Raw genomic sequence first — 207921 nt, 5'->3', positions numbered from 1 at the left:
TGTACCCTTTTTTTATACAACTTAGAATGGCAAACAAGCTGACGGCCCACCTGATTAAAAGTGGTAACCGTCGCCTATAGACATGAGCAGTACCATGGACATAACAGAGTATACTGTTTTTTTTTTATGCAACTTAGAATGGCAAACAAGCAGACGGCCCATCTGATGGAAAGTGGTAACCCTTACCAGACATGAGCAGTACCATGGACATAACAGAGTATACTGTTTCGCCTATGATACTCCTCCATGCGCTGCCGTTCCTGAGGACTCAGGTGTTATTCCTCTGTACCCTGTAAATTCACTACCATATCCCACCCTTCAAGCCGAAACACAACTACTTCACGGTAGAAACATGAATCTAGATTTGGGAATCTAGAATTGGGAAAGATGTGCCCAAGCAAGTTGTCATGACCGAAATAAAGGATATTATCTCCTCCTCCTATATTCTTGTCATTCAAAAATACTACATGAACGTCAAATTCCATAATAATTGGCTAAGCAGTTAAAGTGCCAAGAGTTAATAAACAAACAGACTCATTATCACATTTTCAGTTATCAAAGCACAATATTTTTAATAATAACTTGACAAACAAAGCCTAGAATGTTATCTGCAACCAACCTAATCCATAACACGACGGGAAGAAGCTCAATCTCTGAAGATAACAGTCCCCAATCTGAATGGCATTTCCTTTTTGTGCATAATTAATTGATATACATAATTATTATAAAAACTGTATATTATTATATAATTAATTAAATTATTAATTAAATTATTAATTTAATTTAGTAACGAAAAAGGAATGTTGTTAAGATATATAATTATTCAGAGTACAGTGACATTATATGAGATGTAACACGAAAGATAAACACCAAATGTGACTTTTCAGTACTTATCTTTTCGTTTTATATACCGAAAATGGTAAATATAATATAGAAAATGTCCAAGTATTCTCATTGAAGGTCTGATAAATTTATACCTTAATTTATCAGAAAGACCATACAAAAGTCGTCTGCGTCGATATGTTTTTCCCACCTGCTGTGAAGCGGTCGTATTTTTAAAACTGTACATACTTACATAGACCAAATATATACATGACCATACATACACATCCAAATAAATATACATATGTTTATAAAGATAGAAAATTTTCTTTAAGTCTATTTTTAAAAAAAATATAGATTGGCTCTCATGGATAGGCATGGGAAGAGAATTCCACAATCTAGCAGCTTGGATAGTAAAAGATCCGCTATAGCGCGTAGACGAGTGAGATGGGATTTTCAGGATAAGAGACTTCGTTGAACGAGAGGATATATCACGAGGTAGAGTTAGTCATGAGGAACTAGGAACCCATTCTATGCCGGAACTACACGGCAAATACTAGGATGTGGCGATGAAATGATTACAAGGTGCGGAGACGTAACAAACACTGTAGTCCTCAAGGAATGACAGCGCGTGAGAACTACAATGGACACAACATTTTATATGATAGCTAGGATGCTGTTCATGTATTGTATACAGGTAACTTACTGACTCAATATATAAGTCTTGTTTCAATCCGTGCTTTTTATTTATTCAATCGACACTTTCCCCTTCTAAACGCCTAAGAAAGAACGAATCGCTAATAATGACAGTAGCGCAGCATTGCGTGATTTCTAACCATGGAAACGCAAGCCAAACCTCGTTTCATGTAGAAACACTAATATCCTTTTCACCAGAGGGAGACTTTGTACAAAAGTCATTCGCTTGGGCACCTCTGTCCCATTCATGTTTCTATCATGAAGCAGTTGTGTTTGCACGGCTGTGTTTCGGTTTGAAGAGTGGGATATGGCAATGAATTTACAGAATACAAAGTAATAACACCTCAGCCCTCAGGAATGGCAACGCTTGGCGGGTATCTTGGGCAGAACAGTATACTCTGTTATATCCATAGTACTGCTCATGTCTATAGGCGACGGTTACCACTTTCCATCAGGTAGGCCGTCAGCTTGTTTGCCATTCTAAGTTGCATAAAAAACCTACATTCGTTCAGTGGTCTGGTCAAACGACAAATTTAAATTTAAATTATTTGTGTTTATGTTACGCTATATTTTCTCAAATTTTAAACTAATATTATTAATTTCTTTTAGGATCGATATAATATCTCTCGTATTAATTTCACATCAATTTTTTTACGATTAAAACTACTATTTACTTGTACAATACAATACTATTCGTGTACCCGAGAGCGCCATAAAAAAATCTTGAATTATTGAAAACAATAATCGACTTAAGGATTTTTTTTAAATACCATCTTCTTATATTTAAATATAAATCACTATCAACAAGCATTAGTTTTTTATGTTTCTTTTTTATATAAAAAAAATAGTCCATATTAATGTAGTTTTTGTAGGCAAAGGAATTTTTGTTTTTACATAAAGGTGGCAAACTAGTTCACAGCCGGTCTGATGGTAATTTTTAAAATCAATTAAGTATATATTGAATGTATCCTTTACAAATTAAAAAAAATTTTCCCTCTTTAAAATATTAGTATACATTTACATGAAATAAATACCTATCATTATAATTAATATATCATTTAGCAAGTTGCAGTGTACTGGTGGTAAAAACGCGAAAGCCTGCCTACAGGACATTACACGGGGCATGGAAGGTCGTTCCCCCTACATTCCGCACATAGCTACAAACAGCCGGTTGATCAAGTGCAACTTAAATAAGTTTTCCACGCCCTAAGCTGCCTGGGATACCTTCCTAGCGCACTTAATACCGTAACTTTTACTGTTTAGTTTACACTGATTAAACGCAGTCGAATGCCGATTGATTTAGCAGCTAAACATGTCTCGACATTATTAGAGTTTACTAAATTACTCATTTCATACTAAACCCTAATATTTGTAAAAGTGAAAGTGAGTTTGTTTGTCACCTTATAGCGCCTCAACGGCTTAACCAATCACTATGATATTTGGTGAATAGAAAGAAAGAATTTATTTATAGAATGGTGCCACTCACAGAGTCGCATAATTGAAAAGAGCTAAGTATAACATTATAGTTGAAAACCAAAAAAAAAAAACAAAACAAACAAAAAAAAATAATTATAATAAGTGCAAGTTAGCTAGATTTTATATATCTACTATATCAGCCGTTAACTTTTCACTGCTTAACATGGATCTCCCCCATAAGGAGGGGCTTTGCCAGTAATTTCTACGTTAAGCAAGCAGATTGGCGACCGCAGGTAGGCTTTATTGATGTTTTAAGAGGGATTTTGCTGCCTACTTCTCGAGCATTAAGTTCTCTTACTCGCCTTATGCGACAGCCAGGACCTTTCGGCTATATATTTAGCTTCCTGCAAATTCAACAGAAGATCGACCAGGTAAGCTGTAAATGCTTGACCGATTTCTCAAAAACTGATACACCTTGTAATGCGATTGTAGGAGGTGGGTATGATTAGGGAATGTATTTTCTCAGAAGTGGGACACTGTGAACTATGAACGAATAAAGGTATGTAGGAAAAAAAAACCAAGGGCCTCTTCTGAAAGCCTTCAGCTGAAGACGCCAGTACATTTTTCTATTTTTACGACAAATCATTCACGGTGCAAGCTGTACGGCTATGGAATAGTTTATCAGTTTCTTTACGAATTATACAATGTCTGCAGAGTTCTAAACCAACGTTTAAGGATTTATCTGAGCAAGTTGTCATCTTCTTTTTCTTCTTGTCATTTAAGAGTTTCCTCTTGTCGGTGCAACTAATTCATGCATCTTCTTCCAGCCAGTTCTATCCCAAGCCATATCTTTAACCTCGCTATACGACATGACACCTAGTGTTTCTTTTATTTATCCCATGTCATCTTCTTAATTTATTTATTTACATTATTGTATGGATTCATTTCCATATGCATTTAAAAACAGAATTTTGATCATGCCCATCATGCCTCCAATCAAACTGTTTATGATTACTCCTTTCCATCCAAAGGTTGGAAGAGATCGCTTTTAGCGATAAGGACGTCCATTGTTGTCTCACTGTAATTATCTTTTGTAATTGTTTGTATCTATAATAAGTTAACTATCATAATCTTTTAGAAGAAACAATAAAGAGTATCTATCTATCTAACTAAGTTGACAATTGCATGCGCCGTATTAATATAAGGGAATAAAGATTATATGGCAACAGTATCCTGAACATGTTTGTAAATAAATCAGATAGTCCTCTCATGAGAATGTTTGCCAAAAGGACTAGATCATTATTAGTGATTAAGTATTAACATAGTTTTTAAGTACATTTACTTACAAAAATGGATCCAAGTTATCTAAAATAAATAAATTAAATTAATAAATAATTTAATTAAAATGTTACCTTCTTGCAGTTTTAACATTTAATAAAAAAAAATACTCTATCATTAGTAACATGAATAAAAAGAAAACATATAGCAACATTGTGTCGAATTATAATAAAATTGAATTCGTTCGTGAACGTACAATCCAATTACACTGAAAATTACATCCAAACTGATGCAAATTGATATCAACAAACATTGGTAATTAAATAAAAACATACATTATACCCGGAGGCGCTCTCCCAGCGTCAGACGAAGATTTGTTATGGCAACGCTTTCTTCTCAATTAATTCAGTTTGAACATTTTTTTTTTTTTTGTTCACGGTCAATCCATGTACACTAACCAACACTGACCAAAGACTATTCGCTGAAGAAAGAAATTAAAAATATTAAATTCATGTTATTGCCTATACGATAGATGTAGTACGAATATGTAGCTAAATGATTTTTTTTAATGGATCATAATGGAATGGTAACCTCACCCGCACTATCGGTATACACCGGCGGGGCACCAGTGAAGGATGATAGATGAGGATGAAGCAGGTCATTTAGCCCATCGTGACGAATTCAACAAGAATTGTTCACGATGGTTTCCTTGGGGAGCCACTTGGAGGTCGACCTAATAAGGCATATTGCTAGCAATGGGGCTGTCAAACTCCATTGTTAACAATCCCTTTCCTCCCAGCTAAATGATTTGACAGGTGTGGAATGGGATTCATGATAATGCAGTCTAACTGCCCCACTGCTTGCAATACACCCAGGCCGATCTCCTGGAAACCATCGTGGTTAATTCTAGTGTAATTCGTCACTATGGCCTAACTGATCTAGTTCCATCGTCACCTATTTTACTGGTGCACCGCCAGCGTATACCAATACGACCATTCCAACATCATCCATTAAAAAAAAAGAAATTATTGATTTAACATCACGACTTTTTGCAAGCAATAGAGTTTACTCCCATATCGTTACCATGTCAAGAGCGTCCTTAGTTTAGCTACTAGTATAGTATTATATTATCTGTGGTTTAGCTTACCAACTTGTAACCGTTTCGGTTTGAAGGGTGAGATATGGCGTGAATTTATAGGGTACAGAAGAAAACACCTGAGTCCTCAGAAATGCGTATCGGGGGTATCATGGGCGAAACAGTATACTCTGTTATGTCTATGGTATAGCTCATGTCTATAGGCGACGGTTACCACTTTACATCAGGTGGGCCGTCAGCTTGTTTGCCATTCTAAGTAGTATAAAAATTTTAAAAAAAATATATAAATAAATACAATTGAATGAAGCCAATAAAACGCTGCGTACATTCGCTGTGTCGCTTCTGCAACATTTTACCGTAAGTACCTATTCGTTCGTACGCTTAGTTAACGCATTCAAACCATATCACTTTCACAGTTTGTCCGTTTGTTCACAGTTCTCCACTCTCACCGTTTCAAATTACGATTCCCAATTACGCTGCCGGCTCGGACCCCGCCAACTGGTATCTCTTTCGTAACATGTTATTAGATTTCCGCGCGCATGCGAAGAATTGAAGATGATACGGAGACTATGGGGGGGAATGATTGTTAGTAATGCAGACTACCAAGCCCATTGCTAGTAATATACCCTGTCAGGTCGACCCCCACGTGGTCCCCCCTGGAAACCATCTTGCTGAATTCCAGGTGTAACCATCAATGGGCTAACTGACCTTTTCATCCTCACCTATCATCCCTCACTGGTGCCCCGCCAGTGTATACCGATAGCGCAGGCGGGGTTACTATTACATTATCATCCATTAAAAAAAAAGACACGGAGTCTATGTAAACTTGTTCCAATTAGTGTAGTTTGCTTTCTAAATTGTATTATTCTTTGATAGACAAATCTGAAAATGTTTTGCTAGATACTAGAGTATTTGCAACTGACATCAAAAAAGGAGGTCTGCCAATCTAGTTGTAGCCTTTTTAAGTTTATAGCCTCATTACTCCGGCATTTATAAACCGATTTGGGTAATTCTTTTTTATTTGAAAGGATACACTTTCATATAAATCCCACAGAAATATTATCACAGTTGATATAGTAGTTTAGTTTTTAAATGAAAATAAAGCAATAGACTGGCGTACAGGCAAACAAATCACCCTACATGCACCATCTAAAAAGTAACCTAGTAAACACGGTATTCCATTATTTCTGCCTACCCTAATGGGAGACAGGCGTGATAGATATGTGTGTATGAGCAACATCTATTGTATGAATTGTTGGATATTAAATGGCACACGATCATTCTATAGAACTATGATGACATGGGATACATTCAGAAATATCGACTCAGAACCCAGTATGCTGAAATATTACAATCAATAAGTCATCAAGTAATTCAAAATACAAACCCTTTGCGTTATAAAAAAAAATAGCTACACCGTGTGTTCCCGACATAAAAAAGGCCACGAGAAAGGCCCGTGGCTGTCGTAAGAGTCGACTAAGGGAGGGCGAGAGATAGGCAGCAGCGTCCCTCTTAAAACATCTCTAAACGCCTAACTGCGGTTGCCAAACCACCTGCCAAGCGTGGTAACTACTAGCAAAACTCCCATAGGCTTATGTTCAGCAGTGGACAGTTAACGGCTGAAATAATAATAATACAGCATAAAGATAAGTATAACCAAGTATGTAATTAGAATTTATGTCAAAAACCAATCAATAAATTTTTTTCATACAACAAAATGGCAAACAAGTTGACGGCCCACCTAATGGAAAGTGGTAACCATCGCCTATAGACATGGGCAGTACCACGAACATAACAGAGTATAATATTTCGCCTATGATCCTCATGCGTTGGCATTCCTGAGGACTTAGGTGTTATTCCTCTGTACCCTATAAATTCACGGCATATCTCACCCTTCAAACCGAAACACAGCCATGCTTCACGGTAGAAACACGAATGGGACAGAAGTAATCGACTTTTGTACAAAATCTCCCTTTACGATTAGACCGTACATCAAAAGCCACGGTGATTTGAAAGATTCTAATACAATAAATAAAACACATCTACTTGCCATTTAGAAAGTACAATTATCGATTAATACGAGTACAATAGTTTATATCGATTGTTCAAATGATAAACGGTTGATTAACGATTCGTTTGATTGGTCGAATCGTTACTCTTTACATTTGTGTATTAATCGATCGATATTAGATCGAATAAAGATCGCCCATTAAATGGATGTCTATTAAATTCAAATTCTAATCGTCTTTATTTAAATAGACTTGTTTACAAGCACTTTTAAATCGTCATTTTTTATGGATGCAACGTTCGAAAAGTTGTAATCTGTTCTTGATTATTTTTTATTATTAAACGTTTTTATTACCAGAGGGAGACTTTGTACAAAAGTCGATTGCTTGGGTACCCCTGTCCCAATTATGTTTCAACCGTGAAGCAGTTGTGTTTGCATGGCTGTGTTTCGGTTTGAAGGGTGGAATATGGCGTGAATTTACTGGGTACAGAGGAATAACACCTGAGTCCTCAGGAATGGCAACCCATGGGGGATATCATGGGCGAAACAGTATACTCTGTTATGTCCGTGGTACTGCTCATGTCTATAGGCGACTGTTACTACTTTACATCAGGTGGGCCGTCAGCTTGTTTGCCATACTAAGTTGTATAAAAAAAAATTATATCTTCAGGGGTTATATGATTAAAACTAAACACAGCTGATGGTTTGCTAACATTTTCTATTAGTAAAGCTTCAGCTGCAGATGCGAAAGAGTTTAAAGATAGAGCTGTAGCCTTTGCAACTTCAATGGCAGTATTAGTTAACTTATTATTAAAATTAAAAACAATTTTGTTAGCATGAATCTTTACTTTATCGGTTTCGCTATTAATTACCTTCCGAGTGGCTTTAACTTTATTCTCAGAGTTATTGTCATCGTTATCATTAACAGCCCATTAAAGTTCTTCTATTAGACACGGATTACTATAAAAACCTATTAGCATCCTATTATCATGCCAGCCAAGGTTATGTAGAGCTATTTTCATTGACACTGATGTAGGAAAAAATATTACTCTTTAATTTACGGTTATAAATTTTGTTTTTCTACCTTATCGTCTTATAACCCCCAACTATACCTACCTCTCTTAAAGGTAGGGAAAAGGGATTGTAAGTAATGCGGATTACCAGTCCCGTTGCTAGCAATTTACCCTGTCAGGTTGATCTCCACCTGGTTCTCCATGGAAATCATCGTGCTGAATCACAGGTTTTTCATAACGATGAGTTAATCGACCTGCATTTTCATTCTCACCTGTCATCCCTCACTAATGCCCCGCCAGTGTATACCGTTAGCACGGGTGGGGTTTCCATTCCTTTATCGTCCATTAAAAAAACTCTCTTAAAGGTAGTATAACAAATAATAAGATATTGATCCTTGGAAATCAATAGTTTATACCTGGTGAATTCTTCACGATGGGCAAATTGATCCGACTTAATCCTCACATACTGTTCCTCATAGATTAGTCCTAGATAAAAAAGAGATTATTAGTCTTACATCGCTACTGCTAGCAGTATACCCTATCAGGTCGACCTTCACGCGGTGCCCCTTGGAAATGATAGTGATTAATTTTTTAATTCATTTAAAGCGAAACCTACTTTCATCCTCACCTATCATCTATCACTGGGGCCCCACCAGCGTATACCGATAGCGCAGACGGTTTTTGCATGGACGATCCTGAAGATTAATATGTCTTTTTTAAAGGATAATAATGGAACGGTAACCCCACCTTTGCTATTGGTATACGCTGGCAGGGCACCAGTGAAGGATGATACGTAACCTTGAAAGTAGATCAGTTAGCCCATCGAGACGAATTCCACTAGAATGAACCTCGATGGTTTCCAGGGAAAACCACGTGGAGGTAGACCTGATAGGGTGTATTACTAACAATGGGTCAGTTAGACCCCATTATTAAGAATCCCTTTCCTTCTATATCAAAATATTTAGAACTAATGTGTGAACTAACTGAAACTAGATTTGATCAGTTCGGTACCCAGTAATAACACAATACATGACTCACTATCCAGTTTTGGTCAGGCACATAAAATAAGCCACAAAAGGCCAACAGAGGTCGTCTAGTCTGCCTAGAATAGATTTTTCATCTATTTAATGAACAAAATGATCGTCTGAATCGATTCATTTAATCGATTTAATATACCATTATACCATATACCATTCAGTTGTTTTATAGACTATCATAACACTTTTATTATGCAATATTGATGAAATATTTTGATGTTGAGTCAAGTTCGTTTCGTTGAGTTATTTTTATATGTATATCTACTTCATTTTTAACAAATATTATTATAGAAATTAATGGTCAAGGATGGGCAGCAGTATCCCTTTTTTTCTTTTTTTTTTTACAACACAGAGGGCAAACGAGCATGCGGTTCACCTGATGGTAAGTGACTACCGCCGCCCATGATCACCCACAACATCTATAGCATTGCAGGTGTGCTGCCGGCCTTTTAAAAAGGAATATGCTCTTTTCTTGAAAGTTATGATGCCGTATCGGTTCGGAAATACTGCTGCTGGAAGTTGATTCCAAAGAGTGATTGTGCGTGGAAGAAAGTGCCTTGAAAAACGCACGGTGGAGGACCGCCACTCGTCCTTTTAAAACAATACCAAAGTCTAACTACGATAGCCAATCTGCCTGCCAAGCGTGGCAACTACTGGTAAAAAGTCTCTTACGGAGGAGGCCTATTTTCAGCAGTGGACAGTAGACGGCTGATACATTGATGATGATGATTATAAAACTAGTTTTTGCCCGCGACTTCGACCGTTTGACCAAGATATGTTACCTGGCCTGAAAAGTAGCCTATTTCCTTTTCCATCATCCCATATAGTGCTTGCATACCAAATTTCATAGAAATTGATTAAGCCGTTGAAGTTTTAGAGGTAACAAACAAACAAACATACTTCCAAATTTATAATATTAATAATACTGGTTGTTCTCGTATCACAAGAATCATCATATTAGCCGTCAACTGTCCACTGCTGAACAAAGGTCTCCTACATAGACAACTATAAGGAATAGTCCCGAACTAAAGAGTTGGGAGCCACTTCCCTTTGGTATTTGTCATTGGGAGCTTTTGTCAGTGGTTGCCATACTTGGAAGGCGATTTAACATCCGCAGTTAGGCTTTAATGTTTGAAGAGCAACACTGCGGCTCATCTCTCGAGTGTTAATTTCGTTTAGTCGCCTGTTACGACACCCACGTGAAAGAAAAGTATAGCTCATTCTATGCCGAGACCATACAGTAGTTACTTAAAAAAATAACCTTATTATCTTGTTTATTGTTAGATTACCAATCATTTAGGCCATATCGTTTAATTTGGATCTTCTAATGATACCGTTTGAAGCGAATCATCGTGTACAGACTTTACCGTCCTCTAGACTACGTATGAAATAATTTCCTCACGAATATGTCTAGATTATTAAAAAACTTTGTTATAACATCAAATGTAAAAAATACTCTAAGCTCCGTCCTACATAGCCAGGGTCGAGCGCGACGGAACCATATGGCATTCCCAATAAGGCTTATAACAATATTGGATCTAGAGTAACTAATAATAATTTTAATTTATCTATAATATTTGTTTGCTTTTAGCATGTTGTAGTTTAATGGTAGCGGTAGATATAGTATTTTTCAGTAGAACTTAATTTTAAATAAATAGAATTAAAAAATTTAAGTTACCCCCAAAACGCCTATACAGATCTTCATGAATTGTAGCTAAGAGCTAATTCGATCATGTCGGCTTTCAAACAAAATAAAACTGCTTCATAATCGTTTAGAAACTATGGTGTCACAGATGTGAAACTTATAAGATATAACATACGCCTTCCCCTTGGAAGTTTTGGTAGTAGTCGCCACGATTGGCAAGCAGTTTAGTAACTACAATTAGACTTTTGGTAAAATTTTAAAAGGGGACGCTGCTGCCAAACCCTCAACTATTAAATTCACACGCACGGGAAAGGATGGGGCATTTTATGCCCCGATAACACGGTAACATATGATATGGCTCAAATGAATTACCAGGAATATGGTAAAAAAATTAATTCTAATTTTAAAATTTATTGTTTAATAATAGTAACAAATAAGAACCCTGATAACTTAAAAAAGAAACAAACGGTACTTTTGTGTTTTACATGCCATTAATTATGAGGTATAAAATCATTAATAAGATAAACGACTTAATTAAATATTCCAATTTCGCTTAGAGATAATGCCAAGATGTCCGGCACACTGACAATGACACCAAATCCCCCTATAATAAACTATATTATATGACAATGCAATTAATGAATACAGAAATACACCCACCAGAGGAAGTCTTTGTACAAAAGTCGTTTGCTTGTGCACCTCTGTCCCATTTGTGTTATTATCATGAAGTAGTCGTGTTTGCATACTTGTGTTTCAGTTTGATGGAAGGGATATGGCAGTGAATTTACAGGGTACAGGGGAATAACACCAGAGTCCTCAGGAATAGCACCGCATGGGCAAAAGCTGACGGCCCACCTAATGGAAAGTGGTAACCGTCGTCTATAGACATGAGCAGTACCATGGATATAACAGTGTATACTGTTTCGCCCACGATACCCCCCATGCGTTGCCATTCCTGAGGACTCAGGTGTTATTCCTCTGTACTCTGTAAATTCACTGCCATATCCCACCCTTCAAATCGAAACACATGCATGTGAACACAACTGCTTCACGTTTAAAACACGAATGCGACGGAGGTGCCCAAGCAATCGACTTTTGTGCAAAGTCTCTCTCTGATAAATTTATAAAACTAAATTAGTAAAGACTTAGAAGAACCTCATTTTTAATAAGTTAATAATAATAATAAACTTATAGGACTTAAGAATTAACCTTCTTTAGTTTATAATACTTGTTTTCATCAGGCAATTGGTTCGAATGTTTACCAATCGTTCATTTGTGCACTAGAGAAAGAATACCCAATCGTTAGAGATAAAAGGCGCCCGTCTGTAGAGAAACGGGTACGGGCCAAGGTGAACTGGTGATAGCTCCGTGAACTACATATTTAGCATAGATAATATTATTTTACGCTGTTGTATGTACTAACATTGTAATGCACTGTAGACAATACTCTAAATAATATATCGCAATTTTCATATAAGTATTATATAAATAATGTAAATTTTTCTATATATAATCGGTATGGGGGGAAAGGGATTGTTAGCAATGGAGATTGACAGCCCTATTGTTAGCAATATATCCTATTAGGTCGACCTCCACGTAGTTCCCCCTGGAAACCATCGTGAACAATTCTTATTGAATTCGTCACGATGGGCTAACTGACTTGCTTTATCCTTACCTATCATCCTTCACTGGTACCTCGCCGGTGCTCGCCGGTGTATACCGATAGCGCAGATGGGGATACCTTTCCGTTATCACCCATATATATATATATATATATATATATATATATATATATATATATATATATATATATATATATTGTTTGTTGGGAAGAGCCTGCAAGAAACTCAACAGTTACTCTTTTAAATCTCTGTCAACGTTATGTGTTTTTAAACGTACTATGTCTAAAATTACATGGTCATTAAAAAGCCCGTGCATGATCGACTAACACCATGCACGTTTGTTATTCAAGTAATCGTTTAGAGTGTAATACGCTTTGTTCAATAAGTGTTTTTCAATAACAATTTTAAATTTATTAAATGGTAGATCCAAAATACACTTCGGTATCTTATTATAACATTTAATGCCCATTCATATAAAAGACCTATTAACTTTGTGCACGACGCACCTTTTTAGTTTCTTTTTAAATTTTATTAAAAAGATGTTCTTTTTATAATTTGAAGTCTGTGTCAGTTTCGGTTTTGTTTTTGCCTTCGCTTTTTTACTCCGTTGGTTTGCTATGTATATTTTTTATATTATTATATTATCTTTCTAAAACACCGTGTTTCCATACCAGCATACAGTCCTTTCGCCCACATTTTTGGTGGGCGAAAGGACTGTATGCTGGTATGGACACACGGTGTGTTTGAAAGATAATATAATAATATAAAAAATATACATAGCAACGTTTCGATTATAGAACATACGATTCCGTGAAAAAAAGATTAATTATTTACAGAAATTATTAGTCGAAAACTAAACAAAAGTAATTATTCAGTTCTAACTATCGGCACTAACTTTTTAAAGGACGCCTTAACGTTCCTGATACCGTTTGAACATCAGCCACACGAACAAAATTGTCTCTTCCAAGAAACAGAGCAACCACGTGACCTCGCGGCCATGTACCTCGGGGTAAATCTCCATCAGCTATAAGAACAACATCTTCGATAGAAATACTTGGTGCTGTAGAGCTGGAACTTGAACGACGGGGCAGTAAACCGGGGAGATATTCTCTTACCCACCGGCTCCAAAACATGTCACTTAGTCATACAGCAATTCTCCAGTTATTGCGTGAATTAGATCTCTATTGCAGTGTCGCTGGTAAGGAGCTGCCAGCTGTGAGCAATTGATCGCACAGCATTGCGTAATCCAAGAATCCAGTATTTTTGTCGAAGCTCGTTAACAATGGTTTCCGTATTTCCATGAGGAGTTCGAACATGATAATAATGAATTAAAGGAGAATACTTGGATGTTTACATCTAAAAAAAATAGAAAACTAACTTCTTCATTGACATAAAACCGCTGTATACGACCAGAGATGTGTAAGTTTGTTAGGACCAATATGTGGTGACAGCTTGCGGAGACGACTCTGAGGTTAAGTAGCCGATTATTTGCAGTGCATGCAATCTTGTCTTGAAAATCATCTTCTTGGCTACGACGTAGTATATGTGACTCATAGATTTAAATCTTCCGCCGTTAGAATATTTGAAATATTAGACTGTCTACGCGAAGTTAGTGCCGTTTCATTAATAGAATTATCTAAAAAAGAACAAATACAATAATTTAATTTAATTAATTTAGAAATATTAACTTCTCGTTTTCGTAAACTACGCAATCGCAATATAAAAATGAATTTATCCGCAGTTGCTGTTGAACGTAATAATCTAATTCATGAACATAAAGACATGAATGAATTTAATCCATTAAAGTAATAGATCAGCTGAGAGTGACAATTCCGAATTAGATGAAGTGATCTGATTGACTTGATGCAAATGAGGTTAAGTTAATTATGAGCTTCGATGATTATTAGAATGAATAAAGCGCCAGTAAGCTACTACTAAATAAGCTACTTCACTGACATCATAAAAAAAAAAAACAAAAAAACATGGAGTTCGCGCTCTAAAAGAACGCGACCTCTGACGAGTATTAGTGTTAATAAAACTAGTGGATCCGTATAATATAAGTAAGAGCCTGTGGTTTGGTGAGTTTAGTAGGCATTACAAAATCTTTTTGAAGACCGGTATTGACAGCGATTAAATCAGTGCCTGGGTGCCATAATAAACCAAGTATGCACACGGGTGTACTAACACTACCTATATCTACTTGAAGTGTATCTAATGACTAACTATGACACAGACTCTTAGGTATTAGTGATAGCGCCCTTGGTTCATTAGATATCCAGTTACGCATCTCAAATCCTGCTTTCTGATGTATTATATCTGCTACCAAACGAGCAGCTCTTTCCACAGACTCTACACTACTTATGCAATCGTCCATGATTATTACAAACTTTTTCTAAACGATACTTCGGAACAGCAAGTTTCGATTATAGATACGATTCCGTGTTTCCAATTCAAATATTTTCAAATGCCTTTATGTTGTCGGTTTTCTTCTAGCCATATGGATCGTTGAACTTAAAACAGTTGGCTCATTGTGACGAATTCATTAAATATTAACAATAAAGTTCGGGAATAAAAGAATTAATAACGAGAACTATTGTTAACCCATTACTAGCGATATCCTATCAGGTCGAACTTCATGCGATCGACATAGAAACCTTATATATCGATAATCAACCATTCTCTTCGTTTATTGCAGTCTGCAACTTTTGTACCCTTGTTAATACCTTTTATCGTCTACAACACATTGTAATGTTGTAACTCTAAAAGCGCGAAATGGATCGCGCACTTATGTCACACTTGACAGCCAAAAATTGGTCAACCGTTGAATGGACGACCGGAAGATGATCGGAGTTGCCCAATCAATAACCAACCACTCCTTTATTTCAGGAGCAGTGTTGGGTCATCTATCTTGCTAGCCTTATGCCCCATAACTTACACTCTACCTCCAAACTTATTTTTTATTGTTTGGGAGAAAACAAGCAGACGGTCCACCTGATGGAAAACGGCTACCGTCACTCATGAAGGCCTGCAACACGAAAGGAGTTGCTTATTCGTTGCTGGCCTTTTAAATGTTTTTTTGAAAAACCCCAACTATACACAATGCGCTCAATGTAACAAGCATCTCGCCATCTGTACCAAATAGCGAGATCTGAAGGCCTAAATAAATGTATCTTTAACTTAAAAAAAAAGGGCTTCATCCTCGTCCTTCCTCTATCACTCGTCAGCCTGAACCAATAGCGCAGGCGCAGACAAGAAATATTTTTAATGGAACGCATAACCGTTCAGTTGTTTGCTTCGTCATGACTAAAATGATTGTTTTTTGCAGAGCAAAATATATTTGTCCAAAAGCAGAAACTCTTGTAACAACTGGGCATTGGTTTTGAACAAATGGACTTCAAACGTGGCCAGTTTTTTGGGGAGCATCATGTTGCGTTGTGAAAGGCAGCGAGGGCACACCACTGTTCCGCACAGCATGAGCGCTGGACAAAACTGACCACTCGATTCGCTTCGTGTTTCATGCTTACGTGATTCCTCCGTGAATACTCTTTGTGTGATTAATGACAAATTGAACACGACATTGGCCAAACGCAAATACTTCATTACTCCATCGTGGATTTGGAAAAACTATGATTCGACTGTATTACCTGTGACTACTTACGTACGTATAAGCTATACCTGCGACTTCGGTCGCATAACCGGGATATATTCACTTACTTACCCCTCTCTAGATGGAGTGACGACCTTACAGGGAGTCAATGAATGCAGATGGCTCAGGACCATTCTTTATGACAGTCTAAAGGGGAAGCCTACAGTTTTTTACAGCAGTGAGTGGATAATGGTTGAATAATGATAATAAATTCTTCGTCGTTCGTTATAATACATGTTTACTAAATTTCAAAGTGATGACTTAAACCTTTAAGGCGCTAAAAAATAACAAACAAACTCATTATATCAGGGGGAAAAGGGTTGTTAGTAATGGGGTCTAATTTCCCCATTACTAGTAATATTGTGATATTACTGGGTAACAAGCTGATCAAATCTAGTTTCAGTTAGTTCACACATTAGTTCTAAATATTTTGATTTAGAAGGAAAGAGATTCTTAGTAATAGGGTCTAACTGACACATTGCTAGTAATACACTCTATCAAGTCGACCTCCACGCGGTTCCCCCTGGTATCGTGGTTAATTCTAGTGGAATTTGTCACTGTGGGCTAACGGATCTGCTTTCATCGTCACCTATCATCTTTCACTGGTGTTCTATTCGTATACCGATAGAGCAGGCGGGGTTACCATTCCATTATCACCCATCAAAAAAAAACTCACAATATCACATTTATAATATTAGTAAAGACTAAGCAAGTAATCATTACATTATTTGAAGCAATAGTTATTCAGGAAATGACCATATATTTTTAAATAATATAAGAGATGGTTGTTTTTTTGCACAACTAACGCCATTTAAGAGTCGGTACCGCCCTTACATTGACAAAACTGGAAAATTTATTTATGCAATCATCGATAAACATCTACATAATAAAAATAAATTAATATTCATAGTGTTTTGTACAACTGTACTATTCAGAAGTAACATATAACTATGTCTCTGACCATATATCAATATTAATAAATATCATAAAAGACTTAGCTGGATATAATTAATAATGTAACTTTTTTAATATCCAATAAACTGGTATCATATATTTCATTTCATACAACAGTTTTTATTTGTCCAGTGACGAGACCTATCAGCCAGTTTGCCGGTTTTTTTTTTTTTTTTTATTGTTGAATAAAAAATATGATTATGAATGAAAAGGAAGCGAAAGAGGGTTGTCTGAATCGGAGCATGTCATTCTTTGTTTCTGCTAACCCAATGGAAAAATATATGTGTTGTATATAAAATATTGCATGAGTATGTCGATTAAATTGAGTTCCAAAAAAAAAAACAATTTCAATTATGGCAACACCAGTTAATGTGATTAAAAATGTAAACTACTGTACCTGTTTTGAATTAAAAGGTTTTTTCCAAATCGGTTTACAGCTGACGCAGGTAGGGGAAAGGGATTGCTGGTAATGGATTCTAACAGCCCCATTGCGAATAATGTACCCTATAAGATCGACCTCCATCCACGCAGTTCCCCCTGGAAACCATCGTGGATGATTCTTGTCGAATTCTTCCGGATGGCCTGACTGATTTGACTTCATCTGTCATTCCTCACTGATGTCCCGCCAATGTATACCGATAGCATAGACAAGGTTACCATTCCATTTTCAAATATTAAAAAAACTGACGGAGATATGAGATAACAAAATTTAAAAAAAGAAATATGCAACCGAATTGAGAACATTCTTCTTTTGTCAGTCGTTTAAAATTGGAATCCACATTTAAGTGAAAAACAAATACTAGACTAGAGATCTATGATTGAACAAGATGTACGAATATTGATAAACAGTCTTCCGCAAATAAATCATATGACCTTACTTATGTGGCGTGATGTCACTAAGTACGCAAATGACTAGCCTTGACTGAGTCTGAGTTTGAATAAGTTCATAGATATTCTCATATGTGATAAACACTAAAAAAATATGTAGTATTTTATTGCTTTTATTACATTTGAGGAATTGAATTTTATGACATTGTGTTCTGAGGAATTGTTCGGATTGATAGCTGCTGCTGATTTTCACCACCGTACAACCCGCCATAAACTAAAGTTTCATCCCAACCATCTGGACGAGTGGCGGTCTTCCACCGTGCGTTTTTCAAGGCACTTTCTCCCACGCACAACCACTCTTTGGTATCAACTTCCAACAGCAGTATTTCCGAACCGATATGACATCGTAACCTTCAAGAAAAGAGCATATACCTTTTTAAAAGGCCAGCAGTACACCTGACTAATGCACAGCATCGTATTGAATATGACACAGCCGAAAAAAATCGAATTTCATTGCAACACAGGGGACAAACGAGCATGCAGCTCACCTGATGGTAAGTGACTACCGCCGCCTATGATCACCTACAACACCAATGACATTACAGGTGTACCTATTGCGGGCCTTTTAAAAGGGAACATGCTCTTTTCTGATGCTGGAAGTTGATTTCAAAGAGTGGTTATGCGTGGGAGAAAGTGCCTTGAAAAACGCACTTTAACGCTAGGACCGCCGTTTAAATAGATAGTTGGGATGAAACTTTAGTTTATGGCGAAGTGTATGGTGGTGAAAATCATCAACAGGTAATAATCCGAACCATTCAAACAACAATGTGACATGGGATTTTAATATAGATAGATAAATAGATAGATACTCTTTAGTATTTCCTCCAAAAGATTACAATAGTAAATTATAGACATAAACAATTACAAGAAATAATCACAATGAGAAAACAATGGGCGACCCTATCGCTAAAAGCGATCTCTTCCAGCCAACCTTTGGATGGAGAGGAGTAATTATAAACAATTTAATCGAAGGTACGATGAAAAATTCTGTTAGTTCTTAATATGGACATATGATACATTTATATTAAGATATGTAGATGACATTCACATAACACTGTAGAGGCACAGTCACGGCTGCCGTGAAGTAAGAACAATATTGTCCCGCGTATGAGCTGGCACACGTATTCTGGTCACGAACACACGACTTGTAAAGCCCAAAGCTTTACACTATTCGAACGTTCTCCATTGGCCATTGTGTTTCACTTTTACTAAACACTTTACCAAAGGGATACTTCTTATTTTCAAAACTTACGTCAATTTAACGCTGTATATATATGTACACAACGAGAATTTTACGAACTTACTGTGCAGTATGCAGTGCGAAGCGAGACGCTGTGACGCAAAGTCCTATACGCCCCTTGAAGACTCCCTGATGAAGTCGAATCAGTTATCGGAAATAACAAACACAGTATCTTCATAAAATTCTCGTCGTGCATGTACAAAAGTCTTCCTCTTGGAATCCTCTGTTTCAAGGGATGAGAAGCTATGATTCAGTTACAGGGTATGGAGGTATAGCATCTCAGAAATGGTAATGAGCATTATGCGTGGAAAAGAATTGTTAATAATGGCGATCTAAAAGCCCAATTGCTAGCAATATACCCTATCAGATCGACTCGACTTTAACACCGTTCTACCTAAAAATCATCGTGGTTAATTCTTGTTGAATTTGTCACAATGCGCTAACTTAGTTTCATCCTCATCTATATCATCTCTCACTGGTGCCCCATCCGCATATACCGATAGCGCAGACAGAGTTACCATTCCATAATCATCTATTAAAAAGACGGATATTATGGGCGTCACAATACATTCTATGGCGAAAATGGCATTCATATTCATAAATTCGGGCGTGCATGGGGGGTATCATGGGCGAAACGGTATACTCTTTTATGTCCATGGTACTGCTCATGTCTATAGGCGACGGTTACCACTTTACATCAGGTGGGCCGTCAGCTTGTTTGCTATTCTAAGTTGTATAAAAAAAAAACTTATTTTCATTATCATCTTTGTCATTCGTAGTGGCAATAAAATTATTACATTACAATGGCTTATGTACTAATCACTGGTCTGCGTAAAAATAGTACTCGTATTTTACTGAACTTGGTGTTATCTTGCGGAATTGTTATCTTGAAGAAGTTGGTTAGTTGATTAGAATTAATTTATTTAGTTCCGCTACCATCAAAGTGTTCATGCGACTGCCGACACTCGAAGACTAACTACTATTAATTTAACCATTAATAATTTATTAATTAACTGTTTATTAGTTTACCTCAAGATGCCTCGTTTAAAAGTGAAAAACGTGTCGCAAGACGTGCATGGACTGAATAATGGTCGGAGAATAATCGTCAATTTTCTGAAAGATTGTAGAACTTGTGGTAATACCGAGGTTTTCCCAAGAGACTACAGTATGGGGTTCTTCAAAAGGGGGATAAAGAGGTTTCTTCAGGGTCGGCAACGCACGCGTAATGCCTCTGGTATTGCAGGTGTATATAGGTTACGGTAACCACTTACCATCAGGTGGGCCGTATGCTTGTTTGCCACCTCAGTGGTATAAAAAAATAAAATAATAGTATAGTAGTCAATCTACGAGCGTAATTAAATTCTATTCTAATCAAATAATCAAAGAAGTGCTTATTAAAAAAATCCCATATAACTTACTAAAATGTAAGTATCTACCACAGAGTGTGTGGTATTTTTTAACCTTGACTTATCTTTGAATTACAAAACAGGAAAGCGTATTATCATGTTATTAGGTATGCTATGATTGACCGCGACAAAACAACAAAACCTTAAAATATTTAAGCACATAAATTTTTTTAATTTATACTTTATTTTTTTAACAGTAAAGTCGAAGTTCTGTCAAATTTGTGTTGAGGTTCCTAACGACTTGAAGACATCCTAAACGGTTAGTCAAGGATACCAAGATTAAACAGGAAATTGCTTTTTTGGACTAAAAGATAATATGCCACTAGTACCTTGAAATACCTCATTTGTATGCATTTCGAAATAAACATGTTTATTAAAAATTTAATTTACTAGAAATAATAGATTAGAGCCAATATAATAAATTATTGCTGTGTGGTCCCGGCATAGAATGGGCCACCCCTTCTTTTCCCGTGGGTGTAGTTAGAAGCAACTATGGGAACTTAAGGGTCGAGGAATGAGTAGCAGCGTCCCTCTTAAAACATCATCAAAGCCTAACTGCGGTTGCCAACCCACTGCTCCTTCAACTAAACTTCAATTTATAAAATCTCTCTTATTATAAAATTTCCATATTTATTATGAAATTAATTACGTGAAACTATTATTCTTATAATTAGTTTGGTAATTAAATTGTAATGAAAAGAGATAGCTCCTTATTTCAATGGTTATCAAATGAATTAGAGTAAAGCTTAATAATTGTAAAAAGAATCATTAAAATCGGCCCAGAATTGGCTGGACCGTGGACACACAAAAAAAATGAACGAAGAACCTTTATTCTCTGTGCTGACAACATTAACCCTACCTTCATAAAGGGCGGAAAGGGATTGTTAGCAATGGAGTTCGACATTGCTAGCAATATGCCATATCAGGTCGACCTCCATGTGGTTCCCCCTGGAAACCATCGTTAACAATTCTTGTTGAATTCGTCACGATGGGCTAACTGACCTGCTTTATCCTCATCTATCATCCTTCACTGGTGCCCCGCCGGTGTATACCGATAGCCCGGGTGGGGTAACCATTCCATTATCACCCATTAAAAAAAACCCTACCTTCACTTATATCATCTGTTATATAAAAAACTGTAGGTACAAAAAACACACAACAGCTGACTGGCATATAGGGAGGTAATAAAACATAAAACTTATGTTTTAATTTTTTAAACACAATTTTACATTCCACTGCTGCTGTAATTGGATACTTGAATTAAAAAAAAGACATGAAGTAGCATTGTAAAACGATATATGACATATGATCGTTTTATAACAGTATCGAGGTAAGACCGAGGCACCTGTTCAAAATACCTGCCGTTAACAAAAAACATCCCTTTAGATGGCTTCCGATGAAAAAGGGGTCTTTTGAATTACGACAAAAGATATCTAACTAACGTGGCTTTGCTCGCGTCCACCAGTATATGAATTAGCTAATATGCTAAGATATAGCCTATCCGTCTACTAAATTTCGCTCAAATGAGTTCAGTAGATATTGCGTGAAAGGGTTTTTGTTTTTTTTTTAATGGATGGTAATGGTATAGTAACCCTGTCTGTGCTAACGGTATATACTGGTGGAGCACCAGTGAGGGATGATAGGTCAGAATGAAAAGGCAGGTCAGTCAGCACATCGTGATGAATACACCTGGAATTCAACACGATGCTTTCCAGGCGAGACCATAAGATCGTCATCGCGGGAGTGGCACACCTGATAGTTGTAAAGATTCCTGGACTGGGATGGAAATTTACCATCAGACTGGCCGTATGTAAAAACCCATAGGTATTTAAATAAGTCAGAGTACCGAATATTTTTTTTTTTACTGTCAATTTAGACATTCTTTTCTAGATTTTTTTTTTGTTTTGTTATTAACAGTCTGTTTAAAATCATGTTAACAATCAAAGGTGATAAATATCTGTGTAACTCTCTTGTAACGGAAAGCACCGTTAACAAACCAACCAAATCCAAGTGATGAGGGTAGGCTCACCCTCTGCCACCATGAATCTAATAATGCTTGACGCAATGTATGTAATAACATATACATACATACGAGTACATAACGCGAAAAATATACACAAAAATACAAATTAATTGAGAACCTTTCCCCTTTAGGGAAAATATATTTTAGATAGGTTTTTAATCTATAATTTCACCTTGAGATCGCGTCGCACACGGCATTACCTGCCCGCTCACACTATCATAGCAAGTACACGATGTTGCCAGATAATTATTATTTACATTTTGAGTAACTTTTGAGCCTGCGTGACACTAGTAATATTTTAAGTCGAATCGTAGCTTTCAAGAACATTGAAACTTTTTTTTTAAATTAAAACGCACATATTTTTTTATTAGAATGAATGAGTTGATCATACATCATTATAGTATGGTACCAATGTTTAACATAAAGGTACGTGTAACACGAAAAATAGTATATAAACGACTATTTGAAGATACTCCACACTTATATCATATAACATTCTTGTATGTTACAATTTGTATGGAATAAATTAATGTACTCACACGCATACATATATGCTTTACAGTGTTTTTGTGTAATTAAATCTGTTATTACTACCTAATTTTATAAATTCAGGCCTATCTTATACGATATAGTTTTCTACTATCTAGAGTTATCAGTAATAATAAGTTAGAACTATCGGAACAAATATTCTCGTATGCTCTCTCTCTATAAATGACAATAAGAATAGTATAAATACTTGTTAATTACTTGTTCCTTGATTACTCAGCTTTGAGTAATCAAGGAACAAGTGATTTATTTTAATAAAAAAAAACTTACTCATATCCCATCATTTATTATTTACATATTTTTACTTTTTCCTGTCCGATTGTGATTTGATTTATTTTATTATAATCCACAATTAAAAACGATTTGCATTAAAAATGTAACTGTTCGCGGTATAAACGTTACTTTTATAAAAAGGCTATGGCAACACTGACTGCATTTGTACTCTGTGGTTAGTATCATTTCATATGCCGTTGTCTATAGTCGTATGTGTCCACAGCATTATCAGACATAACCCTTTACGATAACGTATAGTTGTTTTATGACTGAAATGCTAACCATTTCGCCGCCAGTGATTGTGAATAACCAGTGATCAGTGTAACCTGATAGTGTAATTATCTTTTGCGTGAGTTTGTTTTCAGTTTATCAACGATTTTGTTACTCAAAATCGGGAGTAAAACAAGTATTTTAACGGAACTTTAGTCGTGCCGGATTTTCCATTGGATTACACGGTGAGTAGCATTCTGTTATGGTGTTTTGTTGATGGTAAACCTTAACGGTAGAAACTATCAGCATGATCACTTTCTGCTGATGCCTATCTACCTACTTATTTTACTTATAAACTTTGTAGCAACCTGTTGAGTTATTTCAAATTGATTATAACGGTTGTCCGTTAGAAATCCTGGGAATTAAATTAATATTATAAAAGATACAAATTGTATTATAGATTAGGTATTTATGGTAGTGAAAATGGAAATACATTTAATAAATAGGTACGTACGCTATCTGATAATGAAATTATTTATCATATTATCTTATCTTACCTACGCAGGTAGTTAATTCATAAGTAAAAATAGGTATACAAGTAAACAATATTTGTTTACTTGTTTAAGCTTATGTAGATACTTAGACAGATATGTAAATAGGTATTTTTTTTATGTGTGAAAATGGAATGATAACCCCCCGCCTGCGTTATTGGTATATGTTGGCGGGGCACCAGCGAGGGACAGGTGAGGATAAAATTGTCCCATCATAACTAATTTAATGATAATTAACCACGATAGTTTTTAGGGGAACCGTGTGGAGGTCGATCTGACAAGGTATATTGCTAACGATGGGGCTGTTACACACCCTTACTAATTCCTTTCCCCTTATTCGTATTGAGCAATATGTACTTAATAAATTACAAGCCGAAATAGGTATTTTTTATTTTATTTTAATGGATGATAATGGAATGATGACCCCGCCTTCGCTATCGGTATACACTGGCGGGGCACCAGTGAGGGATGATAGGTGAAGACGAAAAGGCAGGTCAGTTAGCCCATTGTGACGAAGTTTACGATTAATTAGTCAGACCTGGTAGGGTATATTGATAGCAATGGGGACTATCCTCCCCATTATTAACAATCCCTTCCCCCTAACCGAAATAGGTATTGTAAAATATATATGTATCTATACCTTACATGTACCATGGACATCACAATGTATAAATCGGGTCCTTTTTTTTATACAACTTAGAATGGCAAACAAGCTGACGGCCCACCTAATGGAAAGTGGTAACCGTCGCCTATAGACATGAGCAGTACCATGGACATGACAGAGTATACTGTTTCACCCGTGATACCCCCCATGCGTTGCCATTCCAGAGGACTATGTTAATCCTCTCCAAATGTTATTCCTCTGTACCCTGTAAATTCACGCCATTCTTTGTTAGTAACGGGGAGTAACAACCCCATTTCTGCAATATACACCTAGCACACACGGGACTACAAACTATTCTATTATTATCAGTTTTAAAAGTACCTGCCCAGGTCTATATCTGCCTAGAATAAAACCTAGAGGGAAAAGGAATTGTTAGCAATGGAGTTTGACAGCCCCATTGCTAGCAATATGCCTTATTAGGTCAACCTCCATGTGGTTCCCCCTGGAAACCATCGTGAACAATTCTTGTTGAATTCGTCACGATGGGCTAACTGAACTGCTTCATTCTTACCTATCATCCTTCACTGGTGCCCCGCCGGTGTATACCGATAGCGCGGGTGGTGTTACCATTCCATTATCATCCATTAAAAACTAGAATGAAACCTATATTATTAGTTGTAGATATGTATACCATGCGATAACTTGACTTAATTTTAAATCGATTTTAATGAATGTCTTTTCTATCGACAGCGTTTAGCTAATTCAGTGTTGGTCTCATAAAAACTGTCGCAATTAAATTGGCTGATTTTTCCAGAAATTTTGAATTGATAGACGTCAAACTCCGCCGTTATACGATTTAAAAGTTATTTGTATTGCTTTCTCGTAAATGTATTGTTCGAATGTAAGTCTCATTCGTGTCAACCTATATAATAAGTCTAGCTTTACGGTTGTCATGTCTCTTATTAGATTTTGCCTGCTTATAAAAACTTTCAGCGCCCATTTTTCTATAATTGCAAGTGCATATTCTTTTTTCGAAAACGCCAGCGACTTCGGTTTGACAAAATTAATACTGGCTAGTAAATTCTTATTTTAAAACAACTTAAACGCGCCGATCTTAGATTAAGGAATTAATTGTTTATTGTTGAACATAGGCTTCCCCTCTATTAGGGAGTTTTGCCAGATTTTTTTTTTATTGAATGATAATGGAGTGGTTACCCCGCCTGCGCTATTGGTGAACGCTAGCGGGGCACCAGTAAGTGATGATAGGTGACGATGAAAGCAGGACAGTTAGCCCATTGTGACGAATTTTACTAAATTTAACCACGATGGTTTCCAGGGGGAACCACGTGGAGATCGACCTGATAAGGTGTGTTGCTGGCAATGGGTCAGTTAGACCCCAATCCCTAGTTTTTTTTTTATTGGATGAAAATGGAATGATAACCTTGCCCGCGCTATCGGTATACAACGACGGGGCACCAGTGGAAATAGTAACCCCGCCTGCGCTAATGGTATACGCTGTAAGGGGCACCAGTGGAAGATGATCGGTGAGAATGGATGCAAGTCAGTTGGCCCACCATAATGAATTCGACAAGAATTAACCATGAAGATTTCCAAGGGGAACCGCATGGAGGTCGACGTGAGGGGGGTATATTACTAGCAATGTGGCTATTATATCTCATTACTAGTAATCGCTTTCCCCCCAACAATCCCTAGTTGCCACGCTTGGCATTAGCTTTGAGTTGGCAAACGCCCTCAACTATTACAGTTCCCTTAATCATCTCTTACGACATCCACGGAAAAAGAAGGGGATGCCTATTCTATGCCAGGACCACACGGTAAATTAATTATCAGACGGTAATAAATTACCAGAGGGTAACATAGGCTAAATATTATTTTCGAATAAGTTAGAGATCCCTATAACAATTGTAATAATGTAATGAAACTTAAGATATCAAAAATTTGCATATTAAAGCTAATATAAAATACTAATTTATCTATCTATTTACTCATGCGGAGTCGGGGCGGATCGCTAGTATGTAATATATATTAGTATGTATGCAGTGCCACATATGTACGTAGCTGGGTGAGTAGGTAGTTGTTACACAAACACTGTGACAGTTGACACGACAGAATTTGCATTACAATCTAAAACAGATGTCGTTTGCTGACGTTTAAAAATCCCATTATTTATGTATATTATAGGTGATTTTCAACAGGTGCGACCCCTGTTCAACTTATGAACTCTTTAAAGCAAATATTTCATTAATCAATAAATATTTCATTTCATAGGATCGTTCGAAATTATAATATATATATATATATATATATATATATATATATATATATATATATATATGTATATATGTATATATATGTTTATGTCGCGTGTGGTCCCGACCACTCCTTCCTTTCCCATGTGTGTCGTAAAAGTCGACTAAGAGACAGCCTCTAAAGCCTAACTGCGCTTGCAAATCCGCCTGTCAAGCGTAGCAGCTACTGGCGAAATCCCCCAAGGGGGAGGCTTATGTTCAGCAGTGGACAGTTAAGGGCTGATATGATGGTGATGATGATATGTTTATATACAGCATGGGATGGAAAAAAGTTAACGGACAATTTCTTGAAAAATAACATATAGTAACCGTCGCCGTATGTAGACATGAACAGCGTCATGTGTATTGGATATCACAGAATTCGCTACGACTCTTATGGTACCTCTCATACTACATTCCTGGAAACTATGGTTTTATACCTTCATTCTTTACTCATATACCATGTTGTTATATAAATAATACATTTTAAAATATTTACATATATGTACACATGATCCTAGAATTGTAACACATAATTTTAAAGCCTTCAGCTTGTCTGCCATTCTGTTGCATAAAAAATATATTTAACAATTACTTTCATTAGAATGACTAGGGGGAAGGGATTGTTAGTAATGGAGGCTAAGGGCCCAATTGCTAGCAATATACCAAAACCAAGTAGACTTCCACGTGGTCCTCCTGGAAACCATCGTGCTGAGTTCTAGGTGTATTCATCACAATGGGCTAACTGACCTGTTTTTTCATCCTCACTTATCATCTCTCACTAGTACCCAGTCGGTGTATACCCTTAACACGAACGGGGTCTACCATTTCATTGTCATTCATTAAAAAAAATAGGTTGACCCATTCACCCAAAGACTATTCAACGAATTTGAATTTAATTTGGTACACTGGTAGATTATATTTTATCTTAACACATATACATGTATACTTTGCGTCTCAACTGATCGTCATGAGATTTGGCATCTGAATAAGTACTATTTGCAATAGAGAAAGACAAACAAAGTTGCCGGTAAAAACTAGTTAATTTATGATACATTATCCATTTATATATATAATTAATAGTTACATTTATTTAAGTATAAACAAAATATTGCCATTCTTGACAATATTATAAATGTGAAAGTGAGTTTGTTTATTGCCTTATAGCGTCTTCATGACTGAACCAATAACTATGAAATTTTGTATACAAGTACTGTATGGGATGGAGAATTTTTATTCTAGTCACGCGGACGAAGTCGCGGGTAAAAGCTAGTAAAGAATATAATATGATAATACTGCCATAAGAATAGATAAATAACCGCATACTGGTATGACCATCATTACCACTTATCTGAGATCTCGTTGTCATCGGTGCCTAGCCTCGACCGTCTATAGAGACGGCTAGGTATGTTGGCAGGCCTGCGACAGACCTGTTTTCAAAGGTCAGCGTCCGCCACGCGCTGCAGTCTGCACCATACCACACCACATGACTAGGCAGCTTATAATGCACGAGCCTGCAACTCGACGTAGGTGCACTGTGGTATTATGTCGGACACCTAATAACATTGTTGTGGTGACCAAATAGAAATGCATCTTGTCTTTAATGAATGAAAATAAATGCTTATCCCCGTAGTCGTGAGTGATTTGCTTTTGAAGTCAGATTTTGAAGTCAGTTAAGTCCATCCTGACGAATCCACCATGAATTAGCCACATTAATGGTTAATTCGTCTATCACTTATACGTATATTTTATTACGATTATTGTACAATAGGAACAAAAAATCATAAAACTTAATGTTGTGATAATTTTGTGTTATTTGAAGGTCAACTTACTCTATCTCGTATCTTTCAAGGTCTTCAATGTAAGGTTAGATGCGAACACCTTACGCATTAATACAAATTAATATATGCTCCCAAAAGTACTTGTGTTTTATAATAGAGTTGTACAATCTTGTGACGAAGCCGACTTTTAAAATAATAAAAATTTTATACAATAATTCGAATTTATGAACGCCAATTTATCGAGTCCTCGTCACTTCGAAGAACATATGAACTGGTTGCAGTGATTTTAATCTCTGCAACCAATTCGTATAATTCGAAAATTTTACACTAAAATAACTAGGTATTTTATGTATTCAATATCGATATTTCAGAAGGAGGATTTGTTTTATTTTTATTTATTTATTATTAGGATTATCATAAATAATCGTATAACAGTACGAATTTTCATTTATTTTATGCGTTGATACTTCTAGGTAATATCATAGATTCATTTGTCCATTTCGTCAACATAAGGGCTGTGACAACTATCTAACTATTAATTTCTCTGTGAGTCATGAGAACATCCCGCCAAAATAAAGTTCTATTTTTTTTTTAAATATAACATTCGAAATTCAACTATTTTTTTTTTATATATATATTTATAATGTGGTAGGTAACAGAATTATGGAACAACAAAGGTCGAAAACACCGTTTTGATATCTGTATCGATAAGCAAAACCATGCTGTTCTCACGGTTGTTAGTTCATCTGAATGGGAGACGTGTGAATAGAACGGGGTGGCTGACCGGTCAACTCTCTACTCCACTGATGTCACGTTTGTGAACCGATCCTCTGATAAAACGGTAAAATGATAACGTGAATAATTTTCGTCGATTTTAAAAATCTTAGCTGGAAAAGTATACGAATATACAGTATAATATATACTAATAATTGTAATATGAACTGTGCAATAAATTGAGAATAATACCTGTTCCTACCTACTTTCTTTCTATTAGTCCTGCTTTCTGAGCTATATAAAATACATTGATTTAATGTAATACATGGTAAACCTAATTTTAACAGTAATCGAGTTGTCAATGACCTTTCTTGAAGATTTATCGAAACACAAAATGAGATTAATTTAGTGTCACTATACATAGTCTGCAAAATATCCTGCTGTCATCATGGTGTAGGCAAAGAAGATTTATGTAAATCAAATTCTAACACTTCTATTGTTTATTTATTATTATAGTTATTACTTGCAGTTTACAGATAATGAAACTCCAACACGCTACAAACAATTATAATTTTCGTGCATGTCAAATTATTTATATTTAAAATGTCTATTAAGTAATTATAAGAGATTATCCAGCCTATTTATAAAAATGTCAAATCTCTCTTAAACCTGTTTTACCTGTCTCTTTCTTTTACACTAAATTCACAATTCGAAATAAAATGACAAAGCCGTGTAATAGTTTAAAGATTTGTAAAAAGTTGTAGTTTTTAGGAATAAGCGGGTAATTTTATAATTTAAATTTGTATTAATGTTACATCAGCTATTACATTTTTCACTTTTTATTATTTCAGCGTGCATGTAGCATGCTGTTTTTACAACCTTCCTATTATCGTGAACACTAATCTTCATCTTATACAAACCTCTCTTAAACCTATTTTAGCTATAGCTTTTTTTGTCTTTTTCTTTTACACTAAATTTCTAATTTAAAATGAAGTGACAAAACGCTTTTAGATTATACGTAATCATTATAAGAATTTATAATATACCTACTCCATTGTATCATTATTTCTTAATGAGTAATATTAAATACCACAATACTAAATATCTTGAAACTTTAGTATTTATAATTATGTAATCGTCTCTACTTTTCGATTTTGTAAATAAATTATTGTCTATGTTAGTTAGACATTTACCTATTTTAAATTTGTTATTAGCAACTGACCATTTAATTTTAGTGTTTTATTGCACTTCATATTTCGAAATAAAATCATATGCAATAGGTTTCTTGAATTCACAATATTCTTATTTCAAAATCAGTATTTCAATACAATTACTGCCAGGAATCACTTAACTGGCGTGGTGAATTGTCACTTCGATAAAAAAAAAAGATTTGTATGAAATCTATGCAACCAATTCATTGAGTTTGAAGATTTTACCGTATAATGTAGTTTATTCTTTTGTGACGCTTTTGGAAATTGATGTTTTAGATAGAAGTATATTAGAAATTGTTATACAATGCTATAAATATTTTTTTTAAGCTTCTTGATGGTTAATTTTTTTTTTTATATACATAGACGACTTTTATAACCCTGTTATAACTTTCTCTGTGGTCATATCAGAAATCATGGGAATAGGAATAAAGGCTATACAGCTTTCTTGTATTTTTTATCTTATCCCTTTCTTTGTTTGCCACTATCCATTACGTGCGCCACGTGCTTATCATTTCTGATTATATTAAAAATTAAACAACCTTGGTACTAAACATTATAGTAAGATTATATTTATTATAATCTGACGCACTTTTCTCTTTTTGATTAGATTGTTTTAAGTATATTACCTAAGCAAGCATACCAAAGATAAAGATTTTCGTTGGTTTAGTCTTCCGTGGTGTTTTCGTGTGTGTAAACACCACGATAATTAAAAAAATAGTTGTATATCTTTTTTTATTATTCTTTCTGATGAATTTTTTACCAATTACTAGCAAAATAAATGCAAATGAAGTTCTTGCCACGTAAATGTTTTTTTTAATGGATGATAATGGAATGGCAACTCTGCCCGCGCTAACGGTATACACTTTCGGGGTACCAGGCTAGGGATGATAGGTGAGATGAAAGGGCAGGGACAAGAATTCAGCACGATTGAGGACGAGGTCAACCTGTTAGGGTATATTGTTAGCAATGGGAGTGGTAGTCTACATTACTAACAATCCCTTTCCCCCCTTTCGTGAAGGGTTAGGTACACGTGCAAAATAAAGGCCTCAGCTTATCTGATAACGCTGAACTTAAATCGATAAATCTATTTCAGATCAGGAAGTGAGTGACGTTAATGAGTCATATCGCTCGCGAAAATATCTTATCGGACAATAGCTGGGGCTGATAACGAGTTATAATACACTTTGTACCTTAGTATGGTGACGTGAAGTCTATGGGAAATGAAAGAGAATTTTCCAATAGCTTTTTGGAAAATTAAGTTAAAATACTTATACTCGCGACTTTGTCCATGTGACGTAGGATATGTTCATGGGCTGAAATAAAATATAGTAGCTTATGTTCTTCTTCGTTCCATGTATATAGTACGGTATTGGTTAAGCCGTTAACGTGCTGTTGGAAACTAACATTCATTTATTTATACGCATGTGGCAACTAGATACTTAATATTAACATTTTAATTTGTATGTGGCAACACTACACTTTCAACCTTTGCTTCCGCGAAACAAAATAAAGTAGCTTAGGTGTTATAATATAGTTTAAATTTCATTCAAATCCCTTCGGTCGTTTAAGCGTGATTAACTAACAAACACAGTACAGTAAATATAATATTATAATTATTAATACTTGAGGTTGAGGAAAGAGGTTTGTTTGAATCGAAGCATTTGGCGTTCCATTGTTTCTGCCTTACCTAATGGGAGACAGGCGTGACAGATATGTATGTATGTATATAATACTTGATATTCACAACGATTTGTAACACTGTGTTCATGTCTAAATTAAAAAGTTGATGTACATTACATTGTTTATTTAAAATTCAAAATAATTTAATTATCATTTCCATTATTTACTTATATTATTAATTTCTTTATTAAATTAATGACATTTAATTATTTAAAAAAGGTGAAAATGGAAGGGTAATCCCGGCTACGCTATCGGTATACGTTAACGGGGCACCAGTGAGGGATGATAGGTGAGAATGAAAAGGCAGATCAGTTAGTTTATCGTGACGAATTTCGAAAAAAATATCATAATAACCATTATGTCGTCTGGGAAGAATTGCGAGATTGACCAAATATGGTATATTGCTAGCAATGGGTCTGTTAAACTTTGTTACTAACAATTTATTTCCCCCCGTATAATATTTGTTTGTTTGTTTGTTTATAACACTTTATTGTACAGTAAAGACTTAAATTATAAGATACAGCGTTCTTAAGAAAAGAATGAGTACAATAGCGATACAATATTCATTCATTTACAGGGTAAAAATTTTCAAATGCCAAACCTTGGGTAACGCAAGCTTAGGTAAAACTCTTTTTTATTTTTATACGCCTTAGAATGGCAAACAAGCTGACGGCCCACCTGCTATAAATTTATAACCGTCGCCTTTAGACATGAGCAGTACTATGGACATAACAGAGTATACTGTTTCGCCCATGATACCCCCCATGCGTTGCCATTCCTGAGGACTCAGGTGTTATGTCTCTGCCGTATCCCACCATTCAAACCGAAACACAGCCATGGTCTAAGCCAACGACTTTTGTACAAAGTTTCCCTCTGGTAAAACAAGCTAGCTGTTAAGCTAGCAATAAAATAAACGTTAAAAGTAATAAGCTATCCAGACAATACACGCGAGCGCGGCGTAGGTTGCCATAACTACCGCCTTGTTTGGCTCTGACCCTGGTCCAACAATCCTGGTTACAGTATATGGGCCTAGTGAACGAACTGGTTCTATAGGGTTGTCTATATGTCGATTTAATCAAGGAATCAACGTTGTTTGTCATTCATTCTATTAGTACCTTTTTTAGCTAAATGTTCGAAACGGACATTTGAATAATCGAGATTTTTTTTATATTCATAAGGGAAAAAACAAAATACTTATTTGATTTCAAAAGTCCTTTCACTTATAGAAGTCTACATTATAAGCGTGTAGCATAAGCTGTATTTATTTTCAAAAATATAGAATTTTTGCACTATTTCTATACGTATGAAGCCAGGGCAGGTCACTAACTATATATATATATATATATATATATATATATATATATATATATATATATATATATATATATATATATATATATATATATATATATATATATATATATATATATATATATATATATATATATATATATATATATATATATATATATATATATATATATATATGTGTGTGTGTGTGTATGTGAATTATGAGCTTATTTACTTACATAATCTATAATATATATATGTAATTGGTGCCGTTTTGGAGGCGCGTGCGACCACAAACAACAGGACGCGACATTTATATATATATATATATATAGATAAAATCATGAAATTAATTAGTAAACTAATACTTTTTAACATTCCATCCGGATGACCCGGATTGAAAGAGTTTTCCAAATCGTTTTACTAATAACAGAGTTATGAGGTAACAAACATGCAACTGAATTGACAACTTCCTTATTTATTGAAGTCAATTGAGAATCTTTTAATCGAAGTAAGATCGAACTACGATTTTATAATTCAAGCATTAAAAATATGCATTACACATAATAATGAAGCAATAGTTGGAAGTATGTAATTCCGTCATTACATAAATATTGCGAAGGTATGTTTCAGAGCATGTCAACTTTCAATTCCTCTCGAACGAATGACTGGCCGCCATTTATTTAATTATGCAAATTGATTGATCGCTTCGCGTGCTTGTTTGATTTGTATTATAATAGTATCCGTCATTATGTAAAACTGTATTACTTATCGACATTTGAGCTGATCTAAATCAGGGGTTCCCAAACTTATTTTGTCCACTGTCTACTTTGAGAATAAATTATTTTTAAGCGCCCCATTTTTTCACCTACTTAAAAACCACTATTACTTCAAGATCAACAAATCGCCCCCCAAGCCTCTACACAACGCCCCCATTTTTTTCTGGGTCTCTTACCGCTCTACTTTAGGCCTGCAGCGATCACAAGAAGGCATTATCGCCCACTGGAAAAGGATCTAAATAGATATGTAAGTGTGTGTTTAAATATTTATTTATGCAACGTAAAAATAACAGACAGACTGACGGCCTGTTATTCCTCAGATGTTATTTCTCTGTACTCTATAAATTCACGCGAAATTATGACACCCATGAACAAATTTAATTTAATAGCTCCATTGCTAGCATTACATCCTATAAGGTCGATTTCCACTCGGTTCCTTCTAGACACCATCGTGGTAAATTCATTTAGAATTTATTACGATGGGCTCTATCTTTTTTTTTTTTTTTGTACGTCTATTTATTGTTTACTACTTTTAAATGGCATATCTGACAAGATTCAATTAATATTGACATTTCCGAGTTGATGTCATCTTAATTTTATCGCACTTTTTAAAAAGCATGTTCCTTTTTAAAAGGCCGGCTCACAATACCAACGGTATTGCAGGCAATACCGTTGGTATTGTGAGTGATCATGGGCGGCGGTAGTCACTTACCATCAGGTGAGCCGCATGCTCGTTTGCCCCCCGTGTTGTAAAAAAAAAACATTATTTCAGCCGTTAACTGTCCACTGCTGAATATAAGCCTTCCCCATAAGGGGAGTTTTGCTTGTAGTTACCACGCTTGGTAGGCGGGTTGGCAACCGCAATTAGGGTTTTAGAGATGTTTGAAGAGGGACGCTGCTGCCCATCCATCTTTTATTACATTTAAGTAATAATAATAATAAAACCTTTTTTATTACAATCGCTAATGCATTTACAATATTGCAGTAACAATATTGAATCTCTTTATCGCTTGTTAAATACGTTGTTTACACCTAAGTTACGTCACATAGATATATTTATGTATGATCAATTTAAATGTATGATAATACTGATATAATTGATGGGTATTATTAAATCTTCAACTTAACCCAGTGGCTCAGATAACTCGAGTGCCGGGAGCAAAGGTCAATTATAAATAAGTTTGAGAAATTCCTTAAAAACACGTTTTGAAATATATTTTTAACCGACTTAGGTAAATAGTTTTTTTTTATGCAACTTAGAATGGCAAACAAGCTGACGGTCGACCTGATGGAAAGTGGTAACCGTCGCCTATAGACATGAACAGTACCATGTGCATAACAGAGTATACTTTGTATAACATGGTATCTTTTGGAAATGGTATCTTTGAGGAAACAGTTCAGAGTATCTATTCATCTGTCTATCTTTACTGGTTCGCCCATGATACCCTGTAAACGTAGAACGAAAAATCACGTTAACGAAGTCGCGGGTAAAAGTTATTATTATTATACGAGGTTTGTCCGGAAAGTACGTATAAAAGTTTTTTAAAAATTTTATTTTACAATTATTCAGGTAAATCAATTTTATCCCCTTCAAAGTACTCCCCCTGTGACATAATGCACTTGTGCCAACGCCGTTTCCACTGTGAGAAGGCTCCTTGAAAGTCCTCTGGTTGTAGGTTTCTCAGCTGCCCCGTCGTAGCTTTTTTTATCTCATTTATGTCCCCCAAATGCCGCCCCCGAAGTACCAATTTGGTTTTTGGGAACAAGAAGAAGTCACACGGGGCCAAATCCGGCGAATAGGGGGGTGTTCGGTCACCGTAATGGAATTTTTACTCAAAAACTCACGGACAACAAGAAAGGTGTGGGCAGGGGCATTGTCGTGGTGAAGAATCCAACGCCCCTCTCGCGCCAATTCTGGACGAACTCGTGCCACACGAGCTTTGAGGCGTCTGAGCACATCGACGTAGAATTTTCCATCAACTGTCTGGCCTGGAGGGACGAATTCTTGATGGACAATCCCCCGAACATCGAACTCTTTCTCGGCCCTCTCTGAATCTTTTTAGCCACTTGTGGACGGTTGGTTCCTTCACAGCATCATCCCCATAAACTGTTCTGAGATCGGCAAAAATTTCACGGCCATTCTTGCCGAGTTTCGAGAGAAACTTGATTACGACGCGCTGCTCTTCAACGGAAGCGGGCTCCATGCCGACGGGGTTTCGTTAAGAGGTAACTTCACAGATGGCGTGACAAGCCAGTTCGCACCGCACGGCGGTCAGACCAGAACTGAAGCATTGTTAGGGACATAAGGAAGGGGTCCTGCGCTTACCTGGCCTCCCCACTCCTCTTTCTCGCATTCCAGAACACTTTTATACGAACTTTCCGACAGACCTCGTACTTAAAGGTTATATAACACATTTAAATACAGGATAAAATAGTTTTTTTTTTTTGATAAGTGAAAATGGTATGGTATCCCCGCCTGCGCTAACGGGATACGCTGGCCGAGCACCAGTGAAGGGTGATAGATGAGAATGAAAACAGGCCAGTTAGCCCATCATGATGAATTCATCAGGAATTGACCATGATAATTTCCAGGGAGAACCGCGAGGAGGTAGACCTGGTCGGGTATATTGTTAGCAATGGGATTCTCAGTCTCCATTACTAACAATCCCTTCAAAGGATATGATAGTTAAGGGATATAACTATCTTAAAGATAGGACTGGTTGGAAATGCTGCTAACATTAAATCCGCCTTTTGTACAATTTCTTTTGAATCAATTAAGTTATTTAAATAAAATATTATAAATATAATTTTTAATGAAACCACTAACATAACAGTCCGGCCTTAATACGATGTTAAGTGAATGTTTTAATTAGTGAAACTAAAACTGCGCAAGCGTTACCACACTTTAGATGTTATAAAGGTATCGTCCAGTTCGTAGTGCATCTGCACGTTACAAGACTAGACTAGTTTATTTATATACTACTATTTCGTTAATATATTATAATTGTGAACCCTTGTAAAGATGTTTAGATGTTTGTTACTCAATCACGCTTAAACAGTTGAACGGATTTGAATGAAAGGTACACAGTTGTGCCATATTTATCGTGTGTTACATTCTGATCTACGAGTAATTTACGCATGCAAAGGCGCGGAGTGCGACTAGTAATGGTGGGTAATATATACTAATAGGTGGGGAAGGGGCTGAAATAATAATAAAAAAAGTAAGTAAGTACTTTCTAATAAGAAATTATTATAGGGCATACGTAAATGTAATGTAAATTGGACTCTCTTTTTTGCTAAATACATGTAATATCTTGTAATGTGCGATGGGCCTTATAGAGCAGTCCGACACTACTTTCGCCATCTGTTACATTTACATACAATAAACACAACTGTTATCTTGTTTAGAGCGATCGTGTGTTCACCAGTGTCGTATTCATATAATTGTTAGGAGCGTTTAAAATTTTACGTTCAAATAAGCAGATTACATTCCGAAGGAAAATATTAGTGAATTTTACAAGATAGCTAAGAAAAATTATACGAAAGGGCAAAATGAATGGTCACCATCATCATATCAGCCTTTAACTGTCCACTGCTGAACATAAATAACCCTCCCCCTTTTTAGGTTTTCCAGTAGTTGCCGCGATTAGCAGGCGGATTGGCAACTCATATATACGCTAGCGATAACTATTCTATTGTCGACAGATAGAATAGAATGGAAAATATTTATTGCAAGAAAAATACATAATTACAATAGAAAATACAAATAATATATATACATATATATATATATATATATATATATATATATATATATATATATATATATATATATATATATATATATATATATATATACCAGCCCGTCCCGGCGTCGCACGGGTGGACATTTTTACATTTTAAAAAGTGGCCGTTAAGGCTGCACACGTGACGGAAGCTTAAAAACGGAGTAACTTCTCCCGTTTTCCCAACATTTTCCTTCACGGCTTTGCTCCTATTGATCGTAGCGTGATGAAAAGTATACTATAACCTGCCCAGGAGTATGAATAATAATTGTAGCACGTTTCATTAAAATCTGTCGAGTAGTTTTTGTTTCTATAACGAACATACAGACAGACAGACAAAAATTTTTCTGATTTCATTTTTGGCATCAGTATCGATCACTAATCACCGCCTGATAGTTATTTTGAAAATATATTTCATGTACAGAATTGACCTCTCTACAGATTTATTATAAGTATAGATATGAAGTATCTCATATTAGGCAAAAGGAACCGGCTCAGCTGATGCTGTGAGTGTCCCAGTGCAATGTGCACAGCTGCACAGCGCTGGTTTTCAGCCAGTCCCTCTCTTAACATAATTATTAGTACTTTATCTAGGTGGCTTTCTAGACACAGTTTTGTTTTATTTTTATGGACTATTCTTTCTCATGTGTCTAGAAGGGCTGATACGGTAAAACAATTAATATTTTTGTTATACAACTTAGAATAGCAAACAAGCTGACGGCCCACCTGATGGAAAGTGGTAACCGTCGCCTATAGACATGAGCAGTACCATAGACATAACAGAGTATACTGTTTCGCCCATGATACCCTCCATGCGTTGCCATTCCTGAGGACTCAGATGTTATTCCTCTGTACCCAGTAAATTCACGCCATATCCCATCCTTCAAACCGAAACACAACCATGCAAACACAACTGCTTCACGGTTGAAACACGAATGGGACAGAGGTACCCAAGCAATCAACTTTTGTACAAAGTCTCCCTCTTTGTATATCTTTAAATGTTTAAATCAAAAATAAATAGTAAATACAAGGTAGTTGCAAATGACAAATGAACGTAGCTGTGACGTATTAGAATCGGAACAGTCAGATATATCGTCTGCTGCAATGTTTACACAGTTCTACCTGCAGTGTAAACATGGCACATGCATCATTGTAATTGCTATAGCATTATTCAATGTAGTTTTGTTCGCTCAATTACACTATGAATAACAGTAGTTAGTAGTAAATGTGTAATATATAATTGATTATGAAAAAGCTGATGTTATGTATATACTTATAATAAATCTGTAGAGAGGTCAATTCTGTACATGAAATATATTTCCAAAATAACCATCAGGGGGTGATTAGTGATCGATACTGATGCCAAAAATGCAATCAGTAAAATTTTGTCTGTCTGTCTGTCTGTATGTTCGTTATAGAGACAAAAACTACTCGACGGATTTTAACGAAACTTGTTACAATTATTCTTCATACTCCTGGGCAGGTTATAGTATACTTTTTATCACGCTATGGTCAATAGGAGCGTGAAGGGAAATGTTGGGAAAACGGGAGAAGTTACTCCATTTTTAAGCTTCCGTCGCGTGTGCAGATTTGATGGCCACTTTTTAAAATGTAAAAATGTCCACCCGTGTGACGCTGGGACAGGCTGCTAGTTCCAAATAAAGTAAAAAAACAGTTGTAGAGTGATGAAATGAAAAAAATATTTTCTTTTCATTTACACTCTACAACTTTTGTCTGTGGTTGTCTGTATGGTTTGTCTGTGGTTGGCCATTTGGTAACTTGATTAAATCGCGCCAATTTTGTTCTAGTTAATTTGTTAACTTTCTTTTAACTGGAACTTCGAGTAACCGGGATAGAAAGTCCTCCATCCCATGTTGTATCTGTCCATGGCTGGAAAGAAGCCATATAGTATATTTAAAAAAAGAAAAAGAATTATTTGAATTTTTCATACCATTCTTGTATCTCTTCATGTAATGTATTTTTTTTAATGGGTGATAATGAAATAGTAACCCCGCCTGCGCTAACGGTATACGCTGGCGAGGCACCAATGATAGATGACTGATGAGGAGGAAAGCAGGTCAGTTAGCCCATCCTGACGAATTTGACTAGAATTAGCCACGATGGTTTCCATAGCAACCACGTGGAGATCGACCTGACAGGGTATATTGCTAGTAATGGGGTTACTTAACCCCATTACTAACAATCCCTTTCCCCCCGTGTAATGTGTTATAGTTTTGATATGTAAATAAATATAAAAACACTAGTGGAACTATAAAAGTATTATTATTTTGGAGTACGTCGTCTAGTGTCTGTACACCAAATTTAATAGTGATTCAGTCATTGGTCATTGAACCGTTTAGGTCCCTGCATAGAATAGGCCACCCCTTCCTTTACCGTGGATGTCATAAGAGGCGACTAAGGAAGCTTATGTGTGGACAGTAACGACTGATACAATAAGTTATTGAGGGGCTAAGATGTAACATACAAACAAACTCACTTTCATTAAAGACACCATCTGACGCAAAGGGGTCGTTTAATACATTTTTCCTTTTCAGCCTCGTTATATTCTGTATCCTATTTCAAGTGGGCAAAACCGCGGGATACAACTAGACGCTATGAAATGCCATAGAACAATGTTTCTTCAGACGAACGAGGTCAGGCACGTTGATAAATGTAGCAAGGCGAACTGCTCATCCGGCAAGTCGCAGGTTGCGCTGTGCTCATAATTGGCGTCGTTTCAACCATTGTACTCCGGCGTTGTTGATCATGTTGAGTCATGATCGGACTAAATACAAACTGATTACATATATATATATATATATATATATATATATATATATATATATATATATATATATATATATATATATATATATATATATATATATATATATATATAGCGTTATTTCTCTTAACCTTTCCTTTCTTTTGTTAGAGAGGCAAACGAGCAGACGATCTACCTGATGGAAAGAATGCAACACGATAGGAGTTGCTTGTGCGTTGCCAGCCTTTTAAATGTTTCTAGGCTTACGTTTTTTAAATTCCCCATATTATATTTTTACCTACTACAATATTTTATGTTAGCAATTTTGTGAAATTAATATTTTATGGGCCATCATAAACTAAGTTTATAATATTTTTTACCTAAATCTATTATAAATTTAGTGCATATCGGTCCTTAGAGCAAATATTTCACTCTGATGTCAAATTGAAATGTTAAAGATAAATTTAAAGAAATAACACCTCAATTTCTTGCGAGTTCTTCACAGCAGATAACAACGTTCCGAACGTGGCAGTAGAGTCTTAAATATATCATAAAATATGACAATATAAAAGAGCTTGTAAATAAGTCTATTTAATATTATTTTTACATCATTTTAAAAAGTGTTTATTGTGACGTAACGATAATAGTTGGACGTATAGTATCGCGAAGTTTTTTATAGTTATTGATTTTTTCTTCAATACTGTAGAACATACTTTTGTTCTATCACCAATAGTTTCCGCGGCGCATGCGACGAAGCATATTTTGTAATATTTTTTTATACCTTGAGTTACGTTACTAAAGTAAGGATCCCTAATCTTTTCTAGCAAGAAATATAGCCTATGTTACTCATGGTGAATGTAGCTTTCTACTGGTGAAAGAATTTTTAACATCGGCAAAGTAATTTTTGAGTTTATTCATTACAAACGTACATACACACAAAAATACAAATCTTTCCTCTTTAAAATATTAGTGTAGATTGTTATTTGAAAGTGGTCCACTTTTATGATGGCGTAGCTAAGTTAAATATATACCAGATTTCAAGTAAGACCTTTATGAAAACAAATATGAAAACTGTATTCAACTTTTTGCACTAGATTTCGCGTGATACTGCAACAAACACAAGCAAACAGACATACAAAATATCTAAAAGATATTGTTTTCAATCTCTATATTTCTTTTTTTTTTTTTTATTTTATCTACGGAACTTCGCAGCTTGTTTTTTAGCCACAACAGAATATCATTGTTTTGCTCTTTTGAGGGCAAAGCAATAAACTGAGTTGTGACCATTTTGTGTTACTGTGGCACACGCATAAAGGTAAAAATTGTTACCTATTTTTTGCATTTTGTTTTTATTTTTTTATTTCTTGTATATGTATTCTTTTTTTTTTTTTTTCACTGTGCATCTATTTCTGTTGTTGTTTATGTTTTCTTATTACAACTTAGAATGGAAAACAAGCTGACGGCCCACCTGATGGAAAGTGGTAACCGTCGCCTATAGACATGAGCAGTACCATGGACATAACAGAGTTTACTGTTTCGTCCATGATACCCCCCATGCGTTGTCATTCCTGAGGACTCAGGTGTTATTCCCCTGTACCCTGTAAATTCACGCCATATTCCACCCTTCAAACCGAAACACAGCCATGCAAACACAACTGCTTCACGGTTGAAACACGAATGGGACAGTGTGCTGTAAGTAATGCAAATAAATTATCTATCTATCTTTTATCTTTTCTTAAATATCTCCCATATACATTCATTACATATCATATATCAAATTATATTTTTATAACTTATATTAGTAGTAATAACTTAGATTATGCCTATTAACTATGCAATTTAAAACTTGCCGAATCACCTCGTGTGTAACACGGCAACCAGTCGCCCAACAGGTTGCAGTATATCACAATAGATTAATTTGTGGTCATGCGCACCCATTCTGGCGATGTTGTGATTAAACTTTGTGGTAATGGAATGGAACATATAATTGATCGCATTTACTCATAGTAGTTGCCCAATGACATTTCATTGTGTAATTATCTCGCTGCGAATCTATACCAAATACAATTTGATCGAAAAAAGTCGAATTCAATCCAGAAGATACATTTAAACAACGAGATAACTCGAAAATACTCCTAGCTAAGAGTTTTTTTTTTTTATTCTTAAATGCAAGTACATATCGTAGTTGTCTTTTATAATTAATAACTTGCTGAAAACATCTCTAATAAAAATACCGGCCAAGTGCGAATCTGACTTGCGCATCAAGAGTTCCGTACAAATTATAATTGAAAATATTTTGCAATATACTTTTTTTTTTTTTTTTTTTTTTTTTTTTTTTTTTTTTTTTTTTTTTAGAACTTAGAATGGCATAATTGAACAAGTATACTGTTTCGCCCATGATACCCCCCATGCGTTGCCATTCCTGAGGACTCAGGTGTTATTCCTCTGTACCCAGTAAATTCACGCCATTTCAAACCGAAACACAGCCATGCAAACACAACTGCTTCACGGTTGAAACACGAATGGGAAATATTTTGCAATATTTGTACAAAGTCTTTTTATTTTTATGTGTAGCTACAAATTTACAGTTTTAGAATTATTTCCCTTCACTCATTTCTTCTTGCCAAATTTCATGATTCTAGATCAATGGAATGTGCCCAATTTTGATTCCCTTGCAAATGTCAATGTTTGCATGACTGTGTTTCGGTTTGAAGAGTGGGATATGGCGTGAATTTATAGGGTACAGGGGAATAACACCTGAATCCTCAGAAATGGCAACGCATGGGGGGTATCATGGGCGAAACAGTATACTCTGTTATGTCCTTGGCACTGCTCATGTCTATAGGCGACGGTTACCACTTTCCATCAGGTGGGCCGTCAGCTTGTTTGCCATTCTAAGTTGTATAAAAAAAAAACTTTTAATTGCATTGACTTACAAGTTACATTTGTTGATATCTTCAAGAGATGGACGATTCCTACCTCAACGAGTCACAAAAAGTGGCGCCAACATTCTTTTTTTTTTTTTTGTCTTTTGTCTAACACAATGCACCGACGCACGACCTACACTTTTTTTTTGTACAACCATATAATAGGGTTGCCTTTTAAAATATTATGATAAATTCACAAGTAAACTCCTCTTCACGACGTCAGTCGTGATAAAAGTTTATTTCCTGATGTATCCGTTTTGATGAGCCAATCTACTACATCCTCACCTATCATCAGAGCATACCGATAGCATACGGGATTAGGATTTTATTTTCATTCCATTAAAAAAATTCATTTACTGGATACTATTCATATCCCGTGGCTCCGCCTTCATAAATCTGAGGGCGTACCATGAAATATTTTCCGAAATTTCGGGGACGAACGAAACAGAAATTTGATGTTAAAATTACATAATACACACCATTTAAAATTATTAAAAATTTTAAAATATCGTTCCCCTGAATTATTAGGATAGGATTTATGATTTACGAAATGTTCAGTTCCATTTACTGGGTTGATATCGGTACGAATAAAAACACGAAATTAAGCCCGAAAATTCGGAATTTCATTTCATGGTAGACCACCAGTACATAAAGTCCTTAGAGGTACGGAACGGAAAAATGTATACTAATAATTGATATAAAATAAATTTCTTATTACCACAATAGTTAAATATCAATCTGTAACTTAAAATACTCGCAGTGATAAGCGCTATCAACGTATCGTTATCATAAATAAATAATTACAAAATGAAATGACCTTTATAATGTGTTTGATCTATATGTGCCTATCTATACTAATTGTGCATTTTGCAGATACGTCTACATATAGATACGTCTATATATACCATATATATTTTACCAGAGGGAGACTTTGTTCAAAAGTCGTCTACTTGGGTACATGTGCCATTCGTGTTTCTACCGTAAAGCAGTTGTGTTTGCATTGCTGTGTTTCGGTTTGAAGGGTGGGATATGGCGTAAATTTACTGGGTACAGAGGAATAACACCCGAGTCCTCAGGAATGGCTAATTAGTATAAAAAATTCACATTCTAAGTAGTATAAAAAAAACTACGTACTTAAATACAAGTGCAAGGCATTGCAATGAACCTCAAGAAGTTTATTTCCAAACAGTATCACTTATACACAATATCACTTGAAATTGAAAGCGAGTATCTTTTTTCAAAGACTTCAAAAAGGAATAAGTTCTCAATCCGATTGTATTTTTTCTCATAACTCCGCTAGTTCTAAATCTATTTAGATTTTTTTATCCTAAAGGATATTGTTACAAATAAATTTATTATCTCGTAGAAATTTTATTAAAATCCATTAAATTTTTATTAGAACCACTTATTTTGATTTCTTAACTGGTTTCGTCAAAATTGAAGTTGCTTTTTTAAAGGACACAATCTTAACTCTTGTTAAACGTGTATTCTACTAATGAAATACAATATTTTCACCAAAGAAACGTGGATCGAAAACTGGCAGAAAATATTGCACCATAAAGGGTTCGGGGATTTTATGGGACTAACGGCGCGTCTAGCTATTTAGTTAGGAAGACTTGTTATTTCACGTTTTTGCATTTTTTTTTTTTTCAAATTCACGAAATTTCTGCCCTAATATATTCTGTGTAAATGATTCATGGGTAAATTTTTAATTGTACATACAGCTAACAACTTAGATTTCATCATTATAGACTACAGGCATAGATTCTTTACGATAACATGGCACACCCCTCCGAAATCCAAAGAAGTAAAAATGTACGTTTAAAAATATTTATAAAGTCTCGACCAATAAATATAATACTTCTCAGCTCAGACTACTGCTATTGAAGACGTTTACTCACAAACAAACAAAGCAACACGTCTGTATATAGGCACACACATTGAAGTAAAAAGATGGAGTGGCGTGCCATCTTAACGTAGACAATTTATACCGTTTATTGAAGGTCTTGGGCATAATAAATATATTTTTACATTTTACAACAGGGCAATACTACCCAATATAACAATCCAATATACTAAATGCTGACAGTCACGCAACGTGCACCTCTAATCCAGTTTTCCGCTTTATCAATCAGCCATAAGAAATTAAGAATTGCCCATTAGGCCTTGGTAGTGATTGCTGACCAGGGCGGCGAAGCGACCACAATGGCCAAATACCGGTTGCCAAATTGATTTTATTGTTTTCTACAAGTTCATTACAAAAGTAGGCTGTAGTTGATTGCGAATATCCAGTTATAACGTTCTCATTGTTTGAAAACACTTTCATTGTTCAAAATCAGACCGTAGAGGTGAATATTGTGATTCAAATTGTTTAGAATGTTTAAAATCACTGATTTAACTTCGACCCGTCCCGGTATATCGTATATATTAGGATTGTCTGTGACGAATGCCAAAGAGTTGCCAAATAGGAAAGAATAGAAATTTTATGCTCTAAAATTCGCGATTCGGATTTTGCCAGTAGTTGCCATACTTGGAAGGCAAATCGGCAATCGCAGTTAGGCGAGTGAGCGACTCTTTAGTGAGTTTTAAGAGAGACGCTGCTGCCCTTCCATCGATCATTAAGTTCACTTAGTCGCCTCTTACGACACCCCCAGGAAAGGAAGGGGTGATTCCATGCTGGGATCATACGGCAATTTTACTTCACTTTACAAGTGACAAATGTCAAGCCAGTTTTTGTTTTCATGACATAATAGTAGGTGTGGTGCTATGGCGGGCAAGTCGCAAAATTGTTGACATTTTTGTCGCTTATCTGTTACACGGTGCTGTCTGTGGTGCTGTAATGGTTACGTAGTAAAACTGGTACCTTTAAAACTGGTTGACATTTCTAGTTTATATTCTACTAGCGACCAGCCCCAGCTTCGCACGGGTCGTAGACAGGCATGAATAGAATAGAATAGAATAGAAATCATTTATTCAAATAAACTTACATTGAAGCACTTTTGAAAAGTCATTACATTTTTTTTAATTTACCGCTCGTTCGGAAAGCTGTCTCATCACAAGAAGAACGAGCAAGAAACTTGCGTGATGCTCTATTATTATTTTACATTTTTAAGTTTAATTGTGTGAATACAAACCACCAATTAGCACTAATTCAATTAAATACTCAAAAAGAAAAAAAAAATTGAATACATAACCAACTGGTTAAACAATTAATAAGAGGAAATCAGTCATAGTGATTAGAGCAGACCAGTCCCTACAAGCAGCACCCGTTCACGAGTATGACGGATGAGCCAGCCATCACTGCGCTCGACCATATTTTAGGGAGCCCAATGACCCGGCCCACCACGCCGCCACAAGTCTGGACATTTTAGTGAGCATGACTACTCAAAACACTAGACCACGTCAAAGCTACTCACAATTGCCATCTGATAGTTATAGTATTCACATTTTACATAAGAATGCATGCGGCAATTAATACAAAAAACCGCTACGCTTTCATATTTCTAAAATTAATCAATTAAATCAAGAAAGCAATGAGAAAAAAAAATTATAACGTTGTATGCTAATAAACTAATTATTTACTTGATATGTTGTCATCTATGAATTCGTCTATCCTGTAATAGGCTTTCTTACATAAAAATTGTTTAATATAAGATTTGAATTGCCTCTCTGTCAGATTTAATGCAGATTCCGGCAGTTTATTATAAAATCTTATGCAATTACCATAGAATGAATTACTGATTTTGTGCAGACGGCATTTAGGTAAAATAAGCTTATTTATATTGCGTAAGTTTCTACTTGTACAGTCTTTGAGTTTTTTAAAACTCGCTAAGTTCTTCCGTGTATACATAATATTTTCATAAATGTATTGTGAAGTAACTGTGAGGATATTTGAGTCTTTAAAGCACTGACGTAATGACTCTCTTGAACCCATACCATAAATAGAACGTATGGCTCTCTTTTGTAAAACAAATATAGTATTTATATCGGCTGCTTTACCCCACAGCAGTATGCCATAAGACATTATGCTATGGAAATAACTAAAATATACAAGTTTAGCCGTCGCCACGTCTGTTAATTGCCTAATTCTTCTAATTGCATATGCAGCAGAACTGAGTCTACTGGCCAATTTTGAAATATGGGGCCCCCATTGTAATTTCGAGTCCACTGTTATACCTAAAAAAACTGTATCATTAACAAAATTTACTATTTCGTCATTAAGCAATAACTGTGTATTTATTAGTCTTACATTAGGAAGTGTAAATTTTATACACTTTGTTTTGCTGGAATTTAATAATAGGTTATTACATGTAAACCAATTTAATATTGCAGACATAGCACAATTTACATCGTCTAATTGATTACTTTGACGTCCAATTTTAAACACTAACGAAGTATCATCCGCAAACAGCACTATATCTGCAATTTTCTCTACCATAAAGGGAAGGTCATTTATGTAGATTAAAAAGAGAAAGGGGCCTAAGATTGACCCTTGTGGAACGCCCATCTTAATATTAGCTCCCTTAGATTTTACACCGTCAATATCTACAGTTTGAACCCTATCCTCTAAATAAGTTCTCATTAATTTTAGATCATTATCTCTTATACCATAATGTTCGAGCTTGTACAAAAGCGTTTTATGATCCACACAATCAAATGCCTTTGATAGGTCACAAAAACTCCGAGTGCATCCTGTGACCTCTCCCAAGATTCGAAAATATGTGTCATTAGCGCAACACCTGCGTCAGTGGTAGACTTGCCGGCGGTGAAACCATATTGCTGACTGTGAAGCAGTCCGTTAACCCTGAAGTGATGTAACATTTGATTTAACATTATCTTTTCAAACACCTTACTTAGAACTGGCAAAATAGATATAGGTCTATAGTTCCCTGGCTCAAATTTATCTCCTGATTTAAATAGTGGGATTAATTTGCTAAATTTCATTAAATGTGGAAAAACGCCATTATCAATACATTTATTAAAAATAGTGGCTAGATATGGAGCAACAATATCTATGAAAGAACTAACTACTTTTACAGACATGCCCCAAAGGTCTTCCGTATTTTTTAAATTTAGCTGTTTGAATATTTTTATGATATGAAAGGGGCTAACATGTGAAAATTTAAATCTTAAAGAACAACAACCGATATTAGTCTCTAGTAATTTTTTTGCTCGAGATTGAGATGAGTCCAGAGAAGATGTAATATCAATCGGAATATTAGCAAAAAAATCTTCAAAAATATTAACTACATCTTTTGTTGTTGTTATTAATTTATTATCATAATTTAATGTAAATTGATTACAGGCTATTTTAGATCTTCCAGTTTCTTTATTTATAATGCTCCAGATGGTTTTAATTTTGTCAGAAGACTGCTTAATTTGTTTATTAAAATAATTAGACTTAGCCATAATACAAACTTTTTTAAAAATTTTAGAATAATTTTTTACATAAGTGGTGAATTTGTCATCAAATCGATATTTTTTTTGATCGTATAAATCAAACAAAATATTTCTACTTTTAAGTATTCCTACTGTTGCCCATTCCGTGAATTTAGATTTAACATGAACTTCTTTTTTCTTGAAAAGTTGTTCATATTCTCCGGATAAAATATTAATTAGCTTGGTGTAAAGATAATCAGGATTATTACTAGATTGTAACAGCAAATCCAATTTATTTTTAATCGCGCTTTTGTATTTATTAATATTGTAAACGTTTATTTGTCTTTTTTATTTTTTATTATTGTTGACTTTATTGATTTGACTGCTAAACTTAACAACTTGACCACAGTGATCTGAAGGAAGTTTATTTATTATGAATTTTTCTGTATACTCGCAGTTACAAAAAACATTGTCAAGACAAGTAGCAGACGTGGCAGTTACACGAGTGGGTTCATGAAAGACATGACATAAATCAAATGACTGAAATAAACTAATAATTTTTGTACATGTGGGTGTGTTACAAAGAATATCAACGTTAAAATCTCCACATACAATAATTTTTTTAATACTATTAAATACTTTTTTTAAAATATCCTCCATCACCCCTTCAAAAACATTGTAATCACTATTAGGAGGCCTGTACACACATATAAGGATATAATTTTCTAGTTCTATACAAGATAATTCTATACAACACTCAATAGAAAGTCTAACAATGTCAGCACGTTCCTTTACTTTAATATTATTTCTTGCAATTATCATAGACCCGCCTCTGTTAACTGACTTTCTATTGAAGCAGCTGACAACGTTATAATTATTTAAATTGAACATCATATTGCTTTCTTTAAGCCAATGTTCTGTGAAACAGACAATATCAATATTATACTTTTCTAAAAATAATTGTATAATTAACTCGCTGCCGGGAAAACTTTGTATGTTCTGATGAACAATTATTAATTCTGATTGCTTTCCCTTTGTCTTTGTGAGCAGTTTAAATCTGCAGTCATAGTACTTATGTCACAAATATTAATAGAATTATCTGTTATGTCAGCATTTTTATGTTTAAGTTTACCATGTAAACTGTTCATGTAGTCAATATTATAAGCCACTAAAGTGGCTATTTTATTTTTAGATGATTTAGAAAGATACATTGTATCTTTTGTCAAATAAAAATCACTAATAAAACTATTAGTATCAAAAAATGTCAAAATGTCACTATGACGACATGTCAATGTATGTAATAAGTTATTCAGGTAATGTACCTTACTGTTAATTTTTTTATGAAGATGTCTATTTGTGTAAGGAAAAGCGCACAATACAATCTTATACACATTTAATTGTAATAAATATTCAATTCCTTTAATTACATCCTGTCTATTTAATTGAATACTATTACCAAAAAATAACACAATTGTGGTCATATTGTTCATTTTCGTAGACTTAATTTTATTTATTATTTGTGTAAATGATGCTTCTGGCATGCAGTAGTTTAATAAATCACCCTTAAGATGATACTTCATGAGTAATGTGGATACCGATCCGATATCTATATATTGGGTTCCACAGAAAAAATCATTTCAATATCGTCCATATCGGTCGGATATCTATTTTCGAATGTATTAAAAGTCTGTTATCCAATTTTTTTTTTTTTTCGGATAACAGGAACTATTCAGGAATCAGGAACTATTACGTATTTCCTTGTTCTTATGCAGTTACATATATGACGTAATAATTATATAAGAACTTGGTAAATAATTATCATACGATTTGCATTACACAGCTCACAGAGCATAACAGCTGCTTTTGAGACACCTTAAAAAAATAGGAAGATCTCAATGCGTTTATTTTTTTTACACGACCATCCAAAGAAATAATGTAATATTTTCATGTATCTATGTGATTTTTTATATTCCACTATAACTTTTAAACCCCTGAACAGATTCGGATATATGAGGTATCGTTAGGATCCTTACATCATCTCCGGTGAAGTGGCTATAGCTTCTTAAAAAAAATAGTTTTTTAACAGGGCATTTATGTTTATTTTTTAGTTTGGGAAGTGTAATTTACTTGTGTGTTTGTTATATCTAAAGAGTGTACTTTCATTGCACACAGGTAGCCGCAATGTGGTGACAACTACGTGATGATGAGACTCGACGCGGCTGATAAGCAGCACCGGTATCACAACCTGCTGAATGACGACCATGCCAGTGAGTATTATCGCTTTCAACCGACTTCAAAAAGAAGGTTCTTAATTCGAATGTATTTTTATGTTCATTACCACTAAACTACATCAGTTATAAAACCATTTATTTTTTTTCTTTATGAATTGAATTTCTGTAGGAATTTTATCAATATTGTTTAAGTAGTTTAGTTTTTAAATCAAAGTGACTAGTTATGCGAGAATGCAGACTACCAGTCCCATTGCTAGCAATAGGTATACTCTGTCGGTCGACCTCCACGCGTGCCTCTGTGGAAACCATTGTGCTTAATTGTGGGCGTATTCATCACGGTGAACTATCTGAACTGCCCTTTCATTCTCACCTATCATTCCTCACTGGTGCCCTGCAAGTGTATACCGTTACCATTCCATTATCGTAAAAAAAAAAATGGGAAGGAAGGAAAAAAAGGGATTAATAGTAATGAGGTTTACCAGCCCTCTTGCTAGTAATATACCCTATCAGCTTGAACACCACGCGGTTTCTCCTGGTAAACATCATGGTTGCTTCTTGTAGTATTTATCACGATGGGCCAACTGACCTGTTTTCGTCCTCACCTATCATCTCACTGGCAGCGTGTATCGATAGCGAAGCGAAGATACCACTCTATTCTCACCCATTAAAAAAAGGAAACTCCTGTTACATACATACATATCTGTCACGCCTCTCTCCCATTAGGGAAGGCAGAAACAATGGATAGCCAAAGGCTTCGATTCAAACAAACCTCTTTCGCTTCTTTCACATTCATCAATCTTTTCATACACGCTCGCCGGTTACGGGTACTTTTAATTTGGCCCTTCTTCAGCACGTCGCGTATTTGGTCAACATACGTCCGTCTAGGGCGGCCCCTACCGCAAACTCCTGTTTGTAAAGTAAAATCTATTTGAAGATACATCATGATTCCACGTTCTAAATTTAAATATTTTCAATGTGAATACATCTCATTATTCCGATGTATATGTACCTAGTAATTATTACTTATTATAATAAATTATTTAACCAGATATATAAATTAATTACATCAAATAAAAATATCCATTAAGATGAGAGATTTGATTGTTTCTAATTGTTCTTTATTCTCATCATTATTTTTTTATCAATTCAGATTGTTTAATTTTTATACTGCCTTATCTAAAAACACTAATTTTAAAACCTATTGCTTAGATCCGAGAAGCGGTATAACAGGAAAATACATTACGTATACAAAGTTTTGAAGTTTAATTAGCCAATTATAAACGAATGCTATCGGTAATAAAACTCATTTTGCAAAAAACTGTATGCAGTATATTGTCTCAGGCTTAGGTACTGTTACTACATTCTTTTTTTATTACACGATGGTAGCAAACGAACGTACAGCCCTCTGATGGTAAACACTCATGCCGGCAATACCAGGAGTGTCACGTTCGTGTTGTCAATCTTAAAGAAAATTTATATACAGTGAACACTCTGTATAAGCAACTCATTTGAAGTACTTTCAATAAAAAAGTTTCTTATTTGGAAAAGTTACTTATAGGAGAAAAAAAGTATAAAAATACTTACCGTCTGGAAAATATTTTTGCTTATTTCTTACTTTTCTTACGTGCGTTTTTCAAGACATTTTCTTTCATGCACAACCACTCTTTGGAATCAACTTCCAGCAGCAGTATTTCCGAACCGATACGACATCATAATCTTTAAGAAAAGAGCATATTCCATTTTAAAAGGCCGGCGCCATACCTGCAATGCCATTGGTGTTGTGGTCCACTGCTGAACATATTATTGGACGGTTTTGCCAGTGGTTACCACACTTAACAGGCGGATTAGCAACCGCAGTTAAACTTTGGCGATGTTTTAAGAGAGACGCTTTAAGTAATCCTTCTATATATATATCTACTACACCCACGGGAAAGAAAGGAATATTGAAAAAAAAGAATAGCTATCTTGCAACGAGCGAACATTTTTTTTATCTGTGCGATCAGTCTACAAGTAACACTTTAGTAGCCACCTGGCTGCGTGCGTACACGCAATTTCCTGCGTGGTTTCCTGTGTTTTGTGACCCGTAACTACCCGTGACGTCACGGGCGGCTGGCGACCGTCTACCGTCCTGCTTTGGCTGTCATTACCTATGTTTTTTTTGTGATACAAAAGGTGGGCAAAGACATAGCTACATGTATACGGTAAGGTGGATTATAGAGTTATTTGAAACAGATTGCCAATTCTAATGTTATAAACACTTCTATTTATCAAACTTTGGCAACCCTAATAGCTTTAAAAATACATTTAGTATACAAATAGATTATATTATATATGTGTTAATGTAGATACAATGTGTAGGTATAGATACAATAATAAAGAATTTGGTATTTTAAAAAAGTTCCATCCGGGTACCATGTATCAGTCATTCATTCAGTTTGGTCAATAAATTTTAAATGTTTATTTTTACAAACATAATTATTAGGTTTTATCTTTGATTATATAGATAGAGTGTCACCATAGAAATAAATGCTTCGAGAAAAACGTTTAAACTTTTTCATACAATTTTGAGTAATAAATAGTTATGAATGATTCGTTTATAACTTTTATATTTATTTTGTCTTATAATTTCTGCAATTTTTTTAATGCGTAAACACTTTGCCAGAGGAAGACTGTACAAAAGTCGATTGCTTGGGCACCTCTGTCCCGTTCGTGTTTCAACCGTGAAGCAGCTGTGTTTGCGTGGCTGTGTTTCGGTTTGAAGGGTGGGATATGGCGTGAATTTACAGGGTATAGAGGAATAACACCTGAGTCCTCAGAAATGGCAACGCATGGGGGGTATCATGGGCGAAACAGTATAGTCTGTTATGTCCATGGTACTACTCATGTCTATAGGCGACGATTACCACTTTCCATCAGGTGGGCCGTCAGCTTGTTTGCCATTCTAAGTTGTATAAAAAAAAACTTTTTTGAAACAGGGTTGCACTGTTACATATTTTTTGCCCTAGCTTACAAATTATTTTTTAAAAAGGTTTAATATTATTAAGCTATGATTTTCAAATTACGCATTCGCATCGAATAAATTCTTAACCGTTCGAGAGAAAATCATCTAACATAATTTTAACTTTACTTTCTCTATCTTCAGAAATGGTTACTTAAAAATCATCACAAACATGTTCAGAATTGCCAATAATAACATGTGACCTAATATTATATAGATGGAGCATCGAACCTCAAAAACGGGTCAACGTTTTGTCAGCTAATTGTCAAATTAGCTGACTCGTTTTTTTTTTTATCACTATTCTATATACTTACGCACACAATGTGTTGACCTATCAATATTAAATAATTTAATGATTAAAAGGGATTTTGACGCATTAAAAAAATGCAAAAAATATAAAACAAAATAAATATAGAAGTTATAAAGGAATAACTCATAACTATTTATCACGCAAAATTGTATGGAAAAGCTAAACCGCTTTTCTCGAAGTATTTGTATGGAGACAATTTATCTTTATAATGCATATAAGCATGTGACATACAAAAAATAAATTCAAATACCTAACAACGAGTGTGTAACGAACAATAAGGTTTTCTAGTTATTGTGCAATTTGCAATAGACATCGGATACCATCATTGTGCGATGACGCTGCTGACCCTGGCCCGGTAGCCATGTTGCCAACATGGCGCCCACCCACGTGACGCGCCCGCTTTGATCTCGTCGCAAATCTATTAATGCAAATAACACTTTAATTATTTAAAGAGTTCTAATTTAAATATAATGATTTCGCTTGCAATTTCAACCTACATTGAAATAAAGATATCAGTCACTGTGTCATAGACACGTTATACGCATAAATGGAAGGTGACATTCTTAGGAAGGTCATCATCATCATCGTATCAGCCATTATTTGTCCACTGCTGAACATAGGTCTCCCCCATACAGTGCCATAAGAGACGGTCCTGAGCCACCTGCATCCACTGGCTCCCTATAATGTATGTGAGGTCATCACTCCATCACATATTCCTTTTTAAAAGGCTGGCAGCACACCTGCTATGCCGTTGGTGTTGTGGATGATTATGGGTAGTCACATACCATCAGCCTCTCTGCACTCAGGGGGTGCAGAAACGAGCATGCGACTCAGGTGAGCCGTCGTAAAAAAAATCTAATGGGGGTCGTCCTACACTGTGTTTGCCCGTACAGGGTCGCCGCTCAAGAATCTTACTTCCTTATCAGTTGTGAGTACGCCCCATTAAAAAAAAACGCAGGTAGGGGGATTGTTGGTAATGAGTAATAACAGTCCCATTGCTAGCAATATACCTTATCAGGATGACCTCCACATGGTTCCCCTTGGAAACCATCGTGTTTAATTCTTGTCAAATTTTTCACAATGGTCCATCTGACCTGCTTTCGTCTTCACCTATCATCTATCACTGGTGCCCCGCCAGCGTATACCATATCGCCAAACTGACAATACAAACCAAATACTATCAGATAAAATTACAGACTATCCACAAATCAAGATGCGACAGCGAAGGTCACCGCTGGTTATTGAATTGTAATGATGTCAATATTACGTCATCGACCTTGTTGACCGGCTTAGGGATAGAATTTGATGTATTACTAATAGATTCACCTGTAAATATTCGTATTTTATTTGTTTTGTATACCCACGCATAAGGCTGCCTTGAAAGAATCCAGAAATTTACAGTTATTATCTATTCGTTCTACCAAATACCTGTTCCAAAATTGTTGCATGCCCGACAGGGTAGAACTGTTGATACTGATGTCAAAACCAAAGCAATATTTACTGCTATGTATACATAGCAATAAAACAATAGATACACTATTCAAACCTATCTATTCCGGACCACCGCTCCAATAGACTGTAAATAGCTTAATTATTATTATAATAATTTTCAAATAGGAATAGTTTATAGCTTTACATCTAATAGAACATAGTTTGATAATATTTGATATAATTTAACGCAATATTCTATATAGTTAATGGAGATAGTTTCGAATTTGTAAAAAACTCAGAAAATTGTGTGTATATATAGGAATATTCGATAGAATTAATTATAATTACATAAAATAATCAATAGAATAGGATAGTTTCGTGAAAAAATAGAAATAATTGTTAAAAGAGGACTCCTCCTAAGCCTCCCCTTACATATGTTCAGCAGTGGACAGTTAAAGGCCGATATGATTCTATTTTTATATGTTACTGAATTAAATTTTCTAAATTATTGTTGAAAAATTTTCCATGTACAGTTTTAGTATGTTTATGATTATGTGATGTATCTACATATATATAGAAATAATTTATTATTAGACCGCATAAACACCGGTTATAAAATGACCGGTATTTCAAGGTGTAACACATGTCAATGTTGAAGAAGAATTTATAGAGGCCTTAAATACCTTTTCTTCATTGTGGCCAACGAGTTTTACGAATACCTTTACCATTCGTACAGTAATTATACAGGTGATTATTCCATGCTTCTCGTCTGCTCTTGAAATGTTTACTGCGACAGTGTATTGTTACCAACGTATTTAGTAATAATGGCGCCATTGTGATCACTTAACACCATGTGACTACTAAACTCTTATTCAAATATGTAACTTAAACACAAGTGCCTCATTTCCTTGGTTACCGTTTGTAAATCTTCACACAAAATATTTGAAATATTTACTACGACTTTCAACATTACCACGCATGCGCGTCCAATTTAAATAAGCGAAATTATCTTTTATTTCTGGCGTGTACAGCTTAAAATCACTTGGTTTCCTAGGATTTCGAAACCCCATTGTATGCCCCACGCATGCGTGGTATCCTATCCTTCTTATTTCGACAAAGTCCTCGTTACTCTGATCCTCGTTACTTTCTACTTTCTAGCAATCGTCGTAAGGTTCGTTTCTTACTATATTTGCATATAGGACTGTCTCGTTCCTATGTTTAATCAGCTGTCTGACCCCAATTGATAATTTAGTTAGCTCTGAGGCTGCCGGCACGGTACCTGAGCCTGATTTTTTTTTATAATTGTATCGAAAAATAAAGTGTTTATGAGTAAATTTAAAAAGTGAATTAAGGTGCTAAATACTGTGATTGTGTTTTTAAAAACGGAACGTGTCATTGTGAGGTTATGTCGGCTGCGACTGTCATTGCGAAAGAATTTTGTGTCTATTGTTTATTATCTGTTATTGTGTTTTTAACAAATTATTTTTCAATCAATTGTTTATAATGAAAATTGAAATGTCCAAAAATTATTCGTTGTCCTTTGTTGCTACCAGTTTGAAAATCAAAGTCATAAAGATTCTCTATTTAAATTAAATATAATTTAATAAATCGATAGAGTCTGAATTTTTGATCAATTCATTAAATCAAAAATCTAATGAATTCAAATACAAATATTGAGGAAACAAAACAAAACGATCAAACAAAATGTGTATATATTATAATACTAACTAAAAAATAACAAGTTAATAATAATTATTTAAACGTACATGTTGATTACCTACTGAATATTTGCCAATAATAAGCCTAACATCACTTTCAAATAATCCCATTGGGGCATATATGGCTTCATTTCCTATTTTACTGTTTGTTGAATATAAAATCTATATTGTGGCTCTTTCTAAAGATATTTTTCTTAAAAATGGCATTATTATTAAACACACCATTATTTTATGTTTGTTAAATGTCTCCCATTATGAACAAGGTGTTAGCTTATACCTATTACTATAGTAACGAAGTGCCACTGACCTCTTCGACAATGGACTGCCAAAAATAGCACACTGGAACCTACTGCACTTTATCCTAAAACACAGATTATCTAAAGCATTACATTACATATTACAAAATCCGTATAAAATAGTGACAACCCTACGCTATGGTGGCGTCACTGGACAATAGGTATTCCCCATCGATTATCAGTAATCCACGTAACAAAATATTTAACAGTAGCCTGCCAATTCACCGGACTTTAGTCGCTTCAACTTCAATAAACCTTAAATCATAATACATGTTCTCAAATGTTTGGGTCGTTTAAAAGTGATTACCATTTGCGTAATACTTCGGAGAACATGCAAACTTTTCATTCGATTAACCACATCATAATGTTCGCGTTTTACCAGATTGAGCTACGTTTTATAGTGGTAAACAAATTGATAGTAATGTAGAGCGAGGTCCATCAAAATCCCTTCAAATTAAACCTAAAACTGTCTTATATATCTCATAGCAGATTATTTTTTATTTCTGGAAGAATATATAAGAATCGTCTGCATAGATACTACTGTCCCACTCGTATTTCTACTACCAAACTGTTTTAATACTTTTTTAATGGATGATAATGGAATAGTAATCCCTTCTGCGCTAGCGATACACGCTGACAGGACATCAGTGAGGGATGATAGATGAGAATGAAAAGGCAAGTCAGTTTTTTTTTATTGGCGATAATGGAATGGTAACCCCGCCTACGCTAACGGTATACGCTGGCGGGGCACCAGTGAGGGATGATAGGTGAGAATGAAAAGGCAGGTCAGTTAGCCTATGAATACACCTGAGATTTAGCACTATGGTTTCTAGAGAGGACCACGTAAAAATCGGCCTAAGGGTTTACTACTAGCAATAGGGCTGGTTCATTACTAAAAATTCCTTCCCACATCAGGGTGTTTCGATTTGATGGGCCAAATAAATACCAGTAAGTTTATGACAAAATAGAATCTCATGGGTATTATCGTAAATTCTAAGATATCCATGGTGCTATTCATACAGCTACACCACGGTTACCATTATCAATCATGTGAGCATTCGGCTTGTTCACCATTCCAAGTATTTGTCAGAAGCCATAATGAATGTGAAATAGAACCTCTTTACGCCAGAATTGGCCACTGTCACACGGGTACTGTTAGCAGAAACGGATGTGCTCTGACCAGTAACAAAAGCTGACAATCGCGACCTCCGTTTTAATTTCAGTAATAGCACAGCAGTACTTCGTATTTGGGTCATATAATACAGTTTCCCACTCATTGATGCTGTACTATCTATTTTCAATGCTAACATTTTAATGCACTGTCATAAGCTTTTACTCGGCTTGTCGACCACTGGCCTCGTTTCGCGTTAGCAGGCACATTTGGACAATAAATTTGAAGGTTCCCCAATAATGTGTCAGATATTTCCATGAACTGTAAAATATTGCCTATTTTAGTACGTTACTCGGTGGGTTATTATACACCTTGTGGGCTATTACTGGTTTTATTTATGTTAAGCATGTAGCCGAATTATAAATTATTGTACAAAAATATATTGCTACTAGCAACCCACACTTCAGGCTTTGCACCGGAAAATAGGTATATAGCCTCTATTTTTCTTTTTAAATAAAATACAGTCCATTTTACACGATGGTAACGCAGCTTTCTGTTGGTGGGCGATTTTTAAAATCAGATATTTTGATTTAATTTATTTTTTATTATTTAATTTATCCTTTACAAACGCAAATATAATTTTATTTGAAGGTAGTTTAGCACGATGTTTTATTTTTAGTTGATGTTTGCAAAATTGCGTTCGCTAACAGTAGATATTAAGTGCATATTCAAAGTTCTTAATTTCTCATTTAAGTGATTTATATATATATACAAATCTTTAGAGAAATAAATACCTTAAACCACATTTAGGTATTAATGACATACTTAGCTTTCCTTTTTAAGTTACAAGTAAATTGCACTCCGCAAGTAGACTTTGATAATGTTCATAATATATAAAATAACCTACCGCGTATATTCCTTGTTAATTCTGTGACTATTGGAGCTGCCGTTTTTTTACGAAGCGAGATACTTCATGTTGCAATGCAAAATCTATGAAATAGTTATTTTAAGTGTCCAGTACTGAACATAGGACGTCTCTATAAAGGTATATCTATCTCTCAACCATTATGTGCCCTTAGTCGCCTCTTACGACACCCACAGAAAAGGTAGGGGTGACCTATGCCAGGACTACACGGATAATTGATTTATTTATTGAAATATATATATTCTATTCTTTTCCAATAGGACAACGACACCCACTAGAAAAGAATAGATGGTCCATTCCATGCCAGGACTACACGGCGTAATAAAATTACTATATTAAAATCCCTTAATACCAATAGGTTAAACATAATCAGACAAAATCTTTGTTTACCGATTTCAAAAGAATTATTCGTATATGTTTTTCTCACACCATGCTCCAGATTGTCGGCCGTTGAATGCCACAATCTTATCTGTGACCAGTACGAAATATGACAACAGTAAATATTTAACGCAAATATTGTGGTTGTCTTTAGTCATATTACGTCACTGTTTGTATTTGTTTCGATATATCGTTAGTATTTTAAAAGGCTTCCAAAAAAACACTGCTGTGAGGTTTTCCTAAGACACTACAGCATGGGGTTCTTCAAAAGGGGGGTAAAGTTGGTTCTTCAGGGTCGGCAACGCGCGCGTAATCCCTCTGGTATTGCAGGCGTTTAAAGGCTGCGGTAACTACTTACTGTATGGTGGGCCGTATGCTTGTTTGCCACCTCACTGGTATAAAAAAAAGGAGTCGTGTTGTCGTCTTCTTAATAGTAGGAAAGCTATTTTTTAATAGGCGGGAATGCTAATAAATAAGAAATGATAGGTGAGGATAAAAGCAAATCGATTAGCCCATCTTGATGAGGAATGAATCACGATGGTTTTCGCGTGGAGGTCGACCTGATAGAATATATTGTTCACTCCAGGAGGGAATATTAGAAGTAAAAGAAACTACTGGTTCTCAATTCGACTGTATTTTTTATGATGCAACACAATTACGTATATTCGCTAATTCAGAACCGATTTTTATAGTTACTTTTGTAATCGACAATATTTATAGTCATATGAAATTTACAATGCAGCACAGGGCTCTCTTTTTTGGTGGGGTCAAATCATTTTGTTTCCACGATTCCGATTTTATCGTAACTAAATTAATACAGAACTTATAGGAATTGCAAAATTGACAAAATGAATTTAAAAACTTCGCCATTACGAAGTCGCCTAAAGGTGCCTCCTAAAAATTTATTGCACTACCTATGGCTCTCATATCTAACTAGGATCTTACCATTTTAATCCAACAATAGAGAAACCTGACCATAACCTCCGGATGTGACGTCAGCATATTATAAATTAGTAATGGACCATCCGCGCGTGCGCACGATTCATTCCGCATGACGCGAATCACAACTACATTGATTACCCTTATCTACGTGTTTTGTTTACAACACACACTTGATTTCTAAATTGTCATCGATTAATGAAAGTAGTTTCTTATTAAAATCAATATTAATTTTTATGTTTAATTATTGTATTCTATCATTTTCAATCGACTTCAGAAACAAGGAAGTTCTCACTCCTCATTACTTTGTCAGTTATCAACTGATTAGGAATTTTTTTTTTTATCTGAAGCGACATACTTACAAATTGGTCCTATAGAATTTTTTATCAAAACCAATTAATTGTGTATATTTTATTAAGTTTTATAAAAATAACCAATTCGTATTTCTACCGTGAAGCAGTTGTTTGCATGGCTGTGTTTCGGTTTGAAGGGTGGGATATGACGTGAATTTACAAGATACAGAGAAATAACATCTGAGTCCTCAGGAATGGCAACGCATGGGGGGTATCATGGGCAAAACAGTATTCTCTGTTATGTCCATGGTACTGCTCAAGTCTATAGGCGACGGTTATAGCTTTCCATCAGGTGGGCCGTCAGCTTGTTTGCCATTCTAACTTGCATAAAAAAAAACAGATGTTACTACAACTGAAGTTGTTTTTTTTTTTTTGGAATACAATCTTATATTATTGTCTGTATTCTCCATAATACTACCAAGACGTGTGCAGGTAATGCTGCGACGGAAACCGGTTTATGTTCCGCAAAAAACATCAATTTTAATCTTTATAAAATTAACTTGAGGCTAAGACAAAAGTAGAAGTAGGCAAACAGGTACATTTTTCTTTGCAAATTAGAAAACACTACTGTCCTCTAAATTAACGCCCCCATTACTAACAATTCCTCTCCCCCCCCCCCCCCTTACACCAGCCAGAATTTATATCACTCGAATCGCGATATTACGTAACTAAATGCGATATTGGCGACTTCCAGTCTAGACTCAATTCTAGATAAAACTTGATACATAAATTTGGCTAGAAAACTGAGTACTTAGTGCTTGCAACTTCAATGGATAATTTATGAATATTGACAAAATTTTGTTTAAACTACTTGCAACAAGAAAAACGTATTTTTTTTTTTATTTTATGGCTAAAATTTTTGTCACTATAAATATAGGATTATGCCATTAATTCTAAACATTTTCAGGCCTACTGTTAAATGGCATACTACAGCGCTGCCAACTGAAAACATTGTAACATCAATAATGTGCAAATAAATGTTCATTCAATCATTCAATAGCGATATCTAATTTATAAATATACTATATATTTGATTAATACTAGATTTTGTCCGTAACTCCGTACACGTGGATGAAAATAGATGATTGAAAGTAGAGTCACTTTTAGGTAGCGTATTAAAATAAAACATATATCACATATTTAAGTTCAACTTTCAGAAACACAACTGTGAAAACCGCATCCAATTTGCTGCAGTAGTTTTTGTGCAATGCATACAGACGGACGGACAGACAAATAAAAATTCCAAAAATAATTGTATTGGCCTTTATATTGTTTTTATTAAAATCCCTAATATCAATTTCTCTTAAATATCTCCCATGTAGAGATATTATTTAATCACAATTTTGTTATAGTCGTAAAATGCGACTCTAATTTTGTGTGTTTGTCCATAATTAATATTTGATATTGATTATTCCCGTGAACCATCTTTTTTTTTTGTTCTTTCTTTAAGGGAGTTTATTTTTATTTGAATATGTCACCCCCATAGGTAAACATAATACAATGTTGTATTGTAATGTAAGCTTATTAACTAAAACTTACTTCAATTATTTCATCTTCTTAATATAAACTTAACAATTTTATAAACATTCCTAGCCTCATTAGACAACAGCAGTGATAATATAGAATTGTATCTACCTATATCCTTATATTTGCCATCGGTCATCAGCGATTGGCGTAGAAGTTCGCCCCGGATACATTCCGCCAAGACATGGTGAACATCTACAACTCCGCGAGTAGAACAAAGCGACGTAATCGATTTTCTCATCTCTTAACACATTTTTTTTTAAATCCAAAATTGTTTGAAAGAAAATGTGTCAAGAGAGCAGTCTCAAGCCTAACACGATGTCTTGCCTTTCCATGTCAGTTTGCTCCAACCATGGATTACGGGGTAAGTTGGGCTATGAACCATCTTGGTCTCATATTCATTTTACGAGACTGCTTTTTGTTTTTTTTTTCTATACAGAGCAAAAAACTCATTATTATAGAACAAAAGCTGCAGTATTGCTTGTGTAGAGGCACAATTTTGTTTTTTAAATGTAAATGGTTTCTAAGAACCATCTCGTTGTTTATCAGTATGTTTTGTCACGACTGATGTCGGTCGGAGTTTTTTTTTTTTTTGTGAACCGAAATGTAAATACATGGTACGCGATGTCATCGCCAGTTCTGAACTTATTATTTTTCATCCAGCTTCAAGCCAAAGAAAGTTCTTAATTTTGTTGTTCTTTTTTTTCTTACCTACATCATAACTCCGTCATTTATAAACCGATTTGGAAACAATTTTTTTTTTTTATGTAACAAAATTTACTTACAGATTGCTCATTGACATCATCATTGACTGATTTTGCCACAATTAAAGTCACTTTTCTTTTGTGGAACACAATTTATTTTAAATTATTTTTTTTACATTTTTTCTCCTGCTAAAGAATTTGAGAGTGAGGAATGGTTCTAATAGTAGAAAAGCGTGTTAGGAATATGGGGAAACTTTCGGTTTTATATTACTGCTAATGACTGTGATGATGAGAATGTTTTAGTAACAGTATTAAGAATGAATGTTGATGGTCAAAAAGGTAGAAGGTGACCTAAAACACATGGATGGACTGTCTGGAAGAATATAGCTGAGAGTGAACATTATTATAGAACAGAGATGCTGGAATAAGGACAGTATTATTACTGCTTATCATAATAACTATAAAATAATTTGTAATTTATCCTAATTTATTAACGAAAGCAAAAGACAAAGCATAACGACTTATTAGAAACACCAATACAAGAACGTCTCAGTATATACAGCTATGTAAATACTGTTCATTTTTATAGGTGCAGTTACCATTGCACCTTAGATAAACCGTTAGCTTGTTTACCTTTCCCAATTCGTATAAAAAACCAAAGTTATGATTCATTATAAAAAGTGTAAGTAATTATGAATAGTAGTTCTTTATGCTGTAATAAAAACTTGAATTTCATTTCTTTATTAAGTAATCAAAAGTTTGTTTACTTTTGGTTTGCTTGTCATTGACGCCGTAGATACAGTAGTAATACCGAATAACAACTTTATTATCTGTACTTCCTACCAACAACATGACATTCGTGACAAGAATCATAAGCACAGATTAAATAATAGTGCTAAAGCGTGACGTTTGTTTACGCGGGAAAATGTAGATTTTTAATCTTTCGTGTTTTACTAGACGGCATGCATGCAATCGTTTGCTATCAAAAGCATTTGATCTAATCGCTTCCTACTACGTATATATTTGCAATAGTAAAAAACGGAAAATCTAAAATGGGCGTGAGATGAATTAAGGAATTGAGCGTGACTGCTTACAAGCTGCAGTTGGTCTAGTGTAACAGTATTATTTGGCTGTCAATACAGACATAAATAAAAAATATATAATCGAATGGAATACAGTTTTTTAAAGCAATTAAAAAATCATAATAATATCATGTAATTTGTGTGTTAAATATTTTTAAATACCCTTAAAATAAATTACTTTAACTCTTATTTTATTTTATTTAAAGTTCTTACATAATTTATGCCCTAGAAAGTTTCGAGAACTAATATTTTTAAAATATGTGCCTTTTTTAAAAAGGATTGGTGCATTAAAAGACTTGCTATCGAAAATGGTTTGTCACACACCATGACAAAATTATTTGTAACGTAAGCATAGTTTTATATAGATAGAGAGGTACTTGCGTCATATATCTTCCTTCTATGTCTGGGTGTTATTAATGTTTGTAGTCAATGTTTACCACTTTCCATCGGACGGACCATCAGCTTATTTCCTATTCCCAATATTACAAAAACGTCTATTCTATGTCATTAGACATAGAGCAGATTATTCTATACCGCATCGAGTTAGACACGGTAGTCAAACCATGGGGAAAGGGCGATGTAGCCGAGTATACCATTCCACGATCACTTAGTTTATATAACCGTGTGAAATGTCAAATATACATTGCATTTTAACTACTTCGGTGCATAAATCAACGGTACTTATCTGTTCTATACGAACGTAGATGTCTCCTGTAATGAGCGGAAGGAGATGACATCGTGGGAAGTTCGCATGCTCGTTTCTCTTCAATGTGCACTTGTGTTTGTTACAGTTTAATATAATTATATTTTATTATGTCGCTTTCAAATTTAAATATACATAAGTACATTTTACTCCCCAAACAAGAGACCTCAAATAGATTCCTTTTTATTACTATTATTTCTTAAAAATATAAAAAAATATATCTAGGAAAAAAATATTAAGAAAATAATACATAAAATCTTAATAAAGGCAATAGAGGTCAAAACAATAATTTTTGCTTTCTGTTAATTTTATCTTTCTGTTATATTCTTTTGCTTGACGCAAGAAGTACTGAACCAAAGGGGATGCGGTTTTCCATAGTTCTGTTTTTGAAGGTCTAATTTAATATGTATCTTTTCTTTAATTACGCTGTCGAGAAATGGTCAAATTCATTGGTTTCTTTACTTTTGAAATATACGCATACAAAGTAGCGAACAAAAAGCTATATTTTATACAAATAAATGACAATATTTATGTCTACTTACGAGTGTCATATCAATAAGCTGTAACTTTTTATCTGTGTTAATAAAATTTATAGCATCCATTTCATATCATGCCGCGTCAGAAATTGAACCAGTCACGAACTAACCTCTCGCAACAATTACGCAAATTGCAACTAGCGTTAATAAAATAAGTGAATCAATCGACCAATTCGATCAATGAAATAAAATGTGAACAGATTAGTCAATAGAGGTTAATTACACAGACTAATATTTAGTATCTTATTGCGACGCGGTAAAATTCAAATTACATGACCGTAGAAAAAGAATGCCAAGTACTATCATTAATCTATGTACAAACTAGATGAATATTTTTTTAGAAGCGCCAATTATACAAACTAATCTATATTTATCTAGATCGTAGAAAAAGAATAAATACTAAGTATCCTTAATCTATGCATAAAACAGAGCACTTCTTTTTTATGTAATCTATATTTTGTATCTTATTGCGACGCGGTAAAATGCAAATTATAAGGCAGATCGATATTTTTTAGATGTGCACTTTTGTTCTCACGGCCGCAAACTTTCACGCGTGGGAACCTTGTTGATTTCTGTTCAAATAACATGATGGGACATGGTAACAATCGTTTTGCGTGATTTACCGTCTTATGTAAGAAAGAAACTAGTGTTGTATGTAGTTAGAGTTACATACTCTTGTTGATTTAGCGTGATCTACTCAGATTATATTTGTATTTAGTACGTTTTTTATTTGTGATTTAAATTTATGTAACTCGTCTGGACTTTTTTGTACATTTTATTACACGTCGTCTCTTCACTATTTATTACGGATGTTGAAATGTATATTTAATGAATGAATAGTCAATGATAACTGCGTCTGAAAAATTGCCACAATATTTTTTATACAACTTAGAATGGCAAACGAGCTGACGGTCCATCTGATGGGAAATAATAACTGTTGCATATAGACATGAACAGTACTATGGACATAACACAAGTATACTGTGTTACCCATGATACTCTTCACGCGTTGCTATTACAGAATCATTACGAAAACTGAAAATAAAAAAAGCGAGTTCATTTGTTTGTTACCTCTTAGCGTCTTATCAGCTTAACAGATAACTACGAAATTGGATATTCACGTTTCATGTTCCATACGTCAATGCATCCTTTTAGATGTAGTCGTAGTATTAGAAGTCGCGGGTAAAATTTAATACATAATATGTTATTTCATTTTTCTTTTGAGATGTTAATTTAAATAGGTGAAGTTTTTTTTTAATGGCTGATAATGGTATGGTAACCCCGTCTGAAACACAGCAATGCAAACACAACTGCTTCACGGTTGAAACACGAATGGGACAGAGGTACCCAAGCAATCGGTTTCCTAATCATTTTAAAATTAATATAGTAATTAGTGTTAATATCTGTAGCGACGTTTACTAGATGCTACGACCGCTATTCGTGGACTTCATCCTGCAAATGTTAATGGACAAATCATGATAATTATTATTTGCTTAACGACCATAATTTGGCAGTACTGTCATGTACAAAATTTGTAACATCCAAATAAAAAAAAAATACTGTCACGTACAAAATGTATATGATGCAATTTTAAACAAACTTTGTTCTCATCTTAAACACTCAAATCGGGATAGATATTAGCAAGGGAAGAAGCTGCTTGTTAGGAAACAGCAGTGGACAGTTAACGGCTGACATAATAATAATCATCATCATTTCAGACATCATCCGTCATCAGCCATTATCCGTCCACTGGACTGTCTCCCCCATAGACTGCCATAAAGAACGGTCCTGAGCCACCCTGAGCATCCACTGACTCCCTGCAATGCATTTCAGGTCGACGCTCCATCTAGTGGGGGGTCGTCCTACACTGCGTTTACTCATACGCGGGCGCCACTCAAGAACTTATAGAACTATAGAATAATATAGATAGAAGAACTATAATGCTTTTCAAGCCAACTGTAGTTAATCACAGCCTTTAAAATTGCCCAACATAATTGTTGTTTAAACACTGATGTGCTGTGTCGTAAACCAGTCTTAATTGACCTAAACGACCCCACACTGACTAATTATGTCGATTGAATAACATCTTTACTACGTTAGTTACGAATTGATAGTCCAAAATGTATGGACTAACATAGATTATTGGGGTGAAAAGGGATTGTTAGTAATGGAGACTAAGAATCTCATTACTAGCAATATATCCAACCAAGTCGACCTCCTCGCGATTCTCCCTGGAAACTATCATGGTTAATTCCTGATGAATTCATCATGATGGACTAACTGGCCTGTTTTCATCCTCATCGATCACCCTTCACTGGTGCCCCGCCAGCGTATCCCATTAGCGCAGGCGGGGTTACCACTCCATTTTTATCCAATAAAAAAAAAAACATTATTTAACTTCTTACACAAAATGAAAAGTATTGTTTTCAGAGTTTATGTTTGTATGTGTGTATGGCGTTTGTACGTTTATTTATTATATCACTCGTTAACTGTCCACTGTTAACCATAGACCTCCCTCCCATAGAATAAGGGGGAAATTTGCTAGCAGTTGCCATGCTTGGCAAGCGAGTTTGTAACCGCAGTTGGACTTAAATGATGTTTTAAGAGGGACACTGCTGTCCCTTAAAACATAATTAAAGTTTTTAGTCCCTGTTAAGTTCCTTTTGTCGCCTCTTACGACACCCACGGGAAATGAAAGAGTGGCCTATTTTATCCTGGGACCAGATAGCATAGAATAGGTCACCTTTGTGACGCTGGATATAAATTTCTTAAAAATAGTTCGTTAGTGGCCAGAGTAATGTATTTTTTTTTTTGCGGAGCAATGGTTTAATAATTACTTATAAATTGATCTGTTAAACTTGCACTACAAGTTTAAAATACCTGTTTGACGTTAACATCTATAAAAGCGCGCCAAATGTAAGTCTCCCAAGCGTGGAGTGGATGGAATTCATTCCTAACGGTAACAGTACCATCTCGTAACATTTGCATAAACTAAGCATTTGTAAAATAACGGTCCCTCCTATAGGTACGCGTTTAATTCTGCTGCGAAAAAGGTATTTTTTAGAAAAAAAAACCATACCTTTCTACCTTACAACCCTTAAATAACTTGGAACTAATAAAAGTAGAAATTTCGTTTCCTGCCATTTCTAACAAGCCTTAATTAATAATATACATGGTAAAAAGGAATGTTGCGTTGGTTTGGTCATTTGGAGAGGATGGATGAAAGAAGAATTACGAAAGAGATTTATCGAGCAAGAATGAATGGAGATGTCGGTAGGGGCCGCCCTAGACGGAAGTATGTCGACCAAATAGGCGACGTGCTGAAGAAGGGCCAAATTAAAAGTACCCGTAACCGGCGAGTATGTATGAAAAGATTGATGAATGTGGAAAAAGCGAAAGAGGTTTGTTTGAATCGAAACACTTGGCGTTCTGTTGTTTTTGCCTACCCTAATGGAAGATAAGCGTGACAGATATGTATGTACATGGTAAAATAAATAATTAATACCAAATTTTAACTGAACTACTTAAGTATTATCTTGCAAAAGTGCATATATAGCTGGCCATTTAATTCAAATTATTTTGTTTAATTCCGCTACTATTAGTAAAAGAAAACGTACGTGAATGGAATGACAGCCAGAGATTAAAACTAAAGTTTCATCCCAATGATCTGGACGAGTGGCAGTCTCCCACCATGCGTTTTTCAAAGCACTTTCTTCCACGCACAACCATTCTTTGGAATCAACTTCCAGCAGCAGTATTTCCGAACCGATACGACAACATAACCTTCATGAAAAAAGTATATTCCTTTTTAAAAGCCGGCAGCACTCCTGCAATGCAGCTGGTGTTGTGGGTGATCATGGGCAGCGGTAGTCACTTACCATCAGGTGAGCCGCATGCTCGTTTGCCCCCTGTGTTGTAAAAAAAAGATTGATAGCTAATATGGAAGGTTGTGGAACTTCTAGTAGGAATAGTGGTGGTCATTTTTCCAGTATTGACAGTCACTACGTACTAATGGTAGCGGAATTAAACAAAATAATTCTAATAACTAAGTAACTAAGACAACAAAATAAAGATAAAGATATATTTATTTAAACAAACATACTTTGTTTGTATAAGCACATAATTTATCGTTGATTCCTACACTACATATGTATATATACTCGTATATATAAATATAATAGTTAAACTGTGATAGATCATAACAAGAACTTGACTTTTTCTCCTTTTACTAAAGTTGAATTCGTGTTTCAACCGTGAAGCTGTTGTGTTTGCATGGCTGTGTTTCGGTTTGAAGGGTGGGATATGGCGTGAATTTACTGGGTACAGAGGAATAACACCTGAGTCCTCAGGAATGGCAACGCATGTGGGGTATCATGGGCGAAACAGTATACTCTGTTATGTCCATGGTACTGCTTATGTCTATAGGCGACTGTTACCACTTTCCATCAGGTGGGCCGTCAGCTTGTTTGCCATTCTAAGTTGTATAAAAAAAAAACCTTCAACATCTGATTAATATTTGTATTTTCAGTATTGTAAAACTTTTATAGACACAAAATTCTGCCGTTATATGTTACGTTACAACGAATTATACTAATCGAGGCTACGCTAAAATAATAAAAAAAAAAATTACTCTATTTGGTGACAAAGTAACTGATATTTAGTGCAAGAAACCATTCGCCGCAAGTCTTAGTGTTGATATGTTATAGTGAGCTAGAAATTCGAGTGTTTTTGTGAAACAAAATGGAGGGAAATCAAGATCGCGAGTCGAGGAGTTCACGAGCAAGCGACTCCCCCGGGGACACCATGAATGATGTATACGCAGCATGGCGTAAGTTCCACATCTGTTAATAAGGTGATATAATTCTAAATAAACATGGGTAATATCGGTACCGTCCCGATATCTATATATTGGGTTTCGCTGGACATTGATGGCGGAAAAAAGTGCTTCACACGCTTTGATATCGCCCGTACCAAACGAGTATCTATATACGTTTCGATAGTTATCTTCATTTCATTATTATATATTGGATAACTGATATTTGATACATCTGTTATTAGATCAATATATAGATATTGTAACTATAATATATATTACTATATATACACACAACCTTAGTCTTCAAAAATCCTGTACTAAAAAAAAATACAAACATCTACTGAGTGGCAGAAACGTGTCTTTGATTACAAATTCTATTTATTTTTAAATCGATTACTTAATAATTAACAGCCGTATTAATGGAATTAATAGAATACACAATCAATAAAGAACAATATTTTTTTTTATTTTTTTGTATACAACTTAGAATGGCAAAGAAGCTGATGGCCCACCTGATGGAAAGTGGTAACCGTCGTCTATAGACAAGCAGTACCATGGACATAACAGAGTATACTGTTTCGCCCATGATACCCCCCATGCGTAATATGGACTAGAACATAGACTTCGTATTTACATTCATAACCTAAGGTCTAGAACTCTATTGAAAATTAAAAGTGGAACATTGTGCAAACTATCGACACATTATGACAATGTGTGACAATGTCAACAAGAATAACTACGGAACTCATTCTAGTGCGTGCCCTATACGATCTTGTTTGATCTAGGGTTGTCAATCTTGTACAAAATTTGAATCGATTCAAATTGAGAACTCTATTGTTTATATGGACATCGACGTTCAAACGATTGATCTGAAGTAAATAAATTCCATATTTTCTTGTATTATGTTGATGTCTAAAAGAGAAAACGACTCAGAGAAATAAACAATTTAAAAAAGGACACTATAAGAAGACATTTTTAAAAAAGGAACACTATACCGCGACACCTACATGTTATATGATGTATCCCTTTTCAACTAATATTTTTTTCTAGATTTTTAGATCGATATGTCTTAAAATATATTGGGTATAAAAAATAGGAAATCAAGGTTCAAAATAACGATTTTCCATTAAAATATAGTCGGTTCATAGTGTATTTTGTCCGTACTACTGTTCATATCTATATGCGATGATTACCGCTTCCCATCGGATGAGCCGCTAGCATCTTTACTATACCATATTGCTTGAAAAAAATAATGGAAATCGTAAACCCTAGAGCACTTTTTTGCATGTGTGTACACATACAGCGATACATGCATTGTCTGAGACACAATAGCGTGTCAACATATGTACGGTCACAATTTGCAAACTGTTCTCTTTGAACGCGTGACCCGAAAATAAAGCAACAATCACATTACGACATATTACAGTGTGCGGTCAACGATTTGTGAAGTGAACGAACAGTCTGCAAAACATTCCGTTTATATTAGAAAGTTGATCCAACGCGGGTTTGAGGTTTTATAATATGTTGGGAAAGGCAGATCTGGAGGTAATGTCTACTTTTATTCCTATCTTTAACATGGTACATGGTAGTTTACACATGACATTTAAATAAAATATTAAATTGTCTTTACAGTCATATTTAGTTATTATTTCCAACGGTTAACTGTTCACTGCTGAACTTGTGCCTTCCCCATAAGGGGAGTTTTGCTAGTAGTTATCCGCACTTGGTGGGCGGGATCTTATCTTATATTCACGTATGGGCTCAGCTAAGCTGTTGCACGTCGACCCATTAAGATCTTTTGTGCTTCCCCCTGCCTTAAACCATCATTTCATAGATCCTTTGTGTTACCTTGACGATATCCCGCGGTTTAAGATATCTGTAGTCCCCTGGTTCTGGTTAAGTCGTTCCCAGTAGACTCAAGTAGCACATCAAGTGTTCCATGGATTCCGATTTCTCCCCGCATAGCCTGCACCCATCTTGTGTAGTATATGCCTTATTGGCATATGTCCAGTTAAGGCACCCATAATGAGTTTTGACTGTTGTCTGACACCGCTGTAGATAAGCTTATCCCATCGTTCAACATTGTCATTTAAGAACTTTTTAGAATGTTGAAGACCCTTCAAAGTCTTGGGGGGCGGTATAGCAACCGCAGTTAGGATTTTAAAAATATTTCAGCAGATGCCCTGCTGCCCATCCATCTATTATTTAGTTCATTTAGTCGCCTCTTACGACACCTACCAGGAGAGAAAGAAGTGGCATAATCTATGACGGGACCACACGGCAACCACATTAAGTTACAGATGCTCACAATTGTTAAAATTAGATTTTAACGACTTCGGTCATAACGTAATTAATATGGGAGCAACACGAGAGTGTACTATCTATTCTTAAAAGAATAATAAAAATCGCTTTATTTGTTTTCGTGTAAACATGAATATCACAAGTAGAGTACTCCCTTGATGCTAATGATTTGAATTTCAACATGCATACTTTTACCATACTAATATAATAAAATTAGCTCACCCGGCAAGCGTTCTGCCATATAAATCAGGGGTACGAAGGTATCAGGGGGAAATATACTAATACTAATATAATAATAACACCCTATTACGTAGCGGTACGAAATATACTTTACAACCTATTCTCTTACCTACCAAATATACTTATACAATTTCATAAAAATCGGTCAAGCCGTTTCGAAGAGGTGCAACGACAAACACCATGACATTAGATTTTTATATACACAAATTGCAACTACATTATGTCTCTACATAGGAGGTATGAGTATTATATATATATATTTATTTTATTTATGAAGAGCAATAGTAGTACACACAATAATTTTATTTTTGTTTGTATGTTTATTCCGGCATCGCTCAAAAACTGCTACATTAAATTTACTACAAAAAATTATATATATATATATATATATATATATATATATATATATATATATATATATATATATATATATATATATATATATATAATTTTTTTTATTTATGAAGAGCAATAGTAGTACACACAATAATTTTATTTTTGTTTGTATGTTTATTCCGGCATCGCTCAAAAACTGCTACATTAAATTTAATGCTCTTTTCACAGTTGCTTTATTAAAATCTGATATATGTTTTATTTTGATACACCATCTAAAAGTGGTTACCTTCTCTCAAAATCCACGCGTACAAAACTGCGAGCTAAAGCTAGACATGTATAGTTGTAAATTTACAAAAAAGAATAATTACTATTCAGAATGGGTACTTAATATATGGCGATAGCACATTGAAACTGTAAATTCGATGGGAAAACGATTGTTGTTGACAGTTTCCGTGATTTTATTACATTTTTTATTGTCTTATTTTATATTCATGTACTGCTCGCCATGGGTATGTGTTTACATTTTGTATTCATTTGTATCAATTTTGCATTACAGGATTATTTTATTTTTTAATTCCAATTTAAAAATAAGTAGTAAGTAAGTAACCGTCTAATAACCTCTATAGAAATGAGCAATACCATGGACGTTATGTCCATGGGTTGCCATTCCTGAGGACTCAGGTGTTATTTCTCTGTACCTAGTAAATTCACGTCATATCTCACCCTTCAAACCGAAACACAGCCATGCAAACACAACTGCTTAGGGGGAAAGGGATTGTTAGTAATGGAGTCAAATAGTTCCATTACTAGCAATATACCCTGTCAGCTCGACCTCCACGTGTTTCCTCCTGGAAACCATCGTGGCTGATTCTAGTTGAATTCGCCAGGATGAGTTAACTGACCTGCTTTCTCATCAATCATCTATCACTGGTGCCCTGTCAGTATATACCAATAGTGCAGACGGGGTTACCATACCATTATTACCCATTAAAAAAAAAGCACTTGCTTCACAGTAGAAACACGAATGGGACAGAGGTACTCAAGCAATCGACTTTTGTACAAAGTTTCCGTCTGGTAATATTATAATTATAATAGTAATTATAAGCATTTTACCAGAGGGAGACTTTGTACAAAAGTCGATTGTTTGGGCACCTCTGTCCCATTCGTGTTTCAACCGTGAAGCAGTTGTGTTTGCATGGCTGTGTTTCGGTTTGAACGGTGGGATATGACGTGAATTTACTGGGTACAGAGGAATAACACCTGAGTCGTCAGGAATGGCAACGCATTGGGGGGTATCATGGGCGAAACAGTACACTCTGTTATGTCCATGGTACTGTTAATGTCTATAGGTGACGGTTACCACTTTCCATGAGGTGGGCCGTCAGCTTGTTTGCCATTCTAAGTTGTATAAAAAATATTTGTAATGTTTGAACTGTGTACTTGCAGATGAGATGCTAGAAGGCGAGGGCGCCGGGCTGGCGGCGCGGGTGGGCGAGCTGGAGGTGCGATGCGCGCGGCAGGCGGAGGAGCTGCTGTGCCTGCGCTCCACGCTCGCGGACGCGCTGCGCCGGCTCAACGCGCTCGAGGGCCGGCCGCCGTCCGCCGCGCCAGCCGCGCCAGCCGCGCCAGCCGCGCCAGCCGCGCCCCGCAACGGCTCGTATGCTGGTCAGTACCATCAATACTATCATTAGTCTTGCCACTCATTTTCTTTTTAAACTTTCAGATTAATCACATATAAACCTTTGGAGTAAAAAAAAGGAATTTTCCAAATCGATTCCCTAATGATAGAATTCTGACATATCATACTTAAAGAAATGCAACACAAATTGTGGACTTCCTTCTTTTTTGAAGTCGGTTGAAAATCTTTATGTGAATGTAGATAACATTTGACAGTCTCCAAACATCTCTGCACTTGCCAAAGTTAAAAAGTAAAGAATTCGATTAGCATGTAACCCACCTTTTTTTTTAATGGATGATAATGGAATGGTTACCCCGCCCGCGCTATCGGTATACACCGGCGGGGCACCAGTGAGAGATGATAGGTGAGGATGAAGCAGGTCAGTTAGCCCATCGTGACGGATTCAATAAGAATCAATCACGATGGTTTCCAGGGGGAACCACGTGGAGGTAGACCTGATAAGGTGTATTGCTAGAAATAGATTCATTAAACCCCTTTAATAACAATCCCTTTCCCCCTGTTGCCACTCATTAGGGGTCGTTCAAGTATACGTAACGCATTTCTTTGAAGATTTTTGACCCTCCCTCCTCCCACGTAACACTCCGTAAAATTTTTATGCCCTATTTTGTTTATTTGTCCCTAATTTTTTTCCTTTTTTATACTACTATCATCATCATCGTCATCATTTCAGCCATTATCCGTCCACTGCTGGACATAAGCCTCCCCCATAGACTGCCATAAAGAACGGTCCTGAGCCACCTGCATCCACTGACTCCCTGCAACGCATTTCAGGTCGTCACTCCATCTAGTGGGAGGCCGTTCTAACTGCGTTTACCCGTATATGGTCGCCACTTAAGAACCTTTCTTCTCCATCGGTTGTCGGTTCTTCGAGCTATGTGACCAGCCCATTGCCATTTATACTACTATGATGGCTAAAAATCATACGGCCCGTCTGATGGTAACGCGCGCGTTATCAAACCTTAAGAAGCCTCAATACACTCTTTTTGAAGAACCTCATGCTGTAGTATCTGGGGTACATTTCCATTTTAACATTCAAAGAACAGATTTAGCTGAGGACTGACAAAAAATCCGACTATTTTGTTTTACTTTTTCTTATATTAAATTTTATAGCAAAATATTTATTTACTATCAAATATCCTTGGTCCTCGAAAACTAATGAAGGGTATCATATGTGTATATACTCTGTTATGACCATGGTACTGGTCGTATATATTGACGACAGGTACCACTTTCCATCAGGAGGATCGTCAGCTTGTTTGCCATTTTAAGTTATATAAAATAAATTTACTTCGTCCACGTAATCGGGATTATTTTGATAAGTAAAAATGTACTTGGTTAGGTGACGTTAGTGGCCAAAATAGTGTTTGTCGGGTCAGCTAATATTCATTCTAAGTTTTAATTTTAAGGTTCGACCGGCACACCTTCGCGGGAGCTGCGAATTCGGCAGCCCGCGTACCGGGAAACGGCTAAGAGAACATCCAGCTACGGATCCAGCGCCTCCTCATTACCTCAAAGGTAATATTCAACTACCACTGCTCGTATGAGGGTGGCGCCCTCTAGTCTCATGAGCTATTAGACCGTATTTTTACATGTAGACATGTATGACATGAAATGATCATCATCATATCAGCCTTTAACTGTTTACAGCTAAATGTCCCCCTTAGGGGGTTTTGCTAATAGTTGACACGCTTAGCAGGCGGATTGGCAACCGCAATTAGGCTTTAGAGATGTTTAAAGAGGGACGCTGCTGCCTATCCCTTGCCCTCCCTTAGTCGCCTCTTACGACACCCACGGGAAAGAAAGGGGTGGCCTATTCTATATCGAAACCGCACGGTCAGTTTACATAAAATACTCCACTATTAATACTTTTAAGAAGGTGGCGCCCTCTGGTGTTAAAAGATTCTAGACGGGCTTCGTTTTTTTTTTTTATAATAGCTTGACATATGATTGTATAACAAATGTCTGCAGAAGTAAGAATCGATGTACAAACTATGAATAGGATCAACCCAGGAGTTAGAAAAACCTAAATCACCGCTTGTACCCTCTATGACAGCTTACTAGTATTACTATTGTAGTAATACGAAGCCATCTGGTGTTCCTTCCACTTAATACTCGTGTGACGGTGGCGCCCTCTACTCAAGAGTTTGACTTACCAGATGACAGTATTACGTACCTTTCAAAGCGAGTGATAATGATTTTTAAATGACCCAAACATAAATTTGTGAGTTTAAAAGTTTAGACTGGGATTCGATATTAGGATCCCCGGACCGAACTGTTACTAGAGTTTGCAATAGGCATAGGCAATATCGATATCGATCCGATATCTATATATTGAGTTCTTTTTTGGATATTGATGGTGGAAAAAAAGGTCATCACCCATTTTGAAAAAGCTAATATTGGTCAGATATCTATTTTAAATTATTTATATTAAAAAACTGTTATCCAATATTATTTTTTGAATAACAGTCTTTTAACATACTCGTTATTGGACCAGTAAATATTGTAACTCAAATATATATAGATATTTCTATAAATTATTCACCCCTAGTTTGCAATCCCTTATTTCAACGATTTCTCACATGCCTATGTGAACTGCCGTATATTCGTACTCGTATATAGATTTTAAATTTTTTTTTCTATTTATTTATTTATTTACAAATTTAAGAATAATTAAAAAACAACAAGAAAACATACTTTACAAAAGTGAACAATTGAAATTATAAGATAGTAAAAAAAATACTTTTAATGGAATAACGGCTAAAATAATTGATAAATTTAGTTCGAAATTCGAAAAATCGAACACACGGTACGAGATAAATTTCGTGCGGAAATCACAGCGGGATCCCGCTGTGTAATTGTAAATTTAAATATAGAAAAGACTTTGGGATTGCCAACCCTAATTGTTACCGTTTGTTCAATGTTCCACTAATATATAAAAAAAATTTTTTTTGTAACAAAAATACAACTTCGTGAACTTGTTTACCATTTCGAAATGTTGATGTTAATGATGATAAAAAATCATAAGTTATTTTAAAAAATAAATTAATGTTGTTACATATGTCATTAAATGTACAATCGCACGACACATACAATTCACATTTTTTATTACATTTTTTGTCTATATGTCTTTATTTTCGTCCGATCGTCACCGAGCATGACAGCGTTTTAACAGATATTTTCGAACTAGCGCCTAAAACCTAGCACATACGAATGATGTTTGTCCAATTGTCAGTTTGTATATCACAACGTCATAACTTATAGCTTATGTTCCATTTTCATTATTTCAATAAATATCACGTATCTCACAGTGCCATCTTTTTTTTTTTTTTTACAACACAGTGAAACGAATGCGGCTCACCTGATGGTAAGTGACTACCGCCGCCCATGATCACCCACAACACCAGCGGCATTGCATCTGCCGGCCTTTTTTTTTTTCTTGAAGGTTATGTTGTCGTATCGGTTCGGAAATACTGCTGCTGGAAGTTGATTCCAAAGAATGGTTGTGCGTGGAAGAAAGTGCCTTGAAAAACGCACGCTGGAAGACCGCCACTCGTCCAGATGATTGGGATGAAACTTTAGTTTGTGGCGGGTTGTACGGTGGTGAAAATCAGCAGCAGGTATCAATAACAATTCCTCAGAACACTCCCCATGATAAATTCGGTAGAAGATGCACAGAGACGCAACATCTCTGCGCAGTTTCAATGGGTCAAGTCGGACAGTAAGGCGTTGACTATCGATAATTCGATCTTTGAATGCGGTCTAACGGAAGGAGTTGGTACTGTGGCGCTCCTGCCCACAGGTATATATTCCATATGCGGCCTGACTTGGGCTTTATATAATTTCAGGCGGTGTTCTGGCATGAAATATCGTCTCACCCTATTGAGCACTCCTAACTTTTTGGAAGCTATCTTAGCTTTCTCCTCCAGATGACCGCAAAACTGGACGTCGCAAGATATATCAACGCCCAGAATTCCTAGACTTGACTTTTTATCAAGGGAAGTGCCCTGAAAGTGAGGAGATACGACAAACGGCGTCTTTTTTGTGGTAAACGCGCAGACTTGTGTCTTTTTGGGGTTAAATTGGACAAGATTTTGTTCACCCCAGATCGAAACTTGATGGAGTGAAGTTTCGATTTCAGACACAAGATTCCGGCACTCATCGGTATGTGCCCGCGAGATCTTTGCATGACCGGTATATAATGTATCTCCTGTAGTCGTCCGCATAGCAATGAATATTACTTATCTGTAACATATCATTGATATGCAGAAGAAACAGAGTCGGAGATAGTACACAGCCTTGCGGGACACCAGCATTCAAAGGTTTTAAATCAGAGCATGCACCGTCGACTACGACCTTAATGCTACGTTCCTTGAGAGAACTGGCGACCCAAATGCACAGTCTCGCAGGCAACCCAAATGAAGGTAGCTTTGAAAACAGCGCTCTATGCCACACCCGATCAAAGGCCTTCGCAATATCCAGACTAACTGCTAAGGCCTCTCCCTTACTCTCGATTGCCACTGCCCATCGGTGTGTTAAGTAAGCTAAAAGATCACCGGCCGAACGTCCCTGTCGAAAGCCATACTGGCGATCACAGATCAGCCGGTGCTCTTCTAGGTACCGGAGCAGTTGACGGTTAATGATGGATTCCATAACCTTCGAGAATAAGGAAGTGATAGCTATGGGCCTATAGTTAGCTGGATCTGAGCAATCTCCCTTTTTAGGGATCGGATGCACCAGAGCAGTCTTCCAAAACTTTGGGACTATGCCCGATGAGTAGCTAAGCCGAAAAAGACGCGTAAGAACCGGAGCCAACTCTGGTGCGCACGTCCTAAGCACAATTGGAGGAATACCATCAGGCCCACTCGACTTATGGATTTCGAGGGAGAAAAGTGACAAACTAGATAGAACTCCTACTATCTCTTTTTTTTTTAAATATTAACAATATAAAGATGGGACTTCGTATCGCATACAATAAATAATCGAATAGAATATCTCCTTTTTAAAGTAGTGTACTGTATGACAATATCAACACTGTCTTGAGTATATATTCAAGTACACGAGGGTAGATATGTCAGAAACGTCAATAGCGGTCAGTATCGCGAGAGCGGTGCAAGAGGACGGACGTACTGCGAAGTATATGTGCATAACCGAGCCAGTGACAAATTGAATAGTTCTTAATTTGTCTTTGTACACAAGAAGTGGGTTAAAAGGGTACCCCCGCTTTCCTTTTCAGACGCGGTCCACAGCACCAATCGACGGGTTCACTGCAATCAGACTCGCCGGCGTCATCATCCTCCTTATCACCAGCACCATCACCGTCTCCGAGGGCCACCCCAGCACCGCTGCACACACCACACCCCCCACAAGCGTATAGGTATTCACCGGTTTTAATTATCACTTCATTATTACTCTATAGATTTTGAGTCAATAATGATTATTGATAGTTTTTATCAATAATGAAATTTGTCTTTAGCATAACGCATTAAGGTCTCTACGTACTCTTTATGTACATGGTGTAGTTCATGTCTATAGGCGACAGTTGCCACTTTCCATCAGGTGGGCCGTCAACTTTTTGGTCATTCCAACTAGTATAAATGCGGACAGCAAAACATATCGTCTAATAGGCTTATTTGATTCCTTGATTTCAAAATACATGGTGAAATTGAAATAATCCTTTAAAGGAAGTGTTCCACAAGTGGGCCTGTATATTCTTTTTTCCCAAAGAGATATGAGCGGAATAATTTAAGATTTTATTGTACAAAAAACGCCTGCTTCTTCTATTTTGGGAAAGTCTAGTTATTCTGATTTAAAAACTGAATTACAGAATCTATTTTGATAAAATTTCTATGGACGGTTCCATAGAAATTTTATCATCTGAAAATATATCTTTTCAGATAAATACGAATTTTCTAAATCGGTTTATAAATAACGAAGATATAAGGTAACAAACAAAAAACGTACTACCGAATTGACAATCTTCTTCTCTTTTTGAGGTCGGTTGAAAACAACAAAAAAATTTTAGATTCTCATCTCTACTACTCGCGAAAACGGTTCAGCCTCTTATAATGAGGTCCTAAATTTGTCGGTTTTGATCCCTTGTTTAAGAAAAATATTCATTTTCCACTTGGAGAACACTACTTACTGATAAAATACTATGATTTTGATATTATACTTATGATATACAGTTGTCTATTTAGAAGTTGGATAAAGCCGAATCCCAACTATAATACCGGTCTCGGTTCGTTCTCGTTCCGCTCTCGGTATAGTCAGTAGAAACAATTCGAGTCAACCTCGAACTCAACTTTGAACACTTCGAGTCAATCTCGAATATAACTTCAAACATTTCGAGATTGACTCGAACTGTTTCTACTGAGCTAATCGAAGCACTAGAATGACTAGATTTCAGTATAAATACACATTTTTTCTTATGCAATTCATTTCTTTCTTTTTCTTATTTTATTTTACCCAACCGAGATCGGACCGAGAGCGATTCGACAGCGAAGCTATTTCGAGCTAAAATTAATTGTATGCATGTATTTTGTTTTTATAGTCGTATATGTCGTAACTAATAATATAAAAACTGAGTCACCATGTGTTTGATGCATGTTCCACATTGCATACAGCATGAGTGAATTTTGAATGGTCACTATATGTTTTAGATGTAATGGAAATGGGAACGAAATCTATTTGTAGGTAATTTTATTTATTAAACCGAAAGTAGCGTATGCAAGTTTGTGTTTTTTATATATAGTTATTTTGTAGGTAGATCGTTTTTCTGTATGTAATTACTAATAATAATTTTAACTAAAGTACTCAGTTAAATATATTGATAATAATCACATAGTACATAGTTATAATAATGTTGAGGAAGTGTTTCTCAGCTCTTTAAAGAGTTACTGCCTTTTACATTTATTTTATGACTACATCTTATGTGAGAAATCAGAACACGGTACGATAGGGCTGGTATACCTAAGGTAAAAGCCCTTAAAGTTATTAAAAAAAATTGCAGGTATTTCAGTTAACAACTTGATAGTTCTACTTAGATAGAATGTTAAACGGTGATATTCTGCTGATAACTGGAGCTTTCATTACTTTGAATTTTATTACACTATCATCAATATCGGATTACTTCTAGATTATTCTAATAATATCAACACTTTTTTATTATAAGTAAAAAGTTTTACATCATCTTACATAGTTTAGAATTAATTTATTAATATCAATTTTCACTGTTATTGTTTACCCTATTATTTATTACTAAAATATACATTATTCTACGTATTTAATATTGTGATAAGCCTCTAAAAGTAACGGAAACATAAGAAACAAATATTAATAGAAAGATGGAACATATGAAGAAACGGAAGATTATATTGCAACTTGATTAGTTCTTTCTTGAAGTTGAGATATGATTCAGCGTTTTTGTGCATTTTCATTATTTTACTTGATTTTGTATTCAACATTTGTATTGTTATGATTGTTAAATTCTTCTCTATCAGCATTACGATTATTCTCAGAACTTATATAGACTTTTATGATTTGTCTATTTCCGGAAGTAGTCTTCGCATATATATTTAATTATCATTCATTCTTAATGCTCAGTAGTTTCTTTCCTTTTATGTATTATGTCGTATCGTATATGTAACGTATTAGTAGTATAGAGTAGTGATGTGCCTAGCCAGTCTGATTCGAGTATTGACTCGAATAGGTAATACGTATTCAGGTACTCGAAGTATTTTTCCTTTAATAATCGAAAGAAAATATTTAAAATTATTGAACATTTATTTTAATCGAACACCCATTCAAGTACTTGAGTTTGTTCAAATTCTCAAACTCGAATACCAAAACTCGAACTCTATCAAAACTCGACTCGGCACATAACTAGAATAGAGACGCTACAAGTGTGCGTATGCTCAGATCGCGAAATAACTCGACATCGAGCAACCAAAGCGCGTCACCGGCTGTTAACAGCCTCACCAAAAGATGGAGTTCCACCGGAGACTTCGGTGCACACGGTTTAATATCTAACAACAGGTTAGTCAATACTATTATACATGCTAATTCGTACTGCTCAAGTAATTTAGTTGAGTGGCAAGTAATCTAACAGCTGTGTCTGTGTAACGATTTAGTCGAGTATGACATTTTTTACTAAATCACTCACCAAACAAAATTATTAAAGCAGTCCGAATAAGGCTTTAGAGCAACGTGAAGTGTGAATAAATAACGAGTGAACGAGACTGGTCTCAAAATTAACAGACAATTTTGATTAGCTTCAATAATATTACTTTAATAGAAAAAAAAGGTACAAATACGTTAAGACGGCGCATAAAATGAAACCTCGACACGAGAGTAAATAACGTTTGTGTTATAACACTTGCATACACTTTCTCACAAATGTCAAACATTATATATATTTCTAATACTTTCAGTATTTCCGTTTCACGTTGCTTATAAATTTAAGTCAAATTAGTATTTATTGACTTAGTTTTATAGAGAACTTTGCGGTGTAGATTACTCAATAATGATAATAGAATTATGGCATTGAAATTAGCAAGTAAAGCAGATGAACTGCTTGTCTAGATTTATGGTGTAAGTTATTTGTAGTCTTATTTTAAGTTCGCTCAAATTAAAATGCCTGCATTTGAAAATTTATGACATATCATACATTTATTGTGTTACTCGTAAACATGAAATCTCCTAAATATATATTTGGCAATCTACTTTCCTTGCTAATTAAACCACGTTTACTCCTACGTTTGTTCCACTTAAGTTTTATTTTATTCAACAACATCATACCCAATTTCTGAGACAATAAATTGTACAATGATAACTTTATTAATATATATTATATTGTATATAAAAATGAACTTTAATAATTATTCTTAAAAAAATTTTCTCCACAATACTGTATGAACAAACTATTTACTTAAGAATACACAGTGTGTGTATTGTGTAGACTGATGGCTGAACTAGGAGAACCTATGCTACAGCCACCAAAGTATAAATATTATTTATATATTATATTTTTTAATTATATACAGTACAATAAAAAGTCTAGACAAATAACAAACAATTCTATTTCTAAAAAAACATTTAATCTTCATTATTAGCAAATAAAATTGTCTTCATGATTTTAGGGCTAGAAAACGAAAGCTTAAATATCTTTAGAAAATAGGATCAATCATGTCCTGTAAGTAGATAGGATCTTTATAACCATAAAATCCTTGGTGTTTTGTCATATATATGTAGTGACGTACACACGGCTCGATCTAGTTATTTTGCCGCTTCAGACAAATATAGGCAATATTTACCGAACTTAATAACTCGAAATTGAGAATTTCGAGTTCTCGACTGTCGAGAGTTTTTCCGTTAAGGACAATTTGTCTACTTTCCCTTTTCCCCAAATCGAGCCCTTAATAGTACATTAAAAAAATATTCTTCTCTAATTTAAATATCACGATAGTTTTAAAACAGATTTGGATCATGTTAATTTAGATACTAATAAAGTAACTTGCATTTTAATGCCATATTGGTGAAGTTGTCGTCTTGCTACATATAATCCTTATGCTAGAATAAGGGAAGGAGCGTTACAGCACCATTTTCCACTCCACCAGCTCTTTTACAGTTGACTGAGTAGGTGCAAACAACGGAATGAACACAGCTCTTAAGAGCACTTATTTTGAAGCTTACACAAACGAGAGACAATCTTAGGTTCTATTAGCATAAAGCACGTGTAATTTCATTGCATAACATACAAAAGCCCATGACTGAAACTGAAAATCGGCGTAGAAGCTTCAGATATGAAACTGCGATATACGCTGAGTTAGGTGCTTTGCACAAATTTTTGCACTACATTCATATTAAGTTTTTTTTTTCTTTTATTGCGATTTATAATTAAGGTGTTATTATTTAATTTGTAATCTTAATTTTTATGTTTTTTGATACTTTATTATTTTTTTTTCTTATGATCATTTATAAAACTCTTATATTTTAATGAATAGATACTATTACGTGAAAGTTTGTTTAGTGTATATGTAAATAAATGAAAAAAACAATAAGGGAATTTTGTCCAATGCTGATGGAGAGTCTCTCGTTTGCGTAAGCATTTACACGCACGCCACTAAACACCTTTGTCTACAATGCACTAGCACCAGCGCAGATTTTGCCAATATGTCAATGACTGCACTTGAGTATTGTAATAAAACCTTACCATCACTCTATAAGACATGGTAGAGCCACTTTTTCATTCATTCTACACATTCACTTGCAAGCCCTATAAGTAACAGTCTATTAGCAATATTGTTATAAAATAGTCCACATTTGTATGGGTTTTTAGAAACCCATAACGACTATCTAACAACTTATAAAATAAAAAAAAAAATTAAGTAAAAATTGAGTAAAATTATCTAGAACATAACCCAGACTTGAGCCAATTTTGAAAATTTGTTCTCCTAAATTTATCCTGCCTGCCTTTTTATTATCACTATTCAAATTACAGAATCAAATTAAACATCATAATTTTTTTTTTTATAATCTGTGTAATTTGTACTGTTCGTAGTAAGGATCCTGGTGACTTGTAATACAGGTTTAACACCTAGTACACGCACCAGCTCCCACAAATAATATTGTGCTCCCAAAAATAATATATATCCCATTCGTGTTTCAACCGTAAAGCAGTTGTATTTGCATGGCTGTGTTTCGGTTTGAAGGGTGGGATATGGCGTGAATTTACAGGGTACAGAGGAATAACACCCGAGTCCTCAGGAATGGCAACGCATGGAGGTATCATGGGCGAAACAGTATACTCTGTTATGTCCATGGTACTGCTCATGTCTATAGGCGACGGTTACCACTTTCCATCAGGTGGGCCGTCAGCTTGTTTGCCATTCTAAGTTGTATAAAAAAAAATGTTAAAATATTTTGCAAGTTATAGATAGTAAGTCCTTAATTGTTTATGGTGAGAAGTAATAAATAAATAAATACTTTTTTTATTAACAAAAAAAAATTGGCACGTTACAGATTTAGAAGCAGTGGGTAAATATCTTATTAATTATGATGATGATGATACCAGTCTTTAACTGTCCAGTCTTGAACATTACCTTTTCCAATGAGAAGGGTTTTCCCCAGTAGTTGCTTTGCTTGGTAGGTGGGTTGGCAACCTCAGTTAGGCTTTGGTGATGTTTCAAGAGAGATATTAGAATTCTATTGCCTATAGCTAAATCAGAACTTCATTTATGGGCAATAAGACCACTGTTGTAATTATTTATCTGCCTTAGTATTATTTTAAGCTAAGATCTCACATGATGTACACATTTTTCGGACGATATCGATCTTTTTCTATCCCGTTTGGGACTTGGCATTAGTATGAACAATATATATTGCTAATAGAATGCTACTTTGTCACAGGCTCGTATACACATTGTTCTAAAATCTAAAATGTAAATAAGAACAGCAATTTTATTTACATACACTGTTAATAGTTACATTGTTTATAACATAATAATAATAATACGAAAACCTGTTAACCTCTTATATGTTTTTTATACAGAATTTTCTGACCCTCCATTGTATAGCACCAGAGGGAGACTTTGTACAAAGGTCGATTGCTTATGTACCTCTGTCCTATTCGTGTTTAAACCGTTAAGCAGTTGTGTTTGCATGGCTGTGTTTCGGTTTGAAGGGTGGGATATGGCATGAATTTACTGGGTACAGAGGAATAACACCTGAGTCCTCAGGAATGACAACGCATGTGGGGTATCATGGGCGAAACAGTATACTATATATACTTATATCCATGGTACTGCTCATGTCTATAGGCGACGGTTACCACTTTTCATCAGGTGGGCCGTCAGCTTGTTTGCCATTCTAAGTTGTATAAAAAAAAAAAGAAAAAAAATACGAGTAATTATTTGTTCTGTCATATATCTAAAGATGTACTGTGTCTGTATTAATTTATATCTCTGTAATAGTTCATTTTAGCCACTTATAGTTCAGTGGATAAGCTACAAAAACTGCTACTTCGAGGAATATTGCTAAAGAATCTTCATCCATTAACTCCAACACATTTGAGATCGTCACTCTATCAAATGGTAATAATGAATGACTTCCAGATGATAGTTGATAATAAAAAATATTTAAAATATCACATACTTCTATCCATTACTCATTATAGTAGGTAGGTAGATATAATATGGTTTATACATTTTTTACACAACTCTGAAAACATATTCAACCTAGAACACTTTCGATTAAGCAGGGCGTATATTTGTTTACCATTGTTGTAATATATATATATATATAAATCATCGTTCAAAATCATTATACTAAATTTATTTAAATCGGTTAACAAGAAATCAACACATTGTCATTTATCCATGAAGCCGAGAGAAAAATATATAAGCGCTACATTTTTTTTTATGGATGATAATGGAATGGTAACCCCGCCTACACGGTGAGGAATGATTGGTGAGAATAAAAAGGTAGGTCAGTTAGCCCACCGTGACGAGTCTAACGATAAATCAATCACGATGGTTTCCAGGGGGAACCGCGAGGAGGTCGACCTGACAGGGTATATTGCTAGCAATGGGGCTAATAATCCCCATTACTAACAATACCTTCTCCCCCCAGCGCCTACATATATTTTGCGTATTATTTGTTCAGTCAGAAATTGGGTATTTTAATATAGATTCCTTATGTTTTTTTTAGCCTATTATTTTTCTATGAGTTTCTAATGTTATGTATATGTTTTCTTTAGATTTACAACAGCAAAGTCGTTGCTTAATTTATACTCTAAGCCGTCACAGAATGGATCTATATTGAAACACGGGTAAGTCGATTACAAGGTTGTTGCGGTGGTGGCTTACGCTGCTTCTCTATCACTTGTTCGCACTTCTTTTCGCTTTGGGTGGTTTGCCTTTAACATTGAACAGTTTTCAGACTCTTCGTGTAACTGGTCTGACTTTATGTCAAAACTATTTTCCTTTAAACTATATCCTGTATATGAAATTGGTGTCATTAGCATTCTTTTAAAGGGTGTTCTAATAGTGAAATCGTACATTAACCCAAAGAAACGCCTGTTGAAAAACGACAGAAAAAATGTAACCCCTTCCATTCTAATATGCGTTCATCTATTAAATGAATGAACGAATGAGTATACTTTATTTGCATTATACAATATAGGAAATAAGCAAGCCAATTTACAAACACAACGATACAATTGAATAAGTACAGTAAGGCGGTCTTATTGCTGAGAGCAATCTTTTCAAGACAACCTTAATGTTGATATGGGACACTACTTTTTATCGTTTTTAATCTTACCATTTACTAATATAATAAAATTGTAAAAAAGAGTGAACCCAGAAATGAAAATTGACAGGGATTAATGAAAGAAGAAGACATACTGTGTTGACCCTAGATAAATGGGAAAAGGCAAGGCAATGATTATAATGATAAAATTGTAGAATAAGAATAATAATAATTTATTTGCTCGAAATGTGGTACAAGGGTCTTAAATGGTAACTGTATATATATATATATATATATATATATATATATATATATATATATATATATATCAAAAAACTAAATATAATTAATGAATAATGTAAATACAAAATAAATAACAAATATGATAAAACTAACATCAGATAATATCAAACAATATAAACACTCAAACAAAAATCAAATAACTTACCTTATATTACACCGCTGTGCATTGTATTCCGATAGCGATGCACTTTGGCTCCCAAATAACAGGATCACAGCAGATCCTAAAAAAAATCGCAAATTGCAGTCAAAAGTGCTAATAACCAATAGTTTTCAATCAAAACCACTTTTCACCAACCTGTTCAGTTAAAAGTACTTTTGACTGATTAAGAGTTTTGAGTGCAACATATAAATAAGGAGGAAAACTTGACTTTGGTTTTCCGGAGATAAGTGATCTCGCGCGACCTTGAATTTTATTTCAAACCGTGTTCTCATACATAATGACTTGTTATAATAGTTAGCAATGCGACAAATTATGCAATGTTTTTTTTTACTATATTTACAAAGTGATAAATATACATATATAACAAAAAAATAAAAAGTCTCCCTCTGACAAATGCATTCCGTGTTTATCCAGTGTCAACAATTTGTTTTTTTATATGTGAAAATGGAATGGTAACCCCGCCTGCGCTAACGGGATACGCTGGCGGAGCACCAGTGAAGGGTGATAGATGAGAATGAAAACAGGCCAGTTAGCCCATCATGATGAATTCATCAGATATTAACCATGATAGTTTCCAGGGGGAACCGCGAGGAGGTCGACCTGTAACAATCCCTCTCCCCCCAGTGTCAACAATTTAGATGATGGCAGCCCTACATGTATATAACTGGTAGTTCGCATCACTCAATCCAATCCCAACTAGTATATTATGGGGGAAAAGGGATTGTTAGTAATGGAGACTAAGAATCCCATTGATGGTAATATACCCAACCAGATCGACCTCCTCGCGGTTCCCCCTGGAAACTATCATGATTAATTCCTGATGAATTCATCATGATGGGCTAACTGGCCTGTTTTCATTCTTATCTATCATCCTTCACTGGTGCCCCGCCAGCGTATCCCGTTAGCGCAGGCGGGGTTACCACTCCATTTTCATCCAATAAAAAAAAAAAAAAAAACTAATATATTATAGTGCATACGGCTCAGCGTAGTAACGTATTGAAAATTGTTGAAGATTATTTACTACACTTTATACTTACTTTATAATCGCTACAACTATTCTAGCAGTCGGTAAATTCATGATTATGTAATCCGCCCACGCGCAGCTCAATGGCCGCGATAAGTGGAATGAACACCCCACGGTTGTCATTCATGATGCAACTGCTCATCTTCAATTCTATCACAATACGATTGTAAACAAATATAAAAAAGTAACTAGCAATCCGCCCCAGCTTCGCTCGAGTGGATAGATAGGTAAGATAAATTAGTATTTTATATAAACTTTAATAGGCAAGTTTGGCATACTTTTTTTGCGTAGAGTTCTTTAATATTTCTTTTAATAATAAAATTCTTAAAATCGGCTGAACACTTTTTGATTTATGTAATCAAAAATATAAAAAAAAAACTTATTTTCGATAAGCACGAGTTATATGTGCTAATCGTAATCATAATTTATCGCTGAGATGATCCTATTTATTTTATTTTGGAACTAAAAAAGCATGTCTATTAATTACTTTGCTATCATGCGGTCTATACTAGTATAATAACAGCTACTATTGTATTTTCAACCGACTTCAAAAGAGCAGGTTCTCAATTCGGTTATATATTTTTTAAATTTACCTTATAACTCCGTCAGTTCTAAACCTATTTGAAAAATTCTTACACCTGAAAGGTACTTACAGATTGGTCCACTAGAAAGTTCATCAAATTGGATCAGTTGTTTTATTTTTAGACCAAACAACTTGTTTTATCACAATTGAAGTCGGTTTTTTTTTTTGTGGGCCATAATCTTTAATTATTTTGTAATGACATGTGGTACGTAATATGTATATACCTATACTGAACGGAATTGGATTACTTTATCGATAGGTTTTATTTTAGTAAGGGTACCATACTATATTATTCTGTTTATGGAACAAAATTCTTGTAGTGTCCATGGTGTTATTGATGATCATATTATATACAGAATTTGTCTTATCGCCATGGTGTAGTTTATATACCCTATAAAAGTAAACGAAGGATTAGTTACCATATCGTCACTGGCACACACACACACACACACACACACAGTCCGCGATACAACGTGCGTCCTCGCGCAACGCTCGCTCGATACTGACTGATAGGGAAGCTAATACTGACATTTCTGACGAATGTACCCTCGTGTAGTCATGTACACTCAAAACAGTATAAATATTGCTATACAATAATAATAATTAGTTTATTCATCTCCACAAATTACAATGTATAGATTATTTACTTTATACAAAATAAAAGTATCGTAATTTGTGGGAGATCTGGTGGTCTACCATGAAATGAAATTCCGAAATTACGGGCTTAATTTCGTGTTTTTGTTTGTATCAAAATCGACCCAGTAAATGGAGCTTAACGTTTCGTTCATCATAAATCCTATTCTAATTGTCCAAAGGAACGATATTTCAACCTTTTTAATAATTTTAAACAGCATGTATTATGTAATTTTAACATCAAATTTCTGTTTCGTTCGTCCCCGAAATTTCGGAAAATACTTCATGGTAGGCCCTCTGGAGCCTAAACTAAGTCGTAACTTGTATCTTAGACACCAGGTCCCCCCGATAAAAGTAGTGACAATTCAAATTAAAAGGTAGTTGAATAGTAGTATATAGTACACGTGGTATATTAAAAAAGTAAGTCAGTATTCAACTGGGAGATCGTTACGTTATATTGGTGTGGTTAAATTAACTATTGCTTATTTCATGTGTAAAATAATACTTGATAAATCACACATGACACGCAATAGCCTTGAACCCCGCCCTCCTGTACGGTATACACTAAGCGGGGCACCAGTTAGAGATGATTGGTAAGGATGAAAAGGCAAATCAGTTGGCCCATCGTGACGAGTTCAACGATAAATTAGTCACATTTTTACCTTTATTAGGTTTTTTGTTAGGAACGTCACTAATTTGTTATTTAATTAAATCTATAGATTGATTAACGATTAGCTGCTAGTAAGATCCTAGTTCAAGAATTTCTAGTGACCTACTTCATAGAATAGACATTTTTTTTTTTTATGATGAAAAACCTTTATAAATATCTAATACATATTCTAGCTCCTTTATCTAGTACAGACTACCTCTAGTATATATTTCCTTATTTAGAACAAAATAAGAGGTACGTCATCAAGTCTGAAAGATTAAATGAGTCACAGACTAAAATATAGACAATATCTGTACCTAGTATACAGTACACCACTGACCGTGTTAATTAAAGTCTTTCATACAAAATACATTGCTTGTTTACCTACCGTTTATCAAAACTGCTCATCAATAGCGTAGCAATGAATGTTGTACAAAACGAAAAAACTGAACAGCAAATGCTCAGAAACCGTGTCGCGACCGTCCCGTCCTCCGCACACGCAGTCTGCCTAAGTTTTTCTTGCTTATCGGCTGTACGCGAACGGCTGTTTGAAACCGGTTTTTAAAAAGTAAAACTCCCGGTCGAGTACTCGAAAAGTTTGCTATATTTGGCGATTAAAAAAAAAGTTTACACGTCTCACCGCAGCTAGTTTTTCAAGATGGACGACAGGTAATTTTATGTTATTTACATAGGTCATAACAAAACAGTGAGTTAATCTTTTATCTAGTCGATAATGAAGCATTAGCGTGAATATTTAATGTAGGTGACAGAATAATGTATTATTTATGTTTTTTTAGATTATTTTTTATCGCCTAGCTGGGCATTGGATGTTTTGGGACGCAGCTGGGCTGTCCGTTTTATTAAAACAATCTGGGCTGGAGGTAAACGCATAAAATTGCAGAATAAGCGCGCTATAATGTCATTCACCTCAGTGTAAGTCGCTTTGAATTTTTTCTAAGGATCGCCCTTAAATTATTCGGCACTTGGCCATCGTGTATTTGAATGATTTTGTGCTTGTTTAATGCATGGGGATTTTGTTTATTACTGACTTATCAAAATAATAAAAAAAAAATACCTAATAAAAAAACAAAACAAATGTCAAATTAAAAAAAAAAACTATTTCAATGTATATTTTAATTCAAAACCGTTGTAATGTGGCTATAATGTAAAGTAATACGAAATTACTCGTATGTGCATTGTTAAATACAATTTTTTTTTTTTTTTATTTTTACATATACATAATCCCATAAATATTGTAATAAAATAAAATTAAAACTGCAAAGACTCAATATACATAAATAAAAATATTATATATTCAAAAAAGCCAGTAAACTAAGTACTTACTTCAAAGTTACTTGGCCTAAACACAAAAATTTTAACATTAATCGCAAAATTATATAGTAATGCTTTTTAGTCACTTAAAATCTATATTATGTTGTAAATAGCAGGATGCAGTAATAAAAATATATGTATTTGAGATATAAAATAATAAGTTTAGTGAAAAAAATACGAGACATGACTTAAAAAATTTTACATTGAACAAATTTAAAAATAATACAGTGTTCTAAAAAACCTCAGTGTCAACAACCAGTATTAAAACTTCAACATATTATTAATATTTATATATATTTATACTACATATAATTTATATATTATTATGTATATAACATATAATACTACATCACATTATTAATTTTTCAATATAAAAACACATATCAACTCTGGCTTTCTTACTAATTTATATGAACGAAAGTGAATAACTATTAAGTACCTATCAATATTAATTTATTCAGAATCCTGTGATTCATACATTATTGAATTAGCGTTTATTAACAATTTGCATTGTTTACTAACAATTTACAATAATATTAACTAAAGCGCCTACTTTATCCTAAAAATTATTTACCTACTTTAATTTGTTTGAAATGTTAATATTTGTATCACCATCCTCAGGATGTGCGTGCCCCGGCTACGCCTCGGCCCACATTTGCACGTTCGTCCACCAATGCCTTAATTACTGGCCGCTGCAGTAATGTACTATTATTATCTCCTGTCAAATAAGGTTGTTGCTTCGATTATGTATCAGTTTTAATTATATCCAACTAACTCTCCGATTACGGTAAATTTCATTAAAATAGAAAGTTACATTCACAATAACGTCGCAAATGGCTACCGAATTTTGAGATTACAACAAATTATCATATAGATTGTTTTAACTTTGCAAAATTTAATGAAATAAATGACCATTTTGTTCAATTTCAACATAACATAATTTTAATTGCGTATAAACATTCGCCAATATTCTCTGAAAGTGTGTCGACTTGTTCTCGGTAAAAGGCTCATATTTTGCTGTGGTGTAATAATAAAAAATGTACTTTAGTGTCCTGTTTGTCTGGTTGGCTGTATCACATGCTTTTCAGTGAAATCTGTATATGAAACACTTAAAGTTATACGCGGTTCCGTCCGTGTAACACCAATTAGGACAAAATAGGAAATAAACTTTTCTATCGAAATAATATTTTCTAAAAGAAAATCTGGATTTCTTTTAATACATGAAAATGCACTCGCACATACTTGTTGATTTACGTTAGTGTGGTACCAATGAGGAACCGATAAGTGGTGATGAAGTTAAGCCAGTTAGCCCATCATGATAAATTCATCAGGATTTAATCACTGTACAATGGAATCTAAAAGTCCTATTGTTGGCAATATACCCTATCAGGTGGACCTCTACGAGGTTCGTCACTATGGGCAAACTGACCTGCTTTCATCCTCACTTATCATCTCTCACTGGTGCCTCGCCAGCGTATCCCTATAGCTCGGAAGAGGTTACCATTTCATTTTCATCCATTATAAAAAAAATACGATGCTTTCCTGAAGGAAACGCGTGGTGATCGACATGACAGGGTTTGTTGCTAGCGATGGACTGACAGCTTCTGTTACTAACAACTCCTTCTTTCCGGTTGTGTTGGGTTGTCTTCTGTTCTTGGTGTGATCTCTCTTAACACAGTGTATCATAGCTTTAAGATCAGACTGGTGAGATTGTATGGCACAAAATTAACATATGATTAGAACTTACAGTTATGAAATTTGGTGTAGGTATATTACTAGTTTTCATCCATAACTTCGTCCACGTGACCGGGATAAAAAGTCTTTCTCCAACCCAAATATCTATGTGTACACCAAATTTTATAACGATTGAATCAGCTAATATTTTTTTTTATACCACGAAGGTTGTTAGTATACAATTTACACAACAAAATTTTCGTGGTTAAAATAAAAAATAAACGGATGGTAAACGGTGTATAATGTTGCAGATGCTTATGGGCGGCGGTAGTCACTTACCATCAGGTGATTAGCATACTCGCTTGCCCCCTGTGTTATAAAAAAAAATTATAGTAAATGCCCGTCTGATGGTAAACGGTCAATGTAGCCTAAATAATGTCTCATTTCCAATGTATATAACAAACAAATATATGTCCTTAAATTTTATAAATAGAGCATAAAATCTTAAAAATGGGTCAACATTTTCACAGCTAATTGTCAAATTAGCTGACTCGTTTTTTTTATCAGTATTCTATATACTTACGCATAAAATGTATCTTGACCTATTATGTAATAAAAAAAAATGAGTATTTACGCATTAAAAACATGCAGAAATTATAAGATAAAATAAATATAAATAGTTATAAAGGAATCACTCATAACTATTTATCACGCAAAATTGTATGAAAAAGTTGACCCGTTTTTGTCGAAGAATTTCTATGGAAACACTCTATCTGTATAATCTAAGTATATGTCTTTCATACATAATTTACTACTAGTGAATAATGTAAGAAAAAGCAAGTAAGTTATAATGTAAAAAATATTTAAAAATACCGCCTGGGCTTCGCAGGATATTTTGAAAATAAAATCCAGCCTATGTTACTCTCTAAAAATCTAATAATCTCTAATAATCCACAGGTGAAAGAATTTTTAAAATCGATTAAGTATTTTTTGTGTTTATCCATTACAAACAAAAAGTAAATTTTCTTTACTTTAGAATATTGCTGAACAGAGGCTTCGTCCACCGGGGGGGGGGGCAGTAGTTACCACGCTTGGCAAGCGGGTTGGCAATCTTAGTTAAACTTTGGTCGAGTTTTAATAGAGACCTTGCTATCCTGTACCATTCCCTTAGCCTCCTCTTACGACAGACACGAGATAGGAAGGAATGGTTGATTTTATTCCGTAACCATACAGCACGAGTTTATAATATTAATTAATTTAATTATCTCTTAATAGCACTCACACATGTCAATATAATGAAGAGGACGGCTCGATGCGTATGTTCCTGCGGGGTCGGCCGGTCGTCCTCTACGGGTCTAGCGACCAGGATGCCCTCGACCCAGCCAAAGTGGCGCCACCGCCGCAAAACAAGCTCAAGCTCGAGTGGGTCTATGGATACAGGTGAGTTCGTTGTTTCTTTCTTACAACAAAGACTTTCTTTCTTACAACAAAAACTGAATTTCGTTTTTTTTTTTGCAACTTGAATGGTCCTCCTGGCCCACCTAATTGAAAAAGATAACCGTCGCTTATAGACATAAACAGCAGCATGGATATCACAGTATACTGTGACGCCCTTGGTACCTTCATGTGTTGCCATTTCTGAGGTTGTGGTCTTTATTTATTTAATTAATCTTTAATGCATAGTCTTTTGTTTTATATATTTATTTTATTTAATTGTTCATTCTTTACTGATTACATTACAAAAATATGTTCACTACAAAAGGCGTACTTAATGCTATACCAGTTATCGATATACACCAGCGGGGCACCAGTGAAGGATGATAGGTGAGGATGAAGTAGGTCAGTTAGCCCATCCTGACGAATTCAACAAGAATTGTTCACGATGGTTTCCAGGGGGAACCACGTGGAGGTCGACCTAATAGGGTATATTGCTAGCAATAGGGCTGTCAAACTCCATTGCTAACAATCCCTTTCCCCCCACCGAACCCTGTTAGTGCAGAATACATATTAAAATATTATAAAGACATGACATATTTTTTTTATTATTCTATTGTAAATTTTGATTAATTTCATTGGTAATAAATAACCATAATTTAATTGAAAGTCCATGGAACGTTTTACTCTTTCACTCGAGATTGTCTCGAATTATATCTCGATTTGTGCTGAGAATACGTAATTCGAGAAAATTACTTCGAATATCGAGACTTTATAGTAGAGAAAGGATTCGACATACTATCTCTATTTTGATATAAAGAAATGAAAAGACCAATTAGGCCTCCTGTAGGCCAATTTTCAGCCCGTTTTATTATAACTGAAAACCTCTGTCATGTCATATCAATTTCTTTATTAACCAATGTAACAGTTTTCGTCACACAAATGCCAAGTCAATATTTACATTATAATTTTGAAATTAATAAAATAAATAATAACAATAATAACATTTGAATTACAAAATAAAAATAACATTACAAATTAATTACAGTTAACATTATAAATTAGTTAATAGATGTCAATATAATGGTAACTATATACCAATAATGATGACTTCAAGTCAACGCTTTTATCGATCGATTAACTAAATAACAAGGTCACTGTGTTTATTTTATGACCACTCATTATTTTTAGCTACGCACATAAAATTTAACAAATTACATCGATTGTTATTTATAAAATATTATTTTCTATTATAATTATTACACAATAATAATAATAAATACCACTGGATAAATTACACAGCACCATCTTATCAGCAGCTTCTAACTGTTCACTGCTGAACATAAGCCTCCTAAGAGTTTCGCCAGCAGTTGCCAAGCTTAGTAAGCGGATTGGCAACCACCGTTAGGCTTTTGAGATGTTTAAAGAGAAACGCTGCTGCCCATCGCCCTATCAGCATTATTATCAGCATCACAGCGCCCTCTAGTCTTTAGTAAACTAAGAATAGCTTCAAATGATTAAATAAATAAGAATTTATTTAGAAGAGACGATACCCAGCGCTAGTAGACGACTACATTATTCCAGTGACTCGGGGGTACTCGCCCCCGAAGTTGGAGCTGGGGTAAAGGGATCCACCCCGAGGTCCCCACTTAACCTCTTTCATAAGCCACTTTGAACGAATTTGAATGAAATCTAGTACCCGGATAGATTATATCCTAATTTGGCACATAGTATACTTCATGAACTAATTTACGCGGACGAAGTCACGGAATGCAGCTAGTAATAAATAATATTATTTCGTTAACATTAACCAATAAAAAATAAAAAATAAAGTTGAATTATTTTTGGAAATTGACTATTTATTTATTCTTTATTGTACACAAAAAATTACGACATATAATATATATATAAAATAAAGATGTACAACAGGCGAGCTTAACTCTGTAAGAGTTCTCTTCCAGCAAACCCTGAGTGGAAAGGAGCATGAATTACCAGCAAGCAGTGTGCGTACAATAATAGAAGGAAACATTATAGATGTTTCTATAATGACAATTAATACCGAAATTGTCACACTTCGTTCAGCTTTGGTACGAACTCAATCTGCAAGAATAATTTGGCTTTAGCTTTTTATTCAAGCCGTTCCTATGTTTGATCTCTGGTAAGCGCCCATTAAATGAATTTCGTACGCCAATTTACCAATTGTTGTGGACACCAAGATAGTCCGTAATTGCCACCCACACTACGTTGTATGAGTATCATACGTTTTCAAGTTAGGAGTTTTAATGGTCCGAGAAGGCGATAGCCATTCCAAATATAGTTATTAGGTCTACACGGCTGCTGGCAGGTACAAGTAGTTTTTTTTTTCTATATCAGTAGAAAATTGTCTCGTTACAGCACAAATGTACAAGGTAAAAATAAAGCCTTATTAATAATGTATTATCATTATTGAAAGACGGGCTTTTTTAGGCAGAAAAATCTATGACACTAAGGCCTTTTCATGATCTTTTGTGCTCGCCCCTTTTTCTAAAGTTCGCTGTTAATTCCTATCAGTGATAGGAATTTTAAGATGTTTTTGTAGCGACGTTTTTTATCTCCTCAGGATATAGAGTGTGTTTTCCAAAGGTGGTATATCGTTAATGTATGAGTGGGCTACAGCCACACATTCAGTGCTGCGGCGTTTCTTTCTCATTGTGACAAAATCTGCGAATACTTTTTGGGCATAAGCCCAATTGGGCCGTATGCTTGTTTACTTTGCAGTGAGAGCCTTTTTATTTCGACAATATGAATGAATTATCGGATAAAAGGCCTGGCAACACACCTGCAATGTCTCTGGTGTTGCGGGTGATTATGGGCGACGGTAGCCACTTACCATTAGGTGAGCCGCATGCTTGTTTACCATCTGTGTTATAAAAAAAAAAACTGATGGTAAAGTAACGAAACAGTATTAGAATAAATAAGTTGTCATGTCCTCAATCCCTTTCATCCCCACATATCGCGAGAAGCAACTAAGTAACCAAAGCACAAAACCAGTTTTTTTTTCATACAACTTAGAATGGCAAACAAGCTGACGGCCTGCCTGTCTGTACAAAGTCTCCCTCTGGTGAAAGAGTAAAGAAACTTGAAACAATAGCCTGTACCAACCAGCTTGACAAATGTGGTATTATTTTTTTTATTGAATGATTGAAATGTTGATCTCGCTTGCGCTATAGATATACGTTGGCAGGACCTCAAAAAGGATTATAGGTGAGGATAAAAGCATATCAATGGACCCATTCTGTCTAATTTATAAATAATTTAGATGGACTCCAGGGAAAACCCCGTAGAGGTCGACCTGATCAGGTATATCACTAACAATAGGGTCGCTAATAATAGTTGAATATCCTCTTCTTATGAGGATAGACTGATGCCCAATAATAGAAAATCAGTGGGTCGTTACGGATGGATTCTGCTGGGTTGTGCTTTTTCAAGGTTGGTACACAAGTAGCAATAGTGAAACCTTGGCCAGTCTGTCTATATGTCAGCTGTGTACGTTCTCGCATTAGCATATAATTGCAAAACTATTATTCTTTTTAATAGTGAATGATATTACGTGTGATACAGGGTGTGTCACCTCTTTCCATTATTAATTCGATTAATTTACTTAATAACATTTATGTACATACCTAGTCAAACCATAAGTTCTCTTACAAATGAAAATGCCCTTTTTTTATGAAGTAATGTAATATTACTAAAATTTATACCTATATATTTATTAGTCTTAGCAAAAAAATAAAAAAATAGTCTATTCGAAATGGCCACCTTTGGCTTTTATTAAGGCCTTTAATCTGTCTGGCCACGACAGTATGTCTATAGTTTTGGCACTGTTTCCAAGGGAAATTTCGCCACTGCTTGCTCCAAAGATTTTTTAAGAGATTTAATGTCACCGTGTCGTTTAGAGCAGACCATGTCCTCTAAAACAATAATTTGAAGTCTAAAGCATTGAGGTCTGGGCTAGATGAGGGCCAGTCTTCAGTTCTTATAATGTCCGGAACGTTGGTTTTAAGCCAGGCTTGGATAGTTCGTGCCTTGTGACCAGTGCAGAGTCCTACTGGAAACTCCAAGGTATATTTTTAAAAAGTGTATTGCTGAGAGGTTTCACAACACGATTTGTATGGGTATTGCATGATTTATACAATAACCATGATAGATCTTTCGCAGTTGTTCCTCTCTAGCTACCCCAAAAATAAATTATGAGAAAATTTGCTTAGAGTGCTCTGCGTGTTTTTACTCCATCGATCCGTAGGTATAGCCTTCGTTCTGCAAATTAGACACCTGATTCCTTTGTTTCTTTGTTGTACAAATCAAGGTTACCCTTTTGCCACCAATTCCTCGCTTGGCTGACCAACCATATTGGTCGTCTAGGAAATCGTCGAATCTGCTTGAAAAAGGATTGGTCAATGTTCCTATCGATTGGGTATATATATTTTTTAAGCGTTCAGATTGCACTCATCATTTCATAGTGCAATTAATCGGTTATTAAATAATATTATGAACATCATTGATATTTTTAATAGTAGCCTGACAAAGATATTAGGTGCGGCTCACAAATATCTGGAGTCGGGTTAAATACTTTTATTATAATTTTTTTTATGTTAGCACACTAGGTTTATACACAAATAACATTGATTTAGCTTTTCAAGCTGTCATAACGTTGTAATTATTTTTAAAGAATAAATAAATAGTTTAGAATACAAACAGCTTAATGCATTATATGCAATCCGGAAATATATAGTACATTAAGAAGGAAGTACAAGGTCTGTCAAACAGAAAAATTTAATACACACTTCATAACAAAATTTCATATGATCCGTTTATATAATATCAAGAGGAATAATAGACAAAACCCTAGATTATGATAAAACGGAACAACTGTTTACAATTTATGTTAGCGTTATTATATTTATAAAATATTCAGTAAAAATAAAAAAAACACATAGTATTTGTATAGTTGCATAGCTATATAAAAGCATTACTCTAATTATGGTAGTATTAATACAGCGGGATACATGGATAATAATTTTTGCCCTAATGTTTCCCGTGTCTTTGTCCATTCCCAATCGCTACTTATATATTATTCTGGTGTCCATTAGTATATGTGTATGCATTTAAGATGTGTGAGTTTATATCTATATATGTAGTTGAGTATTTGTTTAAAATCCACAAATGAATTTGTAAAAGATGTAGCCATCAATCATCATAGAAAATAAAATCTAGTAAACAAGGGGAAAGAATAAGGGAAAAAGGAAGGAAAAAAAAAAAAAAGAAGAAGAGAGAAAAAAAAATTAATAAATTGAAATCCATTCATAATTGCAAATGTTCATAGTTTGTATGGTCTCACCTGACTCATTTTTTCATCGCACTAATGACCAGCTGAACAATGCAGAGCATGACAACTATTTTTACTTATAATGGCACATTTCTTGATGCAACATTGTAGTTTATTTTCAGATATTTTAGAATATATATGTACTGAATCATGTGCGAAACTGCACGAAAATATGTATCTAATAGAAGGCATTAGTGTCTAAGATACAGGCAGGCCTAGTTTAGACACTAATGTGTCATAATGCTACTCTTTATATACATATAATTAACGTTGAAATTTCTGTAAGCCCATGACTGTATATTTTTTATGTGCAATAAATCTTTATTATTATTATTATTATTATTATTATTATTATAGTGCAATTAATCGGTTATTACATAATATTATGAACATCATTGATATTTTTAGTAGTAGCCTGACAAAGATATTAGGAGCGGCTCACAAATATCTGGAGTCGGGTTAAATACTTTTATTATAATTTTGTATGTTAGCACACTAGGTTTATACAAATAACATTGATTTAGCTTTTGCTGTCATAACGTTGTAATTATTTTTAAAGAATAAATAAATAGTTTAGAATACAAACAGCTGCTGCATACTCGTGTTGAAGGTCTCGCCCTCATATGAGAATTTATTAATCCGTTAAAGTATCAAGAGGTAATAGACAAACTCACTTTCACATTTATGTTAGCGTTATTATATTTATAAAATAAGTAAAAATAAAAAAAATTGTAACTGATTCGGCATCTGGGGGTCATTTGTACCAAATAATAAATAATTCACTATTCCATGCCCAAGTCTAGTCTAGATCGCGTGTCACAAGGGCAAATCGGTCAGTCTTTTTTTTAGTTGCTAGAAATGAATATATTATATGTGAAATTCCGAAAGAGGGTTGACGTCAGGCAGGCAGCCGGTCGTAAAACTATAAGCCAAATCTTTTTGTTATATGGATAAAACCATATTACGCCTATCCCAAACAATAATTAGGATAAGGATATGAAGATGATGATAGGTGAACAAATTATTTACCATTACTTTATTACTATGCTACATAAAAGTATGTCACATAAATATACGCTAGCAACTTTGATCTCTAATAACGTGTACCAAGTATCAAAAACGGCTTGCTAAGCAACACCGAATCAAATAGCCTTAAATCCTTCATAAAATATATAATAGATAACCTGAAATTCCTTTCATTTCATCACCTTCATCATCATCAAGGATGATAGGAACCAGCCGTTAACTGTCCATTGCTACGCATAGACCTCCCCCATAAGTAGGTACCAGTAGTTGCCACGCTTGGGAGGCGGATTGGCAACCGCAATTTGGCTTCTGGTGATATTTTAAAAGGGACGCTGCTGCCCATCCCTCGAGCATTAAGTTCTCTTAGTCGCTTCTTACAACATCCACGGAAAAGGAAGGGGAGACCCATCCTATGGCAATCCGCCTGCCAAGTGTGGCAACTTCGGGCAAAACCCCCTAAGGGCGAGGGTTATGTTCAGCAGTGGACAGTTAAAGGCTGGTATGATGATGATAAATGGAATAGTGTCCCCGTCCGCTCTATCAGTATACACTGGCGGGGCACCAGTGAGGGATAACACGTGAGGATGGGGGGGAAAGGGATTGTTAGTAATGGAGACTGAGAATTCCATTGCTAGCAATATACCCAACCAGGTCGACCTTCACACAGTTCTCCCTGGAAACTATCATGGTTAATTCCTGGTGAATTCATCATGATGGGCTAACTGGCCTGTTTTCATTCTCATCTATCACCCTTCAGTGGTGCTTCGCCAGTGTATCCCGTTAGCGCAGGTGGGGTTACCATATCATTTTAACCCATAAAAAAAACACGTGAGGACGAAAGCAAGTCCGTTGGCCGCAGATCAATTAACCACAATGGTTTCCAGGGGGAACCATACACAGGTCAATCTAATAGAGAATAGTAGTAAATACATTTTTTTTTAAACTAATGTTCTTTTTTAACACTTTTTTGCTTTCGATTTTTTTTAAATATAGTGATTTCATAAAATTTCCATTCTACATGTGTGTGATCATCGGAAAGAGACAATGCTTTAAGCGGTTAACCACGATGCCATGTTTTATACAAACCAGCGTTGGTAAACAACATACATAAGTATTTATTCATATTTATGTATTGTGCAGTAATCACCGTTTCAACACAGACCCGGAATCTTATTGTCATAATGTTATATTGCAAAAGAGCAAGCAAAAACATTACAGAAATTAGGAAAACCCGTGCAAACGTCGCTAAAGAACCAAAACATAACGGCGTTCGTTGACTTTTTAAAGCCGTACTAGTATAATGCAAAAAGCAGGCACCAGCGGAAGTTTGTCACGTATCCAAGGTCGTCCGCAGTCATGCATGAGTTGCTAACTATGTAACGATGAGTCTGCTAACCCATTGTAAACATGATTTAACAGGTGATTGGAAATTAATATGACATGCGGTAACAGAGAGAGCAAATACAACCTTTACTTTCTTCTAATATTGTATTATTACCTTTGCTCTATGTTAATTAATTCCTATTAGTTATTTGTAATGACGTAATAAGTACTTTATCGTATAAAAAAATAAAAAGTAAGCCAAATTTGATAGATTATTCAGTCATAAAGGCACCAATGGATACACTACGCATTTTTTAATATGTATTCCAAATTTGATCGTCCAAACATCTTTGAAATGTAAAATATTTATAACACTTTAATTTACTTAAGTACTTAATTTTTCTTTTTTTTGTTAAATTGCATCTGTATAATTCATCATCATCTCACCCATTATCTGTCCACTGCTGAATATAGGTCACCCCCATAGACTGCCATAAGGAACGGTCCTGAGACACCTGCATAAGTCAGACTATTATGTGTGACTTCCAATAAATGTCACAACTTAATCCTCTATATGTCTCCTCTCAACTATATGTATAAAAGATAATCTATGGACATACCAGAGAGAAACTTTGTATAAAAGTCGTTTGCATGTGCGATTGACTTTAATAATTGATTGTGATATTGACTGGGCCATTAGAATCGTCAAGTAAACTTTGTCGGGAAAAATTATGTATGGGGGCATAAAAATTTTAGAATATTCAAGTGGGGCATGGCACAAAAAAGGTTGGGAAACACTGCTTTAGCTTGTTTACCATCTTCAATCATCATCATCTTCCTATCCTTATCCCAATTACCATTTACCATCTTCAATATTACAAAAAAATAAGTTTTATTATTGTAGAGGTAAAGACTGCCGCAGCAACCTCTACCTCCTGCCGACCGGTGAGATAGTATACTTCGTGGCAGCGGTAGTGGTGCTGTTCAACGTGGAAGAACGGTGCCAACGGCATTACACCGGGCACACGGACGACGTCAAGTGCATCGCGGTGCATCCCAACAAGTTAATTATAGCGAGCGGTCAGTGCGCGGGACACGACCGATTGGACGCCAGGGTGAGTAGACGCCATAAAACTAAGCTAGGCTTTGGTAATGTTTTAACAGGGACGTTCCTATCCATTATGCGACCGTTAAATTTCTTAGTCGCTTCTTACGTCACTGCAGGAAAATGACTTCGAATTAGTCAAGTTAATGTACCAGAGTAATATGTATGTATTCCAAATTTGATCGTCCAAACGTCTTTAAAACGTGAAATATTTGTAACACTTTATTTAAATATTTAATTTTATTTTTTGCTAAATTCTGGCATAAAATTTAGAGGTAGACTTTGTACAAGAGTCGTTTGCTTGCGTACCTCTGTCCCATTCATGTTTCAACCGTGAAGCAGTTATGTTTGCATGGCTGTGTTTCGGTTTGAAGGGTGGGTACAGAGAAATAACATGTGCGTCCTCAGAAATCGCAACGTATGGGGGGTGTCATGGGCAAAGCAGTATACTCTGTTGTGTCCATGGTACTGCTCATATTTATAGGTGACAGATACCACTTTCCATCAGGTGAGCTCTTAGCTTGTTTGCCATAATAGTTTGCATAAAACTAAAATCAAGTTAGTGTGAGTGCTCAAATTTATTTTGCTGTTTTCCAGTCCATGTTTCTCTAATAGAAACAAAAATGGGATGCTCTATTAAAAGTATATGAGTCGATATGAGTGTTTATGGCAATCCGCATGGTTGTGTGTGTCGGTGGCGGTGCAGCCGCACGTGCGCGTGTGGAACTCGGTGTCGCTGGCGACGCTGGCGGTGCTGGGCGCGACGCAGCTGGAGCGCGCGGCGGCGTGCGTGGCGTTCTCGCGCGCGGACGGCGGCGCGCTGCTCGCCTGCGTCGACGACGCGCCCGACCACGCGCTCTCCGTCTGGGACTGGCAGCGCCCCGACAAGGGACACTGCCTCGCCGAGACCAAGGTCCGCCGCCGCGCGCTAGTCTTCGCCCCTTCCTCTTCCGTGTATCCCTCGAAGATCCACTGACATACATCCGAGACCAGGGTCAGCGATCACGCGCTAATGTTCATTCATTCCTCTTCCATGGATTTCTCAAAAATCCACTAACATATATCCCAGACAAAAGTCAGCGATCACGCGCTAATGCCATTTATTCCTCTTCCATGGTATTCCTCGAAGACCCACTAACATACAAGATCAAGGATAAACACGGGCTACTGATTTAAGACAAATAAAATTGGCCGTAGCGGCATCAACTTGCTTGCATGTATTATTATCGTAAAAAAATATTATTTCGTAATCTAGAAACCAATTAAGTATGACTAAGCCATGTTCATTATAAAAAAAAATTTAAAAAACAACCAGAAGGAGACTTTGTACAAAAGTTGTCTGCTTGGATACCTCTGTCCTAATTTTTCTACCGTGAAGCAGTTGTCTGCTTCAACAGCCATCCAAATACAAATTTGAATGGCTTTGTTTCGTTTTGAAGAATGAGATATGACAATAAAATATCAGGGTACAGTAGTATAACACCTTAGTCCTTCGGAATGGCAACGCATTACACAAAGCTACAAAAATACAAGTTAACAAAAAAAAAGTGAACAAAATAGAGAGAACATATAAAAACAAAAAATAATAATAATAATAATGATAAGTAAAATACAAATTAAAGATTAAATATAAATATTTAACCTAAATATGGCCTTTTTATCCATACAATAGTAATTTAAACAGACTATGAATAAAAAAATTGCCTACCAAGTTGGTTTCTCACTGATATTATATTTTTTGAAAATAGATCGATATTAAAAGTTCTAGAAAGAGTATTAAAGTTGTTGCTAGCTCGCCAAAGGAACGAATTTTGTCTATAATTCGATGACACTAGTGGGACAAATAGAGTAGAATTATGATATACATAAAAAACGTGATAAGAGAAATTATTAAAATGAAATACATAAAGCCAAGTACAATTTTTCCTTTTGTGCGTATGTAATAACAATACAAAATGGTCACAACTTTGTTCATTGCTTCGCCCTCAAAAGAGCAAAACACTGATATTCTGTTGTGGCCTAAGGGAATAGGGTAACAATAAAATAATAGTACAAGATCATTTATACAGTAAACAGACAGATATGACAGTCTATCTAGCAGACAAATGGAACATAGAGGTAACTTGCTGGAATATCTCACTTTTGCCTCTCAATTTAGAATTTTTTAAATAAATAAACTTACTCACCTGTATTCGAGAAAAAAAAGCGTAAAAGTCGCTTTTGCTATTACGTATATATAAAACTGTTTTTGCTTTTACTTCTGTGCACTTATTAGCTGGTTGCCTCTCATCTTCCAGTGCTCCGTGGACACGGTGGTGGCGGTTGAGTTCCACCCGCTGGACCGCAATCAGATCGTGACGTGCGGCAAGAACCACATCGCGTTCTGGACGCTGGACAGCACCAACATGCTGTACAAGAGAATGGGCGTGTTCGAAGGTCGCGACAAGCCCAAATACGTTACGTGTTTAGGATTCAATCACAATGGTACGTTCGCTCTAATTGGCTTTTTTTTTTTTATAGTACATAGAATGACAAAAGAGCGGATGGTCCACCTGATGGAAAGTAGTAACCGTCGCTTGTAAATATGTATCAGAGTATGGGTTACAAGGTACGGAGCCATAACACCGATGCCCACATACTGTTCATATGTATATCATATGTTTACCACTTTCTATTTTTTGTTTATGGATGTAAATATGATGGTAACCCTGCCTGAGTTGTCGAAATACCCTGGTGGGGCATCAGTGAAAATGATAAATGAGGATGAAAAGGCAGGTCAGTTAGCTCGTCGTCATTAATTCACTAGAAATTGAGCACGATGGTTTCCAGAGAGGATCACGAGGAGGTCAAACTGCCAGGGTATATTGCTAGTAATGGGGTTACTAATCCTCATTATTAATAATTCCTTCTCCCCCTCCTTCCTTTTATTTGGTGAGTCGTTATTTATTATTTCTAGTGCCGTTTAATCACAGCAATTCCTTGATTCTCGAACTAAGACACCTTAGCTTATGAGAATTAGACAACAAACATCTGGGAGCACAAATTCAAATTCAAATTCAAATTCAAAAATCATTTATTCATGTAGGACATTTTAGCCGCTTATGAACGTCAAATTTGTACATTATAATTTTATATTTACCCTACCGTCCAGTTCGGTATATAGATCCAATTGAGAAGAACTGGCAAGAAACTCAATTGAATTACTTTTTTTTTAAAGCCAGTTTATTTACAATGTATATTTATATAGGTGTCTATGTCTAACATTAAATGAAAATTCAGTGCATGAACAACTATTGCCATGCACACTCGTCATTCAAGTAATCGTTTAGTGAGTAATAGGCTTTGCTCAGTAAATATGATTTAACAGATGTTTTGAATTTATTTAAGGGTAATTCCAACATATCCTTTGGTATCTTATTGTAAATTTTTATACCTATTCCCATAAAAGACCTATTAACTTTTTCTAAACGATACTTGGGGACAGCAAGTTTGTCTTTAAATCTAGTATTAATATTATGAATATTGCTGTTTTTTGGAAATAAGTCAAGATTTTTATGAACATATAGAATATTTGAATATATAAATTGAGAAGCAACGGTGAGAATATTTGCCTCTTTGAATTTCTCTCTTAATGAGTCACGACTCTTCATACAGTAGATCGCTCGAACGGCACGTTTTTGTAATATGAATATATTCTTAATATCTGCCGCTTTTCCCCATAGTAATATTCCATAAGAGAGTAAACTATGAAAATAACTAAAATAGACTAATCTAGCAGTATCAGTATCAGTGTACTGTCTAACTTTACGCACGGCAAAAGCTGCTGAACTTAGTTTCGCTGCAAGGCTTTGAATTTGTGCACCCCATTGTGTTTTACTATCTAGTGTGATTCCTAGAAAGACAGTAGATTCTATAAATTCGAGAGATTCGTCATTTAATTTAATATTGCAATTAGTATTAAAACTTTTAGATAGAGAGAAATTAACACATTTTGTTTTTTTAGCGTTTAACATAAGATTGTTAGTTGTAAACCAGTGCAGGAGACGCCGCAAAGCACTATTTACATCGTCATAATTATTAGTCATTCTATTAACTTTAAAAATCAATGAAGTATCGTCTGCAAACAATACTATGCCGCATCTATCCTGCATGGCATATGGGAGATCATTAATGTAAACTAGGAATAAAAATGGACCGAGAATAGATCCTTGAGGTACACCCATTTGTACAAGTGACCCGTCAGACGTAGCGTTGCTAATCTTCACTTTCTGTATTCTATCAGATAGATAAGATTTTATTAAATTTAAAGCATTGTCTTTGACGCCATAAAAAGCAAGTTTTTTTAGCAATGTATTATGATCAACGCAATCAAAAGCCTTAGAAAGGTCACAAAAAACACCTATCACATCCATTTTAGTTTCCCATGCAGCAAATACGTGTCTAAGCAACTCTGCACCTGCGTCTGTAGTTGAACGACCTTTGGAAAAACCGAATTGACTATTGTGGATTAAATTATTTAAATTGAAATAACTGACAAGTTGCATAAGGATTATTTTTTCAAAAATTTTACTGAGTGCTGGGAGTATGGATATAGGTCTATAATTTATTGGGTCACTCCTATCTCCAGATTTAAAAAGCGGTATGATTTTACTAATTTTCATTATGTTAGGAAATTTACCTTCATCTATACATTTATTGAAAATAAAAGCAAGAGAAGGCGCAATAATTTCCATTATACTATCCAGTATTTTAACAGATATACCCCATAGATCCTCTGTTTTTTTATTATTAAGTTGTTTGAATATTTTCATTATTTCTACTGATGATGTATGTCTAAAGTTAAATACAGCTGATGACTTGCTAACATTGTCTGTTAGTAAAGTTTCAGCAGCAGACGGGGAAGATTTTAGAGCCTGTGTCGTAATTAATGGAATATTAGTAAAATAAGATTCGAATGTATGCGCGACCTCTGTGTCGGAATTTACCAATTTGTTATTAATATTTAAAGCTATTTTGCTATTTTGAAAATTAACTTTTCCAGTTTCGCTATTTATTACTTTCCAAGTGGCTTTTATTTTATCTTTAGATTTAGTTATTATTTTACCTAAATAGAGAGACTTAGCTGTATGACAAACCTTTTTAAATATTTTCGAATAAGATTTTACATGTTCATGAAATAAGGGATCGGATATATAGCTTCGTTTTTCGTAAAGTTCGTAAAGATTAGCCCTAGACTTATAAATACCAAACGTGGCCCAGTCACAAAACTTTGATTTTACACTAGTTGAAAATGTTTTTGTTTTAAATTCACTGCTAGCTTCATGTTCAATTAAATTAAAAATATGTTCACATACAATGTCCGGGTCATATTGAGGTACTATGACACTAGATATTTTATGTTCAATTTTATTTTTAAAACGTGCCAAATTCTTTTGTGTTATTTGTCTGCATGTAATTGTTTGAGTCCCTTTGGATCCCTTAGTTTCAATTATAACTTTTTGTCCGTAATGATCAGATCCAAGACAGTCGAAATTCATTTTCACCTTTACTTCACAATTACAAAAAACATTATCTATACAAGTGGCAGAATTTCCTGCGACCCTAGTGGGTTCTAAAAAAAGATTGTGCAAATTAAATGATTTAAATAAGTTAATCAATCTTAAGCTTATTGAGCATTCCGATAATAAATCAACATTAAAATCGCCACATACAAATAATGTTTTATTCCTCCGTGCGACTCGTCTCAATGCTTCCTCCATAGCCAGTTCAAAAGAATCAAAACAAGCCGATGGCGGACGATAAACGCAAATTATTATACAAGTAACTAATTCTACGCAAGATAGTTCAATTGTTTGCTCAATAGAAATATTTACAATGTCTTGACGGTTTTTATATTCTACATCATTTTTTAAAATAATAATTGATCCGCCATGAATGGCATTGTTCCTAGCAAAAAAACTAGCTATATTATAATGTTCAAAAGGACAAATTATTTCATATTGTTTAAGCCAATGTTCTGTCAGACATAACACCCGTACATTGTTAGATTCTAAGAAAAGACTTAATTCTAATTCTTTGCTGGAGAAGCCACGAATATTTTGATGAATAATGACCATATCCTGTGGCTTAACCAATGTCGTAGATGTTAGTTTAAATTAACACATGTCACATTATTAGTATAATTACTAATATTACTAATTAAACCCGTTATACTACTTATAATGGGATCATAAATGTTATACGCTAGTAAACTAGCAATAGTCTTTTTTTGTTTTTTAGGAAGATAAAAATTACCTCCCGTCATATAATAATTTGTAACAAATTTGTTACTTTCAAAATAAAATATATCATTACAATGATATGTCATCGAATAAATTAAATTATTTATACTATAAATGAACTTATTCTGTTCATTAGTCAGGGATTGAGAGTAGGGAAATGCGCATAATAATATTTTACCTATACCAAGCTCCACTATATTATATAATGATTTTATTAAATTAACTATATCAGATTTACGCATATGCAAACAATTCCCTAACGCTATTACTAGGGTCGTGTGAATATCATATTTTTCATTTTCTATATTTTTTATAATCTTATATATACCTGATCCCGGAAAACAATTATTTATTACTTGTTGCGAGAGGCAGTTCGATAATAAACTACCTAAATCCTTGCCAAATTCATCTGAATAAACAATTGTTCTCCTGATGGTTTCATGTACAGTGCTGCATTTATTTACTTTTGTACTGTTTCGTGTGGGTAAACATGAAACGTCTGGCTCCGTGACGGATGAGATATCAATGTTCAACTGATTATGGTGGGACGGTTGGATATAGTTATCAGACTCTGGTTAATTACAGTGACATCTATCCGTAAGAGAAACAAACCGCTCCATGTTGTAGTTACCCAATTTTATTAAATTATCTAACTGATCAGAATATTCATGTATTTCATTCTTAGCTGATTCGTATTTCAAAGATAAATTGGACAACGAGTTCTCTAATAGTTTAATTTTTTGTGATAATTCATCTATTTCTAAATCTTTGTTATATATTTTTTCTTTACAATTATTTAATTCTATTGATAAGTCAATTTTTTGCTTCCTAGTAATAATTGATTTTAAACACTTTTTATGACTTTTCACTAAATTTTCTGATTTTCGAATAAATTTATTTAATTTTACATATTTTTTTAACTTCTTACTACTATTAATAGGTACTTTATTAGGACTATAGGAGCTTGGTGTATTTGTCAAATCTATGGTCACAAGGGGCAGAGCAGATGTTTGATCACTAGTAGTATTTAACATTTCTGTATACAGATCCATGGTCTCGTTATAACTACTCAACCGCCTGTGATCCAACAAAGATTTATTTTGTGATTGAACTTCCTCAAGGTGCCGCTCTAGATGAGTGATTTTCTGCAATGCTGACTCATATGTGTCTCTGCACAGATCATATTTATTTACAATTTCTTGAAGTTTTTCTTTTTCGATATGTAGAACTTCAAAGTCTGTACTGATCTTCACTAGGTCATTCTTCAGAGCCACATATTTATCAGACATCAACTTAATTTCAATCTCACTTTCATCTCGTTCCTGTAATAAGGCCTTATTTAATTCATTGGATTTTTTTAACTCTAAGAGTGTCACCTTGAGCTTAGCATCAAGATCACATGCTCTGCGGGACATCATTTTTAATTATTATGTTAAATATCTACGAAACAAGACAACAATGAATATTATTCAATAGAAGAAATACAGTGTTGAAAGTGCGCTATTTCCCTTCAATAAAATAATACAATAAATAATTTAATAATAAATAAATAAATAAATATTGTTAGTAAATCCTTTAAATACCAATACTGTTACAAAAAAAAAAAAATAATTAATCTTATATATTACCACTACAGTAAATATGTCTTAATTTGTCATATGATATCTAGCAATGGCTATGGATTACTAATATTGTATTGTTATTTAATAAAATACATAAGTTTAGTTTCGTACAGCTATTTGGAATATATTATCAATATGATAATAAATAAATTTTATGAGCTGTAATTATTGCAATAATATTTTATGTTAGTGGGTAGTTTTTTTTTTTTTTTTTTTTTTCCTCTCAACAACAACAACCGATCTTCACTATAGAATATTTGACTTTAATATTATTGTTTATTTGTAAATGGATATAGTAATAGTGAAGTGTAATAACTGCATTTAATTATTAAAGGAGTCAATAGAAATCCAAGACTTCTATTGTAAATTACCAATACTTTGACAGTTGGCGGTCCCACAAATTTTGTAACGTAGATTTTTGTCACAAAGAAATCACAGATTTACACACCAACAACAATCGACGTTACTTATGACCAAAACTCACTGATTATATACACTAGTATCGTTATTTCACAAGTAATAAATTAAAAACAATAAATAAATAAGAGCCAACTGACAAAGACTGTTATCGGCAGTGTCGCCAGAGAAAAAAAAACAACCCAGAATATCTAGACTCGAGCCAATTCAGAAATGTTCCTCTCCTAAATTGACCTGACTGAGGAGAATTCAATCCATCAGGCAACACACAGTAATATCTATATATTAAACTAGCAACATCTATATATTAAACTAGCAACATCTATATATTTAAATTGTAATATCTATTTATTTAAGTTGCAATATCAATATATTAATGTTGCAACATCTATATATTTAAATTGTAATATCTATTTATTTAAGTTGCAATATCTATATATTAATGTTGCAACATCTATATATTTAAATTGTAATATCTATTTATTTAAGTTGCAATATCTATATATTAATGTTGCAACATCTATATATTTAAATTGTAATATCTATTTATTTAAGTTGCAATATCTATATATTAATGTTGCAACATCTATATATTTAAATTGTAATATCTATTTATTTAAGTTGCAATATCTATATATTAATGTTGCAACAATTATATATTTAAATTGTAATATCTATTTATTTAAGTTGCAATATCTATATATTAATGTTGCAACATCTATATATTTAAATTGTAATATCTATTTATTTAAGTTGCAATATCTATATATTAATGTTGCAACATCTATATATTTAAATTGTAATATCTATTTATTTAAGTAGCAATATCTATATATTAATGTTGCAACATCTATATATTTAAATTGTAATATCTATTTATTTAAGTTGCAATATCTATATATTTAAGTAGCAATATCTATATACTGGCTCAAAAACGAATATGTTAAATGTCAGTTATCCAATATTCAATGTCGAAATGAAGAACTCGATTGAAGTTAATATAGATATCCCACCGGTACGTTCGATATTAGAATGGATATATTTTTCCTTTTTTTGCTGCCATTAGTACCTAAAAGAACCTAATACAGTAATACCTGGGGGGAAAGGGATTGTTAGCAATGCAGTTTGACAGCTCCATTGCTAGCAATATGGCCTATCAGGTCGACCTCCACGTAATTCCCCCTGGAAACCATCGTGAACAATTCTTGTTGAATTCGTCACAATGGGTTAACTGATCTGCTTCATCCTCTTCTATCATCTTTTACTGGTGCCCCGCCGGTGTATACCGATAGCGCGGGCTAGGTTACTATTTCGTTATCACCCATAAAAAAAATATTTTAATACCTCGATACACAAGTGCCCTAATATACGAATGTTTTGAGATACGAGCCGCTGAGCGAGCGATATTTTGCTTTGAGATGAGAGCAAGATTTGAGATGCGAGGAATCGCACACTACACCGCTGCACACGACCTCAACATGCGGGGTGGATCTCAAGATCCACTGTTAGAGATCAATCTCTAACAGTTTCTCCCACCTCAAACTAACATTTAACAAAAACAGTTGAGGTGGTTTTTTAGAGGTACGGATTAATGGCATTTTAATTAATTTTAATGGGGAAAATTGAGATACGAGCAATTTGACATACGAGCAAGGTTACGGAACGAATGAATGTCGAGGTGTGATGTCGAGGTACCACTGTACATAGATATTGAACCGGTACCAATATAACCCATGCCTACAAGCAACGCAGTGTGCGTCGTAGAAATCGTCCAGTCCTGTTACATGAGCAATTGGTGAGGCAGGCGACGTGGTGTCCGGCGACTCGAGCGGCAACATCAGCGTGTGGGCGCGCGGCACCAACAGCGTGGCCAAGCTGCTGCGCGGCGTGCACGAGGGGCCGGTGTTCTCCGTCGCCGTGCTCAAGGAGGGCCACGTGCTCACGGCCGGCGGCAAGGACGGCCGCATCGTCATGTTCGACCCGGAGATGAACCCCACCGGCCTCGAGAACACGGTCAGTTGGGAACTGCCTCGTTACTCATAAATACTTACTAATATTACAAACTAGATTTTGCTTATGACTTCGTCCGCGTACGTAAATTTTCTTAGTAATCAGTTAAGCCGTTGAAACGCTGAGAGGTACAAAACAAACAATCTCACTTTCTCATTTATAATAGGACTAGCGACCCGTCCCAGCTTTACACGGATGCAATGCTGATATTAAACGCTGGCATCCCGGCCGGTACCCCCGCAACCGCTATGTCCCGGGATTTTAAATCTGTAATATCTTCAAAAATATTAATTTAAATTGCATGGTGTAAAAGGCCATATTGATCTATATTAAATGTACAATGTATTTAGCGTTTTTAATTGGATAAGGATTATTGCTTAAAATCGCTTTGTAAATAAGCCATTATTTCTCGTAAAAAGTAAGGGATAAAAAATGGTTATTGTAGATTATCCCTAAGAGATAGACATACCATCGCGGACTTTTTTATAGATCTTCTTAAGGTGTACAATACTGTAGTACATTATTTTAAACTATTTCGTACGGTTCAGTCAGCGTTTGCAATGTAAGCGCAAAAAATGTGTTCCTCTACTATATTTTGCATGTATTATACATATAAACCTTCCTCATGAATCACTCTATCTATTAAAAAAAACCGCATCAAAATCCGTTGTGTAATTTTAAAGATCTAAGCATACAAAGGGACAGACAGACGGGAAGCGACTTTGCTTTATACTATGTAGTGATAGAGAAAGTAAAATTTTGTTTGTTACCCCTTAGCTGCTTAATGCCTATACAAATCACTATGAAATTTGGTATACACATACTATATGGGATGGTAAAAGACATAGGCTATTTATTTCGGTCAAAAACATATCCGGGTCATGCGGACGAAGTCGCGGGTTAAAACTAATTTACGAGTATGTTAATATTTTTTTAAATATTCGTCAAATTCAATATATTCTTATTTTTCTATAAGATCGAGGGCCATTATGGTGGAGTGCGTGTGGTGGCGGAGGGGCGAGGAAGTCAGATCTTCATCGGCACCACCAAGAACTGCATCCTACACGGTGACCTGGAACTGGGTTTCTCGCCTGCCGTATTAGGTAATTATACTTTTTTATAAAACTAGTGCCATATGATCCCGATATAGAATAGGCCATCCCTTCCTTTCCCGTGGGTATCGTAAGAAGCGATTAAGAGAATGGTCGAGGAATGGGCAGCAGCATCCCTCTTAAAACATCATTAAAGTCTGACTGTGGTTGCCAACCCGTCTGCCAAGCATAGCAACTATTGACAAAACCCCCTTTATGGGAGAATCCCTATATGGGACAATTAACTTAACTTTAAAATTAAGAAAGGAAGATGTATAAGGCATTCAAAATGTGGACATGGAGGAGAATGGAAACTGGAATGGAAGCTAGACAGAAAAAATAATAAACGAGGAAGTTTTGAAAAGAGTGAACAAGAAAAGAACATTAATAAAAACAATAGAGAATAGAAGAGGCAAAATGCTGGGCCGCTTTATACGACATGTCGATATTTTAAAAAGCATAGTAGAAGGAAAAATAGAGGGCAAAGGAGAAAGGGGAAAACAGATGAATAACTACATGGGACAGAAGGAAGGAAAGTGGTAACTATTACCTATAGAAGGACCTATAGACTTTATTAAGGAAAAAATGAATAGGTTGTTAAAGGATTTTTTTTATACAACTTAGAATGGCAAACAAGCTGACGATCCACCTGATGGAAAGTGGGAACCGTCGCCTATAGACATGAGCAGTACCGTGGACATAACAGAGTGTACTGTTTCGCCCATGATACCCCCCATGCGTTGCCATTCCTCTCTCTCACTCTGCCACTCAGGTGTTATTTCTCTGTACCCAGTAATTTCACGCCATATCCCACTCTTCAAACCGAAACACAGCCATGCAAACACAGTTGTTTCACGGTTGAAACACGAATGGAACAGAGGTACCCAAGCAATTGACTTTTGTACAAAGTCTCCCTTTGGTAAATCTGGATCCGGAAACTCCATATACGACTTTGTCATTACATTTACATTTCATCAGGTGAGGTCGAAGTCTAGCAATCAATTGTTGAAAGTGGTAACCGTTTTATGTACGCTGACTTTGATGTTATTGTAGTAGTTTAACATAACGATCCACCTTCTAATCATCATCAGCCCTTAACTGTCCACTGCTGAACATAAGCCTCCCCCTTGGGGGTTTTGCCAGTAGCTGCCACGCTTGTTGCACGTTGCGGCTTTAAATATGCTTTAACAGGGATTCTGCTACCTATCCCTCGTCCGGTGATCGGTCGTCCCTCGAATTGGGGACCGGTAGACAGCAGAGGTCGCCAGTTCGGGGGCCGACCGTACTTATTTGTTGCAGTATCCGGCCATAGTACCTTCCTAATGCCCCTCAAATATTGCGTCTAAACTGCGCCCACCATGTACCCTCTTGTATAGGCATTCCGTCACCTGTATCCGATAGCGAGGACGGGATGCTTTAAATACTGTACTGCAAACCATAAAAAAAAAGTTGCTTCTTACGACACCCACGGGAAAGGAAGGGGTGACTTATTGCCATTTATCGTAATTCCACGCAGGCAAAGCTATGGGGAACAATTAGTGATATTATATGTTGAAAATAGGCCACGTGGACGAGTTATGGGGACTAGCGGCCCACCCGACTCTGCCGCAGTTCGCGACGGCCGGCTGGGACCGCCTGCTGCAGCTCTGGGACGGACTCAGCCACTCCACCGTCTGGAGCAAGGACATCGACGTATGTATATTTATTGTAATAATTCGTACATGAAATATATTTACGACCTATCCCGACTGGGGGGGAAAGGATTGTTAGTAATGAGGTCTAATAGTACCATTGCTAGCAATTTGTGCGTTGCGAATCCTTATATCTATCGCGTACCAAGTCGGGATAAGTCTTTTTTTAATGGGTGATAATGGAATGGTAACCCCGCCCGTGCTATCGGTATACACCGACGAGGCACCAGTGAAAGCTGATAGGTGAGAATGAATGCAGGTCAGTTGGCGCACCATGATGAATTCGACAAGAATTAACCACGATGGTTTCCAGGGGGAACCGCGTGGAGGTCGACCTGATAAAAGGTATAGCGATGAGAACTAATCTCCCCATTAGTAACAATCCCTTTCCCCCAATGTCCACTTATTAGGTATTGTTAGTAGGATTAGGTATTGTGTCCAAAAATTACCTCTGCAAATTAATATTTCGTAGGCGTTTTAGTAAATTTTTTTTTTTTAGTATATTGACTGCCAAGAAGCGATTTAAAACATCACCAAAGCCTAACCATGGTTACTAACTCGCTTGCCAAGCGTGGCAACTACTGGCAAAACCCTCGTTTATAGAAGAAGCGTATGTTCAGCAGTGGACAGTAAACGCTCAGCCGTGATGATGAAGATAAATACCTACGCGAACCTGAACGGGTACTTAGCGGGGGGAAAAGGATTGTTAGTAATGGAGACTGAGAATCCCATTTCTAACAATATACCCAACCAGGTCGACCTCCTCGCGGTTTTCCCTGGAAACTACCATGGTTTAATTCCTTATGAATTTATCATGATGGGCTAACTGGCCTATTTTCATTTTCATCTATTACCCTTCACTGGTGCTCCGCCAGCGTATCCCGTTAGCGCAGGCGGGGTTACCATACCATTTTTCACCCATCAAAAAAAAAAAACGGGTACTTAGGTCAAGTTTCATAATATCATTTTGTTCGTTTAATTCAGTGTTGCCAATCTTCCGTCGATTCCTGCAGGTGCAAGTTTTCCGTGACGCAATGTCAACATAATGATCAATCTTCCGCGCAGGGGGAAAAGGATTGTTAGTAATGGGGTCTAATTGGCCCATTGCTAGCAATACACTATATCAGGCCGATTTCCACGCGGTTCTTCCTGGAAACTGTCGTGGTTAAATCTAGTGGAATTCGTCACGAAGGGCTAATTGGCCCGCTTTTTCATCCTCACCTATCATCCCTCACTAGTGCCCCGCTAGCATATTCCAATAGCGCAGGCGGGGTTACCATTCCATTATCACTTATTACAAAAAAATCTTCCGCGCAGTGTAATTCAGAATAGCGAATTTTATTCAATTTGATGTATTGGTGTTCTGCAACGGAAGATAAGCGACTGAAGATCGGTCTGATATGCTGCTAGTGTGAATGTATTTAAGTTGATCTCTGTATGTAGCGAGCAGTACTAGTGACCGATTGCGATTGTCTGTGGGCAGGAGCGGGCGCAGTGCTGCGCGTGGTCGCGGGACGGCGGCGTGCTGGCGGTGGGCTGCCTGTCGGGCGCCTGGCTCGTGTTCGAGCCCGCCAGCCGCCAGCTGCTTGCCAGGCACCACGACGGGTCCGTGGCCTCCACCACACCTACTACCACACCGCACGCACGCGCACACGCGCACACACGCACACGCACGCACGCACACACGCACGCTCGCACGCTCACACGTACGCACGCACGCACACACGCACGCTCGCACGCACACACGCACGCTCACACGCACGCTCGCACGCACACACGCACGCACGCACACACGCACGCACACGCTTACACACGCTCACACACACACACACACGCACTCACACGCTCACACGCACTCACACGCTCACACACTCACACACACACACACATACACACACACGCACATGCGTACACACATTGTGATAAAATACATTATTATTACCAGAGGGAGACTTTGTACAAAAGTCGTTTTCTTGGACGCCTCTGTCCCATTCGTATTTCTACCGTTAAGCAGTTATATTTGTATAGTTGTGTTTCGGCTTGAAAGGTGGGATATAGCAGTGAATTTACAGGATACAGAGGAATAACACCTGAGTCCTCAGGAATGGCAACGCATAGGGGGATATCATGGACTAAACAGTATACTCTGTTATGTCCATGATACTGCATGTACTTTTCATACTTAAGGATTCTTCAAAAGGAGGGTAAAGAGGTTTCTTCAGGGTCGGCAACGCGCGCATAATACCCCTGGTATTGCAGGCGTTCATAGGCTACGGTAACGGCTTCCCATCTGTATGGTGGGTCGTACGCTTAATTGCCACCTCAGTGGTTTTTTTATACCATTGAGGTAGCAAAAAAGCATACGACCCGCCTGATGTATTTGTGTATAAAAAAATTACTTATTTGTCTAATGTACGATCCATCAGAGCGGAACCGATCCAAACGATCCAGTACTCGCCGGACAACAGCCTGGTGGCGCTGGGCTCGCGGGACAACTTCATCTACGTGTACCGCGTCGAAGACGACGGCGCGAGGTACACGCGCCTCGGGAAGTGCCTCGTGAGTACCTGCATATCGCAGATAGGGAGACTTGTACAAAAGTTGATTGCTTGTGTACCTCTGTCCCATTCGTGTTTCTACCGTGAAGCACTTGTGTTTGCATGGTTGTGTTTCGGTTTGAAGGGTGGGATATGGCGAGAATTTACAGGGTACAGAGGAATAACATCTGAGTCCCCAGGAATGGCAACGCATGGGGGGTATCATGGGCGTAACAGTATATTCTGTTATATCCATGGTACTGCTCATATCTATAGGCGACGGTTATCACTTTCCATCAGGTGGGCCGTCAGCTTGTTTACCATTCTAAGTTGTATAAAAAAAAAAAATACAATAATGCGTATAATTCCCTTGACTTGAATAGAAAACACTATGGTACATTCATACACAAACGTAAATAAAATAATTTTAGAATTACGCAGAACAATTTATTCAATTCAAACATTTCTTGTTGTCATCTCGTCATCAGAACCTCTACTACTGGCTTAGTTTCTCTTTAATGTTCTACCACAAACAATTTTATTTGACGTCATCTTTTTTTTGGCCATAAGTAATAAAACTGTTATTTCAAGCTAATATGTTTTTAACTCACACTTACATTTTATTGGTGTTCCAATGTTAATTGTTTTAAATTAATTGTTATCGATTTAATTCTAATAATGTCGAAAAATTCCTCTATTTACTTATCATAAGTCTAGTATGACATACTCTGTACCAAATCTATGTTGTCTATGGTGTAATGCTCTGGTTCATGTTTATCACTTTTTCTTCTTTGAACCTATTTTATTGAAATGTTTTGTCCTTTTGCGCTAGATTCTTAATTTAAAAAAACTGATAGAACACCTTCAAGTACTTATAATATACACATATAATTGTAATGTATAGCTAACAATAAGCATTTATTCCTATTCTATTCTGTTCTGTTCTGTTCTGTTCTAACAATTCCTGTAATATTGGAGCTATAAAGTGTTAATTAAAACATTTTAATAGTTAAAATAGGTTTGTAGAAGGTATTGATTATTATGAATAAAATGGTAAGTGTAAGCTCAAGAATATTAAACAATCCCACGGTATTCACTGTAGAAAAAAGAATTCTAGTTAAGTCCGCGCCGTTGTTTACATTTTAAATATTTAAAACAATTAACGATCATGTTTATCACTGTTTTAATTGAATTCTTGTGATCAATTTCACGCACAAGTGCACGGAGAAAAAACGCAGAAGGGTAAACTATCATTCATATAAATAGATTGTACACGAATTATAAATATACTTCACTCATTATACTGTGGAATATTCATGAAAATTCATTATATAGATCTTTAACCGACGTCAAATAATAATATAAGATTATGTTCCACGAAGAAAACCGACTTCAATTGTGGAAAAATTAAATATTTTTATTTAAAAAATAACCTATTGAAGCGGTTTTGATAAAATTTCTATGAGACCAATTTGCAAATGAAGGAGTTATGAGGTAACAAAAATAAAAAAAAATACATCCGAATTGAGAGCCTTTTCCTTTTTAACCGACTTCAAAAAGGTGGTTATCAATTCGGTCGTATTTTTTTTTATGTTTGTGATCTCATAACTCCATTAGTTGTAAACCGATTTGGAAAATTCTTTTTCCTCAAACATGCTTGGAAATGTGAGCATTATTTTGACAATCTTCTTCGAGATAAATCAAAATTGCCGTACTGGCCAGATACATGCGAGCAGCGGCCGGCAAAAGTTGTATGAAAATCCATATCTGTCGTGTTTTGCGGCCAGATAAATTACTATGTAAACTCATATCTGTCCTGTAATTTAAAAATGGAATGACCTTTTACTTCGAAACATGGCTACCAAGGAGGTAACTAATAAAAGGTTTTATTTAAATTTCCAACTGGCTTCCAAATATTAAGCTGTTTATTGAAAAAAAAAAAACCTCGCCTCCTCGGATACGCCTCGGCCTATATTTACAGGTTTGTTCATTAATGCCTCAGTTGCTGGCCCCTGCAGTAATGTACTATACAAGCCTTGGCCACAACTAGGCATTGATGGACTCACGTATGTGTGCCTTGGCTACGCCTCAGCCCACATTTGCACGTTCGTCCATCAATGCCTCAGTTGCTGGCCGCTGCAGTAATGTACTATTTTTATTTGAAAGGGGATATACTTACAGATTGATACCATAGAAATTTTATTAAAACTGACTCAGTAGTTTAGTTTTTAATATAAAATAACTGGTTTTGGCACAAGTGAAGTCGATTTTTCGAATCGACTTCAAAAACAATCAGATTCTCAATTCGGTTGTATTTTGTTGAAAACGCTCAACTTGCCTTCAAGTTATTTGTTGGTTAATTTATATGTCTATATTTCGTGTACAATCTATTTAATCATTTCCATTATTCTTTAGCTCATTAGGTACTAATTTTTTTCTAAAAAAAAATGTAATATTATTAATAATTTCTCTTGGAAATGTCTCACGAACCAGATCAAGATTGAATATCAAAATTATGTGTTTATTTTAATCTTAAATCTGCATTGACATAATTCGATAATTTATTTTGTCAAAATAGCTGACCATGTACATAATAGAACATATAAATACATGCATGATCCTCGTCATACATTTCCATTACTGAATATTACCAGAGAATTTTCGACTTTATATCAAAGCGGTACAAAGTCGAACTTATGTATATACAGAAAAACCTCCACATTGTATGGCATGGACATCCTTTTATCTAATAAACGCTAAATGAATCTCTTCGTAATTCTTTTTGCATGGATTTCATTATCGATTATAGAATAGCACCATTTTGTAAGTGGTGAGACTTTGTACAAAAGTCGATTGCTTGGATACCTCTGTCCCATTCGTGTTTCTACCGTGAAGCACTTGTGTTTGCATGGTTGTGTTTCAGTTTGAAGGGTGGGATATGGCGTGAATTTACTGGGTACAGAGGAATAACACCTGAGTCCTCAGGAATGGCAACGCATGGGGGGGTATCATGGGCGAAACAGTATACTCTGTTATATCCATGGTACTGTTCATGTGTATAGGCGACGGTTACCACTTTCCATCAGGTGGGCCGTCAACTTGTTTGCCATTCTAAGTTGTATAAAAAAAAAGTGGGTAGAAGAATTCCATTGTAGATTTATATATTTATTTTATTTTTTATTGCACAACGAACTTTGTACAAATGGCGAGCTCAATACTATATGCCAGATACATTCTAACAGCTAACCGTAGATTTTTTTAACTAGTCTACATATAATCTTATAATTTAACTTTCTTTCATTAGTACTTAACATGGCATGTCCTTTAGCTCGCAATCCCAGTGATTGTTTTAGTTTTTTTTTTTTTTTTTATTTCTACCCGCCTGTCTCTCATACATTCAATGCGCCTGTTCCACAGGGTCACTCGAGTTATATAACGCACCTGGATTGGTCTGAAGACAGTCAGTACATAAGGAGCAATTCTGGGGACTACGAACTATTATTTTGTAAGTCATTATTAAGTTATAGTATTAAATAAATATTTCTTTCTTGCTGTAATTAAATATATTTTAAATTATTACAATCTATCCGTGTAGCAGATTTCATTCAAATCCATCGAGTAATTTACAATAACAATATATCGTGTGAAGTTTTATATATATATATATAATGATTCATGTGGGTGGCGCCCTCTATTGTTAAGAATTCCTTCAATGCCTTTGTAATGCATGAGGATCTCTGACGTGGCTTATAATAATAAAGGTTCATGTATTTATGCAGGGAACGCAACGACCTGCCGCCAGGTGACGTCGGCGTCGTCGCTCCGAGATGTAGTGTGGGCGAGCAACCACTGCCCCATCACCTTCACCACCATCGGCGTGTGGCCCGAGAACGCGGACGGCACTGATATCAACTCCTGCACCAAGTATGTCTTCTAAACGTAACCATAGTTGGGAGACGAGAAACAGAGACTAGAATAATAATATAGGATAATTGACCTACAGGCGGTACCCTAGGGAACCATTTATGGTGAATTCATCATTATTTATTTATTTTTAGGCAAACACAGCTGAATGACTATCGATACATAGTCAAATTATATCTATGTGGAGCCATGAATTGTTTTCACATTTGCGTAATTATATCGATCGGTTTTTGTATATGCATGAGGATATCATGGGTGAAACAGTATACTCTGTTATGTATATATATATATCATGGTACTGCTCATGTCTATAGGCGACGGTTACCACTTTCAATCAGATGGACCGTCACCTTGTTTGCGATACTAAGTTGTATAAAAAAAAGTTATTCCTCACTGGTATAACCGAAGATGTCGCAAGCGAGGTTACCATTATATTGTAATACATATTAAAAAATCTATAATTTGAGAAGCGGAAGAATATATTTGATATTGATAATATATTTACTCATTGAAAACGAACCATTTTCATCCTATGAATTTTTTTTTTTGGTCCTTCGAGCCGGTTTGTTGGTGTAAATAAATATGTTTATGAATAAAGTCTGTGGAAATAGTATACAAGTATGTTGTAACTTATAAAAATGATTTCTAAACTCCACCAAGAGCCAATAATTTACTGAATAAACAGATATATATATACTAAGTCTGTAAATAAAAATTTTTCAGATCGCACGACAGCCGCCTTGCGGCCACTGGCGATGACTTTGGTAAAGTCAAATTGTTCGCTTACCCAGTCACGCAACCAAAGGTAAATACATCGTCGTTATTTAATCATTCGTTATCTAAACACTTGTAATATGATGTAATAGAATTATATAACGCTATTTATCAAGTATTAGTAGCTGTGTAGGTATCTGATAACATTTCTTATCAACAACTGACATAAAAAAATCTTTACCGTATTCAATTCCTTAAGGTTTTTTTTTTTTTATTTTTAATATTTAAAAAAATATCTTATAAGTTATACTAGGGTATAACGCCCTGTTGCGGAGTAGTAATAAACCGAAATCGCAGCAACGCTACCTTAAGTCGCAGCCGAGGGACACGTGGTGGTTTTAGCCGGTAAGAGTCCGGCAGTATCCACATCCCTCCCCCGGGGTGTGTGGGCTTCCACGGGAAAAAAAGGGCATAACGCCATAATCCTATAAAATGCGGTACATTAAAATTTCCAATTGTCAAAATTTCCAAAAGTTCTTTGCATGTTTACCCTTACTGTTGGTGTCCACAGTCGCTGTGCCACCAGTATGGCGGCCACTCGTCGCACGTGACGTGCGTGAGGTTCCTGGCGGACGATGCGCGGCTGGTGTCCGCCGGCGGGCTCGACACCGCCGTCATGCAATGGCTGCTCGACTAGATCGCCGTTACCACCTCACCACCCTCCCCACAACCACTTCACCACCCTTTCCACAACCACCTAACTACCCTACCCCATCCCAATTATTACCTCTATCACAACCATCCTCTTCACATCCTGGACACTTCATATACTAAAGTCGTGATTCATAGTCGTGACTACTATGTAAAGAACTAATGTTTACCAAGTGCAGTGCGTTCTTTTATTGAACGGTCGCATTTGAGTCACGGAAATAAAGGTGATGTCAACTGAGGGAAAGGCCTTAAAGTGAAGATAATATTTCTTTATACTGTGCCGCTAATCTGTACCGCAACATTAGCAGAGGCATAGAGCATAAACGTCACAGGGAAATCAACCCATAAGTTTTAATACACACTAAAAGAATTCCCAATTATTACGAATTACATGCAAACGGCATATTGATATTAATTCACATACAAATATAGTGTAACAGTGAAAATAAATTTGTATTATTATTATTTGTGTCCAAGTACAGTAAGAGAAGTCCAAGTACAAGAAGCGAACTTTATGTAAAGTACAGTAAAGAAGCGAACTTTATGTACCGTACATACATTAATCATTGATTATAGATCAATATACAAAAAAAAAATGTCCTTCCAGACAAAAAATTGGAATTACGTATTCTATACAAAAAAAAATCAGCAATTGCCATTATAAAATATTGATTTAGCCGGTTATACGTATATAAATATTTTATTAATTCATTAGAATAAAAACAAAGTTTTAAAAACCCCATTTTGTTTTAAATATCGAAATATTATTAAGTTGTTAAACAATTTGACAACACTAATGCAAAAAGTACATATTTTTAATGTATTACCTTTTAAAATACTTTCTATTTATTTATATATTAAAATATGCATAATTTTTATTTTTATTTGTTAACTAACAATATTTCACTTCTCGGACCAATCCGGCAACTGTTGCGAAAAAGGAATCTTGCTACGTAACTAATTGCCATAGATTTTTCTTCTGTTCGACTAAATTTTATCATGTTTTTTTTTTTTATTTTAGTTAAAAACACATACTGGGTACTAGATAATATTACGAATACAGCTTTAGCGACTGATATTAGAGGTGAAAAAATGTCATGGAACAATTTTATACGACGCTTTAACCTAAATATAAAATAATATACATTTTACAATAATTACACAATAATTAAAAGCCTAATAAACGCCTACATTTACTGAATAAAGTATTTTCTAATTTCCATACGTCTTTTCGATATTAAAATCGTGTTATTGTATATGTAAATAGATACTGGAATCGGAACATTGAATAAATAACAATAATAAAAAAAAATAACAAAGTTTGTCAACGCGGTATTAGGTAAATGTACAGACAAAAGTGTTTTTATGTTTAAACTATTTTAAGTGCAAAAGTACAATTGTAATTTTATTTTATCATTTTATTTTAATAGACTGTTTAGTTAATTTTTTTTTATCGCTGGGTAAACTCTTACTGGGCTAAAAATCATAGTTTTATATTTATATTCAAAATAACGAAACTATGTTAAAAAAAGCGCGCGAAAATTAATCTGTATAATATACAGATTATTTCGCAGTCAGTGTGTTTACCCTTAAAATATGATTGCGAGCTTAAAATGCAGGTATTTGTGTTCTAAACACACCATGCATTGGTTAATTTGGGTGTATGTTTGTAATTCATTAATAGTAAGTTTTTATCAATGATACACTAACTTGATGATGTACGGTTGTGAAGATTTCTTTTTATATATATATATATATATATATATGTGTGTGTATATATATAAATCCTGGCTAATTGAAATCAATTTAATCTTCTATAAAACGTTGGAATATGATTTTTATATTTTAATAAGGTGTTTTTTTTTTTATATTATTTTTATTAATTTCTTAAACAAGTCTCTAAACAAAATATAAGATTTTAATAAACTTTCTAAAATACAATTCGTGAATTTGTCAATTATTCTCAAATTATTCTCACATTAAGTAAGAGTATAGCAACACTGAGAACAATTTCGATTATTTTACACTTGCAACACTGCGAATATTCTTGATATGTGATTGAGCTTACTAAGTGTAGTATTTTAAGCGTAATAATTATTTTGATGGCACCTTTTAATCTGTATTCTAATGATTTAAGTTAAAATGATGAATGATGACACTACTTATTAAGTTACTTATAAGTTTTATGCTATTTAATGTGGTTCATAAAATAGGTACGTAATTAATTTTAATAATTAATAAAGTTTATTGGTATATTTATCAATTGTAAAATTCAAGCAAATTACATGTTTATTCTTAAACCGTAGTAATTTGCTTATTATTTAGTTTTTTTTTTTTATACAACTTAGAATGGCAAACAAGCTTACGGTCCACCTGATGGAAAGTGGTAACCGTCGCCTATAGACATGAGCAGTACCATGGACATAACAGAGTGTACTGTTTCGTCCATGATACCCCCCATGCGTTGCTATTCCTGAGGACTCTGGTGTTATTCCTCTGTAGCCAGTCTACATTAATCACTAAATCTATGTAGATACGAGGAGAAATTATATAAAAGAAATAGTTCACTTTAAGTTGATCGTGTCTGGATGCCTTTTTAATGTCCATTGCAGAAAAAAAAACCATAGCTGTCAAATTTATTTTTTTAACCATTTTTCCTTTAAGTTTGAACATGAATTATATCTCCTTCATTTATTTCACCAATAAAAAAAAAATCATGCAAAGGGTTAATCACCCATTGCGACATCGCTCATACCAGTTGGATTTCTAGTATATCTGTTATTGGCCCAATATATGTATAGATATTGTACACTCTCACCACTAGCTCCCTCTATACTACGTTAGACGTACCAAATTTACTAATTTTATGAACCACATTACCTTTTTAAGATTTCGTGACACAATCCTTTGTACATCGCGGTTTCGTTAGTAACCTAGTCACCGGTAGGTATTTCATTCGTGTTTATTTAACAATTACTCTCATTCCATAGTTATAATTATTTAGCACTAAAATAGGCTCTGTAAATAAATTAATTATACGATGGTTATCTCCGTCTTTTTAAATGTGCCTCTAATAATAAAAAAAAAATATTATTAAAAAAGTCTTTTATTTTGTTAGAATCCACATATTTTAGTTATTAATTGTCTAGTGCTAGACATAACCCTCTCCCATAGACTGCCTTTACCATTGGGGGTGTTATTAGTTGCCACGCTTGGTAAACGAGTTGGCAATCGCAGTTACACTTTTTAATGGGTGAGAATGGAATGATTACCCCGCCCGCGACATCGGTATACACTGGCGGGTTACCGGTGATAAATGATAGATGAGGATGAAAGCAGGCCCTCTAGACAAGTGACAAGCGAATTCGTCAATGGAATCGACATCGCTAGCGAGCTCGTGAGTTGGAATGAGTCATCCGGCGTTGCTATCTCATTCTATCTCACGGACTCGCTAGCGTTGTCGATTCTATCGACGAATTCGTTTGTCATTTGTCTAGAGGCCCAGGTCAGTTGGCCCATCGTGAAGAATTCAAAAAGAATTAAACCAGGATGGTTTCCAGGGGGAACCACGTGGAGGTCGACCTGATAGGGTATATTGCTACCAATGGGGTTGTTAGGACCCGTTACAATCCCTTTCCCCCCTTTAGAGATGTTGTAAGAGGGATGTTATTACCCATCTCTCGACGATTAAGTTCCCTTAGTCGCCCCTTACGATATCCACGGGAAAGGAAGGGGTGGCCTATTCATTTTTCAGTATAATAACTATAAATTTATTAAAAAAATAAAAAAGTCATAACAAAGGAAACTTGTTATTGCAAATATAAAGCAAATTGTTTTTATTAAATTGACGACATTTTAGCCAGTTGAAATGCACCATGCCACGGTTCAAATCATACATGACTTGCAAATAATTGTTCAGATTGACATAGCTATTATAATATATACTTCAATAACTAGACGGACTTCTTATTATTTTTATGATATTTTAAATTGCTGTTTATTTTGTTTAATCTGAATTGACATTAATGCGTGTATATTAGCTAGCTATCAATATATTTATGCTACACCCAAACAGGGTTTCATGTACTTACTCATAATAAGAACATTGTAACAACTCTTATATTATGTACATGAATGCATTATAATAATAAATAAATAAACTTGATATAAATAAAGCATTTATTAAAAAAACAAGGAATAATAAAAACAAATATCGTTTATAAAGTGAAAATAAAAGTACTCGAAAAACTCTTCAATACTGAAATATGAATAGAATACACCTTATTTCATAAATAAGATCTCCCTTTGTGTATATTAAGTGTTAAAGTTTTTTGAGAAGAAAAAAAAACTAAATAACAAAAAATCTGATGAAAAAATTACAGTAAAGCTGTCAGCAGTATTGATTCGTAACAATTGAAGTATGATGGTACATAGAAACAAAGTTCCAGTGTATTTTATTATCCATTTTCAAATATCTTCATATTTACGACGTAATTCAACAGTTCCAAAATCGTCGTATGACCTCTTATTTATTTATGTACATACTACGAAATTTATTTATTTTTATATATTTCAAAGTAAATAAAATATTTATTCGAGTACAATGAACTAATTATATACGACAACATAACCTTCAAGAAAAGAGCATATTCCTTTTTAAAAGGCCGGCAGCACACCTGCAATGCCGTAGGTGTTGTGGGTGACCATGGGCGGCGGTAGTCACTTACCATCAGGTGAGCCGCATGCTCGTTTGCCCCCTGTGTTGTAAAAAAAAAAAAAAAAAAAAAACATGTGACGACTTCATAAATGAAATTGAAATCACGTCATAAGTTCGTGTGATCATTAGTACCGTCGTGTTTATTAGAGGGTTTATTATGCTGATCTAATGGAAAGAGGTAAGGAGTACCAGAGACGGATAGCTTGGATGGAGAAAGAATAGGTATAGAATTTAGAAGAATGAATAGGAGTTAGTAAAGGAAGAGATAGGATATGCCAATGGCTGCGAAGACGAATTGGCGAAATGACGAATTCACTTGAGTTGATTACATATATATACCATATTCATACATACATACATATTATAGATTTTGGAAAGGTCGCAGTGTCATAGATTTTTCTGTATGAAAACGTCCGTCTTTCAATAATAATAATACATATTTGATAGTAAAATAAGCCTTTAGCCGCGAGGGCTTGGGTTGGTCAAATTCTACTAAAACCATATCTAGTTATCAACGATTTAATTCAACTAATAAATATTTAACATACAGTTACACCTAAATTAATTGTTCTACACTGTTTGCCGACAATTCGAGTAACCGCCAGGCGGCTTTGGGGTTCAGTTCCTGGGGGTCCCTGCACAGTACCCACACGTAATTCACTCTCATGACTTTGTCCGGGTCACCCTCGATCACGGTGTTCTTGGCATCTCGCACGCACATTATTTGTTGCGACTGGAATGTTATAACTAAAACTGGACCTTGATCCATCATTTTGCCCATGACTAGTTCGATCTGCTCTATGTCGAGGATCTTCGAGTCCAGACGGTAGCCGAACTGCTTGCACTGTTTTATCGGAGTCGCCAGGATATTGTAGACACCTTCGTAACACCAGTCCTTCAGTATCTCGAGGTCGCCCCGTACCATGGCTTCGAGGATATTCGGTATGATATCGTTGGAGCAGTCTTCTAAAAACTTCTGGGCGGTAAAGTTGGGGTCGATCTTGCATATCTCCGTCAACGTTTTCGACAGTTCAGTCTTTTCGAATAGGTTGCCGAATAGATTGCCCACCTTCTCGGTAACGAATCTCGAAGCTTTAACCACTGGGTTATCCGATTCTTCGTACTTTATTTTCCAATCTAATACCTTTAATAATTTTATTGTTAAATTTTTCGTTAAAATACATTATATTTTAATATAACAAGGACCGGATTAACTTAGAACCTATACCTTAGAGCCTAGATGGTCGCGTACAGCGCAGTTTTAGAAATGTTTCCTCCCACGAACGCTCAGGTTATAAATGAGATTCATGTCGAGGTTTTTCTAAGAGACTACAGCATGGAATACTTCAAAAAAAAATGATAAAGAGGTTTTTCAGAATCGGCAACGCCAGAGTAATGTCCCTGGTATTGCAGGCATTTATAGACTACGGTAACCGCTTACCATCAGATGGGTCGTATGCTTATTTGCCACCTCAGTAATATAAAAAAAGGTGTATTCTAGTTGAGTTTGGGATCATCCAGGATCCTTAGTCGTGAATCTTGGCCGGGGTGCGCAGTCAGGCTCGCGCGCACTTCACGGCTACTCATACCTAAAGGTCCCTGATGGTCCCAAACTAGTCGAGCATTCTCGACTAAAATTCACGTAAATTAATCCAGTCGTTGTTATATATAATAACATTAAACTATAAACAATTTATCCTTATTAATATTAAAAATATTAAAGTGAGATTGTTCGTTACATTTTAGGGTTTTATTGACATACAATATTTGTCATAGAAAAGAACGTATGCTACATTTATTCTGCTCATGCGAAGTCACAAGCTCGGCTAGTTTTTAAATAACTGCTAAATTAAAACAATATAAGTCTAAGATTGCATGTATGTATGTATGAAAAATGTTACTGCAATGACTGGGTATTGTAGTCCAAAATTTGTATAAGATAGACAAGCTTGTGATACTTCTTTTTTTTTATACAACTTAGATAGATAGATAATTTATTTGCATCACTTACAGCACACAAACAGCAGAAGATAAAAGCAAAGTGAAAAAAGATAAAAAAGATACATGTACAAAAGATAAAAAAAACCAAAAACAAAATCAGAATGCATAAAATTAGTAAAAAATTTTTTTTTCTTCATGCGTGTGCCACAGTAATACAAAATGGCCACAACTCAGCTTTTTGCTTTGCCCTAAAAAGAGCAAAACACTGATATTCTGTTGTGGCCAAATGTGAGCCGCGAAGAATGGCAAACAAGCTGACGGCCCGATGGAAAGTGGTAACCGTCGCCTATGGACATGAGCAGTACCTTCTGTTGCATTGTACAAACATAGATACAACGCTGTCCTTATTGTAATAAAAAAATGGTGCACATACCTTGTTCACATACTGGTTGTTATTCTTGAAGTCCTCCCACTGCTGGTAGAATTTGGAGTCCCTGTGCAGCTCCACGCCCAGCGTCTCGGTATCGGGGGCGAACGTGCGGTCATCGGACGCCACCTGGCGGATTTTTTTTGTACAACTTAGAATGGCAAACAAGCTGACGTCCCACCTGATGGAAAGTGGTAACCGTCGCCTAGACATGAGCAGTACCACGGACATAACAGAATATACTGTTTCGCCCATGATACTCCCCATGCGTTGCCATTCCTGAGGACTCAGATGTTATTCCTCTGTACCCTGTAAATTCACGCCATATCCCACCCTTCAAACCAAAACACAGTCATGCAAACACAACTGCTTCACGGTTGAAACACGAATGGGACAGAGGTACCCAAGCAAACGACTTTTGTACAAAGTCTCCCTCTGGTAAGTACATTAAATTCAGTAATCGGATGCCCACTGCTGAATATAGAGGACTGAATTAAACCATACTATCTCACAAGGCAAATACAATATTTACTGCTCTTCAAGACATCTTATAGTTTGTTCCAATACAAATTTTCCTAGAGATCTCTAATTTTACAAAAATAGTTTATAACCTACGTTGCTCGCTGACAATATAGCTTTGTATATGTAAAAGAATTACACAAGTTGTTATCGAATTTAACCATTACAAACATACATACAAAATACCAAATCTTTAATATTTAATAATATTAAAATTTACAAAAAAGGCGCTTTAGCCAAATTGTATGAATGATTATGATATTTAATCCGGATTGTAATGGGCAATGTATTGAAATAACACCATTTTTTTTAATGGATGGTAATGGAATGGTAACCCTACCTGCGCTAACGGTATACGCTGACGGGGCACCAGTGAGAGATGATAATTGAGGATGAAAAGGCAGGTCAGGTAGCCAACCGTAATGAATACACCTGGCATTCAGCACGGTGGTTTCCACGGAGGACCACGGGGAGGTCGACCTGACAGGGTATATTGCAAGCAATGAGACTGGTAGTCCGTTTTACTAACAATCCCTTCTCCTTCAATAGTTTTTAAGAATAGTTGAATGTTTGTTACTCTATCATACAAAAACCGGTAAACAGATGTGACTGAAATTTAGTACATGGTTAAGTTATATCCCAACTTAGCACAAAAGATATTTAAGGTACCTATTTACAAGCGCGAAGACGCGGGATACAGCTAGTGAATAATACAAAAACATATTTACCTCGACACGTTTCCGTAACGCGACTGGTGAGGTGTACACACGGCCCTCGAGCCCTCGCGTCGATATTTCGTTCTTCACTACTTGAGTAGCCTGCAAAAAAACATACAATTTAACGTCGATTTTATTTCGTTCATTTCTAATGAAACGAAATTCTATCGTGAAGCAATTGTGTTTGCATGGCTGTGTTGTTTGTCATTCTAAATTGTATAAAAAAACTTCCTATTAATAACTACAAGGCTCAAATGACTTCTTTATTATTATTAAATTTATTTCTCGAGTTACTTTTTATGTATAAAGTTTTATTATGAAATTTATATGGAAAAATGTGAATATCACCCTTTCCTTTCTCGTGGGTGTCGTAAGAGGCGATTAAGGGAGGGCAAGGGATGGGCAGCAGCATCCCTCTTAAAACATATCTAAAGCCTAACTGTGGTTGCCAATCCGCCTGCCAAGCATGGCAACTACTGGCAAAATCTCCGAAGGGGAAGGATTATGTTCAGCAGTGGACAGTTAAAAGCCGTTTTCCTATGTCGGAGCCACATGGTCAGTTATGATTATTTAACTATCATGGTTTAAAGTCAGCAACGCACACTTGACTCCCATTGTGTTGCAGGCGTCCATAGGCCATAGTAACAGTTTACCAACAGACGGGCTGTGTGTTTATTTAGCACCTTCATGGTATAAAAAAACTATAAGAGATTAAATATAAAAAGAAGAATTACGAAAGAGATATATCGAGCAAGAATGAATGGAGATGTCGGTAGGGGCCGCCCTAGACGGACGTATGTTGACCAAATAGACGACGTGCTGAAGAAGGGCCAAATTAAAAGTACCCGTAACCGGCGAGCGTGTATGAAAAGATTGATGAATGTGGCAGAAGCGAAGAGGTTTGTTTGAATCGAAGCATTTGGCATTCCATTGTTTCTGCCTTCCCTAATGGGAGACGGGCGTGACAGATATGTATGTATGTATAAAAAAGAAAATTAAATTGAAATTTTTAGAGTACTCTCATATCACAGTGTGATATATGGTTCATAGAATTAAATATGTATTTATTTAAACGATATACAAATATATAAGAAGAGAGTGAAACAATAGAAAAGAATAACTTAGTACAGTATTAATCCTAAGCATTTGAATGTAAGCAGTACTAACTTGAGATATAGTTCTGAATGCTGATGTTTGTCCCAGCTTCTGACTTTTATCAGCTAAACTCTCAGCAGCACCCTTTGCGGATTTAGATATGTCTTCTGAGATTTTACCTGGAAAATAAATATGCAGTTTGGTAAAACAATCCACATGTTAGTAAGTGGTCACCATGACCTATATATAAATAGCAGTATATATATATATATATATATATATATATATATATATATATATATATATATATAACACAATAATACCAATAAAACCAATAACAATAAATAGCTTTTTGGAAATTCTATAAGTGTGAGGCTTAATTATATATTTTTTTTAATGGGTGATAATGGAATGGTAACGCCTGCGCTATCGGGATACGCTGGCGGGGCACCAGTGAAAGATGATAGGTGAGGATGAAGCAGGTCAGTTTGCCCCATCGTACGCACTAATTCAACAAGAATTGTTCACAATGGTTTCCAGGGGGAACCGCGTGGATGTCGACCTAATAGGGCATATTGCTAGCAATGGGGCTGTCATGGGGCAGCAATTATATTAGCATGTAGTCTGAAGCAGTTTCACATATTTGTCATAGTTCAGGTTCTATAACCATTCCTGCCTATGTCTCCTCAATTTACACCATGTGATTACACAGTCAAATCTTACCATGCAAACCAAAAATATAGACATGCAAATAACTGTAGCAAAAACACTAATAGTACACACGCACTTATGCAGGCGACTTTTATATAAAAATCTCCCATTGATAAGTCTTCCTTTCATTTGTCCCTTTCAGTAACATATATTCAATTATTAATATCATTTCTGAGTTATATACCTGCTTTCTTGGCAATTTCTGTTTTACTGGCTTCTTCGATGACATGTTCCATTTTGCCTTTAATGCCTTCCAATGTTTCTTTGAATACTTCAGAGCTTTTAGATGCTTCAGATTCCACTGCTTGAAACTTTCTCCGCGCTGCCTGTAAAACAATAAGTAAGTATTAAGCAAAAAGTATTTGGTGTTTTTGTAAATGGTGCAACTAAGTGTAACTAAGTAACTAAATAGGTAAGTAAATTATTTACTTAGTCTGCTAATATTATAAATGTAAAAGTACTGTATTTACAGAAATACTGATTAAGTTGTTGAATCACTTGTTGTTTTTTTCTTTGAACTGTGGTATGAAATAAAGAAATTAATTAACTATTATTATTATATTTCCCATACTTTACAATATTTTTTTTTTTACAATATAAAGAGCTTTTTAATTTTTTTTTATGTTTTTAGAAATTAACCTTATTAATTAACTTCAAATTGATAACAATGTTGAGGATATAATACAAAAAGTATATTTAAATAGAAATTACAATAATTTTACCTGCAATGCTTCAGAGTTTTCTAATTTCTGTGCTTCCTCTCTAAACTTCTTTATGTTTTCCTTCATCTCTTTATTCTTAGCGATATCCTCTTTGATGTTTTCGATGATAGATGAGAAGAAACCTTTTCGTGCAGAGTAAAAGCGACATTCTTGTAGTGACAACTAAAATTATATTTTTAAGTAAATAAGTTAATCACTAGCGATCCACCCCAACTTTACACAGATAGAATAATAGCAAGATAAATTAATTTTATAAGTAACAGGAATTAAAAGATTGATTGGTAAACAATGCTAGTAGCATTAAGTCCACCTTTTATATAATACTCTGATACAAAAGGTGGAATTAATGGTAGTCAATAAAGTTATTTAAATATATGTAATCATTTACACAAACTATTGTAATAAAATGTCAAAATAATTCAGGTAAATTATTACTTATACATTACATACATTACATTGTTTACTTAAATCATGTTAATTTCTGTCTCCTTTAAAACATGCAGTGCAGAAGTTTAGATAAATTAATATATTGTATTGAATTTGATAACTATATTTTTTTTATATTTTCATTTAAATATGAATACATAAATAAATATAGCCCAATAATTATCTTTCATGTAAAATAATAAGCTATTATTGTTATAGTTAATATAACATGATTGTTATTACATTATTGTTGTATACATATTATATATTATTTTTGTTATAAGTTGATATAATATATTAAAAGTAAATGTATAAAAAGCATATAAATAAAATAAATTAATTAAACTATACATAAAATATCAATTAAATGTCTGAACATTTAAATTAGGTACATTAATATTAGAATTTTTATTTTCAGGTCTATTAAAGCATTTATCAATTATTACATAACCGATTTAATATAAAAAAAATAATACAAATACCAGATAAAAACAAGTTTTACAAAACTATTGTTGATATAAATAGTACTTACAAAGTGTTTATATATTAAGGTATTTTGGTCTACTGCTAACTAACTACTCCAAAAAACCAGGAGTGATATATCAAAAATATATACATATCTAATAATTATATTTTTAATTCATATTTTGATAGTAAACACTGAATTGTGTGTAGAGTTTATGAATATATTTTTATTAAATAAATTAAATACCAAGCGTAAAAAACAGTAAGCGATGTATTATAAGTAAAATACAGATAGGTATATACAAACTAACCTGATCTGATTTTGAAAGAACCGTGGTTTTTATATTAAGCGGTAAAGCACATTTCCACCGCGCTGAACTATAGAGTATCTGTCGACATGAATGCTGAAAATATTATATTTTCATCAATTTTATTCACAATAAGAATGGCTCATAACCTAAAAAAAGATAATCAAGAAAATTAAGTTACTACGCATACCATATTTAATAGACGATTAAACAAATTCTCAATGCACTTAATATATTTTAATATATCGTATTATTTAAAAGATACGAAAAATATTATTTTATTACAACATCGATGAAAACTCATTCATAAAACCGTGCAATCAGCTGTCACAAAAAGGACATGTCGAATGGTCAATGTCAATTAACTGTCAAAAGATTTTTTTTTTCGGCGTACCATAAATATGCATCATTAAATTATACAATAAAAATTTACTGAAATGCAATTTCTCTAAACCAGTCTCTAAAATTAGAATTTAATTAAATAGAAATAGGATTCGTAAATGTGTAAATAGAAAATAATAATTGCATTTCGATTTATTTAAACATTAATCAGGCGTGTCAGAAATAAAATTTATAGTTTAATTATAACAATAATAGCAAATCATTATTGCACTATGCTCCAAATATTTCTTTTTTTTAATAACTAAAAAATAATTATACTTTTATATTAAATGTATTATTATTACTCTAATTATGTCCGCACATATTGTTATGTTAATATTTCCATTGATAGTGAAAACTAACATCTCATATTATCATTGGCATATGTATATGGTTTTGCTGGAAGAAATCTCTTATTAGAGATAAACTCGCCTCTGTACATTATGTTTAAAATTATTTGTGCTTAACCTTAAAAGCTTCGCTTATTCAGTGCTAACCAAACTTCCCCCGCTTTTAAATATTTATGCTCGTTGCTAAATAATTAAAATTATTTGTATGTATGTAGCACATAGCAATAACGTTGACAATAGATTGGTAACCCTATCTGCACTAACAGTTTGTGCTAGCGGGGTATTAATGAGGGATCTATCATCCCTGAGTGAGTGAGATGAAAGGCAGATCAGTTGGCCCATCGTAATAAATACATCAGGATTTCAGCACTATAGTTTCCAGGGGGAACCACGTGGAGGTTGACCTAACAGGTTATATTACTAGGAATGCGACTGATAGTCTGCATTACTAACAATCACTTCCTTATTGGGGACAATATATCGATTATAATGTTTTTGTGTTTTCCATCTCGTTTACACATTACAGAGATTTGTTATCTTTTACGACTTATACAATCATATGTGGTAAAGTATTGCTTACTCACATCGAGAACTTCAAAACAGATATTTTTCTATGAAGTCTTTAAAATGAAATTTGGTTTCAATTTTATGTTATAATAATTTAAAGTATTTAAATAATTACACCTCTATTCATGCTCTACTATCGACCATAGACAATGTAGTTTTAAAATAATATATATTTCTTTTTACCAATTTTTTAACAAATTTTTTTGATAATTGTATCTTTCATCCAGAAATTTGTCATTCACTTATAAATTTTTAAAATAATTTCGCATCTCAATAAGTAGCGATGAAATATTATTGTAAGAAACATTCACACTATCAACGACATGTTTCAGTCTATTTATCAAATTTAAAAACTTATTCATTTCCGGTGTGAACAGTTCCAGAAACATAAGAAAGTTTACATTTTCATTTATTTTCTGTCGTCATTTTATCTCTTGAAACGTGTCGGTTTTGATGAAAAATCTTGATTTATTTTATGTTCGTTTGTATTATTAAAATCGTATTCTAGTTGTGCTTCTCCTATATTCGGAAAATAATCAAGCACGTTGCAGCGCTCCGTCATAGCATAGACAGTGGAAGGTACCTACGTAATATCGAATATCTTGAAACCTATATTTACTTACGTATATATAGCAAGTTTAATCCGTTCTCACCACGTTTTTGCCAGCTGGTGCGTACATTTGTGCTGTAGAAATTGGTTAGAGAAGTAAATAGATCCGCGATTAATGTGTAGTTGGATTGTTATAATGGGAAATCCATTTGATAGTGTAGTATTATCATATTTGTGACAGGTTGGCGCGCCCGGCGTGTCGCGAGGCCGTGTTTTCCTGGTGTCAGCTTCTTCGAAGCCAGGATCAACAATTCATCCCATTCGCCAGCTCTCGTCCATAGGGGCGTTATCGTTTTATATGACTTTAGCAAGATATACAGGTGAGTGTAGTTTCCATTTCAATATGTTTGGTACATCATGCGTTGTGCATGCAGAAGGTACATTTTATTACATCAGCTATAGTGGAGGTCCGACCAATGTTTTCTGTATCTGGATATTTGTAATAATTTAATGCAAATTAATGCTATAATTTGAACAAATCAATTCATTTTCCACTTCCAATAACTTTTTTTATTAAAGTATACTTAACATAATTGCACAATTTCATTATTTCCATATCATTATGTCTATGGTACTGTTCATGTCTATAGGTGATAGTACTTGCTTTCCATCGAGTGGACAGTTTACTATTTTAAGTTGCATAAAAAAATTTTAACAAGACCAACATAAGAGTAAGTCTTTTTGTATGTATATATTTATACTTCTTATAATAATAAGAACCATGAAATTGGTTTATAATTGGCGAAGTTGGAAGTTTAATGCTATGCAAAAGTCCTTAAGTCTGAGATAATGTTTCACAATGTTATGTACATACATTGGTATCATACTATACTAACTGTTAACTATCCATTGCGGAAGATAAGTTTCCACAATAAGGGGGGTTTTGCCAGTAGTTGCAATGCTTATCAGATACATTGGTAACCATAGTTAGGCTTTAGTGATGTTTTAAAAGGGACTCTGTTGCCCATCCTTCTACAATTTAATTCCATTAGTCACTTCTTACAACATCTAAGGCAAAGGAAGGGCTATCCCATCCTATGCCCCGGCCATGAAACAACGTCACATATAAATGTATTTTAATTGTCATAATTATATGGAAATATATTATTCATAGCTTGCCCTTTGGGGATAAAGAGTGGCAGCAAATGTATTAGTATGTAAACTACTTGACCCAGACATCCTGTCTAAATTGCAAATATTTTCTTATTCTAAAAATTTTGATCGGTTTTAAATAAATAATAGCTAAATTAGCTCAGCTATTTTTTAACCGTAATGGGTCATTTATAATCAGGGGTAATTTCAAAACTATTTTCTTCTAAAACTATTATTATTATATTTTTTTTTGCAATTTAGAACAGCAAACAAGCTGACGGTCCACCTGATGGAAAGTGGTAACCATCACCTATAGACTAGAGCAGTACTATGGACATAACAAAGTATATTGTTTGTATTGTATTATTATGTATATATTAAATGGGTCTAGTAGTTCCCATATGTTGGTGGTTTTATATTTATGAAAATTCCATGTAACAATGTTTTTTAAAACTAATAACTGAAACTTTTTGACAAATGCTAATGAAATTACATAAATTCTACTTATGTTACTGCTATTTCAGAAACACTTTATTCTATTCTTCCTTTTTCATTGCTTGGGAAACCTATACCTATTTGTTTTAATGCCAATTCCTTTGCGGAGTAGGCAGAGAGAGCCGAGTATCGAAAGCCTCTGTCCTTTTCTTGCATCACAAGTCATCTCATGCAAACGAACCGATTCTGGAGACTTGACTCCTCTCACAGATAGAGTGACCATATCAAGTTAGTTAAAATCTCTGCCTACATTTACCACTTTTGTATTGTATAGTTATATTGTTTACTAACTAGTAATATAGATAACTATCTACCTGCTATATGTAGATTGCAGAAGTAGAAAAAAAAAAACAAATGAAATGCATCATTTTTAGATGACGTAACAAGATAAAACATACCAGATTTTATGTTAGATCTTTGGGAACACAGCTGTGAAAACCACATTCAGTTTTGTGGCATCACACTGACAAAATTTCTAAATATTATTATTTTATCTTCTATTGCTTCTTATTGTCTCATGTCGATATATAATTTTTTAAATTCTTCATGTACAGACATCGTTTGCTTACAATTTTATTATATTAGTCAGATTCCACTTTACATATTACATTTTGATTAAATTAATCCATATTATAAATATAAATAAAGTAGCGAAATATAGAAGTTTACAAATCATATTGGAGAAAAAGTCGGACATTTCCGTATTGCATCCGAGCAAAGCGGAGGCGGATTCGTAGTCCATAAAATTGATCCAGACACCTGTCAGACAATCAAACGGTTCTAGATAGAAGTGGAACTCATTCCTACCTAGATTCTAGATCAAGCATTACAATACGATAGCCTTGTGGATAAAATAGCTGCTTTACACCGAATCGTAATATTATTCGTTTTTTATAAACCGCCTATGAAATTGTACTCGACTCTCAATACAACGTCTTCAGTGTAGGGTGTCTATTAAACTCGGCGGGTTGTACGAAATATATCGTATTATGTTTCGTGTAGAGTGACTATTTTAGTCCCTTTATCTTGCGCGAACTTCCCACGCGATATTAAACTTACAATGATTATGTTCCGAATGAAAAGTTTTTTCATGCGGTTTACGATTTGCACGTAAAATTGATAAAGCTTCTCGAGGGAAACTTAGATTGCGCGTGGGTGCCGCGATACGATAATCGCTCTTGTAAAATGTTTCCATTCCGTTTATTCGAATAAAGAGTTATTACTTCATTAACAGCTTGGTTACTATTTAAATAAATTCCAATAAATCGATATTGAAATTGAGATATTTCGCACTCCCGAATTGATAGATAGAGAGACATAATAGACATAGATAGATGCACTATAAAATTGTCATTGGCAATAGATTAGATTGATATTTATATTAGATTCAAAAGTAAACCCGTAGGGCTCAAACTAGTATCAATATTATGTCTATTGTCCTTGCAAGGAATATATATGAAAAACCTGTATGTACCAGTAGAAAGAGGAAAGATTAGTTCCTTTTTTTTATCTTAGTTTGTAATGCATAATACATTACTGTCCGATTTGACCCACTGAAACTGCGCAGAGATGTTACATCTCTGCATCTTCTACCAAATTTATCATGGGGAGCGTTCTGAGAAATTGTTCGGATTGATACCTGCTGCTGATTTTCACCACCGTACAACCCGCCACAAACTAAAGTTTCATCCCAATCATCTGGACGAGTGGCGGTCATATTAGATACTGTATACACAGTTGTGTTTCTGAAGGTTTAATTTAAAAACTGGTGTGTTTTATCTTGTTGCATCATCTAGAAGTATTTTTTTTATTGATTTTTCTTCTTTTTAAATCCACTCGTACGAAGTAGAGGGGAAAAGTAGCCTACAAAGGCCTGTAAATATTATTTTTAATGATTTGTACTGTTGATGGATGTGTCAACGAGGATTATCACTATATTATTATCAGAGATTATTCTTAATGGATCCTCCATTACATTGTTTGCGGAACATTTGTAAACACCATTTATACAGAGTGTAACCGAAACAGTGTATCATGGTGAAATCCAGCAGTTAGTGTTCACTGAACAAGATTTTTTTCAAGAATTGTGTATGCCTAAGATATGCTTGTTGAATTGAAGGGTACGGTGAAACATATTGAAGTCGGTAAAGGACTAAAAAATCTTCCAATGAATAAATGATTTTTGTGACGAATTCGTAAGGAACGTGTTTATATAGAAGCGTATCTGTAGTCTTAGGCCACGTCTTTACTAACTAATTGAGCTTCCAGTGCATTTCGGCAGTCCCTTAAGTCTTAGTACTACAAATTTAATTGCTACGAAACATCCAAGAGAGATTTCGTGTAGGCCGACCTCCACACGACTCCCATACACTTCTCTTCACGGTTTTTTTTTTTTTTAATTTTCTCTGTTTACGCTCTGGGTAAAAAAAATTAAATATTTCTCGTTTTGCCGTTTTAGGCATTTGCCCAGTTTGCACATGTCTTGCCAATATCACCTATATGATCACCATAAACATTTCGAAACGGCAATAAGCCGAAATCCAGCTTGTTAGCTTTTCAAAATGTTTATAAAGGGTATAGTAGAAAGCTCGCACCCCTAAGCAAACGGAAGCATTCCACGGCCGTGTCAAACTGCGTGCGATTACGCCTCCCTGCCGAAATAAATTCATTATATCACCGCGGTCGTTGCCCCCGCGTCTCGCCTTTCTCGACTAGCCTAGCACAGAGACCTCGTTTTGGCACGTGCAAGCGAGCATGACTGTTGGGAATCCGCGGTGCAGCCGCGATCACTAAGTGTACGGAGAACTGTTAAGCTCTTTCGAAAATGAATCTCTCGATTCGATAGTATTTATTGGTGTGACAGTATCTTTAAAAAATTTAAAAAATTTTTTTTCTTTTTGGATTTTATGAATGATAATGAAATGATAACTTTGCCCGCGCTATCGGTATACGCTGGCAGGGCACCAGTGAGGGATGATAGGTGACGATGAAAGTAGGTCAGTTAGTCAATCGTGACAAATTCCATAGAATTAACCACGATGGTTTCCAGGGGGAACCGCGTATTGGTCGACCTGATAGGGTGTATTGTATTGCTGAAATCGAGGCAGTTAGACGACATTACTAACAATCCCCTTTCCCCCCAGTCTAAAAAGGGTAACAAGTTTTTGCAGTCCAAAGGGTTATAGGGTTTACTCCCATACTAATTGTGTCATGTTTGATGTCAGATTTTTTTGTGTACAAGGTCATAAATTATTTGTTATTATAATAAAAAAATAAATAAAAAAAAAAAACTAATAAATCCAATCCATCGTCAGGGAATTTATCGTCACACGCTTGAACTTAAATGCTCACCTACAGTGCTGTTTCAAAAGTTTCAAGATTTTTTTCTCGCGAAGGCTTTTTATATAATTAAAATTTATATTAACCCTTAAAAGCCTGATTTTTGTAATCAAATAAAAAAATTATAAGTGTACCCTTTACTGTGTTTACTAACGGGGAAAAACAGTAAAAAAATCAAAACGATATTTTATATATTTACTTTGAAAAAAAAAAAAAAAAAACATTTAGTAGCATGTAAACAGCCAAATATTAAAATCGATTGTAGGCGCCCAATGCGATTTTTAACCCCGGTATCAAATTTGAAACTTTAGGTATTTAAGGGATAAAGAAGTTTGCCAGTAGTTGCCACGCTTAGCAGGCCGGTTGGCAATAGCAGTTAGGCTTTTAGAGATGTTTTAAGAGCTACTGCTCATCCCTCTACCATTAAGTTCTCTTAGTCGCCTCATGCGACACTTACAGGAAAGGAAGGCCTATTCTATGCCAGGACCACCCGACTAATTTGTGGAAATTATTTGATGAATATGCGCTGTCGTCGTCTTATAGAGAAACTGTGAAAGGAGCCTAATTTCCATACTCACAATTTTAATAACAATGTAAATCTATACTTATAATAAATCTGTAGAGAGGTCAATTCTGTACATGAAATATATTTTCAAAATAACTATCAGGCGGTGATTAGTGATCGATACTGATGCCAAAAATGCAATCAGTAAAATTTTTGTCTGTCTATCTGTATTTTCGTTATAGAAACAAAAACTACTCGACGGATTTTAACAAAAGTTGGTACATTTTTCTTCATACTCCTGGGCAGGTTATAGTATATTTTTCATTACGCTACGAACAATAGGAGCAGAGCAGTGAAGGGAAATGTTGGGAAACGGGAGAAGTTACTCCATTTTTAAGTTTCCGTCGCGTGTGCAGCCTTAATGGCCTCTTTTTAAAATGTAAAAATGTCCACCCGTGCGAAGCTGGGACGGGCCGCTAGTATATAAATAAAAGTACATCCATTTTTTATGTATGAGCATTGTGTTACAAATTAAAATTGAATAATGAACTTGCAAGTCGAAATCGATTTGCCTCGATAGTTATCGGAAACAATTGTGAGTCATGGATTGTTTTATTTGTTCTTCTAACACAGTTAATTGTTTGTTATAGTAATATTTTATGTATTTATTATATGTATTATTATACCAGAGGGAGACTTTGTACAAAAGTCGATTGCTTGTGTACCTCTGACCCATTCGTGTTTCAACCGTAAAGCAGTTGTGTTTGCATGGCTGTGTTTCGGTTTGAAGGGTGGGATATGGCGTGAATTTACTGGGTACAGAGGAATAACATCTGAGTCCTCGGGAATGGCAACGCATGGGGGGTATCATGGGCGAAACAGTATACTCTGTTATGTCCATGCTACTGCTCATGTCTATAGGCGACGGTTACCACTTTCCATAAGGTGAGCCGTCAGCTTGTTTGCCATTCTAAGTTGTATACAAAAAAATGTATATATGTATTTAAGCAGCAGTTTACCATTGGACAGTTAACGGCTGAAATTATGATTTTCTTATTTTCTTCTCTTAATTCTTTTATTTCTTCTTATTTCTTTTGATGTTCTTAATTCTTTATTTATTTAACATATTATGTGCATATTTGCATTATTTCTTTATTTATCATTTTCATCGTCATTATGTTTCTTGCGTATTTCCATAAGATTTTATTAATAGTGTCTACTATATTTAAAATACTGTCTTTACCACTGTAAATATCTTTATAACCAACTTTAAAAAGGAAGTTCTCGATTTGGTCGTATTTTTATTATGTTTGTTGCCTCAACTCCGTCAGTTGTGAACCGATTCGGAGTTAGTCGGTAGTTTAGTTTTTAGATCAAAATGACTGGTTTCGTCATAATTCAAAATCTGTTTTTTTTTTCGTGGCACACAATCGTTGATTATTGTTAAACTATAATATATATTTTAACTGTTGACATAGATACATTTCCTTATAGAAATATCAGTATATATGTTATCAGCCAGTGACATAGGCTATTTATTATTTTTGAAAAGTTATTTACCCGCGTAAACAATAAAGTTCATTTCATACAAATTATCATAAAAGTCGCTTTGTTTTATGGAAAGAAAAAATATTAATATTTCATATTTTATCGGAAATCCTAAATTGTAATCTAGTATTTCTCTATTTTTACTAATACAATGCGATATTTTCTAAACCGATTACGATTATTATTTTTGAAATCGACAGCTTTTACTTCCTTGTGGGTTCCACAAAAAATGTGTTCATTGTATTTTGTTAAGCAAAAGTCTACATTCTTTTATTAGACATCTGTTCGACACCGCAATGCGTTTACGCTGTTAATTTTTTTAAACCTTTTTAGGCCGTGTATATAGACACCTACAGAATTCACACAATCAATATATCTTTACAACGCATGCGTGTACACCCTCCCTCGAACCCCCCCCCCCCCCCCTCCAGGCTCGCTCCTCAGCCTTCTATGCTTCAGGCTACGTCAAATAACACTTATGTAGAATGATAAATTAAGGAATATTCTCGAAATGAAGCTGAATAGCATTTATGTATGTGTAATGAAATAGGTGCTGTTAAATAGAATGTCGCAGAATTTTAGAAAATATAGTTTAGTCGCATTTTTTTTATATGCCAATGTGCAAACAAACTGATGATCCATCAGGCGGATTATTTTACGTAACTTAGAATGGAAAACGAGCTGACGGTCCGCCTGATGGAATCATTAAAAATATGGTGTACTGGTATTTTATTTATATGCGAATGGGTAAACAAACTGATGATCTACCTGATGGATTATTTTATGTAACTTAGAATGCCAAGTAACCTGACATAGAATATATTTTAGCCTAGTGTATCCTATGTACGTTGCTCTCGTTAAAGTATCTACTAAATGCCTCTCGAAGATAGGTGTTAAGCCATTTGTCTCAGTAATTGAAGAACCGTACAGCTCGAAATGCGCTTCTCAATTTGAAATAGAGAATGGATTAAGATATCCCAGACTTCGTCTATAAAGGAATTATCCTATTGGCCATGAATTATTTTCAAAAGGTATTTAAAAATGAAAATTAGTCCAACAATAACTTTAAGATCAATATGATAGTGAAATGTTCAACTGGAAAAGGGGAAGGGAAGGGATTGTTAGTTTTTTTTTTTTACAACACAGGGGGCAAACGAGCATGCGACTCACCTGATGGCAAGTGACTACCGCTGCCCATGGTCACCCACAACACCAACACCTACCTATGGAGACTCAGAATCCTATTGCTAGCAATATACCCAACCAGGTCGACCTCCTCGCGGTTCTCCCTGGAAACCATCGTGGTTAATTCCTGATGAATTCATCATGATGGGCTAACTGGCCTGTTTTCATTCTCATCTATCACCCTTCACTGGTGCTCCGCCAGTGTATCCCGTTAGCTCAGGCGGGGTTACCATACCATTTTCACCCATAAAAAAAAACTGGAACAAAGGTTTTCAAAATTGGTACGCAATTGAAGCTATTGTCTAACATATAAAAACACCATCCTATTGAGAACGTTTTGAGAAGAGAAAAGAACTGATACCTCAATTTATTTGCTCTCGAGTGTGCTTCACTCTATCCAATGATTACCTAACTTGGTACACCTTGACCGGTGAAGGGCGAAATTGTTTTCTTTAGAGCGTGGCCTTTACGTGGCCCTTAAGGCCCTTGGCTGTTGTGAATTGCGGCTTCCAACTTCAAATACCGCTGGTTAGCCATTCGCTGTATTAGCATTAGGTCGGTTTGCACAGGGCTTTGTCAAATAAATTGGAAAGGTCGGAAAGGTTCAATTTGCCGATGCCCTTTTCGTTATTTTCACAGTGGCCAGTGTTACCGAGTGCTGACTCACTTTACAATCAGCTCTCAAATGGACGGTATTTTTTCAGCGGCTTTTAGATGCGGGAGTTTCTCAATTTGTGTGTACTATTTTTATAGTTACGCGAGTACTTTAAAAGGAACCTTCATAACATGTTAATAAACGTTACTATAGCTTAAATGTATATATTAATGATAAGTATAAATAATCATCATTAGTCGAAAATATCTCATTTTAATTTGTTCTACTGTATAATTTTGTAATGCTGTGTTCTATATATTGTTAAATAATGCATGTAGTCGATTTATAATTGTTCCATATATTGTACGCTTATATAGCAGGACATGGAGATACTATTTAATTGATCCTAATACCTTAACCTGACCTATGATCCACAATAAATACATTTGTATTTGTATTTCGTCAAATGTGTATCGATTTTTACATCTATCTTAATTTTTGTTGCATCCACTGACTTCCTGCAATGCATTTGAGATCGTCACTCCATTTAGTGTGGTGGGCGGGAGTCGTCCTATACTACGTTTGCCCGTATGGGGTCGCCACTCAAGAACCTTTGTATCCTATCACTTACCACACCAAAACCACTTTTATATAAAAACCGAATTACTAAACAAATTTTGATAAAATTTCTGTAGGACCAATCTGTGAGTATAGGAAGGGGGAGGGATTGAGGGCCGACTACCAGTTCCATTGCTAGCAATATACCCTATCAGGTCGACCTCCAAGAGGTCTTCCCTGGAAACCATCGTACTGAATTTCAGGTGTATTCATCACTATCTTAATTTAGGGTGTATTTTGTTTTCCTTGCAGCGATTACTTGTCGATTCTACTCATTGCGAAGGAAAAATCTTTGTTTGTAGACACATTATGTATCTAAAATTTCTACGAATCGTGTCGTCATCGATGTTAGTTAGTATTCATTATAATTTTGTCACAGTTGAAATTTGTAACAGTTTATTGCGGATTGTTTGTTGCGAAGCAAAATCTATGAGAACAGGCTCGATTGTGCATTTATGCGTTTTGTAGGCATGCACTCAAGGGCAGACAAAGTGACATTCGCCATTCCGAGTCTTACTAAAATGTCTGGACTAAAATGGAATGGAAACTTGCACTATTGGTATACGCTGGCGGGCTGCCAGTGAGGGTTGGAGAGTGAAGTCAGACTTAATTCACCAGTAATTAACGGCGTTGGTTTTCTGGGGAGACCGCGTAGAGATCAACCTGAAAAGGATATATTATTAGCAATTACAAGCAAATATGTGGTAATTTTAAATTTTCGTGTTGTTTACACATATTTTGAAAACCCAATCGGGACTTAACGTAATGTGAAACCCTTTACAGATGGTCACGACAGGTCGTGGTCGCAATCTAGGTCGAAACGTCGGCAATAAAGAAGCAGGCTCTCTAGACAAGTGGCAGGCGAATTTGTCAATGGAATCGACATCGTTAGTGAGTCCATGAGCTAGAAAGAGAGATCTGACGTTGCTATCTCATTCTATATCATGAACTAGCGATGTCGATTCCATCGATGAACTCGCTTGTTACTTGTCTAGAAAGTCAGGTATGCAGGAACTATTTACCTGTAAATGCTTTTACATCGCCTTAAGTCCCAATTGTGTATTTAAAAAATGTGTGTGTTATTCAAATTCGTATCATCACTACACTGTGTGACTGTCGGTGTGTTACATATCTGCGGGTCTACCATGAAATGAAATTCCAAAATTTCAGACTCAATTTCGTGTTTTTGTTTATACCAAAATCGGATCAATAAATGGAGTTTAACATTTCGTTCGTCATACATCCTATCACAAAAGTCCAAAGGAACAATATTTTAACATTTTTAACATTTCCAAACGGCATGTATTATGTAACTTTAACATCAAATTTGTGTTTCGTTTGGCTCCGAAATTTCGTAAAACATTTCATGGTAGGCCCTCTGTTTACATCTCAGAGCAATAACAGTGGATGTGATCATCGTGCATGGACATGATTGTAAACGGAAGTAGTGCGAATCGGGTGTCATCGTCTATTGTTCGCACTGCGCCCGCGCCAACCGCCGGCCGGAAGTTGCACTCGTGTTGATATGGACTGAGGATTGTAGTGTCGCGCCGCTGTCAAATTAGACTTCTTTAGATAAGTGGGAGCCCCTATAATGTCTTCGTCTGTCTTGTCTCTATATCTGTATGCCACAGCAATAGTAAACATACCGCTATAGAACGGTGTGGAACAGTAAGCCTGTCTACCCTTACGTTTACGATAGCGAGTGAGGCATGATAGGTGAGAATGAAACTAGGTCAGTCGGTTCGTAGTTTTTAATAGGTGATAATGAAGTTGTTACCCCTCCAGCGCTATCGGTATACGCTGGCGGGGCACCAGTGAAGGATGATAGGTAAGGATGAAAGCAGGCCAGTTAGCCCATCGTGACGAATTCCAAATAGTGGGGCAGGTAGGCCCCATTACTAACAACCCGTTTCCCGTCCAGTCGGCTCAACTAGGATTTAACCATGATGGTTAAAAGGGGATTGTGTTGAGGTCAACCTAACAGCAGCAAGGGGGGACAGGGATTGTTAGTAGTGAGATCCAACAGACCCATTACTAACAATATAATCTAACAGGTCGACCTCCACGCGGTTCTTCCACCTGGAAACCATCGTGGTTATTTTTTAATGAATTCATCATGATGGGCCAACTGACCTGCTTCCTTGTCACGTATCATCTCTCATTGGTGCTCCATCAGCGTATTCCGATAGCGCAGGCGGGGTGACTATACCATTTTTATCCATTAAAAAAATTTACAGCAATGCTAGCAATGAGGCTACTAATTTCCATAATAATCTGCTACAAGACAGTAATTTTTATTGCACAACATTAAAAGTATAGTTTGATATCGGGTTGCACCCGCGCACGCGTCATATTACCGCGTCGCATTGCCAGTTGACACAGCATACTGCTTGTACTGTGCGACAAGTCATAAGTGAGGAGCGTGTTTCAACTGGCCGTGCTCGCGATGTCAGTTGCGCGGCAACTTTTTGTATTCATGGTGCGAATATAAACCTCCCCTTTTGCGGGTTTTCCCAGTAGTTGCCACGCTTGGCAGGCGTATTGGCGATCGCGGTTTGGCTCTGGAGATGTTTTAAGAGGGAAGCTGCTGCCCATACCCTTCGTTTCCGCTTAGTCTCCGCTTACGGGAAAGGAAGGGGTGGACTATTTATTTTAGGCCGGGACCGCACGACCACGAGTATGAGATCAGTTGATTCTAATAACATTATTACATACATTCATTTTTGACGAAATTGTTATAATACGAATTGTTTTATTTTTCTTTTTTAATTTTATATTCTTTTTTATATATATGTATATATATATATATCTTCCTACCCTTATCCCAATTATTGTTTGGGGTCGGCGTATATATATATATATATATATATTGTGTGTTGTTTCTTTATTATAATTCTTAATATATGGATTTTTTTAACCCCTGTGTGGGTGCTGTCGCATATTTCTGTAAAATAAAGTTTCTTTCTTTTTTTCTATTATTAAAATGTTTTATTTTAATGGGGTTATGATTAAAAATTGTAAAAACATTTAGTAGTATTTATAGCTTGAAAACTTAATTTCGAATGGTGTGATTCTGTGAAATAATAATAATAATTATTAAATGTAATGGAGGGATCGGGGGGGGTGCATTTGACGTTCTATTGTTTTGCTCACTACAATAAGACAAAGGCGTGATTCGCTCGTGTATATCTTAATAGTTAATTGTATTGAATTCCGCTACAGTTTGTGTATTGTTCTCGCCCGATACCACGAAGCCTTCAGTGAGTGACGGTCGAACATGAGTGGAGGCCTCGCGTGGCAGTAAACAATAACATCTCGCTTTACAATGCATAATGCGAATTCATAATGTTGATCTATTTCAATTTTTTTTTTAATGGGTGGGAATGGAATGGGTAACCATGCCTGCGTCATTGGTATACGCTGCGCTGGCGGGGCACCAGTGAAGTATGATAGGAGAGAATGAAAGCAAGTCAGTATGTTAGGTAACAAATTTCACATGAATAGCAAAATCTATTTGTTTTGTGACATATCTTTATTTACAGACATCTTACGTATATATTGCCTAATCTTTCCAGTCTAGAAATAGGCTGTCTATCTATTCTATCTATCTGTCTAGGATGTACATAGGTATTTCCTCGAATAATACAATATTGTAATGATAAAATACGAATTCCTAACATATACTCGTAGACTGGGGAAAAGGACTGTTAGTAATAGGGTATAACATTCCCATTGCTAGCAGTATACCCTCTCAGGTCGACCTCCACGCGGTTCCCCCTGGAAACCTTGCTTACTTTTTGTCGAATTCATCATGGTGGGCCAACTGCCTGCTTTCATTCTCACTATCTTCCACTGGTGCCTTGTCGGTGTATACTGATAGCGCGGGCGGGGTTACCATTCCATTTTCACTTAATAAAAAAAATGTTACCCCCTTATTCATAAAAACGTATTACAAACCTGTTTTAATTATTAGAGTGTTTCCTCACTGTCTTTCAAATTGAGAAGTTTGCGCAAAAGAAAAGGACAAAACACTTTAATAGCTAAAATAGGTTTATAAGAGCTTTGACGTTGTACCCAATTATTCATAACAACTAAAATCTTCAGCGAACTAATTTTAACTATTACATTATTTTGTCACTCTTTTAAATTGGGAATTTAGCGTGAAAGAGCCAAAACAATTTAATAGTTCAAATAGGTTTAAATCGATAAAATTTGTTCAATATCTAAAATAAGATTTTTTTTTATACAACTTAGAATGGCAAACAAGCTGACGGCCCACCTGATGGAAAGTGGTAACCGTCGCCTATAGACTTGAGCAGTACCGTGGACATAACAGAGTATACTGTTTCGCCCATGATACCCCCCATGCGTTGCCATGCGTTTTTATGCATATGGGGATTAGTTTTACGTTTCTGACCGCTAGCGAATTCGTTTTGACCCTATACCACGGGGCGCGATAATTCCGACGATAGCCGCGACCCCTCGCGCCCGGAGAGCCACCTGCGACTTGAGTGGCCCGCATTGCGGCCCGCCGCGCCGTTCGCTTAATTAAGGGCCCAGAGTGTGTATACACCCATACACTCAGGTTATATTCACACCGAAACCGAGTCGTAGTAGTTATTCACGTAGCTGACTTACTTTCTTTAAAATTTCTCAAGTTTTTTTTTATATTAATTGTATAAATTATTAATTATGATTCATTTAATTATGTATTAGTAAGCTGTACATTTATATATTTATATTATTGTACATAATACGTATGTATACGTTTTATGTACGTACGCAGGTACGTACGGCACTGGTTACCACTTTCCATCAGGTGGGCCGTCAGCTTGTTTGCCATTCTAAGTTATATTAAAAAAAAAATAGAAATATGCGTTGAAAATTATTGAAAATTTTTGTGAGTAAATAATAATAAATGTATAATAATGTCATTAATTAATTGTTTCAATTATTTTCTTGATATTTTATCGATTTATGTATAATATGATTCGCATCTACATCTCTGCTATCTGGACAGAGTGTATTTCAGTAAGTAGTAAACATTTCAAAAGTATTGCAACCTATTTTTTTTAATGGGTAATAATGGTATGGTAATCTCGCCTGCGCTATCGGTATATGCTGGCGAGACACCAGGGAAGGATGATAGATGACGATGAAAGCAGGTCAGTTTGCCCATCGTGATAAATTCCACTAGAACTAACCACGATGGTTTCCAGGGGGAACGGATCGGAGGTCGACCTGATAGGGTGCATTGCTAGCAATGGGTCAGACTCCATTACTAGCAATCCCCTTTCCCCCCTATATAGCAACCTATTAGAATACACCAATTCAGATTTGCGTATTTATAGTTTCATGTATGTATGTGTGCACATATGACCGGACCTTTGGCGCAACGTGACTTAGTGGCATTTGATTAATAGGATTAAGGTATTATTAGTTTCATTATGCGAGAGCTACCATATAAATATATAAATAGTGTAAAATAAATATGGCTGTCATAAATTTAAAGTACACATTTGTCACATCCACTAATTTTGTTTGTGTGTCATTTTCGAAAAAGAAAGAGGTTTTTAATTTAATTTTTTTTATGTTATCTTTGATAAAAAAAAACTGATTTTGGATAATTTTTTTATCTGAAAGGATTTTTTTTATACCAATGAGGTGGCAAACAAGCATACGGCCCACCTGATGGTAAGTGGTTACCGTAGCCTATGTACACCTGCAATACCAGAGGTATTACGCGTGCGTTGCCGACCCTGAAGAAACCTCTTTACCCCCCTTTTGAAGAACCCCATGCTGTAGTCTCTTGGGAAAATCTCGGCAGGGAGCTCATTCCACAACCTGTGTGTTCGTGGGAGGAAACATCTCTGAAACCGCGCAGTACGTAACCATTGAGGCTGTAAGACATGAGGATGAACTCCCTGTCGATGGCGAGCCGTACGATGGTAGAAAATGGCTGTGGGCGTCATATTGAACAATTCGTCTGAGCACAATCCATTGTACAGGCGGTAGAACACGCAGAGATATAAGTAATTTTATCAAAATCCCGTCAGTAGTTTCGTTTTTTTTTTTTATTAAAATAACTCATTTGACACAATTGAAGTTAGTGTTTTTATTTGTGTGGGACTAAATTTTAAATTACTCGTTTATGGGTTAGATATACAGTCTCCCTAAACAAGTGGCAAACCAATTTGTCGATAGAAACGTTTCACTTAGCGATTATGTGGGAAGGTGTAAGACAGCGGACGTCGACATCTCATTCTACTCATGGAATTAATAACTATAACTATATAGTCAACTCCATTAATTCTGTACTTCTTCTAAAAATAGGAGACTCTTATTTTGTTTCTTTTTTTTGTGTGTGTATATTACGTAAATTCTAAATCGATTTACATTTTTTTGCAATTGATAGTGATTTACAAGGGATTCAAAGATTTGATTCCAAGTTTATCTTCTTTTTTTCCATAAATGGCTAAACATAACCTTAAATTATCGTAATAATTATGAAAGTTAGCTAGTTTATTACACTCTAGACGCTTTAATGGCTCAACTAATTGTTATGGAATTGCTATATACATAAAATACATAGATAGATAGGCAAATACTCTTTATTGTTTCCTACAAAAGATTACAATAGTAAACTAATTATAGATACAAACAATTACAAGAAAATATTACACTGAGAAAACAATGGACGGATTTATCGCTAAGAGCGATCTCTTCCAGGCAACTTTTGGATAGAGAGTAATTATAAACTGTTTGACTCTCCAGTCAAAAAAAAAAAAGAACAGAGTTTCGTACCTCCGTACAAAACTCTGTTCTTTTTTTTTAAATACATATAAGATATTATATAATACGTATAATGTGAATATACGTATTATATCTTATATGGCAACACATGGGGGGGGGGGGGGTATCATGGGCGAAACAGTATACTCTGTTACGTCCACGGTACTGCTCATGTCTATAGGCGACGGTTACCACTTTCCATCAGGTGGGCTGTCAGCTTGTTTGCCATTTTAAGTTGTATAAAAAAAAATTTACTTACTGACACATACTAAAGTAATATATCGTCATTGTCGTAGAATACTGACGGATCTGACAAAGATTACATATAAAGATCCGTCAGTATTCTACGACTTAACGATATATTTAATATAATAATAGACAAGGATTAGAGTCAGAATCGTGTATAAGTCAATTTTTATCACTGCCATATTGATTGACAGGTCAAGCGGACGCAGTCGCGGGTAAAAACTACATTTATATAATTACCAGCACCCATCGGGGTGTGACGTAACAAACTTGCTATGTACCGTTATTTCGGTCGCTGTGAAATATAAACTTGCTACTTCCGATGTTTTGCAACTAATATAAATAAGTACATATAAATATGTGTGTTGAATGAATTCGTGAATTCATCCGATACAAATGTATGACATAACATAATTCGGGTCAGTAATAGTAGTATTTTTGCATTTAATGCCACGCATTTTTTTTTTAATTTTTCTAAAGAAATGTGTTTTTTTTTTATCGCTGAAAATGTTAACTCTGTCTGCGCTATTGTTATACGCTGGCGGTGTACCAGTTCGGGATGATAGGTGAGGATGACCTCAGCTCAGTTGTCCCATCGTAACCAATTCACCAGGAATAAACCACGTTAGCAAAAAGAAGTGTGTGGATGGCGATCTGTCATGGTTTAATTAATACATTCACCTTCGTATCTCAAATCATCATTGTATCAGCCATTAACTGTCCACTGTTGAACATAGGTCTTCTCATATTGAAGAGTTTTGCTAATAGTTGCCACGTTTGGTAGGCGAGTTGTCAACCGCCCATACTTCTACCAATAAGCTCCCTTAGTCGCCTCTTTCGTCACAATAGCTATACTTATCTGCTTTCATCCTCACCTATCATCTCTTACTTGTACCCTGCCAGCGTATACCGATAGAGGGCAGACCGAGTTTTTTATTTTTTTATTAGATGAAAATGGATTGTTAACTCCGCCTGCGCTAACGGGATATGCTGGCGGAGCACCAATGAAGGGTGATCGATGAGAATGAAAACAGACCAGTTAGCCCATCACGATGAATTCATCGGGAATTAACCATGATAATTTCCAGGGGGAACCGCGAGGAGGTCGACCTGGTTGGGTATATTGCTAGCAATGGGATTTTTAGTCTCCATTATTAACAATCCCTTTCCCCCTGGGCAGACCGAGTTTCCATTCCATTCTCGTCCATTAAAAAAAAAACCTCACTGCTTCCTCGTTATTACCATTGACATTGGTCCATCGGATTGATGGTCTGCCGTCGAACAATTTCATATAATCGTGATTGTAAGTACATAGTTTTACAGTATTATCGTATATGCAGTTACGATCGGCCGGCCAATCGTAAACCGCTCATTCAAGGACTCTCACAACCTCGCGTAGTGAAGTTTTGAATTCGCGATAATATGTCAACAGGGATTCCTACATACGAATAGGTTTAGCTTCCTTCGTTAACCCGAGCATGCGGTAAACCGGTGCCATTGACGTCATCGGCCTGTTATCTGTTAGTATTAACTAATTATACCTCTCACAATGATTGTTTTTTTTTATTATTCGAATTGTTCGGTATTTGAAAAAAATATATATCTTTTTAACGCAAACGTGTTGGGGGGAAAGGGATTGTTACTAATGGAGACTGAGAATCCCATTGCTAACAATATACCCAACCAGTTCGACCTTCTCGCGGTTCTCCCTGGAAACTATCATGGTTAATTCCTGACGAAATTATTATGATGGGCTAACTGGCCTGTTTTCATTCTCATCTATCACCCTTCACTGGTGCTCCGCCAGCGCATCCCGTTAGCGCAGGCGGGGTACCCATACCATTTTCACCCATCAAAAAAAAAACGCAAAGGTGTTACGTTCTATGTCGTTCTTACGATTTATATTCTGTTGCCGGCTGCTGGGTTCCTTATGGATAATGCAATGGCCAATCTATACTCATCATCATGACTATTTCAGTCGTTAACTATCCGCTGCTGAATATATCCCGTTTGGGGGATTTTGCCAATAGATACCACGCTTTGTAGGTAGTTAGTATTTACTTTATTACGGATAATTGTAAATGATAAGATGTTCATTCATATAGTTTTTTACCCTCTATAATAAAGTTGTGAACAGCAACGTGGACATCATAGCATACACTGTGACGTCTTATATCTTTCTACCCTTTAATTTCATGCCATATGTCGTGTGACCCCAAAATGTGTTCCATACAATGTGCCACCCCTTCCTTTCTCGTGGGTGTTGTAAGAGGTGACTAAAGGAACTTAATGTCGAGGGATGGGCAACAGCCCTCTCAAAATCATTATTAAAGGCTAACTGCACTTACCGATAGGCCTACCAAGCATAGTAACTATTGGTAAAATACCTTAAATGAGAGAGGTATAATATATGTTCATATATATATATATATACGACAAATATTACAAATCATTATATATATATATATATATATAATGATTTGTATGTATAGTTTTTTGTTTGGCTCTACTACTGCCTACTCACTACTTCCTATGCCATAGTGTTAGGTTGACTGGAAGAAATGTCTTTTAGAGATAAGTTCGCCTTTGCTTACTTTATTATTAATTCTTTATTATTTTTTTAAAGTACGTCGATTGCCGTGTGTGCCTCGGCATAATATAATAGACCATGTTCCGGGTTGTATTGAGACGACGAGGTTTGTGGAAATGTATATGCCCAATGGCTCGGCTAAAACGGACAAAATTAAGAAAAATAAATGATCTTTTATACTAAATACAAATATGGAAAATTAATACAAAACTGGTGTGGTAATACATTGACCTAGTACGTGCAATGCTAAATTAACAATTATTATATTTTTTAGTAAACCAACAGTTTTATTGCAATGGACGCATTTTATCAGAGATATAGGTATAGGTATACCTGGGTACAGAGGAATAACACCTGAGTCCTCAAGAATGGCAACGCATGGGGGGGGGGTATCATAGGCGAAACAGTATACTCTGTTATGTCCACGGTACTGCTCATGTCTATAGGCGACGGTTACCACTTTTCATTAGGCGGACCGTCAGCTTGTTTGCCATTCTAAGTTGTATAAAAAAAAAGAACATAAATATGCCTCTATAGCCCACCCCTTCCTTTATTGTAGGTGTAGTAAGAGGCGATCAAGGGAGGGGCAGCAGCGTCCCTCTTAAAACATCTCTAGAAGCCTAACTGCGGTTGCCAATCCGCCTGCCAAGTGTGGCAAGTACTGGCACAGCTCCCCTCATTGGGAAGGCTTATGTTTGTCAACTACCGTTAACTGTCCACTGCTGGCCAGCTAACGGATAAAATAATAAAATAATTATGTTGATTGACGTTATGTTTTGTTTGTGTACAGAGACATCAGTACAGCGCGAGGAGAGTAGTCGGTGCGTTGCGACAAGAGGACCGGCCGGCTGCCGTCGAGGGTGCATGACGCTTCACATACCTAACAACACTGCTCGCAGGTACGCACCACCACCAAATGTCGCCGCCGCATGCTTCATATTGCGTCTTTTATTAAACGACTTCTCGAGGGCGAGGGATGGGCAGCAGCGTCCCTCTTAAAACATCTCCAAAGCCTAACTGCGGTTGCTAATCCGTCTACCAAGCGTGGCAATTACTGGACAGTTAAAGGCTGATATGATGATGATGATAATCTTCTGGATATCAATTAAATGTTAACGAAATGAAAAAGCTTTGATTAAATGGAGATGGTTCGTAGAGTTTAATAGACACTTTTAAAACATTTTTTTTTTATGGGTGATAATGGAATGGTAACCCCGCCCGTGCTATCGATATACACCGACGGGACACCAGTGAGAGATGATAGATGAGGATGAAGCAGATCAGTTAGCCCATCGTGACGAAATCAACAAGAATTGTTCACGATGGTCATGTGACCGAGTAACTTGTGGTTGTAGTGGTTGGGCGCGGTTGTTTATTTTGGTGTTCATTATATACCTTGTGTAAATACTTTTCTATACTACTGGTCGTAATAAACTTTTCAATTAGTATTTGTTTGAGGAGAGTTAAAATAGAGTTTCTGGGCAGTTATTCTCAGTTGAAACTAGTTTCTGAACTGGCAAAAAAAACTTGTTGACATGTCTTGTAGAGACCTATATGAGTAATGAGTGATGTGAACGTTTGGTTGCAGTAACAGGCACCGGAAGCTGCTGCCGCTGCGGCAGACGTGACTGGCGCGCCGCGCGGGACCGCCCGCCCGCATGCCGCCCCGCTGACTAGACCCGCTCCACACCCACACTCGCCGCGCCGCCATCGCACCGCCGCACCGCCGCACCACCGCACCATCGCACCACCGCACGGTCAGTACACGCCGTACTGTTTTGAAATTTAAAAATGGAATTGTAACCCCGTTCGGAGGACACGCTACTCACAACTGGCAGAGCCCGGTTAATAATTTTGAAATTGGAATCATTACCCCATCTGGAATGTATACCGTTCGGTATTGTCAGCTGTCTTTTTTTGTAATTTTAAAAATAGAATGTAAATAAAAGTAAACCTGTCTATAGAACACACTACTCACTATTATCAGGGCCTTTTTAAATTTGAAAATGGAATAATATCCTCGTCTGAAATATAAATTACTCACTACTGTCGAAGACCGGTTTTTTTTTTTTAGAAATTAGAATGATAAACCCGGCTGGAGTACATACAAACAAAATTAAAAAAGAAAATAGAATTGAAAAAATACAAATAAATTAATCGATTGGAATTATTTTGTTTAATTCCGCTACCATTAGTACGTGTATGACTGCCAACACTCGGAGAAGAATAAACAAAATAATTATAAGCAAATAACCAGTGATATGGACTTGAAAGATAACGCTTATAGTTCAGTAAAACGAATTGACTATATCCTCCTTTTAGTAGCTGCCTAATTGCATTAACAATACCCAATTAGACAATGATATCATCCAATAACAATTATGTTGTTGATCGAACAATCCTGCCGAGATAATGCCGGATGGTGAGTTTACGATTCCGGTTTTGGTTCATTGCCGCTAATTACTAACGAGCCAACCTCTCTAGATAAGATACAAAGGGACCTATAGATAGAATTGCTTCTGTCAACGCTTACACTACAAAGTGAAAGACGGCGCACGTTTTTTTTTTAATAGGTGATAATGGAATTATATTGCCGTGTGGTGCTCGGCATAGACTGGGCCACGTCTTCCTTTCCCGTGAGTGTCCTAAGAGGCGACTAAGGGAACTTAATTATGTAATAAATTATGATAATGTTCCTCTTAAATATCACCAAAGCTTAACTACGGTTGCCAACACATCTGCCAAGCATGGCAACTACTGGCAAAACCCCCCAAAGGGGTACCAGTGAGGAATAACAGTTGATGGTGAAAGCAGTTCAGTCGGTCCATAGAGACGAATTCATGAAGAATTTACCAAGATGGTTTCCAGAGGGAAGTGCGTGGAGGTCGACCTGATAATGTATATTGCTAGCAATGGGGCTGCAAGTCCCCATTACTAATAATCTAACAATCAAACTCACTTTCACATTTATAATATTACAAAGGATTGTACTTCTTTATTAGGTTTTATTTATACTTTATTTACTAAAAACTTGTCGAATCTCATTAATAAACAAATATATCTCTCTCTTTTCAGATCCAGTGTCAAGAAAAAGAATAATCAAGGCATCCATTATAATTATTTAGGTTTAGTAGTGTACCGACCGAGCCAGCCATGGGTTCCGTGAACGTGAACCGCAATGTAGCGGACGCGTTCTACCGCTACAAGATGCCGCGCATCTGCGCCAAGGTCGAGGGCAAGGGCAACGGCATCAAGACCGTCATCGTCAACATGCCCGAGGTCGCCAAGGCGCTTGGCAGACCCGCCACATGTGAGTACATTCTTAAGGCAGTTTGCGTAGGTTTATTAAAGGAGGGGAGGGCGGTGCTATTCTCAGAAATGGCTGGTGCCCTAATAATATGCCATAATCGTGCGGTGCCCACTTCAGTATTGCCTGGTGGCCACTCCAGAATCGTCCAGTGCCCCCCCCCCCTCAGCATCGCCGCATATATGCTGTATACGCTGGTGGGGCACCAGTGAGGAATGATAGGTGAGGATGAAAAGGCACTGGCAAATGGAATTCCACTAGAATGAACCATGATGGTCTTCAGGTGGTACGTGGAAGTCGACAGGTTGTATTGCTAGCTATGGGTCCAGTTAGACCCCATTACTAACTATCCCTTTCCCCATGCATTGTCTGTCGCCCACTCCCTTATTATCTGTTGCCCACCCCAGTATGAGAAGGGAAGTTTTAGCTATGAGTAAAAACATGTCTGAGTGGGGAGGGAGGAAGAGATTGTTAGTAATGGAGACCCCATTACTAACGAATAGTGGAGTTTAGAAGCTCCATTGCTAACAATGTACCCTATCAGTTCGACCTCCGCGCGGTTTCCCTGGAAATCGTCGTTTTAACAATTGTTTCATTGTAAAAACACGAGTGGATATTTTAATGAATTTTTTTATGGATGAAAATGGTATGATAACCCCGCCTGCGCTAACGGGATACGCTGGCGGAGCATCAGTGAAGGGTGATAGATGAGAATGAAAACAGGCCAGTTGGCCCATCATGATGAATTCATCAGGAATTAACCATGACAGTTTTCAGGGGGAACCGCGATGAGGTCGACCTAGTTGGGTATATTGCTAGCAATGGGATTCTCAGTCTCCATTACTAACAATCCCTTTCCCCCTTGATAAATGACATTTATATAGTACAGAGTATCCTTTCTGCTGAATGATAATGTTGTATTTATTTTATTTATGTATTTATTGCATTCCCTTATTTGCCAGATCCGACTAAGTACTTCGGCTGCGAGCTTGGCGCTCAGACGCAGTTTGATTTTAAGAATGAACGATTCATCGTGAACGGTAGCCACGACTCCGCCAAACTGCAGGACTTGCTTGATGGGTAAGGCTGTGTTATCACTTATATATATATATATATATATATATATATACAAGGTTATTTTTATATTTTTCTCTTTAATATTATATATATATTAACCTAAAATAAAGTGACTGTCAATACTATATTATCTTCATAGATTTGATTTTCTCTATTTATTATTATAATTTACCAGAGGAAGACTTTTTACAAAAGTCGATTGATTGCTTGGGTACCTCTGTCCCATTCGTATTTCAACCGTGAAGCAGTTGTGTTCGCATGGTCGTGTTTCGGTTTGAAGGGTGGGATATGGCGTGAATTTACTGAGTACAGAGGAATAACACCTGAGTCCTCAGGAATGGCAAACACATATCATGTAAAGTTAGGATCAAATTTTTGTTTTGTTCGGATCCGAAATTTCGGAAAACATTTCATGGTAGGCCCTCAGTACTATTGTAGGGACATACTATTTTTTTTAGTATGAATTTACTGTGGTACTGTGTTAACGTTTTCATCTATAATTTGTATTGAGGTTCACTCTATCAGGTACGACTTCCAAGTTATTCCCTTCGATACCGTCGTGGTTTATTCTTATCTAATTTGTTACGATGGACTAACAGACCCTCTAGTTGTCTAGAGCGTGATGCAAATCCATCGATGGAATTGTCATTGTTAGCGATCATATATTGACCATTATCCATGAGAAAGAATGAGACATTGAATGTTGTTATCTCATTCTGTCTTATGAAGTCGCTACCGATAACGATTCCGTTGATGGTTTCACTTGCCGCTTGTCTAGAGGGCCAGACCAGTTTTTATTCTCATGTATATCCCCTAATTGGTGCCTCAACAGTGTATACCGATAATGCAGGCGGTTACCATTCTATTTTTATCCATTATAAGACATCCCACACTAGGGTCACTAAGGAACAAATAAAATTATTACATATGTATTGTCTAGCTTCATCCGCAAGTTCGTGCTGTGCCCGGAGTGTGACAACCCTGAGACGGAGCTGATCGTGTCGACGAAGCGGAACACAATATCGCAGGGCTGCAAGGCGTGCGGCTACCATGGCCAGCTCGACTTCAACCACAAGCTCAACACGTTCATACTCAAGAACCCGCCGGCCGCTGATCCCAGCATGCAGGTACGACTATATGAAATGACTATATATAATCCAGTCGTCTTTGTAGGGAAACTTTGTACAAAAGTCGATTGCTTGGGTACCTCTGTCCCATTCGTGTTTCAACCGTGAAGCAGTTATGTTTGCATGGCTGTGAAACGGCTTCGGTTTGAAGGGTGGGATATGGCGTAAATTTACTGGGTACAGAGGAATAACACCTGAGTCCTCAGGAATGGCAAACAAGCTGACGGCCCACCTGATGGAAAGTGGTGTTGGAGACAATAGAACGCTGCCATCCCTCGCCATCCTTTAGTCCCCTCTTACGACACCCGCAGGAAAAGAAGGGATGGTATATTCTATTCTGGGATCACAGTTAATCTTCAAGTCTGTTTAAACTAAATATTTAGTCTGTGAAGAACAAAGTTCTCCACATTCGACTGGGAAAACGAAAGAAATTCATCTAAACGACTTTTGTGTAAAGTCTTTGGTTAAAGTTCGTATAAATTGTGTTGAACTATTAACTGAGTAGTCGATGTGTGCAGGGCTCGTCGCTGACGGAAGGCAACCGCGGCAAGCGGTCCAAGCGGTCCGGGCCCGGCGCCGCCAACGGCAACCACGACGCAGACAACGACAAGCAGGTACCACTATGCTTTTTTTTTATAACACAACGAGCATGCGGATCACCTGATGGTAAGTGACTACCGCCGCCCATAAATACCCACAATATCAAAGGATTTGCAGGTATGCTCCTGGTCTTTTAAAAAGTAAACGCTTTTACTTTTTTTCAAGAGCTGATTCAGTATTATATATATATATATATATATATATATATATATATATATATATATATATATATTTTTAATAGTACATATGATAGTTATGGAATATAAGTGCAAATATTTAATAATTTCTAATGTAGCGCTGTTATATTTTTCTTCATTGTTATTTTTGGTATTAGAGTAATCTTGAATTTTTTTATAAATTTTACTAGGAGACCTTATTAGTGCAAAGAAGTCTGACCGGAAGAGAAAAAATAAAGTTGCCATACTTGAAATATTATTTTGTAAAAATCTGATGTTGCCATTTATATCAAGTTTATAGGATCATTTTTGTTTGTTATGAATTGTTAATTGAAAATATCAACATATCATGTTGTCGGTATCAACATCGCTGTTTCATTACTTTGCAACAATGATTAATTTTTCCATAAGGTCAATATCCATAAGGTTCCCTCTGGGAAACATTGTAATTATTCTTTGTTGAATACGTTACGATTGGCCAACTGGCCTGCTTTTATCTTAACGCATCATCTTATACTGTTGCCTCGCCAGGGCATACCGATAGCGCAGGCTATTTATGGATGATAATTGAATGGAAACCCCGCCTGCGCCATCGATATACACTGTCGGGGCACCAATGAATGGTGATAGGTAACGATGGGAACTGATCAGTCAGTCTATGTGATGAATTCAATAGGAATTAATTATAATGGCTTATAGGAGGAATTGTGTTGGGTATATTGCTAGCAATGGGATTGCTAGCCCCTAGTTACTAATAATTCATTCTCTCCTTGCACAGGTAGGGTTACCGTTCCATTTTCACCCATTAAAAAAGTTTGGGTGGCAGTGTAGTTAATAAAATATGTTTAAATTACAGCAGGACAGCGAGCCACCCATAACGCCGACGACGCCGAATGTGAAGAGCAGCAAGAAGGAGAAGGAGAAGCGGGAGTCGGACGACGACGACGACGGCAACTGGACTGTAGACGTCAGCGAGGCCGCAGTACGAGCGCGTATGCAAGGTCTGTACGCGCGCAACAAGCACGCTAATGACACATCTACTATACTATATACATGCATAACGGGAATTTAACGAACACACTGTGCTCGAATTTACAATTATCGAAAGCGACAAACAGTACGCTAAATTCCCATTTTGCATATATTTTTTATATTATATAGATAGAGCATTGAGCCTCAAAAACGGGTCAACTTTTAGTTAGCTAATTGTCAAATTGACTCGTTCTTTTATTTTTGTCAGAGGGAGACTTTGTATAAAAGTCGATTGCTTGGGTACCTCTGTCCCATTCGTGTTTCTACCGTGAAGCAGTTGTGTTTGCATGGCTGTGTTTCGGTTTGAAGGGTGCGATATGGCGTGAATTTACTGGGTACAGAGGAATAACATCTGAATCCTCAGGAATGGCAACGCATGGGGTGAAACAGTATACTCTGTTATGTCCATGGTACTGCTCATGTCTATAGGCGACGGTTTCCACTTTCCATTAGGTGGACCATCAGCTTGTTTGCCATTCTAAGTTGTATAAAAAAAAATTACATACATAATGTGTCTTGACGTATTTATATTTAATTATTTAATATATAAAATGAGTTTTTACACGTAATAAAAAGGTGAAGAGTTTATAATATAAAATAAATATAGAAGTTATAAAGGAATCACTCATAACTATTTATCACACAAAATTGTATGAAAAGTTGATCCATATTTCTCGAAGCAATTATATGAAGACACTTTTTCTATATAATCTATGTATATATAGCTATCATATTAAGAATTATATGTTTTAAAAACCATATTATCTTATTCATACAATTTAAGATTGTGTTCTAAAAAAAACTAATTCAAATATATTAAAACCAGCCGATTTTGATAAAATAAGAATTTTGTTATAAAAAAAAAAAAAAAACAATATCAAACGGTGCCCTGTGTAGGTGCAAACTGAAAATCAGTGCCGAACGCACATCAATCCAGGAAAAGCTGAGTTTGTACCTATTTCCAGGCATACGGGTATTGCACAACGTATTTATTTATTTATTAATATATGTACATTATAACTTCTGTACCATATTTGTAAAGAATGGCAATAAATTTATTATTATTATTATTAAAAGAAATATCACCGAACAGAGAACCTGTTAGCTTTAAGTGAAATAATTAGAATTTGATTAATATCAGATTTGACGGAGGGCGCCAAGAGCATGACGCTGTCGGAGGACAGCGAGAAGAACGAGAAGCAGCGCATGGACCTGTTCTACGCGTTCGTGAAGCGCCTCGCCGACGGCGGGCTGGCGGCCGGCAGCCGCGCCGCCGCCGACATCCTGCACGAGGCCGAGCGGTGCGCTGCATTTTATACTATAGTTTTTTTTTTAAGCAAATTAGACTTCTGCTTTTGTCTTTGTCTATCGACTGCTGAACATAAGCTTTCCCCGTAAGGGGAGTTTTGCCACTAGTTGCCACGCTTGACAGGCGGTTTGATTTTTAGAGATGTTTTAAGAGGGATGCTGCTGCCCATCTCTCTCCATCTCTTTAGTCACCTCTTACGACACCCACAGAAAAGAAGGGATGGCCTATTCTATGCCAAGGCACACGATTTTATGTTTGTCTAGTAAATCAATAAATTAAAGTTAATATACAATTCCTTAAATACTAATACTAATTATAAGTAATCTCCCAACGCACCACACCGAGGCAGCGTACCCAAGATACTGGCGGCATTGCCTCTTTGGATTGCCAAACTTATCTTTTGGGCAAAGTAGCTATGGTATTAATCATGATTTTATATATATATATATATATATATATATATATATATATATATATATATATATATAGATAGATAGATAGATAAACACTTTATTTGAGCCATTTAACACACGTAAATTAATGAATAAAATGATACAATTTGATTATTTACATTTTTTCAAATATAAAACAACATATAAAACATAAAATGAATATTGGAGATATGTTTTCACCAAGTGTGTCGCATGACCCAAAAAGGCTACAGCTCAGTGATACTTTTGCTTAAAAGCAAAGCACTGATTTTCAGCTGCAACCTGCCTATATATGCCGTGTGGTCCCGATGTAGAATAAACCACCAATTTCTTTTCCATATAACATTTTGTCATATAACGCAACTAAGAGGATTTAAGTTAAAAACGTCACCAAAACCTAACTACAGTTGTTAACCGCCTGTCAAGCGTGGCACTATTGGTAACACCACTCAATGACGAATGCAGCTTATGGAGAAGCCCTATCTTCGTTATGGGACAGTTAATGGCTGTTATGATGATGAAAATATGTTAATAGTAGAAAATACGCTATATTGTATGGTCTCTCAATTTTGAACAGATTTTCATAATTCTCTTTGCATTCAAAAGGTCTGCTTTGATGTTGGCTCAATTATAATTTTGTAAAGTTAGAAGTTGTTGGTTTTCTTTGCACAACAAAAAAAAAAAAACAATTTTGCGTTCTAAATTCAAATAATATATATAAACAACAAAGAAGTTTTTGTTGTTTATGTGTATGTCAATATGTGTGCGTTTCGTTTGGATTTTTATGCGTAACAAAATAAAAACATTTAATTGCTTGTTATTTTATATTATAATTGTTTAATCTGAGGTTGATATAAAATTAAAAATGCCGACTTTCCGATATAATTTTCCGTATATTTTATACGCCATATTTGACGAGACAATATTTATTTTTACATAATAGCAAAGACATATTACAGATACTGCCTTTACATACCACCCGCCATGGACACGCTGACGTGTCCATACCATTGAACTGACTACAAATTCACATAACAAAACCACAAATACATATCTAACTAATACCAACTCCATACATACTCAACCGAACTTACATAACATAGGACCCAAATTCTTATACAACTTAAAAATATGTAATACAAATCTTTTAAAAATATTTTTATTCAGACTTCTACCGATATTTTGGTTTCACACAAAGTAGATTTCTGTTGTACTTTTTTGAAACTAGTTCTAGAAATTCTGCACCACATATAAGAAAATATCGCAAGCTTGATAATTATTTCTGGTAAGTATAATACACATATAATATTATATATCAATTTGTTATTTATTCAATTGCATATTATATCTAGTTTAAATTAACCATGTTATTTCTTACAATTTCCGTTATCTGTTTATTAATATTTCCGCTATATTATACTGTTTTATAATTTTCTTTAGTAAGTTATTTATTTTTATATTATTTTTGTACATGTACATCTAAAATTTCTATCACTATACATATGTTTGTCAATACATTTTATTTTCCTGTAGCATGTATCGTATTTGAGATTTGTCTCAGAAATATTTTTATGTTCTCTTATACTGTCGTGATAAGGTACTTTTACCCTGTATCCTTTATTTTTCTTTTTAGTCCATTTTCCTTTTTCTAAATTCACTTGTTTCGAATATATCTTTTTATCTTTAACTTCATTGTACTGTTCTTTATATCTTTCATATTTTTTATTTAATTTTAATTCGGAACCATTTTAACTTTTTTCAAGTTGATTACCGATGTCTTTATAATAATATGCTCTAAGTCTTACGTACGATATGCTTTCCGTAGTCGTGAGGTGGATTTATTGCCGAAAACAATTCACATGAATCGTCTTCGAACTCCGATTTATTATCCGAATTAATACAAGCGTGCAATGCTGCCAAATGCGAAGTTTGTGAATTAAATGAACTTGTAACGCCCGATATTATCCAACCAAATACAGTTGCTTGAGCTACTAAGGAACTTTGTACACTTTCTCCAGCCTCCCTTTATAATCATACTGTAAACGTTAGCATCTAATAAGATATCCGCTTTGTTAGGGATGTAATATTGTGGATCTGCTAAATCTGAGTTGTCTATGTCAACCTACTTCTCAACAGTTGCATGTGTGATTGGAAGAATGGCAGTTATAGATTTCAAAACGTAAGCTGTAACATTTATCTCAAAACTAGGATTGATTATGGACTGTATCTTTAGATGAACCACTGATTTTGATGTAGTATTCCTTTCTCCTCCGCCTCCATGTATAACGCTATTTGCCGGAGTACTTCTTAAACTTAGAAGCTGAACCGCAGCTTAAGTTATAAAACAGGCCTCCGAGCCTTGATCTATTAATGCTCTTATGATCCAATGTCTCCCATTTTCCGACTCAGCCTTTACCAGGGCTGTGGCTAATAATGTAGTTTTATCTGATCCTCCTGTCGAAAAGCAAGACACAATTGGTGTAGAATGACATTCCGTTTGCAATTCCGATTTAGATCCTGTTGTCTCTACTTTAGGCGACTTATTGTTATAAATGTGTTGATTCGACTCTGACTCATCACCGTTATCGCCAAATTGAGACATAGGTACCGTGTTTTTCCGTGGATGCAATAAAGAATGATGACGTCCCTTGCAAATACGATATCTAATAGTGTTACTACAATGTTTAGCAACATGATTGGAATATAAACAACAAATAAAGCATATATTGTTTTTCTGAACGAAATTGCGTCGAGCATCAATACCAATAACCGAAAACTTTTTACAGAAACCCATTTTGTAAGAGCCGCGACAATATTGACAACTAAATGATATATGTTCTTCCGTTCATCAATTACATCAACATTAGCCGTATGACATTTTATTGGTCTATTAACCTTAGATTCCAGAACTCCAATGCCCTAAATCTATTAGTGAGAAATTCCTTAAACTGATCCGATGTTGGTAAACTGTCTGAATGAATACTGTTAGCAATATTAAATTCCCACTGCCTTTTAGTTTCAGGATCTAATTTTAACGAAATAATATGAATAACAATGTTATCCCAAGTTGTAACATCAATTCCTAAACTTATCAACGCTTCTAAACATTCAGTAGTTGTATCAATTAAATGTCTAATACCAGCTGCAGATTCGACACTACAATTTCTTTGACTAAATAACCTTTTAAGAATACTATGTGATAAATATTTTTTCTTATTGTACCGTTTCTCTAAAAGTGACCAACATCTATTATAATTAACATCTATAATTGGTATATGTCGCAATAATTGCTCGGCTTCCCCGGCCAAATATCCCTTCAAATAATGAAGTTTTTGTACGTTGTCTAAATCCTCATTAAAAGTACTAACGATAGATATAAATCTCTGAATGTGGACCATTCTAAGTAATTTCCAGTAAAAATTGGAATATTTATCCTGGGCAACCGAACCTGAGATGACTTTGTACTACTCTTTGTTACATTTGTTTCTATTTTCTTATCAAAGTTATTAAAAATTAGTTTTAATTCACTTTTATATTCTAAATATAGCTCTTCCGTCTTTTAAACCTCTTCCGTTATATAACCTGAATTATTTAATTTACCTAAGTCACTACAACGCATAAGTTCCCTGTGATCAGAAAATAATTCAATCCATAATGACTGCTATCTCGAGTCGTGTTTCGATATATTCCTTAGTGAGTCTATCTTTAGGACTCTTTTTAAAATTTCATTTATTATTATTTATTCTTGAATGTAAATCGTATTGACATTTAATAATAGAATCCATGTTTAGTATTCTAGTCACTACCTAAGAATCGGCGACATTGAAAAGTATATTAATTTATAAATTTTATTTATTTTGTTTAATAAATTTCTTCTTTCTTTATTTTCAACTTTTCTACGTGTCCACAGAAACAAATTTTATTTCTCAAATGCATACGCATCGTGCCGAAAGCGTTTCAAAGAACTTGGCTTATTAACGCTTTACATATATGAAATAAAAAAAGTTAATTCAATTCTGATAGCAGAACAATAAAAACAAAACTTAAAACAATGAAATTTGATAATTACAAACAAAAAGTTCTTATTTTCTACTAATAATTATATTATGCAATCTACATAAAATTATGATACGTACAATTTTTAAATTTCGAACGCAACGATAACTCTCGGTCAAAGAAAAAATAAACTTTAATTATAATACAACAAAATTCAAATGTTCGTGGAAATATTATACGCTTAAATTTGAAAGTCCGTAAAATTAATCGATAATTTTAACAAGAAAGGTTTATTTTCTTTCCTTCATATGTAAAATCTATGAATTTACTACTTTGATGTTATTCAACATTAATTATCCATTTTAAAATATAAAATATTTCTCACAAATTGAGCGCACACACAACTCACACCGAAAGCATACTATTAATTTGCCGTAAATTTTATTGATGTTCCGTGCACCATCCCAAGGTGCTTCGTGTCTCCGTGTCGTCAACCTCGAACTGGATACCGCTCGTACGTCAGTCCTCCAGGAATTACCACCTGGTTCATCTATTGTTACTACGTCGAACCTTGACGCCTTGCAAATGTAGATGGTAGACAATGAGCACTGCCAATTATGACGTCGAATGATAGCTAATATTACTAATAACTATCTGAAAATTCTTCATTAATTTGATATGACCCGGAGGACCAATTTTTAATCCGAGGTTGATATAAAATTAAAAATGCCGACTTTCCGATATAATTTTTCGTATATTTTTTTTAGTACGTTTTTCCCTTGTGGAACAGGCTAAGGTCGGAGATCATGCTGCCTAAACTTCAATATGATAATTTGTCTGGAATTTTATTTTCGGTATATTTTTTACGTCATATTTAACAAGACAATATTTTTTTATTTCTATATTAGTAAAGACATATTACAGATACTGCTTTAATAATAATATTTGTTTTTTATATGCGCAATGATAATAATTTGTTTTTAAAAATTTATTTTTAATAATAAACAATATTCTCAGGCTGGAGGTGAAGTCGAAAGCGCCGCTGGTGATCTTCGAGGTGCTGGTGCGCGCTAACTCGCTGGCGGCCGACGTGAAGAAGCACCGCGCGCTGCTGCTGCGCTTCACGCGCGCCGACAACCGCGCGCAGCGAGCCGCGCTGCACGCGCTCACCGCGCTCTGCGCGCACCACCCCGCGCTGCTGCCCAAGGTACGCACGTACCGCCGGCACCGGCCGCCGGCCACCGTGCACCGTGCACCGGCCACTGGTACACAGCGCGCAGCGAGCCGCGCTGCACGCGCTCACCGCGCTCTGCGCGCACCACCCCGCGCTGCTGCCCAAGGTACGCACGTACCGCCGGCACCGGCCGCCGGCCACCGTGCACCGTGCACCGGCCACTGGTACACAGCGCGCAGCGAGCCGCGCTGCACGCGCTCACCGCGCTCTGCGCGCACCACCCCGCGCTGCTGCCCAAGGTACGCACGTACCGCCGGCACCGGCCGCCGGCCACCGTGCACCGTGCACCGGCCACTGGTACACAGCGCGCAGCGAGCCGCGCTGCACGCGCTCACCGCGCTCTGCGCGCACCACCCCGCGCTGCTGCCCAAGGTACGTACGCACCGCCGGCACCGGCCGCCGGCCACCATGCACCGGCCACCGGCCACTGGTACACAGCGCGCAGCGAGCCGCGCTGCACGCGCTCACCGCGCTCTGCGCGCACCACCCCGCGCTGCTGCCCAAGGTACGTACGCACCGCCGGCACCGGCCGCCGGCCACCATGCACCGGCCACCGGCCACTGGTACACAGCGCGCAGCGAGCCGCGCTGCACGCGCTCACCGCGCTCTGCGCGCACCACCCCGCGCTGCTGCCCAAGGTACGTCCGCACCGCCGGCACCGGCCGCCGGCCACCATGCACCGGCCCCCGGCCACTGGTACACAGCGCGCAGCGAGCCGCGCTGCACGCGCTCACCGCGCTCTGCGCGCACCACCCCGCGCTGCTGCCCAAGGTACGTACGCACCGCCGGCACCGGCCGCCGGCCACCATGCACCGGCCACCGGCCACTGGTACACAGCGCGCAGCGAGCCGCGCTGCACGCGCTCACCGCGCTCTGCGCGCACCACCCCGCGCTGCTGCCCAAGGTACGCACGTACCGCCGGCACCGGCCGCCGGCCACCGTGCACCGTGCACCGGCCACTGGTACACAGCGCGCAGCGAGCCGCGCTGCACGCGCTCACCGCGCTCTGCGCGCACCACCCCGCGCTGCTGCCCAAGGTACGCACGCACCGCCGGCACCGGCCGCCGGCCACCGTGCACCGTGCACCGGCCACCATGCACCGGCCACCATGCACCGGCCACCGGCCACTGGTACACAGATTATCCAGGATAAAACAAACCTGCCTCCTTAGGTAAGATACGAAAAAAAAACCGCATCTCAATCTGCCAACCTGTAGTGCCAAATGCGACGTCTACCCACAGAACGAGGTGAAGTTGGACTCGTGAAAGGCACCTCGCTCCACACCAAACAATGATCCGACGATCCAAACGGGGCTTCGACGGAAATCACATAGTTTTCGTCTAGGTGGGTAGTCAGCAGAAAGTCCAGCAGTGAAGAAGAATGTCCCAACACATCAAGTATTCGCGTAGATGAGGAAATGAGCTTCGTCAGATCATAAGCCAAAGCAAAGTCATGAACAGATCTTCCCGCATAGTTAATTGTATGCGAACCAAACCATTCGGTATGGTGGGCATTAAAGTCGCCAGGAATCACGACTTCAGCGGAAGGAACCTGTTCGAGCAGGGAACCTGTAGCCATTTGGACGTGCTCAATGAGTTGGTCGGTTTCAGTGTTACCGCTGTGGGACCTGTATAGGCATGCATAGATGCGAGAATGGTCATTGCAGTCTATGCGCAGTCATAGAATGGACAGGTCCATACCTTCAAGACTCCCAAGGCGGTTGACAGCAGATATCCTTTCTGACATACACACATACACCGGCACGTGAAACAAAACAATGTTCAAGCTTATAACCCGGGTAGGTCAGTTATAACGTTTCGTTTGGAGAGGATATCTGTCTCCGTGAGCAAGCAATGCCGGCCGCGCCGTTTCTGGGTAGTGGTGGACAGCGTTCAGGTTTGAATGAATTTCCCTAATATTACAGAGGCTCACATTGAGCAAAGGTGGTGATGCCGCAGAAGTCTTGCTCTGTTTGCCCTTGGTCTCAAAGAGCGGAATTGCAACATGGTTGCTGGTACCTCCCAGGGGTACGTTATTTTTTCTAAATTCCATTGCTATGGTCATATTGAGAGACGGAGCGGGGGACGGGGTTGGGGGTAGGATTTTAGGATTAGTAAAGGTTTGTGGTTAGGATGGGTCTCCGGACTCTCTCACTCACCATACGGAATGTGGTCGCACTAAAATTGCGGCCACTTAGCGTCGGTATTCTGTGAGGGTGTGGTACTTCCCCGGTCGAGCCGGCCCATTCATGCTGCAATACCATATAGTATTACAGCGTGACTCTAGTACCACAGTAAATCGATGCTGTAGCCACGCATCTCCACCCTTGTGCTATCCAAGCTCCTGCCGACCTATCTTCGCACACAATCTCAACTCAACGAATTAACCAGGGTCACGTTGCCATCGCAGGTTCCCGCGATTCTGAAGCTGCTGTACGACGCGGACATCGTGGAGGAGAAGGCGCTGCTGGAGTGGGCCAGCAAGCCGTCGCGCAAGTACGCGAGCAAGGAGCTCGTGGCGGAGGTGCGCAAGCGGGCGCAGCCCTTCCTCGACTGGCTGCAGGACGCCGAGGAGGACAGCAGCGACGACGCCGCCAGCGAGGAGGACATCGAGGTATGCCCCGTGCCCTTCTCTCGTATATACATTTTTATTGATTTTATTTGTACAAAAGTCGTTTGCTTGGGTACCTCTGTCCCATTCGTGTTTCAACCGTGAAGCAGTTGTATTTGCATGGTTGTGTTTTAGTTTGAAGGGTGGGACATGGCGTGAATTTATAGGGTACAGAGGAATAACACCTGAGTCCTCAGAAATGGCAATACATGGAGAGTATCATGGGCGAAACAGTATACTCTGTTATGTCCATGATACTGCTCATGTCTATAGACGGTTACCACTTTCCATCAGGTGGACCATCAGCTTGTTTGCCATTCTAAGTTGTATAAAAAAAAACAGTTACAGTGATAATGATAATTAACCTAAGCTTTGTGAAACGCCGGGAAAGAGTTGTTAGTAATGCAAATTACTAGTTCCATTGCTAACAATATACTTTATCAGGTCGACCTCCAAGTGGTCGCTTCCGGAAACCATTGTGCTGAATTCCAGGAGTATTTACACGACGAACTAACTAGCCTCCCTTTTCATCCTCACCTATCAGCTCTCACTGGTGTCTCACCAACCAGCGTATACTGTTACCGCAAGCGGGATTACCATTCCATTATCATCTATTAAAAAAACCTTTGAGGTCTGAAGGGTGCATTTTTACAGTAATTCCTAATTCGCGAATTATATGAGTGTGTTATAAAATATGTGGTTTGTTCTTCACAGATACAGTACGACGACCGCGCCAAAGTGACTCCCATCAAGGCGGTGACCGCACCCGCGCCGCCCAAGAAGCAGCCGGAGGACGACGCTGACATCGACGTCGACATCGACGCCATCTGAACATCGCCACCGTTACCACCATCACCGTACCACCACTACACTACCACCACTTGGGCATATATGGGCGTTTCACCGCATACAATCCACGAGAGTGTAAGCTTTTTCAATTAGTACATAATCGGGATGAACCTACTGAACACTAACTTCTCAGCAGTAGATATGTTTCGTTCATTTAACCCTACCACAGTGAGGGAATAACTCGAAATTGTACTATTACAGTTCATTTCTGCTAATTAATATTAAATTAATTTCATGTTTTAGTCGATTCTTCAAATATGAAACAGATATTCGCATTTTCATAGTAGATAAGTTAAAAAGTTGGTGACAGTCTTATAAAAACATGATTGATAACAATAACATTATAAAATGGTGACATCATAGTGTTTGGTCATGTTTTTATCACTTTGCAGAAGCTTACACTCATACGTTCCCTCTACATGGTGAATGGACAAGTGCTATTTCAAATGGGGCTTTTGGAAACCACTGTGTGTATCGTGGACTATTAATATTGAAGTTGCTCACGTAACAATGTGAAATATCAGTTTTTTTTAGGTTACTATCAAAAGTACAGTGGTACAAGTAGTTTACCATAAAAAACGTATGTGTCCAATACGCTATCGATGCCTAGAAAGATTTGTTGCTATAACACTTGTTTGATTCACACAGTGATTTAAACTACACTTGGTGTGAAACGCCTATATACACACTATCACACTGCACTGGCCAAACCAAAATAGAATTGAGTAAATACATACTCATTTTTTCATTCGTTCCTACACTTGACTCCTTTCACACTCATCCCTTTAATAATAGATATTTTATTTACATTATTTAGTATATGTACTAGCTTTTGACCGCAGCTTCATTCGCGTGTGCCATTCGCGGTAATCATTTTTCTTCAATCTTATAAATTATAATTGTTCTTATTAATTTCCAAAAACACTGAAAAGTATTTTATTTATTTCTAATCAATAGTTCCTTACTTCAATTCTAAAAAAACTCCAATATAATCTGTCAACCACCATTTCATCCTCGTAGGGGTTGAATTTTTAAAATTCTTTTCTTATTTTTCGCCTATGTTATGTAAAGAACTAATCTGTAAAATTTCAAGATTCTAGATTCAGCGACTTCGGCTATGCGTTGATATATGGGTTTATCAGTCGGTCAAACATCAGTAATCCTCTTTTATATATGCAGATTAGGTTTTGATGGAATCATTTCAACATGTAACCAACACTGGTTCGTGATAAAACAGTTCAAAGTCTTAGCCCTCAGGAATGGCAACGCATGGGGGATATCATGGGCGAAACAGTATACTCTGTTATGTCCATGGTACTGCTCATGTCTATAGGCGACGTTTACCACTTTCCATCAGGTGGGCCGTCAGCTTGTTTGCCATTCTAAGTTGCATAAAAAAGTCATACAGATTGTTTGTTATAATTGGATTTGTGATTATTTATTTTATGAGGAAACCAAATCTGCATTATATATAATGTCTAAGGTGAGAAACCAAGCCACTAAATATTTGTAAAAATGCTGCCAACAATTATAATGTGAGATCTGAATCACATCGAATTATAAATAATCCTCTCTCAATTTTCAGTAATATCAAATTTCTCTATAACATTCTCGCAACATACAATTTAGTGTGTTTAGTAGAATCTCCTTATTCATTTCACGGTTTTGGCATAAATTTACAGTATACTCTGTTATGTCCATGGTACTGCTTATGTCTATAGGCGACGGTTACCACTTGACATCACATGTGCCGTCAGCTTGTTTGCCATTATAAGTTGTATAAATTTTTTTTTGTTCATGGGATTTGTATGAAAGAAGCCAAATGTAAGCGCTACGGTCGTGCACGCTTTGCAGAGGTAGACGAAAGCTAGTTATGGTCACATACAAACATCCAAATATTCGAGTGTTGCAATAATATACACATGTGATTCGGCATTTATGGAATTGGAGCCAAATTGTAAATATATTCAACATTATTTATAATCCGTATTAGAATTATATTTTGATGAGGTCATTGATGTTTATAACCAATTGGTATTCGTGCGTGAGTATAAATTGATTTCGACAAATTTGACCTAATACTATCGCTATGTTAATGCTGAGTGTGAGCGAGATGGAGACAGATTGCTGTCATTTGGCAACTCTAGGGATGAAATCGAGACGTTCGATAGTATTAGGTTCAAATTTGTGTTCACATAAACTTGTGTTTGGTTATAAACTTGTTGGTATAAAGTTCGTAACATTTGGCTCTTGTTTCACCTAACTCAATATTATTAAAGTATGTATAGAAATAAGTATTTAATATATAATTTCAATATACATAAATACAGTAGTTGCAGTACTTGTGAAGGAAATAGGGAATTATGTACTTCGAGATTGTATACAGGTATACCATACGTAGACAAGTAACAAGCAAATAGATGCGTTTACGTGTGAAATAGAACGAGACAGCGGTTGTGACGCGTCTTGATCTTTCTCATACGTGCGGTAGCGTAAATGTATCTACATGAGACCCAGGCGTATATTACAATACGAAGTCCAACGACAGTATTCATAACGGGAAACTTTTTTTTTAAATACACTCCTCGCAAAAATTAAGGGAACATAAAAATTTTTGAAATTTTAGGGTGATTTTCAACAGGCTGTATTTCAGTGAAAAATAATCGTACAGGAAATTTAAAAAAAGGGGTTTGAAGCTTGAAAACTCTAGTTTTCAGATTTTTTAGTAAAAAAAATTTTTGAGCTCCGGTTTCCATGCAATTCTTAAACAAAGCTGAAAATAAATTTTTTCTAAATTTTCTAGGTTTCGTTTTTCACTCTATGGGCATGGAAAAATTTTTTCGAGCTACTCCATTGTATAGGTCTCTTAGCGTGTTTATTCAGCTTCAAAAATCGCTTTGGATGGCTCAATTACGACCATTTGTCTCCGAGATATCGAACTTTGAATGCAAAAGCATCCTTTTTCCATTCAACTGCTAATATCTCTGGAACTACTGGTCGCACAGCAAGCGGGCGCCGAGTTTCTTTATCTGCATAAAATTTTCTTGATTTTTTTCGATTTTTTTTTGATAATGAATTTTTAAAAAACAAAAATTTGAGTAAAAAGTGAAAAACAAATGAAATTATTGATTTTTGAATGGATTAGGGTGAGTTTAAGGGACAAAAACCTTGTTCCCTTATTCAATCAATTGGTCCGGGAAAAACCGTTGAACTGATCGCTCCAGGGATTTAGGGGGTTCTTTAAGGAACAATAGACTGTAAAATTTTCCTCAAACCTTAGCTTTCCCGCCCATATTAGCGAAGATACAGCCAAGTAACCAAAAAAGAGAAAAAGTCACTTTTTTCCACTTTTTTCAATTCAATGTTAGAGATGGAAAAAAATTTTTTCTTCACTAACTCTTGACTGTGCTTAATTGGAAATTTTATTCAGATAAAGAAACTCGGCGCCCGCTTGCTGTGCGACCAGTAGTTCCAGAGATATTAGCAGTTGAATGGAAAAGGATGCTTTTGCATTCAAAGTTCGATATCTCGGAGACAAATGGTCGTAATTTAGCCATCCAAAGCGATTTTTGAAGCTGAATAAACACGCTAAGAGACCTATATAATGGAGTAGCTCGAAAAAATTTTTCCATGCCCATAGAGTAAAAAACGAAACCTAGAAAATTTAGAAAAAAATTATTTTTAGCTTTGTTTAAGAATTGCATGGAAACTGGAGCTCAAAAAATTTTTTCACCAAAAAATCTGAAAACTAGAGTTTTCAAGCTTCAAAACCCTTTTTTTAAATTTCCTGTACGATTATTTTTCACTGAAATACAGCCTGTTGAAAATCACCCAAAAATTTCAAAAATTTTTATGTTCCCTTAATTTTTGCGAGGAGTGTATGTCTGTAAACTAAAAATATACATACTTTGCATTTAAGTGATCTGTTTCAATTGGAAAATTTAGTTCCATGAACATTATAGCTTGCTTTCTCATTCATATATATTTTAAACTGTATAAATATCGTAATATTGTGGTATATATATATATATATATATATATATATATATATATATACCACAATACCAATTAATAAATGAGATTAATTAAATGGAAAAACTTTTTTATTAACTTATATACAATTTACGATATATTATATTTTAACAACTATTGGATCTTTTTTAATCTATTCTGAATATACGCAGATCATTTATTATAATGATTAAATTTATAGAGTTGATTATAAATTTACTGGGTACAGAGGAATAACACCTGAGTCCTCAGGAATGGCAACGCATGAGGGGTATCATGGGCGAAACAGTATAGTCTGTTATGTCCATGGTACTGCTCATGTCTATAAGCGACGGTTACCACTTTACATCAGGTGGGCCGTCAGCTTGTTTGCCATTCTAAGTTGTGTAAAAAAAAATATTTATAATGAATTCTGGGCTCAATGGAATTAATTCTTTCAGAGAAAAGATCTTCACTAATAATAATTAAAAAATATTCTTCATTGATTATCATTACAATCAATTTTTTCTATTTACTATCTCGAAAAATAAGCTGAAATTTCGATATCATATCCCTGTTGTATTAGATAAGTGTACTGCTTCAAACATCTTTCCTAATATTCAATGTAGAGCTCTCTTTCCCCATTATTGGCACTGTATCTTATAATAAATATAATAATGAATTATAATTGTTGAGAGCCCGCCCTCTCACACAAAGTTGGATTTATCGTAGCTAATTTCGATTTTCATTATACATATATAATTTGAAATATTATAAATAAAATGACGCGTCGTAACACTTTGTGTGGGAGGGTTGATTTTTTATTAGCCATCATTATTTTGTTCCTATATTGTATAATATATAGTTTTTTTTTTATTACTCTTAATTTTCCAATATTTATTTGAGATGCAACTTTATACGCACTGAAGTTACACCAAGGTTAGCCATATGGGATCTCAATGTTTCTTTCCTAGTACTATTTTATACACGGTCACAAAAACAAATATTATTGTGACGGCAATATGGATTGTGCTGTAATTGGAGGCAATATGTTTTGTATGAAATATTGAATAGAAAATGATTTAGTATTTAAAATTGTGAAAATCGAAGAGGGTGGTACAGAGTTGAGTAAAATATTGATTTGGTGGGCTCGTCTGGGAGCTGTGATACATAACGCTAATATGTGAATAAATTGGCATTTATTCTCATTGATTGCCAATTACAGATTGTAAAGAAACTATTAAGATATGGCGATAGTTCTTTCCAGTGTAATTACTAGAATTTTGTGGCGTTAATCTTTAGTTATCACAGTGTATGTGATGATCATCATCTGTGATGTGCATGGTGCTGTTCGTGTCTACAGGTGACCAGTATCGTTTGCCATCAACTAGACTGGCAGCTTGTGTATGAAAAAATTTTTTCTAAGTATATGAGTTTGCTATGGATCACAATTGGTCTTTCAAGAGAACTGTCAAATGGTACTAATGAAAATCGTAATTGGGCAAGTACAAAACTTATCAATTATTCATCTGTTGAGAGTTTTTTATCTCATTACTTCAATATACCATGTAGATAATTCTCCAAAACAAGGTGAAATTCCGAGACAGATCTACAGCTCCATCTGGCGGGCCGGCGGGTACACTCAACTCTGTACACCTGTCCATATATGTATATGTAACGTAGGTTAGAATTATTTGCGATGAGCCCCACGGATGCGCGTACGCAGCATGTGTTGTAATATATTGGGATGCGGGGCGACACCTCGCGCGGGTGCGAAGGGCGTTTCCTCTTAATATAATACTATTATTAATAATAGAATATTTAAAAATTGCCACCTGACAATTTATTAGATTTGTTTTGTATTCAATACATTTGGATTCTAAAATTTTTTGGTTTTTCATTTCATGAAACCCCAAACTATAAATGGAACTCTAGTTACGTAAAAAGCAGCCATCTTTATCGCAGTCATAGATAATGTGGCTGTTTTCTGTATAATTGGCACCAAATTTAAATTAAGAACAGTCTTAAAATTGCTGACAGTCGCGTCAAACGCTCGGTGTTTAAACTGGTACATAGCTTGCATGCTTTAGTTTATGAACAGAGTTGGTAGCGTAATTTTTTCAAGTTTTTTATTATTATAGTAACGCTGTTTGAGCATCTTTACTATTATTATTGTAATTTATTTTAATAACTCATTGTTTAAAAGAAGACGAAGGTTTTTAATCGGAGCGTGTTGCTAGTGATGACTTATGAAACCGAAACATGTTCCTACACGATTGCTCGTATGTAAAAACTTCAAATTACTCAGCTGACCATGGAAAGGGCTATTGGAGAATGGAGCTATATGGAGAATCCGAAATGAGGACATCCGCAAATAAACAAAGTCAAACTGAAGTAGCAAAGGGATGGTCACAGGTCGAAGAACAGACAACCGATGGGGAAGAAAGGTTCTTGAGAGGCGACCTCGTACGGTACGCAATGTAGGCCGACCCTCCGCCCTCCACTAGACGGAGTAACGACCGTATTCAGTGAATGCAGGTGACTCAGGACCGTTCTTTATGGCGGTCTATGGGGAAGACCTATGTTCTGCTGTGGACGGATAATGGCTGAGATGATGATGATTGATCAAAAGAAAATATGATGCAAAAGGCGGACTTAATGCTATTGGCGTTCTCTGCCAGTCAATCTTTAGTATGAACAGGGAATTACGAACATGGTATTTTATAATTAGGGTAGGTAATAATAATAACATTGAGATAATAAATAATCTATACTCACCTTCGGGACATTACTGAATTTTAACTTGTTATTCGTTACAACTTGTATAAGAGATTATGATCCTTGTAAACTCTAATTTATAGGGGAAAAGGGATTGTTAGTAATGGGGTCAAATAGCCCCATTACTAGCAATATACCCTGTCAGGTCGACCTCCACGTGGTTACCCCTGGAAAACATCGTGACTAAATCTAGTTTAATTCGTCAGGATGGGCTAACTGACCTACTTTCATCTTCTCTGTCTGTCTGTCTGTCATCCCTCACTGGTGCCCCGCCAGTGTATATCAATAGCACAGACGGGGTTATACCATTATACCATACCAATATCACCCATTAAAAAAAAAACTCTAAATCACTATAAAAAACCTGACATGTTCGCATTGAGAGAAATTATAATTTTCATTTTGTGATTCCATTATGTACATTTTATTGACGCTGACTGTGGAATAAAATAATAAAATACGTTAAAAAAAGTATAATATTTATTGTACTTAGTACATTTTATAATTTGTATTTACAAGAAATTGCTTAACTAAAAGTCAACGATGAGTAGCTTACAATAGGGAAAAGAACATTATTTAGTTTCAATACAATTTGATTACTTATATAAATGCGCAAAATTTGAGCGTCTGTGAACAACTTTATAGCTTTAGAATAATTTTAACTTACAACCACATTGTCTAATGTACAACAAAAAGTATATTCCCATAGGATACATATATTTCGTATTTGTGAACATTACGACCACTGTACTTGCTTAGTACGAGCACTTAATCGATAATTCCGATATCCAAATTTGCTCCTTCATCGCAGGCGGGGTTACCATGCCATTATCACTCACTAAAAAAGGGGAAAAGGAAATTGTTAGCAATGGAGTTTGACAGCCCCATTGCTAGCAATATGCCCTATTAGGTCAACCTCCACGTGGTTCCTCCTGGAAACCATCGTGAACAATTCTTATTGAAGTCGTCACGATGGGCTAACTGACCTACTTCATCCTCACCTATCATCCTTCACTGGTGCCCCGCCGGTGTATACCGATAGCGCGGGTGGGGTTAGCATTCCATTATCATCCATTAAAAAAACTCATTAAAAAAAAACATGACTCGCTATTATATTTATCATTTTGAGATTGCAAGTAACTAGATATTTAGAAATAAAAGAGTACTTACAAGATTCATAAAGTGAGATCTATCCCCCTTTGAAGATTATTATCAGTTCTTTTGCATGATTCTAGAATTCCTTACAACTATGTATGTATATAGTACAACTTTGGTATAATTACACTAAATTTTAGCAGCTCTTTTAGCTTATTATTTCTATATTAATTAACATGAATAGCTTGTAATGGTGAAAGCAAAGATATAAGAATCAGTTGTATATAAGTACAATACTCGAATCCATTCAGTGTAAATATTTACATGTCATTAAAAATAATTAAGATTTTATTTGACCATTATTCACACTATATCGTAATATTACATCTTATTATTTATAATATTATTGTGCAGAACGCACCTTTTTAGAGAATATTTTTAAATTTTATATTTTTATTTTGTTTTTTGATATCTGACAATGTCATGATTCTTTATTATATTTTTCTCTACCACTAGCAGCGACCGTCTTATTATTTCGTAAAATATACAGTCCTTTTTCAAGAGCATATGTTTCGTTAAAAATTATAACTATTTTATGTTTGTTCATAAAAATATAATTATCAAGATTTATTAAGAATAGATAGATATCAGTACAGATCCAATATATAATATCGAAAGGATGAATTCGTTCGTTACCATCTTTATTTCTTAACCTAATATTTAAATTTATAATAATATTCACATACATCGATTAGAGATTTAGTTCATATTGGTCCTTAGAATAAATATGTCGCTGTGATGTCAAATTGAAATTTTCATTTTAAAGATAAATTTAGAGAAATTGCAACTCAGAATTGAAGCCATTAGCAGCAAAAACATGGATGGCACAATTAAATGTCGAGCTAACTTTCCCATAATGAAAAATACTTAACAAAGATGGCGGTAAGCTCGCTACACGACACGCTAGATTCTCTTGCCAAAATGTTGGAATGTCGAGTGTTAAGATCATTAGAACGGTAACAGTCGATAAGGCCTCTATATACCACGTCTAGGATTACATTCATAAGCATATTATTATTATAAACTATAACTAATTATATTTGAAAATCGATTGTTTTTTTTTTTTCAAAATTTGAATTTCTTTTACATGATTAAGAATAAGTCTCCAAGCAATAGCTTGTATGTATCTTGTATACACCACAAATTGTACATACTTACATACAAATGCATAACATACATGCAATTTCCTCTTTTTAATCAAATTCCATTACATTATACGAGGTCTGTCCGGAAAGTTCGTATAAAAGTGTTCTGGAATGCGAGAAAGAGGAGTGGGGAGGCCAGGTAAGCGCAGGACCCCTTCCTTATGTCCCTAACAATGCTTCAGTTCTGGTCTGACCGCCGTGCGGTGCGAACTGGCTTGTCACGCCATCTGTGAAGTTACCTCTTAACGAAACCCCGTCGGCATGGAGCCCGCTTCCGTTGAAGAGCAGCGCGTCGTAATCAAGTTTCTCTCGAAACTCGGCAAGAATGGCCGTGAAAGCAAAGAGTGGAAGACATCCGGGGAACCACGAACAAAAAAATCAAGAAAATCCCGCTCAAATGTCAAGACAATGTTGATTGTTTTTTTCGATGTTCGGGGGATTGTCCATCAAGAATTCGTCCCTCCAGGCCAGACAGTTGATGGAAAATTCTACGTCGATGTGCTCAGACGCCTCAAAGCTCGTGTGGCACGAGTTCGTCCAGAATTGGCGCGAGAGGGGCGTTGGATTCTTCACCACGACAATGCCCCTGCCCACACCTCTCTTGTTGTCCGTGAGTTTTTGAGTAAAAATTCCATTACGGTGACCGAACACCCCCCTATTCGCCGGATTTGGCCCCGTGTGACTTCTTCTTGTTCCCAAAAACCAAATTGGTACTTCGGGGGCGGCATTTGGGGGACATAAATGAGATAAAAAAAGCTACGACGGGGCAGCTGAGAAACCTACAACCAGAGGACTTTCAAGGAGCCTTCTCACAGTGGAAACGGCGTTGGCACAAGTGCATTATGTCACAGGGGGAGTACTTTGAAGGGGATAAAATTGATTTACCTGAATAATTGTAAAATAAAATTTTTAAAAAACTTTTATACGTACTTTCCGGACAAACCTCGTATTAGAAGGTAAAATACGTTTTCAATTTGTGGTAGCTATATCTTTTGAGCATTAAAACTAGTGTCCTGCACTAACCAGGCCACTATCGTATTAGATTTTGGTAAATGATTCTAATACGATAGGAACTTTTACAAAAAATATAATACCATAGACAATGGAGAATGACAAAAACACGATAAAATTGAGTTATGCACTGAGCGTCCTCTACAAGTTGTCGTTTTATACACCAGGTGTATTAAGGTGCTCTTAGGTTTAAATAGATACCTCACTCGAGTATGACCACTTAACACTATCCGGCCTGCTGTATATTCGACTGGACGGCCACGGTGGGGACCACCCCGGTGCTGGTGGGAGCGACGCTGAACGAGGTGATGAACACGTTCACAATGGTGATGAGGAACACGCCCAGCACCGTCATGTTGTTGATCTTGTCCGCTTTGCAGATGTCCTTCTCGTCTTTGACGTTGTATCTGCTGTTCATTATTAGGCCGATGCCAACGGCGATCTGGAATACGTGGAAAGATATTTAGGATTATTTAGTAACGACATGTGCGTGGATTTTGAAAGTAGATAACCACTTTTAAATGGCTTAGCAAGATAAATATACACCAGAGGGTCTGCCATGAAATGTTTACCGAAATTTCGGAGCCGAACGAAACACAAATTTGACGTTAAAATTACATAATACTTACCGTTTAAAAACATTAAAAATATTAAATTATTATTCCTTTGGACTTTTATGGTAGGATTTGTGACGAACGAAATGTTAAGCTCCATTTACTGGGCCGTATTAGATATGAAAGAAAATACGAAATTGAGTCCGAAACTTCGGAATTTCATTTCATGGTAGGCCCCCGGATTATAAGAGCGTTCGTACTGTTGCAACGTCGCTTTTATCTGTCAATGTCCAACAATCATAGAATACTTTGCATATAAATATAGCACTTAAAATTTTGCACTTATTCGATATTCTACTTTGAAACTTTCCAAATAGCTATATATAGCTAGCAGAACACTTTAAATAATGTGTCAATATTTAAAATAAAAATTGACACATATTTGCGACGTTGCTACATTTCGGTAAGCAAAAATATGAACCTTAATCTTAAGGAATAGGATTGGGAGAACTGCATCCAATTTGGTGCAGCAGATTTTCCATGAAGCCAGAATAAAAATGCATGTTTGTTCCGGCATCAGACAGAGAGATATTTATTTATTTACAATTTATTGCAACATTTATAAAAATAATACAGCAAGTTTTATTGAGAAGTGATACAAAAGGTGGCCTTGTCGCTAAGCAATCTCTTCCAGACAATCTTTGGGTAGGTCATTGAAAAAAAAATCGTAGATAGAATGTTTGATGTCTATGATAAAATAAACAATACTGTTCCGTCGGCAAATAAGTCTATGTAAGGGTAATGCCCACGGTATTGTTTTTCCTTTCTGCCTTTAAGATCGGTACTGAGTACTTTGGTTGCTTTATGCCTTACTTGCAATATAATGCTGAGTGTGATGAATGTGAGACTCGAGTAGTAGTAAGGGTGTCCATTGGCGGTCTCTATGACGTATCGGAGCTGGTTCGCATTGGCGGACAATAGTGCTAGGTCCATCATGCCTTGCGCCAAGTTCTTCTTCTGTTGGTAAGTGTTCACGTCCGGAATTACCTGTACAATAAAAATAAATTAATTCTTATACCCACATGTAATTAATTTACAAGCTATTCCCCGCGGCTCTGGCCGCGTAAATTGCTAAAGTATCCTCTATTTGCATATAACCTATCGGTGTACCAAGATTTATTCAAATCCATTCAGTCGTTTAAGCGTAATTTACTCATAAACATACAAACATCTACATTTATAATATTAGTAGGATTACTGTTGCGATCAATTTATTACTACCAGAGAGAGAGACAGAGGGAGAAAGAAAGATAGATGCTCTCTTTTTTAGGGTTAGTTATACCTACTCTTGTTTCTGCAGTAAATTTGCTGTGTTTTCATGGCTATGGCTTCGATTTGAAAGGTGGTATATATCAACTTATGGGTATATACTTAACAAAACAACAGAATGGCAACACATAAGGGTACCATAGTCATCGCAATATATTGTGTTATATTCATGGTAAACGGCTAACACTTGTCGTCAGGTGGACTGTCAGCTTTTTTATTATCATCATCAAATCAGCCATTAACTGTCCACTCCACATACGCTTCACCCATTAGGGGAGATTTCGGTAGTAGTTGCCAGGTTTGGCAGTAGTTGCCACGTTTGGCAGTTGAGTTGGTAACCACAGTTAGGCTTTTGGTCAAGCTTTAAGGGAGACACTGCTACCCATCCCTAAACCTTCTAGTTCCCTTTGCCTCTTACAATACCTATGAAAAAGGAATGTGTGGTCCGTTCTATACAGGGACCATGTAGCAATATCAGTATATTAGCTTATTATCTAATCTAAATTGCTTAAAATAATGTATTTATTTATTACCCCGGGTAAAGGAGAGCCCGGTCTATCGTCGATGCCAAATCTCGTGTCAATACCATTTGTTCCTGCAAATAGAAGAATTGTTAATAAGTTACCTAATTACTATGTAGCAATTGATTTGCTTGATAAATATCTATTTTACTAATGTACTTATTATTTTGGAAAATCACTATTTTATTACTAATTTATACAGAAAGAAATTCATAAGAATTTCATCACAGGAATAATAAAACTGAGAGTACTGTGTTTTTCGAAATAGATATTAAACAATCAATGTTTTTAATTTCTTTTTTATAACACGGGGGGCAAACGAGCATGCGGCTAACCTGATGGTAAGTGACTAGCCGCCCATTAATAGAAAAATTACTAAGTAGTATTTTTTCTATTAATGTAATTAAATTATATTTGTATCAACCGTTAGCTGTCCATTGCTGAATATAGCCTCCCCCATAAGGGTGGTTTAGCCAGTAGTTGCCACGTTTGGCAAGCGGGTTGGCAACCGTAGTTTGGCTTTAAATGATGTTATAAGAGGGACGCTGCTGCCCATCCCTCGCCCTACCTTAGTCGCTACTTACGACACCCACAGGAAAGGAAGTCTGTCTAATATATTGTATACCGGAAACTACACGAATTAGATTACATAATAAACACTAAAAATATAGATTCGCGTAATTTGATACAGCTCCGCTAAACAGTACAGTGAAACAAGTTCAGTTGTGAATTTGCAACTATCTCAGTGAACAGACATTTCCCTTAAGAGTGGCACCGGATCAGCATGCAATGTACATTTTTTTTATACAACTGAGAATGGCAAACGAGCTGCCGGCCCACCTGATGGAAAGTGGTAACCATCGCCTATAGACATGAACAGTACCATGAACAGAACAGAGTATACTGTTTCACCCATGATACCCCCATGCGTTGCCATTCCTGAGGACTCAGGTGTTATTCCTCTGTACCCTGTAAATTCACGCCATATCCCACCCTTCAAACCGAAACACAGCCATGCAAACACAACTGCTTTACGGTTGAAACACCCAAGCAAACGACTTTTGTACAGTCTCCCTCTGGTACATGTATAAATAAAACTAAAAACATTGAAACATTTTTAGCTGAATATAGTTATATCCCAATAAAGTAATTTATTTACCTCAACTCACATATCAATGGTATAGGTTATATAGGTTATCATTTATATTTTACCCACAAACAAATTTATTATCTGGTATGCGGTAAAGATACACTTTATGTATATAATAATGAATAAAACATGCAAACTTACGCCATTATTATGATACAAATGTACGCATAAGTGTATGTACCGTAGTGGCGCGAAATAACCTTAAACAGTTAATTATTTCATCTTCCCATAAACCAAATCGTAAATTTTATTAAATTCCATAGATAAGGCATGCTATTTCGAAAAATCACACAGGCCTTTTATTTACAATATCTATGCTACCTCCACACTGCATGCAAATGAGGGAACAGGTTTTTTTTTTAATTATAATCAAAATGACTTCATTCAAACTACTCTGAACATGCTTACATAGAAATTAAACTGTAATCAAATTTCTAACAAAGTTAATTATAAGAGTGATGTAAATGTTATAGGTTTATTGGTAATAATTCATAACTCCATCGACTATAAGATACTGAAAAATCAGCTTTGCCAAATCACGATACCGTTTTTTATTTTTGATAAATATTATAAAGAGCTTAGATATAAATTTTGAATATCAGATCACAGACAAACAATCAAATATTCGTGTTATTATTGATCCTTATAGATCGTGCTCATAGATGCCTCCATCTTCAGAAATTTTTTTTTTTAATGATAATTCTTAAAAGTTTTAAAGCGTAGAAAAAAAATATAAAATTCACTTTAACAAATTGGTTTTGTTACATTTTTACCATTATTCCGTTCTATTTAATAGTAAATTTGATAATTCCGTTTTAAACAAACATATAAAAAAAAAGAAGTTTGGGTTTTATTACACTAACGGTGAATAGGTAAATTACAGATGACTACAAGAGTCCTTGAGATTTTGTACGTTAATTAATGTCTAGGTAGTCAGGTTTTCCTCAATACACTCAGCCCAAAATACAATTCTAGATAATAAATTGACGCAATCAAAAAACTAACTTTTAAAAATTCAAACATTTGATTGATTCTCGTGTGATCTTATGAAGTTATAAATTCTACATCTATGTGCATTAGTAAAATCACCGTATATATGGTCAGCCTCATCATGACCGAAAAGCCACCGTTTACCATCGTCTGTACCGACGCCGTCGTCGTGGGTCTCGTGTGAGCCGTCCTCTGCACGGTGGTCATCACCTGGACAGAAGGAAATCACCTTAGATTATATAATTAGAGTGTCTCCATACAAATGTTTCGAGAAAAGCGGGTCAACTTTTTTATACAATTTGGCGTGATAAATAGTTATGAGCGATTCCTTTATAACTTCTATATTTATTTGTCTTATATTTTTTGCATCTTTTTAATGCGTAAAAGCTCATTTTATTTATTAAATAATTAAATATAGATACGTCAAGATACATTATGTGCGTAAGTATATAGAACAATAAAAAAAAAAACGTATCGTCTAATTTGACAATTAGCTGACAAAATGTTGACCCGTTTTTGAGAACTCGAAGTTCTATCTATATAATCTAAGAAAATCACATTAGGGCATGTTATTATAGAAGTTTAGTGTTTTCCCTTTATTCCTATCCCATAAAGGTTTTAATTCAAATTAAAAATAAGTATTTATACTAAAACAAATGTGACAATAATGTGCATGAATGCAGAGTTGGTTTTTGTCACATGGGGAGGATTGGGATATTTAAGGCACCTATCAATCTACAATATACCTATATTAAACAATAATATGAATTATAATTATTTAATTCTATATACTCTTACAACGCATTCTTCTGTTAATATGCTGCCGAATAGAGAAAGTTGTTTCAACGGAGAAAAAAGTTCGCTCTGTTTACACAAAAGTTGAAGTCCAAGTCTTTGGATTTTTAAGCTACCAAGAAAGATATATGTTAATAAATGTATTGCGACTTTCAAGCGACACGTGTTTTATTTTGATAATAACCACAATGGACATGCTGTGGTCATTATCAATGTTAAAATTGGTACATAATAAAAGGGCGGTCAACATCGCGCAGTCAACAAATGATAAGGTTTTATGAATAAACAGTGGACAATATGCGAGTATTGTTCCTTGAAATGGCCGAGACCCAAAAGTAAAGACGAAAATATACTGTAATGACTTTTGATAAGGAGATCGAAAGAATTATGATGCATAGCATAAGAAAGAAGGTCTAAGACTTGACCTGGTCGTTTGGGAGAGAAGATTCATCTTGATTAATAATTCATTTAACAACCCTTTTGCTAGTAATGTACTTGCCCTCTTAATCTCCGTCAAAGGGCTAAATAATCTAACTGTTTAATCGGCTTACATTTTTATTGTTAAAAGTTTCATAAGCATATATAATATCTTAATGTAACAACTGGTAAGTTTAACTTACGTGTAATTAGATAAAAAAAAACTCGACTAGTTTTGGAATCAATTCGTAATCCTTAGTCATGAGCGACTGTGACGCGAACACGAGTCTTACATTTTATTGGAATTTCTAGTTGTCATTAAGATGTACTCGAGTACATTAGGATGCTAGAGAAAAATGTCAGATTAAATGACAGATTGTATTATGATATTAGCCGTTGATTGTTCACTGCTGAACATAGGCCTCCCTCATGAAGGTTCTGTCAGTAGTTACCACGTTTGGCAAGCGGGTTAGCAACTTAATAATCCGAAGTTTTAATAATCTCTTTGTCAATTTTTTGGGTAAAAATTTTTGTCTTTGCGAAATTTTGAAGAAATTAAATTGTTCAAGTTATTTTTGGAGAAAATGGAAATGAGTATGGAGAAATTTTGGTATTTGTAAATCGTATAGTTGAATGTAAATTCAAAATAATATACATGATTTGTTTATTGATTACTGTGTAGTAGATTCTAACACAAGTTTGTGATTGGTTAAAGGTAAACGAAATTATTAATTTGGAAAAAAAATATTGACAAAAAATTGCAACTGGCAACCATACGTGTGTTGGGTGAACGTTACCTTCGTTTGGTACTTCTGTTTTTGTGTCCCCAGGATCGAGCAGGCCGTCGTCTATTCCAGGGTATGGACCATTATTCACGGGTCTCTCATCGTCGATATCATCAAATTCGGACTCTGTGGAAAGCAGAAAATGTAATATTTTTAATTGTCTAGAAATCTTCGTCAAGTGTCAATTGATATCATGTATTCACTAGCTTTATCCCACGGCTTTGCTCGCGTGCATCAGTAAGTATATAAAGTATTCTATATGCTAAGTTAGGATATAAGCTACCTGTGAATCAAATTTCATTTAAATGCTAGTTTAGTAGTTTTTTCGTGATAGAGTAACAAACATATACCTATCCATCATTATAAACGATAGTATTTATAATATTATCATCATCACCATCATCATATCAGCCCTTAACCGTTCACTGCTGAACATAAGCCTCCCCCTTGGGAGGTATTGCCAGTAGTTACCACGCTTGGTAGACGGATTGGTAACTGCAGTTAGGTTTTGGTGATGATTTAAGAGAGTCGCTGCTGTCTATCCCTCACCCTCTCTTAGTCGCTTCTTACAACACCCACGGGAAAGGAAGGGCTGGCCCATTCTATGCCGGGACTATACAGCATTTTTTATTATTATGGCCGCTATGTTTATATTTTACAATCGTGATATATTGGGGGGGGGGGGGGTTGTTAGCAATGGAGTTTGACAGCCCCATTGCTAGCAAGGTTGACCTCCACGTGGTTCCTACTGGAAACCATCGTGAACAATTCTTGTTGAATTCGTCACGATGGGCTAAGTGACCTACTTCATGCTCACCTATCATCCTTCACTGGTGCCTCGCCGGTGTATACCGATATCGCGGGTGGGGTTACAATTCCATTATCATTATTAAAAATAAATCGTTATGTGTTTTGCTTCATTTATATAAATAAATTCAATAAAATTATTGAAATGAATTGAAGCATAAAAATGGTGAGATTACCTGCAATGGGTGGTTTTGTTTTGTCTTTGTCCGGTTCTAATAACGGTAGTCTCGGATGACTCGATTCCACTTCGCTCTTGTGAAGCGTATTTGGAGTATGCTGGAACAAGATTAATAATTTAACAATAAATTGAAAATTATTTATAAGTACTATATGTAGATATATAATTATCTAGGACTTTAACACCTGATATTTTATTGCCAGCAGTTGCCACGCTTGGCAGGTGGCATATGTTTTAAGAGGAACTTTGTTGCCGATTCCTCGATTATTAAATTCTCTTACGACACGCAACGCGCCCGTAATACCTCTGGCATTGCAGGCGTTCATAGGCTACGGTAACCGCTTACCATCAGGTGGGCCGTATGCTTGTTTGCCAACTCAGTGGTATAAAATAAGAACTAGAAAGGAAAAGGTGGGCCACTTCACACGGCTGGTTCCTTTTAATAACTGAGCTTAATTTTATTTTTATAATACATAGCTCCGTATCATCTTTTGCAATGTCGTATTTTCAGAATAGATAGTAAATGGAGACGCAACCTTGCATGTGGTAACGTCGCCGCGTCATTGCCCGTTGCGTTGGGGAAAACCAATTTCTGAATGAGTGTACACTCGATTCCTTATAATTATAATTGATAATTACTTCAATTAAAATGGTCATTAGGCATTCTTGAGTACTTTTTATTACATTTTAGTTTTGATCTACATTGTATGTTTAACATAATTAGTCTTTCGGAAAATCCCTCGTGTTAGTCCGTCTGTCCATTTACCTTTATTATAGGTTTTTTTTTATGCCACTTAGAATGGCAAACAAGCTGACGGCCCACCTGATGGAAAGTGGTAACTGTCGCCTATACACATGAGCAGTAGCATGGACATAACAGCGTATACTGTTTCGCCCATGATACCCTCATGTATTGCCATTCCTGAGGACTCAGGTGTTATTCCTCTGTACCTTATTTCTATGTTTGTACGTTACATATAGGACCTTGCGTATCTATTTTAATTTTTTAATACCTACAGAAATTTGAAACGTATTGATAGTTTATTTTTACCGGATTTCTAAAGAAAGGAGGGCAATTGCCCAGCGTGACATACTCTCAAAAAAAAAGGCAAAAATTAATTCTAACTGAATCGGCCATATTTCTTTATCGTGCACCCGTTGTGGTAAACGTAACATTCGACAATACCTAAGACAATACCACGTTTTTGGCCGAGCATGTAAGAATCTAACATGACAAGGGGCGAGCCTTCCACTATTTCCTGTTATAATTAAATAATTTTGTCTGATAATAAATATCTATTAATGGGGGGAAAGGGATTGTTAGTAATAGAGACTGAGAATCCTATTGCTAGCAATATACCCAACCAGGTCGACCCCTTCGCGGTTCTCCCTGGAAACTATCATGGCTAATTCCTGGTGAATTCATCATGATGGGCTAACTGGCCTGTTTTCATTCTCATCTATCACCCTTCACTGGTGTTCCGCCAGCGTATCCCATTAGCGCAGGCGGGGTTACCATACCATTTTCACCCATCAAAAAAAATCTATTAATTTAAATTGATTTTTGTAAATTTTTTTCTACTGTCATATTCTAACTCATAACTTTTCTGTTTAAGTGTCTCTACCTATTTTCGATGTAGTTCTATACTTGTTATTTTTTTTTTACAAACAACGTGTAATAATTACATCAATTATTAATGATAATTACATCAAGTAATTTACACTTACATACCCATTGTTCTACTTAATAACTTAGTAAGGGTGTGGTTGTCCAATGATTTATTACTTATATAAAAATTTCTAAAGATCTCAAGTTCAAATTTTAGATTTTATACGATTTCTTCTTTTTTTTGGAAAATAGACATCAACTGTGTCATTTTTAGGGGGTAAAGGGATTGTTAGTGATGGAGACTGAGAATCCCATTGCTAGCAATATACCCAACCAGGTCGACCTCCTCGCGGTTCCCCCTGGAAACTGTCATGGTTAATTCCTGATGAATTCATCATGATAGGCTAACTGGCCTGTTTTCGTTCTCATCTATCACCCTTCACTGGTGCTCCGCCAGCGTATCCCGTTAGCACAGGTGGGGTTACCATTCCATTTTCACGCAAAAAAAATGTGTTATTTTTTGTTACGTAAGTATAATAAATATACGTAGTTTGTTTTCAAACGTGTTTGACTGTGTGTGTATTTAACTGTGTGTGTGATATCTTCGGCATTGAAATAAAATAAAAAAATAACACGAACAAGAGATTGCTTTCGGTTAATCTAATAAAATTATGTGTAAATCGATTTAAGAAGTAAAGTGTTTTTTTTAATGGGTGAAAATGGGAATGGTAAACCCGCCTGCGTTATCGGTACACACTGGCGGGGCACCAGTGAGAGGTGATAGGTGAGGATGAAAAAGCAGGCCAGTTAGTCCGTCGTGACGAATTCAACGATAAATTAGTCATGATAGTTTCCAGGGGGAATCGCGTGGAAATCGACCTGATAGGGTATAATAGGAATTAATGTCCCCATTACTAACAATCCTTTCCCCCATCAGAAGAAACGTATTGAAATTTCTGAGGTATATACATGAGATAATTTACATGTTATTTGTTGGTTTGGGTCACTACACGACACAGATAGATAACAAATACCGGGTAAACTAATTCTAGTTTACATTTACAACGTTAATGAGTCTCAATATCCTCGATTCTATGACCGATATTGTTTGACAAAGGCCTTAGCACGGTGCAACGATATAACAAAATTATGCCAGTAAATTAGTTTTATTTACTGTTACAATTCTGTGGTCGTATGTTCACTTTATAGCAACAAGCAGGGTAATGTAAGATACAATGAGGTCTATTCTGAGGGTTTTTTTTAATCTATCTTTTAATCTAACATTTTAATTTATTGTTGCACGATATGGATCATTATCTATCCTATTTAAGGGCTGCGCTCTTGTCGGTGGAGCTCTTGCCACTCATTACGATTTTCAGCGAGTCTCTTCGCCTCTTGATACGACACGACACCAACTCCTTCCTTGATCTGCCTGATGTAACTATGTCTCGGTCTCCCTCTTCCCCTCCTTCCTTCTATATTACCTTCTATTACAATGTTCATAAGTTCGTCGTGTCGTATCAAGTGTCCCAACATTTTTACCCTTCTGTCCTCAATAGTTCTAATAATTTGTCTTTTTTCCTTAATCCTAAGTAGGACCTCCTCATTGCTAATTCGATCCCTCCAGCTAATCTTCTCCATCCTTCTCCAGCATTACATTTCAAAGGACCATAATAAATTGACATATTATGTAAATTTAAATATAATCTTAATCTTTTATAATTAATTATTAATATTAAATATTATAAATAACTTGCCATGTACAAAAATCATATTTACCTGTAGTGTGTTGTATTTTTAACCATTTGTAACTTGCACGTAATAATAACTAATTAAAATTTATAATATTATTCATTATAATTTATTAGTACCTTACCAGAGGGCGACTTTGTACAAAAGTCGATTGCTTGGGTACCTCTGTCCCATTCGTGTTTCAACCGTGAAGCAGTTGTGTTTGCATGACTGTGTTTCGGTTTGAAGGGTGGGATATGGCGTGAATTTACAGGGTACAGAGACCTCAGATGTTATTCCTCTGTATCTAGTAAACCTGTAAACACGAATGGGACAGAGGTGTCCAAGCAAACGACTTTTGTACAAAGCTTTCCACTGGTAAACCATATAATCATACCATAGAAAATATTTTGTCTATGGTAGTAACTAATTTACTAAATATTTGGATAGGTAGAGAGAGTGAGTACGTGTACAAGACTCGACGATTTTCCTTAATTTTAATAGTGCGATGTGTATTTATATTCGTCGCCCACGCCTCCGGTTCTGGTCATGCCAAATTTCCTCACGCTGTCTGTAATGTACGCTACGGAGAAATGTGGAACATAAACAATTCTCTCAATAAATTATAATATATTCCTCGACTATATATATCTACTTCCTTGTATGTCTAAGTACACTCGCAGCTGTTCTTCAATTTAGTGTTATTGAATGAAAAATTCTATTTTTATTTTTTTAGTTTTTAATGAGTCCAACCAAAAATTTTTTACCAAATAAAAAAAAATACAACCGAATTTGAAAACCTTCCTTTTCTTGAAGTCAATTGAAAATTTTTATTTTAAGATAATTTAAATTTTAAGATTATTCACAATTTTTTTCCTATATAAAAACCGATTGTGTAATTACTCAAATGTAAAAACTATTTATGGCTCAACATTAATGTAATTTGTCTATGTATTGATTGAATCACGCTGTATGTTTTCCTAAAAATAAATGAATAAAATACTCATAATTAAGTTTACTTAAATAAAAACAAAAAAATAATAATTATTTATTTAAGATCCAGATTCTAGCAATGATATTACGTTATTTTGTTACAGTATGTTGCAATCAGTTATCAACGATATTGAGATGAGGCGCAAATAGTGTTCAATACAGTTTTTGTACGTTCGAAGGTCATACGGATATGGTACAATAAGTTATGTTAAGCGATTGAGTCAACAGTGTGGGCGAGGTCGACGACCCTACACGTCATCAATATTTTATTATAATAATCTACGTAGATATTTTAAAATTCAATTATTCATAAAGGATAATTCTTCGTCAATCCTAGTTCAACATCCTATACCAGCGCCAATGTATACAGCTTCGTCAATAGTACAAGAGGTATTGTTAATGCATTTTCATGTTTTAAGAAACAGTTCAACAGTTTCGGAAAATAATTAATAAATTATTAAAGAAATCTCCCTAAAAAGTGGCCCTATTGCCATGAACATACGCTGTACCTTTTGGTAACCATAGCGTCGTTACACCACGATGGATGAATGAAAGGAATTGTTAGTGATGGGGTCCAATAACCCCATTGTTAGGGGGAAGGGATTGTTAGTAATCAAGTTGTTATTCCCCATAGCGGTAATCACGATGATTTCCATGGGAAACCATCGTGATAATCAAGTCAATAATCAAGTATTAAGTATGTATAATAGAAGTGTGTTTATTAATAAAGTATTTAATTGCTCACATAGGCTTTACTTCCTTATACCTATTATGGTTTCCTGCATTACGTTACGTAAACTTGTAAGCTATTTGTGTGATGATAGACACAGTTTATCCAAGTGGTAGATTGCATTATATCTTTTATACGCTTTATAGTAATTTCTACATGGCATACGTCAGCGTTACAAACACGTCTCGTTTTTCCGGAATGCAAATTCGTCACATCTACGAGAAATAAACCTGTTTCATTTATAAATTGGCGGCGATCGATGTCACGCGAAAATACCTACGGGATTTCCCGTGGGTAAATCGTTGATTTTGTGATTTTATAAGATATAGATCTAAGGCATTAAGGCATAAGGATCTAAGGCTAGATCAGACGTTACTTTACAATTACAACTGTATAATTAATAAGTATTTATTGCTTTTTACCCTCTACTACTTACGTTTGGATTTCAGAACTAAGAAAATCAAATATTGGATGGTAGTAGCAATATAAAATCTACACCATTTTATAAGTTAGACCTTACACACAACTGTGAAACTGCATCCAATTTGGTACAGTAGTTCTTTTTTTTTATGCAACTTAGAATGGCAAACTGACTGCTCACCTGATGGAAAGTGGTAACCGTCGCCTATAGACATGAGCAGTACCATGGACATAACAGAGTATACTGTTTTGCCCATGATACCCCCATGCGTTGCCATTCATGAGGACTCAGGTGTTACTCCTCTGTACTCTGTAAATTCACGTTCTACTACTTATATCTGGATTTCAGAAGCAGAAAATCAATGATATAGGCCACTTGTAGATGGCGTGTCAAGATAAAACATATCTACACCAATTTTTAAGGTAAACCTTACACACAACTGTGAAATTGCATCCAATTAAGTGCAGTAGTTCTTGCATGATGCCAAAATAAATATACAGAAAGTAAGACAAAATTTCTAAAATTTATTGGTTCGCCATCTAAAAGTTTTGTTAAGTAATTTTTAAGTTAGACCTTCAGAAACACAAGTTTGAAAACTGTATCCAATTTGGTGCAGTAGTTTTTGCATAAAGCTAGAACAAATATAAGGACAAAATTTCAAAAAAATATTGTATATTTATTACATCAACTGGGTGAGCTTTATAGTCTCCCAATACGCCCACCCAGGAAAGCATCAGTACAATAACATACATATATAAAAAAAGGAATAATACATTTAAATATAAATAATATATATAAAAAAAAATAACTTAACTAGAAATAATATTAGATCCTAAATCTCTGAAACCAAACACTCTGTGGTCCAACGAAACTCCAGCAAGTTGGAAGCAAATACGTTCAATTGCGGATACCGGCTCAAAATATCATTGAGTAGTTTCAATGCAAGACATAGGGAAGGTTGCTTTTGGCATTATTAAGTCCCCTTATATCAGTTTTTCTTAAATATCTCCCATGTACAGACATTGTTTAGTTACAATTTTATTATTACTACTTACAATTACTAAGAAATTCTTCATAGATGTAAAATTATACTTTTTTTGTATATTTTGTTATGACCTAGTCCGATGATGGATAGCAAACCGGTTTGTCAAAAATCCCTCTACAGGTTTCGTACATTCCATTCCAAAAACCGGTTATTGAGTTAGGTCACCTAGCTGTAACCTATAGTTTGTAAGAATATTTGTTACTGTTTCACGCAAAAAACTACTTAGTGGATTAAAAAATGAACTTTGGACACGGTTAGGTTATATTGTAAATTTATATTATTTAATATATGGTCATGTGGTCCCAGCATAGAATACGCCACCCTTTCCTATCCCGTGCGTGTCGTAAAAGCCGACTGAGGGAGGGCGAGGATTAGCCAGCAGCGTCTCTCTTAAAACATCTCTAAACTACATCATATTTGGATTTAAATTTTAAACTTCAAAATTAAATAAAAATAGAATTGTATTCGTTTTCCCATTAATGACCATTGATATATTTTAAATTCAAATAAAAAAAATTACTAACTATTGAATGCAAAAATGAGGAAAATGATGGAACAGTTGATACGATACGATGAACTTATGAACATTATAATAGAAGGTGAGATAGAAGGAAGGAGGGGAAGGGAAAGAACAAGGCATAATTACATCAGGCAGATCAAGGAAGGAATTGGTGTCGTGTCGTATCGAGAGGTGAAGAGACTCGCTGAAAAATGTAGTAAGTGGCAAAGTGGAGCTGTTAGATAGGAAATGAAGTGAAAAAATATTACAACAAAAAGTTCTTATGTTAGTAATACATTTTGTTGGAATTTCCAATATACATCCATATATGTATCAGATCTAGAACCGATTCTATGATTATTCAGAAATGCAATGCAATGCAGGTATACTATTCGAAAATGATGGATGCAATGAACAATATTTAATGCTCCTTTCCACTCAAGGTTTGCTGAAAGAGAACTCTTACAGAGTTAAGCTCGCCTGTTGTACATCTTCATTTAATATATACTTTAACTATGTAATTTTTGTGTACACTAAATTATAAATAAATAATAATCCAATTAAATGTAAATGAGCTGGTTGCCTATTGAATAATTAATTAAAATGACACATGTTTCGCGTTAGATCCGACCGAGCATTGCAATGGCTCGTGCCAACAAATGGCTGCATTCCAACACACAATATCTTTGTTTATTTTCCTTTTGATTATGGATTGCATGTTGGGGCTCATCGCTCTAATTATTTTTGCAAATTAATTTATTTAAAGTTATACCTTACTTATTATTTATTCCAGAAGAGAGTTTCTGATCTTATGCAAAAATATCGATTTTTGATATATTTTAAATCGAGAGATTTGAGATTATTGTAGTAGATGGGGCGATCTTACAAAAACCGAATTCGTCTTTTTCACGTGAATTTGATCTAGGAATGTGGTTTATTAAGTGATATCATCATAGGTATACTATATTACCAGAGGGAGACTTTGTACAAAAGTCGATTGCTTGGGTACCTCTGTCCCATTCGTGTTTCTACCGTGAAGCAGTTGTGTTTGCATGGCTGTGTTTCGGTTTGAAGGGTGGGATATGGCGTGAATTTACTGAGTACAGAGGAATAACACCCGAGTCCTCAGGAATGGCAACACATAGGGGGTATCATGGGTGAAACAGTATACTCTGTTATGTCCATAGTACTGCTCATGTCTATAGGCGACGGTTACCACTTTCCATCAGGTAAACCGTTAGCTTGTTTGCCATTTTAAGTTGTATAAAAAAAAATTAAATTTTTATTAATAATTCTCTACCGTGTGGTTCCTGGCATAGAATGGGCCACCTCTTCCTTTCCCGTGGCTGTCGTAAGAGTCGACTAAGGGAGCGCGAAGGATGGGCAGCAGCGTCCCTCTTAAAACATCACTAAAAGTCTAACTGCGGTTGCTAACTTGTCTGCCAAGCGGGGTATTCACTAGCAAAACTCCCCTTCTGGGGAAGGCTTATGTTCAGCAGTGGACAGTATGATGGTGATGACGATGAACAGTTTTATGCAAACCTCTAAATATTATTATAATGATTATTTATTTTACACTTTATTGCACCAAGTGAAAAGAGAAATAACAAACATAGTAAATATTAATGAGAAGTGATACAAAAGGCGGCCTTATCGCTAAGCAATCTCTTCCAGACAACCTTTGGGTAGAGGACATTGTGAAAAAGACAAAGGGTAGGTGGCGCACTATTATATAAATATTATCATATACAAACATATATAGATACATACATACACATACATATATAATATATACACAATTAAATATATACATAACTCATAGTTAAGAAAAAAAATATATGGAAACTATTAACACGCGTCGAGTTTGGCGGTGCGACGTCACTGCGCCTAAAATATGACATAGACACTAGTCTATGCAAGTGACGTGACATCGATATTACCAGTGTTTACATTCACAGCGTCACGGTTCTATGTAATTATATTCTTCCAGTGAGAAATTAAGAAATTTTACTGAAATTTTAGATAAGGAAGATAGTTTGTAAGATTTTTTTTTAATGGATGATAATGGAATGGTAACCCCACCCGCGCTATCGGTATACACCGGCGGGGCACCAGTGAAGAATGATAGATGAGGATGAAGTAGGTCAGTTAGCCCATCGTGACGAACTCAACAAGAATTGTTCACGATGGTTTCCAGGGGGAACCACGTGGAGGCTAAGTTTGTAAGATTGTTAGGAATTTTGGTTGTACCCAACTCATCACTCATACGGCTGAATGTATTTGAATGCAATTTATTTAATTCCATTATTTTCCTAAATAATAATAAAATTGTAATTAGATGTTACATGAGAGATGTTTAAAAAAAAATTACATGGTGTGTTGCAATAAGACTAATTGAAACGAAAACAATATTTTTTTTTTAATTTTGTCTGTCTACATATTTGTTCCGGTATCAAGCAAAAATTATATGCGGGTTTCACTTTTGTATTCCTGGAGATCTAACTTAAAAACTGAGGTACGTTTTATTTCTAGACTCCATCTAGAAGTGTTTTTTTATTGATTATTCTACTTCTGCAATCCACTAGTACGAAGTAGCGGGCAAAAAGCTAGTTTTCAATAATTTTTTAAAGGTAATATACATATTTTTTTTTAAATTAAGAGTTTTTTATATAACTTAGACTGGCAAACAAGCTGACGGCCCACCTGATGGAAAGTGGTAACCGATGTAATAGTAACTTGATGTGGGGGAAGGTATTGTTAGTAATGGGGAGGTTAGTCCTCATTGCTATCAATATACCTTATCAGGTCGGCCTCCACGCGGTTTCCTCTGAAAACTATCGTGATCAATTTATCGTTGAATTCGTCACGATGGACTAACTGACCAGCTTTTTCATCATGACCTATCACCCCTCACTGGTACCCCGCCGGTGTATACCGATAGCGCAGGCGGGGTTACCATGCCATTTTCAGCCATTAAAAAAAAAAGTACTTGATGTAATATATGTCCTTGATTTATTTAAAATAATATGCAAATAAGTGTGCGTTATGTTGGACGTTCAGTTTAATGTATCTAACTCGAAAAACTACTTAAGTAAATATTAATGTACTCAAACTTACCGGATCAGATGACCTCTTCTCGTTTGTTATTAAATGCATATTATTATCTGGATTGTCAGCAGATTTCGGTTTATTCGGACTTCCAAACACCATTTCCACTATCGCAGGGTCCAACTTTGTGTTATTTTTAGGATCCCTTTCAATATTCAAAACTGTGTCGTTGCGCGACATTGTGAATTAAATAAAACTAGCAATGTCAATTTAAAATATTCGAAATTCAAATTGTATGTAAAAATTACACTAGACAAATGATTTAACGAACAATATTATAGTGTAAAGATCACAGACGAAGCGTGGTAACGCGCTCGCGCACTTTTATGTACTGACCAAATAACTGTGCGATGCCAAGTTCCAATTGTCAACTGGTACCAGCCAACAGGTTTGTTTTTTTTTTCTTTCTACCATTTAACACGAACTTATGACTCAGGCGTCAACTAATTAATGAAATCATATGGACGTAAATAGGCTTTAATGTTTTATTTAAGGAGGATCACTACGATCCTGAACCTGAGGCCAGTGTAAAGTCCACGATGCTGGAATCAAGTTTAACTGCTGTGAAAAAGTTCCTTAAACAAAATAAGGAATTTTTCTCATGTCTATATACCACTTCCCATCAGATGGGCCGTCAGCCTGTTTGCCATTCTAAGTTGTATATAAAAAAAAAATTAATAATTATAAAATTCACGCGAACTAAAGTACAACAGCTAGAGGAAGTGAAATAACTCCAGTTGCATGACTATTTTCATTGAAAGATTCAGACAGGGACGGATTTTTATTCAAGTAATAATTTCTGCTTGTAATAGGTATAGCTAGTGATGACCTTGGTGGTATAGCGGTTTAACACAGCGTCTTGGGGGGAAGGAATTGTTAGTGATGGGGTTTAAGAACTCCATTACTGGAAATATACCCCATTATCAGTGGTTCCCTCTAGAAACTATCGTAGTTAATTCTTAAATTCATCACGACGGACTGACTTAGTCTCATCTTCACCTATCATCATTTACTGGTACTCCGTCGGCGTATATCGATAGCGCAGGCTTTCCATTCGGGCATTAAAAGCGAGTTTAATAGTCGAGGGATGGACAGCAGCGTCCTAAGGCTTAATTGCGTTTGCCAACCCGTCTGTTAAGCGTGGCAACTACTGGCAAAGCCTTCCTTATAGGGAGTCCTATATTTCAGCCATTATCCGTCCACTGCTGAACAAAGGCCTCTCCCAGAAACTACCATAAAGAATAAGCCACCTGCATCCACTAACTTCCTGCATGCATTTGTAGTTGTCACTCCATCTAGTGGGGATTGTCCTAAACTGCATTTGCCCGTACGAGGTCGTCATTCAAGAACTCTTCTTTCCCATCGGTTGTCGGTTCTTCCCAGCTATATGCCCAGCGCATTGCCACTTTAGCTTGCTTATATGTTAATCTACCCATGCAGATGATTTAACATCAAAATCGGTCTAGTAATGGGGTTTGTGTATATGCCACAGTATTACGAGTAAGCTCTAAATACGGCACTGTTGACTTGCTCACACAGACGGAAAATAGGTAAGCGTTAAAAATAATTGTTTAAGTAGGAAAGGCAATTAAATGCATTTTATTTTTTGCTGTTTTGAAACTTGCGTGACGTATAGTTTGTTATAAATATATAGTTCTATTATATATATATATATATATATAAAACTTATTTAAATATATGTTCGACTGTCTACCTGGTGGAAAGTGGAATTGTCGCCTGCAAATGTGAACAGCTAGCTTGGATATTACAGAATACTTTGCGATGTCTAGTGGTACATCTTGGTCCGCGATTGATCACTATCTTACCTGATCGAAAGTGATGATGTGGTCTAAGATGGAGTTCGTCAAACCATGAATAGTCTACCTAGGTACATTTGCCTTAAATTGATAGAATAATATCGAATTCTAAATTTTTTTATACCACTGACGTGGCAAATAAGTATACGGCCCACCTGATGGTAAGCAGTTACCGTAGCCTATGAATACCTGCAATACCAGGGGGGGAAGGGATTGTTAGTAAAGTAAACTACCAGTCCCATTGCTAGCAATATACCCTGTCAGGTCGACCTCCACGTGATACCCCCTGGAAATCATCGTGCTGAATTCCAGGTGTATTCATCACGATGGGCTAACTGACCTGCCGTTTCATTCTCACTTATTATCCTTCACTGGTGCCCTGCCAGCGTATAACGTTAGCGCAGACGGGGCTACCATTCCATTATCATCTATTAAAAAAAAACCTGCAATACCAGAGACATTACGCGCGCATTGCCGAGTTTGGAGAAACCTCTTCCCCTTTTTTTAAGAACCCTATGCTGTAGTTTCTTAAAAATACCTCGACAGGGAGCTTATTCCATAACCTAAATATTCG

At 35.8% G+C, this 207921-nt stretch overlaps 4 protein-coding genes across 14 annotated transcripts; 2 read left to right on the top strand and 2 right to left on the bottom strand.

Moving 5' to 3' along the window:
• The first annotated feature begins 23799 nt into the window (after positions 1-23799).
• On the top strand, positions 23800-128390 carry LOC113512981 (echinoderm microtubule-associated protein-like 2). Of its 6 annotated transcripts, XM_052892654.1 has the most exons (20): positions 23800-24064; positions 51766-51860; positions 75972-76190; positions 77631-77739; positions 81458-81598; positions 84142-84258; positions 88979-89050; positions 97103-97267; positions 105880-106090; positions 106787-106993; positions 108378-108564; positions 116205-116413; positions 117387-117513; positions 119063-119193; positions 120676-120797; positions 121619-121751; positions 125147-125234; positions 125509-125653; positions 126377-126458; positions 126939-128390. In XM_052892654.1, exons 2-20 carry the CDS (start codon positions 51794-51796, stop codon positions 127062-127064), a joined length of 2658 nt encoding a protein of 885 aa, XP_052748614.1. In that variant the 5' UTR covers positions 23800-24064; positions 51766-51793; the 3' UTR covers positions 127065-128390. The 6 variants fall into 6 exon arrangements, with proteins under 6 accessions (XP_052748614.1, XP_052748613.1, XP_052748618.1 ...); XM_052892653.1 differs by lacking the exons at positions 23800-24064; positions 51766-51860 and adding an exon at positions 71363-71660; XM_052892656.1 differs by lacking the exons at positions 23800-24064; positions 51766-51860; positions 84142-84258 and adding an exon at positions 71397-71660.
• A 3910-nt stretch (positions 128391-132300) lies between these two features.
• Positions 132301-139468, bottom strand: LOC113512270 (mitochondrial import inner membrane translocase subunit TIM44). Its single transcript, XM_052892663.1, has 8 exons — positions 139316-139468; positions 139129-139221; positions 137927-138088; positions 137389-137530; positions 136566-136672; positions 135411-135500; positions 134170-134292; positions 132301-132939 (listed from the first exon to the last, which is right to left on the bottom strand). The coding sequence occupies exons 1-8, from the start codon at positions 139316-139318 to the stop codon at positions 132352-132354; spliced, it is 1308 nt and encodes a 435-aa protein (XP_052748623.1). The 5' UTR covers positions 139319-139468; the 3' UTR covers positions 132301-132351.
• A 1307-nt stretch (positions 139469-140775) lies between these two features.
• Positions 140776-183666, top strand: LOC113519525 (eukaryotic translation initiation factor 5). 4 transcript variants are annotated; one of them, XM_052892659.1, is made up of 13 exons: positions 140776-141002; positions 141215-141353; positions 160832-160940; positions 161630-161798; positions 163117-163351; positions 164311-164428; positions 165366-165552; positions 166071-166166; positions 167185-167329; positions 168502-168661; positions 174114-174303; positions 176740-176943; positions 177655-183666. In XM_052892659.1, the coding sequence occupies exons 5-13, from the start codon at positions 163195-163197 to the stop codon at positions 177769-177771; spliced, it is 1374 nt and encodes a 457-aa protein (XP_052748619.1). In that variant the 5' UTR covers positions 140776-141002; positions 141215-141353; positions 160832-160940; positions 161630-161798; positions 163117-163194; the 3' UTR covers positions 177772-183666. The 4 variants fall into 4 exon arrangements, with proteins under 4 accessions (XP_052748619.1, XP_052748620.1, XP_052748621.1 ...); XM_052892660.1 differs by having other exon boundaries at positions 140776-141093; XM_052892661.1 differs by having other exon boundaries at positions 140776-141120.
• Positions 183667-185015: 1349 nt separating this feature from the next.
• Positions 185016-205936, bottom strand: LOC113510958 (ninjurin-A). Of its 3 annotated transcripts, none has more exons than XM_031910974.2 (7): positions 205540-205936; positions 195393-195492; positions 194422-194535; positions 192512-192622; positions 190285-190346; positions 189296-189469; positions 185016-188310 (listed from the first exon to the last, which is right to left on the bottom strand). In XM_031910974.2, exons 1-7 carry the CDS (start codon positions 205708-205710, stop codon positions 188095-188097), a joined length of 948 nt encoding a protein of 315 aa, XP_031766834.2. In that variant the 5' UTR covers positions 205711-205936; the 3' UTR covers positions 185016-188094. The 3 variants fall into 3 exon arrangements, with proteins under 3 accessions (XP_031766834.2, XP_031766835.2, XP_052748627.1); XM_031910975.2 differs by having other exon boundaries at positions 192557-192622; positions 205540-205932; XM_052892667.1 differs by lacking the exon at positions 205540-205936 and adding an exon at positions 195580-195832.
• Positions 205937-207921: the final 1985 nt, after the last annotated feature.

The sequence above is a fragment of the Galleria mellonella genome, unplaced genomic scaffold, assembly GCF_026898425.1.
Source record: "Galleria mellonella isolate WM207_F2 unplaced genomic scaffold, CSIRO_AGI_GalMel_v1 utg1634, whole genome shotgun sequence".
Lineage (NCBI taxonomy): Eukaryota > Metazoa > Arthropoda > Insecta > Lepidoptera > Pyralidae > Galleria > Galleria mellonella.
This window is presented reverse-complemented; position numbering and strand designations above follow the sequence as displayed.

Bases quoted from the DNA above. Each gene is read 5' to 3' on its own strand.
- LOC113512981 (XM_052892653.1), top strand. From the start codon at position 71,573: ATGGAGGGAAATCAAGATCGCGAGTCGAGGAGTTCACGAGCAAGCGAC. The intron at 119,194-120,675 runs GTATGTATATTT...GTCTGTGGGCAG, and splicing joins TCTGGAGCAAGGACATCGAC to GAGCGGGCGCAGTGCTGCGC. The intron at 120,798-121,618 runs GTCCGTGGCCTC...ACGATCCATCAG, and splicing joins CTTGCCAGGCACCACGACGG to AGCGGAACCGATCCAAACGA.
- LOC113510958 (XM_031910974.2), bottom strand. From the start codon at position 205,710: ATGTCGCGCAACGACACAGTTTTGAATATTGAAAGGGATCCTAAAAAT. The intron at 194,536-195,392 runs GTAATCTCACCA...TGCTTTCCACAG, and splicing joins AACAAAACCACCCATTGCAG to AGTCCGAATTTGATGATATC. The intron at 190,347-192,511 runs GTGATTTTACTA...TTCTATTTGCAG, and splicing joins TGAGGCTGACCATATATACG to GAACAAATGGTATTGACACG.
- LOC113519525 (XM_052892659.1), top strand. From the start codon at position 163,195: ATGGGTTCCGTGAACGTGAACCGCAATGTAGCGGACGCGTTCTACCGC. The intron at 166,167-167,184 runs GTACCACTATGC...TTTAAATTACAG, and splicing joins ACGCAGACAACGACAAGCAG to CAGGACAGCGAGCCACCCAT. The intron at 176,944-177,654 runs GTATGCCCCGTG...TGTTCTTCACAG, and splicing joins CCAGCGAGGAGGACATCGAG to ATACAGTACGACGACCGCGC.
- LOC113512270 (XM_052892663.1), bottom strand. The intron at 135,501-136,565 runs GTTAGTACTGCT...GTTTTTTTGCAG, and splicing joins CATTCAGAACTATATCTCAA to GCTACTCAAGTAGTGAAGAA. The intron at 134,293-135,410 runs GTAAATATGTTT...AAAATCCGCCAG, and splicing joins CGTTACGGAAACGTGTCGAG to GTGGCGTCCGATGACCGCAC.